Source organism: Myxine glutinosa, chromosome 12 (genome assembly GCF_964187855.1).
Source record: "Myxine glutinosa chromosome 12, kmMyxGlut1.1, whole genome shotgun sequence".
In the NCBI taxonomy this organism is placed as follows: domain Eukaryota; kingdom Metazoa; phylum Chordata; class Myxini; order Myxiniformes; family Myxinidae; genus Myxine; species Myxine glutinosa.
This window is the reverse complement of record NC_136272.1, coordinates 27,107,209-27,395,566: the sequence shown is the minus strand read 5'-3', so window position 1 is coordinate 27,395,566 and position 288,358 is coordinate 27,107,209. Positions and strand designations below refer to the sequence as shown.

At 47.0% G+C, this 288,358-nt stretch overlaps 5 protein-coding genes, 1 long non-coding RNA gene and 1 pseudogene across 13 annotated transcripts in view; 3 read left to right on the top strand and 4 right to left on the bottom strand.

Annotated features, from left to right (window-relative positions):
- Positions 1-47,843: 47,843 nt before the first annotated feature.
- On the top strand, positions 47,844-114,542 carry PACC1 (proton activated chloride channel 1). Its single transcript, XM_068101397.2, has 9 exons — positions 47,844-48,011; positions 48,550-48,655; positions 58,491-58,715; positions 58,843-58,997; positions 59,165-59,307; positions 60,849-60,990; positions 74,709-74,816; positions 75,094-75,159; positions 112,176-114,542. The coding sequence occupies exons 1-9, from the start codon at positions 47,970-47,972 to the stop codon at positions 112,272-112,274; spliced, it is 1,086 nt and encodes a 361-aa protein (XP_067957498.2). The 5' UTR covers positions 47,844-47,969; the 3' UTR covers positions 112,275-114,542.
- A 23,330-nt stretch (positions 114,543-137,872) lies between these two features.
- Positions 137,873-170,826, bottom strand: WDR89 (WD repeat domain 89). Of its 3 annotated transcripts, none has more exons than XM_068101401.2 (5): positions 170,635-170,826; positions 170,046-170,368; positions 154,029-154,346; positions 153,633-153,908; positions 137,873-141,483 (listed from the first exon to the last, which is right to left on the bottom strand). In XM_068101401.2, the coding sequence occupies exons 2-5, from the start codon at positions 170,238-170,240 to the stop codon at positions 141,091-141,093; spliced, it is 1,182 nt and encodes a 393-aa protein (XP_067957502.1). In that variant the 5' UTR covers positions 170,241-170,368; positions 170,635-170,826; the 3' UTR covers positions 137,873-141,090. The 3 variants fall into 3 exon arrangements, with proteins under 3 accessions (XP_067957502.1, XP_078622758.1, XP_067957503.1); XM_078766632.1 differs by having other exon boundaries at positions 154,029-154,426; positions 169,977-170,368; positions 170,635-170,723; XM_068101402.2 differs by having other exon boundaries at positions 170,631-170,705.
- Positions 167,862-168,875, top strand: LOC137415873 (pre-mRNA-splicing factor SPF27 pseudogene; annotated as a pseudogene).
- Positions 170,827-186,437: 15,611 nt separating the features above from the next.
- LOC137415877 (uncharacterized) lies at positions 186,438-226,036 on the bottom strand. The gene is made up of 2 exons (XR_010982148.2): positions 225,987-226,036; positions 186,438-186,937 (listed from the first exon to the last, which is right to left on the bottom strand). It is a non-coding gene; the product is annotated as an uncharacterized LOC137415877 (long non-coding RNA).
- DMAC1 (distal membrane arm assembly component 1) lies at positions 225,281-234,882 on the top strand. 3 transcript variants are annotated; one of them, XR_013621077.1, is made up of 4 exons: positions 225,281-225,425; positions 231,048-231,231; positions 231,503-231,557; positions 234,129-234,882. XR_013621077.1 is itself a non-coding variant. In XM_078766631.1 (4 exons), exons 1-4 carry the CDS (start codon positions 228,156-228,158, stop codon positions 234,184-234,186), a joined length of 447 nt encoding a protein of 148 aa, XP_078622757.1. In that variant the 5' UTR covers positions 228,144-228,155; the 3' UTR covers positions 234,187-234,882. The 3 variants fall into 3 exon arrangements, 1 of the variants encoding a protein (XP_078622757.1); XR_013621078.1 differs by lacking the exon at positions 225,281-225,425 and adding an exon at positions 226,261-226,363; XM_078766631.1 differs by lacking the exon at positions 225,281-225,425 and adding an exon at positions 228,144-228,305.
- A 3,802-nt stretch (positions 234,883-238,684) lies between these two features.
- LOC137438064 (sphingosine-1-phosphate phosphatase 1) lies at positions 238,685-255,715 on the bottom strand. The gene is made up of 4 exons (XM_068132951.2): positions 254,230-255,715; positions 251,901-251,990; positions 242,122-242,510; positions 238,685-239,833 (listed from the first exon to the last, which is right to left on the bottom strand). Exons 1-4 carry the CDS (start codon positions 255,391-255,393, stop codon positions 239,689-239,691), a joined length of 1,788 nt encoding a protein of 595 aa, XP_067989052.2. The 5' UTR covers positions 255,394-255,715; the 3' UTR covers positions 238,685-239,688.
- Positions 255,716-259,885: 4,170 nt separating this feature from the next.
- The window catches only part of UBXN1 (UBX domain protein 1), a 75,513-nt gene continuing 47,040 nt past the window's right edge, over positions 259,886-288,358 (bottom strand). For all 4 annotated transcript variants that reach the window (XM_078766627.1, XM_078766628.1, XM_078766630.1 and 1 more), the window contains exons 3-9: positions 273,913-274,052; positions 273,245-273,341; positions 267,377-267,568; positions 267,170-267,221; positions 266,594-266,704; positions 266,130-266,346; positions 259,886-260,810 (exon numbers count right to left, since the gene is read on the bottom strand). In XM_078766627.1, coding sequence (XP_078622753.1) covers positions 260,773-260,810; positions 266,130-266,346; positions 266,594-266,704; positions 267,170-267,221; positions 267,377-267,568; positions 273,245-273,341; positions 273,913-274,052 — 847 coding nt within the window. In that variant the 3' untranslated portion in view covers positions 259,886-260,772. The remainder of the gene's footprint in view (positions 260,811-266,129; positions 266,347-266,593; positions 266,705-267,169; positions 267,222-267,376; positions 267,569-273,244; positions 273,342-273,912; positions 274,053-288,358) is intronic.

The window sequence follows — 288,358 nt, the reverse complement described above, 5'->3', positions numbered from 1 at the left end:
ACACTAATACAAGTGCAAAGTGGTTTCCTGCACTAACACAAGTGCGAAAAGTGGTTTTTCAACACTAACACAAGTGCGAAAAGTGGTTTTTCCACACTAATACAAGTGCAAAAGTGGTTTCCTGCACTAACACAAGTGCGAAAAGTGGTTTTTCAACACTAACACAAGTGCGAAAAGTGGTTTTTCCACACTATCACAAGTGCAAAAAGTGTTTTTTCCACACTAATACAAGTGCGAAAAGTGGTTTTTCAACACTATCACAAGTGCAAAAAGTGGTTTTTCCACACTAATACAAGTGCAAAAGTGGTTTCCTGCACTATCACAAGTGCGAAAAGTGGTTTTTCAACACTAACACAAGTGCGAAAAGTGGTTTTTCCACACTAATACAAGTGCAAAAGTGGTTTCCTGCACCAACACAAGCGCGAAAAGTGGTTTTTCAACACTATCACAAGTGCAAAAAGTGTTTTTTCCACACTATCACAAGTGCGAAAAGTGGTTTTTCAACACTATCACAAGTGCAAAAAGAGTTTTTTCCACACTAATACAAGTGCAAAAGTGGTTTCCTGCACCAACACAAGTGCGAAAAGTGGTTTTTCAACACTAACACAAGTGCGAAAATTGGTTTTTCAACACTAATACAAGAGCAAAAGTGGTTTCCTGCACCAACACAAGTGCGAAAAGTGGTTTTTCAACACTAACACAAGTGCAAAAAGTGGTTTTTCAACACTAACACAAGTGCGAAAAGTGGTTTTTCAACACTATAACAAGTGCAAAAAGTGTTTTTTCCACACTAATACAAGTGCAAAAGTGGTTTCCTGCACCAACACAAGTGCGAAAAGTGGTTTTTCAACACTAACACAAGTGCGAAAAGTGGTTTTTCCACACTAATACAAGTGCAAAAGTGGTTTCCTGCACCAAAACAAGTGCGAAAAGTGGTTTTTCAACACTAACACAAGTGCGAAAAGTGGTTTTTCAACACTAACACAAGTGCAAAAAGTGGTTTTTCAACACTAACACAAGTGCGAAAAGTGGTTTTTCCACACTAATACAAGTGCAAAGGTGGTTTCCTGCACCAACACAAGTGCGAAAAGTGGTTTTTCAACACTAACACAAGTGCGAAAAGTGGTTTTTCCACACTAATACAAGTGCAAAAGTGGTTTCCTGCACCAACACAAGTGCGAAATGTGGTTTTTCAACACTATCACAAGTGCAAAAAGTGTTTTTTCCACACTATCACAAGTGCGAAAAGTGGTTTTTCAACACTATAACAAGTGCAAAAAGTGTTTTTTCCACACTAATACAAGTGCAAAAGTGGTTTCCTGCACCAACACAAGTGCGAAAAGTGGTTTTTCAACACTAACACAAGTGCGAAAAGTGGTTTTTCAACACTAACACAAGTGCGAAAAGTAGTTTTTCCACACTAATACAAGTGCAAAAGTGGTTTCCTGCACCAACACAAGTGCGAAAAGTGGTTTTTCAACACTAACACAAGTGCGAAAAGTGGTTTTTCAACACTAACACAAGTGCGAAAAGTGGTTTTTCCACACTAATACAAGTGCAAAGTGGTTTCCTGCACTAACACAAGTGCGAAAAGTGGTTTTTCAACACTAACACAAGTGCGAAAAGTGGTTTTTCCACACTAATACAAGTGCAAAAGTGGTTTCCTGCACTAACACAAGTGCGAAAAGTGGTTTTTCAACACTAACACAAGTGCGAAAAGTGGTTTTTCCACACTATCACAAATGCAAAAAGTGTTTTTTCCACACTAATACAAGTGCGAAAAGTGGTTTTTCAACACTATCACAAGTGCAAAAAGTGGTTTTTCCACACTAATACAAGTGCAAAAGTGGTTTCCTGCACTATCACAAGTGCGAAAAGTGGTTTTTCAACACTAACACAAGTGTGAAAAGTGGTTTTTCCACACTAATACAAGTGCAAAAGTGGTTTCCTGCACCAACACAAGCGCGAAAAGTGGTTTTTCAACACTATCACAAGTGCAAAAAGTGTTTTTTCCACACTATCACAAGTGCGAAAAGTGGTTTTTCAACACTATCACAAGTGCAAAAAGAGTTTTTTCCACACTAATACAAGTGCAAAAGTGGTTTCCTGCACCAACACAAGTGCGAAAAGTGGTTTTTCAACACTAACACAAGTGCGAAAATTGGTTTTTCAACACTAATACAAGAGCAAAAGTGGTTTCCTGCACCAACACAAGTGCGAAAAGTGGTTTTTCAACACTAACACAAGTGCAAAAAGTGGTTTTTCAACACTAACACAAGTGCGAAAAGTGGTTTTTCAACACTATAACAAGTGCAAAAAGTGTTTTTTCCACACTAATACAAGTGCAAAAGTGGTTTCCTGCACCAACACAAGTGCGAAAAGTGGTTTTTCAACACTAACACAAGTGCGAAAAGTGGTTTTTCCACACTAATACAAGTGCAAAAGTGGTTTCCTGCACCAAAACAAGTGCGAAAAGTGGTTTTTCAACACTAACACAAGTGCGAAAAGTGGTTTTTCAACACTAACACAAGTGCAAAAAGTGGTTTTTCAACACTAACACAAGTGCGAAAAGTGGTTTTTCCACACTAATACAAGTGCAAAGGTGGTTTCCTGCACCAACACAAGTGCGAAAAGTGGTTTTTCAACACTAACACAAGTGCGAAAAGTGGTTTTTCCACACTAATACAAGTGCAAAAGTGGTTTCCTGCACCAACACAAGTGCGAAAAGTGGTTTTTCAACACTATCACAAGTGCAAAAAGTGTTTTTTCCACACTATCACAAGTGCAAAAAGTATTTTTTCCCCACTAATACAAGTGCAAAAAGTGGTTTTTCAACACTATCACAAGTGCAAAAAGAGTTTTTTCCACACTAATACAAGTGCAAAAGTGGTTTCCTGCACCAACACAAGTGCGAAAAGTGGTTTTTCAACACTAACACAAGTGCGAAAAGTGGTTTTTCAACACTAATACAAGTGCAAATGTGGTTTCCTGCACCAACACAAGTGCAAAAAGTGGTTTTTCAACACTAACACAAGTGCGAAAAGTGGTTTTTCAACACTAACACAAGTGCGAAAAGTGGTTTTTCAACACTATCACAAGTGCAAAAAGTGTTTTTTCCACACTAATACAAGTGCAAAAGTGGTTTCCTGCACCAACACAAGTGCGAAAAGTGGTTTTTCAACACTAACACAAGTGCGAAAAGTGGTTTTTCAACACTATCACAAGTGCAAAAAGTGTTTTTTCCACACTAATACAAGTGCAAAAGTGGTTTCCTGCACCAACACAAGTGCGAAAAGTGGTTTTTCAACACTAACACAAGTGCGTAAAGTGGTTTTTCCACACTAATACAAGTGCAAAAGTGGTTTCCTACACCAACACAAGTGCGAAAAGTGGTTTTTCAACACTAACACAAGTGCGAAAAGTGGTTTTTCAACACTAACACAAGTACGAAAAGTGGTTTTGCCACACTAATACAAGTGCGAAAAGTGGTTTTTCAACACTATCACAAGTGCAAAAAGTGTTTTTTCCACACTAATACAAGTGCGAAAAGTGGTTTTTCCACACTAATACAAGTGCAAAAGTGGTTTCCTGCACCAACACAAGTACGAAAAGTGGTTTTTCAACACTAACACAAGTGCAAAAGTGGTTTTTCAACACTAATACAAGTGCAAAAGTGGTTTCCTGCACCAACACAAGTGCGAAAAGTGGTTTTTCACCACTAACACAAGTGCAAAAAGTGGTTTTTCAACACTAACACAAGTGTGAAAAGTGGTTTTTCAACACTAACACAAGTGCGAAAAGTGGTTTTTCCACACTAATACAAGTGCAAAAGTGGTTTCCTGCACCAACACAAGTCCTGCACCAAAGTTGCCATGCAACGCACTTCCAAGAGTCAGAGTTCATCCTCGCCTTGGCGTACTTGGCTGACATCTTCGACGCACTCAATCATCTCAATTGCCAGATGCAGGGCGGTGGAGTAAATGTCATCGAATCTGAAGAAAAGCTGAGCGCTTTCCGAAAGAAGTTACTGCTGTGGATGCGGCGAACAGAGAACGACAACTTCGCGAACTTTTCGCAACTGGACGAGTGTGTGAGCGGGATCGAAGATGAGTCTGAAGTTGGAGGTACTGCTGTACCGAAGGAGCTGAAGCAAGTGATTGCTACGCACTTGGATGAGCTGGGAAAGTCATTCGACGGCTACTTCCCCGACCCAGAGCAATACCCAGCATGGGTGCGGCAGCCGTTTACTTTCGACGTTGCAATGGCAGATGTCAACGACCAATACCTCGACGACCTCATCGACCTTCAGCAGAGCCAGACTCAACAACAACTCTTCGGCACAACAACGCTCTCAACGTTTTGGTGCCGCCAAATGGAAGGGTATCCTCACATCGCCAAAAATTGCCCTTGAGATCCTCACGCTGTTCGTTACAACGTATCTCTGCGAGCATGCGTTTTCGAAACTGGTGGACATTAAAACAAAGAAAAGGAGCAGGCTTGCATGCGAAAATGATTTGAGGGTGGCCCTTGCCAAAACAAAACCACGCATTTCCCAGATCGCCTCCAAAAAAGAAGAACAGAAAACGTATTAAGATGCAATTCTTAATTTTTTTGTCAAATTTGAGGGGTTCCGCGAGTGTTCGGTGGGTTTCCTTAGGGTTCGGCGCCTTTAAAAAGGTTAAGAACCACTGATCTAAGGGGTTCAGGAATGGGAACATGCGTTGAAGTTAGTTTGTCGATGTATTCCCAGTGTGGTGTCTCCCCAATTCAAACTGTCTGTTTCTTTCAATTTCCATTCGGTTCGTTCCAACAATTCCCACTCCGTCCGTTCTAGCAATCTTTATTCAATCTACATTTGGTCGATGCTTCACTCTATGGACACATTTGGACAAAACTTGGTGGATGAGTTGGGTTGGTGACAAGAACAAGCTCATTCGATTTTGGAGGTCTGGATCCAGATCCAGCCTATCAATGGAATAGAAAATGTAAAAGGTTCAACCTGGCGGAGGTCTGCACTCACTCGAGTGCCGTCATAGTGCATACTGCAATAAGTTTGAGTGAAATCCAAACTTACGAATGTGTGGTTGGTCAAGTCGCCGCAACATCTCAGCTTCTTCCAAGAGCTACAAAAGAAGAAAAGAAAATTACCTGCATAAAAGGTAAACTTACCCTATAGCTGCACCCACAAAGTTGTAACTCACACAGTGGGACGCACATCATCATGGGCCAATCGACAAGGATCCAGCACAGACAAAAGTTCTATCAAGACAGTTCCGAGGTACATTGAACTGTTGGTTCAGCAGTTAAAACACAGTTATCTCCACATTCACACAAACTTACGTCGTCGTTCTCCTCCACATTTATTGCTTTCTTCAAAGCAACCTGAAAGAGAAAACAAAAGGTACATATGATAACACCTTAGACCTATCTACAATGTGGAAAAACGATTACAATATATGATATTTGTGTAGCAGCCAAGTTTGTACCTCCACTGCAGACTTGATGTCCTTTGCTTTATAAACATTTCCAAGTCCACCTTGTCCAATTTTGGAGATGACCTCCCAGTCCCCAATCTGATAAAGGCACAAACAAAACTTCACAACAATGCTTCTATTATAATAATAAAAGGCAGTGTGTGTGTGTGTGTGTGTGTGTGTGTGTGTGTGTGTGTGTGTGTGTGTGTGTGTGTGTGTGTGTGTGTGTGTGTGTGTGTGTGTGTGTGTGTGTGTCCTTCATAACTCCAAAACCATGAAACCTAGCGGCCCCAAACTTTGTATACGTACATCGCGAACTCCAACAGAGTGCAGGGGAGGGGAACGGAGAGGGGAGGGAGGAAGGGGAGAACAGGTGGAGTGTAAGAGAGTCAATCCCACCACAAAGAAAATGGTTACTCCCACAGTTTACCTGCCCTTCTGTTAATTTCTACACTAGCCCGAAGTATGATACCTCAAGGATTTAACATTGGAAATTATGACGATCATTGTCCATTTTCCTTCAATGCTTTGAAAGGCCTCACGGGTTTATTTTAAATTTGATTTGATTTATGTTTTCCTTTTTGGTGGTCGTGGGAGCGATTGCATACTCAACTACAACAAATTTGATGAAAATCTTTCTATAATTCGCCAAATGTCTGTCTGTCTGTCTGTCCGTCCGTTCGAAGGTACCGTAGAAACTGCTGAACCGTTCGCAACGATATTTTGGGTGGGTAATCCTGGGATCTCCAGGAGTAAAATAGGCGATTTAGTTTTCCCAATTTCAGCTTTCGTCTCCAGCATTCTCAGGTTTGGACTCCCGCATAACATTCGCGTTCGCATAGCATTCATTGTGACGATGTTTTCATTGTGACGATGTTGTTTTCCTGGGTGCCGCACAAACGGCTGCACAGATCGCTGCACAGCTGCACAGATCGGACTCAGTGACCTCGGACAAAGACCTTTTATAAGGACACAGGTTGAATCCCTGCTTGAGAGAATTCTAACCCATTTCAACTGAAGGAAACACGTATCGGGAGTACATACGACATAGCGATTGTGAACACGATTATCGATCACGATTCACGATCACGATCACCACGATCATAGTGTATCGATCACTGTGGGACATTTGGTGAATTATAGTAAGATACTGTTTAGATTTTGATTATTTGCGTGTGATATGATTTAACGGATGTTTATATGAATCGTTTAAAATAAAAAAAGCCTTCAATTTCTGATATTTTACCTTTTCATTTGGGCCTACCAATTGAAGCCCCGCCCATAGGGCGGGTAATGTTCTAGTCTGATTAAATTTGACAAATATATGACCTTTAATGGCTTAATGTAAGACATTCAGAAGCCGCATTATTCTCTCTTTTTGTCATCGTTGCTGTGATGGCTCCAAATGTTCTTCAGAACCTCACAGACTCATTTCAACTCCAATTTGATTTCTGTTTTCATCGTCGCTGAGGTCAATAAAGACCCTGCTAATGCGAATTTGGTGAAAATTGGTTTAGTTTTGATAACAGTAAAGCGACATCTTCGCTCTCCCCCCCCCCCCCCCCCACCCCCCTCCTTTCTCCCTCCCCTCTCTCTCTCTCCCACCCCCATCACTCACTCTCTCTCTCTGTCCTCCTACACCTGCCTCTCTCTCCCCCACCTCTCACAGCTAATTGCACTAATACATGTGGTGGAATGTTTTAATTCTGTACAGTAACTCGTGGGGGATTATGTGTTAAGCAGCTGGTGGGATATTCCCATGAAGCAATGTTTACAGTGTGAATGGTGGAACATCCTGCAAAGCTATGTTTACAGTGTGAATGGTGAGATATACCGCAAAGCTATGTTTACAGTGTGAATGGTGGAACATCCCGCAAAGCTATGTTTACAGTGTGAATGGAGGAACATCCTGCAAAGCTATGTTTACAGTGTGAATGGAGGAACATCCTGCAAAGCTATGTTTAAAGTGTGAATGGAGGAACATCCTGCAAAGCCATGATTACAGTGTGAATGGTGGGATATCCCGCAAAGCTTTCATTCTAAGTACTGTCATGAAGTACTCTAAGTACTCTAAAAAAAAGTACTCTAATGAAAAAAACGTTTCCTCAAACCTCAACATTTATTAAAATTTTTGTCTCATTATAAAAATCCAATTGAATGAATAGCAGACGTTGCAAAATGAATGAATGAATATGAATGAATAGCAGACATTGCATGCAATTAAACAAGTGACATAATGATCAAAACAAATCAATGTCTGACATATTGAACATGATTTGACATGGTGGAAGTGACCTTCAATCAGAATTATGGTTTTGCTGTTACATGTTGAACTCTTACAATGTTGAACGTATTAAACACATATGTTGAACGCTATGGTCAACATCAGCTGTGGTTTGAGGAATATCGGGTGATCCCACCTCAATACATGTGAAAAAAATGATCGCTTTTTATTGGAGGTGAGGTATTTGTGGGGGGAGGCGGCCCAGGTGTGCCCCACCCGACTGGATTCGCCCCTGCATATCTCATATAATATGACAAATTAGTGTTTGCATTTGTGATTGGAGAATGTTTGGCATCGATTTAAGTGGACTCATGCTTTTGTACAACATTGTAGGAGATCCAATATCTTGCTTACCAGGTCATGATCCTCAATTTCCTTATTCTTCATTTTCCGCTTGGAGGAATCACTCGAATCACCCGAATCACTCGAATCACCTTCAAAAATGAAGCAAAAATCAACACAACAAGGAACATAAATGGAGAGAATAACACCATGTTCAGATGTGTGCATGTGCGTGTGTGTGTGTGTGTGTGTGTGTGTATGTGTGTGTGTGTGTGTGTGTGTGTGTGTGTGTGTGTGTGTGTGTGTGTGTGTGTGTGTGTGTATCCGTGTCTGTGTGTGTGTGTGAGTGTGTGTGTGTGTGTGTGTGTGTGTGTGTGTGTGTGTGTGTGTGTGTGTGTGTGTGTATCCGTGTCTGTGTGTGTGTGTGAGTGTGTGTGTGTGTGTGTGTATTGTGGAAATTCGACGTCATTTTCATGATTTAATCATCTTCTTCTTCTTGGCCAGCTAGCTGTTCATATACCATGTCACCGAGTAAGAGGTCTAGTGCTCAGCACATGCAATATTGGCTCGAGTCTTTCAGGAACCAGTTGGCTCGGCCTGACATGATTGAAGTTGGTAAAGACAGGAATTTGTCATTTGTTTCGGGTGTCGGTGATAATTTGCCAACTCTTCATGAAAGACACCGGGGGATGTCTAATGTCTCCAAAATAATGCCATCAGACGGGAAATCCAGCAAATGGTTCATTTTATGGACTGCACACCTGTGACCAAACGCCCCACCTGCGAAGCACCAATTTGATTTTATGAAACATGGATGGAACATGGATTCTTCAAGCAACCATCAAACATCTGAACTGTTCTCCCATCTCGACTGTCTCTGACATCAACTCATTCTGGGAATTCTTCCAAAGTAAATTGCTCTTTCTCATGCACAGATTTATCCCATCTCGTCTTCAGTTTTCGTACCCTTCCTCCCATCCATGGTACACTGAAACTTGTGGTGAGGCAGTTGTTCAGAAACAACTTGCCTTCTCCTCATGGAAGGCAAATCGAATGGAAGGCAATCTCCGTTCCTTCCACAAAGCTCAGAACAAGTGTGTGTCTACCCTCTGGAGAGTCAAGAAACAATATCTCTCTACTCTGAGGACTGAACTCTCAAACCTGTCTCCCTCCTCCACATCCTGGTGGTGTCTGGTCAAACCCATCGCTCTCTGTACCCACTTACCCAGTCGGAACCAGCTGCTCCTGGACCCTGTGTCCTTCTCTCCTGACAAGGTGAAGAAGTTTCTGTCAAACCTCGACTCTGGTTCTCCAACTGGACCAGGCGGCATCAGCCCACGGGTCCTAAAATCCTGCTCTGCTTTCTATATATAGAGCTCTGGAAGCTCTTTCTCACCCTGCCTCTGTTCTCTTCACCTTCTCTTTTGATCAAGGACTTCTGCCAAAACCACATTTCTATGCTGGCCTCCAAAGCCAGTCGCCGACTGGGCATCCTCCGTTCCGCAGTCTTTTCTTGGCACACCTGAGCTCCTCACCACACACAAAGCTTTCATCCGCAGCTCAATGCAATACTGCTCTCCCCTCTGGGCCGGTGCTCCTGCCTCACACCTAGCCCGGCTTCACGCTGTTGAAACCAAAGCTTTCAGAATCATTGGAATCTCCCATGATGAAGCTGACTCTGAGGGCCTTTCTCTCTCTCACCACAGGCAGGTTGGTGGTCTTTCTGTCTTCTACCGACTCCATCTACCTTCGGTGGCGGAGGTAACAGCAACCATTTCCATGTCTCTCCTCCTAAAGGTGCTTAAACATCCAAATGCATGCAAAATACTTGCAACCGAGATAACAAATTTATTATAAGAAAATATTTATTTTCAAAACTCACCAGATCGCTGCTGTTTCTCAACAGGTTGTATTGACATTTCAGACACAGCATTACTGTAAAAATGAGAAAGATTTTGTGAAGCTGAAGTTTAAAAAGTCACAAAATGAAACAATGTAAGAATAAAAATGCAGTGGGTCGGGCTGCATCAGTTTTTTGTTTTTTTTCTACATTGAGAGAGCAAACAAGACTGGACTGCTACCCTTCTAAGTACCTTCACACACAGTTGGCAATGAAGACAAGAAACGTGACGTGGTGAAGAGGGTGTGAAGTTCACAAAAACCACACTTTTGTTTCCCCTTGGTTTCCCAATCTTCCACACTCGCCTCCAATCAGTCTAGCCAGGGTTTGAATCCCGACCCAGCTATAAATTGTCATCCTGGTGTTTCACAGGTAGGGCACTTCATCAATGTGTGTGCTCTCCTTCAGATGGCAGTTTGCTCCTTTGAGAAAAGTAGGCGAGCTATCGCAGACTCCCTGAACAAATTCCTACCCTAACCAGCAGAGGACATTGCATCAGCGGCACATCCACGCTTCCAGCAATGATGCAAACCAGCAGCTCCCCTGAAATGATGATGGCTGAGCCTCAAGAGGAAAAGCGTTAAAATAGGGAGTGGAAACAGCCTAACATGTCATCAAAATGGAAAATTCAAATCCTCACTTTCAGGAATCCGCCACATTTGTGTACACTGAGTTTGAAAGTTAAAGAATGCGTGGATGAGTGGAAGTGGAAGTGGAAGAACGGAGGTGCAGTGGAAGTTGTGTATCCAAACTTTCAGAAGCCGAAGAACTAACCGGATCTGTGATAGAAACCAGCACCACAAGGTGGTATCCGGTATTGGAAATCATCGTTTTCTTATTTAAAAAAAAAAGTTTAAACAATTACTGAGTTGGAGTAAATCTGAGTAAGAAAATGTTTAAGTTCATTTATTTTAAGCAGAGGTTCATCCCAAAGCACCCAACACAGCTTTGCAGGGAAGCAAAAGAGATTTTTGAAAGCTCCATATATAAGCAGCAAGATTGGCTGACAAAGGTGATGGAAGCTGACTTTGAAGAAGATGGAAGATGACATGAAATATGACAAGACTAGCTTCCATTTCCTTTGAGGAATGCCATTTATATCGTTACCACAAATCTTGTCGTGACATCCTGAAAAGGGATTATTCTTTTACTTACACATGTGGAAGGTCGCCACATGTAAACATGTAACGTCGCTTATTCTTCTTCCCAGTTCCTCCGAAGATGTGCCTAAGTTGAAAAAGATTGAAAAGTCAATTTATTGTACATTCCCTGAGGTAGATAAATCCAAAATCAAGTTTTCAAAAGTGCAGATGGGGGGTGAATGAATTTATTTACTTCACACGCTTCCATAGCGTGGTTTTCTTCTTCCTCTTTGGGGAATCGTGTGGTGGACCCTCCATGAACACCGCGTTTTCATAACTTCGTGCAGGGGCGCTGCAAGGGGGAGAAAAGTTCGGATGATTCCAAGGGCCGTGCACTGACAGGGGCCCTAAAAATTATTAGATAATTCGGTAAAAATTCTCAACATTAAATTATGAACCAGGCTTTGCAGTCTTGCCATGCTGTCTATTGAAAGTCAGTCGGCTAGAAAGCTGGACTCCAAAGCCTTGATCGGTGACTTTGCCAGCAACAGCTGGGCTCTTGGTGTGTGAGGCTGAGCAAGGGCCAGTGATAACTACATGGCATGGCTCTGGATATTGGATCACCACACTTGGTATGTATACTTGTATGTACACTCTGCTGCTGATTTTATTATTTTGTTTGTTGTATCATTCTGTAGATGATAATGTTAATTTATTTTAATTGAAGAGGTTAATGTATGTTGTAATTCTTACCATTAAAATTACATTTAGACTGTAAAAGATGGCCTTCAGCACATTTCTTGTGTGGGTATCAGTCTTGCATCAAATAGCGAATTCCATACTGTATGCAGAAATATGAGCATTGTTTCGACCTCCTGGCAAAAATGTCGGGGAGAAAATGTGCGCGCGTGCTTCATCGGGGCCCATTGTGATATCATTTCATGGGGCCCAAAATCCCTGGCGGCGCCCCTGACTACGTGACGGGTTCGCGCACATGGCTTGAGAACCAGGAGACATGTTCTTGTTTGTTTTCCTGGTAAAATAACATCCACAAGTTGGTGCAAGTGTGTTATACCAAATAACATAAATACATTCTCAATTTGAACAAATCTTTTCTTTTCACAACTGACGCTGGAATGTCCCCGACACAACACGCCACAGAATATAAAACATGAACAGGAAAAGGTGTAAAATGTACAAAAGTCATTTGGTCCAGACGAGTGGACGAGTGAATGCGCTTTCGATGTCGGGGATGTACCTGTACCTCCTCCTCCTTCACGGCCACAACTCAGTCCTCCCCTCCTCACGCTCATAAAAGCAAAAGGGCATTCCACAATTCGATTATAACACATTTCTTCATAATCTCCTCGAAACAGCAGAATATTTAACGCTTTTCCCTTCCTCTATCATGCTATCATGGATTTCACATAAATCATGTTCAAAAAACAGCTCTTACATGTCATGGACCACCACAGTCACCTGTCCAACTGATAATCCCGCGAGATATGCGGAAAACCCCGTGGAGTTGGGTTTTATGGTCCTTGTTCGAGTTTTTTAAAGACAAAATAGTCGGAAATAATAGTATTGACCCACATGAGGTCCACGGTAAAAGCCCTGCTTGAGGGAATGCCAGTTATTTGGGCGGTGTATGGACGACAGAGCCCTGCCTGGTTCGCTGAGGCTGATACGGACCGTGATCTTCATATGGCTTGGGACACATATCAGCCCCAATCTTTGGATATTTGATGATCCTTTTAATGGTCACTTTGCGCATTTTGTAAAAAACGGAAAACTTACAGAGAGCATGGTGATTGTGAATATGACACCTCTGAAGATGCCTTTCACTAAGCATAGCACAAACATGGTGGCCATGTGATATTTTTCAGGTTGAAATTGTGGGTGGAGTCAGGGTAGCCATTAATTATGATTTTTTATTTTTTTTTATTTTATTGTATACTGAATCGAGGCTCGTGAAAGAGCTAACATTTATTTCACAAACAAATCAACCAGACAAACAAAACACACAAAAAGAGGGAGCGGAAGACAAGATGGGGAGAGAAGGGGAAGCACACAACCACAACATTTGAGAGCAGGGAGAAGTGTGGGAGGGAGAGGGCTTGGGGGCAGGAGGCGTGGGAGGGGGAGGGCGGGGGGGAGAGGTATAAAACACAAGGGGACCGAAATTAGCGGGGGTAGAAAATATCAAGGTTTTGGATGGGGGAGGATAAGAGATGGTGGTGAACAGCTGTTTTAAAGACCTGGAGGGTGCAGTGGGATTGAAGAGAGTGAGGGAGTTTGTTCCAGAGGCGGGAGAAAAGAGGAATGAAGGAGTGAAGGTGAGCAGAAAGTCTTGATTTTGGCAGTTTAACCATAAGAGGGTTGCAGGCAGATCTTGTGCGACCTGTAGGAATATTTGGGGGACAGAGCCCAGAGAGGGCTGGGGGGGCAAGGCCAGAGAGGAGTCGGTAGAAGACGGAAAGACCACCAACCTGCCTGCGGTGAGTGAGTGAAAGGCCCTTGGAGTTAGCTTCATCGCGGGAGATTCCAATGATTCTGAACGCTTTGGTTTCAACAGCGTGAAGACGGGCTAGGTGTGAGGCAGGAGCACCAGACCAGAGGGGAGAGCAGTATTCCATAGAGCTGCGGATGAAAGCCTTGTATGTGGTGAGGAGCTCAGGTGTGCCAAGGAAGGACTTCGCACGACGGAGGATGCCCAGTCGGCGACTAGCTTTGGAGGCCAGATTTGAAATGTGGTTTTCCCAGGAAAGATCATGGCAAATAGTGAGACCCAAAAGCTTGAGTGACAGAACTTCTTGGAGAGGATTATTCAGAAAGTGGATGGGAGGGTTTTCCAGTCGGTCTTTTCGGAGAGACATCGTAAGAGTGTGAGATTTATCAGGATTGAGGGAATGCCTCAATCTCAAAAAATATCTCAATCAACCTCAATCTCAAAAAATCGTGCCTCAAAAAAAAAATAAAAAAAATAGCTGTATGTTGAAATATGTTGAAAAAGTCAAAACTTTACATGGGGTGTATTTCCTTTTTCACGTGACTGTATATATATATATATATATATATATATATATATATATATATATACATACATATATATATATATATATTGTTATGGAAACGGAGTACGGCGCTCCCCTTAGCGGGGGGGGGGGGGGTTAATCCCCCTTCAATTTGCACTGGCCGTCTCCGCTCCTGAAGCTACCCCGCTCCTTTGTGGGGTGGGATCGGCCAAAGCGATCGGTCAAAGGATTCCCGTATGCCCCGCCGAGCCCTCCACAAAGCAGGTGGGCAACCCCGTTCGAGGCCGCGGACAAGATGTTATTTGCCGAGCGGGTTAGCTGCCCGTGGCTTGAACCATTAGCAAAGTACTAAACCGGATCCTGAACGTTGGCCAAATCGTGCCACAGGTGCTCAATGGGGAAATCACAGAGACGACGGATGTGAAGAAAAGGCAAAGGTAGGAAGAACAGGGATATTTATTAATTATTTACACAACCAAAGAAACCAAGGAAGAAGGAAAGAAAAACGAAAGCAATTTACAGAAGAAGGAGACACAGTGCAATTCTACTTATCTATACAGTCTTACTTAAACCCAGGGACAACACAGACAAACAGACGACAATCAGACTAACACAATTGGGGTAGGTGGATGCCAGGGATCGATGGCATGAGAAGGCAGAGAACGGGCCAGGCAGATGGTAGGCGTCAAGGTCCGGCCCAAGCGCGCGCTCCGATCCATGCTTTTGGGGTCGAGGCGAAAACCCGGCAAACATCTCCGCGTGTCGTTGGACGCGACCGGACAATTATATAGCAGGGGAAAGTTGGTATGTTGCATACGCAAGTCTCGGCCGGGCAATCCCCGTGGCCCTCTTCCTGCCGCTCACCCCTACTCGCTCCACTTGACCTCAACAGAACTTGCAATTCGTCCTCCCTCTCTCGTCTGGCCCCTTTCGAATCTCTCTCCCTCAATCATCTCAGGTGGGGGCGTCACGCCACGGGTTATATGACACGTCCTACCAAGCCATACCCACTGATTTGTGGTTGGTCGTTCGGGGCTTTCCTGACTCCACCTTCTGATGACGATGGGCGGGCCACGCCCCTTCTTCCCCGAGTTGACCGCGTGCGTAATGGAGTCTTGGGGCGATGGTGATGCCAATACCCCCACCCAATGTAATGGTGGCGAACGCCGCGGTGCTGGCGCTTTGGCGGCCACGGCGATATTGTAGGGGACCTATCTTATTTGATTCTGTGCAATGAAGTGTCAACTAATGGGCAACAGAGCCTTAAACTGGAACACATAATAAAGAAATAACTATTTAGAGGTTCTAAGATTGGCTACGTGTATGCGATGGATTAACTAAGGGGACGACCTTTGACGTTTACACAAATGGAGGTATTTACACAGATCATGACATTTACAAAGGGTGATATTTACAAAAATTACAGGATTCTCAAATCCGCAACAAATATATATATATATATATATATATATATATATATATTGTTACGGTCCGCGGATTAGATGTTATTTTTACCGAGCGGAGGTAACCGCGGCCGAACAGTTGTTCCCCGACTAAACCCGATTCACCCAAACGTTGGCCGTATCGCGCCACAGATACTCAATGTGGAAAAGACTAAGACGACGAATGTGAAGAAAAGGAATAAGAAGACGAGAAAAGGGTTGAAAATACTTCCAAATTTATTTACTATTTACAGGCTCAAAATAACCAAGGAGAAGGAAAGATAATAAAATAATATACAGAAGCTTTTCGAGACACAGGGAAAATACTAGCTTATACAGACTTAGTTACTACCCAGGACAGCACGAACAAAACAAACTCACGTACGCAAATGGGGAACTTGCAGGCAGGAATGGCTGGAAAGGATGAGCAGGTGGGATCACAGGGCACAGCGAGCAGGTCCACTCCGGGCGGGAAGCGGGGAGCCGGCAGCTCCTTGTAGTCCGCTTTACAGCGCACGCCGGCAGCTCCTGGTATTCGGCTTTACAGCGCACGCCGGCAGGGTCACTCGCTGCCCCGTCAGGGCTTCACGTGGCTGGTTGAAACGGGGCTGGACTCATCTGCCGTTTCTCTTTGCAACTCGTTCGTAAAAGTTCCTCTGCTTTCTCTTGGACCCTTTCTTTTCGTGTACCTCTCCACGCAGCTCAGCTCGTATTTCCTTCCTCTCACTTCCCTCCAGCGCGGGACTGACATGCCCTCTTCGGTTTCGGTACCGCCCTCTCCCCCGTGCTCTGTTTCGTGACCTTGTATGGTAATCCCACGGGCTTGTCTCCTTATTTGGGCATGGCGCCGACGGCACGCCCCTCGTGGCGAGCCACGGGCTTGTTTCCTTATTTGGGCATGGGGCTGAACAGCCCCGCCCTTCGTGGCGCGCCCTGGGCTTGCCTCTCCCTGGCGACCCTGCCCCTCCTGTTCGAACAGAGCATGGAGCACATATTCACTATAGCTGCTGTAATGAGAGGGCGTGCATCCCATGCTTGTGAACTGCTTTACCCGCAGATGGAGAGTTTGGCTGGGAAATGGAAGTATTGAAGGGGAGCTATTCTTAATTGATTCGGTGCAATGGAGTATTATTCTAATGGAAGACAAGGCCTTACTCTAAAACACATAATAAGATATAAGCTACTGAACAAGGGTTTTATCGTGTCCTTCAATGTGGTGTTTCATGGAATAACTACCGAGACGCCCTTTTTATCTTTACACAACTCCGGAGGCAGGAGGGGCCATATCCAAACAATGTTCATCAATTTACCACAATACAATACACACAATCAAAAAAATGCAATCCTCATATCCGCAACAATATATATATATATATATATATATATATATATATATATACTTTGTTACGTTTGTAGGAGGTAGACAATGATTACCTTAGAGCCAGGTAGAGTGTATAGATTAGTGTGCTCCGACTGTCGTGAAGAAGGAGAAACCTCGATGTATCATAAGTAGGAAATTCGTGTTGACCGTATGTCGGGTAAGCTTGTATCTTCGTCCCCATGACAGGGGTGGGGTTTGTTAATTCGCGAGGGATTATGGGTAAATTAATCTCCTGTATGTGATTGCCTCTGTAATCTTTTCCTGTGTTCCTTATGACGCCGCACTAAACCCCATAGCCAAGCAAAGCAATCGAAACCATAACTAATGACACCAATTGAAAACCAACCAGAAACCAGGCATCAAGCAGTACCGCAGATAACACTGACTTGGTGAGCACACAGGCACAAACAGGGCCATAAGCCACGCCCGGAAGAGCAGTGATTGGTCCGGAAATTGATTGGCAAAAAGACTGCTGAGATGGGACTCACTGATAGGAGCGGACACAGAGGCATCGTGGGATTACGTCAGAGCCTCAAGTACAAAATAATTAGGACGGCGGACATTTTCTCTCTCGGGTTCTGGATTCCATAGTGAACAGTCACTATTGCTCTTGCGCAAGGAAGATTCATTACGAACGGTCGTGTTCCGACATCTTCATAGTGATCGTGAGGAGGAAGAGCTGTGGACAGAGAACTGCGGTCTCCCGCGCACGGATGACGAAGATGAGCGCGGCTGGGTGAAGGCGGGTGCGCGAGACCTAGTTCGCGTCCACGGCAGTGCAGCCTGCGGTTTTCCCACCAAGGCCGCGAGGGGGTTTTGACGATTCCTGACAAGATTCAAGAACCGATTTGAGCTAAGTGCCACAAACAACACATATTTCTTTTCAGCTATTCTATCCCTTGTCTGTATTTGGGTCTGTATGGGAGCGCTCAAATTAGGAATTTGGTTTATCGTGAATTTTCTTTGTTACCGGCATTTTGGTTAATAAAGTCGGCATTTTCTTGTACATTGTAAATCCTGTCAGTTGAATTAATTATTACAGATTTAAAGACTGCCGGTGGGATCTGTGAGGGTAAACGCTTAGGGCTTCTCCCCCACTTGCTTCCCTCGCGTGTAACGAAGGTCCACCATTGAATTAAACGCCTCGGAGTTAAAGCTTGTTTGGTCATCTGTGTCACCCTGCGGTGTTCACCAGAGGGTAGTCACTCGGCAACTGGTGTCAGGAGTGGGATACAAACTTTCTGACACCACGACAACTGGTGTCAGGAGTTTGGGATTCGAACCTCGGACACTCTGTGTTCAAGGGTTGCGAGTTCGACACCCGCTGAGGGCAAAATTGCGCTCAGCTTTCGGAATCCAAATTTTGAATGATTGTCTATCTCTCGTCGAGGGTGAGGCGATTGTAATACCGGGGTGTCTAAATTTTGTAGTTTATTGGTGAGCGAAGCACAATATCGTGTTTTCGAACAATTAAAAAATATACATTTCTTTGTCTGAGGTAAAATATGTGCGAGGGAGAACTGCTTTCTCACTGTGGATGGCGGAAGCGAGTGAAATGGCCGAGCGGGTTGGGAATTCTGAATACTATGGAAGCGAGCCGGTGATAGAGGGATTAGAGGACAGGATTGAAACCTCCCCCATCCCGAACATTAGTCCACCCCCCTCCCCTACCAGGGAGCCGGGGACAATGGGAACAGACCCGAACGCTTTCCAGGCCATGTTTGACAAAATGACGAGGGGAATAAATGCTCACAAGGAGCATAGTGAACGATTGGCTGAACAAATGAGAGGAGAAATGCGGGAATTGAAGGCTTGATTGAAGGCCTGTGGTGAACAAATTGATAGAAATATGGCTAAATTGGATGCCTGTAGTGAACTGCCGAAGGGAATGACTGGAGAAACGAAAACCCAAAGAGAACAAACGAATGAAATATAGAAAGAACAAAAGAATGAAATTGGGGCACAGGAGAAGCCATGGGAAACAGAATTTGAATCAAAACGGGAAGAATTAACATTGGGAATGGAAGAGTGTGAGACCCAAGCTGATACACTTGGGGCACAGGAGACGGGATGTTTGGTAGTAAATGGGGAATGTTTAAGTGTAAATGATCTGGAAGGTTGTCGGGCTGGTGTGGATGTCACAATGCACCAGCAGGGGAAGGAATTGGAAATTCTGCATCACCAGGGCGGTGGTTTGCAACAGGGGGTAAAAATATTGGAGGCCCGTGTTACAGACCGGAGCGTGTGTTTATTGATAAAGGCCTGTGGGGGGCGCCACAGTCCTTTATCATGCGGCATGGCAGCCTCTGCCTAAGACTCTGGGACAGCCAGCATGTGGTGACCTGCCATGCTGGTCGATGGACGCGGGTAAATCCACATGGACATGGTGATAATTAATGAGAATGATTTGACACAGCAGCTGGACATCTGGGACAATACCATCGACGAAGAGATTGCTCAGGTCCAAGAGAGTCTGGGAGTTGAGGTGAGTCGGTCTGTTGATGAGATTAAAGTGACTGAGGGGACCCTCACCACAAACTACAATTGGGTACAGGAGGCTCCGAAACTGCATACCCAGCAGGGCGGGTGTTTTGGCTCCGAGCTGGATTTGGACATGGAAGAGTCAGGAAATAGAGCCTTGGAAAAACTGGTCCCCATAATTAATTTGGAGCAGCTGCAGGAAGGGGCAGAAGAACCCGAGGAAGGGGTTGTGACCTGTAGCTGCGGTTTGGCACGCCAGATCAATTTTTTTTTAATTACATTGAAATAGAAATGGGAATTTGATTTGGAACAGCCTTGTTGGGAATTGGTGCCCGGGCTGCGGAATTCGGACCGTGAGAGGTCATTGGGGTCGGCCTTGTGCAAAATTTGCCCCTTTCGAAATTGGTATATGCCATCCAGCTGGGCGGTTGTGCTGGAGAGATTTGGACGTGGGATCCGACCATGGTGACATGGTACGGCCTGGGCCCCATGGGGGGTCTGGTGGAGTGTGGTGTCCCTTGTCCATCGGGGCACCACCAAAGTGTGTGTCTCGGGCCGGCATGGTCACCGGACCCTGGTGGGGGTTAAGACCTCTGGGGGTCTGAGGTAGTTGCTCACAGGCGCCTGGTATGGTGTATCATGAGGACCACGAGGGGGAGGTCTTGTGGGCCACGCTTTGCTGGCGGCACCACAGACGGCCAACAAGGGCCTGATGTGGTGACCGCCTGGGCATGCGGCATGGCAGCCTCTGCCTGAGACTCTGGGACAGCCAGCATGTGGTGACCTGCCATGCTGGTCTATGGACGTGGGTCAATCCACATGGACAGGTATGATATAGCCCACCGGACAACCATTGGGACATCTGTGGAACGTGATGGTGTGAGAATGATCTTCCACAGATGTTCCATTGTGATTTGTGGACTCTCGGCTTGGAAAGAGAGCCAAGGGATGGAATTGGGAATTTGTAACGAGCCGAGCATATGGGCCATGCTCACTTGGCAGGTGTATGGAGAAGCACCCTTCTTTGGTGAGATTAGTGAATGGTGAAAAATAATTGGCATGAGTAATCTGAGGGTTAGATGTAAATTTAAGGGTGAATTTTTGTAAGGCCATGGTGGACACTGCACAGTGACACCATTATTGATCCAGGTGTGTTAGACCAAAGTGTTGGAGGCTGGGACAAAAAAAATAGAGAGTAGCAGGACACAGCCTTCAACTGGCTACGAGTGCGATGGTGCCAATATTTGGGACACAGGGTTGTGAGGATGTTGTTGGGTACTCTGGAGGTCAACGTGGTGTTATGGGTGTCTGAGTTGTGTGGACCATGTCTTCTGGATGAGTCTCCTGGGGGAGCATGACTGTCAACTAGACCTTGGGCGTGGTCAAGTGTGGGTGGGCACTGGGGACTGCACGTGAGTGGACTGGGAGATGTGAGAGGTGCAGGGGATGTGATGTGGATGCCACGCACTGTGACCGTTACCCCCCAGGCCCGAGGTTTTGGGAATGGTGGAGTTGGCAGCAGGTGCTTATCACATTGGCCAGCTGGAGCTCGTGGAGCCGTGTTCCTCACAGGGGCCGAAGGATGGATAGTGGGGCACACCCTTATGGACACTCATTGGCCATGTTTGTGTTTCGGCTGCCCAACTTATCCTGATGGCCCTAGCACGGTAGAGGGGCGGAGCTGTCATAGCCAAATGTAGTAGTGTAGTAAAGGTCACCGGAGGAGGCGGATCCACATACTTGCCAGTTTTTTTTGGGGGTTTTTTTGTATACAAGATCGAGGCTCATGAAAGAGCTAACATTAATCACACAAAAAGACAAACAGACACACAAAACAAAAAAAACAAGGGAAGCGGCAGACAAGATGGGGAGAGAGTGGGAAGGACACAAACACAACATTTCAGAGCAGGGACATCGGGAGGACTTGGGAGGAGGTGGAAGAGGAATAAAACATATGAACACTGCAAGGACTCTGGGGTGAATTACCGGGGGTAGAAAAGATCAAGGTTTTCGATGGGGGAAGATAAGAGATGGTGGTGAACAGCTGTTTTAAAGACCTGGAGGGAGGAGTGGGATTGAAGGGAGTGGGGGAGTTTGTTCCAGAGGCAGGAGAAAAGGGGAATGAAAGAGTGAAGGTGAGCAGAGAAGCCTAGACTTTGGCAGTTTAACCATAAGAGGGTTGCAGGCAGATATTGTGCGACCTGAAGGAATATTGGGGGGACAGAGCACAGAGAGAGCTGGGGGAGCAAGGCCAGAGAGGAGTCGGTAGAAGACAGAAAGACCACCAACCTGCCTGCGGTGAGTGAGTGAAGTCCTCTGGCGAGGGTAACAAGGGTAAGGCAAAATGTCTTTCAACTTTAGATTTTTCCACATTGTACACAAACATTCCACATGACAAGCTCGTAACCGCATTTAGTAAGGGCATTTTATGAGATATTTCACAAATCTGTTAACTAAATTGTTACCAAAAAATTTCTTCACCAATATGTTTGTAAAGGTGTGTAATAACATGTGTTAAAATGTTGAAGTTCAACTCCCGTGGGAAACCCAGAAAAAAAGCTGTTGAATTCGGGTACCGAAAAATTATTTTCGAGAATTTTTTTGTTTTTTAATCGGCCCTTAAGTAACTTATGAGGGGTCAAATAAGGGTTTTTCATGATTCTGAGTTGATTGTTAACATTTATATTTTCACTTTTACATTTACACACAAAGTAGCTTTTATTTCACATACATATATAATACTCAAGAGTTATTTCTCATTCACAATGTCAGAAGTTTCAACAGTCATTGTCTATGTCTTCTTCAGACTCAACAACATCATGACTGCAGTTTCTGCATGTAATGCCATTACAGACTCCACAGGCCGAGACGCACGTGACCCCATTCTTCTTGCAGCTGCATCGCCGGTTGCTGCAATCTCCATGACAATTACAGCTCGTGAACTGCAATAGCTCCTCAGGAGCCGTGGGGTCCAGTGTTGGAACTGGCTCATACCCATGCACACCTATTGTCCATCCATAGTCACTGGGGTTCAGAGACATGCTCTGTAGAAGGATCCAGTCCCGGGTCTGCAGGTAGGCACGGAGTGAATGTTGTGCAGCTGCACCCTCTGTTGGAGGTAGAGTCTCTGGTTTGATCACTCCATGAAGGTCTTCATGTCACCACGCTCCTCCTCAGTGAAGGCAAGTTTCATGATGTGTTGATAGATGGCTGCATCGATGAGGAGGTGAACACGGATTGCCTTGTCAAAACATCCTCCATCCATGATGTGGTTGGCTGTCGTACTTCCAGGATAGATCAACTGGATCACATCTAGTAGTCCAGAATCTTCCATGATGTTACCCATTGATCCAAGATAAGACTTCAGCAGGTGAAAACCACCCAACCTTGGAATGACGGGTAGATTTGCCTGCTTTATTATATTCACAGCCTTCAGCCAAATCGGAAGATCAAAGGTCACTATAGCGACCTCAGCGCGCCGTATGCACTCTTTCAGAGTGGTGAAGATGGTGTTGAGGTCATTAGGGTCTCCTTCAATAACTGGGAGGAACTCGATCTGTGTGCTCTGCTTTGCATCATTAGCATGGATTCTCTTCATCCAGCCATTCCAGTTGGAGTGTGGGAACTCAGGATCGTTGGCTTTGATCACCCACCCCGCTGCCCAGAGTGTGTCACCTGGAGTGAGGAGTGGCTGATCATGAGCCAGGGAGGAGGAAAGCTCAGCGAGGGGGAGAAACATGATCGCGTTCGTTCCTATCTGTTTCCTGTTCGTAAATGGAATAATCTTTACTTCAGTTCCTCTCAGGATCTTAGCTTTGTCGAGTGCCTTCAACTTCACCCGGGGGAAAGCTGCTGTTGTCTGTGGATCTGGCAAAGGTGGTGCCGGAGAGGTGACTTCGATCCAACCCATTGAGTGAAAGGGAGTGTTTCCGTGAATAAAGACAATGTTTAAATCTATATTGTCTCCAACAAACTGAGTGACTGCATTGTTTGTTTCCCCAACCTCCATAAAGACCACCTGATCATTACTTGACAATTCACTTTCACTGGCTGGCACTTTGGCTGTCATCACTGATTGATCCTCAAGCGCAGCATCAACCGCAACCTCATCATTGATCTGTTCATCGGTTTCCTCCACAATGGTGTCAAGAGTGCCAGAAGTATCTGGAACATGATCTCCACTCCTACTATTAAGGAAGCAGTATTTGTAGTTTTGTGTCTCCGTGTAAGACTCAGTGTATCCCAGCCGGTGGAACTTGTTGAGCATCCATTTTGACCCAAATCTATGATCAAGTTGTATGGCAAGCCCCATTTGGTGTGGCAATACTCCAGACCGAGGTCGACAGGCCTTAATAAAATTCTGCCCCCAAACGGCAACTCTTTCGTCTGTCTTGACAATCGGTCTCAAGAACATCTGAAGGCTTGCAGGAACAAGTGTCAGCTGACTATCGATGTCAGTCATACTGTGTGTGGTGGGGTATGACTTTGGACCTAAATCAATCAAGGCAATATCATTGGATATGAACTTGAGTGCCGTCTTTATGATCTGAGTCCTCATCTCCATGGTCAAGATTAGCATGATGCCCTCGCAGAATATTGTCGGTGCCATCTTTGAGACAGAGTACATCTGCCCTTCTTTCCTGTGTTGTGAAATACAAGGTGTCTTCGTATTTCTCTAGAAGTTTTATCTTTAGCCAATGCTTTGAATAAGAAAGGCTCTTCTCTGGTGACTGATCAAACTCCTGCAGCTTTTCATGGACTTGGTCCATGTTCATTACCCCATGCTCTAATTCTGAGTCTAACCATTTGCAGAATTCAATAAAAACTGCCTCTCGCTCCTCATCAATACTCCTCTGTCCTCTCTTCCTTTTTCCTTCCTCATCAGTCTTGGACAAACTGTCACCTCTCGCAAACATAAGTTTGCATCGCAAATGGTACAGTGTTTCTTCTGCTACCAAGTCGTTGATCCCTTCCAGGCGTCCAGTGACTTCAGTGCCCCAGTCATCCCCGCGACTCCGTGCTGTCTTCAGCAAGCTTGCCTTCAGTGTATCTGCAGTCAAATTATCTGGCACTCTGTATTTCTTTCTAGCTTGTGCTGGATTATTTTTGTAGAGCTGGGCTGGTTGGTTGCAAAGAATGCATACATCCTTATACAGGAGGTCAACTGACTGTGATCTTCTAGAACTGCAGCCAGTTGATGAACTGAACTCACAAGTAGTGCGTCTTCTCTTCAACTTTGATGACTCTTTCTCTGCCTTTGATGCTTGAGCTGACCTCTTGGTGGTTGCAACAAAGTTGTTGTACAGATCATTTTTACACTTCTGGTGGTACCTCAGTTTTCCTTCCTTTTGAGCCTCCTTCATACGTTCCACAACAGTAACATTTTCGACAGTTTCTGCTTGTTTCAATAAAGTTGAGTATCCCTTTGGAGTTGCCTGTATGAGCCTTTCAGCTGGTGTATCCGAGCGTGCACAGATGAAGCAATTGAGCACAGGTGGAGTAACGTCTTCATCCATATTGCTAGACTCCATGTCCTGCAAAGTAGAAAATGAGATATATTTAGAAATTATTTTTCCACAAAGGAGTGTCTGTGGTGAAATATAAATGTTAACAATCAACTCAGAATCATGAAAAACCCTTATTTGACCCCTCATAAGTTACTTAAGGGCCGATTTAAAAAAAAAAAAATTCTCGAAAACAATTTTTCGGTACCCGAATTCAACAGCTTTTTTTCTGGGTTTCCCACGGGAGTTGACCTTCAACATTTTAACACATGTTATTACACACCTTTACAAACATATTGGTGAAGAAATTTTTTGGTAACAATTTAGTTAACAGATTTTCATATGTTTCCCTTACTAATTGGACAGAGCAGTAGATAAAGCATTTGCAGGAGGTAATAGCGTATACATTAATGTTTATCAAAACAGAGCACACTGGTCTGTAAAGGATCTATTGAAGCGCGGTGCTACGCACGCTTGCTTGTACAACAAGAAGGAAGCGGACAACGCGGTGAGTTTAAGAGTCTTTATTAAACGAGATCAACTGTAGCACTGGCGGGCTCCGGGCGGCGCGCCCGGTGTATATCCCGCGGCCATGCCTACCCCTCGGGCGTGGCCGCCACCCACTTGGTGCGTGGAATGATGCCCTCACGCCAGTGAGCTTTCGTGTCCGCCACACGTGCCCCCCCAGAATTCCCGCGCACCTGGAGGGCCAGTTTGCGGGGCAAACGGATGATCCGGCCGAAGCGCCCTCTGGCGACCGGTGGCGTCCGGGGTGCAAGGATGCCAGCTGGGATGCCTCCGGCTGCACCCGGGATGGGTGCAGGACCGGAGGGCGGCGTGCCGGCGGGCCTGGGCGGTGCCGGGGGTCTGCCCGCAGGGGGGGCGGCCCCGACGCGGGGGCCGAGCCACCGGCGGTGGGTGGTCCATGTCGAGGTGGGCCGGTTTGAGGCGATCCACCGAGACACGGTTGGGAGTACCGCCGATGTCCAAGGTGAAGTGTTTCACCCCGGTCTCCAGCACGCGGAAAGGCCCATCGTACGGGGGCCGCAGTGGTGTCCGGTGGGTGTCGTGCCGGACGAAGACGTACTCTGCGGTGCGAAGCTCCGGGGCGACGTGCGTAGGTGGGTGCCCGTGTTGCGCCGTCGGCACCGGGGCGAACCTCCGGGCTGTCTCCTGCAGCGCGGAGCGCTCCTGCGCCGCGGACCATGGTGCCGTGGGGTCGGGGAGGAACTCGCCCGGCACCCGCAGCGGTTGTCCGAAGACCAACTCCGCCGCGGATGCACGCAGGTCGTCCTTGGGCGCCGTCCGGAGGCCCAGCAGGACCCAGGGGAGCCTGTCGACCCAGCCGCCATCGCGGAAGGTGGCCCGGAGCGTGGCCTTCAACGAGCGGTGGAACCGCTCGCACAGGCAGTTGGCCTGGGGGTGGTAGGCCGTGGTTCGGTGCAGCTGGACCCCGAGCCCCCGCGCGACCGCCCCCCAGAGCTCTGAGGTGAACTGGGGGCCGCGGTCGGACGATATGTCCGAGGGGGCACCGAACCGGGTGACCCAGGTGGCGATGAACGCCTGTGCGACGTGCGCCACCATCGTCGCCGCCAAAGGCACGGCCTCCGGCCACCGGGTGGTGCGGTCCACCATTGTCAGGACATGGGTGAAACCCTGCGAGGGGGGAAGAGGTCCCACCAGGTCCACGTGTACATGGTCGAACCTTCGTTCCGGCACCGTAAACGGGGCCAATGGGGCCTGGGTGCGCCGGTGCACCTTCGCCCGCTGGCATGCGAGGCACGTCCTGGTCCAGCCGCGGACAGCCTTCCAGAGGCCATGCCAGACAAACTTGTTGGCGACCAACCTCTGGGAGGCCTTCGTGCCCAGGTGGGACAGGCCGTGGATGGCGTCAAAAACCTGGCGCTGCCAGCCCGCGGGCACGATGGGGCGAGGCCGCCCGAGGGAGACGTCGCACAAGAGGGCCGCGCCATCGAACGACACCTCGGTGACGCGGAGGCCCGTGACGGCGGTCCGCAAGGCCTGGACGCCGGGGTCGGCGGCCTGGTCCGCCGCCATCCAGGCATAGTCGATGCCAAGGTGGACTGCGTGGGCGACGGACCGGGAAAGGCAATCCGCCATCGGGTTGTCCTTCCCCGCGACGTGCTGGATGTCCGTCGTGTAGTCGGACACGGCCGAGAGGTGATGCTGCTGCCGGGCCAACCACGGCTCGGCGACCTTGCCCATCGCGAAGACCAGTGGCTTGTGGTCGACGAAGGCCGTGAACGCACGGCCCTCGAGCAGATGGCGGAAGTGCCTGACCGCCAGGTGAAGCCCGAGCCACTCGCGGTCGAAGGTACTATAGCGGTGTTCGGGCGGGTGAAGCTGCCGGCTGAAGAACGCCAGCCGTTTCCAAGCACCACGCACCCATTGCTCGTGCACCGCGCCCACCGCGTAGTCCGAGGCGTCGGTGGTGAGGGTGATCAGTGCATCGGGCGCCGGGTTCGCGAGCATGGTGGCGTTAGCCAAGGCCAGCTTCGTGCCTGCGAACGCCGCGTCCATCTGCTCGGTCCAGGTAACATCACCTCTGCCCGGCTTCCCTCGGAGGGCCTCGTGCAAGGGGCGCAGGAGCTGGGCGATGCGGGGCAGGAACCGATGGTAAAAGTTTACCATGCCAAGGAACTCCTGGGGCCCCTTGATCATGCGGGGGTGCGGAAACCCCTTCACCGCCTCCACCTTGGCCGGTAGGGGGATGGCCCTGTGCCTGGTGACGTGGTGCCCCAAAAAATCGATGTTGGCGACGCCGAACCGGCACTTGGCGGGGTTCACGATGAGGCCATGCTGGCCCAGACGTTCGAAGAGCGTGCGGAGATGGTGAAGGTGCTCTTCGCGGGACGCGCTGGCGACGAGGATGTCGTCCAGGTCGACGTACACGAAATCCAAGTCGCGCAAGACGCTGTCCATGAGTCACTGGAACGCCTGAGCTGCATTCTTCAAACCGAAGGGCATCCGAAGAAATTCGAACAATCCGAACGGCGTGATGACCGCCGTCTTCGGGATGTCCTCCGGCCTGACGTGGACCTGACGGTAGCCGCGTATGAGGTCCACCTTCGAAAAGAAGGACATGCCCGCCAACCGGGCGGAGAAGTCCTCAATGTGGGGGACGGGGTAGCGGTCGGGGGTGGTGGCGTCGTTGAGGCGCCGGTAGTCCCCGCACGGTCGCCATCCCCCGCCGGGCTTTGGCACGATGTGAAGCAGCGACGCCCAAGCACTCTCGGAGCGCCGCATGATGCCGAGCCGCTCCAGCATAGCAAACTCCGCTTTAGCCACCGCGAGCTTCGTCGGCTCGAGGCGGCGTGCCCGGGCGTAGACCGGTGGCCCGGCGGTGGGGATGTGGTGTTCCACCCCGTGCTTGATGGCCCCCGCCGAAAAGGTGGGCCGCGTAAGGGCCGGGAAGCTGGCGAGGAGGCAGGTGAAGTCGTCCGCTGCCGGAAGCGTACAAACTAACCTCGCCAGGACCGAACCGCTCAGCAAGCGGCTTGGCGAGCCGCTCGGTGAGCTGCTCAGTGAGCCGCTCAACGAGCTGCTCAGCGCGCAAGCAAGCGAGCTGAATGTTTCAGCCTGGACGAGACGTCTGTTCTTCACATCTACCAACAACCCGTGTGCACAGAGGAAATCCGCACCGAGTAGTGCCATGGGGACACTAGCGGTTACGAACGTCCACTCGAAGCATTGCCTTCTGAACGGCAGGGAGAGGCAGCACTTCCCGAATGTGCATATGGTCAGCCGTTCTGGTCAGCCGTCGCTGACCACCCGAATACGCCATCGCAATGGCAAACAACGCGGTCCAAATGAAACTCCACGAGTTCTGGGAGACGCAAGCCGAAGTCTGGTTCCTGCAGGCAGAAGCCCAGTTCCGACTTCGGGGCATCAAGTCGGGGTCACCAACGAAGCGCGGTGCTACGCGCGCTTGCTTGTACAACAAGAAGGAAGCAGACAACGCGGTGAGTTTAAGAGTCTTTATTAAACGAGCTCAACTGTAGCACTGGCGCGCTCCAGGCTGCGCGCCCGGTGTATATCCAGCGGCCACACCTACCCCTCGGGCGTGGCCGCCGCCCACTTGGTGCGTGGAATGATGCCCTCACGGCAGTGAGCTTTCGTGTCCGCCACACTATATAATAATACCGTAAGGACTCGACTTTGTTATCCCTTTTACGCCGCACCCAGTGACCCGATGCCCACGGCACTAATGGATTTACGATCTACGAACCGCGCTCTTTGTTTATCACGTACAGACATACTCGAAAAATCTGAATTCGCCGACGTTGGGGCCCAAAAGCATCCGATTAACTGCCGATACGACGCCATCTTACGACGCCATCGTATTGGCGTCTGCTGGGCGAAGGCGAAGCGAGCCGTCCGCTGATTGGACAGTCGAGTGGTGTGATCATGGGTGGTGTGAACCAAATGGTCTTTTTATTCCCTTGAACATTTTAAATTAGGATATATAAGGAAACGTCTTTATCGTCATTTTAATAAAGTTAAATGGAGTGACGTTGCGATACTCGGGGTGCGTTGCATAGTGATTAATGTTCACTCTTTCACGAGCCTCGATCTTGAATCCAAAAAAAAACAAAAAAAAAAAACTCAGAGAGGTGTAGCACGTGGCGAGACGTAAGGAAGCTTAAAGATAACGAGCTGAAAACAGACGAACGATATGTCAATCTCTTTCTACACCGAACGGAAATAAAAGTATGAGAGCGGGAAGGCATGGCCTGAGCACTTCGAACAGAGAGGACTGATTGGACTTAACTTAAAGAGAAAAAATTGGAGCTTAACGGAAGAAGAAGATCCCATGAGCGCTGCCGTCACTTATCGAGGTGTGTTGAGGTCTCAAGAGATGAGGTGGTTTCTAGGAGCGATTTGCACCTTTTTACTGCTTGAGGTGAGTTCGGTTCGTGTTTTGTGACTCGTAGATTTATTATTCAAAACACGGTCACAGTGGCGTCAGGCACTGTGACCGTGTATGTGACTCATATTTGCGATTACCACAGAAGCACATCGACGGGGAGTATCTATATAATAATACTAATAGCGTAAGGACTTGACTTTGTTATCCCTTTTATGCCGCACCCAGTGACCCGATGCCCATGGCACGAATGGATTTACCATCTATCCCCTATGCCATCCATAATGGTACACTCTATCCATACACCACATCCTCCCTTCCGTGGATGTTCCACGGGTTTCGGCTAGTCTATATAATAATAGCGTAAGGACTCGACTTTGTTATCCCTTTTACGCCGCACCCAGTGACCCGATGCCCACGGCACTAATGGATTTCGATCTACGAACCGCGCTCTTTGTTTATCACGTACAGCCATACTCGAAAAATCTGAATTAGCCGACGTTGTGGCCCAAAAGCATCCGATTAACTGCCGATACGACGCCATCTTACGACGCCATCGTATTGGCGTCTGCTGGGCGAAGGGGAAGCAAGCCGTCCGATGATTGGACAGTCGAAGGCGACAACAAGCCGTCCACTGAGTGGACAATCCCAGAGTGGTGCTTTGCCGATTCCTATTACGAATCCATTCATTTTTCAAAAGTATATCGTAGCGTTGTCATTTAAGTAGATTGCAATAAATACGTTGTTCATATACGCACTCTTCATTCTCATCTTTCTTCCTAACTCTTACTCGGACAAGCAAATCCCCTATGCCATCCATAATGGTACACTCTATCCATACACCACATCCTCCCTTCCGTGGATGTTCCACGGGTTTTCGGCTAGTAATCAATATTCATGCAGTTTTTTCAAAAAGTAAACTCAAAGAAAGTATTCGATTTCTGCTAAACAACAGTTTCTTTACATTTGGCAACAAGATACTCCAGCAGACAGTGGGCATACCCATGGGTTCAGATCCGGCCCCTTTCTTTGCAAATTTGTTTCTGCACATGTACGAGTTTGATTGGGTCCAGAACATGTGCAGAAATAAATTAACAACTGCACGAAGATGCGGAAACATCTTCAGATTCATTGATGATTTGTTGGCAATTAATGATGGATTTATATTTGAGCAGCTTCATGATGATATATAATCCAAAAGAATTTGAATTAAAAAAGGAAAACCAATCTTCCACTTCAGTTTCCTTTTTAGAATTACAAATTGACATCCATAATAATAAATTTCACATCAAATTATTTGATAAACGAGAATCGAGATGCCTTTCCATTCCACATTGTCCGAATACCTTTCTTAGACAGCAACATTCCCAAAAAGCTATTTTATGGTACGGTTGCAGGTGAAATAATTAGGACTGTAAGAGCCACCACACACGGCTCTGAACTGGTCAATAAATTACAACAACTAGTCACACGTATGTTAGCGCAGGGAGCTACAGTTGGTAGATTAAAACAAGTTTTCTTTAATATCACAAAACGACACCAAATTGAATTAGTAAAATACAATACGAATAGTAAAAATATTATTCATGAGATCTTTATGTAAATACAGTACAATATAATAATTAAATATACTACAAATCAATGTTGCTAAGATACGGTAGCATGCAAAAAACCGTTATAGGTGACAGGTTTTTTTTGGGGTTTTTTTGTATACTGAATTGAGGCTTGTGCAAGAGCTAACATTTACTTCACAAACAAATCAACCAGACAAACAAAATATATAAAAAGAGGGAGTGGAAGACAAGATGGGGAGAGAAGGGGAAGCACACCAACACAACATTTGAGAGCAGGGAGATGTGTGGGAGGGAGAGGGCTTGGGGGGAGGAGGCGTGGGAAGGGGGGGGGGGGATGGGAGAAGTATAAAACACAAGGACACCAAGGACTTCCCGGACAGAAGTTGGTATTTCAAAAAAGTGGAATTGGGGTGAAATTAGCGGGTGTAGAAAAGATCAAGGTTTTGGATGGGGGAAGATAAGAGATGGTGGTGAACAGCTGTTCTAAAGACCTGGAGGGTGGAGTGGGATTGAAAAGAGTGAGGGAGTTTGTTCCAGAGGCGGGAGAAAAGAGGAATGAAGGAGTGAAGGTGAGCAGAGAGTCTTGATTTTGGCAGTTTAACCATCAGAGGGTTGCAGGCAGATCTTGTGCGACCTGTAGGAATATTTGCGGGACAGAGCCCAGAGAGAGCTGGCGGGGCAAGGCCAGAGAGGAGTCGGTAGAAGACGGAAAGACCACCAACCTGCCTGCGGTGAGTGAGTGAGAGGCCCTTGGAGTTAGCTTCATCGCGGGAGATTCCAATTTTTTTTTTATTTTTTTTTTTATTTTTTTTGTATACAAGATCGAGGCTCGTGAAAGAGCGAACATTAATCACACAGAAAGACAAACCGACACATAAAACATATAACATAGGGAGCGGTAGACAAGATGGGGAGAGAGGGGGAAGGGGGAAGGACACAAACACAACATTTGAGAGCAGGGACCGAGAGACATGGAGACATCGAGAGATCTGAGAGAGGGCGAGGGCTTTGGGGGGGGGGGCGTGGGAAGGGGGCAGTGGGAGAGGTATAAAACATATGGACACTGCCAGGACTTCCAGGAAAGAAGTTGGAATTTCAAACAAGGTGGATCTGGGGTGAATTAGCGGGGGTAGAAAAGATCAAGGTTTTGGATGGGGGAAGATAAGAGATGGTGGTGAACAGCTGTTTTAAAGACCTGGAGGGAGGAGTGGGATTGAAGGGAGTGAGGTAGTTTGTTCCAGAGGCGGGAGAAAAGAGGAATGAAAGAGTGAAGGTGAGCGGAGAGCCGAGATTTCGGCAGTTTAACCATCAGAGGGTTGCTGGCAGATCTTGTGCGACCTGTAGGAATATTTGGGGGACAGAGCACAGAGAGAGCTGGGGGTGCAAGGCCGGAGAGGAGTCGGTAGAAGACAGAAAGACCACCTACCTGCCTGCGGTGAGTGAGTGAAAGGCCCTCAGAGATAGCTTCATCGCGGGAGATTCCAATAATTCTGAAAGCTTTGGTTTCAACAGCGTGAAGCCGAGCTAGGTGTGAGGCAGGAGCACCGGCCCATAGGGGAGAACAGTATTCCATTGAGCTGCGGATGAAAGCCTTGTATGTGGTGAGGAGCTCAGGTGTGCCGAGGAAGGACTTCGCACGACGGAGGATGCCCAGTCGGCGACTGGCTTTGGAGGCCAGCTTGGAAATGTGGTTTTCCCAAGAAAGATCATGGCAGATAGTGAGACCCAAAATCTTGAGCGACAGAACTTCTTGGAGAGGATTGTTGAGAAAGTAGATGGGAGGGTTGTCCAGTCGATCTTTTCGGAGAGACATAGTAAGAGTGTGAGATTTGTCAGGATTGAAAGACATGTTCCACTTGTTTGACCAGTCTGTGATTTTGTCCAGGTCTTCAGAGAGTGAGGAGGCAGCAGACTGCCGATCTGAGGGAAGAGGAATGGAGCGGCAGAGAGTGGAGTCATCAGCAAAGAGATAGAGAGGATTTTCGAGAGAGTCAGAGAGATCATTGATGAAGACCAGAAAAAGCACGGGGCCCAGAACACTGCCTTGGGGAACTCCAGCCTGAACAGGAAGAGGAGATGAGAGAAACCCATTCAGGGCCACACGTTGACGACGACTAGAGAGGAAGTCCGCCAGCCATGCGTGGAGATTTCCATGGATACCAAAGGAGGAGAGTTTGGTGAGCAGAGCGGGGTGCCAGACCGTGTCGAAGGCACGTGATATGTCGAGGGAGACAGCTCTAATTTCCTGTTTGGCATTGAGGACCTCCATCCATTGTTGAGACAGCAGAAGCAGCATGTCCAGAGTAGAGTGACCTGGTCTGAAACCAAATTGATGATCAGAGATCAAGCCATTGGAGAAGAGGAAAGATTTCATATCAGAAGCAATGATGGATTCCATGACTTTGCTGATAATTGGGAGAAGGCTGATTGGTCTGTAGTTGCTAGGATCTGTTTTTGCACCTTTTTTGTGCAAAGCGGTGATGTTGGCTGATTTCCAAGCAGATGGCAGTTGACCTTGAGCAAAAGAGAGGGTGAAGAGAACAGAGAGAGGGTGAGATAGAGCAGCAGAGCAGGATTTTAGGACCCGTGGGCTGATGCCGTCGGGTCCAGTTGCAGAATCAGAGTCGAGGGTTGACAGAAACTTTTCCACCTTGTCAGGAGGAAAGGACACGGAGTCCAGGAGCAGCAGGGTACGACTGGGTATGGTGGGTACAGAGAGGGAAGGGTTTGGGACACAAGATTTAGAGGCAAACACAGAGTTGAGGCATTCAGCTTTTTCACGTGCGGAGTCAGCTGTGTAGCCGTTTGAGGTAAGGGAGGGGATGGAGGGGGAACAAACACCAGAAACGGATTTGACCAGACGCCACCAGGATTTGGAAGAGGGAGACAGATAAGAGAGTTCGGTCTTGAGAACGGAGAGATATTGTTTCCTGGCTCTCCTGAGGGTGGACACACACTTGTTTCGGGCTTTGTGAAAGGAAATGAGATTTCCTTCCGTTGGATTTGCTTTCCAGGAGACGAAGGCAAGTTGTTTCTGGGCAACAGCCTCACCACAAGATTCCGTGTACCATGGACGGGAGGAAGGGTATGACAACTGAAGACGAGATGGGATAAATCTGTGCATGAGAAAGAGCAATTTACTTTGGAAGAATTCCCAGGATGAGTTGATGTCAGAGGTGGTAGAGATGGGAGACCAGTCCAGATGATTGATGGCTGCTTGAAGACCGTGCCAGTTGGCCTGAGTGAAATGCCAGACTCGTCGACGCTGAGCAGGCTCCCTGAGGATGGTCAGAGAGATGTCCACTTTAACAAGGACATGATCAGATGATCCGATCGGAGCAGAAGAAGAGCAGCAGACATTTTCAGGGAAGTTAGTCATAACCAAGTCCAGAAGAGAAGATGTTCCGTTGACTGAGATCCGGGTCGGGAAATTGACAGATTGTGTCAGTCCCAGTGAGTCGCAGAAGTCCTTTGCTGAGGAGCCATGGCTGGTGAGAGAGGTACCCGCACCCAGCCAACTGGCATGATGACAGTTGAAATCACCACATATGAGGAAGAGAGAGTTGGGATGAGTAGATAGAAGTTGGTCCATATCATCAGACAGCGAGATGTAGATGGAGTCATCACTGTTTGGTGGACGGTACAACACACATATGAACAAGAGGTGGGAGCGAAGGGGAAGCCGTAGCCAGAGGTATTCCTGGGGGTGAGGTGGAGAGAGTGCAGTGCAGGGCGAGTGAGGAAGAGAGTTTTTGATAAAGATAGCAACCCCGCCTCCAGGACGAGGCTCAGGTCTATCATACCGGAGGAGGGAGTAGCCCGGGAGAGATACTATGGAATCAGAGACATCATAAAGGAGGAAAGTTTCTGTTAAGCAGATCACGTCTGGTTTGACAGAAGCAACCTGTATGGAGAGATCAGTTAAGTTTGAACGAAGGCCCCGGATGTTTGAGGTCCATACCGTTAATGAAGAGGAAGGGGGAGCATCAGATACAGAACAGGGGGGAGGAGGGGTAGGGTAAGATGTGGAAGAGGTGGAAGAGATAGGGAGAGCTGTTGAAGGTGTGTCAGAGATTTCAGAATAGCTCGGAGAAAGGGAAGGATGGGGCGGACAAAAGGTTTGATGGTGATTGGGTGAGCCACAATGAGGTGTTATTTGAGGAGGGGGAAGAGCGAGGCAGAAGGTTGGGGGAGATGGAGGTGAGAGTTTGAAGGGGGAAGAAGCGGGGAGGACGCTTTGAGGAGGGGGAGTGAGAGGGGGGAAATTGAGAAGCAATGAGGGTGGGGAGATTTGAAGGGGAGGGGTGAGGGGGGAGTTTGGGAGGGAAGGGACAAGGGGAGGGATTTGAAAGGGATGGGATATGGGGGAGATTTGGAGGGGAGGGGTGAGGCAGGAGTCTAGGAGGGGAGGGGCGAGGGGGCGTCTTGGCGGGGAGGGGTGAGGGGGTAGTTTAGGAGGGAGGGGGCAAGGGGGGAGATTTGAAATGGATGGGTGATGGGGAAGATTTGGAGGGGAGGGGTGATGGGGAAGATTTGGAGGGGAGGGGTTATGGGGAAGATTTGGAGGGGAGGGGTGAGATTGGATTTTTGAAAGTGTACGATTTATGGGAAACGAACATTTATTGCAAAATGAGTTTCTTGTGACCTTCGAGTTAAAAATACGTTTAAGGATGCTGGATGGAGGATGGAGTGCAGGAGAGTTTAGGGAATGTAGAAAAAAGGCACTATAGGAGATGGATTTTTTTTTTGGGATGAATTGATTTGGTGAGCAAGTCGAAAGCAGCCTTTTAAAGAAGAAGAAGAAAAAGGTGTTATAAAATATGACGGAATACATAACTTGAGGGGAAAGTGTAAACATTGAAGGTTAATGAGTGAAAACTATCTGGGGAAATGGGGGAGAAACACGTGGTCGAAGAACGAACGAACGAATAAGAATGAATAAACGAATGAGAACAGAGAAAGAATTTATTTATTTTTTTTTATTTTTTTTTTTTTTGAGTTGAGTTGAGATTTACACAAGGAAGTAGGCTATGGGTGAAAAGGCTGGGAATACAGAGAACGAAAGTTATTAGATCACAAACGACGGACCACTGAGAGAAAAACAAAGCCTCAAGGTTGTACAGTGCACCTTGCTCGCGACACGGGCAAGGCCTTGCTCGCGACACGGCAAACAGACGATCAATTTATGAAAGATAAACACCGAGAGACAACCAAAGTTGCACACAATAACTTCACACACCGAAAGATAAATACAGTTTCGACAAAATACAATTGTGAACAGACTTAACTTCGAAAAACGTGGAGACCGTGTGGAGCTTCGAAAATCCCTGCCGCCGTCTCCAAGATCTCGCGAGATGATTCTGAATGCTTTGGTTTCAACAGCGTGAAGACGAGCTAGGTGTGAGGCAGGAGCACCAGCCTAGAGGGGAGAGCAGTGTTCCATTGAGCTGTGGATGAAAGCCTTGTATGAGGTGAGGAGCTCAGGTGTGCCAAGGAAGGACTTCGCACGACGGAGGATGCCCAGTCGGCGACTGGCTTTGGAGGCCAGATTTGAAATGTGGTTTTCCCAGGAAAGATCATGGCAGATAGTGAGACCCAAAAGCTTGAGTGACAGAACTTCTTGGAGAGGATTATTCAGAAAGTGGATGGGAGGGTTGTCCAGTCGGTCTTTTCGGAGAGACATCGTAAGAGTGTGAGATTTGTCAGGATTGAAAGACATGTTCCACTTGTTTGCCCAGTCTGTGATTTTGTCCAGGTCTGCAGAGAATGAGGAGGCTGCAGACTGCCTCCTGGTTTGATGCGGCTGGTTTGAACATGCGAAATAAACTTTGATCCAGAGGTAGGTGGTGTGGTCGCGCTGGTTGGTAGATATGGTTTATTGAAGGTAAGATGTGCATGATTTAATGATATTATCATATTATCGAGTGTGTAAAGAAAGTTATAAATATATGATAATGAAGGAGCTGGGGCTCCCTCGTCGATCCGAAGAATGGACGCGACAAAAAGCTGGAATTCATCCGAGTGGCTTAATTCAAACCAAACACTCAGGCACTCTGAAAAGCCCGTTTATCGGGCAGCAATATATATACATATTATCCCGGAGCGTTTGCCCAGGAAAGGCGAGAGGGGGCGTGGCCCAGCGTCCAGGCTGCGGCCTGGCAAGTTGAGGGCGAGCCTGCCCGGGCGTCCTGGACGAGCCCGGCATGGTGATCGCTCCGCGTCCTTGATAGGTGCAAGGTGATTGTGAAAACCCAGCGGTAGCCGCTACACACGTCCCCCCAGAATCGACTTGCACCGGCAGGGTCAATTTGAGGGGGGTCCTGATGACCCGGCCGAAGCGACCCCTGGCGGGTCGTGGGAGGGGGTCCGGTGTGGTGGTGGGTGGTCGAGTGGGGGGCACCGTGGACGGGGGGCGGCCTCACCGCGGCGGAAGGGCCACCCGTGGTGGGTGGTCGACGTCCACGTGCGCCGGCTTGAGGCGGTCCACCGCAATCCGGTCCGACCTGCCGCCGATGTCGATGACGAACGACTTGTCGTCCCGTCGCAGCACCCGGAAGGGCCCGTCGTACGGCGGCCGGAGTGGCTCCCGATGTGCGTCGTGACGCACAAAAACATACTCCGCTGTGTGAAGTGCTGCGGGGACGTAGGACTGGGGGTCACCGTGGTGGGATGTTGGCACGGGGGCAAACCGTCGGGCGGCCTCCTGGAGGTCCGAGCGCTGGTGAGCTGCGGACCAGGGACTGGTAGCGTCGGGCACGAATTCGCCCGGGACGCGTAGCGCCTGGCCATAGACAAGCTCGGCGGTGGATGCCTGGAGGTCCTCCTTGGGGGCCGTGCAGAGGCCCAAAAGGACCCACGGCAGCCGGTCGGCCCAACCGCCGTCTTGAAGGCCGGCCATGAGCGCGGCCTTCATGAAGCGGTGGAATCGCTCGCACAACCCGTTTGCTTGGGGGTGGTAGGCCGTAGTACGGTGGAGCTTGACCCCTAGGTTGCGGGCGACCGCGCCCCACAGCTCGGAGGTGAACTGTGGTCCGCGGTCTGACGAGCTGTCCGCCGGTGCGCCGAAGCGGGCGACCCAGGTGGCAATGAAAGCCTGCGCCACGTCGGCAGTGGTGGTGGAGACGAGGGGAACGGCCTCCGGCCACCTGGTGGTCCTGTCCACCATGGTGAGCAGGTGTGTGAACCCCCGTGACGGGGGGAGGGGGCCCACCAGATCCACGTTGACGTGGTCGAACCGTCGTTCGGGCACGGTGAAAGGTGCCAGCGGGGCCTGGGTGTGTCGGTGGACCTTGGCCCGTTGGCAGGCCGTGCAGGTGCTGGTCCAATCGCGGACGTCCCGACGAAGGCCGTGCCAGATGAATCGCGCCGACACCAGCTTCTGGGAAGCTTTCTGGCCCGGGTGGGAAAGGCCGTGGAGGGAGGCGAAGATGCGGCGTTGCCAGGTGACGGGCACGATGGGGCGAGGCTGGCCTTGGGAGACGTCGCAGAGCAGGACAGTGTCCGCGAAGGGGATGTCGGCCAGGCGGAGGCCCGTGTCCGCCGCCCGGAGGGCCTGCACCGTGGTGTCGGTGGTTTGGTCCGCCGCCATAAGCGCAAAGTCCACGCCCAGGTGGACTGCGTTTGCGCTGGCCCGGGAAAGACAGTCGGCCACGGCGTTGTTTTTGCCGGCGACGTGCCGGATGTCTGTGGTAAACTCCGACACGGCGGAGAGGTGGCGCTGTTGGCAGGCCGACCACGGCTCCGTGACCTTGGCCATGGCGTAAACCAACGGCTTGTGGTCGACGAACGCCGTGAAAGGTCGGCCCTCCAGGAGGTGGCAGAAATGGCGGACGGCCAGGTGTAGACCGAGGAGCTCCCGGTCAAACGTGCTGTATTTGAGCTCATTCGGCCGGAGCTGCCGGCTGAAAAAAGCGAGTGGCTGCCAAACCCCGTTCACCAATTGCTCATGTACGGCGCCCACCGCGTAGTCGGAGGCATCCGTGGTGAGGGCGATGTGAGCGTTGAGCACCGGGTGAGCGAGCAGTGTTGCGTCGGCGAGGGCCCGCTTTGAGCTTTGGAAGGCCGCATCCATTGCTGCGGACCAGGCGATGTCGTGCTTGGCCGGCTTGCCCCGGAGGGCTTCGTAGAGGGGCCGCATGAGTTGAGCAGCACGGGGCACGAAGCGGTGATAAAAATTCACCATTCCCAGGAATTCCTGCAGGGCCTTTATGGTGCGGGGACGCGGGAACGTGGTGATGGCCTCGACCTTGGTTGGCAGCGGCACGGCCCCGTTCTTGGTGATGTGGTGCTCGATCCCATGCCGTACTGCGACGGCCGAAAACGTCGGCCGCGTGAGGGCCGGGAACTCCGTGAGCAGGCGAGCAAACTCGTTCGCCGCCGGGACGGCGCATGCCAGCTCGGTTGGTGCGGAGCTGCTCAATGTGCATACCAGGGAGCTGAAGGTTTCGGCGTTGATTAAACGACGCCGTTGGACGTCCACCAGCAGTCCGTGTGCGCAGAGGAAGTCGGCGCCTAGCAGAGCCATGGGCACGTTTGCGGTTACAAACGTCCAAGCAAAGCGTTGGCCGCCGAAGCAGAGGGTGACGTTGCGCGGGCCGAAGGTGCGGATGGTCGATCCGTTGGCCGCAACCAAGGAGGGGCCGCAAGCCGCGGACTGCCTGTCCTGGTCAGAGGCGGGTATGATGCTCAGTTGGGCGCCGGTGTCGCACAGGAAGCGCCGTCCGGACGCTTTATCCGTGATGAACAGTAAGTTGCCCGTGTGGCCGGCGCTCATGGCTGGTAATGAACGCCGGCCCGGCCGTTTCCCGGCCTGCCGAAGGTGCACGGGGGTCGGCATGTCCGGGCCTTCTGTCCGAACCTGGCATGATAGTAACACCACGCTTGGTCAGGTGGAGGCCCCGGTCGTCGTGCTGGAGGTGGTCGGCTCGGTGTAGCGGCCGCCAATTGCGTCGGCAGTTCGGTCGTCGACCGTGCCGGGTGCTCGGGCGCCATGGGTGTTGCGTCGGACGGCGGTGGGTCCCATGTCGCCGCTGCGATGCGCTGGCCTGCGGCGGAGATCTTGTCGGCTTCTCTGGCAAGGGCCCGGGGATCTGTGATCATCATGCTTGCCAGGGCGAGGCGTACCGGGTTAGGCAGCTGACGGAGGAACAGCTCCCGGAACAGGAATGCCGGAGAGTGCTCGCCGAGCAGTGAAAGCATGTAGTCCATTCGCTCGGAAGGGCGCGTGTCGCCGAGCTCGGGCAGGTCGAGCAGGCGCCGTGCGCGTTCCGCCGATGGGAGGGCGAAAGCATCGAGGAGAAGCTTCTTAATCGCGCCGTATTTGTCAGCGGCTGGCGGGCTCTCGAGGAGGCTCAGGGCGCGGGCCGCGGTGGTCGAACCGAGCGCTGCTACCACATGGTGGAAGCGGGTGTCGTCGGCCGTGATGCCTCGCAGGGCGAACAGGGAATCCGCCTGTGCGAACTAAACCGCCGCGTGAGCCTCCCAGAAGGTAGGCAGTTTAAGGGCGACTGCCGTGTCCATGTCGGTAGGTCACCAATGAAGGAGCTGGGGCTCCCACGTCGATCGGAAGAATGGACGCGACAAAAAGCTGGAATTCATCCGAGTGGCTTTATTCAAACCAAACACTCAGGCACTCTGAAAAGCCCGTTTATCGGGCAGCAATATATATACATATTATCCCGGAGCGTTTGCCCAGGAAAGGCGAGAGGGGGCGTGGCCCAGCGTCCTGGCTGCGGCCTGGCAAGTTGAGGGCGAGCCTGCCCGGGCATGCCCGGGCATGCCCGGGCGTCCCGACCGAGGCCTGGCAAGTTGAGCGCGGGCCTGCCCGGGCATCCTGGACGAGCCCGGCATGGTGATCGCTCCGCGTCCTTGATAGGTGCAAGGCGATTGTGAAAACCCAGCGGTAGCCGCTACAATAATACATTAAATCCTATAGCGAGTAAAGTTGGAATAAATGATGTTGCATTGATGAGTTGACTGACTGCCTGGATGCAACTGAGGTTGTGGATCTACTGATGTACCATCTATTGATGTGGTTCCATGATCGAGGTTGTGGATCCGCCGTTTGGAGAGGTCCTGGGCTGAAAGGATTGAAACTTCGACGAGGAACGGTACCCAGCTGATGATCCATGCAGTCGGCAAACGAGTCAATTGCTTACAGGTTAAGGTTTTTGCTTTAGGTGGAGAAACTATGTTTGAGGTTTACAATTTAAATAAAGTTGAGTATGGGATGTTGTGAAATTAACATCATGTACAGCAATCCTTTAAATCATTTATATTTAAGTTTAGGAACAACCAATACTGTACAATTAATTAAATGCATTTTAAAATAAAAATTGAAAACGAGAAATAAGAATTGAAAATCATAAGAGACAGAATTGTGAGAAACAAAAATAAAAAACAAGATGTGTGTGTGTGTGTGTGTGTGTGTGTGTGTGTGTGTGTGTGTGTGTGTGTGTGTGTGTGTGTGTGTGTGTGTGTGTGTGTGTGTGTTACCATTCACCATAAATATAAACACCATAAATTACCAATCATTTACTGGATCCCAAAAATGCACAAACACCCTTGTAAGATGAGGGTCATCATCGCAAGTAGAGAATGTAGTTTGAAACCTTTGTCGGGCAGTATTACAGCGGCAATGAAACTAATCGAAAAATGCTTTAAAAACTACCATGAAAAAGTGAAGTTTTATTCTGGTATTAAGAAATTCTGGATCATTGACAATTCCAAACCGGTAATCGACAGTGTCCACAACATTATAACAAGGGTAAAGCAAAATGTCTTTCAACCTTTGATTTTTCCACATTGTACACAAACATTCCACATGACAAGCTGGTAACCGCAATGGCCAGAGCAATAGATAAAGCATTTGCAGGAGGTAATAGCGTATACATTAATGTATATCAAAACAGAGCACACTGGTCTGTAAAGGATAATCAATATTCATGTAGTTTTTCAAAAAGTAAACTCAAAGAAAGTATTCGATTTCTGCTAAACAACAGTTTCTTTACATTTGGCAACAAGATACTCCAGCAGACAGTGGGCATACCCATGGGTTCAGATCCGGCCCCTTTCTTTGCAAATTTGTTTCTGCACATGTACGAGTTTGATTGGGTCCAGAACATGTGCAGGAATAAATTAACAACTGCACGAAGATGCGGAAACATCTTCAGGTTCATTGATGATTTGTTGGCAATTAATGATGGATTTATATTTGAGCAGCTTCATGATGACATATATCCAAAAGAACTTGAATTTAAAAAGGAAAACCAAACTTCCACTTCAGTTTCCTTTTTGGAATTACAAATTGACATCCATAATAATAAATTTCACACCAAATTATTTGATAAACGAGATGCATTTCCATTCCACATTGTCCGAATGCCTTTCTTAGACAGCAACATTCCCAAAAAGCTATTTTATGGTACGGTTGCAGGTGAAATAATTAGGACTTTGAGAGCAACCACACACAGCTCTGAACTGGTCAATAAATTACAACAACTAGTCACACGTATGTTAGCGCAGGGAGCTGCAGTTGGTAGATTAAAACAAGTTTTCTTTAATATCACAAAACGACACCAAATGGAATTAGTGAAATACAATACGAATATTAAAAATATTATTCATGAGATCTTTGTGTAAATACAGTACTAAAGCGCGGCGTTACGCGCGCAGCTTGTGAGCAAGGAGGAAGCGGCCAAGCGGTAACATATAAACGTCTTTATTGTAAGAGCTCACTGTAACACTGTACCGACTACCGCTCCGGGCTGGGCGCCCGGTGTATATCATGAGGCCACGCCTACCCCTCGGGCGTGGCCACCGCCCACTTGGTGCGCGGAATGATGTCACCACGCCAGTGGGCTTTTGTGTCCGCCACACGCGCCCCCACAGAATTCCCGCGCACCTGGAGGGCCAGTTTGCGGGGCAGACGAATGACCCGGCCGAAGCGCCCCCTGGCGATCGGCGGCGTCCGGGGTGCAGGGATGCCAGGTGGGATGCCCCTGGCTGCCCCTGGGATGGGTGCAGGACCGGGGGGCGGCGTGGCGGCGGGGCTGGGCGGTGCCGGGGGTCCGCCCGCAGGAGGGCGGCCCCGACGTGGGGGTCGGGCCACTGGCGGTGGATGGTCCACATCGAGGTGGGCCGGCTTGAGGCGGTCTACCGAAACGCGGTCAGGAGTACCGCCGATGTCCAGGGTGAAGTGCTTCGCCCCGGTCTCCAGCACGCGGAAAGGCCCGTCGTACGGGGCCGCAGTGGTGTCCGATGGGCATCGTGGCGGACGAAGACGTACTCCGCCGTGCGAAGCTCCGGGGTGACGTGCGTCGGTGGGTGCCCGTGGCATGCCGTTGGCACCGGGGCGAACCTCTGGGCGGTCTCTTGCAAAGCGGAGCGCTGCTGTGCCGCGGACCATGGTGCCGTGGAGTCGGGGAGGAACTCGCCCGGCACCCGCAGCGGTTGCCCGAAGACCAACTCCGCCGCGGATGCGCGCAGGTCCTCCTTGGGCACCGTCCGGAGGCCCAGCAGGACCCAGGGGAGCCTGTCGACCCAGCCGCCGTCGCGGAGGGTGGCCCGGAGCGCGGCCTTCAATGAGCGGTGAAATCGCTCACACAGGCCGTTAGCCTGGGGGTGGTAGGCCGTGGTTCGGTGCAGCCGGACCCCGAGCCCCTGCGCAACCGCCCCCCAGAGCTCCGAGGTGAACTAGGGGCCGCGGTCGGATGAGATATCTGAGGGGGCGCCGAACCGGGCGACCCAGGTGGCGATGAAAGCCTGCGCGACATCGGCCGCCGTTGTCGACGCCAAGGGCACGGCCTCCGGCCACCGGGTGGTGCGGTCCACCATGGTGAGGATGTAGGTGAAACCCCGCGAGGGGGGCAAAGGTCCCACCAGGTCCATGTGGACGTGGTCAAACCGGCGTTCCGGCACCGTGAACGGGGCCAAAGGGGCCTGGGTGTGCCGGTGCACCTTGGCGCGCTGGCACGCGAGGCACGTCCTGGCCCAGCCGTGGACGGCCTTCCGGAGGCCATGCCAGACGAACTTGTCGGCGATCAGCCTTTGGGAGGCCCTCGCGCCCGGGTGGGACAGGCCGTGGATGGCGTCAAACACCTGGCGCTGCCAGCCCGCGGGCACGATGGGGCAAGGACGCCGGAGGGAGACGTCGCACAAGAGGGCCACGCCCGCACCGTCGAACGGCACCTCGGTAACGCGGAGGCCCGTGACGGCGGTCCGCAAGGCCTGGACGTCGGGGTCAGCGGCCTGGTCCGCTGCCATCCGGGCATAGTCGATGCCGAGGTGGACTGCGTGGGCGACGGCCCGGGAAAGGCAATCCGCCACCGGGTTGTCCTTCCCCGCGACGTGCTGGATGTCCGTCGTGTACTCGGACACGGCCGAGAGGTGACGCTGCTGCCGGGCCGACCACGGCTCGGTGACCTTGCCCATCGCGAAGATCAGCGGCTTGTGGTCGACGAAGGCAGTGAACGCACGGCCCTCGAGCAGATGGCGGAAGTGCCTGACCGCCAAGTGAAGTCCGAGCAACTCGCGGTCGAAGGTACTGTAACGGCGTTCGGGCGGGCGAAGCTGCCGGCTAAAGAACGCCAGCGGTTGCCAAGCTCCACGCACCCATTGCTCGTGCACCGCACCCACCGCGTAGTCCGAGGCATCGGTGGTGAGGGCGATCGGTGCATCGGGCGCCGGGTGCGCGAGCATGGTGGCGTTAGCCAAGGCGAGCTTCGCGCCCGTGAACGCCGTGTCCATCTGCTCGGTCCAGGTAACGTCGCCTTTGCCCGGCTTACCTCGGAGAGCTTCGTGCAGGGGGCGCAGGAGCTGGGCGATACGGGGCAGGAACCGATGGTAAAAGTTCACCATGCCCAGGAACTCCTGCAGCCCTCTGATCGTGCGGGGGCGCGGAAACCCCTTCACCGCCTCCACCTTGGCCGGCAGGGGGACGGCTCCGTGCCTGGTGACACGGTGCCCCAGAAAATCGATTGTGGCGGCGCCGAACCGGCACTTTGCGGGGTTCACAATCAGGCCATGCTGGCCCAGGCGTTCGAAGAGCGTGCGGAGGTGGCGTAGGTGCTCTTCGCGGGACGCGCTGGCGACGAGGATATCGTCCAGGTAGACGTAGACAAAATCCAAGTCGCGCAGGACGCTGTCCATCAGTCGCTGGAACGCCTGAGCCGCATTCTTCAGACCGAAGGGCATGCGCAGGAACTCGAAGAGTCTGAATGGCGTGATGACCGCCGTCTTCGGGACGTCCTCCGGCCTGACGGGGACCTGATGGTAGCCGCGTATGAGGTCCACCTTCGAGAAGAAGGACCTGCCCGCCAAACGGGCGGAAAAGTCCTGAATGTGGGGGACAGTGTAGCGGTCGGGAGTCGTGGCGTCATTGAGACGGCGATAGTCCCCGCACGGTCGCCATCCCCCGCCGGGCTTCGGCACGATGTGCAGCGGCGACGCCCAAGCGCTCTTTGAGCGCCGAACGATGCCGAGTCGCTCCAGGGTAGCGAACGCCGCTTTTGCCACCGCCAGCTTCGTCGGCTCGAGGCGGCGTGCCCGGGCGTAGACCGGTGGCCCGACGGTGGGGATGTGATGGGCCACCCCGTGCTTGACGGCCCCCGCCGAGAAGGTGGGCCGCGTGAGGGCCGGGAAGCCGGCGAGGAGGCGGGTGAATGCGTCCGCTGCCGGAAGCGTACAGACCAACGTGGCCGGAACCGAACCGTTCGGCAAGCCGCTTGGCAAGCCGCTCGTTGAGCTGGGCAACGCACAAGCGAGCGAGCTGAACGTCTCGGCCTGGACAAGACGTCTGCGCTTGACGTCGACCAGGAGCCCATTAGCGCACAGGAAGTCCGCGCCAAGCAGTGCCATGGGCACGTCGGCGGTGACGAACGTCCATCGGAAAACCTGCCCTCCAAACCGCAGAGAGAGGCAGCGTTTTCCGTACGTACGGATGGGCGTCCCGTTCGCGGCAAGCAGCGCGGGGCCCCCACCCGCGGCGTGCTTGTCTGACGTGCCGGCGGGAATGACACTCACCTGCGCTCCCGTGTCGCACAGGTAACGGCGCCCGGAGAAGGTGTCCGTTATGAACAGCAGGCTGCTCGAACGGCCGGCGCTCATCGCCACAATTGAGCGCCGGCCCGGGCGTTTCCCGACCCGTTGAAGGAGCACGGCGGATGACACCGCCGAGCTTCGTGGCCGAACTTGGCGTGGAACCAGCACCAGGTGGTGGAGCTGGAGGAGCGCGGCTGGCTCCGCCAGGCCGGTGGAGTCGACGGGTTTCCCCGCGGTGGCGGTTTTTGCCGCGGCGGTGGGCGGGGCGTGGCGGCGTTCACGAGGTGTGTATCAGCATGCTGCTGAAACTCAGCGTGCTGTAGAAGATGATGCTGTGGAACAGCAGCGTCGAAGGCCGTGACGGCCACGCCAACGCTCGCCCGCGTGTCCGAAGCGGCGAAGTACTTGTCCGCCTCGGCCGCCAATGCTCGGGGTTCCGTTAGCCCGGTCCCGGCCAACGCGAGGCGAACCTGCGCTGGAAGTTGGCGACGGAAAAGCGCCCGGAATAGCGAACCGGGGGCTTCGTCGCCCAACAGTGACAGCATATGGTCCATTCGGACCGACGGGCACGTCTCACCGAGCTCGGGGAGATCCAGGAGGCGGTCGGCCCGTGCGTCGTCCGTGAGGCTGAACGTGGCTAGGAGTAGCCGTTTGAGTGCCTCGTACTTGTGGCCGTCCGGTGGGTGGCGAAGGACGGACACAACTCGAGCGGCCGTGCCGGGCCCGAGGGAGGCGACGACATGGCAGTAGCACAGGTCGTCGTTGGTGAGGCGCCGAAGCTGAAATTGGGCTTCGGCTTGAACGAACCAGACCTCGGCCTGGGCCTCCCAAAATTCGGGAAGTTTAATCGCCATTGACTTGTCGTTGGCCATTGCAATGGCGTCGTGTTCGGAAGGATCGCTACGGCAGATCCAACGTCGAGGGTCACCAGTAAAGCGCGGCGTTACGCGCGCTGCTTGTGAGCAAGGAGGAAGCGGACAAGCGGTAACATATGAACGTCTTTATTGTAAGACTACACTGTAACACTGAACTCTTCCGGGCTGGTCGCCCGGTGTATATCCTGAGGCCACGCCTACCCCTCGGGCGTGGCCACCGCCCACTTGGTGCGTGGAATGATGTCACCACGCCAGTGGGCTTTTGTGTCCGCCACATCCCCACCATAACCCTCCCCCACTTCCTTTGAGTAATAATTACATAAACTGATGATTGGATGAATGTGATCTTGATGTAACACAGGCATGATAGGCCCAACGACCCCCTCCTGCTTTAAAATTAAAGTTCCTTTCTCAGTATTTCCTTGTAATAACCGGACTGCACGAAAACAGCTCGCTTAATGGTGTATATTTCAGCGAGATTGTAATTTTCGCCTTCTTGCCTTTTTAACGCGCAACCCTCTTTTTTTCACTGAATGTTTTTGTACACACATATATCGTAATACATATATATTGTATATTTTCCCTCCCTTCGCTCGATCCAGAAACAGTTGAAATCCTCGTTTGTCACTTCCCAAAGTGAAACTGGCTGCATAAACCGAGAAGGAACAGTTGTGATCACGTGACGTCATTCTGCTCATGCGGAAATGTATCCGTGACAACGGATTGTCATGGGGTCTCAGGTCGGCGACGCATTGTTCCGAGAGCTGCTGGTGAGTCATTTGCACGGGTACGGGGTCTCGACACGGGTCCGAGAACTGAATCCTCGAACCAAAATTACGAGACAAACTGCAAAGCAATAGTTACGAATGAATGAAGAGAAGACGATTTCATAAGTTGTTTTTCCCTTCTCCACTGATTGACCCGAAAATATATTTATTAATCAGTGACTTCATGAAATCGGCATGGAGGGTAAATTGGGAACATACAACGATGGATTCGGGGAAACGAAAAGATAAATGAAGGAAGAGGAGGGTATGTAGAGAAGGGGAAAGGTTTTGGAGGAGAACGAGTGAAGGGAGACGACAGCTGCTAGTTGGGGCATGAATGCAGGTGATGGATCGAGACCTTCCGCCATGTTTGCATACGTAATAAATAGATGCTTCTTTTTGCGAGCGGACGTCCGTGACAGATCGAACGACCGTTTAATCTGTGTTCGTGTTCCCCCAAAACCTTTCTGTGCTTTACATGAGACTTAACAGGTTTCGAGACGGAGACTAACGAGCAAGTGTCTCTTCTTATATCGTGCAGCTTGAGAATGAAGATCAGGTGAACGTCCGTGGAGAAGAACCTGAACGTGTGCTGGTGACAAACTGTGACCATTTTTCCAATAACGGAGGGACTGGGCCCTGCTCAGGCAAGGATTGTCACAGTAGTGGATTATTTGTTCCAGTTTACCTGCTGAGAGCGCGAGGCAGACATGTAGTCATTGTTTGAAGGTTTTGTGGCATTGACACCACAAAATGGGGGGGGGGGGACACCAATTGGTGCACATCTTGAAAAAGGATCACATGGGGGAAGTTGTGTTTTTTTTATTACAAGACCTAAGGCTTGTAGTGGAGCTGCTACCCACATGGACATGGAGACGATTAGACACAACACAGGAGACTTAGACGGGACAAATACAGCCACTGAGCTTGGGGAAAGTGCCGTCACCTCCCGGGGCACTCTGGGTGCCAGCCACTGCACAACAACGGCACCACCTTTCTCACTGCACTCAGCAGCGCATTTCTTCCTCCCCATGGATGCCAACCTATGGTTGATTGTCCATGCTCTTAACGTTTTAAATGCTGAACATCAAGCAAGGAAGCAGCATGTACCTTTTAAAAAGTATTTGGTGTGACTCAGGCCTGGGTTTAAACTGCCAACCTCCCAGACTCGGAGCGGGCACTCCACCCAATACACCAATAAGCCTGGTAAACTTGGGATTTCCAGCATTTTATGTGTGTCGCAGTGTGTACGAATCATGGCAGAGCTAAACATTATAGGATACAGGAAAATAAGGTAGAACATGGTCCAAACTGTTAAAATTGGTTATCAGTATCCCAACCTTGTTCCTGCAGAAGACTTTACCATTTACATGGCACATCGTTGAGTTGTTCAAGCCGAGGACACGCCTCGTTAATTCGGAAAACGCTGATCTACAATTTGGAATATTTTCCCCCAAGTTGTAGTCTTCGCACCATATCCATTGACGTCTTGAAATTGCGTCTTAATAAGATCCAAAAGAACCATACAGTCGACTTTCAATTAATCTGGTAAAGATATTGTCGTGTCCACATCGAAACTGAATTTTAACATGTCATGAGAACTTGCAGTAGAAATTCAATATTTCAAAAATCTGATTGATCTTGAACAAGCATCGAGTGCCTTCTAAAATGACACAAGGATTAAGTAAATCCCGTAAACTAAACGAAATTCATAACAAGAATATTAGGAACCCCAACAGCAGGGTTGAGAGAGTGGGAAAACCCCAACAGCAGGGTTGAGAGAGGGGGGGAAACACCAACAGCAGGGTTGGGAGAGGGGGAAACACCAACAGCAGGGTTGAGAGAGGGGGAAAACCCCAACAGCAGGGTTGAGAGAGGGGGGGAAACACCAACAGCAGGGTTGGGAGAGGGGGAAACACCAACAGCAGGGTTGAGAGAGGGGGAAACACCAACAGCAGGGTTGAGAGAGGGGGAAACACCAACAGCAGGGTTGAGAGAGGGGGAAACACCAACAGCAGGGTTGGGAGAGGGGGAAACACCAACAGCAGGGTTTGGAGAGGGGGAAACACCAACAGCAGGGTTGAGAGAGGGTGAAACACCAACAGCAGGGTTGGGAGAGGGGGAAACACCAACAGCATGGTTGAGAGAGGGTGAAACACCAACAGCATGGTTGAGAAGGGGAAAACCCCAACAGCAGGGTTGAGAGAGGGGGAAACACCAACAGCAGGGTTGGGAGAGGGGGAAACACCAACAGCAGGGTTGAGAGAGGGGGAAACACCAACAGCAGGGTTGGGAGAGGGGGAAACACCAACAGCATGGTTGAGAGAGGGGGAAAACCCCAACAGCAGGGTTGGGAGAGGGGGAAACACCAACAGCAGGGTTGAGAGAGGGGGAAACACCAACAGCAGGGTTGGGAGAGGGGGAAACACCAACAGCAGGGTTGAGAGAGGGGGAAACACCAACAGCAGGGTTGGGAGAGGGGGAAACACCAACAGCATGGTTGAGAGAGGGGGAAAACCCCAACAGCAGGGTTGGGAGAGGGGGAAACACCAACAGCAGGGTTGAGAGAGGGGGAAACACCAACAGCAGGGTTGAGAGAGGGGGAAACACCAACAGCAGGGTTGGGAGAGGGGGAAACACCAACAGCAGGGTTTGGAGAGGGGGAAACACCAACAGCAGGGTTGAGAGAGGGTGAAACACCAACAGCAGGGTTGGGAGAGGGGGAAACACCAACAGCATGGTTGAGAGAGGGTGAAACACCAACAGCATGGTTGAGAGAGGGGGAAAACCCCAACAGCAGGGTTGGGAGAGGGGGAAACACCAACAGCAGGGTTGAGAGAGGGGGAAACACCAACAGCAGGGTTGGGAGAGGGGGAAACACCAACAGCAGGGTTGGGAGAGGGGGAAACACCAACAGCAGGGTTGAGAGAGGGTGAAACACCAACAGCAGGGTTGAGAGAGGGTGAAACACCAACACAGGATTGAAGGACAAATGAGGGATGTGTGGAGGAATGAGCATGGATGCAGGGATGGACAAGATGGATACATAAGCAAACTCTTAGGAAGGAAAAACTGTTGTTGCACCTAATTCAATGGGTATTTGCCCCATCTTGTGATTCAGTGCATATTTTGTTACTGATTACCTCTGCCACCAAAGGTGGATGGAGGTTATGTTTTCACCCCTGTCTGTCTGTCTTTTTGTCTGTCCGTTTGTGAACAAAATATCTCAAAAAGTTGTGGACGGATTCGGACGAAATATGGCAGAGATGTAGCGTATGTGACACGGATGAAAGGATTAGATTTTGGTGAAGATCCGGAATCGGATCCGGCTAGTAGAACTTTTTAAGTGATTCTTCACCATTGGGAGATGGGATATCTCAAAAAGATGTGGATGGATGATTTTGATTAAATGTGATTCTGTATTGTGATTTTCTGGTACACTCTAGGATACAAAATGTAAACTGTTCACCTGGCGGAGGTATGATCTCTACAGAGTGCCGTTCTAGTTCTGTTACTGAAAGACTAGCTTACTCTGGGCAAAAAGCCAGGGTAATTGACATGACATTATTTGTTTGGAGCTCTTCTTTTAGGATTCTGATCTACTAAACTGGCTGGTGCTCTGCTTGAAGGCAAACTCAATGCTGCCAAAGCAACCTCGTGTCAAGGATTACACAAGGTTTGCCATTACCTTCCCGGGGGTAGTCGAGGCAGGATGTTTACCCTCGCCAGAGGAGAGGTTATTGTCCTGTTTTTTTTTTTGTATGTTTCTTTTTGTTTTTTTCTTGTATACAATATCGAGGCTCGTGAAAGAGCTAACATTAATCACAGAAAAAGTCAAACCGACACAGAAAACACAAAATAAGGGGAGCGGTAGACAAGATGGGAGGAGAGGGGGAAGGACACAAACACAACATTTGAGAGCAGGGACATCGGGAGAACTGTGGGAGGGAGAGGGCTTGGGGGGAGGTGGGAGAAGTATAAAACATATGGACACTGCAAGGACTTCCAGGAAAGAAGTTGGAATTTCAAAAAAAGTGGATCTGGGGTGAATTAGCGGGGGTAGAAAAGATCAAGGTTTTGGATGGAGGAAGACGAGAGATGGGGGTGAACAGCTGTTTTAAAGACCTGGAGGGAGAAGTGGAATTGATGGGAATGGGGGAGTTTGTTCCAGAGGTGGGAGAAAAGGGGAATGAAAGAGTGAAGGTGAGCAGAGAGCCGAGATTTTGGCAGTTTAACCATAAGAGGGTTGCTGGCAGATCTTGTGCGACCTGTAGGAATATTTGGGGGACAGAGCACAGAGAGAGCTGGGGGATCAAGGCCAGAGAGGAGTGGTAGAAGACAGAAAGACCACCAACCTGCCTGCGGTGAGTGAGTGAAAGGCCCTCGGAGTTAGCTTCATCGTGGGAGATTCCAATGATTCTGAAAGCTTTGGTTTCAACAGCGTGAAGACGAGCCAGGTGTGAGGCAGGAGCACCGGCCCAGAGGGGGGAACAGTAATCCATTGAGCTGCGGATGAAAGCCTTGTATGTGGTGAGGAGCTCAGGTGTGCCAAGGAAGGACTTCACACGACGGAGGTTGCCCAGTCGGCGACTGGCTTTGGAGGCCAGCTTGGAAATGTGGTTTTCCCAAGAAAGATCATGGCAGATAGTGAGACCCAAAAGCTTGAGTGACAGAACTTCTTGGAGAGGATTGTTGAGAAAGTAGATGGGATGGTTTTCCAGTCGGTCTTTTCGGAGAGACATAGTAAGAGTGTGAGATTTGTCAGGATTGAAAGACATGTTCCACTTGTTTGACCAGTCTGTGATTTTGTCCAGGTCTGCAGAGAGTGAGGAGGCTGCAGACTGCCAATCTGAGGGATGAGGAATGGAGCGGCAGAGAGTGGAGTCATCAGCAAAGAGATAGAGAGGATTTTCCAGAGTCAGAGAGATCATTGATGAATGAATGAAATGAATGAATGAATGAATGATCGTTTTAAGGCCATTTTCCCCGCTTTAGCGGGGGTTAGCCTTGCGGGCCCCATGACAATCATGGTTCCCTATTTGAGGCAATGTTTTTATGGCCGGATGCCCTTCCTGGCGCCAACCCTTGGTCACGCTCTTACGATGCGCAGGGATACGGTGTACCTATTCTAAATCGGGGTACACACCGTGATCATTCATCCCAGCAAGCTGGTACTCAATTTGCCGACCTCGGAAGGATGACAGGCTGAGTCAACCCCCCTGGCGTTAATTCAGCGATCGATCGGGATTCGAACCCAGGATCCTGGGATCCCAAGCCGGCACCCTAACCGCTAAGCCAACACCAGGCTAATGTGCACACAATATTCATATCACAAATGGCTATCGACAAGAAAACTTTCACATAAGTTGAAGCAATGCTAAATGGTATCAATATTTCGGTCCTATATCAAGAGAATGGGGTAGAGAAGTCCTAAATGCCTAAGCAGCTTGAAAAGCGACATTCAATCGGATGATACAACAAAATACACTTTTCATGTGAAGGCTGGTACCATTCTCTGTTAACGGAAAAGATAAGCACGAGATTTTACCAATTTTTAGTTCTTCAAATCCATCAACAATGGGTCAAATCCCATCGACTTAACCCACACATCCTCTTCATCATTGATGAAGACCAGAAAAAGCACAGGGCCCAGAACACTGCCTTGGGGAACTCCAGCCTGAACAGGAAGGGGAGATGAGAGAAATCCATTCAGGGCCACACGTTGACCGACCAGAGAGGAAGTCCGCAAGCCATGCGTGGAGATTTCCATGGATACCATAGGAGAGTTTGTTGAGCAGAGCTGGGTGCCAGACCGTATCGAAGGCCCGTGATACGTCAAGGGAGACAGCTCTGATTTCCTGTTTGGCATTGAGGACCTCCATCCATTGTTGAGACAGCAGAAGCAGCATGTCCAGAGTAGAATGACCTGGTCTGAATCCAAATTGATCGGAGATCAAGCCATTGGAGAAGAGGAAGGATTTGATATCCAAAGCAATGATGGATTCCATGACTTTGCTGATAATTGGGAGCAGGCTGGTTGGTCTGTAGTTGCAGGGATATGTTTTTGCATCTTTTTTGTGTAAAGCGGTAATGTTTGCTGATTTCCAAGATTCTGGCAGATGACCTTGAGCAAAAGAGAGGGTGAAAAGAACAGAGAGAGGGTGAGATAGAGTGGTAGAGCAGGATTTTAGGACCCGTGGGCTGATGCCGTCTGGTTCAGTTGCAGAATCAGAGTCAAGGTTTGACAAAAACTTCTCCACCTTCTCAGGAGAGAAGGACACAAGAGTCCAGGAGCAGTTGGGTTCGACTGGGTAAGGTGGGAACAGAGAGAGATGGGTTTGGGACACAAGATTTTGAGGCAAACACAGAGTTGAGGTATTCGGCTTTGTCACGTGCAGTGTCAACTGTGTAGACATTTGAGGTAAAGGAGGGGATGGAGGGGGAATAAACACCAGAAACGGATTTGACCAGACGCCACCAGGATTTGGAGGAAGGAGACAGGTTTGATAGTTCATTCTTGAGTGTGGAGAGATGGTGCTTCCTGGCACTTCTGAGGGTAGACACACACTTGTTCCGAGCTTGGTGGAAGGAACTGAGATTGCCTTCAGTTGGATTTGCCTTCCAAGAGGCAAAGGCAAGTTGTTTCATAGCAACTGCCTCACCACAAGATTCAGTGTACCATGGACGGGAGGAAGGGTAAGACAACTGAAAACGAGATGGGATAAATCTGATAAATGATGGGGTAAGCAGTTTACTTTGGAAGAATTTCCAGGAAGAGTTTATGTCAGAAGCAGTAGAGATGGGAGACCAGTCCAGATGATTGATGGCTGCTTGCAGACCGTGCCAGTCGGCCTGAGTGAAATGCCAGTCTCGTCGACGCTGAGGAGGCTCTCTGAGAATGGCCAGAGAGATGTCCACTTTAACAAGCACATGATCAGAAGAACCGATTGGAGCAGAAGAAGAGCAGCAGACATTTGCAGGGAAGTTTGTCATAACGAAGTCTAGAAGAGAAGATGCTCCATTGACTGAGATCCGGGTCGGGAAATTGACATTGTGTCAGTCCCAATGAGTCGCAGAAGTCCTTTGCTGAGGAGCCATGGCTGGTGAGAGAGGAACCCACACCCAGCCAACTAGCATGGTGACAATTGAAATCACCACATATGAGGAAGAGAGAGTTGGGATGGGTAGATAGAAGTTGGTCCATATTATCAGACAGCGAGATGTAGATGGAGTCATCACTGTTTGGTGGACGGTACAGAACACATATGAACAAAAGGTGGGAGTGGAGACGAAGCCGTAACCAGAGGTACTCCTGGGGGTGGGCTTGAGAGAGGGCAGTGCAGGGAGAGTGAGGAAAAGAGTTTTTTATAAAGATAGCCACCCCACCACCAGGACAAGGCTCAGGTCTATCATACCGGAGGAGGGAGTAACCAGGAAGAGATATTAAGGAATCAGAGACATCTTGAAGGAGGAAAGTTTCTGTTAAGCAGATCAAGTCTGGATTGTCAGAAGCAACCTGAATGGAGAGATCAATCGGGTTTGAGCGAAGGCCTCGGATGTTTGAAGTCCATACCGTTAATGACGAGAGAGGGGGAGCATCGGGTGCAGGACAGGGGAGGGGAGGGGTAGGGTCAGATGAAGGATGAGTGAGAGGAGGAGGTAGGGAGAGCAGTTGATAGTGTGTCAGAGATTACAGAAGAGTTACAAGAAAGGGAAGGATTAGGAGGACGAAAGGTTTGATGGTGATGGGAAGAGGCTCAGTGAGGGGTTGTTTGAGGGGGGGCAGAGGAAAGTAGAAGGTTGGGGGAGATGGAGGTATGAGATAGAAGGGAGACGAAGTGGGGAGGAGGCAGCTTTGAGGAGGAGGAGGGAGAATTGCAGAGGGATGGCAGGGGGGGAGATTTGAAGGGGAGGGGTGAGGGGGAGTTTAGGAGGGGAGGGGCAAGGGGGGAGTTTAGGAGGGGAGGGGCAAGGGGGGAGATTTGGAGGGGAGGGGTGAGGAGGGAGTTTAGAAAGTGGATGATTAATGAAAAACGAACATTTATAACAAATTGGGTTTATTGTGATTTTCAAGTTAGAGATCCGTTTAAGAACGATGGAGGAGGGGTGGAATGAATGAATGAATTTAGAGCATGTATTGAGGAATAATTGTAAGAGATTGAATTATTATTTTTTTGAAGTGGAATGAGTTGAGGAAATTGATGTCTTTTAAATAGGAAGAAAAACAAACAACATGTTGTAATAAACCACTGAATAAACCACTGCAGGGGAAAGTTTAAACATATTTAAACAGAACCGTGAAGAACAATCTTATATTCACAAAATAGCAACGGGGAGAGGGCCTAGAGGGACAACCACAAATCATGTGAACAGGGCAAAAGGTGGAAGGCAAGGAGATCAAGGGCAAGGAGATCATTTGAGTCTGTTTGTCTGCCTGTCTATTTGTTTGTTTGTCCGCACAGAATAGATATGATTTTCTCTGCAACCATTGGTCCGATTGACAGGAAATTTTCACCATTGGTGCAACTACTGTATATATTTTTAAAATAATTATGATGTCATAGGTCACGTGTGGTACAGGCACCATCTTGGAAAAAACGAAAAACCTCGCAGGTGCTGCATAGAAAAAATGGAGACAAGGCTCATTGTAAAGAGCTCTCCATGGGGAATAAAATATGTTAATGATGTCATTGATGGGGACAATGGGTGCCGGCTTAGGATGCCGGCTTAGGATCCTAGGATCCTGGGTTCGAATCTCGGTCGATCGCCGAATTAATGCCAGGGGGGTTGACTCAGCCTGTCATCCTTCCGAGGTTGGCTAATTGAGTACCAGTTCACTGGTAATTCCCTGTTTGTCGTTGAAGGCGGCAAAAAGGGTTGGCGTCAGGAAGGGCATCCGGCCGTAAAACATTGCTTCAAAAAGGGGACCAAAAAACAACAACTACCACGGTCCCCGAAAAGGCCAACCCCCGCTTTGCGGGGAAAAATGGCCTCTAAACGGTGGGTTTTTTTTTAATGATGTCATTGATGCCTCCATTATGATGTCATAATTCGACAAGTACAAAACTTCATCAGATCAAGATGAAATTTTTTGAGCATCATCTCGGGATAAATTGGTCAATAAAAAAATGAACATATGTCACCCACAGGGTGAACCGTATCTTGCCAAAATGTGAAAATTCCGTTTTTTCGTCATGACGTCATCAAATGACGTCATAGCGTCAAACTGTTTACAGATCTGGGAAGCACTCATCAAGGGCATTCATATGAGGTATTACTCGATATGGTACCTACGATTTCAAAATTTGACCTTGGGGTCAATAATTTTCGACCTCCAGCGCTAACCATGAAGGTCAAGGCCGATCGCCACCAAAAACTAATCAGCTGAGCGCCGGACCATATACTAGATTCCCATGAAGTTTGGAGACGATCCGATCAAAGTTACTCAAAAAATTAGTGTTTCGTCGACCTCCATGATTGACCACAAAGTGACCTTGACCTTTGACCTTGACCTTCAAAATTTTGTGTGCTGAAGGGTATCTCTATAGGACTCTGATATGCGAAGTTACAGGAGTTTCCAATAATAACTGTGGTCTACAGAGTGATCTAAACGTGAAAAAAAAATGATTAACCACAAACAAACATACAAGCTGACTAATACATCTTGCAAAAACTTCGTTTTGGCAAGATAAAAATGATGAAGTCATCGGTCACGTGGTTTGGCCGCCATATTTGTTTTAACACAAACGCCTTAAAAAACACTGAAAACACGTCCTGGCGAGAGTTTGCAATCTCTGATTGTTCTTTCTTGTTTAATTTTTTGTTGGTGCTGGCAAGCTTGCCTACTCTTCGCAAAGGGCTCCATGGGATCTCCAACGTCCACCAACTAATGCTGCCAGACATGACACCTGGATTAACGTACATCCAAGGGATGGCACACACATTGTTTAATCGAGCCTGTGAAACACTGGGATGACAGTTTATAGCTGGAATCCGTTTCAAACCCAGGTTAAACAGCTCAGACACGTGTGCATACCTCTAGAACAGCGGTTCTTAACCTGGGGGTCGTGACCCTCCATTGTGGTCGTTTGGGGTTTTCCGGGGGTCATGAAGGGGTTATAAATACCATATCAATTTGTTGAGCCCATTTTTAGGAACCTAACAAAGATACATACCACACACAGTATTTTGTTCGCGTATGCGCGTACGTCACGACACTCAGGTTAAGAACCGCTGCTCTAGAGTCTAGGCTATCCTGGCAACCTCTGAGGATTACCCATGAATAGGTAGAACATTTTGTTATCACATTTTTTCTGCTGGGAATTGAACCTACACTGGGCCTACTCTGGTTTTATATAAACCCAAGCCCCGAATTATCTCATGAGTCAATTTGGATAGCAAAATGGACAGAGAAGGGATTTCTTTGAAAGTGTACGGTACTTTCCCCTAAATCGCTAAACTGTGGCTCTTTCACCTAATCAGATGAACCATGGGATGCACCACAAAATGCAGCTAATCACTGGAAGAGCACTCTAGCCAAGGTTTGGCTCAAGAATGTGGCATCTTGTGGCCTTGTGATCGTGTTCCTGGTGCTTGCAGCCATCGCCGCATTTGTGGCATACCAATCAATCTCAGACTTCCAGCGGCAAGCCAAGCACCCTGCAATGTCGGTCTCATTCAAGGAGGTGCAGAGCTACGAGGCACCAGGTAAATAGGGAGTGGGCCAAGATTTGCACGATCTCAAACTTTGAGCAATGGGGATTACATTGGGCAAAACAATGTTCCGGTCTATCCCACCCTGTCAGACTCATTTGTGCATGCCGATACTCCACAGGAATTGTGCTGTTCCCAGAGAGTGCCGAGCTCCTCTCCTGCAACCACTTTTATGGCACGCTTCCTCCACTGGACCACCCTGGAGAGCCTGGCACCCTCGCCTGTGTCATTCGGGAGGTGTACTCTGAATCCAATGTGCATGACGACGTACCCTGGGTGTGAGGCAGACCTTGGGTCAGGGATTGTCTGTTTAAGTAATTATGGACTATTTATTGTGAAATTAACATCACATAAGTGACATTTTCAAATGAGAGATGGAACTGTATATAGGCAGAGTCACATGGGTCAGGGGGAGTAACTAATTCGCGTTTCATTTGTTACAGAAACGTGCACTAGTCATACGAGGTCCTGAGGCTGTTCTGCAACAGGAATTGCTCTTCCTGCATTTTCGCCTGAACCAGTCACAGCAGGACTTTAGTGGAATTAATTACTTGCTTTTCTCCGGCTTCGATGACTTCACTCACAGGTTCCATATACTCATCTGGTGTCTGCTCAAGTGTTTTGTTTTTCTGAGAACTTTGAAACTGACTCGGTCACTTTACACGTCATTCGTTTGAATCCAAAATGGGAAACGATGTGAATGTTTGGTAATCTCGCTTAACGACTCCTACAACGGTTCACTAATTTGACCACATTCATTGTTTTCATACTCTGTTAATGGCTTGTAGCGATATAATACCAAACAAGTACGGATACATTCAAAGTACACTGCCCCCATGACAAATAAATAAATAAATAAATAACATATCCTCCAGCACGCGGCATTGCCAGGATGCCTCAAAATCAACAAAAGTATCCTTTATAGCCAAATCACTTGGTCACTGCCATGTCCAAGTATCAGCTTCCTAGCACAAAAGGTGCCTGAGATATTGCCCATATGAGAAAGAAAATAAATAAGTGATTTGATGTGAAATGTTAAATAAGTGAAAATAAATGATTAAACAATTAATTGATGAATAAAAAAATTTAAAAACCGTCTTTGCCAAAGTACTTGCTCACTATTGTGCCGAAATTTCAGCTTCCCAGCTCAAAGGATGGCTGAGATATTGCCCGGACAAACAAACAAACAGAGTGAAAACTGAGTAAGCGTGTCATTGACGACCCCCCTTCGGTGCCCAACGATGACATCATACAGCTCCTGTAGATGGAATAGGAAAGGAGCTGTTTGACCTCAGTGTGTGCATGTGTATGTGCGTGCGTATGTGTGTCAGTCAGTGAGTCCACTTGCAGAAAAACTTTGATTTCGTGCCTTTGGGCAGCCTACATTTTAATATTTCACCCTAGTTTCTCTTGGGTACGGTTTGGCAAAGTTGTCCAATGAAGCCATAACATTGTTGCTTGTGTCTAGTTTAAACACAAGTTGATTTTGCTTCGGGAATGTGGATTATATCAAAGTTATCCATGCCCGTCCTTCACTGTGTGTTTGCCTGCACCACTCATGGTTTGAGGTATGCTGTAAGACCTATGGGCTCAACTAGCATGCCTAATCGCCCTTGAATATGGTTTGACACCAAATTATTTTCTCTAATTTAACAATAAGTTGATTTTCTATCTTGAATGTACATTATGTCTAAGTTAGAGATGATTAATCCTGTGTTTTATCATTTGTGTCATTTATTCACCCTGTGTCTGTCTTTGTGTCTGTATGTTGTTGTCAACTGCCATACTTTTCTTATCTCTACCATCTTTCAAAGAGGTTTGTCTGTGTCTGGTGGGGAGCCTGCCTGTTTCACATATGAATTAATTGATGGTGAATAGTTAACTTTACAAAACATTATAGACTTATTTTTCATGATGTATATGGATGTGGAAATTTATTGGGTGACTTATTAATCTTGCATGTTTCCAAAGGAATACGAAAATGTATTGTAACGGTCCTGTGTTAAAGTGTGTCCGCATTATCAGATCTACTGTACTAATCATATGATTGACCACCTTTAGAGGCCATCATATGATTGAATAATATATTTTATATAATCATTTACTATTTATGATGTCCTTTCACAGCAACAATAGTTCAGCATACTTGGAAAAGCTCATGACCTCGCGAACGTTGTGGAGTTTCTCGGGTGGATTCCGCACATGGGTGAAGATGTCTCTGATTCGCACACCAGCCGATGACTCCAGGCTAGACGAGTTTCATCAGGAGGTGATATAAACTTATTTTGATTAATACTCTGTATGAACCACAATTCATATATATATATATATATATATATATATATATATATATATATATATATATATATATATATATATATATATATATATGTATGTATGTATGTATATATGTATATATGTATGTATGTATATATGTATATATGTATATATGTATGTATGTATATATATATGTATATATGTATGTATGTATATATGTATGTATATATATATGTATATATATATATATATATATATATGTATATATATATATATCATATTGTTGCGGATCTGTCGCCGGCCTTCCCCCCTTACCAAGGGGGGGGGGGGGGGGTAGTCCCCTTGTCTTTGACTGACCAGACGCGACCCGAGACCTATCACGTCCTTTCCGGACAGTGCTAAATAGGGTTGGAGGACCAAATTCGCTGTTACCTAAGTACTAGCGCTGCCCTGAAACAAGGAGATAAGCCTCACCCGAACCACGTGTGTTGGTGGATGCGCCGAGCGGTAGCGTACACGTGATCCGAGCCATTTAGTTGATGGAACCCGATTGGAGCTATGTTATTCGTACCACGCTTAGTCAATGGAGAAATCACAGGTACGATCGAATCAGGAAAGACAGGAAGAACAAATAGTTTAATTACTATTGCACGTATTTACAGTACAGGATGCAGAGACACAGGGCAGCTTATACAGTCTTATTCTTAATACCCAAGACTACGGGCCCATCTGACACACACACACACTCACACGGGGATTTTTTTTTTTTTTTTTTTTTTTTTTTTTTTTTTGTATACAAGATCGAGGCTCGTGAAAGAGCGAACATTAATCACACAGAAAGACAAACAGACACATAAAACAAATAACATCGGGAGCGGTAGACAAGATGGGGAGAGAGGGGGAAGGACACAAACACAACATTTGAGAGCAGGGACCGAGAGACATGGAGACATCGAGAGATCTGTGGGAGGGAGAGGGCTTTGGGGGGGAGGCATGTGAAGGGGGGGGGGTGGGAGAGGTATAAACATATGGACACTGCCAGGATTTCCAGGAAATAAGTTGGAATTTCAAACAAGGTGGATCTGGGGTGAATTAGTGGGGGTAGAAAAGATCAAGGTTATGGATGGGGGAAGATAAGAGATGGTGGTGAACAGCTGTTTTAAAGACCTGGAGGGAGGAGAGGGATTGAAGGGAGTGTGGGAGTTTGTTCCACAGGCGGGAGAAAAGAGGAATGAAAGAGTGAAGGTGAGCAGAGAGCCGAGATTTCGGCAGTTTAACCATCAGAGGGTTGCTGGCAGATCTTGTGCGACCTGTAGGAATATTTGGGGGACAGAGCACAGAGAGAGCTGGGGGAGCAAGGCCGGAGAGGAGTCGGTAGAAGACAGAAAGACCACCTACCTGCCTGCGGTGAGTGAGTGAAAGGCCCTCAGAGATAGCTTCATCGCGGGAGATTCCAATGATTTTGAAAGCTTTGGATTCAACAGCGTGAAGCCGAGCCAGGTGTGAGGCAGGAGCACCAGCCCATAGGGGAGAACAGTATTCCATAGAGCTGCGGATGAAAGCCTTGTATGTGGTGAGGAGCTCAGGTGTGCCGAGGAAGGACTTCGCACGACGGAGGATGCCCAGTCGGCGACTGGCTTTGAAGGCCAGCTTGGAAATGTGGTTTTCCCAAGAAAGATCATGGCAGATAGTGAGACCCAAAAGCTTGAGTGACAGAACTTCTTGGAGAGGATTGTTGAGAAAGTAGATGGGAGGGTTGTCCAGTCGATCTTTTCGGAGAGACATAGTAAGAGAGTGAGATTTGGCAGGATTGAAAGACATGTTCCACTTGTTTGACCAGTCTGTGATTTTGTCCAGGTCTTCAGAGAGTGAGGAGGCTGCAGACTGCCGATCTGAGGGAAGAGGAATGGAGCGGCAGAGAGTGGAGTCATCAGCAAAGAGATAGAGAGGATTTTCCAGAGAGTCAGAGAGATCATTGATAAAGACCAGAAAAAGCACAGGGCCCAGCACACTTCCTTGGGGAACTCCAGCCTGAACAGGAAGGGGAGATGAGAGAAATCCATTCAGGGCCACACGTTGACTACGACCAGAGAGGAAGTCCGCAAGCCATGCATGGAGATTTCCATGGATACCATAGGAGGAGAGTTTGGTGAGCAGAGCTGGGTGCCAGACCGTATCAAAGGCTCTTGATATGTCAAGGGAGACAGCTCTGATTTCCTGTTTGGCATTGAGGACCTCCATCCATTGTTGAGACAGCAGAAGCAGCATGTCCAGAGTAGAGTGACCTGGTCTGAAACCAAATTGATGATCAGAGATCAAGCCATTGGAGAAGAGACACGTGTTGCAGATGAAGATGAGGATGGTCAGCACGTCCAGGGATGGATGGCACGTCCAAGGATGGTCAGCCCCCTCCGGTCCTCAGCTCGTCCCGCACAGATGGATCCTTGGGAAGGCAGGAGCTCGTAACGTGCCGTTTGGACGCAAAGGTTATTACGGCGTACGGTAGGGGGCGGGCTCTGGTGCGGCTGACGGTAAATCACTGGCGGCTATTGCCGCGTTTACTTGCATGGCTGGGATATTCGCTATTCGCCACTGGCGCATTTTGCTGTGGCTGCGTACTCGTACCGCCAACGCTTTTTCTTCTTCCCCTCTGGCGCGTACCTAATATGGCGAGATTACAGTTCAAAGCCTCAAAGCGCTATCACAACTAAGTGCTCTTCACGAGTCCCTTTTGATGCGCTTCAACAAGTGCTCACAATGCGCTTCCCAACAAGTCCTCGCTGTAAGTCCTTTACAATCTGCTCGCCCCCCTCAAGTCCTTTCGATCTGCGAGTCCTCCGACCAAGTCCTTGCGAGTCCTTCCCTCTGCGAGTCCTTTTGAGGGCTGTTCGCATGGACTTGTATAGCCCCGCCCAGCGAACTCTCTGGAACTCACGAGATCTCTCTTACCACGCCTTCTCACGCCATGCCGCTCAAGCCCTGGTTGGTTGGTGACCCCTACCGTCATTGCTTGTGTCGCTCCACCCCGACCTTCCGAGGCCTACCTCGTGTTAACTTGACTAGTGAGCACCCTAATGTGACGTGGAACGAATTGTGCCCATAGAGGTAGAATTGGAGGGTGGACGCAAAATGAATGGGACCTAATCTCATGTCTTTACACAACGTAGATATTAATAGGGGAAATGGCCTATACTTACACATACTAAGAAATAACTATACTACAAGGGGCCTACGTGTTGCTCGTGGAACTAACTATTGGGGGGCAACCTTTAACCTTTAATGAGTCCAATGTGCAAATCTCAAAACCGTAGCACTGCCCCCCTCCTTCGCCAGACTCGTCCCCGAGTCGAACCACCCATGTGCGAACGACCGGTTTTGAGAAAGGTTCAGGACTAGTTTTTAAATTACGTGTGACACTTAGGTGTGGTTTTCCCTCTAATATTTAATCTAACACCCTGTATGTGACAGTTTTACAACACTAGATATGTCCCACTTACTGCGTTGTGTAACTAACTCTAACCGACTCACACCCACAGCTAACCGAATTGCGGAATTAATTCTCAAACTAAACATGAAGCCGGTGGGGGGCATGTTATTTACAACACTAAACTAATTATTTACATCTCTATAACCCAGGACTTGTTCTTTTTGGAAGGAAAATTGGAGGGGAGAAAACACAGCAATGCACCAATACACCAATACATATTGCACCAAAAGTTCAAATGTCATCGTGACATATTAATGACATAATGTCATAAATGCACAATCAAATGTCAATGTCAAATGTAAATCAAATGTCATAATAAATGTCACATTTGCTGCTTGGCTGCTGCTTGGCTGCATCTTCTTGCTTCCTGCTTCGTCTTCGGTGTGCCATAATAAAAACTTAAAGGTCCTCTTTCCTGACACACCAGAATACAATGCACAAACCGTGTCCGTTTTTATTTGCCAGCAGGGCCAATCTTAGGTGGTCCGACTGTGTGACATCGACGCCACTTAAAACCAGTGGTCCACAGGTGCAAGGTAACGTTTGCAGCAAATGACCGCTCAGCAAAGATGCCAGGCCACAGAACGTGTGGTCCATAAGGTGTATTGGTGCAGCAAAAGGTAGCAGGGGTGCTGCACAGGTGTAGCCAGGCGCAGCTGCACAGTTCAAGGTTCCTGCACACTCCCCTCCAAAATGGGTCCATGGGTGGGGAGGAAAGACAAAGCACAGTTAGCAGAGGCAAGGACGCAAAGGTACACATCATACAAGGTAATGCAATGTGAGGGGCGCGGAGGAGCGAGCAGAGCAGACTCATCCCTACCGTCCGTACCCCCCAACGTCGGCTACACTACAGTACCTTTACCCCTCCCCTGTATTTACACTTTACAAATTCGTCTCTTTGTCTTGTCTCCCATATCTCCCTCTAAACCAAATTCGTCTTCCAATCCCTCCCAAGAAGGAAGAGATGGAATTACACACAATGTCACACTTCACGACATGATGCGTCTTACACTCAAATCGTTCACAAAACGTGGTGTGGAGTTCCGTCTCCCTTGGTGAGTGGATGTGGATGGTGCGAAGAGAATTCCTCATTTCCTAACTACACTAGTTACATTAACTCACTTGCACAACCCGGGGTCATGCCCTGCCAATTGGCATCTTTAAACTATGCGGTTCTAAAAACCGAATTCCCATTGATCACCTGGTGCCTTCCAATTTGGGTCTCACTCCCCAATTTTTCTTACTGTGCCTTTGCACAATTTCGGGGCTGGGTAGTGTGGCTCCACCAGCCATTTCCACAGACTCATGCACCCATCCAAGCACTTCATTGCCACTACTCGCACCACAGGTGTCAATATCCAAACAATTTACCTAAACCCTCTACCTGACTTTAAACTACCCACCCCGGGTATCCGTAAATGGGTCCTCCTTCCCCATTCACTCCTTCGCACCATGCATTCCACACCTTTTGTTCCCACACCAAGCATTCCACACTACTCATCTCACACACCATTATTGTCGCACACCACTTTCCATACACACCTGTTCCCCACTTGCACACCACGCAAGCTAATTCACTCTAACACACTCCCTGTCTCCACAATACACCACCTCTGGTTATCCCCAACCAATTCCTCATTTGCTCAAGCTCAACACACACCCAATTCCTCATTTGCTCAAGCTTAACACACACCCAATTCCTCATTTGCTCAAGCTTAACACACACCCAATTCCTCATTTGCTCAAGCTCACCAAGATTCTCATTCAATTCCTCATTTGCTCAAGCTCATCACACACCCAATTCCTCATTTGCTCAAGCTCACCAAGATTCTCATTCAATTCCTCATTTGCTCAAGCTCATCACACACCCAATTCCTCATTTGCGCAACAATAAGATTCTCACACACACAGCCATTCTCAATCAATGCCTCATTTGCTGCGCACCACAAAGATTCTCACACACACAGCATCATCTAACTAGAGCTGCTTTTGCCCTTTAGACTCGTGCTTTCCCGTCATCCCTTACACTAAGCACATCCCTCGTCATTAACATCCATCTAATCTAACTACGGCCCCTCTACCTGTACAAAAGTCACTACTTAAATCTTGTCCCTACGGTCTGCTAAATCCCTATCAATATCCGAGCCCGCCCTCGGCTAGTCTTCACTGCCACCCCATAAATCTAAAGCTCATGTGCCCCAATGGAATGGTACAGCTACCATTCCCCTATGCAGGGTACCATTCCCCAACACTATCACTAATCGTCCACTGTACTCGAGCCTCTCAGTGCGGATATACACTTTCACAGCTCGGCTTCGCAAAGCCGAGCGATGCATGCGGGTGGTTCGTCTACTGTAGGTTGGGTCCGTCCGGCATTTTCGATTCAGGGGAGGAGGCATGCTTGGGCCAAGGTTCCAGACGCCATCTCTGCGCGGAGCCTTTCGGTCCCCTGCGCGATGGCCCAACCGCCCACGGTCGGAGCACCACGGCCGCCAGGGGGCGCGGCCCCGACCTCTCCTACCCCCCCTTGAACCGTGCCGATCGCCTTTCCCGCTAAGGCGCGGCACCGACCATACAGGGCGGGGCCCGGCATGAATCGTGCACGCCGTCGCGGCAACGATCCCCGCTGCACACAAAGCACACCACTCACCGAGGACTCGCGTCGGCTATACGTCGCCCTAAACGCTACTCCCCCGGTCTGCGTCGATGCTCGAGTCGCATTCTCACACCCGTTCCACACTCGTACACTGCGGCGCTCCAGCGCCTCCCATACACTCCCTGCATTCTATTACTGCACTCTCCCGTGCACTCTTTTCTTGCACACTCAGGTGCACACCACTCAGGCGCACTCACGCCATTCGCACACTCCCTCGCGCACATTCTGGCGCACTCATACCACTCACACTCCGTTACACACTTTTCCTCCACGCACTCCTCTCGTGCACTCTCTCGTTACATCCTCTGTAACACCCACGGGTGTACACACCCAATCATCACCGCACACCCTCGCGCATACTCTTGCGCACACTCCTTTGTTACGCACCCCGTAACAACCACGGGTGTGCACTCTCCCGGTACACACCCAATCAGCGCACACTTACCCACGGGTGTGCACTCTCCTGTTGCACACCCAATCACGTGCTCTGGTGTGCACTCCTGCACACTCCCGACGACACACTCCGGTGTGCATCCTCTCTCGCTCTCCTCGGCCATCACACACTCTGTTTCACACTCGTCTTCGACGCACTCTTCCCACATACACTCCGTCTTGCACTCGCGCTCCGGCGCACACTTTTTCCTCACATGCGCGCCATTCGCTTTCACACCGCACCACGGACCTTCCACGAGCACCCGGGTTCCGTCTGGATCCCAAGCGAGCTAAAAATCTTTTCGCGCCAAACACATTCCTGCTATGCACGCTCCTGCTCACCTTGAGGATCCTCTTCTCCGCCAACACCTGCAAACTTTCATTGGGGTTAGGCAGCACGACATCACAATGCGAACATGGACTTTGTGCACATTCCATCTTTTCCTCCCGCAATTCATTTACTTTTTCTCCCGTCTCTTCAGCCCCATTTCACCTATAATTTCTGTTTCTTTATCTAGCTCGACGACCGCCGGTGCACGTAAAATTCTCTTTTCCAATTCGGCGGCCGTCGGCTTTTCCACACCCCGAGTCGCGATTTCTATACACTCGGCCCATTCCCCCGCGCTCTGCTCTACCCCGCTCCACACGCGTTCCCCACACCGCGTTACCTCGTCGTGTCCTTTTGCGACCTCTTCGCTCAACCTGCGCCTTATATCCTTCCCTGCCTCTTTTATTTCTTTCTTTGACGCCAATAAGCTTGTTACATACACGTCAAGTGGGTCGACGACAACCGTTGACTACCTGATGGTGCGTAGGCGAGATAGGGGGCACCTCCGGGACACAAAGGTGATCCCGGGGGAGGAGGCTGTTTCACAGCACCACTTGGTTGTCTGCAACATAAGGGTGAAAGGTGCGAGGAGAGCTCGGCGGGTGAAGTACCAATCGAGAATGAAGGTGTGGAGGTTGAAAGAGGTGACAGTAAGGGAGGCATTAAAAGAGAGGCTGAGTAGGGTCGAGGATGATGTGGTTGAGCTTGAAAGTGGTTGGATGTCAATGAAAGCTAGTCTGTTGGGAGCCGTTGGTGAGGTATGTGGGTGGACAAAAGGACCACCGAGGCACTCAGAAACATGGTGGTGGGATGATGAAGTTGGAAAGAGGATTGACGAGAAGAGGAAGAAGTTGAAGGAGTGGCAGAAGGCGAAGGGTACGGGAGCAGAAAAAGCAGAGCATGAAAGTTATAAGGCAGCCAAGAAGGCTGCAAAGAAAGAGGTAGCAAAGGTGCAGGAGGCATGCAGGAAAATGTTCGGAGAACGCTTTGATTCGGAAGAGGGTCAGAAAGCAGTATTCAGGATTGCAAAGCAGATAGCGAAAGAGAGGTGTGATGTGATGGGGGTGAGTTGCTTGAAGGATGAAGTGGGACAAATCGTTGTCGACCCAGATGGAATTAAAGGAAGAGGGAAAAGATATATGGAAATGCTGTTGAATACAGAGAATGAATGGGATGACAACATAGAGAGTAACCCAGTTTTAGGACCGGCAGAGAAGATAACTGAGAAGGAAGTTGAGGAAGCGATAAAAGCAATGAAGGGTAGAAAAGCGGGAGGGCCGACGGGAGTTGTGGGAGATATGTTGAAGGCAGCAGGAAGTTGGGGTGTGAAGAGAATGACAGAGATCTGTAATCTGGTGGTGAAAGAAGGCCGCATTCCAGTGGATTGGGAACTGAGTACCCTCGTCCCTCTATACAAGGGGAAAGATGACCCTCTGGAGTGTGGCTCATACCGAGCGATAATGTTATTGGAGCATGGAATGAAGGTATTGGAAAGGGTGTTGGAGAGGAGGATAAGGAAGAAAGTGAAGATCGACGAAATGCAGTTTGGATTTATGCCAGGAAGAGGAACGACAGACGCACTTTTCATTGTGAGGCAGTTGCAGGAGAAGTACATGGAGAAGAGGAAGAAGTTGTTTCTTGGGTTTGTTCATCTGGAGAAAGCATTCGATAGGGTTCCACGCAAAGTATTGACATGGGCATTGAGGAAGGTAGGAGTGGAGGAATGGTTGATCAGAGTAGTGATGGCAATGTACAAAAGAGCGTGCACAGCTGTAAGGACGAAGGACGGGAACAGTGGTGAGTTTGAGGTGAAGGTGGGAGTGCATCAGGGGTCGGTACTAAGTCCACTACTATTTGTAGCTGTGATGGAGGTAGTGGCTCAGAACGTAAAGGAGGGTTTACCGTGGGAGTTGTTGTATGCAGATGATCTGGTGTTGATTGCGGAAAGTATGGATGGACTGAAGGAAAAGATGAACAAGTGGAAGGAATGTATGGAGACAAAAGGTCTGAAGGTGAATATCGGAAAGACGAAGGTGATGGCAAGTGGTAAAGCATGTGGTGAGGTGGAAAGAACTGGGAAGTGGCCCTGTGCTGTGTGTAGGAAGGGTGTCGGAGTGAACTCCATTCAATGTACAATGTGCGCTGAGTGGGTTCATCAAAAATGTAGTGGTCTGAGAGGGTCATTAACCAGTGTGGCAGCTACATTCAAATGTAAGGTGTGCACAGAGGGAGCTGCAGATGGAGGAAATGTTGAGTTGGATCTTGGAGACGGCGTGAAGCTGGAAGGTGTGAAAACATTTTGCTACCTCGGAGACATGCTGAATGGAGAAGGTGGATCAGACTCGGCAACGGTTGCTCGAGTGAGATGTGCATGGAAGACGTTTCGGGAACTGAGTGGTGTGCTGATGATGAGGGGAGTGTCGTTGAAGCTGAAGGGAAAGGTGTATGCTGCATGTGTGAGAAGTGTTATGATTTATGAGAGCGAGACATGGGTAATGAACGTAGAGCAGCAACGAAGGTTGAAAAGGGTGGAAATGCGAATGGTTTGACGGATGTGCGGAGTATCGTTGAGAGAGAGGAAGACAAATGATGAATTGCGAAAGATGATGGGAATAGAGCCTGTGATTGATGCTGTGAAGAGGAACAGGTTGAGATGGTTTGGTCATGTGTTGAGGAAGGATGAAAGTGGCTGGTTGAGAAGAGTGATGGAAATGAATGTAGAAGGAAGTAGAGGACGGGGAAGACCGAGAAAGACTTGGCTAAAGATGGTGGAAGAAGAAATGCGGGCACGGGGGTTAACAAGGAGAGATGCAGAAAATAGGGCAAAATGGAGAAGATTGTCATGGGGACCGCAAGGCTAACCCCCGCTCTAGTAGGGAAAATGGCCTTTAAAATGCATGTTGTTTGTGTTGTTGTTTGACGCCACCCTCATCCTTTCCAATTCCCGATTGGATTTGTCCCCCATTTCCTTTATTTGGCCGCCCATTTTGCTTTCCAATTTTTCCATGTTACCCCTTACTTCTTCCCTCATTTCCTTCAAGTTATTCTCTTGGGCATCCATTTTCCCATTTATTTTATTGATGCCATTCTTTTGGGCGTCCATTTTGTTTTCCAATCTACCCTCCATTGCCTCCATTTTTGCATTCATTTCCCTTCTTGATTCGTCCCCCTCCATTTTCAGGGATGCTTTTATCTGAACCATGAGTAATTCGATGCTAAACCCGGCTTGCACAGCGGGCCCGGCTTCCGCCGCCACATGCGAGGCGCCGCCATTTTCTTCCCCAGCTGCTGCACCCTCATCAATGTCCTCCATTACCAACTGCCCTTTTCGGTCCAGGGTTATTAATTCTTCTACCTCCTCTACCTCCTCATTTAGCCCCACCGGCATTCGACCGTCTTTGCTATCCATGGTACGAATTCAATTTGGATTTTTATACTAAATTTTGGTCGCTCTTAATTTTGACTAAATTTGTCCAAAAAAATTTGGTTGGGTTACAAATCCCACTCCCCGACACCAATTGTTGCGGATCTGTCGCCGGCCTTCCCCCCTTACCAAGGGGAGGGGGGGTTAGTCCCCTTGTCTTTGACTGACCAGATGCGACCCGAGACCGATCACGTCCTTTCCGGACAGCGCTAAATAGGGTTGCAGGACCAAATTCGCTGTTACCTAAGTACTAGCGCTGCCCTGAAACGAGGAGATAAGCCTCACCCGAACCACGTGTGTTGGTGGATGCGCCGAGCGGTAGCGTACACGTGATCCGAGCCGTTTAGTTGATGGAACCCGATTGGAGCGATGTTATTCGTACCACGCTTAGTCAATGGAGAAATCACAGGTACGATCGAATCAGGAAAGACAGGAAGAACAAATGGTTTAATTACTATTGCACGTATTTACAGTACAGGATGCAGAGACACAGGGCAGCTTATACAGTCTTATTCTTAATACCCAAGACTACGGGCCCGTCTGACACACACACACACACACACACACACACACACACACACACACACACACACACACACACACACACACACACACACACACACGGATTGCAGATGAAGATGAGGATGGTCAGCACGTCCAGGGATGGATGGCACATCCAAGGATGGTCAGCCCCCTCCGGTCCCCAGCTCGTCCCGCGCAGATGGATCCTTGGGAAGGCAGGAGCTCGTAACGTGCCATTTGGACACGAAGGTTATTACGGCGTACGATAGGGGGCGGGCTCTGGTGCGGCTGATGGTAAATCACTGGTGGCTATTGCCGCGTTTACTCGCGTGGCTGGGGTATTCGCTATTAGCCACTGGCGCGTTTTGCTGTGGCCGCGTACTCGTACCGCCAACACCTCTTCTTCTTCCCCTCTGGCCGCACGTAATATGGCGAGATTACAGTTCAAAGCCTCAAAGCGCTATCACAACGAAGTGCTCTTCACGAGTCCCTTTCGATGCGCTTCAACAAGTGCTCACAATGCGCTCCCAACAAGTCCTCGCTGTAAGTCCTTTACAATCCGCTCGCCCCCCTCAAGTCCTTTCGATCTGCGAGTCCTCCGACCAAGTCCTTGCGAGTCCTTCCCTCTGCGAGTCCTTTCGAGGGCTGTTTGCATGGACTTATATAGCCCCGCCCAGTGAACTCTCTGGAACTCACCAGATCTCTCTTACCATGCCTTCTCACGCCATGCTGCTCAAGCCCTGGTTGGTTGGTGACCCCTACCGTCATTGCTTCTGTCGCTCCACCCTCGACTCTGCCCCGACGTTCCGAGGCCTACCTCGTGTTGACTCGACTAATGAGCACCCTAATGCGACGTGGAACGAATTGTGCCCATAGAGGTGGAATTGGAGGGTGGACGCAAAATGAATGGGACCTAATCTCATGTCTTTACACAACGCAGATATTAATAGGGGAAATGGCCTATACTTACACATACTAAGAAATAACTATACTACAAGGGGCCTACGTGTTGCTCGTGGAACTAACTATTGGGGGGCAACCTTTAACCTTTAACCTTTAATGAGTCCAATGTGCAAATCTCAAAACCGTAGCAATATATACATATACACTATACAGTGCATTCAGAAAGTATTCAGACCCCTTCACTTTTTTCACATTTTGTTATGTTGCAGCCTCATGCTGAAATCGTTTAAATTCGATTTTTTCCTCATCAATCTACACTCAATACCCCATAATGACAAAGAGAAAACAGGATTTTAGAAAGTTTTGCAAATTTATTAAAAAGAAAAAACTGAAATATCACATTGATATAAGTATTCATACCCTTTGCTATGACACTTGAAATTTAGCTCAGGTGCCTCCCATTTCTCTTGATCATCTTTGAGATGTTTCTACACCTTGATTGGAGTCCACCTGTGGTAAATTCAATTGATTGGACATGATTTGGAAAGGCACACACCTGTCTATATAAGGTCTTTCAGCTGGCAATGCATATCAGAGCAAAAACCAAGCCATGAGGTCGAAGGAACTGCCTGAAGGGCTCAGACAGGATTGTGGCGAGGCACAGATCTGCGGAAGCCTACAAAAAAATTGCTGCTGCATTGAAGGTTTCCAAGAGCACAGTGGCCTCCATAATTCTTAAATGGAAGAAGTTTGGAACAACCAGGACTCTTCCTAGAGCTGGCCGCCTGGCCAAACTGAGCAATCGGGGGAGAAGGGCCTTGGTAAGAGAGGTGAACAAGAACACAATGTTCACTCTGGCTGAGCTCCAGAGATCCTGTGTGGAGATGGGAGAAACCTCCAGAAGGACAACCATCACTGCAACACTCCACCGATCTGGCTTTATGGCAGAGTGGCCAGCACCGATGCACCACGTCCAAAAGGAACCAACGCCGGGCCAGCGATCCCCACCCGAAGCCAATCTCCAACCCGAAGGGGCCGATCTCCAACATGAGGTCCAGCGCGAAGAGAGACAAAGAGCACAGAGAGGTTGTGCAGCACCAAGAGTCAAGAGAAAGAGGGACAAAATGTCGTGCGGCGCGCCCTTTTATAACCTTGCGTCCAATCTTCTCCAATGTTCTCTTTGCTGGTCCCCTGTCATTGGCCGAGTGCTCCCCGCACTGTGGTGTTGCTCGCCCCTCTCCCTGGCCAATCAACAGTCCTCCTGGGCATGGCTCCCAGCCTGCCATGAGGCTGGTTGCTAGGCCAGTTGGTGGTGTGGCTGGCTGCGCCCCCATCGGCGGTGCCCTGGCCTGGCTTTCTGCCTGTTTTCCTCCAAAGTCATTGTAAGGGAAGGGAACTAATTAATGTTGCACTGAAGGGCCTATCTAAGTGTTTATATGTGTATGTGTACGTTGCCATAAGGGACAAAGGAATGATTACCAGGGGTTTACCAGGGGACCAGGTTTTACACACAGGGGTTTATCTTCGTCCCGACACTATTTAACACCCGAACATCCTTGTATGTTCACAGGTATACTCTTATCCCGACAAACCGCCTAAAACGCAGAACTTATTGCAAGGTAGATTCCCTATCGCGACAGTCGAATGCCTACCTATACAGATCTACCTGGCTCTAGATATTCCTTTACCCCCCCGTCATAACAATACTTTCTGAATGCACTGTACCTGTCAGCAATGGGTGTGGCTGAAACAGCCGAATCCACTAATAAGGGGTGTTCGCATACTTTTGGCCATGTAGTGTATATAATTTTTATTCAGTTTGATATTTTTAACCAGCTTGTAAGCAGTTGTAAGCTTTTAATTTGTAAGCAGTTGCATGCCCATCCCCTGTTGCCTTGGGGGAGTTAGGAGTCTAAAACGAAGTGTTGGTAAGAGGTATTGAACCCTTCTCTTGACAGACCAATCAAGTGAAGTACAACAACAAACGGCAAGAGGCAGATCAGCTGACAGAACTGTTCTTTGTGGTGTTCGAGTGGAAAGATCCGTTCATCCAGGAAGTGCATCACGTGAGAGTTTTGGCCTGTATAATGTTGAACGGTTTCACCACTTTTACTGGACCAAGGCAACAACGTATGATATCCATAGACCTGACCATAAAGGCTTATATAATAATCCACTATCCTGGCAAAATGGACAACCAAATATGGAGTTGATATTTTCAAGGGGAATCCAGCAGCAATAACATCTCAGATTATTGAATCGATCAACTGTAGGTTACTGTTTACATATTTGAATTGGTGTGTACTCCTCTTGAAGGATACGTCTTGTGTGTGGCCTTCACAGGTGGTGACAGCCAGCCCTTGGAATGTTGCTGCGGTACTCTGTGGGGTCTTCCTAGCCCTGTTCAAGGTATTGTCTCAAATCAATCAAATTTTGTATGTGCTACACTTGTTCTTTAATGGGTGGTATGGACTACAAACTCCGTTGAAATGTTAATGCCCAAGAACTTTATAAGGAGTGAAACCCACCCACCCGTATTTCTGATACGTTTCCTTCATTCATCGCTTTTCTTCTTCCCTTCCTCTTTTCTTTTCGTCTCCTTTTCGTCTTCCTTTTCCCAAAAATGTTTTTTTTTTTTTCCTTGTCATGTAATTTGCCTCTTAATGAAATATTGTTACGGACCGCGGATAAGGTGTTGATTTGCCGAGCGGATGGCGGCCGCGGCCCGAACTATTAACAATGACTAAGACCCGATTCCTTAAACGTGGGCCAAATCGTGCCACAGATATTCAATGGGGAAAAGACAAAGACGACACGGATGTGAAGAAGAGGAAGACGAAGGCAAAAAGGTTTGAACTACGACTATTATTTATTACTATTTACAGGACCAAAAGAAACCAAGGAAGAAGGAAAGATAATGAAATAATGACAGAAGGAATCAAGGAGACACAGTTAGCTTATCTACACAGGCTTAACTTATACCCCAAGACAGAACAAACAAAGACGGACTCACACGAATGGGGAATTTGCAGGCAGGGATGATTGGAAGGAGGAATAGCTTGGTGGGAGCGGAAGGTTCAGCGGGGATCGGTCGGGCTGGAAGCGGACAGCCGCCGTCAATACTCGAGCTGGGATCGCCAAACCGCCGCGGTTCCAAACTGCACGGCGAAGCTCCTCTGGTGCACCGTGCGCTCTCCAAAGCTGCTCCTTAGAACTCTTTCTTGGCATCTCTGTGCAACTCTCTCTTGGCGCTTCTCACTTGGCACTTGGCACTTGGCACTTGTTCTTTCGCACTTGGCACTTGTTCTACTTGGCACTTGGCACTTCGCACTTCTGCCGTATCTCTGACTCAACTTCTCAAAGGCTTCCGCGCGCGCTTTTTATAACGCCGCGGGCGATCCAGCCGCCGGCCTCTAGAACACGCCCATCGGTGAGCTCGCCTCGGCCCTGATTGGTCGGCACGGGCTCTCTGGCTACGCCCTTGATGACGAGGGGCGGCCAACGCCCTGGATTCGGCGGCTCCTCCCCCTTCTTCTCCAAGCCCACCTCGTGGCTAATGGAGTCGCGGTGAAAACCGCCCAATAGCTGCGGCGAATGCAGTTGGCAATCGAGGCTTTGTTATTGACAATGAAAGGGGATCTATCTATTTGAATTCGGTGCAATGGAGGGTCAATTAATGGAAGACACAGCCTTAACCTACATAGAATAAGGAAATAAACTACCAACAAGGAGGAAATCTAAGATTGGCTAACGTGATTGTTTATGACCTAATTACGGGACGCACTTTGACCTTTATACACAACTAGAGGAAGGAGGGCGATATTTTTACAACAATTTACACAACAATAAAAAAAACACAATCCTCATATCCACAACACTGCACCCTCCTCCTCTTAGGCACGTCCCGGGCCTATTACCTTTACGTTTAGTGTGGCACGTAGGTGTAGTTCCCTCTACATTTAACCTGACCCTGAGTGTGACAGTTTTAAAACATAAATTAATATGTCCCGCTGCTCCATTGCACCCTGCCTAACAGATACACGCCCACAACTAACCGAATTGCGGAATTGTCTTCAAACTATACACTTACGGTGGGGGCGCATTATTTACAACGACGCTACTTTATTTACAAAACGCAACCCAGGACCTGTGATTGTTCTTTTGGGGGGGGAGGCAGTCTGCTCTGCATCGACGCACCACGAAGCACCCAACAACGCACCAATACACCATCATGCACCAATCGGTGCACAGTCACCACAGTTCAATAAAAATAAAAACAACAAACCCTGGTGCTGGTCTTGCTCTTCGGCTCCCTCTGCTGGCTATTGTTATCTTCCTGGTGTTGTCATCTTCTTTGCTGGCGGCCTATTTGCACATAAAATAAAATGCACCAAACGTGTCCATTGCTTTTATTTATGGCCCACAGGGGGCCGACTATGTATGGTTCACCTGTGGGGCATAGGTGCCCTGTGGCCAAGGTCCGCCAGCAAGATCTCGGGCCTTCATGGCCGGTTCCAGCAGAGGGGCCATGCCCCAACCCATGGGGTCCATAAGTGGTGCTCAGCCACAGACATGTGGTCCATAAGGTGGTGCATCGATGCAGACAGCTGTGGTTGCGAGAGTTTCGGGCGCACAAAGGCGGACTCTCGCACGCTCCCCTCGGTGCCCAGTGGCGCATGGTCCTCATGTGGGAGACAAGGGGGGGGGGGGGGGGGAAGACAGGTGAACGAGGGGTAAGGTCACAAGGGTACACATCAATAAAGGCAATGCAAGGCGAGGTGCGTATGGAGACGGAGCGGAGAAAAGCTCGTCCCTACCGTACATCACCCCCCCTGTCACCTACTCTACCCTTGCCCTTACCCCATATTTACAACAATCTACACATTTACAAATTCGTCACTACTGTCACGTCTTCCCATATCTCTCCTATACCAAATTCGTCTTCACAATCCCTCTAACCAAAATTTGCCATCACCAATTCATCATCAATCCTCATAAGGAGGGAGAGATGGAACACCAGCACAATGTCACACCCACGTCATGATGCGTCTCACATTCCAAACATTTGCTCAATAAAAATAACAAAAACATGGCATGGTGTGGAGTCCTGTCACCTCAGGTGAATGGATGCAGATGGTGCGAGGAGATCTCCATCCTAACTACCTTCTAAATGACTTTAATACTCTTTACACTACCCGGGGTCTTTCCCTGCCAAACCATTGGCCATCTTACTCTATGTGGTTTTAAGAACCAAATTCCCATTGACCAAACTGTGGTGCTTATCAATTTGGGGTCTCACTCCCCCGATTCATCTCCCGGTGCCCTTGCACAATTTCTGGGCTGAGACGTGTAGCTCTCCCAGCAGGTCTACCCACCTGCACACCTCCACCACTGTAGTTGCCACCCGAGCTTACCTAGCTCCTCACCCTAACCTATCTAACTGGGGAAGGCCCCTCCTGGCTCTGTCACCCCTCGGTGCCCTCTGGTACTGGGCTACCCGGGTCCGTCCTCCGGATCCTCGGGCCCCATCCACAACTCTAACGGCTCCCAGAGCCCACCTGTGGCCTCACCTGGCCGACATCCTCACAGTGGTGGAGTGCCCAATCAACTACATACACTAACAGGCTACACGCCCAGCCATTTCCACAACACTAATGCACCCATCCAAACTCCATTCTTCCACACGCACCACAGATGCCAATATCCAACCACAATTTACCTGTACCCTCTACCTAACTCTTAGACTACCCTCCCTGGGTATTCGTGATGGGGTTCCATCCTCCTTTCCCCCATCCACACCTTCGCACCATCCACTCCACTCCACAGTTTCCACCATACTCCCTCCATGACCATCCATTCCATACTCCATATATCCCACACAACCATTCTCCATTCACCTGCAGTTGCACACCTGTGCAATCTTACCTGGTGCCACCTGCACCCTCCTTCCTCCCTGGACCATTTGGTCAGCACAACTCACATCACTATCACTCTCACTCATACACTGCTCCATCCACCTGTTCAGTTGCACACCTGTGCAATCACAATACAACTCACAATCACAATCAGTTACTCATACCCTGCTCAATACACTTTCGATCCTTAACACACACAGCATCATCTCATCTAACTACTCCCCTCTGGAACTTGCGCTTCCCAGTCGCCCCTTTAAACTATTGCGCTCCCTCGTCATTATCATCCAACTAATCTACCTGCGTCCCCACTACAGGTATCATTGTCACTACCTAACCTTAGCGTTACCTATTGTCAATCTCTAAGTCCCTACACACGATATCCTAACCCTCCCGGGCTAGTTTTCACTGCCATAAACCCCATAAAACTAGTGCTCCTTTGCCCCCGTTGTGAGGGATGGCAGAGTTGCCATCCCCTCCACATCGGGCATCTCTCACTACCAATTTTGCACACCAAATTCCAGCCAATTAAAAATTTGCCAATCACTACCAGTACCAATCCTTGCCAATCATCAAATTTTGTTTTTCAATTTCAGGTCCAAAACATTATCCTCATCACACGTCTACTCACTTGAGCCTCTCGGTGCGCCAATTCATCTCTAAAGCCCGGCTTCGCAAAACCGAGCAATGAATGCGGGTGGTTTGGTGCCGGCGGTTGGATGTGTCCGGCACTCGGTGCAGGGAAGGACGCTTACCCGGGCCGAGATCCCACGCACCATCTCGGCACGGAGCCGTCCAATGGCCCGATCTCGCCCTGCCGGAACGCCTCAACAAAAAGGGGTCGCCATGACGACCCTTCTTACCGGGCCGCCCGTTCCGCCTAGCGGAGCACGGACGCGGCCGTTCAGAGCGGATCCCACACGGCGGTTCTTTCGAAACCGCCGCGGTCACAATCCCCGCGGGTCCCCGCGGCACACGAAGCCCGGCCCGCACCGAAGGCCCACTTCGGCTATAAGTCGCTCTAACCGCTATCCCGTTTAGCGTCGATGCTCCACTCACATGCTCACACCCCGCAGCCCGTTCCTTGCTCATACATCCAGCCGTTCCCATGCTCCTCGTCATTGCACCTTCTCTTACACACCCAGGTACACTCATTCCGCTCACAGACTTGGTCACACACCTGACCACCGCACACCTTTGCACACACTCGTCGTTCGCACACCACCAACACACCTCTTCACACCCCCTCCTCGGTCACCTCCTCTGTGACAACCACAGGTGTGCTCTCCTCCGTACACCCAACCACGTGCCTCACCACCAACTCCAGTGTGCATTCCCATACGCGCTCTACCATTCCAGGTGTGCATCCTTCCATTCCAGGTGTACATCCTCTCTCACCTGCCACAACCAACTCACGCTCCGTGTCACTCTCACTACTTTCACCACCACTCTCGGTCACGCACTCACCCTTACTCTTGACAGCGCACTCTTTCCTCATGCACCCGTCCGTTACACACCTTTCTCGCGCATCCTCTTGCGCACACTCTCCCGTTACACCCTCCGTAACACTCACCACAGGCGTGCATTCTCCCGTTACATCCCCTGTAACACTCCCCATCCCGCGCTTCCATGTGCTCCCCCGCACACGCGCTACGACCAACTCACTCTCGACAACACACTCACTCCTCGGCGCGCACTTTTTCCTCACACACCCTATAGTCGGACATTCTCGCATACCTCTTTCGCACTCCGTACCTGTCGCACACCTTTCCAGCGGCCTCTCACGAACACCCGGGTCCAAACCAACCCCCAAGCCGACTGAAGCTCCCCTCACACCATATACATTTCCGCGTATATCGCCACTCACCTCGGCACCTCGTCGTCGCACCTCCTCCGCCACCTGCAAACTCTTTATCTGGTTAGCGAGCACACCATCACGATTTGAGCACCGACCTTGTACATAGTCCATTACTTCCTCCTTTATTTCCCTCTTAGTTTCCCTCCGTCTCTTCTTAATTTCACTCACCCCCTCTTCCACTTCCTCTAACTTTTGCTTCACCTCTTTTATTTCCTGGTGCGTCTCCTCAATTTCGTCCTCTAAGGCCACCTTGACCGTTTCTATGTGCGTCCTCACCTCCCGGTCTTGTCTCCATTGCCTCCGTCACCTCGTCCAACCTCGTTGTCAGTCCCTCACGTACCATCTGACATTCCCTCTTCGTCGCTATCAAGTCATTTTTGAGTTCTTTTTGTGTCGCTTTCAACCCTCCTAGTACCGCAGTGTTCTTTTCCACCTGCTCCACTAACTCCCTTTGTCCCACCGTCAGCTGTTCCACCTCCTGCGTCAGATCTTCTATTCCGCCTTGTAACCTTGCCGTCCCATTTCTCACCTCTTTCTCCATACGCTTCTCACCTCGCTTTACCTCCTCGGGTACCCCGAGACCTCCTCGCTTACACCTCGTCTTATTTCCTCTCCCATTTCTCCCATCTCTTTGGTAGATGCCACCCTCATCTGTTCCAACTCATCCCTCTGGGCATCCAATTTGGTTTCTACCCCGAATTTCACCTCCTTTATCTGCTCTCCCATTTGTTTAATTTCCCGGGCCGATTGCTCCCCTATTTCCCGCAATTTGTTTTCCATCTTGTTTTCTAACCCCCTTAACCCATTTTTCACCCCCTCTATCTGATTCTCCTGGGCAGCCATTCTATTTTCCACCCCCGTTAACCCATTCTTTACCTCCTTTATCCCGTTGTTTAACCCCTCAAATTTATTGTCCAACCCCTCAAATTTGTTTCCCATATTGTTTAACCCTTCTCTTAATTGCTCACTAGTACCCCTTGCTTCGTCCCTCATTGCCCCAATTTGGTCTCCCAGCCCCCTGTTCTCTTCCATGAGGGCCCGCATTTGCAGCATGAATAGGCCCCAATCCATCGGCGGCGCTGCTACGGTCGCGGGCGCGGCGAAATTTGGTGCCGCTGTAACCACGTGCGTGAGGGCGCCATTTTGTGCACCTGACACCTCCTCAACCACCTCCTCATTGTTCTCCTCCATTTCCTCCCTCTGGTCCTGGGTTACCCCTAACCCCTCTTCTAGTTCCCCCATCGGCATCCGATCACCTTGACCAGCCATGGCACGATTTCCAAATTTAAGATTTTAAATAAAACAAAATTTTGGGCCACCCGTAATTTTGAGCGCGCTATTCGCGCTTCAGGTCCGAATCTCACTCCCAGGCACCAATTGTTATGGACCGCGGATAAGGTGTTGATTTGCCGAGCGGATGGCGGCCGCGGCCCGAACTATTAACAATGACTAAGACCCGATTCCTTAAACGTGGGCCAAATCGTGCCACAGATATTCAATGGGGAAAAGACAAAGACGACACGGATGTGAAGAAGAGGAAGACGAAGGAAAAAAGGTTTGAACTACGACTATTATTTATTACTATTTACAGGACCAAAAGAAACCAAGGAAGAAGGAAAGATAATAAAATAATGACAGAAGGAATCAAGAGACACAGTGAAATGCTAGCTTATCTACACAGGCTTAACTTATACCCCAAGACAGAACAAACAAAGACGGACTCACACGAATGGGGAATTTGCAGGCAGGGATGATTGGAAGGAGGAATAGCTTGGCGGGAGCGGAAGGTTCAGCGGGGATCGGTCGGGCTGGAAGCGGACAGCCGCCGTCAATACTCGAGCTGGGATCGCCAAACCGCCGCGGTTCCAAACTGCACGGCGAAGCTCCTCCGGTGCAGGAGGAGTAGGTGATAAATGTTGCTTCTGGGACACCTCCGTTTAACATGGGAAATCCCTATCTAATGTCATTTACCCCCCTGTCTTTTTCAAAAACCATAAACACCTCTATTTCTCCCTCTATGAACCTATAATCCTTCTCACCTTATGAACCTATAATCCTTCTCGCCTTATGAACCTATAATCCTCACCTTATGAACCTATAATCCTTCTCACCTTCTGAACCTATAAACCTTCTCGCCTTATGAACCTATGATTTTCTTCCTTTATGAACCTATAATCCTTCTCGCCTTATGAACCTATGATTTTCTGCCTTTATGAACCTATAATCCTTCTAGCATTATGAACCTATGATCCTTCTCACTTACATGTAAATTTTCCTCTCACCATCACTTTTCTTCATTTCCCCTTAACACCTCTATTCCTGACCCCCTTGGTCTTATGGGCCTTTTACTCTTACTATCAATGATCATTGTTGTTCATTGATCATTGATTATGTTCGGGTCCTGTGCCACACACTTTTTGTTAAGCTCCGCGCCACTTTTTGCTAAGCCCCGCCCACTTTTTGGTAGGCCCCGCCCACTTTTTACTAAAGCCCACCCACTTTATAAACTCTCCAGCATTACATTATTTTTAGTTAAGACATTACATCATTTTCTGTTGAAACATTACATAATTTTCTGTTGAAACATTACATCATTTTCTGTTGAAACATTACATCATTTCCTGTTGAAACATTACATCATTTTCTGTTGAAACATTACATCATTTTCTGTTGAGACATTACATCATTTCCAGTTAAGACATGCCCAGACTTGCCCACACTTGCCCAAGGGAATTTCCACAGGAAATGACACACCCAGTCTTTCTTATAAAAGGCACTAACCACACAGGCCTTTTCAAACACACTTTCTGCTTCACTTGAGAATGGACTACTATGCTGAAAAGGAGTTGGATAACTTTGACATTCCTTGGAGTCCTACTACCTGTGTGGAGCTCAACCTTCAGATTGATGAACTGGACTCGAACCTCTTATCAATGGAGGTAACTTTATTTATTTATTTATTTTTTTTTTTTTTTTTTTTTTAGATAAGACTCGTGTAAGAGTCAGCAAAGTTTCTTTTAATATTCATAGAGCTTGATTTATATAAATAATAATATTGTATTAAATTAATACGTTGTTATTTTCTCTCACAGGAAATTGTATTAAAAAAAAAAAAAATTGGATCACAGGAAATTGTATCTGAGATACAAAATGAAAATACCACTTTTGCCACAACCTGGGGTGAAATGATGATTGATTTGTTTGAAGACCTTTTGAACAACCAAGACCCACAGAACGAGTTCTACCTTGATGACCCAGCCAAAGAGTTATACCTTGGAGACTCACTAAATTTGGGAAAAACAAATTATGAGGTCTGCCTAGATGGTTCTAACTGTGGAGCCTACCTTGGAGACTCACTAAATTTGGGAAAAACAAATTATGAGGTCTGCCTAGATGGTTCTAACTGTGGAGCCTACCTTGGAGACTCACTAAATTTTATAAAATTAGGAAAAGAGTTTTACCTTGGAGACTTTGAAAACTGGTTTCGTTTTGGAGACTCTACCTGTGTGGAGCTAAACCTTCACCTTGATAAACTCGATTCAAATTTCTCATCAATGAAGGTAATATTTTATTTTAATATACATATAATAATTGTGTATTAAATGTAAAAAATAATTAATTAATACGTTGTTATTTTCTCTCACAGGAAATTGTATCTGAGATTCAAAATGAAAATACCACTTTTGCCACAACCTGGGGTGAAATGATCGATTTGTTTAAAGACCTTTTGAGCAACCATGACCAAGAGAACGAGTTTTACCTTGATAATCCAACGAAAGAGTTTTACCTTGGAGGCTCTTTGGATTCTAAAGCAATGAACAATGTTCTTTCTTTAATGACGTTTGATTTAAGGTAAGTTCAGTTGATTAATAATCAATTAAAGTATATGTTATTTCATTCAATATTAGATAAGTAATATATACACAAAGAATTAAGTTAAGCACCCCCCCCCGTTTTTTTACAACCTCGCACATTACAAGTTTGTTGTCGTCAAAACAGTGTAATATACCCATGATATTGCTATATTTTCTGGAGAAGTGATATTATGGTCACATAAAAACATAACAATCATGCCGTTTTCAATATTTTATTCTGAATAATTTAAGGTGAAATTTTTTGGGAATTTTAGGCATATTTTCACCTCAATTTAAGTATGGAGCTATAGGTCCATCACGGACAGTGTGGATGACGTTTATGTTTTCTAACGTACAGTCATTGTTCTGAGAAGACCTCTAGCGATCTTTGCGTCAATAACGTGTGTAGGACCCACGTGATCGGATCACTGACTCAACCAATCACTTTTTTTCACTTTGATCACTCAATTTCATCAATGGATAATTGCTAATGTCATACCAATCATTATTTGATCTCACATACCTTAGAATATATGCCAATGTATACATATACACAAAGAATATATATTAGGGGGTGCTTACCTTAATTCGTTGTGTAGGGGTGCTTAACTTAATTCTTTGTGTATATATATATTTTTTACATGTATTTCAGCAATATCAAGAAAGTTCGGGGAAGAAGATGCTGGAAAATACTTTCTTCCCATTTCTACTTTTTCCAACTTGAAAGCCTTGAAAGACAGAATTGGAGGAAGAGGAAAAAAATATATATTGAAATACGTATTAAAAAACATTTTAAAAAAATATTGAAATACGTATTTAAAAAAAGAAAAGGAAAAAAAGATTATGCTAGGGTTAGGGTTGGGATTTTGAATGTGAGGGTTAGGGATGGGTTGGGTAAGGGATGGGGATGGGTTAGGGATTGGGTTGGGTTAGGGTTCTGGATGTGAGGTGAATTTTTGAATGAATGTCAAACCTCACAGACTCATTTATCTCATATTATCATTGAATTGTTTTTAAAAAGTTGGGAAAAGATAAATAGAATTGGAAGGTCATACAAAGAGATGGAGTTAAGAACTTTTTTTAATGGTTGATGTAATGGATTCAGTTGTTTTGACTAACAAATTTGGTGTTTTAATGTGGGGGTTGGGTTAGGGTTTGTACATTATTATGACCCACTCACACACACACAAAAGTTAAGCCCCAACTAAAAAGTTGTGGGATTCTGTGTTTGGGGTTCACAGATTTAAAAACGTATCCCCATGATACACACAAAAGTTAAGCACCAACTAAAAAGTTGTGGGATTCTGTGTTTGGGGTTCACAGATTTAAAAACGTATCCCCATGATACACACAAAAGTTAAGCCCCAACTAAAAAGTTGTGGGATTCTGTGTTTGGGGTTCACAGATTTAAAAACGTATCCCCATTATACACACAAAAGTTAAGCCCCAACTAAAAAGTTGTGGGATTCTGTGTTTGGGGTTCACAGATTTAAAAACGTATCCCCATTATACACACAAAAGTTAAGCCCCAACTAAAAAGTTGTGGGATTCTGTGTTTGGGGTTCACAGATTGAAAAAACTTATCCCCCATTATACACACAAAAGTTAAGCCCTAACTAAAAAGTTGTGGGATTCTGTGTTTGGGGTTCACAGATTGAAAAAACGTATCCCCATTATACACACAAAAGTTAAGCCCCAACTAAAAAGTTGTGGGATTCTGTGTTTGGGGTTCACAGATTTAAAAACGTATCCCCATTACATTTTATTTATTTATTTATTATTTTCAAGGGTTATCATTATCAGCTTTGTTTTTTGTAATTCCTGTGAATAAAATGACCCTAAGATTTCTTCTCCATTTAAATCATATAATTTGTAGGTCCAAGGGACTGTATCCATTACATCAACGATTTTAAATAATTCATTAGTCCATTTTTTTGTATAACCTTTCTCAAAATGGCTTTTCCATCTGTATATTCTTACAATATCACCAACTTTGAACTTCGGTTTTCTCAAATTAATCTCCTTTTCATATTCTAATTTTGTAAATGATTCTGACGGTTTTGATTTTGTTGATGAATGAACGGTATTATTGTAATTATCTACAATACCCTGAATTAAATACACCCATTTTTGAGAACCGAGTTGTGTGAATTTTTTATATAGCCTCTCTTTCAAAGTACGATTAAAACGCTCAATAACAACTGCTTTTCCTTCATTAAAGGTGCTGTATAATTTAATACCCTCCCCCTTAAGAAATTTCATAAATATTTTGTTATAGAACTCTGTTCCCTCATCGGTCCACAGTTTCTTTGGTTTCCTTTTATCCCTATCAAATATTAGCTTAAAGGATAACATTAAAGTATCACCCTTTTTATTTTTTAAAGGAACAACCCATGCAAATCTACTCCTCAAATCAATAACGGTTAAAGCATACCTGTATCCCCTGTCATTATTCAATTCAATTAAATCAGCGGACCATATGTAGTCAGTGTCTTTGGAATAAACCTTCCTTCTTTTAAACTTGGTGATTATAGGTTTGTGTAATTCTTCAGCCAAAAGCTCCTCAGTCTTGATGACATCATTAGAGCCTAATAGTTTTTTGAGGGTGAATAACCAAGACCAAGTTTCAATTTAGCATTTATCAAATTTCTCACAATAAACCTATCAACTTTCTCTCTCAATGTTGGATTTTGTATCAAAGACAAATTATACAACATTTCTCTGTCGGCTTTATGTTTTTCAGTCAACGTAGTGGTTTTCCCATAAGCAATATCATGCTTCATACATGCCCAATATCATGCTTCTAAACGGTGGTTGGTTATACACACTTCGTCAACCCTATTTGTAGGTTTAGACCAAGGTTTAGGATTGTCAGCCTCATCTAATCTTTTATCCAAGTTTGTTCCTGGGCCACAGAAAGAATACCCTGGAAGGTGTAATTCCCCTGGAATTCCAGTTGTTGTAAATTTGCTACCTGACAAAAACTTTTGTATGTCTCCTCCACTTTTAGGAGAGATGAATTGACACTTTTTAGAGCCACACACTTGACATATTCCTTTTTGATAAACTCTATTATTTTTAGCTTTAACATAAGAGATATTTTTAGATTTCGTTTTCTTTTTACATTTGAGACAATAACTCATTTATTTATGAGAAAAAGTCCTACATAGTGCCAAAACCTTTTTGGTTTTCAACATATACATTTCTATCTTGATTTTTAAAACATAAAGAATCCTTAGAAATGGCTTCACTCTCTCCTCCATTTATTTACAAATAAAACTAACTAAAGTCAATAGCACCAACATCATCAACTATATGTTGTATATCTGCTCTCTGAATTCATTATAGCAAATTAAAAAACCAATATGTTCGTAAGTCATTAATTCTTTATTTTCCTCTTCAGTGCGTTGAGATTGATTTATTTGCCGTAAAACCTTCAATCTTTCATTAATCTCAGGAATGGTCATATTTTTATATTTTTCCACCCTCTCTCTTTCCTCCCTCTCCTCCTTCTCCTTCTCCTTTTTCTCCCTTTCATCCTTCTCCTTTTTCTCCCTCTCCTCCTTCTCCTTTTTCTCCCTTTCCTCCTTCTCCTTTTTCTCCCTTTCCTCCTTCTCCTTTTTCTCTCTTTCCTCCTTCTCTTCTTCAACTCCTTCCTCATCCCTTGCTACCCTTGAGCTTGAGCCCCAAAGAATATTATACATATACTCATCTGGATTTTGAGATATTCTTGTATCTATAATTATTTTTCTCATAATAGGATACCAATAAGATTTGTTGACGATTTCTAAAAGTTTTATATTTCATAACTTTGAGAAGTTCATTTTTATTTAATATTTTAAACAAGTCTCTATTTGTGGGTTTAACAATATCAGTATAAGGCCAGTTTTTAATGACAAAATTCCCATGTATATGCTCCACATCATAAGGTATGTAATACCGAGCACCCTTTTCTTGTAGGTATCCTTGACTACAAAAATTATAATTCTCTTGTAGTCTTCTTCCTGCCATTTATGTATCAGAAATATATGTGAGATTAATATTATGACAGGTAATACCACCCCATCTTCCCACTACCAAATCGGTTTGTATTCCTCGGCTTTCTATCCTTATCTCATGACCTTCCTTCTTTGTCATGCTAACCATCGCTATACTATCATATATTTTTCTTTTCTTAAAACCATGTATTTGTTGTTTACTAATTGTACTTCCACATAAATCCTTATCCTCGCCAAGCGGACAATATTCTTCTTTACGAGACTGATTCAAATCATGTAGGTCTTCCAAGTTTATTGAAAAATACCAATTATACCCTAAATCAGGCATATCATACCCCCATTTATTAATTCGCATATTAACTATATGTCCTTCTTTATAAAATTCAATTGTAAGCAGGAAGTTAAATTCAATGAGGAAAGGTGTATGGTCAGTATAACCAGGTGTTGTGGTTGTAAATTTTACTTGTTTAACAAAACGTGCTGTTTTATTTAAAATATATATATTGTGATAAATCACTGAATCTAATTAAGTCATTCGCATCTGTAGGGTTTGGATAATTGATTAATTTATAAGTATTCTTCATATTAATATTTTTACTTATACTATATTTTTGTCGTTCAGCCTGTGCCTTTGTATAATAATTTGATAAATCAATATCCTGAGAGGATTTTCCAAAGATAGAACCATCTTTTCCAACATGTCATTTATATTAGATTAAAAATGATATCATAAAAATTTTCATTATTGTTGAGTTGAAATAATACAACAACAACACAACATGCATTTTAAGGCCATGTTCCCTGCTAGAGCGGGGGTTAGCCTTGCGGTCCCCATGACAATCTTCTCCATTTTGCCCTATTTTCTGCATCTCTCCTTGTTAACCCCCTTGCCCGCATTTCTTCTTCCACCATCTTTAGCCAAGTCTTTCTCGGTCTTCCCCGTCCTCTACTTCCTTCTACATTAACTTCCATCACTCTTCTCAACCAGTCACTTTCATCCTTCCTCAATACATGACCAAACCATCTCAACCTGTTCCTCTTCACAGCATCAATCACAGGCAATATTCCCATCATCTTTCGCAATTCATCATTTGTCTTCCTCTCTCTCAACGATACTCCGCACATCCATCGAACCATTCGCATTTCCACCCTTTCCAGCCTTCGTTGCTGCTCTACGTTCATTACCCATGTCTCGCTCCCATAAATCATAACACTTCTCACACATGCAGCATACACCTTTCCCTTCAGCTTCAGCGACACTCTCCTCCTCATCAGCACGCCACTCAGTTCCCGAAACTTCTTCCATGCACATCTCACTCGAGCAACCGTTGCCGAGTCTGATCCACCTTCTCCATTCAGCATGTCTCCGAGGTAGCAAAATGTTTTCACACCTTCCAGCTTCACGCCGTCTCCAAGATCCAACTCAACATTTCCTCCATCTGCAGCTCCCTCTGTGCACACCTTACATTTGAATGTAGCTGCCACACTGGTTAATGACCCTCTCAGACCACTACATTTTTGATGAACCCACTCAGCACACATTGTACATTGAATGGAGTTCACTCCGACACCCTTCCTGCACACAGCACACGGCCACTTCCCAGTTCTTTCCACCTCACCACATGCTTTACCACTTGCCATCACCTTTGTCTTTCCGATATTCACCTTCAGACCTTTTGTCTCCATACATTCCTTCCACTTGTTCATCTTTTCCTTCAGTCCATCCATACTTTCCGCAATCAACACCAGATCATCTGCATACAACAACTCCCACGGTAAACCCTCCTTTACGGTCTGAGCCAGCACCTCCATCACAGCTACAAATAGTAGTGGACTTAGTACCGACCCCTGATGCACTCCCACCTTCACCTCAAACTCACCACTGTTCCCGTCCTTCGTCCTTACAGCTGTGCGTGCTCTTTTGTACATTGCCATCACTACTCTGATCAACCATTCCTCCACTCCTAACTTCCTCAATGCCCATGTCAATACTTTGCGTGGAACCCTATCGAATGCTTTCTCCAGATCAACAAACCCAAAAAACAACTTCTTCCTCTTATCCATGTACTTCTCCTGCAACTGCCTCACAATGAAAAGCGCATCTGTCGTTCCTCTTCCTGGCATAAATCCAAACTGCATTTCGTCGATCTTCACTTTCTTCCTTATCCTCCTCTCCAACACCCTTTCCAATACCTTCATTCCATGCTCCAATAACTTTATCGCTCGGTACGAGCCACACTCCAGAGGGTCACTTTTCCCCTTGTATAGAGGGACGAGGGTACTCAGTTCCCAATCCACTGGAATGCGGCCTTCTTTCACCACCAGATTACAGATCTCTGTCATTCTCTTCACACCCCAACTTCCTGCTGCCTTCAACATATCTCCCACAACTCCCATCGGCCCTCCCGCTTTTCCACTCTTCATTGCTTTTAACGCTTCCTCAACTTCCTTCTCAGTTATCTTCTCTGCCGGTCCTAAAACTGGGTTACTCTCTATGTTGCCATCCCATTCATTCTCTGTATTCAACAGCATTTCCATATATCTTTTCCATCTTCCTTTAATTCCATCTGGGTCGACAACGATTTGTCCCACTTCATCCTTCAAGCAACTCACCCCCATCACATCACACCTCTCTTTCGCTATCTGCTTTGCAATCCTGAATACTGCTTTCTGACCCTCTTCCGAATCCAAGCGTTCGCCGAACATTTTCCTACGTGCCTCCTGCGCCTTTGCTACCTCTTTCTTTGCAGCCTTCCTGGCTGCCTTATAACTTTCATGCTCTGCTTTTTCTGCTCCCGTACCCTTCGCCTTCTGCCACTCTTTGAACTTCTTCCTCTTCTCGTCAATCCTCTTTCCAACCTCAACATCCCACCACCATGTTTCCGAGTGCCTCGGTGGTCCTTTTGTCCATCCACATACCTCACCAACGGCTCCCAACAGACTAGCTTTCATTGACATCCAACCACTTTCAAGCTCAACCACATCATCCTCTACCCTACTCAGCCTCTCTTTTAATGCCTCCCTTACTGTCACCTCTTTCAACCTCCACACCTTCATTCTCGGTTGGTACTTCACCCGCCGAGCTCTCCTCGCACCTTTCACCCTTATGTCGCAGACAACCAAGTGGTGCTGTGAAACAGCCTCCTCCCCCGGGATCACCTTTGTGTCCCGGAGGTGCCCCCTATCTCGCCGACGCACCATCAGGTAGTCAACGGTTGTCGTCGACCCACCTGATGTGTATGTAACAAGCTTATTGTCCTCTTTCTGGAACTGAGTATTACAAATAAACAAATCAGCTCCATCAGCAAACTCCAAAATCCTTTCACCTTCTCCATTTCTCACACCATATCCGTAACCCCCATGAACTCCCTCAAAACCATCCATACTCCTTCCCACATGTCCATTCAGGTCTCCTCCCACCACAACAACTTCCTCATCTTTCACGTTTTCCATCAGCTTCTCTATCGCACACCAGAACTTGTCCTTCTCTTCATCGCTTCGACCAACCTGCGGAGCATATCCCGAGATGACGTTCACCAAGAGCTTTCCAATCATCATTTTCACCATCATCAACCTATCACTCACTCTAGTCACACTCACCACACTGTCTACAAACTCCTCAGAAAACAGGACACCAACACCATTCACGCCCTCCGGGCACCCTTGCCACACAAACTTGTATTTCTGTCCCTGCCTACCCTTCACCATTCTCACACCACTTCCCTTCCATCTCGTCTCTTGCACACAACATATGTCCACTCTTCTTCTGACCAATACTTCCACCACTTCTCCTGATCTCCCTGTCATTGTCCCCACATTCCATGTCCCAAACCTCAGAAACCGATCTCCACTTCGGGCTGCACCCTGCCCATATGTACTTGTGATTGTCATGGTTCTCTTTTTGAGGCAATGTTGTTATGGCCGGCTGCCCTTCCTGACGCCAACCCTCTTAGTCGTCTCTTACGACACGCAGGGATACGGTGTACCTATTCTGACCAGGGTACACACTGGGAAACGTTTAAAACATGTAAATTCTGGGGGGGGGGGGGGGGGGCGTCAGCATCACGGCTGTGGTTTAAACATATTCCAACAATATCCAAACAGAACGATGAAAAAAACAATCCGGGAAAAGTCTCCAAGCGAGAACGTGGATTTGAGAAAGAAGGAGCAGAGGCGGAAGAAAACGAGATACAGGGGGCGGGGCACAAGCCGAGACGAGGAGGAGAGCGAACAAGCACGTGTCCGGGAGGAGAGAAAGAATCAATATAGAATTATTTGTCTAGGTAGGTGAGGTGAGGGGGAGAAAACAAAATAAAAGAAACAAGCAATACAGCGAAGGAAATAACCCAAACCGACAAAACACCGACGGGGGGAGGGAAGCCCCAAGTCACCAGGCCGCGCACGAGGTACGACTCAGAAAACGATTAACTACACACAAGTTTGCACGAACCACAAACCAACACCAACTAGAAACACACAATAACACGTACACAGCAAAATAACCAGTGGAAATTTGACAAAGACAAGAATGGGAAAACACTCAAACTTCGATGCCGTGGAGAGCTCGAAGCACGCCTCACTCGCCCTGAGTTGAAATAATACATATAAACATAATTGACCACAACATTTAGAATTAATTTCTTGAACTTGAAATGTTTGATAAACACCATTCTGTAAGAATTGTATTACTTCAACAGGTGGTGGCATACCATAACTATCAAAATAATATTTATCTTGACTATTATGAATACAAACCCAATGAGAACCATTCTGTGTGTCTAAATTCATAATAATATTCTTTGTATTCTTATTTATATGTATTAATTCATCTCTCATACAAATAACCACATTATCAATTTTTAGTTTTTTACAATACTTAGCTAGTTCAATATTTGACGTCGTATTCTTTCCAAATTGTTTAAACCATTTATTCATTTATTTATGAGAAAGATACAATCCATTACCCCTTTTAGTTAGTTGAACACCCGCTTGAGCGATAGAGGAAAGCATATCTCCAACCAACAATCTAGCTTTATCAGGTAGACTTTCAAGTTTTTGAGCAAAATCTACAATTACACCACTTCCACTAATTTGTTTCTCCAACTCCTTGTTATGTCTTTCCAATTCTTTTTGAGCTTTTAGTTGTGCCTTCCTTTCGTTAGCAGTTTTTACCACTGCTGAAATACCACCAGTCAATGCTCCCACCACACTTAAACCAGCAAATAAAGGAATTAGAAACGGGAGAAATCCTCCTCTTGACTCGTCTATTGAATATTTCTTTAACATAGGTTTCGTTATTTTAATTTTAAGTGATCCAACATCATTTAGTGTTTTCACCTGCTCTCTTGTGAGTAAAACATCAATTCTTACTGCTCCTTTTCTTTGAATTGTATTAACATTAATAATACAAGGCTTTTGATTTTGAATACAAGATGTTAATTTATTAAGATTGATTTGATTAACATATACCCCAACCATTTATTTATGAGAAAAAACCTATGTGATATTAATCATAACACCATTATCTGTATTAATCTGCAATTCTGTTTCCTCCAAAAGCAAACAATAGACATCAACTTCTTCATTCTCTCCTCTTTCAATGTATAGAGAAGTATCCACTCTATTCGACTTTATAGTTTCCTTTTGAGAACTCAGGTCAATTGCGTAGATTGTATAAAGTTTTTGAAATGCAACCATATCCAAAATAGGATCATTATTACCGTTGCTTTCACACACCTTTTGGTAAGACTTGTAGGTAAGACTTGTAGGCTAACGCATAATCATTTTTTTCCCAATCAATTTCCAATCTATCTCGCGGGTAAAATGTGCCATCAAGAGAAACCCGAAGTTGTTTCACCTTAGCATTATCACTCAGCGCATTATTCTTATCAGTACCTTCATCTCCATCTGGTTTCTTAAAAATGAGCCATAGGTATCGTGGTTTTCCTTCCAGAACACCTAAATTCCAAGTGTAGGTAGTGTGTTCCAGTTTAACGTGTTGACATCTTCATTTAAGGTATGATACATTTAGCGGTTTCTTTGAGTTAAGTCTTCTATTCAACATCTCTTCCGTTTTAAGATTAGGAGTATATTCACTAATATACCAACACATATCATTAATAACAAATTTATTATTTTCACCAAAAGCATTTTCAACCCCAAAAAGCAACCTATTTACATTATCATTCCTTTGTAGTTGAAATCTAATTTTAAGACCATACAAAACTTTGTCATAATCACAAAATCCAAATATACCTTTGAGAGGTACTGCTACGGTAAAACTATTCTCTGCTTTTGCGTCATCATTATACATTGCCTTCCGTTGACTATAACCAGGGTCTGCGTTTGTACCCGTTGACATATCAGGAATAAAACCTTCAACAGCTCCCTTACCCATTCTATCACTAAACGAATATAGTGTAAATTTCATCATTTCAGATGTAGCAGAGACATAATCAACCGCTTCAACCTCTTGTGTTCCAATATACAGGCGGACACTATCAAACATTTTCCAGAAGAAATCATTTACGAGTGTAGCATTAGTATTATTCGCAGCCTTAGTGAATTTAAATTTACACAGCAAGAAATTATCAGCTATATTCAAGTAAGTTTGTTGATTATTTATTTCAAAACTTTTTGTTCCGTTTGAATTCCAGTCTGTTCCTGTTATAGCATTTACCTTAAAATAGTCTTCCTTTTTGGTGGAGTTTGAAATGATAATCGTATCATCCAAATCATAGATACTATCAATCGCTTCCATACTTGTATTTATATAGCATTAAAATTGTTGAAACCCTGACCCAAGTATTTTAATGACTTTTTGTCGTTCTTGTGAAGATAGTTGAGTTTTACCTTTTTTAATTTCTTTGATTGCTTGTAATTTATGAGACTCCTTTTGAGCATCTTTTATACTCTTTATAGCACCCGCAACTGAGCCCACGGCTGAAGCAGTTGAACCAATTAGGTCTTTATGTTTAAGGATGGTTGAACCAATACCCATTAGAGTATCAATTATCCCATCTCCTTTATTTCGAAATTGATGTCCCACACCCCATTGTCTCTTTGGTTTATAGTATCCTCTACCAAGAAACATACCTTCACCCTTATAGTATGGTGAAAGGAACATCCCATCCCCTGTAATTATTTTATATTTTCCCAACTCGTGTTTTCTCACAATAACCATTATTTATTTATTGAAAAACTTCACGTAGGTGAATTCTGATGGATATAATTTCATCATTAAAGGATATCATACGATTATCTTGGTCGGTTATCCTAAAATTTACTCTGTATATGGTTTTTCCTGACACAGGTAAATAGACAAGATTTTTTGGTTCCATATTAAATTTATAACCAATCGGGGTTGAGTATGCGCTGAATGAAAATATTGTATTTGTTCTTATTCCATCGTTATAAGCACCATCAATCAAATCACAATGAATTAATACTGAATTTATACCGGAGGATATTTGAATGACATTATCACTGTAAGACGTCCCGTTAGTTTCAATCTTTTTTGAAGAGAAACCCAATAGCTCTCTGAACGAATTTTCAATCGTGAAATCAACTTTATAATTATTTTTAAGTTTAATAGTTGATTTTGAAGTGTGTTTTTGAATATCTATGACAATATTTTTTGGTTCATCACCTTGTTCTTTCATAAGGCGAGAGACTTCTGAAGATATTTGAGAAATCTCGTAAGCTCCGGGTGAAACGGTTATAGTTTTATATCCACTTCCTGGATTATAACTAAACTTGTTGTTTTTCTCTGTGATATTAAACAAGGTATTATAAGTTTCCATCGACAATAAAGATGCCTCATATTCTTTTGTGGGGTCAAGTTGTAGTGGGTAAGGGAATGAAGCTGTGTAATCACTCATGGTGAAATTAAAACTAAGAAGTGTGCTTCTCATCTTATTTAATATCTAATAAAATATCTTTGTATTGACATTTATTAATTATTTTCAAATTCATCAACTGATCTAAAATGGCGGATGCTTCATTAAAACAATTGTTGTTTCCAGCCTTCTTACTACCTAACAACAATAATAACCTATTAACTAATTGTGATGGGTCATTTGGAAGAAAACTAACACCCGAACCAAGCTTACTTAAAGCATCAATAATATGTTTCTCCTTCTCATTCTTCTTACTTTTACCAGCAACAGAAACTCCATAATCAAGTGCGTTTAGCAACTCAATATACTCTCTATCTACCTCTCTTTCCATATCAAGCGGTTCATCAAAATAAGGTGAATTAGCATGTCCATCTTTTGTTAGAAGAAACATTAATCTTGGCGTTAATTCAACATTTGGTTGGTCAGAACTTAAGAACACCAATTTATCATTAAATATCAATAACTTTTCTTTCACAAGATGGAACTGTGCTGGTTCTTCTGTTGGAATGAGACCTGCTCTGGTTTTTGAACCCTTCAAATATTCATTGTTTTGAAGAGCTTCTACAATATAATTGGAAAGTTTATTTACCTTCTCAAGATGCCGAAATAATCCTTCATCATCATATTCTAATTCTCCAAGTTCTTGCTCTGTCATTTGACTAAAATCTTTGAGCATTTGAAATTTTTTTCGGAGTACATTCTACCGTGGGAACTGTAGGTGAAATCGTTTGTTGAGTTTTTAAAAGTGGTTTAAAAAATTTCTCTTGTTTTCTTTCAAAGGCTTCTTCACCAGTTAGTTTCTGTCTCCTTTTCTTCTTTATGTCTTCCTGTTGCTTTACAACTTTTGAAACCAACTCTTGATGTTCTTTAAACTTTCTTACTCTTTCTTTGGTATTCATTTTCTGTTTTTATTTATTGAAAAATATCATTTAGTATCTCATCTTGTTTCACAACAATATATTTATATTTTCCAATCGTATGTTTCATATAATTTTCAAATTCCTTCTTACTACATAATGTAGAACAATTATCTCTCCAAAAATTATTTGTATCTATTGAATTTAACTTAAATAAAATAAAAGTATTAGCATTGTTTCTTATTGAGTGCCGAGGGAGTTGAAAATATGACTGACTAAGATAAATACAATTACAAGAAGAATGTCTCCCTCTTGTATAGTAGCTATCCATTACTGTTTGGTTTCTCTCATTAACACAATCATCAAAGATAACGAGGTTCTTTTTTGATTTATCTAAATCTTGGGGTGAAGGTATATCATCCGTATTATCACTGAGAATACAAGTTATGGGTTTTGGTTTCGGTTTTGATTTCTGTGTATCACAAAATAATTGTATTATATCTTCAATATTATAATCATTTAGTTTGTTTTGAAGTTTAAATAAACCTATAATGTCTTCCTTTTTAAGACTCTCAAATCCACGTTCTCACTTAGAGACTTTTCCCAGATTGTTTTCATGGTTTTGTTGAAATATTTATTTAAATATGTTTAAACCGCAGCGGTGATCCCCCTCCCCCCCCCCCTCCCCCCAGGATTTCCATGTTTTGAACGTTTCCCAGTGTGTACCTGGATAAGAATAGGTACGCCGTATCCCTGCGTGTCGTAGGAGGCGACTAAGAGGGTTGGCGTCAGGAAAGGCATCCGGCCAAAAAAAACATTGCCTCAAAAAGAAAACCATGACAATTACAACTACATGTGGGCAGGGTACAGCCCGAAGTGGAGATCGGTTTCTGAGGTTTGGGACATGGAATGTAGGGACAATGACAGGGAGATCAGGAGAAGTGGTGGAAGTATTGGTCAGAAGAAGAGTGGACATATGTTGTGTGCAAGAGACGAGATGGAAGGGAAGTGGTGTGAGAATGGTGAAGGGTAGGCAGGGACAGAAATACAAGTTTGTGTGGCAAGGGTGCTTGGAGGGCATGAATGGTGTTGGTGTCCTGTTTTCTGAGGAGTTTGTAGACAGTGTGGTGAGTGTGACTAGAGTGAGTGATAGGTTGATGATGGTGAAAATGATGATTGGAAAGCTCTTGGTGAACGTCATCTCGGGATATGCTCCGCAGGTTGGTCGGAGCGATGAAGAGAAGGACAAGTTCTGGTGTGCGATAGAGAAGCTGATGGAAAACGTGAAAGATGAGGAAGTTGTTGTGGTAGGAGGAGACCTAAATGGACATGTGGGAAGGAGTATGGATGGTTTTGACGGAGTTCATGGGGGTTACGGATATGGTGTGAGAAATGGAGAAGGTGAAAGGATTTTGGAGTTTGCTGATGGAGCTGATTTGTTGATTTGTAATACTCAGTTCCAGAAAGAGGATAATAAGCTTGTTACATACACGTCAGGTGGGTCGACGACAACCGTTGACTACCTGATGGTGCGTAGGCGAGATAGGGGGCACCTCCGAGACACAAAGGTGATCCCGGGGGAGGAGGCTGTTTCACAGCACCACTTGGTTGTCTGCGACGTAAGGGTGAAAGGTGCGAGGAGAGCTCGGCGGGTGAAGTACCAACCGAGAATGAAGGTGTGGAGGTTGAAAGAGGTGACAGTAAGGGAGGCATTAAAAGAGAGGCTGAGTAGGGTCGAGGATGATGTGGTTGAGCTTGAAAGTGGTTGGATGTCAATGAAAGCTAGTCTGTTGGGAGCCGTTGGTGAGGTATGTGGATGGACAAAAGGACCACCGAGGCACTCGGAAACATGGTGGTGGGATGATGAAGTTGGAAAGAGGATTGACGAGAAGAGGAAGAAGTTCAAGGAGTGGCAGAAGGCGAAGGGTACGGGAGCAGAAACAGCAGAGCATGAAAGTTATAAGGCAGCCAGGAAGGCTGCAAAGAAAGAGGTAGCAAAGGCGCAGGAGGCATGTAGGAAAATGTTTGGAGAACGCTTGGATTCGGAAGAGGGTCAGAAAGCAGTATTCAGGATTGCAAAGCAGATAGCGAAAGAGAGGTGTGATGTGATGGGGGTGAGCTGCTTGAAGGATGAAGTGGGACAAATCGTTGTCGACCCAGATGGAATTAAAGGAAGATGGAAAAGATATATGGAAATGCTGTTGAATACAGAGAATGAATGGGATGGCAACATAGAGAGTAACCCAGTTTTAGGACCGGCAGAGAAGATAACTGAGAAGGAAGTTGAGGAAGCGATAAAAGCAATGAAGGGTAGAAAAGCGGGAGGGCCGACGGGAGTTGTGGGAGATATGTTGAAGGCAGCAGGAAGTTGGGGTGTGAAGAGAATGACAGAGATCTGTAATCTGGTGGTGAAAGAAGGCCGCATTCCAGTGGATTGGGAACTGAGTACCCTCGTCCCTCTATACAAGGGGAAAGGTGACCCTCTGGAGTGTGGCTCGTACCGAGCGATAAAGTTATTGGAGCATGGAATGAAGGTATTGGAAAGGGTGTTGGAGAGGAGGATAAGGAAGACAGTGAAGATCGACGAAATGTAGTTTGGATTTATGCCAGGAAGAGGAACGACAGACGCGCTTTTCATTGTGAGGCAGTTGCAGGAGAAGTACATGGAGAAGAGGAAGAAGTTGTTTCTTGGGTTTGTTGATCTGGAGAAAGCATTCGATCGGGTTCCACGCAAAGTATTGACATGGGCATTGAGGAAGTTAGGAGTGGAGGAATGGTTGATCAGAGTAGTGATGGCACTGTACAAAAGAGCGCGCACAGCTGTAAGGACGAAGGACGGGAACAGTGGTGAGTTTGAGGTGAAGGTGGGAGTGCATCAGGGGTCGGTACTAAGTCCACTACTATTTGTAGCTGTGATGGAGGTGCTGGCTCAGAACGTAAAGGAGGGTTTACCGTGGGAGTTGTTGTATGCAGATGATCTGGTGTTGATTGCGGAAAGTATGGATGGACTGAAGGAGGAAATGGAGGAAATGTTGAGTTGGATCTTGGAGACGGCGTGAAGCTGGAAGGTGTGAAAACATTTTGCTACCTCGGAGACATGCTGAATGGAGAAGGTGGATCAGACTCGGCAACGGTTGCTCGAGTGAGATGTGCATGGAAGAAGTTTCGGGAATTGAGTGGCGTGCTGATGATGAGGGGAGTGTCGTTGAAGCTGAAGGGAAAGGTGTATGCTGCATGTGTGAGAAGTGTTATGATTTATGGGAGCGAGACATGGGTAATGAACGTAGAGCAGCAACGAAGGTTGGAAAGGGTGGAAATGCGAATGGTTCGACGGATGTGCGGAGTATCGTTGAGAGAGAGGAAGACAAATGATGAATTGCGAAAGATGATGGGAATAGAGCCTGTGATTGATGCTGTGAAGAGGAACAGGTTGAGATGGTTTGGTCATGTGTTGAGGAAGGATGAAAGTGACTGGTTGAGGAGAGTGATGGAAATGAATGTAGAAGGAAGTAGAAGACGGTGAAGACCGAGAAAGACTTGGCTAAAGATGGTGGAAGAAGAAATGCGGGCAAGGGGGTTAACAAGGAGAGATGCAGAAAATAGGGCAAAATGGAGAAGATTGTCATGGGGACCGCAAGGCTAACCCCCGCTCTAGCAGGGAAAATGGCCTTTAAAATGCATGTTGTTGTTTGTTGTCTTCCTTTTTAAGACCCGCATTAAAACCCTGTGAGAGTAGTTGATACTCGGGTTGAAAACTTGACTTTGTAAAAATTATTAAATTATCATAATCTAAAAAATTAGGGCTGAGGAGCATCTTTAAGAGTAAACAGGTTTTTCCACATCCGCTTGAACCGACTATTAGACATCTCAATGAATTTGGAAGATTTTTATGGTTATTAAATTTTATCTTATTTTCCCAAACGGGTAAAAAATCATTCATTTATATATTTGGAAAACAAGTCATCTAACTTTTTTTGAGTTTTTTGAGAAACTCTATATTTTATCCTGAGTTCAGGTTTAATTTCAAAATAATCCATTATTTTGTTTATATAGTATCTTGTATTAACATTTCCATTAAAATTATTTTGAATAATAAATATCATTAAACCCTTATACATTTCCTCAATACAAATAGTCTCTTCCCTTTTTTTTTTTTTTTTTTTTTTTTTTTTTTTTTTTTTTTTTTTTTTTTTTTTTTTTTTTTTTTTTTTTTTTTTTTTTTTTTTTTTTTTTTTTTTTGTATACAAGGTCGAGGCTCGTGAAAGAGCGAACATTAATCACACAGAAAGACAAACCGACACATAAAACATATAACATAGGGAGCGGTAGACAAGATGGGGAGAGAGGGGGAAGGACACAAACACAACATTTGAGAGCAGGGACCGAGAGACATGGAGACATCGAGAGATCTGAGAGAGGGCGAGGGCTTGGGGGGGGGGGGGGCGTGGGAAGGGGGCGGTGGGAGAGGTATAAAACATATGGACACTGCCAGGACTTCCAGGAAAGAAGTTGGAATTTCAAACTTGTAAGAAATGGTGTATTATCACCATAATACTTAACATTCATCTCTCTTATTAATCTTGTAAAGTAATTCATTTTTGGTTCTAATTTAAAAGAGTTATATATTTTTCTATATTTTTTATTATCATTAATTAAAATTAAATCACAGAAAATACATTGTTTATATGAACCCTCATTATTAAGCCCTCTTCTACCATAACGGTGGCAGATTTCTAAATTATCATATGGAGAGTCTGGAAATTCTAAATATCCTTCAGAATTTATCATATTTATAAAGTAAAATTATACTTAAAACAAAGTGCCTTTTTTAGAGGCTTTTTTAAAGATGAAACTGTGCTTAAAGTAAAACACCTTTGAGCTTTTCAACTCGTTTTATGTATATAACTTTACTTAAACTAAACGCAAGTTTATTAGCTAATAAATACAATGTTTCAAAACACAAAAGACAAATTTCAATCAATCTCTACTTCGGTGGAAGATATAGAAAAATATGTCAAAGATGTTAAATTGAACAAAGATAAATATGGAAATTTTTGGATTAAACCCATAATGGAGAATAACATGTGTCCTTTTATTAAATTTACGGGACAAGCTATGTTGATTAATAACTCTATTAAAGTAAATTTGACAAAAGTTTCTCCACTACTACTAACAATTTACTCAAAGCTTGAAAAGGTCATTGATAAAGAAGCTTTGAAAATGAATGATAAGACCATCAACGATTCTAGAGGAAACATTTGTATATTCTTTAATAGACCCAAAGATGTGAGTGAAATTAATAATATGAATATTAGTGGTGAACTATCATTCCGTACTCTGATTATTAGAGATTATTTGAAAATAACATTTAATGTAAAAAATATTGTGGTTATTAGTTCTAATGAAAGAAAATATATAGATATTGATGGAAGTTTAATGGTATGTAAATGAGTGATATTAACAGTCAATACTCTGAGAGTTATTATACTGAGAGTCTAGGATCTGAAGATAGTTATGATACTAATAGTTTGTGTTCAAATGATAGTTATGAGAGTAGCTTGATTGATGGCTCAGATAGTGAAATTGAAATTGATGAACTAGAGTATCTAAACTTTCTGGCTAATACATAGACGCTTTTCATAAAACGAGTTGAAAAGCTCAAAGATGTTTTACTTTAAGTAAAGTTATATACATAAAACGAGTTTAAAAGCTCAAAGATGTTTTACTTTAAGTAAAGTTATATACATAAAACGAGTTGAAAAGCTCAAAGATGTTTTACTTTAAGCACAGTTTCATCTTTAAAAAAGCCTCTAAAAAAGGCACTTTGTTTTAAGTATAATTTTACTATATAAATAAATATGATCAAAGCAACGTATTGCGACGTTTGTGAACAAGAATATAAACAATACAAAAGACACCTTAAAACTAACAAACACACATTTAATCTACTTCACCTACTATCTCCTATTCAGAAGGAAACAAAACACTGTTCTGCATGTAATAAAAATATCCTCAAGAAAGGCTTCAAAATACATCTTAAAACAATTCTACATTTATCAAATTTTATCACAACTAAAAACTCTGATGGCGCATTCAAAGGACATATTAAAATAAGAGTCTTTAACTTCAAACCTCCTGAACCAGAGTCTATAGTTGATGCTGTAGAAATAGTTAAACCTGCTGTTCAAACGTTGATTGAAAAAACACTAAAAGAAATGAAACCACTTAAATTTTATATGGGAGTAAAATTAGAAATGACAAAGGACGAAGGAGTTATAGATACACCATACATGAGAACTGAGCCACACTTTATATCTTCATATCAAGATTTTAAAACATCAGGAGTCTATGATGAACTTATTAAACAAGAGCAAGATGTGGACAATTCAATCGTAGGAAGTGGATTCAATATAGGAAAAATTATTTACATAGACATTCATATTCTTAAATCAGATCCTCTAAAAGCTTCTTCCTACATTGATTTACCCAGTGTTATCAAAAATAGAAAAGCAGTTATCAATATCAAAAATAAAGACAATAAATGTTTTCTCTGGTCTATTCTAGCACACTTACATCCTCCACATTTTCATGATGAAAGAGTATCTCATTATAAAAAATATGAGAATACATTAAATACGAAAGATCTAAAGTTTCCTATGGCTTTAAATGATATTCCTAAATTTGAAAAGATAAATAATTTATCAGTTAATGTTTATGGTCTAACAGAAACAAACAGCATTCAGGTTTTAAAGCTTTCTGACAATTGTAAACAAACTCATATTAATCTTCTATATTTTAATTCAGAGGAAAATTCACATTATACATACATCAAAGATATTGCTAAATTAATAAAACCACAAGTATGTAAAAGAACAAATAAAATATATATTTGTTTGCATTGTCTTAACTTCTTCCATACACAAGAAAGATTAGATAAACATTCAAATTATTGTGGTGAACATAAATCAACGGTAATCAATATGCCTAAAGAAAGCTCAAAGATCACATTCAAAGATGAAAAGAAAAAGATCAAACATCCATTTGTTATATATGCTGATTTTGAAAGTATTCTAGAAAAAATAGATACTGCTTCTCCAGATCCAAAAGAATCATACACAAATAAATATCAAAAACATACTCCTTGCGGTTTTTGTTATTATATCAAATCATCCGTTGGTGATAAATATAACACGTTAGAGGAGTATAGAGGCTCAAATACCCCAGAGGAGTTTGTGAAACGACTAGAAAAAGACTGTGTCCGATTAACCAAGATAATGAGAGAAACCAATAAACCAATGTCCTTGACGAGTGAACAGAAAAGGGAATTTAGAAAAAACAATGTTTGTCATATTTGTGAGGAAAAAATTGGTGAAGGTCTAAAGGTTAGAGATCATTGTCATCTCACTGGTAAATATAGAGGTCCGGCTCATCAAAGTTGTAATATTAATTATAAACTCCCCTCTTTCATTCCTGTCTTTCTTTATAACAACGCTCATTATGATACGCATCTATTTATTAATGAACTTTCAAAGACATCTGGACACATTTCAGCAATTCCTAACACGGATCAGAAATACATTTCATTCACAAAAACAATTCACACATCTCCTATTACTCATATCAGATTTCTTGATACATTTAAATTCATGGCAAGTCCATTGGCTAACTTGGTTCAAAATCTAAAAGAGTTTCCATGTCTTTCAGAGTATTTTTCAGATAAAGATTTTCTAACACAAAAGGGAATTTACCCCTATGACTATATGTACTCATTTGAGAGATTCAATGAAACACAACTTCCTTTAAAAGAAAATTTCTATAACAAATTAAACAACAGTCATATATCTGATAAAGATTATGTACACGCACAAAATGTTTGGGAAAAATATAACATCAAGAATCTTGGCGAGTATCACGATTTGTATCTCAAAACTGATGTGCTTTTATTGGCCGATGTATTTGAAGCCTTTAGATCTGTTTGTCGCACTGGATATGGATTGGATCCTGCTCACTACTACACAGCACCTGGATTGGCTTGGAGCACGATGTTGAAAATGACAAAACAAGATTTGGATTTGATAACCGATGTCGATATGCTTTTGATGATTGAAAAGGCAAAAAGAGGTGGAATTTCACAAGTATGCTCGAGCAGATACGCAAAAGCAAATAACAAATATCTTCCAAATTATGATTCAACGAAAGAGAGTTCTTACTTGATGTACTATGACGCAAACAACTTGTATGGCTGGGCAATGTCTCAAGCTCTTCCTTATGGGAAACTAAGATGGGTAAAGGAAAAAGACTACACAAAGGTTTTACAAGATGTATGTATCTCTACACAAAAAGAATTGGATGATTCAAAGGTTGGTTATTATTTTGAGGTCGATTTAAAATATCCTGAAGAACTTCATATCAAACATAAAGATCTTCCATTTGCTTGTGAGAAAGAAAGTCCAAAGAAAGAATGGTTGAGTGATTATCAACGATCGTTTGATATAGGTGAATCAACAGAAAAATGACTTACTACATTATATAACAAGAAAAATTATGTACTACACCAAAGAAATTTGCGACAATATTTATCAAAAGGTCTAAGAGTAGAGAAGATCCACAGGGTTCTAAAGTTCAATCAAAGTCATTGGTTAAAGGGGTACATTGATTTTAATACACAAAGAAGAACAGAGTCAAAAACTGATTTTGAGAAAGACTTTTATAAATTGATGAATAATGCGGTCTTTGGTAAGACCATGGAGAATGTGAGGAAAAGACAAAATATCAGACTAGCAACATCTTGGGAACAAGCATCAAAATTAATTAATAGACCGAGTTTTACTAGAGCTGAGGTCTTTACTGAGAACTTTTGTGCGATCCATTTGGTTAACGAGAGTATTGAAATGGACAAACCTATTTACATTGGAACATCAATTCTTGACTTGTCAAAGTCATTAATGTATGATTACTTTTATATTAATCTAAAATCAAAGTATAAGGATAATGTGTCATTGTTGTATATGGATACTGATAGTTTTATTTTGAAAATTAATACTGATGATGTTTATTCAGACATGAAAAAGGACATTAATATCTATGATACAAGTAATTACAGTCCAGAGAGTGAGTTGTTCTCTTCTAAAAATAAAAAGGTGATTGGAAAGTTCAAGGATGAATTGGGAGGAAATGTTATGAGTGAATTTGTGGGATTGAGGTCGAAGGCTTATGCTTATAAATACATTGTGAATAACGTTGAAAAGACTGATAAGAAGTTAAAAGGTATAAAGAAAAATGTCATTAAAGAAACAATAAACTTTAAGGATTATTATAACTGTTTAACAACAAAGAAAGAAGAGTTTAGAAAGATTAATGGAATAAGAAGTTATAAACATCAATTATATTCAGAAGAGGTGAATAAGAAAGCATTGGGGGCATTTGATAAGAGGTTTATTTTAGAAAATGGAATTGATAGTCTCCCTTATGGTTATATAAGTGTATAAGTGATAAGATATATAAGTGATAAGATATATAAGTTATATGATATAAGTGATAAGATATATAAGTGATAAGATATATAAGTGATAAGATATATATAAGTGATAAGATATATATATATATAAGTGATAAGTTAAAAAAGGGGGTTAGGGATTTTAACGGGCTACCGCCGCCTTTTTTACTATTATATAAATGATAGAACCAAGTATCAACCAGACTAAAGAGTGGAGGTGTAATCAACCTTGGTATATAAATGGAAAACATAACGAATGTGAAAAATATCAGATTCAAGAGGTTGAGAGAATCACTGGTCAGAAGTTTCTCAAGACGGATAAACGTATTCATTTGTTAAGTGGGGTAATGGAGGGCGGGAAGAAAAATATATTAGAGTGGAGTGAGAACTTTAATGGTTATCAATCGGATAATAAATATTATAATTTTAAAATGGTATGTGGGAGAGGAGGAGGTCAAACAAGAACCCTCCGTGAAACATACCACTTTATACTTTCACAACAAAAGGTTAAGGAACCTGTATACTTTATAAATATACTTGATGGGGATGAGTTCTATAGGAGAATGGAACTCTTTAAAAAGTTAGAAAGAGATAATATATTTATAGGCTCATTAGTAGAGTGGTCTAAGGAACTACATTAAGGGGGTAGTGGGGGGAATAGGGTAAAAATTACATGTAAGTGAGAAGTATCATAGGTTCATAATGCTAGAAGGATTATATACACAAAGAATTAAGTTAAGCACCCCCCCGTTTTTTTACAACCTCGCACATTACAAGTTTGTTGTCGTCAAAACAGTGTAATATACCCATGATATTGCTATATTTTCTGGAGAAGTGATATTATGGTCACATAAAAACATAACAATCATGCCGTTTTCAATATTTTATTCTGAATAATTTAAGGTGAAATTTTTTGGGAATTTTAGGCATATTTTCACCTCAATTTAAGTATGGAGCTATAGGTCCATCACGGACAGTGTGGATGACGTTTATGTTTTCTAACGTACAGTCATTGTTCTGAGAAGACCTCTAGCGATCTTTGCGTCAATAACGTGTGTAGGACCCACGTGATCGGATGGAGCAAGGTGCTGTGACAACCATCCCCTGGCCTGCGTACAGTCCTGACCTGAACCCCCTCGAGCACGTTTGGGACATGTTGGGATGACAAATTGCGAAGATGGACCCTCCAATAGCCAATCTGGATGAATTGGAACGTGCATTACATCGGGAATGGAACAACCTGCCACAGCAACGCATACGACGGCTTACAGGGTCTATGAGACGTAGGGTTGAGTCAGTGATCCGATCACGTGGGTCCTACACACGTTATTGACGCAAAGATCGCTAGAGGTCTTCTCAGAACAATGACTGTACGTTAGAAAACATAAACGTCATCCACACTGTCCGTGATGGACCTATAGCTCCATACTTAAATTGAGGTGAAAATATGCCTAAAATTCCCAAAAAATTTCACCTTAAATTATTCAGAATAAAATATTGAAAACGGCATGATTGTTATGTTTTTATGTGACCATAATATCACTTCTCCAGAAAATATAGCAATATCATGGGTATATTACACTGTTTTGACGACAACAAACTTGTAATGTGCGAGGTTGTAAAAAAACGGGGGGGTGCTTAACTTAATTCTTTGTGTATAGGTTCATAAAGGAAGAAAATCATAGGTTCATAAGGCGAGAAGGATTATAGGTTCAGAAGGTGAGAAGGATTATAGGTTCATAAGGTGAGGATTATAGGTTCATAAGGCGAGAAGGATTATAGGTTCATAAGGTGAGAAGGATTATAGGTTCATAGAGGGAGAAATAGAGGTGTTTATGGTTTTTGAAAAAGACAGGGGGGTAAATGACGTTAGATAGGGATTTCCCATGTTAAACGGAGGTGTCCCAGAAGCAACATTTATCACCTACTACCGTGCGCTCTCCAAAGCTGCTCCTTAGAACTCTTTCTTGGCACCTCTGTGCAACTCTCTCTTGGCGCTTCTCACTTGGCACTTCGCACTTGTTCTTTCGCACTTGGCACTTGTTCTACTTGGCACTTGGCACTTGGCACTTCTGCCGTATCTCTGACTCAACTTCTCAAAGGCTTCCGCGCGCGCTTTTTATAACGCCGCGGGCGATCCAGCCGCCGGCCTCTAGAACACGCCCATCGGTGAGCTCGCCTCGGCCCTGATTGGTCGGCACGGGCTCTCTGGCTCCACCCTTGATGACGAGGGGCGGCCAACGCCCTGGATTCGGCAGCTCCTCCCCCTTCTTCTCCAAGCCCACCTCGTGGCTAATGGAGTCGTGGTGAAAACCGCCCAATAGCTGCGGCGAATGCAGTTGGCAATCGAGGCTTTGTTATTGACAATGAAAGGGGATCGATCTATTTGAATTCGGTGCAATGGAGGGTCAATTAATGGAAGACACAGCCTTAACCTACATAGAATAAGGAAATAAACTACCAACAAGGAGGAAATCTAAGATTGGCTAACGTGATTGTTTATGACCTAATTACGGGACGCACTTTGACCTTTATACACAACTGGAGGAAGGAGGGCGATATTTTTACAACAATTTACACAACAATAAAAAAAACACAATCCTCATATCCACAACAATATAATAAGTCAGACATAATGTGAAGGTGACAGTATAGGTCAGCAGAAAGCACACTCATTTTCAAGTCATGACAACTGACCTATCCTGACTACACATCATACATGACATGACTACATTGACTACACACAACTGACCTCATGTCATGTTCGCTGGAAAAAAAAAGAAGAAAAAAAAGTGTGGCCAGTTTGTTTGGACCGCAATTTACACGGAATAACCATTCGGTCGATGAGCCATGGTGCAAGTCCTGTTCCGAGTAAAGGAAGAGATCTTCACGGACATCCCGGGTCACGCAAGAAGAACATTTACGGAGGACTTTTGATTTGATTATAGGGACACCATGCATCGGGATGGGTTTCCATTATTGGGACACCATGCATCGGGATGGGTTTCCATTATTGGGACACCATGCATCGGGATGGGTTTCTATTCTCGGGGCACCATGCATCGGGATGAGTTTCTATTCTAGGGGCACCATGCATCGGGATGAGTTTCTATTCTAGGGACACCATGCATCGGGATGAGTTTCTATTCGAGGGACACCATGCTTGGGATGAGTTTATATTCTAGGGACACCATGCATCGGGATGGGTTTCTATTATTGGGACACTATGCATCGGGATGAGTTTCTATTATATTGGGACACTATGCATCGGGATGGGTTTCTATTCTCGGGACACCATGCATCAGGATGGGTTTCTATTCTAGGGACACCATGCATCGGGATGGGTTTCTATTCTCGGGACACCATGCATCAGGATGGGTTTCTATTCTCGGGACACCATGCATCAGGATGGGTTTCTATTCTAGGGACACCATGCATCGGGATGGGTTTCTATTATTGGGACACTATGCATCGGGATGAGTTTCTATTATTGGGACACTATGCTTCGGGATGGGTTCCTATTTTAGGGACACCTTGCATCGGGATGGGTTTCTATTCTAGGGACACCATGCATCGGGATGGGTTTCCATTATTGGGACACTATGCATCGGGATGGGTTTCTATTCTAGGGACACCATGCATCGGGATGGGTTTCTATTATTGGGACACCATGCATGGGGATGGGTTTCTATTCTAGGGATTCCAATACATCGGGATGGGTTTCTATTCTAGGGATACCATACATCGGGATGGGTTTCTATTCTAGGGACACCATGCATCGGGATGGGTTTCTATTCTAGGGATACCATGCATCGGGATGGGTTTCTCTTCTAGGAATACCATGCATCGGGATGGGTTTCCATTATTTGGACACCATGCATCGGGATGGGTTTCCATTATTGGGACACCATGCATCGGGATGGGTTTCCATTATTGGTACACCATGCATCGGGATGGGTTTCCATTATTGGGACACCATGCATCGGGATGGGTTTCCATTATTGGGACACCATGCATCGGGATGGGTTTCCATTATTGGGACACCATGCATGGGGATGGGTTTCCATTATTTGGAAACCATGCATCGGGATGGGTTTCTATTATTGGGACACCATGCATCGGGATGGGTTTCCATTATTGGGACACCAAGCATCGGGATGGGTTTCCATTATTGGGACACCATGCATCGGGATGGGTTTCCATTATTGGGACACCATGCATCGGGATGGGTTTCCATTATTGGGACACCATGCATCGGGATGGGTTTCTATTCTCGGGATACCATGCATCGGGATGTGTTTCTCTTGTCGGGATACCATGCATCGGGATGGGTTTCTCTTGTAAGGATACCATGCATCGGGATGGGTTTCTCTTCTAGGGATACCATGCATCGGGATGGGTTTCCATTATAGGGACACCATGCATCGGGATGAGTTTCCATTATAGGGATACCATGCATCGGGATGGGTTTCTATTCTAGGGACACCATGCATCGGGATGGGTTTCCATTATAGGGACACCATGCATCGGGATTGGTTTCTATTCTAGGGACACCATGCATCGGGATTGGTTTCCATTATCGGGACACCATGCATCGGGATGGGTTTCCACTCTAAGGACACTATGCATCGGGATGGGTTTCCATTATAGGGACACCATGCATCGGGATGGGTTTCCATTATAGGGACACCATGCATCGGGATGGGTTTCCATTATAGGGATACCATGCATCGGGATGGGTTTCCATTCTTGGGACACCATGCATCGGGATTGGTTTCCATTATAGGGACACCATGCATCGGGATGGGTTTGCACTCTAGGGACACTATGCATCGGGATGGGTTTCTATTCTAGGGACATTATGCATCGGGATGGGTTTCTATTCCAGGGACACGATGCATCGGGATGGGTTTGCACTCTAGGGACACTATGCATCGGGATGGGTTTCTATTCTAGGGACACTATGCATCGGGATGGGTTTCTATTCCAGGGATACCATGCATCGGGATGGGTTTCTATTCTAGGGACACTATGCATCGGGATGGGTTTCTATTCTAGGGACACTATGCATCGGGATGGGTTTCTATTCCAGGGATACCATGCATCGGGATGGGTTTCTCTTCTCGGGATACCATGCATCGGGATGGGTTTCCATTCTAGGGATATTGTTGGGATGAGACTAGATTATAGGGATAATATGTGTCAGGATTGCATTCCATTTTAAGGATCCCCAAAGGAAAGACGTCATTGCCTTCACATAAATGACTGGAAAATTTGCCAAAGGTGCACTTGCCGCTCCACGTTTCATTTGTTTTCATACAAGGATGCAAAAGCAGAAATGAAATAAATTAATTTCTCAAGATCAGATCTAGGAATTTGCAGTTTTTCAAATTTTAACTTAGTTTCCCGTTAAATATTGCAGTCATTATTGTATCCTTATTTTTTTCACTTCACCTCAGTTGAATTATTTATGCTGATATTTACTCCTGAGCTTCAGAACAGCTGTAAGATATCTTTTTCTGATGCACTCAACATTCCACTGTTCCGCACAGGTCGCAGATTTTGCCAAAATCTCTGTGAAGTGGATGCTGAAAGTGCGAAGACGCCATCGCGGACACCGTGCTCGCCAGCTCAATGAAATGCCAAGATAGATGAGATGGAGCTCATGAGAGAGCACGTGAAGCTGAGCACTGGATTCTGGAGAAGACAGAAATTGCTATTCATGAAGAAGCAAAATCGATTGTTTTCACTGACCAGCTTTCCTGTTTCCAAGGGAGTATTTATCTTGATTGGGCTTGTTTATCTGATATACAGGGCCCAAAATCAAGAAGCTTTCTCAACGTTCAAATCGCACAATGGGATTTTACTTGACTGATAGTTTTGTGAGGCTTAGATTTCTGTTCACACAACATTTACCACAGTTTTTATGACATGCGTGCTTTGTAGGATGGCCTCGAGGTACGCACACTCACCTCTGAGCTATCTAGCCTGGGTTTGAATCTCGAGCCAGCTACAAACTGTCATTCTGGTGTTTCCCTGGCAGGGTGATTCATCAATGTGTGTGCCGTCCCTCGGATGGACAGTCAAAGGGCATCCCGTCTGCCAGCATTAGTTGGTAGATGTTAAAGATCCCACGGTGTCCTTCGCAAAGAGAACGTGGGTTATTGCCATCACCCTGGCCAAATTACAAGTGGTCGGTCTGGCCTTCTTGGAGGTTCCTTGACCCCAAGTTGTACTGCTTGCTATGTTGGAGTATGGATGCTGTCTGGGCAGCAGTTTCTGCACTATAAACAAATTGATCAAGTTCTTCACATTTCATGTGAACGGCTTTCTGCAGCTCCGAAGGTGAACCAACACCCATAATATGGCATTATCAATGTAAAAATTTTTTTTTAATTCCTATGGAGGTTGTACATAAATCACATGCAGGAGGACAAAGATATTAAAAGACCTCGGTACACTTTTACATGAACCTAAAGGAAATAGGTAGACGAGAAACAAACATGTATGATATATGGGATTTGAACCTCAGGTCTCTGTATCATGATCGAGTCACACATTCCCCCTCACGGGCCAACCCAACATTTCAAGGACAGTTTTTGTTAACTGTAACGAGGTATTTATACTTTATTTTTGATCCATCACCCTGCCCTTTATTTGCTGACCTGAGCTAAATGAGGTCAGATTTAACACACTTCTCCAATATTTCCCTCACTTTGTCACCATGTGCAGATATATATGCCAGCAGGAGCACCCGGCGCTGCGAGGGGGGGGGGGGTCAAAAAGGAGAGGGAGGGGTGAGGAAGAGAGCAGGGGGGGGTGGAAGGGGGAGGGGAGGGGGGAAGTAAGGAGATAGGGAGGTGAGAGATATACTACATATACATCTTTTTGGGGGGGGGGGGAGTGGGGAGGGGCGGGATGGCTTTGACAGGCCCCTCGGTTTTGGGGGAGGAAAGGAGGAAAAATTTTCCCATGCAAAGAGTGCTTTAACCTCAGTGTTGCCCAGGTAAAAAAAAGAAAATTGTAATACCCTGTGCCACCATCAATAGGTGGTGGCAGTACACGGTACACGTTTACATAGAGAATTTATACCCCACTCCCGGCCCCCAGACCCCACATGATGCTGCGGCCACATAGCCTATGTTACCCCCCCAGACAAAGTTGTAGTTGTATTTGTATTTGTACCCGGAGTAAAGTATAAAAGTGTTTATAGCTGGAATACCCGGTGTTGCTCAAGCGAAAAGGAAACTAACATATTTGAAATGAGGGCAAATATAATGGAAAAGCAATTACATCCAAATCGGAATCCATCACAAATATCAAATCATCATTTTACCTTATCATTGAATATATGTTGCTGAATGTGCCATTGATCACGTTTCTGAGTCAAGTATGATGACGTTCAGAAAGAAGAAGAAGCCTAACCACTATCTTCGTCCGTTTCCGGAATTGTTATATTATTTGTGTTCAAATGTCTGGTGATTGTTTTGTATTTATTTATGCGAATGTGGACTTGTATATAACTGTCATTAATCCAAAAGGCTTCGACACTATAGAGCGACTTATTATTTTTTTTAAAGGAACTTTTTTTTTCTTTTTCCCCCCAAAAAAACGTTTTTGGCCTAAAACACTCACTGATGAATCTCTGAAAGTTTGACGAAGATCCGTTCAGCCATCTCTGAGAAAAATGGCGACACACACACAGACCAATCAATGGCTGTCTTATAGAGTAGTAAGTACATAATATATATGTTGTGGCGGACACAAAAGCCCACTGGCGTGGTGACATCATTCCACGCACCAAGTGGGCGGTGGCCACGCCCGAGGGGTAGGCGTGGCCTCATGATATACACCGGGCGACCAGCCCGGAGCATTTCAGTGTTACAGTGTAGTCTTACAATAAAGACGTTTATATGTTACCGCTTGTCCGCTTCCTCCTTGCTCACAAGCAGCGCGCGTAACGCCGCGCTTTACTGGTGACCCTCGACGTTGGATCTGCCATAGCGATCCTTCCGAACACGACGCCATTGCAATGGCCAACGACAAGGCAATGGCGATTAAACTTCCCGAATTTTGGGAGGCCCAGGCCGAAGTCTGGTTCGTTCAAGCCGAAGCCCAATTTCAGCTTCGGCGCCTCACCAACGACGACCTGCGCTACTGCCATGTCGTCGCCTCCCTCGGGCCCGGCACGGCCGCTCGAGTTGTGTCCGTCCTTCGCCACCCACCGGACGGCCACAAGTACGAGGCACTCAAGCGGCTACTCCTAGCCACGTTCAGCCTCACGGACGACGCACGGGCCGATCGCCTCCAGGATCTCCCCGAGCTCGGTGAGACGCGCCCGTCGGTCCGAATGGACCATATGCTGTCACTGTTGGGCGACGAAGCCCCCGGTTCGCTATTCCGGGCGCTTTTCCGGCGCCAACTTCCAGCGCAGGTTCGCCTCGCGTTGGCCGGGACCGAGCTAACGGAACCCCGAGCATTGGCCGCCAAGGCGGACAGGTACTTCGCCGCTTCGGACACGCGGGCGAGCGTCGGCGTGGCCGTCACGGCCCTCGACGCTGATGTTCAGCAGCATGTTCCACAGCATCAGCTTCTACAGCGCGCTGATGTTCAGCAGCATGCTGATACGCACCTCGTGAACGCCGCCACGCCCCGCCCACCGCCGCGGCGAAAACCGCCACCGCGGGGAAACCCGCCAACTCCACCGGCCGGGCGGAGCCAGCCGCGCTCCTCCAGCTCCACCACCTGGTGCTGGTTCCACGCCAAGTTCGGCCACGAAGCTCGGCGGTGTCATCCGCCGTGCTCCTTCAACGGGTCGGGAAACGCCCGGGCCGGCGCTCAATAGTGGCGATGAGCGCCGGCCGTTCGAGCAGCCTGCTGTTCATAACGGACACCTTCTCCGGGCGCCGTTACCTGTGCGACACGGGAGCGCAGGTGAGTGTCATTCCCGCCGGCACGTCAGACAAGCACGCCGCGGGTGGGGGCCCCGCGCTGCTTGCCGCGAATGGGACGCCCATCCGTACGTACGGAAAACGCTGCCTCTCTCTGCGGTTTGGAGGGCAGGTTTTCCGATGGACGTTCGTCACCGCCGACGTGCCCATGGCACTGCTTGGCGCGGACTTCCTGTGCGCTAATGGGCTCCTGGTCGACGTCAAGCGCAGACGGCTTGTCCAGGCCGAGACGTTCAGCTCGCTCGCTTGTGCGTTGCCCAGCTCAACGAGCGGCTTGCCAAGCGGCTTGCCGAACGATTCGGTTCCGGCCACGTTGGTCTGTACGCTTCCGGCAGCGGACGCATTCACCCGCCTCCTCGCCGGCTTCCCGGCCCTCACGCGGCCCACCTTCTCGGCGGGGGCCGTCAAGCACGGGGTGGCCCATCACGTCCCCACCGTCGGGCCACCGGTCTACGCCCGGGCACGCCGCCTCGAGCCGACGAAGCTGGCGGTGGCAAAAGCGGAGTTCGCTACCCTGGAGCGACTCGGCATCGTTCGGCGCTCAGAGAGCGCTTGGGCGTCGCCGCTGCACATCGTGCCGAAGCCCGGCGGGGGATGGCGACCGTGCGGGGACTATCGCCGTCTCAATGACGCCACGACTCCCGACCGCTACCCCGTCCCCCACATTCAGGACTTTTCCGCCCGTTTGGCGGGCAGGTCCTTCTTCTCGAAGGTGGACCTCATACGCGGCTACCATCAGGTCCCCGTCAGGCCGGAGGACGTCCCGAAGACGGCGGTCATCACGCCATTCGGACTCTTCGAGTTCCTGCGCATGCCCTTCGGTCTGAAGAATGCGGCTCAGGCATTCCAGCGACTGATGGACAGCGTCCTGCGCGACTTGGATTTTGTCTACGTCTACCTGGACGACATCCACGTCGCCAGCGCGTCCCGCGAAGAGCACCTACGCCACCTCCGCACGCTCTTCGAACGCCTGGGCCAGCATGGCCTGATTGTGAACCCCGCAAAGTGCCGGTTCGGCGCCGCCACAATCGATTTTCTGGGGCACCTTGTCACCAGGCACGGAGCCGTCCCCCTGCCGGCCAAGGTGGAGGCGGTGAAGGGGTTTCCGCGCCCCCGCACGATCAGAGGGCTGCAGGAGTTCCTGGGCATGGTGAACTTTTACCATCGGTTCCTGCCCCGTATCGCCCAGCTCCTGCGCCCCCTGCACGAAGCTCTCCGAGGTAAGCCGGGCAAAGGCGACGTTACCTGGACCGAGCAGATGGACACGGCGTTCACGGGCGCGAAGCTCGCCTTGGCTAACGCCACCATGCTCGCGCACCCGGCGCCCGATGCACCGATCGCCCTCACCACCGATGCCTCGGACTATGCGGTGGGCGCGGTGCACGAGCAATGGGTGCGTGGAGCTTGGCAACCGCTGGCGTTCTTTAGCCGGCAGCTTCGCCCGCCCGAGCGCCGTTACAGTACCTTCGACCGCGAGTTGCTCGGACTTCACTTGGCGGTCAGGCACTTCCGCCATCTGCTCGAGGGCCGGGCGTTCACTGCCTTCCTCGACCACAAGCCGCTGATCTTCGCGATGGGCAAGGTCACCGAGCCGTGGTCGGCCCGGCAGCAGCGTCACCTCTCGGCCGTGTCCGAGTACACGACGGACATCCAGCTCGTCGCGGGGAAGGACAACCCGGTGGCGGATTGCCTTTCCCGGGCCGTCGCCCACGCAGTCCACCTCGGCATCGACTATGCCCGGATGGCAGCGGACCAGGCCGCTGACCCCGACATCCAGGCCTTGCGGACCGCCGTCACAGGCCTCCGCCACACCGAGGTGCCGTTCGACGGCGCGGGCGTGGCCCTCTTGTGCGACGTCTCCCTCGGGCGTCCTCGCCCCATCGTGCCCGCGGGCTGGCAGCGCCAGGTGTTTTGACGCCATCCACGGCCTGTCCCACCCGGGCGCGAGGGCCTCCCAAAGGCTGATCGCCGACAAGTTCGTCTGGCATGGCCTCCGGAAGGCCGTCCGCGGCTGGGCCAGGACGTGCCTCGCGTGCCAGCGCGCCAAGGTGCACCGGCACACCCAGGCCCCGTTGGCCCCGTTCACGGTGCCGGAACGCCGGTTTGACCACGTCCACGTGGACCTGGTGGGACCTCTGCCCCCCTCGCGGGGTTTCACCTACGTCCTCACCATGGTGGACCGCACCACCCGGTGGCCGGAGGCCGTGCCCTTGGCGTCGACAACGGCGGCCGATGTCGCGCAGGCTTTCATCGCCACCTGGGTCGCCCGGTTCGGCACCCCCTCAGACATCTCATCCGACCGCGGCCCCCAGTTCACCTCGGAGCTCTGGGGGGCGGTTGCGCAGGGGCTCGGGGTCCGGCTGCACCGAACCACGGCCTACCACCCCCAGGCTAACGGCCTGTGTGAGCGATTTCACTGCTCATTGAAGGCCGCGCTCCGGCCACCCTCCGCGACGGCGGCTGGGTCGACAGGCTCCCCTGGGTCCTGCTGGGCCTCCGGACGGCGCCCAAGGAGGACCTGCGCGCATCCGCGGCGGAGTTGGTCTTCGGGCAACCGCTGCGGGTGCCGGGCGAGTTCCTCCCCGACTCCACAGCACCATGGTCCGTGGCACAGCAGCGCTCCGCTCTGCAAGAGACCGCCCAGAGATTCGCCCCGGTGCCAACGGCATGCCACGGGCACCCACCGACGCACGTCGCCCCGGAGCTTCGCACGGCGGAGTACGTCTTCGTCCGCCACGATGCCCATCGGACACCACTGCGGCCCCCGTACGACGGGCCTTTCCGCGTGCTGGAGACCGGGGCGAAGCACTTCACCCTGGACATCGGCGGTACTCCTGACCGCGTTTCGGTAGACCGCCTCAAGCCGGCCCACCTCGATGTGGACCATCCACCGCCAGTGGCCCGACCCCCACGTCGGGGCCGCCCTCCTGCGGGCGGACCCCCGGCACCGCCCAGCCCCGCCGCCACGCCGCCCCCCGGTCCTGCACACATCCCAGGGGCAGCCAGGGGCATCCCACCTGGCATCCCTGCACCCCGGACGCCGCCGATCGCCAGGGGGCGCTTCGGCCGGGTCATTCGTCTGCCCCGCAAACTGGCCCTCCAGGTGCGCGGGAATTCTGGGGGGGCGCGTGTGGCGGACACAAAAGCCCACTGGCGTGGTGACATCATTCCACGCACCAAGTGGGCGGTGGCCACGCCCGAGGGGTAGGCGTGGCCTCATGATATACACCGGGCGACCAGCCCGGAGCATTTCAGTGTTACAGTGTAGTCTTACAATAAAGACGTTTATATGTTACCGCTTGTCCGCTTCCTCCTTGCTCACAAGCAGCGCGCGTAACGCCGCGCTTTAATGTATATAATATAAAAAAAATATTTAAAATTTTTTTTAATTCTCTTTTTTTTTTTTGGGGTGGTGGGAGGGGTGTGAAACCGGAAAGGCAAAGATTCCTGTTTCCCGAGCGCTGGCCAATGTTGATGTCCGACACACGCTTCAAGTAAGCTCGGGCCGTGGGGATGGCAGAAGCAGAGGTTATGCAGGAGAAAATTCCAATAGCTTTTTGCTTTGGATGACGTGAAAAAAAACTACCTTTGAGAGGTAAACGAACTGTGAAGATTTCTAAGTGATTATAGGTAATAATGAACATGTGCGTGAGAGGGAAAGAGTTTGAATTGTATCAGTCAATGCTAGACAGTTAATGTGTTTATATTATGTTTAACGCCACTTCCACTCATATGCACGTCATTTAACCAAATGGAAAGTAATCCTGCAAACTTAACGAGTGACCGTTTGAAATAATCTGCTGTGAAATTGGAAGCACTTATGGGGGGGGCCTAGTGCAAGTTTTTCCCAATTACATTCCCTGGAAAAACTGTGAATATAAAAACACTAGCAAGATACCCGTGCTATGCACGGGTGGGAAGCTAAAATCAAACGCATGTAGCTAAAATCAAACACAGGGAGATGTAGTTTGTGTTTAGGCCTGTTAAACTGTTCGTGCTTGCATTGGTGCTTGGAACCATGGTGCTTGCATTGGAATTTTTTTTTTTTTTTTTTTTTTACAGAAAGTCCAGGCTCATGGATGTAAGATGACAGAGGACAAAAGGTAAATACTTCTCGTGGGGCAGAAATTGATTTCAACAAGCAAGTGAATGGATGAACAGGGGGGAAAGAATGATCAGTTTTTTTAAGGCCATTTTTCCCCGCTAGAGCGGGGGTTAGCCTTGCGGGCCCCATGGCAATCATGGTTCCCTGTTTTGAAGCAATGTTTTTATGGCCGGATGCCCTTTCTGACGCCAACCCTGAGTCACCTCTTACGATGCGCAGGGATAGGGTGTACCTATTCTAAATGGGGGTATACACGGGGATCTTTCATCCAGGCAAGCTGGTACTTGATTTGCCGACCTCGGAAGGATTACAGGCTGAGTCAACCCCCCTGGCGTTAATTCAGCAATCGACCGGGATTCGAACTCAGGATCCCAAGCCGGCACCCTAACTGCTAAGCCAACACCAGGCTCACACAATAACAGGAGAGAAAGGAAGGGAGGAAATGTGCAAAAGCAAGATGGTTGTTTTATGTGAGGTTAATAGTCATAGAAAATATCATGTGTAGAGATGTGAGATGCCTGGAGTGAAGGGATACGATTCAATCTCATTCCCACAGATGTGAAAAAGGAGTTTAACTGGGAGGGGCTTACTGGAAGAACGTGTACATCCTGGAGTTGTCGGGTAGGGTCAGAGGGTTGAGAGAGCAGAGGTAGGTAGACTGAAGCAGAGATGGTAAAAACAAAGAGGCCATTGAACTATCAGTGATGAGAGAACAGGCCTAGTGTTTTTTGAGGAATGAGATAGGATGCCCAGACTATGGCTATTCGGTCAGCCCTGGAAAGGTCTTGCCTTATGGTGAGGCATATAGAGGTTCCAAAGACCTCTTCCATTAGCCGACTGTGGAAATAGGTGGCTTCATTTGATGATCCTTCTGGAGTGACAGGGCAAGACAGATCTGCCAGGAGTGAAAATTGGCATGATCCATCTCCAGACAGCAACTACTCACTTCCAGATCAGCAGAGTGATGCGGCTGCTGTCCATGTCAGTGCAATGAGGCATATGACAATGGAGTCATTTGGATAAAGGGAGAGAGACTTTTCCAGAGCATCAGCAAGATCATTTATGAGGAACATTACAAGGGGCAACACTGCTTTAGGGCAGCACTCCAGCCTCCAATTGGAGAGGGGGGAGTTTGAGGGTGCATTCACAGCAACATGTTGACTGAACGAGTGGATGAGCTCGTAAATCCATAAATGAAGGCAGTCTTGTATGCCACACTTACCAAGCATGGTGTCAGATTGTGTCAAACGCCTGAGATATGTCCAGGGAAACGGTCCTAACGTCTTGTTTAAAACATGATGCCCCATCCATTACTAAGAGAGGAGCAGCTCCATGCCCAGAGATGAGTGACCAGGTGACCAGGATGGAGTCCAAACTGATGGTCAGAGATCGGGCTGTAATGAAAACAAAAAAGATCCAACATCGACAGCAATGAAAGCTTTATTTCTGGAGTTTTTGCAAATTTACTTGTTTCTTAAGTATGCACCATTCTATCCACAGAGCCATTCTTTACCTCCACCACCAAAGGTGGACGGAGGTTATGTTTTCACCCCTGTTTGTTTGTGAGCAGGATACCTCAAAAGGTTATGGACGGATTCGGACGAAATTTGGTGGACAGATTGGGTGCATGACAAGGACGAATTGATTACATTTTGGTGAAGATCCCGATCCGAGAATATACATCTATTTTAATGCGATTCTTCACAATTGAGAGAAGCCTGATGTCGTCTTAACGGTTGAGGTAGTTAGCGTAAGGTCTACGTTTGAGCCCCTGTTGTGCTGTTACAAAACACCAGGTGGTTTGACTCAACCTGTCGTCCTTCGGAGGTGGGCAAAATGAGTACCAGCGTACTGGAAACTGGGCACTGCATCAGCAGCACAGCTGCGGACCTCGCAATGATGGCACCAGCAGCCACAGGTTGCATATTAATAATAATAACTAGAGAGATCGGTCCAAAAACGATATACAACATGCATTTTAAGGCCATTTTCCCTGCTAGAGCGGGGGTTAGCCTTGCGGTCCCCATGACAATCTTCTCCATTTTGCCCTATTTTCTGCATCTCTCCTTGTTAACCCCCTTGCCCGCATTTCTTCTTCCACCATCTTTAGCCAAGTCTTTCTCGGTCTTCCCCGTCCTCTACTTCCTTCTACATCAATTTCCATCACTCTTCTCAACCAGTCACTTTCATCCTTCCTCAACACATGACCAAACCATCTCAGCCTGTTCCTCTTCACAGCATCAATCACAGGCAATATTCCCATCATCTTTCGCAATTCATCATTTGTCTTCCTCTCTCTCAACGATACTCCGCACATCCATCGAACCATTCGCATTTCCACCCTTTCCAGCCTTCGTTGCTGCTCTACGTTCATTACCCATGTCTCGCTCCCATAAATCATAACACTTCTCACACATGCAGCATACACCTTTCCCTTCAGCTTCAGCGACACTCTCCTCCTCATCAGCACGCCACTCAGTTCCCGAAACTTCTTCCATGCACATCTCACTCGAGCAACCGTTGCCGAGTCTGATCCACCTTTCCAGTTCCAGATTCCAGTTTCCAGTTCCAGTTCCAGATCCAGTTGATGATATAAAAAAATAAAAATAAAACACCTTTAGAGGCCATTTTTCCCCGCAAGCGGGGGTTGGCCTTTTTCGGGAACCGTGGTAGTTGTTGTTTTTCGGTCCCCTTTTTGAAGCAATGTTTTACGGCCGGATGCCCTTCCTGACGCCAACCCTTTTTGCCGCCTTTAACGACAAGCAGGGAATTACCAGTGAACTGGTACTCAATTAGCCGACCTCGGAAGGATGACAGGCTGAGTCAACCCCCCTGGCGTTAATTCAGCGATCGACCGGGTTTCTAACCCAGGATCCTAGGATCCTAAGCTGACACCCTAGCCGCTAGCCCAACACCAGGGCTAACTGGTGTTGGCTAACTGGCTAATCATCCAGTTGATGATATACAGCATGATATTTCAAAACGATGTGGATGAGTTGACTAGGTGACGAGAACAAGTCGTTTAGATTTTGGTTCAGGTCCGGATGCAGATCCGGCCGATCATTGGGATACAAAACATAACCTGTTCAGCCTGGTGGAGGTGTGCGCTCTACCGAGTGACGTTCTAGTTTGGGTTTAAGATTACGTTTCTTGTCACACACACTTTCAAACATCAAATACCAAGAATAATAATGATAAAATCCGTTAATGATTTAGCAAAAGGGTCTCGTGATTCCAAGTAGTTTATTATATCCACCGATATAAATTTAAAAAACTAAAGCATCCTAGGAATTGCTTTTATAAACATGTTACACAAACATAATACAGCATCACTATGGGAATGTCCACCAAGGAAAGGTACATTTTAACAATACCTCATTCCTCAGTATTTTTTTCCGATTATATTGCACTTACATTCCTTGTAACAGGAATAATTGAATTCTCAAAATTTGGACAACACACATCATGATTTTCTTTGTTTTATTACAAATGGAGATCTTTTTGCCAATAAAAAATATATATGTTGAACCCGAGTCGGGAATATTGATGGATTTTGCTTGGTGCTTCTTAATGAATGTGTGCATCGTGATCAAAACGTTAATTGGCAGACAGTTAGAAGGGTGCTCTGAACCCCCTTCCTATGGGAGTGATTGAGTGAAAAACAAGTGGCACAAAAATCACGAGACGCGGTGGCATTGTGGTTAGAAGCATCTGTCCATTCTCACGTGTGGGAGGTCGGCTGTTCGAACCCGTACTAAAGACTTACAAAATGGTACCTGCTGCTTCCTTGCTTCATGCTCAACATTTGGAGGATATAACATGGAAAACCCCATGACTTGACATCCCAAATGGGGGTGGGAGTTCCTCCTTGATACAGGACCATCGGAATGACATAATCCACCCAGAATACTTGGCGTGCATGCGCAGAAACCCCTAGATGTAGCAATCTTCGTGGAATGTGTATCTTTATTGTGTGTGTGTGCACGATAAGGATTGGTACCTAAAATGGCTTCCATCGGTTCGAAAATAATCTGAAAATACTTGGAAAAGTACCTGAGAAAGCTGGGGTATGCTTCTACACAACGAAACAGTTGGACGGACACACCGTGTCTGCATGAGGTGTTTCTGAACACCGACAGGAAGGTCATACCTGGGGCTTGTGAGTACATGGGTAAGTTGAAAACCAACTTTTAAAATGATATTTGTTATTAATTATGTTGGGGAGGGTTGGTGCTGTCAGGGCTGGTATAAATAAGTTTTTGTTTGATTCCATGGCCACAAGAGAAATTATACTAGATGTTTACAAATATCACGTGTATGATTAGCTTTTTTTTTTTTTTTTTTTTTTTTTTTTTTTTTTTTTTTTTTTTTTTTTTTTTTTTTTTTTTTTTTTTTTTTTGTATACAATATCGAGGCTCGTGAAAGAGCGAACATTAATCACACAGAAAGACAAACCGACACATAAAACATATAACATAGGGAGCGGTAGACAAGATGGGGAGAGAGGGGGAAGGACACAAACACAACATTTGAGAGCAGGGACCGAGAGACATGGAGACATCGAGAGATCTGAGAGAGGGCGAGGGCTTTGGGGGGGGGGGGCGTGGGAAGGGGGCAGTGGGAGAGGTATAAAACATATGGACACTGCCAGGACTTCCAGGAAAGAAGTTGGAATTTCAAACAAGGTGGATCTGGGGTGAATTAGCGGGGGTAGAAAAGATCAAGGTTTTGGATGGGGGAAGATAAGAGATGGTGGTGAACGGCTGTTTTAAAGACCTGGAGGGAGGAGTGGGATTGAAGGGAGTGAGGGAGTTTGTTCCAGAGGCGGGAGAAAAGAGGAATGAAAGAGTGAAGGTGAGCGGAGAGCCGAGATTTCGGCAGTTTAACCATCAGAGGGTTGCTGGCAGATCTTGTGCGACCTGTAGGAATATTTGGGGGACAGAGCACAGAGAGAGCTGGGGGTGCAAGGCCGGAGAGGAGTCGGTAGAAGACAGAAAGACCACCTACCTGCCTGCGGTGAGTGAGTGAAAGGCCCTCAGAGATAGCTTCATCGCGGGAGATTCCAATAATTCTGAAAGCTTTGGTTTCAACAGCGTGAAGCCGAGCTAGGTGTGAGGCAGGAGCACCGGCCCATAGGGGAGAACAGTATTCCATTGAGCTGCGGATGAAAGCCTTGTATGTGGTGAGGAGCTCAGGTGTGCCGAGGAAGGACTTCGCACGACGGAGGATGCCCAGTCGGCGACTGGCTTTGGAGGCCAGCTTGGAAATGTGGTTTTCCCAAGAAAGATCATGGCAGATAGTGAGACCCAAAATCTTGAGCGACAGAACTTCTTGGAGAGGATTGTTGAGAAAGTAGATGGGAGGGTTGTCCAGTCGATCTTTTCGGAGAGACATAGTAAGAGTGTGAGATTTGTCAGGATTGAAAGACATGTTCCACTTGTTTGACCAGTCTGTGATTTTGTCCAGGTCTTCAGAGAGTGAGGAGGCAGCAGACTGCCGATCTGAGGGAAGAGGAATGGAGCGGCAGAGAGTGGAGTCATCAGCAAAGAGATAGAGAGGATTTTCGAGAGAGTCAGAGAGATCATTGATGAAGACCAGAAAAAGCACGGGGCCCAGAACACTGCCTTGGGGAACTCCAGCCTGAACAGGAAGAGGAGATGAGAGAAACCCATTCAGGGCCACACGTTGACGACGACTAGAGAGGAAGTCCGCCAGCCATGCGTGGAGATTTCCATGGATACCAAAGGAGGAGAGTTTGGTGAGCAGAGCGGGGTGCCAGACCGTGTCGAAGGCACGTGATATGTCGAGGGAGACAGCTCTAATTTCCTGTTTGGCATTGAGGACCTCCATCCATTGTTGAGACAGCAGAAGCAGCATGTCCAGAGTAGAGTGACCTGGTCTGAAACCAAATTGATGATCAGAGATCAAGCCATTGGAGAAGAGGAAAGATTTCATATCAGAAGCAATGATGGATTCCATGACTTTGCTGATAATTGGGAGAAGGCTGATTGGTCTGTAATTGCTAGGATCTGTTTTTGCACCTTTTTTGTGCAAAGCGGTGATGTTGGCTGATTTCCAAGCAGATGGCAGTTGACCTTGAGCAAAAGAGAGGGTGAAGAGAACAGAGAGAGGGTGAGATAGAGCAGCAGAGCAGGATTTTAGGACCCGTGGGCTGATGCCGTCGGGTCCAGTTGCAGAATCAGAGTCGAGGGTTGACAGAAACTTTTCCACCTTGTCAGGAGGAAAGGACACGGAGTCCAGGAGCAGCAGGGTACGACTGGGTATGGTGGGTACAGAGAGGGATGGGTTTGGGACACAAGATTTAGAGGCAAACACAGAGTTGAGGCATTCAGCTTTTTCACGTGCGGAGTCAGCTGTGTAGCCGTTTGAGGTAAGGGAGGGGATGGAGGGGGAACAAACACCAGAAACGGATTTGACCAGACGCCACCAGGATTTGGAAGAGGGAGACAGATAAGAGAGTTCGGTCTTGAGAACGGAGAGATATTGTTTCCTGGCTCTCCTGAGGGTGGACACACACTTGTTTCGGGCTTTGTGAAAGGAAATGAGATTTCCTTCCGTTGGATTTGCTTTCCAGGAGACGAAGGCAAGTTGTTTCTGGGCAACAGCCTCACCACAAGATTCCGTGTACCATGGACGGGAGGAAGGGTATGACAACTGAAGACGAGATGGGATAAATCTGTGCATGAGAGAGAGCAATTTACTTTGGAAGAATTCCCAGGATGAGTTGATGTCAGAGGTGGTAGAGATGGGAGACCAGTCCAGATGATTGATGGCTGCTTGAAGACCGTGCCAGTTGGCCTGAGTGAAATGCCAGACTCGTCGACGCTGAGCAGGCTCCCTGAGGATGGTCAGAGAGATGTCCACTTTAACAAGGACATGATCAGATGATCCGATCGGAGCAGAAGAAGAGCAGCAGACATTTTCAGGGAAGTTAGTCATAACCAAGTCCAGAAGAGAAGATGTTCCGTTGACTGAGATCCGGGTCGGGAAATTGACAGATTGTGTCAGTCCCAGTGAGTCGCAGAAGTCCTTTGCTGAGGAGCCATGGCTGGTGAGAGAGGTACCCACACCCAGCCAACTGGCATGATGACAGTTGAAATCACCACATATGAGGAAGAGAGAGTTGGGATGAGTAGATAGAAGTTGGTCCATATCATCAGACAGCGAGATGTAGATGGAGTCATCACTGTTTGGTGGACGGTACAACACACATATGAACAAGAGGTGGGAGCGAAGGGGAAGCCGTAGCCAGAGGTATTCCTGGGGGTGAGGTGGAGAGAGTGCAGTGCAGGGCGAGTGAGGAAGAGAGTTTTTGATAAAGATAGCAACCCCGCCTCCAGGACGAGGCTCAGGTCTATCATACCGGAGGAGGGAGTAGCCCGGGAGAGATACTATGGAATCAGAGACATCATAAAGGAGGAAAGTTTCTGTTAAGCAGATCACGTCTGGTTTGACAGAAGCAACCTGTATGGAGAGATCAGTTAAGTTTGAACGAAGGCCCCGGATGTTTGAGGTCCATACCGTTAATGAAGAGGAAGGGGGAGCATCAGATACAGAACAGGGGGGAGGAGGGGTAGGGTAAGATGTGGAAGAGGTGGAAGAGGTAGGGAGAGCTGTTGAAGGTGTGTCAGAGATTTCAGAATAGCTCGGAGAAAGGGAAGGATGGGGCGGACAAAAGGTTTGATGGTGATTGGGTGAGCCACAATGAGGTGTTATTTGAGGAGGGGGAAGAGCGAGGCAGAAGGTTGGGGGAGATGGAGGTGAGAGTTTGAAGGGGGAAGAAGCGGGGAGGACGCTTTGAGGAGGGGGAGTGAGCGGGGGGAAATTGAGAAGCAATGAGGGTGGGGAGATTTGAAGGGGAGGGGTGAGGGGGGAGTTTGGGAGGGAAGGGACAAGGGGAGGGATTTGAAAGGGATGGGATATGGGGGAGATTTGGAGGGGAGGGGTGAGGCAGGAGTCTAGGAGGGGAGGGGCGAGGGGGCGTCTTGGCGGGGAGGGGTGAGGGAGTAGTTTAGGAGGGAGGGGGCAAGGGGGGAGATTTGAAAGGGATGGGTGATGGGGAAGATTTGGAGGGGAGGGGTGATGGGGAAGATTTGGAGGGGAGGGGTTATGGGGAAGATTTGGAGGGGAGGGGTGAGATTGGATTTTTGAAAGTGTACGATTTATGGGAAACGAACATTTATTGCAAAATGAGTTTCTTGTGACCTTCGAGTTAAAAATACGTTTAAGGACGCTGGATGGAGGATGGAGTGCAGGAGAGTTTAGGGAATGTAGAACAAAGGCACTATAGGAGATGGATATTTTTTTGGGGATGAATTGATTTGGTGAGCAAGTCGAAAGCAGCCTTTTAAAGAAGAAGAAGAAAAAGGTGTTATAAAATATGACGGAATACATAACTTGAGGGGAAAGTGTAAACATTGAAGGTTAATGAGTGAAAACTATCTGGGGAAATGGGGGAGAAACACGTGGTCGAAGAACGAACGAACGAATAAGAATGAATAAACGAATGAGAACAGAGAAGGAATTGTTTTTTTGTTTTTTTTGAGTTGAGATTTACACAAGGAAGTAGGCTATGGATGAAAAGACTGGGAATACAGAGAACGAAAGTTATTGGATCACAAACGACGGACCACTGAGAGAAAAACAAAGCCTCGAGGTTGTACAGTGCACACTGTACAAGGCCTTGCTCGCGACACGGCAAACAGACGATCAATTTATGAAAGATAAACACCGAGAAACAACCAAAGTTGCACACAATAACTTCACACACCGAAAGATAAATACAGTTTCGACAAAATACAATTGTGAACAGACTTAACTTCGAAAAACGTGGAGACCGTGTGGGGCTTCGAAAATCCCTGCCGCCGTCTCCAAGATCTCGCGAGATCTCCAAGATCGTCTCTCGCGAGATCGTCTCATCACGTGTATGATTAGCTTTCCAACAAAATTAAATCGATCATTAGCTTTCCAACAAAGTAAATCGATTATTACCTTTCCAACAAAATACATTAGCTTTCCAACAAAATTAAATTGATTAGCTTTCCAATAAAGTAAATCGATTATTACCTTTCCAACAAAATACATCATTAGCTTTCCAACAAAATTTAATTGATTAGCTTTCCAATAAAGTAAATCAATTATTACCTTTCCAACAAAATACATCATTAGCTTTCCAACAAAATAAATCATTAGCTTTCCAACAAAGTAAATCGATTACTACCTTTCCAACAAAATAAATCATTAGCTTTCCAACAAAGTAAATCGATTATTACCTTTCCAACAAAATACATCATTAGCTTTCCAACAAAATTAAATTGATTAGCTTTCCAATAAAGTAAATCGATTATTACCTTTCCAACAAAATACATCATTAGCTTTCCAACAAAATTAAATTGATTAGCTTTCCAACAAAGTAAATCGATTATTACCTTTCCAACAAAATACATCATTAGCTTTCCAACAAAATTAAATTGATTAGCTTTCCAATAAAGTAAATCGATTATTACCTTTCCAACAAAATTAATCATTGGCTTCCCAACAAAATAAATCATTAGCTTTCCAACAAAATAAATCATTGGCTTCCCAACAAAATAAATCATAAGCTTTCCAACAAAATAAATCATTAGCTTTCAACAAAATACATCATGAGCTTTCCAACAAAATAAATTAGCTTTCCAACAAAATAAATCATTAGCTTTCCAACAAAATTAAATCGATCATTAGCTTTCCAACAAAGTAAATCGATTACTACCTTTCCAACAAAGTAAATCGATTATTACCTTTCCAACAAAATAAATCATTGGCTTCCCATCAAAATAAATCATTAGCTTTCCAACAAAATAAATCATTGGCTTCCCAACAAAATAAATCATAAGCTTTCCAACAAAATAAATCATTAGCTTTCCAATAAAATAAATCATTAGCTTTCAACAAAATACATCATGAGCTTTCCAACAAAATAAATCATTAGCTTTCCAACAAAATAAATCATTAGCTTTCCAACAAAATAAATCATTAGCTTTCCAACAAAATAAATCATTAGCTTTCCAACAAAATAAATCATTAGCTTTCCAACAAAATAAATCATTGGCTTCCCAACAAAATAAATCATAAGCTTTCCAACAAAATAAATCATTAGCTTTCCAACAAAATAAATCATTAGCTTTCAACAAAATACATCATGAGCTTTCCAACAAAATTAATCATTAGCTTTCCAACAAAATAAATCATGAGCTTTCCAACAAAATTAATCATTGGCTTCCCAACAAAATAAATCATTAGCTTTCCAACAAAATAAATCATTGGCTTCCCAACAAAATGAATCATTAGCTTTCCAACAAAATAAATCATTGGCTTCCCAACAAAATAAATCATTAGCTTTCCAACAAAATAAATAATTGGCTTCCCAACAAAATAAATCATTAGCTTTCCAACAAAATACATCATGAGCTTTCCAACAAAATAAATCATTGGCTTCCCAACAAAATAAATCATTAGCTTTCCAACAAAATAAATCATTGGCTTCCCAACAAAATAAATCATAAGCTTTCCAACAAAATAAATCATTCGCTTTCCAACAAAATAAATTATTAGCTTTCAACAAAATACATCATGAACTTTCCAACAAAATGAATCATTAGCTTTCCAACAAAATAAATCATTGGCTTCCCAACAAAATGAATCATTAGCTTTCCAACAAAATAAATCATTGGCTTCCCAACAAAATAAATCATTAGCTTTCCAACAAAATAAATCATTGGCTTCCCAACAAAATAAATCATTAGCTTTCCAACAAAATACATCATGAGCTTTCCAACAAAATAAATCATTGGCTTCCCAACAAAATAAATCAGCTTTCCAACAAAATAAATCATTGGCTTCCCAACAAAATAAATCATAAGCTTTCCAACAAAATAAATCATTAGCTTTCCAACAAAATAAATTATTAGCTTTCAACAAAATACATCATGAGCTTTCCAACAAAATAAATCATTACCTTTCCAACAAAATAAATCATTAGCTTTCCAACAAAATAAATCATTAGCTTTCCAACAAAATAAATCATTAGCTTTCCAACAAAATACATCATGAGCTTTCAACAAAATACATAATGAGCTTTCCAACAAAATAAATCATTAGCTTTCCAACAAAATAAATCATGAGCTTTCCAACAAAATAAATCATTGGCTTCCCAACAAAATAAATCATAAGCTTTCCAACAAAATAAATCATTAGCTTTCCAACAAAATAAATCATTAGCTTTCAACAAAATACATCATGAGCTTTCCAACAAAATAAATCATTAGCTTTCCAACAAAATAAATCATTAGCTTTCCAACAAAATAAATCATTAGCTTTCCAACAAAATAAATCATTAGCTTTCCAACAAAATAAATCATTAGCTTTCAACAAAATACATCATTAGCTTTCCAACAAAATAAATCATTAGCTTTCCAACAAAATAAATCATTAGCTTTCCAACAAAATAAATCATTAGCTTTCCAACAAAATAAATCATTAGCTTTCAACAAAATACATCATGAGCTTTCCAACAAAATATATCATTAGCTTTCCAACAAAATAAATCATTAGCTTTCCAACAAAATTAAATCGATCATTAGCTTTCCAACAAAATAAATCATTAGCTTTCAACAAAATACATCATGAGCTTTCCAACAAAATAAATCATAAGCTTTCCAACAAAATAAATCATTGGCTTCCCAACAAAATAAATCATTAGCTTTCCAACAAAATAAATCATTGGCTTCCCAACAAAATAAATCATTAGCTTTCCAACAAAATACATCATGAGCTTTCCAACAAAATAAATCATTGGCTTTCCAACAAAATAAATCATTAGCTTTCAACAAAATAAATCATGAGCTTTCCAACAAAATTAAATCGATCATTAGCTTTCCAACAAAGTAAATCGATTACTACCTTTCCAACAAAATAAATCATTAGCTTTCCAACAAAATAAATCATTAGCTTTCCAACAAAATAAATCATTAGCTTTCAACAAAATAAATCATGAGCTTTCCAACAAAATTATATCGATCATTAGCTTTCCAACAAAGTAAATCGATTACTACCTTTCCAACAAAATAAATCATTAGCTTTCCAACAAAATAAATCATTAGCTTTCCAACAAAATAAATCATTAGCTTTCAACAAAATAAATCATGAGCTTTCCAACAAAATTATATCGATCATTAGCTTTCCAACAAAGTAAATCGATTACTACCTTTCCAACAAAATAAATCATTAGCTTTCCAACAAAATAAATCATTAGCTTTCCAACAAAATACATCATTAGCTTTCCAACAAAATAAATAATTAGCTTTCCAACAAAATTAATCGATTACTACCTTTCCAACAAAATAAATCATTAGCTTTCCAACAAAGTAAATCGATTACTACCTTTCCAACAAAATAAATCATTAGCTTTCCAACAAAATAAATCATTAGCTTTCCAACAAAATAAATCATTAACTTTCCAACAAAATACATCATGAGCTTTCAACAAAATACATCATGAGCTTTCCAACAAAATAAATCATTAGCTTTCCAACAAAATAAATCATAAGCTTTCCAACAAAATTAATCATTAGCTTTCCAACAAAATAAATCATTAGCTTTCAACAAAATACATCATGAGCTTTCCAACAAAATAAATCATTAGCTTTCCAACAAAATAAATCATGAGCTTTCCAACAAAATAAATCATTAGCTTTCCAACAAAATAAATCATTAGCTTTCAACAAAATACATCATGAGCTTTCCAACAAAATAAATTAGCTTTCCAACAAAATAAATCATTAGCTTTCCAACAAAATAAATCATAAGCTTTCCAACAAAATTAATCATTAGCTTTCCAACAAAATAAATCATTAGCTTTCCAACAAAATAAATCATTAGCTTTCAACAAAATACAGCATGAGCTTTCCAACAAAATAAATCATTAGCTTTCCAACAAAATAAATCATTAGCTTTCCAACAAAATAAATCATTAGCTTTCCAACAAAATTAAATCGATCATTAGCTTTCCAACAAAGTAAATCGATTACTACCTTTCCAACAAAATAAATCATTAACTTTCCAACAAAATTTAATCGATCATTAGCTTTCCAACAAAATAAATCATGAGCTTTCCAACAAAATAAATCATTAGCTTTCCAACAAAATAAATCATTAGCTTTCAACAAAATACATCATGAGCTTTCCAACAAAATAAATTAGCTTTCCAACAAAATAAATCATTAGCTTTCCAACAAAATAAATCATAAGCTTTCCAACAAAATTAATCATTAGCTTTCCAACAAAATAAATCATTAGCTTTCCAACAAAATAAATCATTAGCTTTCCAACAAAATACAGCATGAGCTTTCCAACAAAATAAATCATTAGCTTTCCAACAAAATAAATCATTAGCTTTCCAACAAAATAAATCATTAGCTTTCCAACAAAATTAAATCGATCATTAGCTTTCCAACAAAGTAAATCGATTACTACCTTTCCAACAAAATAAATCATTAACTTTCCAACAAAATTTAATCGATCATTAGCTTTCCAACAAAGTAAATCGATTACTACCTTTCCAACAAAATAAATCATTAGCTTTCCAACAAAATAAATCATTAGCTTTCCAACAAAATAAATCATAAGCTTTCCAACAAAATAAATCATTGGCTTTCCAACAAAATAAATCATTAGCTTTCCAACAAAATACATCATGAGCTTTCCAACAAAATAAATCATTAGCTTTCCAACAAAATAAATCATTAGCTTTCCAACAAAATAAATCATTAGCTTTCCAACAAAATTAAATCGATCATTAGCTTTCCAACAAAGTAAATCGATTACTACCTTTCCAACAAAATAAATCATTAGCTTTCCAACAAAATAAATCATTAGCTTTCCAACAAAATAAATCATGAGCTTTCCAACAAAATTATATCGATCATTAGCTTTCCAACAAAGTAAATCGATTACTACCTTTCCAACAAAATAAATCATTAGCTTTCCAACAAAATAAATCATTAGCTTTCCAACAAAATAAATCATGAGCTTTCCAACAAAATTATATCGATCATTAGCTTTCCAACAAAGTAAATCGATTACTACCTTTCCAACAAAATAAATCATTAGCTTTCCAACAAAATACATCATTAGCTTTCCAACAAAATAAATCATTAGCTTTCCAACAAAATAAATCGATTACTACCTTTCCAACAAAATAAATCATTAGCTTTCCAACAAAGTAAATCGATTACTACCTTTCCAACAAAATAAATCATTAGCTTTCCAACAAAATAAATCATTAGCTTTCCAACAAAATAAATCATTAGCTTTCAACAAAATAAATCATTAGCTTTCCAACAAAGTAAATCGATTACTACCTTTCCAACAAAATTAATCATTAGCTTTCAACAAAATAAATCGATTACTACCTTTCAAACAAAATAAATCATTAGCTTTCCAACAAAGTAAATCGATTACTACCTTTTCAACAAAATAAATCATTAGCTTTCCAACAAAATAAATTTTGTGTGTGTGCAATCAATAAATAAATTAGCAATCTTCGTGGAATGTGAATCTTTATTGCGTGTGTGCACGATAAGGATTGTTACCTAAAATGGCTTCCATTGGTTCTAAAATAATCTGAAAATACTTGGAAAAGTACCTGAGAAAGCTGGGGTATGCTTCTACACAACGAAACAGTTGCACGGAGACACCGTGTCTGCATGAGGTGTTTCTGAACACCGACAGGAAGGTCATACCTGGGGCTTGTGAGTACATGGGTAAGTTGAAAACCAACTTTTAAAATGATATTTGTTATTAATTATGTTGGGGAGGGTTGGTGCTGTCAGGGCTGGTATAAATAAGTTTTTGTTTGATTCCATGGTCACAAGAGAAATTATACTAGATGTTTGCATATATCACGTGTATGATTACCTTTCCAACAAAATTAAATTAAATTAAATTAATTAATTAAAACCCAGATGGAATTAAAGGAAGATGGAAGAGATATATGGAAATACTGTTGAATGCAGAGAATGAATGGGATGGCAACACAGAGAGTAACCCAGTTTTAGGACCGGCAGAGAAGATAACCGAGGAGGAAGTTGAGGAAGCGATAAAAGCAATGAAGAGTAGAAAAGCGGGAGGGCCGACGGGAGTTGTGGGAGATATGTTGAAGGCAGCAGGAAGCTGGGGTGTGAAGAGAATTTTTTTTATACAGAGTCGAGGCTCGTGAAAGAGCTAACATTTATCAAACAAACAAGCAAACAAAGTATATAATAAGGGGAGCGGTCGACAAGATGGGGAGAGAAGGTGAGGAAGCACACAAACACAACATTTGAGAGCAGGGACATCGGGAGATGTTTTTGGAGGGAGAGGGCCTGGGGGGAGGCAGGATAGGTATAAAACGCAAGGACACTAAGGACTTCCAGGAAAGAAGTCCAAAGTCACCTCAAAAAAGTGGATTTGGGGTGAAATTAGCGGGGGTAGAAAAGATCAAGGTTTTGGATTGGGGAAGATAAGAGATGGTGGTGAACAGCCGTTTTAAAGACCTGGAGGGAGGAGTGGGATTGAAGAGAGTGAGGGAGTTTGTTCCAGAGGCGAGAGAAAAGAGGAATGAAGGAGTGAAGGTGAGCAGAGAGTCTTGATTTTGGCAGTTTAACCATAAGAGGGTTGCAGGCAGATCTTTTGCGACCTGCAGGAATATTTGGGGGACAGAGCCCAGAGAGAGCTGGGGGAGCAAGGCCGGAGAGGAGTCGGTAGAAGACGGAAAGACCACCAACCTGCCTGCGGTGATTAAGTGAAAGGCCCTCGGAGATAGCGACATCGCGGGAGATTCCAATGATTCTGAATGCATATCTGGGTTCCACGTGAATGATAGAGATCTGTAATCTGGTGGTGAAAGAAGGCCGCATTCCAGTGGATTGGGAACTGAGTACCCTCGTCCCTCTATACAAGGGGAAAGGTGACCCTCTGGACTGTGGCTCGTATCGAGCGACAAAGTTATTGGAGCATGGAATGAAGGTATTGGAAAAGGGTGTTGGAGAGGAGGATAAGGAAGAAAGTGAAGATCGACGAAATGCAGTTTGGATTTATGCCAGGAAGAGGAACGACAAACGCGCTTTTTATTGTGAGGCAGTTGCAGGAGAAGTTGTTTCTTGGGTTTGTTGATCTGGAGAAAGCATTTGATAGGGTTCCACGTGAAGTAGTGACATGGACATTGAGGAAGTTAGGAGTGGAGGATTGGTTGATCAGAGTAGTGATGGCAATGTACAAAAGAGCGCGTACAGCTGTAAGGACGAAGGACGGGAACAGTGGTGAGTTTGAGGTGAAGGTGGGAGTGCATCAGGGGTCGGTACTAAGTCCACTACTATTTGTAGCTGTGATGGAGGTGCTGGCTCGGAACATAAAGGAGGGTTTACCGTGGGAGTTGTTCTATGCAGATGATCTGGTGTTGATTGCAGAAAGTATGGATGGACTGAAGGAGAAGACGAACAAGTGGAAGGAATGTATGGAGGCAAAAGGTCTGAAGGTGAATATCGGAAAAACGAAGGTGATGGCAAGTGGTAAAGCATGTGGTGAGGTGGAAAGAACTGGGAAGTGGCCGTGTGCTGTGTGCAGGAAGGGTGTCGGCGTGAATTCCATTCAACGTACAATGTGCGCTGAGTGGGTTCATCAAAAATGTAGTGGTTTGAGAGGGTCATTAACCAGTGTGGCAGCTACATTCAAGTGTAAGGTGTGCACAGAGGGAGCTGTAGATGGAGGAAATGCTGAGTTGGATATTGGAGATGGCATGAAGCTGGAAGGTGTGAAAACATTTTGTTACCGAGGAGACATGCTGAATGGAGAAGGTGGATCAGACTCGGCAACGGTTGCTGGAGTGAGATGTGCATGGAAGAAGTTTCGGGAACTGAGTGGCGTGCTGACGAGGAGGGGAGTGTCATTGAAGCTGAAGGGAAAGGTGTATGCTGCATGTGTGAGAAGTGTTATGATTTATGGGAGCGAGGCATGGGTAATGAACGTAGAGCAGCAACGAAAGCTGGAAAGGGTGGAAATGCGAATGGTTCGGTGGATGTGTGGAGTATCGTTGAGAGAGAGGAAGACAAATGATGAATTGCGAAAGATGATGGGAATGGAGCCTGTGATGGATGCTGTGAAGAGAAACAGTTTGAGATGGTTTGGTCATGTGTTGAGGAAGGATGAAAGTGACTGGTTGACAAGTGATGGAAATGAATGTAGAAGGAAGTAGAGGACGGGGAAGACCGAGAAAGACTTGGCTAAAGATGGTCGAAGAAGAAATGTGGGCAAGGGGGTTAACAAGGGGAGATGCAGAAAATAGGGCAAAATGGAGAAGATTGTCATGGGGACTGCAAGGCCAACCCCCGCTCTTGTCGGGAAAATGGCCTTTAAAATGCCTGTTGTTTGTTGTTTGTAGAGTTAAGCTTGGAGGTGAGGAAGATTACTACGGAGGGGGTAGTAATCAGATTCAGGAAAGTCTAGATACTACCGTACTCAATAAGGCCTTCTCTCACCTGTCCAGTTATACTGGAACATATGGGTGACACATATGGTCCCCCTCACAAAATCGAGACTTTATTTATTTATTTTTATTGTAAGGCGGTGGCAGCTCATTGTAATGAAAATTAATGATTTTGTACTTTTCAAAATACATTTTATGGACATCCCATCTCACCTGTCCAGTCATACTGGAACATTCCAGAAAGTCTTCTCTTTTCCTTTTTGTTCAGTCATTCCCTTGCTTGTGTCCAACTGTTGCAAGTGCGGGCAAGGGGGGAAGTCATTCCCAAAGCTTCACGATCAGAAAAAGCTGCAATGGGAAAAAACTCAGGTTTCCAGTTACCTGTACCTAGTGAAGTGAAGGTAGGTTGAGAATTTTTTTTATGGGCTCATTATATTTAGGATCAAAGTTTTACACTTAACTGCAGGAATGATGGATTTGCATGTACACGTGACAAGAAAACTGAAGAAAAGCAGAACACAGCATTGTCTGGACATGCAAATCTGAGGGTTGCGATATATTAATAATTAAAACAATTTGTACGGACTCAATTGAATCATAAGGAAATCACATGATCTCCAAGTAATTGAAATACATGGGTGGTTCACACAAATAAAGTACGAAAACTGGAAGTTGGTCTCTTTTTTTTTTATTAAACAGGGTCTAAGACTCATTGAAGAACTGTCATGTACAAACCACAATGCAAGTGTAGACATCAGACAATACAGGCCTTGACGTGATCAGATGAGACAAACACAGCTCTGACCTTAGGGTTAGCAACTTCCTAGAGCACACTGGGTGGTGGCGCTCCTTCCGGGGTGAGTCGGACATGATCTATTTATCAGACCAGCATATAATCAAATACAGATCAGCAGAGAGATACACAGCTGCTGTCTACCGAGCAGTGGGATGATGTCATATACAACACAACGTGGAGTCACCTGCAAAAAGAGTTTTCCCAGAGGATTTGAGACATCATTTGTACATGCCATATTAGCCTTCACAGACAATATGGCATCAATCCTGTATGTGATTGACTGGTACAAATTCTACACACATGATGGGAGTATATTACAACACTCAATCAGAAAGGCTTCTTGAGGGAAATTTGTGCCGGAAGAATCTGCTCCTCAGCTTATTCTTGAGAATTGACCACAATGGATCAGTATTATTTAAATCTGGTGAATGAGCAAGCTAGGGAAGATGTTTTACTTCACTTTCATGTTCTTTGAACCAGGATTTAATATTTAGTCTTGGAACATTATAGTCTTGGAAAATGGCACCTTCTCCAGGAAGCAAACTTTGTATAGGATGCAATTTATATCATCATAAACATCACAGGATGCAATTTGTTGGTCACTATGGATGAATTCATGGTCATTAGCAGTTACTCTGAAATGTACTATAATAATCAAGCTTAAAGATTTCCATGAGATTGCTGCCCAAATCATTAAAGAGCGTCCTCCATACTTGACTGGTATAAATGATTTCACTGATCTTATGGACAAGGAAGTCAAGATCTGCATCCTTGGGTGGTCTCCAAACGTAGACGCTACCATTTGTTGGAAATAAGGTGAATGAGGACTCACCTGACCATATTACGTTTGTCCGATGTTCCAAGATCCAGTCCTTGTATTCCATGCACCAATATTTGCAGGATAACTTTTTTTTTAATAATCAATGGTATTTGTGTGGCATCTCTGCCATGACACTCCATTTTGTACAACTCACGAGTGGTTGTGATAGACTTTGAGTGGGTTAGGTGTGGGTTCAGTTCAACCACTTCTGCACCTGTTCTGGTATTACTAATTACAATTTTTGACAACACACACCTATCCCGATTATCCAACTTGCACTTCTGACCACTTCTGTCCCCATCCCCCCCCCACCGCCGCCGACCACCCCCACATTTAGTAAATACACTTTGCAATATTTGTTACAAGAATAAACATTATATGGAATAATCCATCCAAAAACACCTCAAGAAAAACTCAGTAAATAAGTGTAATTATTTTCATCTGGTATTTCCACTTTTTGTGCAACTCCTAAAGATGACAGATAAGACTGGGCCCAACATACCGCTTTGGGGAACTCCAGCCACCAGGTGGAGAGTGGAGGAGAGAGTTCCATTGGGAGCAACACTGACTGCATGAGTGGAGGAAGTCAGAAACCCAGGAATTAAGGCCTTCTATGCTATTAACAGAGACCTTGGCAAGCAAAGGAGGCCAGACTGGCGAATGCCTGAGATATGTCCAGGGAGTCTGTCCTAACCTCTTATGCGATTGAGGACATCTAATCATTGCTGAGAGAGGAGCAGAAGCTTGTCCAGGGTTTAATAACTGGGACAGAATCCATTCTGATGGTCAGATCCAGTTTTTTTGAAAACAGGAAAGATGACATTAGAAGCAATGATGGATTCCATGACTTTGCTTGTATTTGCAAGTAAACTCACTGGTCTGTAATTAATATGATCTTCTTTTTTTTTTGCACAATTGACATTTTCCAACTTGCAGGCCAATGGGAGGTGGCCAAAGGAAAAACTAATGCAGACAAAGGGGAAACAAGAAAGGCAGAGCAGGATTCGAGAACATAGGCACTGATGCCATCTGGGCCTGTTGCTTAAGCAGGGTCAGGGCCGGACAGAACTTTTCTAAATTCGAGAGAGAACATGAAGTCCAGTAGACTGTGGACATGAGGGGCAAGATGGGTTGGGTACATGGGATTTAGAGGCAACGTTTAGACTATGTCTTATCTCTAGCAGAGTCTGCCGTAATTCCGTTTGAGTTGAGGGACTGGATAGAGTGGGAGCAAACACCTGAGATGGACTGGATAAGTTGCCACTATGACTTGGAAGAAGGAGATTGGTTTGAGAGTTTGGCCTTCAGAATTTAAATATGGTGGACGCACTTGTGAGCCTAATCCCTCATGGAATGAATGAAAGTTACCCTCGGTCAAGTTAGCTTTTCATGCTGAGAAAGAAAGAAAGCTGCCACTCCAGATGATTCAGTGTACCAGCATCTAGAGGATGGATAGGATCACCATAGGCATTATGGGATAAACTGGTGCATGACAGAAAGTAGACGTTTGTAAAAATAAAATAAAAAGATTCCCAGGTGGAATCGATATCAGGTCCTGTGAAGATTGTCCAATCCTTTTGTGAGAGCCCTGCTAGTTGGCATGTGCAAACAACAGCCATATCCTGTGTTGTTGTGGTTGCTCCTTTAAAATAGCTAGATAGATATGGGCTAGGCCAAAAATGCTCAGAAGAGCCAATGGGGGTAGCAGAGGAACAGGAGAGATAGGATGGAAAGTTATTCAATACTCGGTTCAAGAGGGAGAACATACCAGCTGCAGAAGTCCAGGCTGGGAGGTTTACAGATGGAGTCAGTCCCACAATCACCTTTACAGATGGAGTCAGTCCCACAATCACCTTTACAGATGGAGTCAGTCCCACAATCACCTTTACAGATGGAGTCAGTCCCACAATCACCTTTACAGATGGAGTCAGTCCCACAATCACCTTTACAGATTGAGTCAGTCCCACAATCACCTTTACAGATGGAGTCAGTCCCACAATCACCTTTACAGATGGAGTCAGTCTCTGGTTACAAATCAGCAAAGTAAATTATGGATTAATTTTAGGAGATAAAGGAATCGATTTATTTCAGTTTCAAGTCAATTTAAGCAAATAATGGAAGGAATGCTGTGATGTCGAAACCAATGCTAACGCAGTGCTCTGCATATCGTGGTTTGAAAATGCCATACTTTCACAAAGCAAGGTTTGAAACTAAATTAAATAGTGAAAGTTAAGTCATTTTGAAGGATGTGGCAACAGTCCATTGATTAGAGGGTTATGAGGTTGGGGATTGGGCAGGAGGGATTAATTCCGTCTTCAACGACTTGATGTCGGCGGTGCTTTCGGACTCATCACATGATCTCTTGAGCGATTCTGAAGAGTTTTCTCCAACAGCCCACAACACCAGCTGTCCGTCTTCATCACCGGTAACCAACCTACTTTCTGCAGCCCCTCCCTCGAACCAATGAAAGCAACGAACGGGCGCACAATCTGTGAGGGTTTCTGGTTTGGGGGATAAGAACTGAAGGAGAGGGACGAGCCCCTCTTTTTGCAGCTGGAGGAGGTGAATATGCCCAGTGCTTGCACCTCCGACAACTATTAATCCTTCATCTTGTGCAGCAGAGAATCCTCCAACAAGGTAGGCCAGTTCAACTCCACCCACTATATCCTGTACACCGCACAACAAAATTATTCTCGCACACATGTACAGGTAAAGCTTAATTATCCAGCACCTTACCAATAATAAAAGGACTAACCTTAGACTGTTAAAAAAAAATTTTAAAAAACCCTTCCGCATACAACTCGACTAACCGGCACATTGCACTAACTAGCACCTCAAGTCCAGCAGGTTTTTAAAACAAACTTTACGCATGTGTGTTTGTGCACAGGGTGTTTCAAAAAGATTGATACAACTTTGACTTCCTGCCATTTCTTTGTTTTTTGACCTATACCGTTTTCCTTTTCAGGGTTTGGTGGTGTCATCGTGGTATTTGTTCCCCGGGATTTCTAGCTCCGTAGCTCAACTATGCCATTGACAGTGCAGCAGAAGACAAAAGTGGTGGCTCTGTGGTATGAATGAATGAATGATCGTTTTAAGGCCATTTTCCCCACTAGAGCGGGGGTTAGCCTTGCGGGCCCCATGACAATCATGGTTCCCTGTTTGAGCAATGTTTTTATGGCCGGATGCCCTTCCTGATGCCAACCCTTGGTCACGCTCTTACGATGCGCAGGGATACGGTGCACCTATTCTAAACCGGGGTACACACCGGGATCATTCATCCCAGCAAGCTGGTACTCAATTTGCCGACCTCGGAAGGATGACAGGCTGAGTCAACCCCCCTGGCGTTAATTCAGCGATCGACCGGGATTCGAACCCAGGATCCTCGGATCCCAAGCCGGCACCCTAACCGCTAAGCCAACACCAGGCTCTGTGGTATGAGACTAAATCAACAACAACATTTTCTGGGGGGCAGAACCACCTGAGATCACTGAGAGGTACCTGAAAGGGCCTAAGGTCACATGCTTCTGCGCCTTCAATGCCAGATGGGGAATGCTAGGGCCTTACTGGTTTGACAATGATAACAGCAGGATGGTGACGATCAACGGTGAGCACTACCGGGCCGTACTCCAGAAGTTCCATAATGATCTAGCCCAAAAGGTCACCCCAAACCAGCTCAGCATGACCTGGTTTATGCAGGATGGTGCACCCCTGCATACGGCTGGTGACATCATCACTTTCCTGCAGCAGCTCTTCAGAAACCGCCTCGTTGCCCTGGGTACTGCTCTGTCTACGTCAACTGCCCTGCCACACTGGATAATCTGAAGCAGGAGGAGTCAGACTACCTCCAGGCAGTGCCACATGAGACCTACAGGAAAGTTGGACAGAACTTTGGAGTCAGGATCAATGCCTGTCTAAACCGTGGAGGGGCACACATCGTGAACATCAATTACAAGGATTTTGCGTTAATGCCAATTTCAGACCTTGGGCTCTCATTAACTCTCGGAGTGATTTACTGCAATAGCAATCAGTGATAGAAAATACCATGTCATAAGCTTTCAAGAAATGTTTGGTTCACGTCCCTGAGTTTTCTGTGTCTTTTTAAATAAACGTTTAAAGTTTTATCACTCTTTTTGAAACACCCTGTATATATACGGTAGAACCTCGATTTAACGGATTTTGGATTTAACAGACAAAAAAAAAAAGTTTGTGGACCATCCTCCTGGTCAGATTATGTGTAGTTCAGTCTTTGCCTTTATGCGTTTCTTTGTTTTTTATTAGCGTATAAAGTTGTACAAGTGATTTACAATGGCTTCTAAGGACAGTGGTGCTAAAAAAAAATCAAAAAAATCTGTGAAGTAAAAAAAATTTAAAAAAGAAAGTGTGTAAAAAAAATTAAATGGAAATCGGGACCTCTGCAGAACAGCTTGGGTGCGTGTTGAGTGGTGTGAGAAAGATTGCGGTACAGCCCGTGTGTGTGAAAGGAGTGTGAGTGAGCATGGGAGAGTAGTGTGGCATGAGAGAGAGTGTAAAAGGTTGTGAGATGGCCCGAGTGAGTCAACGGTGTGTGAATGGTCATGAGGTGGATTGCGTGCATGAATGGAGTGAGAAAGACCATGAGATACTCCATGTAAATGAATGTTGTGCGAGGGATCATGAGGCGGCTTGTATGTGTGGTGTGTGAAAGACAACGGGACGGCCACTGTGCGCAAGTGATGTGAGGGCCGCGGGACGTCCCACGACTAGAAATGGCTTATGGAAGTCCCACGTCGGGAGAGTGGGTGTGGTGAAGGCCGTGGGTGGCCCGGATACAAGTGACGTCTGCGGAGATTCCATAGCACGAGCAGTGGCCATGCCAGACATGTCGGGGCAACAGTGTTGCGCAGAAATTAAAGTTAATTGCAAAGCTAGTCTGGTATCGGTTGCCTGCGTGTGTGACGAGTATGGTGTAAAGAAACAAACGTGTGCGATTAGATTAGCATCCAGACTCTGAAGGTGTTAATTCATAAAGCATTCACCTCATCAGCCTCTTAGCTCCAACCCAGAATAAAAGTATTCTGAGTCACTTTGGTTATTAATATATTTAGAACCACAAGTGATACAATGATACACTTTGGTTTATATGATACAGAAACTCATCAGGTTTTGTGCACACCATCAATACACTTCAATGTGAGCTCCGTTTGTCACGCGCAGGACATCAAGGAGGTACACGAATTCTTGCCATGTTCGGCTCAGAATGTTTGCGTCCACCAGTGCACATGCAGTTGTGATCCGAGAACGAAGATCCTGCAGGTTTACCACCTTGGTGTTGTAGACAACATCTTTAACAAACCCCCACAGAAAAAAAAAAATCAGGGGGGGGGGGGGTCATGTCTGGTGATCATCGAGGCCAGGCGGTTGGACCATCTCAGCTAATCCAGCAACCTGGAAATTTTTCATTCAGGACGGCTCAAACGAGTAAGGCCCAATGAGTGACAGCGCCGTCCTGTTGAAAAATGATATTGGGTTGCAAGTCTTCAATCTGTGGTAAGGCAAATCCTTCCAACATGTTCATGTAAATTGTTGAGGTCACTGTATCCTCTGCAAAGAAAAACTGACCCATCAAGCAATCATGGAGAAGGCTGCACCAAACATTGACCTTTGTTCTGTCGCACAGGTGTTCAATGACCACGTGGGAGTTTTCAGAGCCCCAGATCCTCACATTGTGTCGGTTGATCTTCCCCGACACATGAAAGCAAGCTTCGTCTGTGAACATGACCTTTTTCAGGTAATCTTCGTCATCCTCTGTGCGACTGGGAATTTCCAAGGCAAACTCCTTGGGTTTGGGTCCTCATTTGGTTTGAGTTCTGCAGAATCTGTACCTTATAGAAATAAAACTTCAGTCTTTTGGCAGAATTCTGTGTTCAGTGGTGGTTGGTAGTCCCAGTTCTCTGGATGCGCTTCGGATTGATTTTCTGGGACTTTGTTGAAATTATTGACGCACTCTTTCAACGGCTGCCGCACTTGTGCTTGGTCGACCGGTACTTTCCTGTTTCTGACAACTTCCAGTCTCCTTAAACCTCTTGTACCACTCTCAGATACTAGTCCGCGATGGTAGATTCCTTCCCACCTTGTACGGAAATTACACAGAACTTGAGTGTCAGATCTCGTCTCGATGAACCATTTGACGCACTGAGCTTTCTCCTGTGGAGTCGCCATTTTCTTTTACATTAAAACACCAAACCTGAAAATAAATAAAACTTTGAGTTTCTGTATTATATAAAACAAAGGGTATCATTATAAGGGGTGCTGCAAAACATTTTACCTTCCCCCCCTCCCCTCCCCCCCGAGGCATGCTTCCTTTGATGCACGTTAAAATAGCCGAGAATAGAATAACGCACATGCGACGCGTCGTTCAGTCCTCGACAAAACCATCACAGCAACGACAAGCGAAGAAAAAGTGACGACGTGGACGCAAGGTACGCACACGGCACGTACGCACGCACACGTCATGTACGAATGCGTGCACAACCATAACGGGTTCTCGGGGGGGAAAAAAAGGTAAAATGTTTTGCAACACCCCTTATCATTTGTGGTGCTGAATATATTAAAACCAAAGTTGTCCAGGTCTTTTTGAAACACCCAAAACTTTACAATCATGCTTCGTCTTTCGAACATACAATCCATCCACACCAACACGGCTTTTTAAATGACATTAAACTCTTAATGCAAAGCGCTAAATGCAGAAAATCGGACATTGAGAGTTGATTACACATTCACAACACAATTCACACCTCGTTCACATAGGCTGCCCTCCCTCACATAGGCTGCCCTCCCTCACTCTTCCGCCATCTCACACGTCATTCTCCCCACGCGTTCCATACCGACACAAGAGTCTCACATGTCATTCTGTCTTCTACCGACTCCTCTCCGGCCTTGCACCCCCAGCTCTCTCTGTGCTCTGTCCCCCAAATATTCCTACAGGTCGCACAAGATCTGCCAGCAACCCTCTGATGGTTAAACTGCCGAAATCTCGGCTCTCCGCTCACCTTCACTCTTTCATTCCTCTTTTCTCCCGCCTCTGGAACAAACTCCCTCACTCCCTTCAATCCCACTCCTCCCTCCAGGTCTTTAAAACAGCTGTTCACCACCATCTCTTATCTTCCCCCATCCAAAACCTTGATCTTTTCTACCCCCACTAATTCACCCCAGATCCACCTTGTTTGAAATTCCAACTTCTTTCCTGGAAGTCCTGGCAGTGTCCATATGTTTTATACCTCTCCCACTGCCCCCTTCCCACGCCCCCCCCCCCCCCCCCAAAGCCCTCGCCCTCTCTCAGATCTCTCGATGTCTCCATGTCTCTCGGTCCCTGCTCTCAAATGTTGTGTTTGTGTCCTTCCCCCTCTCTCCCCATCTTGTCTACCGCTCCCTATGTTATATGTTTTATGTGTCGGTTTGTCTTTCTGTGTGATTAATGTTCGCTCTTTCACGAGCCTCGATATTGTATACAAAAAAAAAAAAAAAAAAAAAAAAAAAAAAGAGAGAAAGCATTCCCTCCATGGGTTCCAAATTAATGTGCTCGAGCGTTTGGCAGGCATGCTCAGGCACTTTTCTGAGCATTTTTTTGGTGTAATCACGATTAACAGTGGCTCATAAGATTAAAGCAAGTTGTACCAGTGACCATGGTACAAAGAGAGTGCTTTTAGATTTTATTATTACTGTAGTAAAAATGTATTTATAGCATCAACTTATTCATTTTATATTTTAAAAATCATTCTTGTATTTAATTACATAAATTAAATAAATGTAATTTTTTTAATTGAAATTAATAAATTAAAATAATTAAAATTAAATAATTCAAATAAAAGAAAAGAAATCAATTAATATTTATTATTAATAATAAATTATTAATTATTAAATAAATTTAATATTATTATTAAATAAATATATTAGTCTGGTGTTGGGCTAGCGGCTAGGGTGCCAGCTTAGGATCCTAGGATCCTGGGTTCGAATCCCGGTCGATCACTGAAGCCAGGGGGGTTGACTCAGCCTGTCATCCTTCCGAGGTCGGCTAATTGAGGTAATTCCCTGTTTGTCGTAAAAAAAAAAAAGGCGACAAAAAGGGTTGGCGGCAGGAAGGGCATCCGGCCGTAAAACATTGCTTCAAAAAGGGGACCAACAAAAACAACAACAACCACGGTGCCCGAAAAAGGCCAACCCCCGCTTTGCGGGGAAAAATGGCCTCTAAAGGTTTTTTTTTTTTTTTGAAATTAAATAAATATATTAAATAAATTTAAAATTACAAAAATTAAAAAATTAAAGTAATTCAAAAATAAATTAAATCAATTAGAATAATTTAATAAAAATTTTGTATTTCAATTTTAAAAATTAAAATCGTTTAATAAAGTTTTTTCTGTAAAAAGCAGGATTTCATTTGTGTTCGGGAACAAATTAATCACTTATTACATGTATTTACAGGGGATTTATTCATCCGTTTTACAAACATTCAACTTAAGAACACATTTTCAGGAACACATTGTATTCGTAAACCAGGGACTCCCTTCCCTGTATTACGAGAGGCACACGCTCCCTGAGGGAGCGGCCAGGGAGGTTTATTATTAATTTTTTTTGTATACAGAATCAAGGCTCATGTAAGAGCAAACACATTGAACATGAAAACATGCACAGACACATAAACATGCAATGAAGGGAGCGGGAGACAAGAGGGGGAGAGAGGGAAGTACACAAGCACAACAACAGTAGAGAACAGGGACGTTGGTAGATCTGTGGACGGGTGGCGGGGGGCTGGGGGAGGAGGGAGGGTACACGGTATAAAGCAAATTAACACTTCTAGGAATTTCAGGAAATAAGTCGGTATTTAAAAAAGGTGGATCTGGGGTGAATTAACGGGGGTAGAAAAGATCAAGGTTTTGGATGGGGGAAGATAAGAGATGGTGGTGAACAGCTGTTTTAAAGACCTGGAGGAAGGAGTGGGATTGAAGAAAGTGAGGGAGTTTGTTCCAGAGGCAGGAGGAAAGAGGAATGAAAGAGTGAAGGTGAGCAGAGAGCCTAGATTTTGGCAGTTTCACCAGAAAAGGGTTGCTGGCAGATCTTGTGCGTCCTGCAGGGCGATTTGGGGGACAGAGCACAGGGGGAGCAAGGCCGGAGAGAGCAGGGGGAGCAAGGCCGGAAAGGAGTCGGTAGAACACAGAAAGACCACCAACCTGCCTGCGGTGAGAGAAGGTTATGTTGCTATCCTTATTCAAACGTGTTATTAGTCCCCTACCGGAGTACACCGGAGGGGACTATAGGTTTGCACTCCGTCCCTCCGTCTGTCGGTCAGTCAGTCAGTCAGTCAGTCAGTCAATCAGTCCGTCAGTCAGTCAGTCAGTCCGTCACGCAAAGAACAGCTTTCCGGACTTTTTTCCTAAACTCTTAATGCTAATTATTTCAAACTTGGTACGTGGTTTCGTCATGATAAGTTACACATCACGTTCGAACTTCACGACGTTTCGATCATTTTTGACAAAGTTATGGCACTTTGAACTTTGGTAATTTCCCCAACAGTTTTCCGGGTGACAGACTGCCGGTAGGGAACATGTATTGCAGCGCAATACTCAGAATGCTTGTTAGTCCCCTACCGGTGTACACCGGAGGGGACTAGAGGTTTGCACGCCGTCCCTCCGTCTGTCAGTCTGTCTATCTGTCTATCTGTCAGTCCGTAACGCAGAGAACAGTTTTCCGGACTTTTTTTCTAAATTCTTAATGCTAACGATTTCAAACTTGGCACATGGTTTCCTCATGATAAGTTACAGAGTAAGTTCTAACTTCACAACGTTTCGATCATTTTTGACAAAGTTATGGCACTTTGTTTATTCTAGAGTTCTCCTCAAGCAGCACCGCGCGCCCTCAGCCTCGTCTCGCGAACATCAAAAGCACGACACAGCGCGCGCTTTCGGGAGGGGCGGAGCCAAGCCGAGCAACATATCTACACACATCTATCATTGATCGTGAACCGGAAAATATAATAAATTACTGATATTTAGCGACTCCAAAGGTTCTTTATCAACAACTTATTTTCTCGTGCTTCTGCTGACCTGTCTGCAAGGTGTATAAATCGAAGTCCCGAGTGCGAATCACAGGTGAGCCCGTCCTGAGGTAATTAGCGATTGGGAACGATTCAGAACCTGTGGGTAAATAACCCTTGGTAATTTCCCCAACAGTTTTCCGGACGACAGACTGCCGTAGGGGACATGTATTGCAGCGCAATACTCAGAATGCTCGTTCATAATACGTCTTGCTGCATATAGACCATGGGCCAAACAAGCAAAATGTGTCTAGGTTTTTACTTTTGTGACCCACCTCTGGTATCTAGCTGAAATTTTGCATATATTTAGTTTATTTTTGTTTGTTTTTTTGTTTTTTGTATACAAGATCGAGGCTCGTGAAAGAGCGAACATTTATCACACAGAAAGACAAACCGACAAACCGACACATAACCGACAAACTGACACATAAAACAAATAACATCGGGAGCGGTAGACAAGATGGGGAGAGAGGGGGAAGGACACAAACACAACATTTGAGAGCAGGAACCGAGAGACATGGAGACATCGAGAGATCTGTGGGAGGGAGAGGGCTTTGGGGGGGAGGCATGGGAAAGGGGGTGGGAGAGGCATAAAACATATGGACACTGCCAGGACTACCAGGAAAGAAGTTGGAATTACAAACAAGGTGGATCTGGGGTGAATTAGTGGGGGTAGAAAAGATCAAGGTTTTGGATGGGGGAAGATAAGAGATGGTGGTGAACAGCTGTTTTAAAGACCTGGAGGGAGGAGTGGGATTGAAGGGAGTGTGGGAGTTTGTTCCAGAGGCGGGAGAAAAGAGGAATGAAGGAGTGAAGGTGAGCAGAGAGCCGAGATTTCGCCAGTTTAACCATCAGAGGCTTGCTGGCAGATCTTGTGCAACCTGTAGGAATATTTGGGGGACAGAGCACAGAGAGAGCTGGGGGAGCAAGGCCAGAGAGGAGTCGGTAGAAGACAGAAAGACCACCTACCTGCCTGCGGTGAGTGAGTGAAAGGCCCTCAGAGATAGCTTCATCGCGGGAGATTCCAATGATTCTGAAAGCTTTGGTTTCAACAGCGTGAAGCCGAGCTAGGTGTGAGGCAGGAGCACCAGCCCATAGGGGGGAACAGTATTCCATTGAGCTGCGGATGAAAGCCTTGTATGTGGTGAGGAGCTCAGGTGTGCCTAGGAAGGACTTCGCACGACGGAGGATGCCCAGTCGGCGACTGGCTTTGCAGGCCAGCTTGGAAATGTGGTTTTCCCAAGAAAGATCATGGCAGATAGTGAGACCCAAAAGCTTGAGCGACAGAACTTCTTGGAGAGGATTGTTGAGAAAGTAGATGGGAGGGTTGTCCAGTCGATCTTTTCAGAGAGACATAGTAAGAGTGTGAGATTTGTCAGGATTGAAAGACATGTTCCACTTGTTTGACCAGTCTGTGATTTTGTCCAGGTCTTCAGAGAGTGAGGAGGCTGCAGACTGCCGATCTGAGGGAAGAGGAATGGAGCGGCAGAGAGTGGAGTCATCAGCAAAGAGATAGAGAGGATTTTCCAGAGAGTCGGAGAGATCATTGATAAAGACCAGAAAAAGCACAGGGCCCAGCACACTGCCTTGGGGAACTCCAGCCTGAACAGGAAGGGGAGATGAGAGAAATCCATTCAGGGCCACACGTTGACTACGACCAGAGAGGAAGTCCGCAAGCCATGCATGGAGCTTTCCATGGATACCATAGGAGTAGAGTTTGGTGAGCAGAGCTGGGTGCCAGACCGTATCGAAGGCACGTGATATGTCAAGGGAGACAGCTCTGATTTCCTGTTTGGCATTGAGGACCTCCATCCATTGTTGAGACAGGAGAAGCAGCATGTCCAGAGTAGAGTGACCTGGTCTGAATCCAAATTGATGATCAGAGATCAAGCCATTGGAGAAGAGGAAAGATTTCATATCCGAAGCAATGATGGATTCCATGACTTTGCTGATAATTGGGAGCAGGCTGATTGGTCTGTAGTTAAAAGGATCTGTTTTTGCACCTTTTTTGTGTAAAGCGGTAATGTTTGCTGCTTTCCAGGATGCTGGCAGATGACCTTGAGCAAAAGATAGGGTGAAAAGAACAGAGAGAGGGTGAGATAGAGTGGCAGAGCAGGATTTTAGGACCCGTGGGCTGATGCCGTCTGGTCCAGTTGCAGAATCAGAGTCGAGGTTAGACAAAAACTCCTCCACCTTGTCAGGAGAGAAGGACACAGAGTCCAGGAGCAGTTGGGTTCGACTGGGAAAGGTGGGAACAGAGAGAGATGGGTTTGGGACTAAAGATTTTGAGGCAAACACAGAGTTGAGGCATTCGGCTTTGTCACGTGCGATGTCGACTGTGTGGCCATTTGAGGTAAGGGAGGGGATGGAGGGGGAACAAACACCAGAAACGGATTTGACCAGACGCCACCAGGATTTGGAGGAAGGAGACAGGTTTGAGAGTTTGTTCTTGAGTGAGGAGAGATAGTGCTTCCTGGCACTCCTGAGGGTAGACACACACTTGTTCCGAGCTTGGTGGAAGGAACTGAGATTGCCTTCAGTTGGATTAGCCTTCCAAGAGGCAAAGGCAAGTTGTTTCAGGGCAACTGCCTCACCACAAGATTCGGTGTACCATGGACGGGAGGAAGGGTAAGACAACTGAAGACGAGATGGGATAAATCTGTGCATGAGAGAGATCAGTTTGCTTTGGAAGAATTCCCAGGAAGAATTGATGTCAGAGGCAGTGGAGATGGGAGACCAATCCAGACGATTGATGGCTGCTTGAAGCCCGTCCCAGTCGGCCTGAGTGAAATGCCAGACTTTTCGACGCTGAGGAGGCTCTCTGAGAATGGCCAGAGAGATGTCCACTTTGACAAGCACATGATCAGAAGAACCGATTGGAGCAGAAGAAGAGCAGCAGACATTAGCAGGGAAGTTTGTCATAACCAAGTCCAGAAGAGAAGAAACTCCATTGGCTGAGATCCGGGTCGGGAAATTGACAGATTGTGTCAATCCCAGTGAGTCACAGAAGTCCTTTGCTGAGGTGCCATGACTGGTGAGAGAGGAACCCACACCCAACCAGGTGGCATGATGACAGTTGAAGTCACCACATATGAGGAAGAGAGAGTTGGGATGAGTGGATAGAAGTTGGTCCATGTTGTCAGAGAGTGAAATGTAAATTGAGTCATCACTGTTTGGGGGACGGTACAGAACACATATGAACAAAAGGTGGGAGCGGAGAGGAAGCCGTAGCCAGAGGTACTCCTGGGGGTGAGGAGGAGAGAGGGCAGTGCAAGGAGAGTGAGGAAGAGAGTTTTTGATAAAGATAGCCACCCCACAACCAGGACGAGGCTCAGGTCTATCATACCGGAAGAGGGAGTAACCAGGAAGAGATATTGAGGAATCAGAGACATCTTGAATCAGAGACATCTTGTTTAACAAGCGTTACGCCAAGGTCCCCCGTCGTTGAAGTGATGAGTAGACAAAGTGGAAGACGCAAGGCGGCCATCTTGGATTTTGACGTGGCGACCCAATTTTCAATAGCGTTCTCCCTTATGCGTAGATACACCCACACACCAGATTAGAAGTTAGTAGTTCGTTTATTTTTCAAGATATTTCACTCACAAGGTTCAGACATATATATGGTGGCGGCCATCTTGGATTTTGACGTGACGACCCAATTTTCAATAGCGTTCTTCCTTATACCTGGATACACCCACACACCAGATTAGAAGTTGGTACTTCCCTTATTTTTCAAGATATTCCGCTCACAAGGTTCAGACATACATGGCGGCGGCCATCTTGGATTTTGACGTGGCGATCCAATTTTCAATAGCGTTCTTCCTTATGCGTAGATACACCCACACACCAGATTAGAAGTTAGTATTTCTTTTATATTTCAAGATATTTCACTCACAATGTTCAGGCATATATATGGTGGCCGCCATCTTGGATTTTGACGTGACGACCCAATTTTCAATAGCGTTCTCCCTTATGCATAGATACACCCACACACCAGATTAGAAGTTAATAGTTCGTTTATTTTTCAAGGTATTTCGCTCACAAGGTTCAGACATATATATGGTGGCGGCCATCTTGGATTTTGACGTGGCGACCCAATTTTCAATGGCGTTCTTCCTTGTGCCTCGATACACCCACCCACCAGATTAGAAGTTGGTACTTCGCTTATTTTTCAAGATATTCCGCTCACAAGGTTCAGACATACATGGCGGCGGCCATCTTGGATTTTGACGTGGGTTGCACCCACACACCAAATTCGAATGCGGTCCTTCACTTACGCATGCATGCACGGACGGAGGGGAAAACCATAGTCCCCCTTTCGCTCCGCAGTGCGACGGGGGACAAAAATCACTTATAGAGAATTCATAACTCGTCAGTGCAGAAAGTTGCACATTAATTAGTTATGCTAATTAGCAAAATATATAGCGCCATCTTGTGTCCGTTATTTTTCGCTGTGTATAACTGAATGGGAATTCTAAATATAAAGTATGTAGTCTATGTAAAGATGGGGAAACTGGCCAGGAGGGTGGGTGATCGAGGTCCTACACACACACACACACACACACACACACACACACACACACACACACACACACACACACACACACACACACACACACACACACACACACACACACACACACACACACACACACACACACACACACACACACACACACACACACTAAGGATTACTCTCAAGTTCAGTGGTAATATTGCTTGCCAAGGTAACTTAAAGGTACGATCTCACCTTCCTCCTGACATCCTCCACATGAATGTCTTCAACTTTATCTTCACCATCAGGTCCAATATTCCACAACCAGAGACCCTCCGTGTGTGTGGTGCAAAACAACCTTCCCTCGCCCTTCGCCACGTCCTCCCATGCTATTGATGCCACAGAGCTCTCGGAGTTGCATGTCAGAGTCAACGCATGCTCCTCCATCGACTGCTGCAGGTCGAATACATTTACGAGACCATCTGCGCTTCCAGTGGCAAGACGGTCGCGGCACGTCGGGTGGAAGCATATCTGTGGACGGAAAGCATTTGCTCATTGTGTAGGGGCTCAAACTTAAACCGGGAATGAATCCAGCAATTGCGCCGGAGCAGAGAGAATGCCCAAAACCAAAATGGAAATCTCAGGTGTTACCTGTGTGATGTCATTACTGTGCGACTCGCTGTACACTCCCATTGGCTCCATAGCATGGTTACTTCCACGGTGTCCAGCCCGGACGTCCCAGAAGAGCACAAAAGCATCCTCATCGCGCAGCTCCGTGCCGGCGGTTAGCAAAAGCTGTGTGGCGTCGACGTCGAAGCTGGCCAAGGTTTGTCTGGGATAGGACTGAAAAGCTGCCATGGGATAGTTCCCAGGTACTCGTGTGTCCCAACAATAAACCTCACCAGTTTTTAATGCAGAGTATAGTGTAGGAGTGTCCTTCCCGCAGCGCAACCCGACGTTGACCCCTTTCTGTTGGGGGTGTGGGAGGAGAAGAGGGGGATGGTGTCGGAACTGCAGATTCATGCAGTACACAGGTAAAGCACTCAAAACTACACTTTTGTTCCAAACTAACGTTCCTCATTTCATGATCACTCCATGCATTGTTACAATTATAGACAAAAGCCAGGAAGATAACATATTTATTACATACGCAAAAAATTCCATCCACATCCACCTTGTTCACAACGACCCTTGTGTGTACATAATAAATGTACGGCAGCAAATAGGTTTATATATTTTATATATATATATATATATATATATATATATATATATATATATATATATATATATATATATATATATATATATATATATATATATATATATATATATATATACACACACACACACACACACACACACACACACACACACACACACACACACACACACACACACACACACACACAAGTAATGGGTGAACAACTTACAGCTGTTCTGCAGCAACGTAAGTAAATTAAGCCTTGAAAGTTGATGCAAACAATTCCTACAGGTGTCCCAACCTCTGCTGATTACTTGATTACAAACCCCCTGTCTGTATAAAAGCAGTATTGGAGCAGACTGTTATTACACCCTCTGAAGCATTATTTGGACAACTGGAGGAAACTCTGACAGGAAGAGGTCTGGCAGACCCAAAGCCACAACAGAATCAGAAGACAAGTTTCTGAGAGTCAACAGCTTGCGTGGTAGGTGGCTCACAGGACAACAGCTTCAAGCACAACTTAACACTGGTCGAAGTAAGCAAGTCTCAGTTTCAACTGTGAAGAGAAGACTTCGAGCTGCAAGTTTGACAGGTCGAGTGGCAGTCAGAAAGCCATTGCTAAGATGGCAAAATAAGAAAAAGAGGCTTGCCTAGGCCATGAAGCACCGCCAGTGGACTACTGAAGACTGGAAGAAGGTCTTCTGGACCGATGAATCAAAATTTGAAATCTTTGGTTCATCACGCATGGTTTTTGTACGCCGTCGAGTAGGCTAAAGGATGGTCCCTCAGTGTGTGACACCAACTGTCAAACATGGAGGAGGAAGCGTGATGGTCTGGGGCTCTTTTGTTGGATCCAGAGTCGGCGACTTGTACAGAGTGACTGGCACCCTCAACCAAATGGGCTACCACAGCATTTTGCAGCGCCATGCAATACCCTCTGCTATACGCCTAGTTGGTCAGGGGTTCATCCTACAGCAAGATAATGACCATAAACACACCTCCAGGTTATGTCAAAACTACCTTCGAGGAAAAGAACAAGACGGTAGGCTTAAAATCATGGAATGGCCAGCAGTCTCCAGACTTAAACCCCATCGAGCTGGTTTGGGATGAACTGGACAGAAGGGTGAAAGCAAAGCAACCTACAAGTGCAACACATTTGTAGGAACTTCTGCAAGTGTTGGGAAGAACTTCCCAAACAATATTTGATTTCCATTGTAGAAAGAATGCCACGAGTGTGTTCGGCGGTTATATCTGCAAAAGGTGGCTACTTTGCTGAGTCAAAAAATTAAATTAAATTTTGTTAAACAAAATGATTCCATGATTTCTTTTTTATCTCCAATTGTTTATTTGTTCTATGCGTAATTTCAGAGTACATTGAGACATTAAACTCCGTAAATTTCCAAAAAAACTGGAAAAATTGAGGTGTTCTAAAACTTTTGACCGGCCGTGTATGTATGTATGTATATATACACTAGCTTCGTTACTGAGGAACGGGCTTATTTTAGCTGAGGATAATGACTGTACCTGAGTTGCTGTGTTGTCATGATTTACACCAATCATAATACAAACAATTATTTTGCACAAATGTATTTGTTGTGTTTGTGATATTATATTTTTATAGGCAATTTAGGTTGAAGATTTTGGTTGAATGTTTTTTTTTCCAAGAAAGAACCCCTCAGCACATACCTAGGGGAGGGGTAGTGTTACGTGCTCCTCCCCGACCCCCTGGTCACGGTGTACCTCCGAGCCCCGAGAGGAGTCACGGCAGAAAAATGTGTTATTCTGTATGTCAAAGATCAACGGTGAAGCCACAACAATTGTTACAAACCAACTGGTATTGTATTAAGATCACACAAGAATAACAGTACAAAACAATAGTAATCAATTGTACAACAAATAGTATATCATTCCTATGATGGTACCATCAGGTTCGTACAATATAACTCACTGTGCTCCAAGTGAGCGAAAAGAAGAAGATTCCCAATGTCTCTATTCCCCGGCTTCAAGCCAAAGTCGATCCGCTCCAGCGATCGACAGATCAATGTCCAATCGAGACCAGAATCCCGTTGGGTTGGCAGTTACAGTCCGGCTGCCAAAGCTGTGCAAAGGCGCCCTCCAGGCGACTGGGAAATCCAGAGGCGCCCTCCAGGCGACTGGGAAGTCACACCCTCGGGTATGGACGTTCCAAGGCTCACAGTCGGCGAATCTCAGATTTACCTTCAAAATCCGCGTTGCACACACACACACCAGATGCGTCTGAATGCGGTGAAAACGGCTGAAGTCAAGCAAAGAAAAACCTTGCGCGACGCGCCAAGGCTGAAGCGAAGCAAAGAAACCTTGCTCGACGCGCAAAGCGCGCGAGTCAAAATGGCCGACGGCCCGTACTCAAGACATAACGGCAGTCCAACGATTCTCTTCAGAATCGACCGCAAAACCTGACACGCAGGTTGATCTGTCACAGCGATAACAACTCTGTCGCAGGAATCCCTTTCCTGGGAAACCTAAAGTTCACTCGTGACTCTTGCTCGCCAACGTTCGCTCCAGACCGCAAAGCAACTATGCTTCTTGTCCGACTCCACTCCTCCGCCTTCTTTTTCTCCTCCTTTTCCTCTTCGTCCGGTTCCGGTTTCATTTAAAACTAACTTTTTCACCTTTTGAAAACAGTTCATAAACAATAAACCTTTTGACAACAATAATAGTACATGGAATCGAAAATGTTTACAGTGGATGAAAACCACCACAACGGAAGTGACAAATCCATAACAGTAGGTGCAGACTGGAAGTTTGGGATGATTACACCTCACCACCACGTAATTCAAAATACCTCCCCACCAAGTAATTCAAAACACCTCACCACCAAGTAATTTAAAACACCTCACCACCAAGTAATTTAAAACACCTCACCACCACGAAATTGAAAACACCTCACAGCCATAAAACACGTAATAAAAACACCTCATCACCACGAAATTGAAAACACCTCACAGCCATAAAACACGTAATAAAAACACTTCACAACCACGAAATTAAAAACACCTCACCACCACGTCATTTAAAAACACCTCACCACCACGTAATTCAAAACACATCACCACTTAATTCAAAACACCTCACCACCACATCATTAAAAACACCTCACCACCACGTAATTATAAATACCTCACCACCACGTAATTCAAAACACCTCACCACCACGTAATTCAAAACACCTCACCACCACGTAATTCAAAACACCTCACCACCATGTGATTTAAAAACACCACACCACCACATCATTTAAAAACACCTCACCACCACATAATTCAAAATACCTCACCACCACGTGATTCAAAACCACCACAACGTTATTAAAAACACTTCACAACCACAGAAACAAAAATTTGAGGGAGTCGTTAAGTGACAACACAGACACTGCCCAAATGTGTAGATATATAGGCCCGAGATAAATGACTGTACCCGAGTTGCCGTTTTGTCATGGTTTAAACCAATCATTAATTCAAACAATTATTTTGCACAAATGTATTTGTAATATACGTGATATTGTGGTGCTGCGCACACACGACTCGATTGCCAGAGAGGTAGGCCACAACGCGTTGGTATATCAAAACGTCTTTATTCAAAGCTCGCACTTCAGCACTGAGCGGGCTCGAGCTTAAAGCCCGCATATATATATCCCGAGGCCACGCCTAGTCCCCGGGCGTGGCCGATCGGTCGATAGGCGGGGCATGCATTCCAGTTCCCCGCCTGGACGTTCGCGCCACCTGCTGGTGCGCTGGATTCTTGTCCCTTGTGTCCGCCACACACGCCCCCCCCAGAATTCCCGCGCACCTGAAGGGTGAGTTTGCGGGGAAGCCGGATGACCCGGCCGAAACGCCCCCTGGCGATGGGTGCCGGGCTGGGGGGTGGCGGGACGGCGGGGCTGGGGGGTGCCGGGGATCTGACCGCCAGGGGGCGGCCTCGACGCGGAGGCAGAGCTGCTTGCGGGGGGTGGTCCGGATCGAGGTGGGCCGGCTTGAGGCGGTCCACGGAGATGCGATCCGGGGCACCGCCAATGTCGATGGTGAAAAATTTGTCCCCGGTCTCCAGCACGCGGAAGGCCCCGTCCTACGGGGGCCGTAGCGGTGCCCGGTGGGCGTCGTGCCGGACGAAGACGTACTTCGCCGTGCGAAGCTCCGGGGCGACGTGGGAAGGCGGGCAACCGTGGTGTGCCGTCGGCACCGGGGCGAACCTCCGGGCGGTCTCCTGAAGGGCGGAGCGCTGTTGCGCCGCGGACCAAGGAGCCGTGGAGTCGGGGATAAATTCACCCGGTACCCGCAGTGGTTGCCCGAAGACCAGCTCCGCCGAGGACGCGCGCAGGTCGTCCTTGGGCGCCGTCCTGAGGCCCAGCAGGACCCAGGGGAGTCTGTCGACCCAGCCGCCGTCGCGGAGGCTGGCCTGGAGCGCGGCCTTCATTGAGCGATGAAAGCGCTCGCACGGGCCATTGGCCTGGGGGTGGTCGGCCGTGGTGCGGTGTAGTTTCACCCCGAGCCCTTTTGCCACCGCGGCCCAGAGCTCCGAGGTGAACTGGGGGCCGCGGTCAGACGAGATGTCCAAGGGGGCACCGAACCGGGCAACCCAAGTGGCGATGAAGGCTTGCGCCACACCAGCCGCAGACGTCGCCGCCAATGGGATGGCCTCCGGCCACCGTGTGGTGCGGTCCACCATTGTGAGGAGGTGGGTGAACCCCCGCGAGGGGGGCAGAGGTCCCACCAAGTCGACGTGCACGTGGTCGAACCGACGCTCGGGCACCGTAATCGGGGCCAACGGGACCTGGGTGTGGCGGTGGACCTTTGCGCGCTGGCACGCGAGGCACGTCCTGGCCCAGTCGCGGACGTCCTTCCGGAGGCCATGCCAGACGAACTTCGCTGCGACGAGCTTCTGGGATGCCTTCGTGCCCGGGTGGGACAGGCCGTGGATAGCGTCGAAAACTGGGCGCCGCCAGCCAGCGGGCACGATGGGGCGAGGCCGGCCGAGGGAGACGTCGCATACGAGGGCCGCGCCCGCGGCGTCGAACGGCACCTCGGTGACGCGGAGGCCCGTGACGGCGGTCCGCAAGGCCTGGACGCCGGGGTCGGCGGTCTGGTCCTCCGCCATCCGGGTATAGTCGACCCCGAGGTGGACCGCGTGCACGACGGACCGGGAAAGGCAATCCGCCACCGGGTTGTCTTTACCCACCACGTGACGGATGTCCGTCGTGTACTCGGACATGGCAGAGAGGTGACGCTGCTGCCGTGCCGACCATGGCTCGGCGACCTTGGCCATCGCGAACACAAGGGGCTTGTGGTCGACGAAAGCCGTGAACGGGCGGCCCTCCAGCAGATGGCTGAAGTGTCGGACCGCCAGGTGGAGCCCGAGCAGCTCGCGGTCGAACGTGCTATAGCGGCGTTCGTGCGGGTGAAGCTGCCGGCTAAAAAACGCCAGCGGTTGCCAAGCACCACACACCCACTGCTCGTGCACCGCACCCACCGCGTAGTCCGACGCGTCGGTGGTGAGGGCGATCGGTGCATCGGGCGCCGGGTGCGCCAGCATGGTGGCGTCGGCCAGGGCCAGCTTTGCGCCCGCAAAAGCCGCGGCCATCGGCTCCGACCAGGCGATGTCACCTTTGCCCGGCTTGCCCCGGAGGGCCTCGTGCAAGGGGCCGAGGAGATGGGCGACGTGGGGCACGAAGCGGTGGTAAAAATTTACCATGCCCAGGAACTCCTGGAGCCCCTTGATCGTGCGGGGCCGCGGGAAATCCCTGACCGCCTCCACCTTGGCCGGTAAAGGGACAGGCCCCGTGCCTAGTGATGCGGTGCCCCAAGAAGTCGATGGTGGCGACGCCGAAACGGCACTTGGTGGGGTTGATGATTAGGCCATGCTGGCCCAGTCGTTCGAAAAGCGTGCGGAGGTGGAGCAGGTGCTCCTCCCGGGACGCGCTCGTGACTAGGATGTCGTCCAGGTAGACAAAAAGGAAAGGTAAGTCGCGCAAGAAGCTGTCCATAAGCCGTTGGAACGCCTGGGCCGCATTCTTCAACCCGGAAGGCATTCTCAGGAACTCGAAGAGGCCGAAAGGGGTGATGACAGCCGTCTTCGGGACATCGTCCGGTTGGACGGGGACCTGGTGGTAGCCCCGGATGAGGTCCACCTTGGAAAACACAGTCGTGTTTGCCAACCGGGCGGAAAAGTCCTGGATATGCGGGACCGGGTAGCGGTCGGGGGTGGTGGCATCATTGAGCCGGCGGTAGTCCCCGCACGGCCGCCATCCTCCGCCGGGCTTCGGCACAATGTGCAGAGGAGAAGCCCAAGCGCTGTTGGAGCGCCGTACGATCCCCAGCCGCTCCAGCGTGGCGAACTCCGCTTTCGCCACGGCGAGCTTCGTGGGTTCGAGTCGGCGTGCCCGGGCATAGACCGGCGGCCCGACCGTGGGGATATGGTGCTCCACCCCGTGTTTAACGGCCACCGCTGAGAAGGTGGGCCGCGTGAGGGCCGGGAAACTGGCGAGGAGGCGGGTAAAGTCGTCCGCTGCCGGAAGCGTGCAAACTAAACTCGCCAGGACGGAACCCTCCAGCAAGCCGCTTGGCGAGCCGCTCAACGAGCCGCTCAGCGAACAAGCGAGCGAGCTGAAGGTTTCGGCCTGGACGAGCCGTCTGCGCTTCACGTCGACCAACAGCCCATTCGCACATAGGAAGTCCGCACCGAGCAGTGCCATTGGCATGCTGGCGGTCACGAACGACCATTGAAAGCGCTGCCCTCCGAACCGCAGGGAGAGGCAACGCTTCCCGAATGTGCGGATGGGTGTACCGTTGGCTGCAAGCAAAGCGGGGCCCCGGCCCGCGGTTTGCTTGTCGGACGTGGAGGCGGGGAGGATGCTTACCTGCGCTCCTGTGTCGCAAAGAAAACGGCGCCCGGACAAGGTGTCCGTGATGAAAAGGAGGCTGCCGGAATGGCCGACACTCATGGCCGCAAGTGAGCGCCGGTCGTTTCCCGACCCGTCAAAAGAGCACGGCGGGCGACACGTTTTAGCCTGGCGGCCGAACCTGGCATGGTAGTAGCACCAGGTTTGCGGCGTAACGGCCACGGCGGCCGTGCCGACGGCGGTGGTGGAGGCGGCGGCGGTAGTGGACGGGGCGTAGCAGCGGCCACAAGGGAAATCGGGAGCGCTGGAGCCTCCGCGCCGGGATCCACTACGGCAGCACCGTACACCGACCGCGTGTCGCAGGCCGCAAAATACTTGTCGGCCTCTCTAGCCAGGGCGCGGGGTTCCTTTATTTTGGAACCGGCCAGCGCGAGGCGTACCTGTGCAGATAGCTGGCGTAGGAAAAGCGCCCGGAATAAGAAATCCGGGGGCTGGTCTCCAAGCAGGGACAGCATGGAATCCATCCGGACGGATGGTCGTGTGTCGCCGAGGGCGGGAAGGTCCAGGAGGCGGTCGGCCCGTTCGATCTCCGTGAGCCCGAACGTGGCGATGAGATGTTTGAGCGCCTCGTACTTGTTGTCGCCCGGCAGGCGCCGAAGGATGGACACGACTCGGGCGGCAGTGCCGGGCCCGAGGGCGGTGACCACGTGGTAGTACCGGGTCTCGTCCGCCGTTATGCCTCGGAGTTGGAATTGAGCTTCGGCTTGCAAAAACCAAACGTCGGCTTGCGCTTCCCAAAACTCCGGAGAGTTTGACTGCGACGGCGTTGGTAGCCATGGCGCGCGTTCGGTGGTCAGCAACGGCTGAACCAATCGGGGTCACCAGTGTGGTGCTGCGCACACACGACTCGATTGCCAGAGAGGTAGGCCACAACGCGTTGGTATATCAAAACGTCTTTATTCAAAGCTCGCACTTCAGCACCGAGCGGGCTCGAGCTTAGAGCCCGCATATATATCCTGAGGCCACGCCTCGTCCCCGGGCGTGGCCGATCGGTCGATAGGCGGGGCATGCATTCCAGTTCCCCGCCTGGACGTTCGCGCCACCTGCTGGTGCGCTGGATTCTTGTCCCTTGTGTCCGCCACAATATCACATTTTATAAACAATTGAAGTTGAAAAAAAAAACAATTCCTGAAAAAAATTCCAAAAAATAAAATAAAATAAAATAAAAATTGGAAAAATTTTGAAGAAAAATACCCTTTACTTACTTACTTAGGACATACCGATGGGAGAGATATGTGCATACCAGAAGATTGGTACGATTTCACAAAAGTTTGAGAAAGTAGTTCAGTGATAAGTCAAGACAAGACAAGACAACACAACACAGACACTGCACAGATAGAAAAATATAGATACACACATATATATATATATTGTTGTGGATATGAGATTGGCATCCATCCATATCCGCTTGTAAATATTCCCCTATTTCCTCCATCCTTCCCAACTATCCCCAATCCCCCATTCCCTAGTCCCATTTTCTGTAAACAACACTCTGTAGACCCGACCTCCCCCTATTTCCCCCATTAAATGTCGCATCCAGGTCCACCGCATCTCACGTAGACAACTATAGGACATCTTGCTAGTTATTCTTAGTCTATGTCAGTTAAGGACTCGTTTCCATTAATTCTGACTCTTCGTTGCACCAGAATGTGATTGTATGGCACCGTTAGGAAGTTTAGGACCTCCCAATACCTCCCCGCAGCTCTTCCTCATGGTACAACAACAACAACAACAACAGCGGCGGCGGTGCGGGGAGTGTGCGTCCTCACTCCGGCTTGGTTGGTAGGGGGTGTTGAAAGGGCACCAAGCCTTTCCAACGAGCCGCCATCGAACATGTGCTCGACGGGGTTACCACGTAGGGGCTCGCTGTCAGCTCCTCGTCAAGGGCGGAGCCTGGTAACCCCCCGCACCCAATAGAAGCGGCGGACCGCTCCCATCTGGGGCGGAGCCAACGAGCCGAGGGCGTGTCACTCCCCGCTGAGCATGCGCAGGAAGAGGGAGGTGACGTCAGATGCGCCCTCAGCTTGGAGAGAGAAGACGCCACCTCCGAGCGCTGCAATACCTCCCCGCATCTCTGGACCGGACCGTGTTTGATTCTGCCCCTGAGCCAAGGTGCACCTTGTGCTATCGACTGCCTGTCCTTCCCTGCCATCAATCCCTGTGTAAGTCAGTCTTGTTCCGTTTGTCTGTGGTCTGTCGGGGATAAGATAAGACTGTAACTAAGTGCCCATCTTTTCTGTGCTTTACCTCATACCTTGTAATCTACCCCTTTTCTCCACCACCAATTATATCCTCCTCCGGAGGTCTTGAGAACTGTACCCCTTGTGTCGTTTCATTTATCCCAGCCGTTGTGTCCTTTCCTTCATTGATTTAGCATAGCGCGATTTGGTCAACGTCGGGTGGAATCGGGTAAGTTGGGGAAGAATCGGGTAAACTGTGCGAACACGGCGGCCATTCCGCTCGGCCCATCATAACATCTTAAGCCGTGTCCGTAACAATATATATATATACACATACACACACACATACACATACATACACACACACACCTCATTTTTTCATTTCTGTTCCTCAAAATTCTATCTCTCTCTTTTATTCACAGACACGGACACAGACACGGACACGGACACGGACACGAACACGGACACGGACACGAACACGGACACGGACACGGACACGGACACGAACACGGACACGGACACGGACACAGATACACACACACACACACACACACACACACACAATTAATTGTACAGTATCGGGTGTTCCTAAACTTAAATATAAATAATTTGAAGGATTGTTGTAAATGATCTTAATTTTACACCATCCCATATTCAACTTTATTTACATTGTAAACCTCAAACATAGTTTCTCCACCTAAAGCAAGAACCTTAACCTGTAAGCAATTGACTCGTTTCCCGACTGCGCGGATCATCTGCTGGGCACCGTTCTTCCTCGAGGTTTCGATCCTTTCAGCCCAGGGCCTCTCCAAATGGCGGATCCACAACCTCGATCATGGATCCACATCAATAGATGGTACATCAGTAGATCCACAACCTCAGTTGCGTCCAGGCAGTCACTCAACCCATCAATGCAACATCACTTATTCCAACTTTACTCGCAATAGGATTTAATGTGTTATCATATATTTATAACTTTCCTTACACACTCGATAATATGATAATATCATTAAATCATTCACATCTTACCCTTAAATACATCAATCTACCAACCAGCATGACCACACCACCTACCTTTCTATCAAACTGTATTTCGAATGTTCAAACTGTCATTTATAATGGTTTTTGGCATGCTGCCGTATCCTAGCAACCACTGATTCCTAGCAACATTAATTTGTAGTATATTTAATTATTATATTGTACTGTATTTACATAAAGATCTCATGAATAATATTATATTGTACTGTACTTGTATTATATTGCACTGTAATATATATATATATAAAACACAGTTGTGTGTGTGTGTGTGTGTGTGTGTGTGTGTGTGTGTGTGTGTGTGTGTGTGTGTGTGTGTGTGTGTGTGTGTGTGTGTGTAATGTTACCGATAGACTCCGAAACGGAGAGGCTCACGTGCTTGATATTTGGCATAGACATGGCCATTGAGCCTGGGAAGAACATGGCCGAACCCAAAATATTTGACGATCCATATTTTTTATTCATATTTACCTCCGCGCATTTCAGCGAAGTACCCGCTAATCTCAGCCGGTGTCAGAACAGCTCGCTGATTCGCTCAGAGCGATCACGTGATGTTCCATCCCCGCCGCTAGACTGATTCGCTCAGAGCGATCACGTGATGTGACCATTGCCATTCACTCCACATAGGTGGAGATGCAGTTACCGGGCGCCATCTTGGTTGGCATTCGATGCTGGGCGGTTTTTTGTATCGGTTTTTTACATGCTGCCGTATCCTAGCAACATTGATTTGTAGTATATTTAATTATTATATTGTACTGTATTTACATAAAGATCTCTTGAATAATATTTTTACTATTCGTATTGTATTTTACTAATTCGATTTGGTGTCGTTTTGTGATATTAAAGAAAACTTGTTTTAATCTACCAACTACAGCTCCCTGCGCTAACATACGTGTGACTAGTTGTTGTAATTTATTGACCAGTTCAGAGCTGTGTGTGGTTGCTCTCACAGTCCTAATTATTTCACCTGCAACCATACCATAAAATAGCTTTTTGGGAATGTTGCTGTCTAAGAAAGGCATTCGGACAATGTGGAATGGAAATGCATCTCGTTTATCAAATAATTTGGTGTGAAATTTATTATTATGGATGTCAATTTGTAATTCCAAAAAGGAAACTGAAGTGGAAGTTTGGTTTTCCTTTTTTAATTCAAGTTCTTTTGGATATATATCATCATGAAGCTGCTCAAATATAAATCCATCATTAATTGCCAACAAATCATCAATGAACCTGAAGATGTTTCCGCATCTTCGTGCAGTTGTTAATTTATTCCTGCACATGTTCTGGACCCAATCAAACTCGTACATGTGCAGAAACAAATTTACAAAGAAAGGGGCCGGATCTGAACCCATGGGTATGCCCACTGTCTGCTGGAGTATCTTGTTGCCAAATGTAAAGAAACAGTTGTTTAGTAGAAATCGAATACTTTCTTTGAGTTTACTTTTTGAAAAACTGCATGAATATTGATTATCCTTTACAGACCAGTGTGCTCTATTTTGATATACATTAATGTATACTTTATTACCTCCTGCAAATGCTTTATCTACTGCTCTGTCCAATGCGGTTACGAGCTTGTCATGTGGAATGTTTGTGTACAATGTGGAAAAATCAAGAGTTGAAAGACATTTTGCTTTACCCTTGTTGTTAATGTTATGGATACTGTCGATTACCGGTTTGGAATTGTCAATGATCCAGAATTTCTTAATACTAGAATAAAACTTCACTTTTTCATGGTAGTTTTTTAAGCATTTATAGATTAGTTTCATCGCCGCTGTAATACTGCCCGACAAAGGTTTCAAACTACATTCTCTACTTGCGATGATGACCCTCATCTTACAAGGGTGTTTGTGCATTTTTGGGATCCAGTAAATGAATGGTAATTTATGGTGTTTATCCGGAACTAGCAGTCTTCTCACTGATTTGTATGGTGTTGTATCAAATCTGTTTTGTTATCGTTACTTATTTTGTAGGTCTTTGAAATTCCCGTGTCTAGGCCCAATTCTTCCAAACGTGTTTGAATGTAGAATGTTTTACATACAAATGCAATATTATTATTTGCTTTGTCAATTGGAACAATGACATATTGTGTTTGAAGCCACCTTAAGCAATCACGTGTCTCTGGATTGTTTAAAATTGCCTTCGGATTATTGATTCGAACTTTTCTTTTCAAATCAACAACTCTCCTTTTCACATGTTTCTCTACCTCCTCCAACCATAAAGTGTGTTTGGTACTTTATGTTTATCAATTTGTTCTTTCATCCATTCGCCCAGTCCCATCATTGTAAGTTCCAATGCTTTATTCCAGTTTATTCTTTTGTTTTCTCTATAATTTGGTCCTTTTGTAAGTAATGCACTTTTATCTTTCACTATTCTGAGATCACCTGTGATGACGTGTTTATGATGTGGATCTTTGAATGCGGAATGTTCACAATTACAATGATGTGTGTTATTTAACCATTCCTCTACATCTATACATTGTACAGTGTCCTTGTAGTTGAAGATCTTTCCCCGAATTGAATTTCCCAAAGTGTGCACAACTCTTGGTCGCTCTCTCTGTTGTATTGTTTCTTGAAGTTTACTCCACACTTCCTTATGTTGAAGTATTTTCTCGATATTTATCATTTCCACCCCTTTGTTATCAAACATAATTTTGATATCATTGTCTTTTCTACGATTCACTTTTTTAGGTTTCTCTTTGTACATTTTATGATCAATCATGTCCAGAATTGCTTCCATGTGTTGGATTGGGAGTTCCTCTTGATCGTCCTCTTCCATTAATCTGTTCACGATTTGCCAAACTTCTTTCAGTTGTTTTTTTTTTAAGGTATTGATCTTAATTCTGCTGCTGTTAAGTAATGTGCAGATATTGGATTTGTTAAGATCTAACCATTCATTTATAATTTGTTGTGGTGTGTCTATAATTGGACATTTACGTCCATAGTTATGTACTCTGCGTCTCTGAGAGTCTCGTGGTAAGGTGTTAAAAACAGAGCCGATGATGTTTTGTCCATTTTGCTGTGTATATGTGTCATTAATTCTTTCATTTAATCCATAAGGGTAAGCAGTTCTTAATTCTTTAATCCAGAAAAGTTCTCTACGCTTACGCAATTGTGTGATTGTTTTATCTTTGGGCCTAGTGGGTTTACGCCCTCTGTTGGGCACTCTACCGTCACGCTCGCTTATCTTCCCCTTTTTCATCCTGACTCTTACACCTCCATTGATTAATTATCCATGGCCGTCCCTGCTCTACCCGATGCTCCGGCAGATGCGCTCCCGTACTCTGACTCGGGTTACGATGCGCCCGGCGTGCGACAGGCGGCAGCAGCACTTGTGGAAGAGGAGACGAAGAGGTATCGTCCAACGAAGAACTACCTGAGCTACTTACCCACTGTTGATTACATGGCTTTCCAGACCGAGGTGATGAGGGTGGAGTTTGAGCGCGTCGCCGCGAGACAGCCCATGGATCTTCTGAGCATGAAACGCTACGAGCTCCTGCAGCCTCGGACAGCGGCTCGACGTGGCTGCCTGGTTAGAATCGGTCTCCAATGCCTCTGCGCAGCTGGAGCATCAGGCAGCATGCATCGACAACCTGGAATTGCTCGCAGCACACGGGCCTGCTGTCTGGCGGGCTGGGAATGCATTCATGGTCAGAATGATAAAGCATTCACAGAAAACCCTTCTTAAGCTACGGAAAGCGATCCAAGATCTGAATTTCGAGCGCAAGACCGAGCAGCTTGCCACCGGCGCCAAGTTGCAACAGTTGGAGGAAACCTGGGTTACTCTGGTGAGCAAGAATTATGAATTGGAGACTGTCATCGCACAACTGGAAACTGAAGTTGCTGCCCAGCGCTCGGAACAGCCAAGCTCTTCACCTTGATTGGTTAACCCTCATGAGCCCTGCTTCTTCTTCTCCACAATATTGTTGCGGATGTCTGTGACTACCTGTTAAGATCGTGTGATTGGACTAGACCAAAAATTGCTGCTTGGGCACTGACTTGATCCCTCTGTCTCTGTCAGCATATTGGTCGAGGCTCATGTAAGGTACCTGTTGGGTTGGAGCAAAATGGGCAAAATGGTTAATTAACTAACATTAATTGGTTAGTTGAGTAACGGGGGATTTTGTGATAGCAGTAATTATTTTTTAAATACTAAATGTAATGTTTGGTCAAAATATTGGTCAAGGTTCTTTCCTGGAAGTCCCGGCAGTGTCCATATGTTTTATACCTCTCCCACCCCCCCTTCCCATGCCTCCCCCCCCAAAGCCCTCTCCCTCCCACAGATCTCCCGATGTCCCTGCTCTCAAATGTTGTGTTTGTGTCCTTCCCCCTCTCTCCCCATCTTGTCTACCGCTCCCCATGTTATATGTTTTATTTGTCGGTTTGTCTTTCTGTGTGATTAATGTTAGCTCTTTCACGAGCCTCGATCTTGTATACAAAAAAATAAAATAAAAATCTTCCATCCCATTCTTTTTACGGCCATTTCCGCTTATCTTTTCTATAACCTGAACACTGAAGCTCGCATTTTCACAATATCCAGAAGTAAAATGATGGGTAAGTAATGGACAACCAGTAGTTCTATCTGGGTTTATCATGCCGCTCCTATGTGCATTTATTCTCACATTACATCTCTGCATTGTTTCACCAACATATTGCATCGCACATTTGCTACAGGTCAATAGGTAAACTATATTTGAGGTTTTACATGTAATTAATTCTTTAGTTTCTTTTAACTTGTAACATCTAGCCGTTACTGTACAATTAATTATATTGTTTGTGGTAAATATAAGACAAGTTTTGCAATTGCAAATCCCACATTTACGTACTTTGACTTCGGACAAGTGTTCCCCATTGGCTAACCCAGAATGGCCACCTCCTACAGCCTGGATATCTGAGTTAACTACAGCATTACCTTGTTGAGGAACACAAATCCTCTGAGGAGGGTTAGTCCCCAGGGAGGCTAGTTCAGCTGGGGGCTGCCCTGCTTCACCTTTCATTTTGTATAATTTCATCATTTTCATACTTTCAAATGTAGTTGAACAAACATAAAATATCACATAAATGTAGTTTAACAAACACATTAAAATCACATAAACATATAAGAAACATTTAAATATATAACAAACAGTGTAGTGGATTTTCCACCAAAAGATAATGACAAATGACAATGATAATGACTGACACACACACACACACACACACACACACACACACACACACACACACACACACACACACACACACACACACACACACACACACACACACACACACACACACACACACACACACACACACACACACACACACACAACTAACCGAATTCCATGGAGATTCGTAACAGCGAATCTGGCGCAGCGAGACCGGGTCCAAGATCCACGAGCGGCCGTCCGAGCATCCGGCCGCCAACTGGCCACCACGACCGTCGATGTGGAGCACGTAGGGCCGGGGTTCATTGGGACGAGTGAAGTCCGCCACGGCCACGCAGCGAAGCTCTTTCGGGAAATCCTGCATGTTCCCGGGCTCGTCCTGCGTGTCCCTCCCGTCCGAACCAGATCCAGACGACGCAACCTGTTGTTGTTGTTGGTTTATGTTCCTCTCAGGTCTTATTCATCGGGCGACATGTTTACCGCCTTCCCGCCCTGACGTACCGGAATAAAAGAAAAACGACGTTGTTAAAAAGTACAAAGATAAATATTAGGTCAGAGAATCAAAAAATAAACGGGATACAACCAAATGCCTCAAAACGAAAGTGATGAGAATCCAATGCATGGTGGGGAAATGCCGGGCTTTTCACCTCAGCTTCCCCTAATACCGTTAAATAGTGTAAAAAGCAAGAAAAAGTGATCAATACGCGGTAAACGTTGGAGTGCAGCTACCCGGCGTAGTTTTACGTCATGGTACCTACTGAGTCGGACGATGCAAAGGCCTGTTTCCACCGCCAGAAAGGTGAAAGGCGTAATGACGTAATTATGGCGTAATGACGTCATTTGCAATGACGTAATATATCCGATTCACGAGGATGTCCCGCGTCCTCCTACATCCCACGAACACCAGAAAAATGCGGCTTGCTTCATTCAAATCGCCCAAGGAAACACCCCCAACGGAACGGACTGCTCGGCAACGCTTAGTAACAACATGTCGGTCTCCATGGAAACAGTGCTATCCTGGTACTCGAGCAAATGCTATCAGGGCCGTCGTTTTCAGTTTAACTCGATCCTCTTGTAACAACTTCCACAAACGAATTGATTGTGTTTGCAGGGGCAGCAAAGTACGAGGAAGAGGGAAAGAAAGAAAAAATAAATGGTGAGCCAGAAGGGGAAACTCCGTACCGAGCTCATCTATATACCCTAACGCTGTGTATTTTGGGGCGGGTCGCGGGGGCGTGGCATGTTTGTCTATGTTGAAGAATAAGGATGAAAAATCGAGTAAATCTATATATATAAAACACAGTGTGTGTGTGTGTGTGTGTGTGTGTGTGTGTGTGTGTGTGTGTGTGTGTGTGTGTGTGTGTGTGTGTGTGTGTGTGTGTGTGTGTGTGTGTGTGTGTGTGTGTGTATGTGTGTAATGTTACCGATAGACTCCGAAACTGAGAGGCTCACGTGCTTGATATTTGGCATAGACATGGCCATTGAGCCTGGGACGAACATGGCTGAGACCATATTTGACGAGATCCATATTTTTTATTCATATTTACCTCAGCGCATTTCAGCGAAGTACCCGCTAATCTCAGCCAGTGCGAGCAGCTCGCTGATTCGCTCAGAGCGATCACGTGATGTTCCATCCCGTCACACGTCACACGTTTGCACGTAATTCAGGGCGAAAATCGATTGCGGTTTTTCACCTTTATGCGACCGTGTTTTGTGTCGATTTTGTGCGATATGAATTAAATTTAAATTCATATTTCGTGTTTACGAATTCGAATACGAAGGATTTCCCCTTTCGATTTCGAATACGAATCGAATACGAGCTTGAGTCGAGAGGGCGAATGTACGGGTCTCCCCTCCCCCACCCGGCAATGCCGGGTACTTCTGCTAGGATCACGTGATGTTCCAATTGCCGCCATAATCTCACAGTTATGCGTTCGCACGTAATTCAGTTTTTCCACATTTCAGCGAGGAACATTGCCATTCACACCACATAGGTTTTTTTTCACTTTCATCTGATATTTGTGATTTATTTCAAACAAACTGTATTTCCCATCTACACGGCCATGTATTCCTATTAACGTTATGTAAAGTACATAAAATGTGTGGATTACATCATTTGTGTATGTGATCAATTCCAGGAACCATCTATATCCCTCCCCTCCCCTTCCCTCCTCCCCCTCCCCCTCCCCCTACCCTTCCCCCTCCACCCTACCCTCTCCCCTTCCCCCCCTCCCCTTTCCCCTCCTCTCCCCCTCCCCTCCCCCCATGCTCCTCCCTTTCCCCCCTACCCCTTCCTTTGTGCCCTACCCCTTCCCCATCCCCCTCCACCCTCCCCTCCCTTTCCCCCATGCTCCTCCCTTTCCCCCCTACCCCTCCCCTCCCTTTCCCCCTCCCCTCCCTTTCCCCCCTCCCCTCCCTTTCCCCCCTCCCCCTCCCCTCCCTTTCCCCCCTCCCCCTCCCCTCCTTTCCCCCCTCCCCCTCCCCTCCCTTTCCCCCCTCCCCATCCCCCCTCCTCCCTCCCCTCCCCCCTCCTCCCTCCCCTCCCCCCTCCCCTCCCCCCTCCCCTCCCCCCTCCCCTCCCCCCTCCCCTCCCCCCTCCTCCCTCCCCTCCCCCCTCCCCTCCCCCTCCTCCCTCCCCTCCCCCCTCCCCTCCCCCCTCCTCCCCTCCCCCCTCCCCTCCCAATCCCCCCTCCCTCTCCCTCCCCCTCTCCTCTCCTCCCCTCCCCTTCCCCTTCCCTTCCCTCCCCTCCCCCACCCGGCAATGCCGGGTACTTCTGCTAGTTTAAAATATGAAATACACATTTCAATAATATCATGAGCAGACATAAAAGGGGTGTGCCTCGGAACAATTAATTGACGAGAGGCTCGGCGAGCGGCTTGCAAAGCGGTTGATACGGAACGACTAGCTGGGTAAGGGATAGCAAGCAGCTTGTTAACGGAACACACCCTTACTACAGTATCGATCAATCAAAGCTGCAGGAGAGTCAGAGATTAAACTTCTGGTATAACTAAGTAATTTAAAAGACATTTCGGTTTGTTATGGCTACATAACCAGGCAAAACAAGGAGAACAAGACATGACATGTCATAGCTCCTGTGGTTTTAGTTATTTTGCTGTATGGAGTTAAAGGTCGCCAGTCGGCCATATTTGGTCGGTTTACAAAACAAAATCTTCTGCATATGTATACTCTCATGTGTTATTGTCTTTGTGCCAAGTTTGAACAAAATCGGTCCATGCATGTCCGATAAATAGTTGGGGACACTTTTAAGTAACAAAATGGCCGCTAGTCAGCCATCTTAGATCTGATCTCGTAAAAAAAAATGGCGTACATATGTAAGCCATCATTCATTATCTGCGTGCCAAGTTTGAACAAGATCGGTAAATGCAAGTCCGAGAAATGGTTAGGGACGTGGTCAATATCGTTTTTGTTTTTTTTACTAAAATGGCCGCCAGTCGGCCATCTTTGATCGTAACGCGAAACAAATTGATATGCATATGTACACCGTCATGCATTGTCTTTGTTCCAAATACTAGGGCATGCCCGTACTATATATATGCCCGTACTATATATCTATCTAAAATTATATCCCCCCCCTCTATTTACATGAAATGGTTTGGTCCATTCGCAACGCCAAAGCGAACGGCGAACGGCTTGCGAGTACAGTGACAATCCCCCCCCTCTATTTACATGAATGGTTTGGTCCATTCGCAACGACCACAGAACCCCCCCCCTCTATTTACATGCAATGGTTTGGTCCAAAGCGAACGGCTTCCGGAGTTTGGTAAAGAAATCGCCATCGCGTACACAAACGCGCAGGAAAGCGAATGAATCGCAAATTCGTTTTTATTAGTTGTAAAACATAATGCCCAATTATTCAATTAGCGCCAACGTATTTTGGCTGTTTGCAATTTAATCGCAAGGCAAAGTAGAAAGAGAAGAGGGGAAAAAAGAAAAGCCTTCCCTTGCTGCAAACAGCTGCTGCAAACAACAACAACATGGAAGGCTGCACTGTCCGGAAGTTGGCATATCGCAGTTACGATTATTTTAGTGTTAATGGCCAATTATTCAATTAGCGCCAACGTATTTTGGCTGTTTGCAATTTAATCGCAAGGAAAAGTAGAAAGAGAAGAGGGAAAAAAACGAAAAGCCTTGCATTAACGCATTAACGCTTGCATTGCATTAACGGTTCGGCACACGTGATAGCTCGCTGCTCTCTGATTGGTTGAAGCGTTTTTTGGACATATCTCGGTAAGTAATTGTCCGATTAATATGAAACCTTGAAAAGGCACATCCTCGGGTCCCCAGCAATATACCTGGCAAGTTTCAAGTATATCGGACCCGTGGTTGTCGAGAAACAGCGGTCACAGACAAACAAACACACAGACAGACACACACACACACAGAGATTACTGGAATTATAGATAGATGAACAAAATCGGTCCATACGTGTCCGAGGTATGGCTGCGGACCCACGGACGGACTAACGGATGCACAGATGAGACCCAATCCATAAACCCCCAATTTCGGACTAAGTCCAATGGGGGCTAAACATCATTTATTTAATTTATCATCATCATCGTGGAAGATGATCTTTTCGTCGTTGTAGATTGTAATATTGAACTTGAGTGTGTTCACGTGCTTGACAAGAGCAGACTTATGGAAGGTGGAAGTGCTCATTCCACCAATGCCTTGTCAATTTAGACTTAAGTTAATTTGTCGTCTCGGCTTGAACTCCTCCTGTGGAAGACTGTCCCAGTCATCCACCATTCCACTTCTAAAATAGCACGTCCTGACGTCTAGTCTGCTCCTCACCTTAAATAACCTCAAGTTGAAGTATTAGTCAGGTTCACTACGTTTTTTCGTTCAAATTTTTTGGAGATTAGCAAAACTATACATTTTTGGAATATTTAGAGCATGAGGAATCCAAAAATTAATGTTGGCATTTGCGTCGACACCTTTGCGAAAATGACACTCAGGACAGTGATGAAGATCTGTAAAAGCATATTCCTGAACGGTATAGACCGAGTAGATCCTGTGTATAGGACTTATAGTTCAATCTGATACTAACAAGGCTGCTTTCTTGCTTTATAAACCCATACCTATAACTTCAAAAGACTTGCAATATCATGTATTATGTAATACTAGTTATATCACAAATATAAAGACAATGGTTTTCAATTACCTTTGTTTGTTGCTTTTCTATAATCCTGAGCACTATTTTGAGGCCTTTATTGGATTCCCTGACCCAGAAAACATAGGATTAGCATATTTAATTAAGTTTCTAGGTTGACTCGAAGCCGAGACAGCGCAAAATATGTATTTTATGGCGGCCATTTTGAAAATCCAAAATGGCGGCTATGCAGGTGTCTGTGCAAATGCCAACATTGATTTTCGGATTCTCCAGGCTCTGATGATTCCAAAAATGTACAGGTTTGCTAATCTCCCAAAATTTTGAACGAAATTATATTTGTTAACATAGTGGACCTGACTATATGTCTAGCTGCCTTGACGAAATGACTGGGATCGATCCTGATCAGCCAATGAAAAATCTGATGTACAACAATCACATCACCCCAACTCCTCCTGTTGTAGAGGGAGTGTACAGGGTGAGTCATAAGTCCTAGGACATGGTTTTAGCTGCTTATACAAGATTTGTTTATACCATGTATTTATACTGTTTTCTTTTTATGGCATAGCCCATAAGACAAAGCCGTCTAGAACAGTGTTTGTCCGTCTGTATGTATGTATGTCCCCTCAAACGTATACCAATCAGAGCTGAGGATCTGGTCACATGACAGGGTGATGTGATTATGTCTGATGTCATTACGGCGGTGCGGCGGCTGACTCTCCACACACCGCCATTTTTATTCCTATGCCGTTCAGGCCGAACATATCGTCAAACCTGTCATATATCACAATCGCCATGCTCTACCTTTACGTTTTCATTCAGTGTGAAACACAAACAAACCGATTGTTAAAATGATCATCAAATATCGAAAGCATAGGCGTTATGTCTCTTCCAACAAAACGGTACGTACCCAACCCTTGTGGGGTATAATCTAGATCTTCCCTCCGTTCTGTAAGTAAAACTTACCTCACAGATATCTGGATTCCTCCAAGTTTCTGTGTTTAATGTTATAAACAGCATTAGCAACTGTTTAAAAAGCTAATCATGTGTGTTTGTGGTTTATAATATTGTAACGGTTTTGAGAAGTGTAACGAATTTGAGAAGTGTAACGGTTTTTGAGAAGTGTAACAATTTTGGAGAAAGTGTAACGAATGTGAAAAGTATGGTTTCGTTGTGTGTAACACCCTCGTAATGTAAATAATGGTCGCAGCCGTCCTCCTAGTTAATTCCATGAAACTTACACACAGGCCACGATATATCTTTTTAAATAGTTTATTTCCTTATTCTATGTAGGCTAAATATGTGTTTCCCACTAGATTGACTCTGCATTGTATCAAACGAAATAAGCGTAGGCCCCTTTCAATTTCCCCAATCATCTCCGCTCTCCAAAGTTCCTTTCAAAAGCGGTGCGAGTGGTGTTCAATCCCGCAAGCCGCCATTGGCCATGTGCTCATCTCGGAGAAGAGGGGGGTAGGAGCCGCCAACTCACAGGCGTGGCACGTCGTCATGATCAAAAGAGGAATCGGACAGCCCTAACAGCCAACCAGCACCGCGGTTAGCGACCCGGTAGGCGTGCCCTCGCAGCCGGCGGCTTGATTCCGCCCGGAGTAATAAAAGCGACTGGAAGGGACTGCTTCGGGAGATGACATGAGAGAGGACATGAGAGATGAGCTGTGAGCTGTGAGCTGTGAGCTGTGAGATGAGAGACGCTCCAAACCAAAAAGGAGAAATACTTGGAGAGGAAACCAGCTTTGAAGAGACGCGCTGAGAGGAGGGAGACGGCTCCACCAGAAGGAGAGGAGCAGGTGTGACCGAGCCAGCGCGTGACGTCTACAGCATCGTCAGCGTCGACGCGACCGAGGGTTTTCCCGCCAAAAACGCGAAGAATTGAGAGCTGCTACCTCCAGCCCTGCCGGTTGCAGGGACCTGACCCTGCCTCCCTCTCCAGCAACCCACCTCCGCCAATCCTGCCTGCAATTTCCCCCGTGTAAGTGTGAACGTCGTCTGTCTTGAACGTTGTCCTGGGGTTAAGTAAATTGAATAGTATAAGTTAACGATTCACTGTGTGACTGCTTCTTCCATCCATTGCTTGTAAATAATTTTGGTCGCTCCTTCTTTTTGCTTGTGTGTGTATAATAAATCTGTTCTTCCTCCGTACTCTGTCTTCTTCTCTTTTCCTTCTCTTTCGGTCGCTTTAGAGATTTCCCGATTGAATATCTGTGGTGCGATCTGGTCAACGTTGGGGGAGTCGGGCCAATTGGGGATCCTGTAACGGTCGCGGTTGGACCATCCGCTCGGCCCATCATAACATCTAAACCGCGATCCGTAACAATTGGTGTCTGGGAGTGGGATTCGAGGCCCGAACCAAATTTTTAAAAGGTGTAGAAAAAAAAAAATTTTTGGTCAAAATTACGAGCTGCCGAAATTTTGTTTAATAAAACCCGAATTTTGAGATCGCGCCATGGACAATCAAGGCGATCGGATGTCGGTGGGGGAGATAGACGGGTTAGGGGTAACCCAGGACTTAGGGGAAGAAAGGGAGGAGGAGAGCAATGAGGAGGCGGTTGAGGGGGTATCAGGCGCACAAAATGGCGTCCTCGCACACGAGGTTTCGGGCGTGCAAAATGGCGCCACGCACATGGCCACGGCGACCGTGCCCGCGACCGTAGCAGCGCCGCTGGTGGATTCGAACCTTTTTATGTTACAAATGGGGGCCCTTATGGAGAGGCTAGAAGCAAAAATGGGGGTAATGGGGAACCGGATGGAGGCTCAGAATGAGCAATTGGGGGTAATGGGGAACCGGATGGAGGCTCAGAATGAGCAATTGGGGGTAATGAGGGATGAAGCGAGGGGTACCGGTGAGGGGTTAGACAAGAAATTTGGGAAGTTCGACAATAATTTTGAGGAGTTAGACAAGAAATTTGGGAAGTTAGACAATAATTTTGAGGGGTTAGACAACGGGATAAAAGAGGTGAAAATTGGGTTAATGGGGTTAGAAAATAGGATGGAGGACAAATTGCGGGAAATAGGGGAACAATCTGCCAGGGAAATCAAACGAATGGGGAACCAGATAGAGGAGGTGCAAATCGGGTTAGAAAGTAAACTGGATGCTCAGAGGGATGAATTGGGACAGATGAGGGTGGCATCTACAAAAGAGATGGAGGAGATACGACGAGGTGTAAGTGAGGAGGTTTCGGGGCTACGCGAGGAGGTAAAGCGAGGTGAGAAGAGTATGGAGAAAGAGGTGAGGAATAATACGGCTAGGTTACAGGGGGGCATAGAGGGTCTGACGAAGGGAGTAGAACAGCTGACAGTCGGACAAAGGGAACTAGCGGACCAAGTGGAGCAGGTTCAAAGGAACACTGCAGTACTCGGAGGGTTAAAGGCGACACAAAAAGAAATTAAAAACGAATTAATAGCGACACAGAGGCAATGTCAGATGGTACGTGAGGGACTGACAATGAGGGTGGACGAGGTGACAGAGATAATGGAGACAAAGGACCGGCAGGTGAGGATGCACATAGAAACGGTCACGGTAGCCTTAGAGGACGAACTTGAGGAGACGCACAGGGAAATAAAAGAGGTGAAGCAAAAATTAGAGGAAGTGGAAGAAGAGGTGAGTGAAATTAAGAAGGGACAGACAGAAACTAAGAGGGAGATAAAGGAGGAAGTCATGGAATATGTACAAGGTCGGTGCTCAACTCATAATGTGATGCTCACTAACCAAATAAAGAGTTTGCAGGTGGCAAAAGAGGTGCGGAGACGAGGTGCCAAGGTGAGTGGCGAAATATTCGGCAATGTATATGATGTGAGGAAAGCTTCAGTCGGCTTGGGGATTGGTTTGGATCCGGGTGTTCGTGAAAGGCCGTTGGTGAAGTGTGCGACAGGTCTGGTGTGCGAAAAAAGAGGTGTGCGAGAATGTCCGACCATGGGGTGTGTGAGGAAAAAGTGCGCGCCGACCAGTGAGTGTGCTGTCGAGAGTGAGTCGGTAGTAGCGCATGTGCGAGGGTGCACCTGGAAGCGCGGTGTGGGGAGTGTTACGGAGGAAGTAACGGAAAAGTGTGCGCAAGAGGATGCGCGAGAAAGATGTGTAACGGACGGGTGCATGGGGAAAGCGCATGCTGTCAAGAGTAAGGGAGAATGCACACCTGTGGTGAGTGTTACAAAGGATGTAATGGGAGAGGATGCGCGAGAAAGGTGTGTAACGGACAGGTGCATGAGGAAAGAGTGCGCTGTCGAGAGTAAGGGTGAGTGCGTTGTCAAGAGTGGTGGTGAGAGTAGTGAGAGTGGCACGGAGCGTGAGTTGGTTGTGACAGGTGAGCGAGGATGTACACCTGGAATGGTAGAGCGTGTGTGGGTATGCACACTTGAGTTGGTCGTGAGGCACGTGGGTGGGTGTGCGAGTGAAAGCACACCTGTGATTGTCACAGAGGAGGTGACCGAGGAATGGGCGCGAAGAGGTGTGTTGGTGAGGTGTGCGAGCGACGAATGTGTGCCAAGGTGTTCGGTGGTCAGGTGTGTGACCAAGTCTGTGAGCGGAATGAGTGTACCGAGGTGTGTAAGGAAAGGTACGAGGAGCATGGGAACAGCTGGAGGTAGTAGCAAGAAAGGGGTAGCGTATGCGTGTAAGCATCCAGGTGAGGCATCGACGGTAACCGGGTTAGCGGTTAGAGCGACTTTTAGCCGAATCGGGCCCTCGGTGCGTGCCGGGCTTCGCGTGCCGCGAGAACCAGCGGGGATCCGAGCCACGGCGGGTTCGAAAGGACCGCCGTACGCGATCCACGCTGTGCCTCGCTTGGAACGGCCGCGTCCGGGCTCCACTAGGCGGAACGGGCAGCCCGATAGGAAGGGTCGTCATGGCGACCACTTTTTATTGAGACGTTCCGGCAGGTCGAGATCGGGCAATTGGATGGCTCCGCGCCGAGGTGGTGCGTGGGATCTCGGCACGGGTAAGCCCCCGTCCCTGCACCGAGTGCCGGACGCATCCAGCCGCCGGCACCAAAGAACCCGCGTTCATTGCTCGGCTGTACGAAGCCAGGCTGTAGACGTGAATTGGCGCACCGAGAGGATCTAATAAGTAGACGGGATATTTTGGACCCAAAATTAGAAAAAGGCAAAATTTGATGATTGGTACGGTGATTAGCGGTAAATGGAAAATTTTTGATTTGTTGGATTTGGACGAGCGAAATTGATAGGACCTCCCCGATGTGGTGGGATGGCAAATCCACCATCCCTCACAGCGTGGGGGGGCAAAGGAGCACTAGCTTATGGGGTTGATGGCAGTGAAAACTAGCCCGGGTGGGTTAGGATATTGTGTGTAGGGCCCTAGAAGATGACATTAGGTAACGTTAAGGTTAGTTAGTGACAAGGATACCTGTAGTGGGGACGCAGGTAGATTAGTGTGGATTATAATGACGAGGGAGCGCAATAGTTTATAGGGACGCCTGGGAAGCGCAAGTTTCAGAGGGGAGTAGTTAGATGAGATGATGCCGTGTGTGTGAGGATTGAACAGGTGTGATTGCACAGGTGTGCAACTGAACAGGTGGATGGAGCAATGTATGAGGGAGTAGTGGTGATTGCATGTTGTGTTGACCAAATGGTCCAGGAAGAAAGGAGGGTGCAGGTGGCACCAGGTATGATTGCACAGGTGTGCAACGACAGGTGAATGGAGGACAGGTGTATGGAATAAATGGTATGGAGTATTGGAATGGATGGTCGTGGAGTGAGTATGGTGGAAACTATGGAGTGGAGTGGATGGTGCGAAGGTGTGAATGGGGGAAGAGTGGACCCCCATCATGGATACCCGGGGCGGGTAGAGTAAGTGTTAGGTAGAGGGTATAGGTAAATTGTGGTTGGATATTGGCATCTGTGGTGCGAGTGGAAGAATGATGTTTGGATGGGTGCATTAGTGTTGTGGAAATGGCTGGGCGTGTAGCCTGTTAGTGTGTGTAGTTGGTTGGGCACTCCACCACTGTGAGGATGTCGGCCAGGTGAGGCCGCAGGTGGGCTCTGGGAGCCGGTAGTTGTTGTGGATGGGGCCCGAGGATCCGGAGGACGGACCCGGGTAGCCCAGTGCCAGAGGGCACCAAGGGGTGACAGAACCAGGAGGGGTCTTCCCCAGTTAGTTAGGTTAGGGTGAGGAGCTAGGTAAGCTCGGGTGGCAACTACAGTGGTGGAGGTGTGCAGGTGGGTAGACCTGCTGGGAGAGCTACACGTCACAGCCCAGAAATTGTGCAAGGGCACCGGGAGATGAATCGGGGGAGTGAGACCCCAAATTGAGAAGCACCACAGTTTGGTCAATGGGAATTGGTTGTTAGAACCCATAGAGTAAGTGGCCAATGGATTGGCAGGGAAAGACCCCGGGTAGTGTAAAGTGTGTTAAAATCATTTAGAGGATAGTTAGGATGAAGGATCTCCTCGCACCATCTGCATCCACTCACCTGAGGTGACAGGTACTCCACACCATGCCATGTTTTATTATTTTTCATTAATGCAAATGTTTTGGATTGTGAGACGCATCACGACGTGGGGGTGACATTGTGCGTAATTCCATCTCTCCCTCCTTATGAGGATTGATGATGAATTGGTGATGGCAAATTTTGAAGTAGAGGGATTGGAGACGAATTTGGTGTAGAAGGGAAAGATGGGGAAGACAAGACGTAGTGACGAATTTGTAAAGGTGTAAATTCTTGTAAATATGGGGTAAGGGCAAGGGTAGTGTAGGTGACAGGGGGGGTGACGTACGGTAGGGACGAGTTTTTCTCACTTCGCTCTCCGTACGCACTTCACCCTGCATTGCCTTTATTGACGTGTACCCTTGTGACCTTACCCCTCGCTCATTTGCCTTCCCCCCTTTTGTCTCCCACTTGAGGACCTGTGCGCCATTGGGTGCCGAGGGGAGCGTGCGTGAGGTGGCCATTGTGCGCACGAGATTCCCAGAACCAGCGTGCATTGCGTTGATGTACCACTTTATGGACCGCTGTTCTGCGGCCAAGTACCACTTGATGGACCCCAGGTTCTGGGGCAGGGCACCTCTGTTGGAGACTGGCCATAGTGGCCAGGGAATCTTGCTTGCGGACCTCGGTAAGGTGGCACCTATGCCAAACAGGTGGACCACCCTTAGTTGGCCCCTGAGGCCCTAAATAAAAACGAACACAAGTTGTGCTTTTTATTATTTCCAAGTAGGCCGCATGAAGCCAGAAGTCGTCGGGAAGAACATCGGCCCAGCAGAGAAAGAGAAGACCACCACCAGTTGTTTTGTTGTGTTTATTATGAACCGTGGTGACTGTGCACCGAGTGGTGCTTTTGGTGCTTTGTGGTGCTTTTGGTGCTTTGTGGTGCTTTTGGTGCTTTTGGGTGCTTTGGTGGTATTGGTACTGGTGCATCGATGCAATGCGTGCTGTCTCCTCCCTCCCAACAGGAATTTCTTTTTCTTGTTCCCTAAAAAGAAAAAAAAAACACAGGTCCTGGGTTGCGTTGTAAATAAGAAATAACGTCACTGTAAATAATGCTCCCCACCTTAAATGTATAGTTTGAGAACAATTCCGTAATTCGGTTAGCTGTGGGCTTGAGTCTGTTAGACAGGGTGCAATGCAATAGGGGGACATACTTATTTGTGTTTTAAGATTGTCACACTCAGGGTCAGGTTAATTGTAGAGGGAATTACACCTACGTGTCACACTAAGTTAAAGTTTTGTAGGCCCGAGTACGGGCCTGAAGAAAGGAGGGTGCAGTGTAACGGTTTTGAGAAGTGTAACGAATTTGAGAAGTGTAACGGTTTTTGAGAAGTGTAACAATTTTGGAGAAAGTGTAACGAATGTGAAAAGTATGGTTTCGTTGTGTGTAACACCCTCGTAATGTAAATAATGGTCGCAGCCGTCCTCCTAGTTAATTCCATGAAACTTACACACAGGCCACGATATATCTTTTTAAATAGTTTATTTCCTTATTCTATGTAGGCTAAGTATGTGTTTCCCACTAGATTGACTCTGCATTGTATCAAACGAAATAAGCGTAGGCCCCTTTCAATTTCCCCAATCATCTCCGCTCTCCAAAGTTCCTTTCAAAAGTGGTGCGAGTGGTGTTCAATCCCGCAAGCCGTCATTGGCCATGTGCTCATCTCGGAGAAGAGGGGGGTAGGAGCCGCCAACTCACAGGCGTGGCACGTCGTCATGATCAAAAGAGGAATCGGACAGCCCTAACAGCCAACCAGCACCGCGGTTAGCGACCCGGTAGGCGTGCCCTCGCAGCCGGCGGCTTGATTCCGCCCGGAGTAATAAAAGCGACTGGAAGGGACTGCTTCGGGAGATGACATGAGAGAGGACATGAGAGATGAGCTGTGAGCTGTGAGCTGTGAGCTGTGAGATGAGAGACGCTCCAAACCAAAAAGGAGAAATACTTGGAGAGGAAACCAGCTTTGAAGAGACGCGCTGAGAGGAGGGAGACGGCTCCACCAGAAGGAGAGGAGCAGGTGTGACCGAGCCAGCGCGTGACGTCTACAGCATCGTCAGCGTCGACGCGACCGAGGGTTTTTCCCGCCAAAAATGCGAAGAATTGAGAGCTGCTACCTCCAGCCCTGCCGGTTGCAGGGACCTGACCCTGCCTCCCTCTCCAGCAACCCACCTCCGCCAATCCTGCCTGCAATTTCCCCCGTGTAAGTGTGAACGTCGTCTGTCTTGAATCTTGTCCTGGGGTTAAGTAAATTGAATAGTATAAGTTAACGATTCACTGTGTGACTGCTTCTTCCATCCATTGCTTGTAAATAATTTTGGTCGCTCCTTCTTTTTGCTTGTGTGTGTATAATAAATCTGTTCTTCCTCCGTACTCTGTCTTCTTCTCTTTTCCTTCTCTTTCGGTCGCTTTAGAGATTTCCCGATTGAATATCTGTGGTGCGATCTGGTCAACGTTGGGGGACTCGGGCCAATTGGGGATCCTGTAACGGTCGCGGTTGGACCATCCGCTCGGCCCATCATAACATCTAAACCGCGATCCGTAACAATATTTTACAAGCCCGGCTACGCCGCTGTTAGACTTTTGGTCTTGTTTTCTAGATAATACTCTTATGTTTGTGGGTTAGTGATATGTTGAGTCAGGTAGATTTGTATAGGTAGGTGCTCCGATGATCGTGATAAGAATGATCACCATGTAATAAGGTTTGTTTATCCGAATTTCGGATAAGTGTATATTTGTCCCCGTCACGAGGGGGCGGGGCATGTTATTTAGCTCAGGGATTAGGTTAAGTAATTCTCTGTTCGTCGTTACCCTTTGTGATTTATCCTTTATCTCCTTTGGCACCGCACCATAGACAGTAGCACAGGAAATGCCCATTAATTAAATCACACTAAATAATAAAACTAACCGGAACCCAGATGACGCACTAGGGCTAACAATCCCGCCTGGCAGGCACACATCGCTCGGGCAGGCCGAGAGCCACGCCCAGGACAGTGATTGGGCGGGAGTTGACCATCAGGAAGGCCGGGGTAAGAAGGAACTCGCTGATTGGCCAGGGTGGAGCAAGAAGGCACTCACTGATTGGTGAAAGAAGGGCGAGCAAGAAGCGGAGTGCTGACTGGTGGAGAGCTCAACGAGGTGGTGGTGGCCTGCAGGCATTGGTGGAGAAGCGCCGATGACGTCACGATTCGGCGTTAAAAGAACTCTGAGACCGACATTTTCTCTCCCTCTCTCTCCTCGCTTTCGCCTTCCTCTCGTTCCTGCCTAATGCGGGCTTCTCCTTCCTGCCTCTCGCTCACCTCTGGCCCTCGACTCTTGCTGACGGTGGTCCTTTGACGAACGACGAGTTGGGTTTCACTGACGCGGCTGAGAGGCAAGCTGCACGCCTGCCGTTTGAGATGAACGGTGAGGCCTGCTTCGCGCCGGCGCACGCGGCCTGATGAACCAAGCGGACTGCGGCCTTCCTTCCCACCAAGCACAGAGCCGCGTCCGGACGATGCGCTTGGGGCTGACACCATTCCTGACGAGATACACCAACCAATCTGAGCTAAGTGAACTAAATAATCACACCATTATTTTCCAACGTTATTTTATCCCTCGTCTGTGTGTAAGTCTGGTGTGGGTGACGGCCCATTTAGGACTTTAGTTTTACTGTCGCGTTTTTCTTTGTCCCGGCATTCCGTTTTAATAAACCTGTTATTTTTGTACATTTTAAATCCGTGTTTGTTCAAGTTTATTTTCTTTGCAGGCTTTGGGACTGCCGGCAGACAACATATAAGTTAAAGCTTGCGTTTGGCCTTCCGTGCTGCCCTACGGTAGTCACCAATGGTAGTCACACGACAATACATTAAACCAAGATGGCAGACACCAGTCCATTTATAGTGGAAGAGAGGCTGATAGCAGTGGTGTGGTACTATGAGAGAAGTAACACAAACAAGACAATGAAGCAGGTACAACAAAACTTCAAGGAGCATTGTGGAAAGCCAGCACCGTCAAAATCAAATCTTCATCTTTGGGAAAAAAGGAAATTTCAGACTGGAAGTGTACACGACAGCAAGCACAGCGGACGACCAACAATTTGTGATTTGGAATTCAAAACATTAAAACATCCGACCTCAGATCTCCGAAAAAATCATTACAGAAACGTTCTGCAGAGTTGGGTGTTTCGTGTTCGTCGTTGTCATACAATGAAAGAAGAACTTCACATGAAACTATATAAAGTAACTGTCATTTGTGAATTATCAGATGCAGATCATGAAAACAGGTCGACACCTTGTGACAGTTGACAGTGCAGAAAAATTATCTTGTGGCGTGACAACTGCCGACGTCAAACGGATGCATGCATTCTCCCTCCCTTTATTGTATTACGTGTCCGTTGATGTTTTTTGTTTTTTATGTGCTAATATGTGTTTGATGTGCCAGCTCTTAAATGAGCCTAGATCTTGTATACAAAAAAAACAAAAAAACTCAATGTCTAAGGAGGTATTGCTAATTCGTGTATTACTGTAATATATTATTACTGGGGCTTATGGCTCACCCTGGTAGATGGTATAAACAAATCTTGTATAAGCAGCTAAAACCGTGTCCTGGGACTTATGACTCACCCTGGTAGATGGTATAAACAAATCTTGTATAAGCAGCTAAAATCGTGTCCTGGGACTTATGACTCACCCTGTAGATGGTATAAGCAAATCTTGTATAAGCAGCTAAAACCGTGTCCTGGGACTTATGACACCCTGTTGATTGAAGATCTTCACCCAACCTTGGTACGGAAGCTCCTTCATTTCTGGAACCATATTAGTGGCCCTCCTCTGCACTTCCTCAACTTTATCTGCGTCTGTTTTAAATTGGAGATGCCAGCGGATATTTCCATATTCTCGGAGAGGTCTACCAATGTTGAGAACAAAGGTGGTAAGGAAGCCCTGTTCAGGTGACTGAATGTCTTCCTTAAGAATCTTAATAAGATGCAAAGTATTGCAAGGTGGCTAACACCCATTTATTAGGGTGAATCATTCTCATTGTGATACAAGCATGAAATTTGGAAGTTATGTTCTTATATAGTAAGTCTTTAAATTCAGACTATTAGCCAACTCGAAATTCAATATGGAGGCCATTTCTTTCAAAAAATTTTCAAAATGGCCACCTAAATTGCTAAAATGTACAATGAACTTTTTTATAGAGAGCTTCATAAGTGAACCTCTATGGCAATGCATGTATATGTAAATCCATTCAAAATTTTATGTAAATCCATTCAAAATTTAACTGTCATTCCCCATTCCCTTGGGAACAAAATTTCATGTTGTCATTTCAAATGTCCCTTCCATGATCCGCCATCTTGTCCCTTCCATGATCCGCCATCTGGTCCCTTCCATGATCCGCCATCTTGTCCCTTCCATGATCCGCCATCTTGTCCCTTCCATGATCCGCCATCTTGCTCACGTGATCTTGCTTTGGTCTGGCACGACCGATAAATTATTTTCCCCTGGTGATTAAAATCAATAAATTACAATGCACTACTGTACAGAACGGATTTTGAATTCGAAACCGCTCATCATTTACGCCAGCTACACCGACTTCTTTTTTCCACCAGCTACACCGGCTTCAGTTTTCCGCCAGCTACACCGACTTCAGTTTTCCGCGAGCTACACCGACTTCAGTCTTCCGCTTCGTAAGCGAACCTCTATGGCAATTGCATGTATATGTAAATCCATTCAAAATTTCACTGTCATTCCCCATTCCCTTGGGAACAAAATTTCATGTTGTCATTTCAAATGTCCCTTCCATGATCCGCCATCTTGCTCACGTGATCTTGCTTTGGTCGAGCGCGACCGATAAATTATTTTCACCTGGTGATTAAAATCAATAAATGACAAGACAGTACTGTACAGAACGGATTTTGAATTCGAAACCGCTCATTATTTACACCAGCTACACCGATTTCTTTTTTCCGCCAGCTACACCGACTTCAGTTTTCCGCCAGCTACACCGACTTCATTTAAGCCAGATACACCGACTTCATTTAAGCCAGATACACCGACTTCATTTAAGCCAGATACACCGACTTCAGTTTTCCGCCAGCTACACCGACTTCATGAGACGTGCCAAGAAAAATGGTGCTGCTGCCACCTATCGGTAGAGTAACTAAATTTCGGCGTCCGCCCACCATATTGCTTTGGTCTGGCGCGACCGATAAATTGGATAAATATTTTCACCCCATGTGATTAAAATCAATAATTCCTGCATGAAAAATATTCCGTTTCAAAGACAAATACAAAAAATACCTTAGTGATTAAGATTGTATGAAACAAATCAGTTACCGGTACATGCACGGTCGAAAATGAAAAGGACACTGCACCATCAATCAATCTCGACCAGCACAACCGAGAGCTGCTGCCACATATCTATCGGTTGAGTAACTAAATTGTGGCGTCTGCTAGGATGCGAAGACGGACGACGAAGATTGCTTGAGACGTTGCATCTCCTCTATTCCTGTCATATTTTGTTTAAATTACGAGTAGTACGAAACTTCACTGGAATTCTATGGGTGTAATTGTACTGTGATCAATTTTAAACATTTAATCTCAACTAATTTAAAGCATTTTGCCTGTCACAACCAAGGCATCTATTCCCACACCCCAGTCTTCTAAAAAAATTCTCAGCCAGTATTTTGGATATGGTGTAGCCAGTATGGATTATGGATAGCCAGTATGTGGTCCCAGATCAGCCTGGGATAGTATTTTGGATATGGTGTAGCCAGTATGGATTATGGATAGCCAGTATATGGTCCCAGATCAGCCTGGGATAGTATTTTGGATATGGTGTAGCCAGTATGGATTATGGATAGCCAGTATATGGTCCCAGATCAGCCTGGGATAGTATTTTGGATATGGTGTAGCCAGTATGGATTATGGATAGCCAGTATGTGGTCCCAGATCAGCCTGGGATAGTATTTTGGATATGGTGTAGCCAGTATGGATTATGGATAGCCAGTATATGGTCCCAGATCAGCCTGGGATAGTATTTTGGATATGGTGTAGCCAGTATGAATTATGGATAGCCAGTATATGGTCCCAGATCAGACTGGGATAGTATTTTGGATATGGTGTAGCCAGTATGGATTATGGATAGCCAGTATATGGTCCCAGATCAGCCTGGGATAGTATTTTGGATATGGTGTAGCCAGTATGGATTATGGATAGCCAGTATGTGGTCCCAGATCAGCCTGGGATAGTATTTTGGATATGGTGTAGCCAGTATGGATTATGGATAGCCAGTATGTGGTCCCAGATCAGCCTGGGATAGTATTTTGGATATGGTGTAGCCAGTATGGATTATGGATAGCCAGTATATGGTCCCAGATCAGCCTGGGATAGTATTTTGGATATGGTGTAGCCAGTATGAATTATGGATAGCCAGTATATGGTCCCAGATCAGACTGGGATAGTATTTTGGATATGGTGTAGCCAGTATGGATTATGGATAGCCAGTATATGGTCCCAGATCAGCCTGGGATAGTATTTTGGATATGGTGCAGCCAGTATGGATTATGGATAGCCAGTATATGGTCCCAGATCAGCCTGGGATAGTATTTTGGATATGGTGTAGCCAGTATGGATTATGGATAGCCAGTATGTGGTCCCAGATCAGCCTGGGATAGTATTTTGGATATGGTGTAGCCAGTATGGATTATGGATAGCCAGTATATGGTCCCAGATCAGCCTGGGATAGTATTTTGGATATGGTGTAGCCAGTATGAATTATGGATAGCCAGTATATGGTCCCAGATCAGACTGGGATAGTATTTTGGATATGGTGTAGCCAGTATGGATTATGGATAGCCAGTATATGGTCCCAGATCAGCCTGGGATAGTATTTTGGATATGGTGTAGCCAGTATGGATTATGGATAGCCAGTATATGGTCCCAGATCAGCCTGGGATAGTATTTTGGATATGGTGTAGCCAGTATGGATTATGGATAGCCAGTATATGGTCCCAGATCAGCCTGGGATAGTATTTTGGATATGGTGTAGCCAGTATGGATTATGGATAGCCAGTATATGGTCCCAGATCAGCCTGGGATAGTATTTTGGATATGGTGTAGCCAGTATGGATTATGGATAGCCAGTATATGGTCCCAGATCAGCCTGGGATAGTATTTTGGATATGGTGTAGCCAGTATGGATTATGGATAGCCAGTATATGGTCCCAGATCAGCCTGGGATAGTATTTTGGATATGGTGTAGCCAGTATGGATTATGGATAGCCAGTATATGGTCCCAGATCAGCCTGGGATAGTATTTTGGATATGGTGTAGCCAGTATGAATTATGGATAGCCAGTATATGGTCCCAGATCAGACTGGGATAGTATTTTGGATATGGTGTAGCCAGTATGGATTATGGATAGCCAGTATATGGTCCCAGATCAGCCTGGGATAGTATTTTGGATATGGTGTAGCCAGTATGGATTATGGATAGCCAGTATATGGTCCCAGATCAGCCTGGGATAGTATTTTGGATATGGTGTAGCCAGTATGGATTATGGATAGCCAGTATATGGTCCCAGATCAGCCTGGGATAGTATTTTGGATATGGTGTAGCCAGTATGGATTATGGATAGCCAGTATATGGTCCCAGATCAGCCTGGGATAGTATTTTGGATATGGTGTCGCCAGTATGGATTATGGATAGCCAGTATATGGTCCCAGATCAGCCTGGGATAGTATTTTGGATATGGTGTAGCCAGTATGGATTATGGATAGCCAGTATATGGTCCCAGATCAGCCTGGGATAGTATTTTGGATATGGTGTAGCCAGTATGGATTATGGATAGCCAGTATATGGTCCCAGATCAGCCTGGGATAGTATTTTGGATATGGTGTAGCCAGTATGGATTATGGATAGCCAGTATATGGTCCCAGATCAGCCTGGGATAGTATTTTGGATATGGTGTAGCCAGTATGGATTATGGATAGCCAGTATATGGTCCCAGATCAGCCTGGGATAGTATTTTGGATATGGTGTAGCCAGTATGGATTATGGATAGCCAGTATATGGTCCCAGATCAGACTGGGATAGTATTTTGGATATGGTGTAGCCAGTATGGATTATGGATAGCCAGTATATGGTCCCAGATCAGCCTGGGATAGTATTTTGGATATGGTGTAGCCAGTATGGATTATGGATAGCCAGTATATGGTCCCAGATCAGTCTGGGATAGTATTTTGGATATGGTGTAGCCAGTATGGATTATGGATAGCCAGTATATGGTCCCAGATCAGCCTGGGATAGTATTTTGGATATGGTGTAGCCAGTATGGATTATGGATAGCCAGTATATGGTCCCAGATCAGCCTGGGATAGTATTTTGGATATGGTGTAGCCAGTATGGATTATGGATAGCCAGTATATGGTCCCAGATCAGCCTGGGATAGTATTTTGGATATGGTGTAGCCAGTATGGATTATGGATAGCCAGTATATGGTCCCAGATCAGCCTGGGATAGTATTTTGGATATGGTGTAGCCAGTATGGATTATGGATAGCCAGTATATGGTCCCAGATCAGTCTGGGATAGTATTTTGGATATGGTGTAGCCAGTATGGATTATGGATAGCCAGTATATGGTCCCAGATCAGCCTGGGATAGTATTTTGGATATGGTGTAGCCAGTATGGATTATGGATAGCCAGTATATGGTCCCAGATCAGCCTGGGATAGTATTTTGGATATGGTGTAGCCAGTATGGATTATGGATAGCCAGTATATGGTCCCAGATCAGTCTGGGATAGTATTTTGGATATGGTGTAGCCAGTATGGATTATGGATAGCCAGTATATGGTCCCAGATCAGCCTGGGATAGTATTTTGGATATGGTGTAGCCAGTATGGATTATGGATAGCCAATATATGGTCCCAGATCAGCCTGGGATAGTATTTTGGATATGGTGTAGCCAGTATGGATTATGGATAGCCAGCATATGGTCCCAGATCAGACTGGGATAGTATTTTGGATATGGTGTAGCCAGTATGGATTATGGATAGCCAGTATGTGGTCCCAGATCAGCCTGGGATAGTATTTTGGATATGGTGTAGCCAGTATGGATTATGGATAGCCAGTATATGGTCCCAGATCAGCCTGGGATAGTATTTTGGATATGGTGTAGCCAGTATGGATTATGGATAGCCAGTATATGGTCCCAGATCAGCCTGGGATAGTATTTTGGATATGGTGTAGCCAGTATGGATTATGGATAGCCAGTATATGGTCCCAGATCAGACTGGGATAGTATTTTGGATATGGTGTAGCCAGTATGGATTATGGATAGCCAGTATATGGTCCCAGATCAGCCTGGGATAGTATTTTGGATATGGTGTAGCCAGTATGGATTATGGATAGCCAGTATATGGTCCCAGATCAGACTGGGATAGTATTTTGGATATGGGGTAGCCAGTATGGATTATGGATAGCCAGTATATAGTCCCAGATCAGCCTGGGATAGTATTTTGGATATGGTGTAGCCAGTAATATGGTTATGGATAGCCAGTATATGGTCCCAGATCAGCCTGGGATAGTATTTTGGATATGGTGTAGCCAGTATGGATTATGGATAGCCAGTATATGGTCCCAGATCAGCCTGGGATAGTATTTTGGATATGGTGTAGCCAGTATGAATTATGGATAGCCAGTATATGGTCCCAGATCAGTCTGGGATAGTATTTTGGATATGGTATAGCCAGTATGGATTATGGATAGCCAGTATATGGTCCCAGATCAGCCTGGGATAGTATTTTGGATATGGTGTAGCCAGTATGGATTATGGATAGCCAGTATATAGTCCCAGATCAGCCTGGGATAGTATTTTGGATATGGTGTAGCCAGTAATATGGATTATGGATAGCCAGTATATGGTCCCAGATCAGCCTGGGATAGTATTTTGGATATGGTGTAGCCAGTATGGATTATGGATAGCCAGTATATGGTCCCAGATCAGCCTGGGATAGTATTTTGGATATGGTGTAGCCAGTATGGATTATGGATAGCCAGTATATGGTCCCAGATTAGTCTGGGATAGTATTGTTACGGACGCGGTTTAGATGTTATTTACCGAGCGGTGGTATTGCCGCGACCGAACAGTTATTCCCCGACTAGACCCCGATTCCACCCAGACGTTGACCAAATCGCGCTATGCCAAATCAATGATGGAAAGGACGCGACGACTGGGAAAGAGGAAACGACGCAAGGGGTACAGTTCTCAAGACCTCCAGAGGAGGGTATAATTACAGTGGTGGAGAAAAGGGGGTAGATTACACGGCAGAGTGAGGTAAAAGACACAGAAGAGATGGGCACTTAAATACAATCTTATCTATTCCCGGACAGACCACAGACAAACGGAACAAGGCTGACTTACACAGGGATTGATGGCAGGGAGGGACAGGTAGTTCGATGGCACAAGGTGCACCTTGGCTCGGGGACAGGATAAAGCACGGTCCAGTCCAGAAGATGCGGGGAGGCCTCACAGCGCTCGGAGGGTACGTCTTGCTTGCTCCAAGCTCAGCGCGCATCTGACGTCACCTCCCTCTCCCTGCGCATGCTCAGCGGGGAGTGACACGCCCTCGGCTGGTTGGCTCCGCCCCTCTGGGGCCGGTCCGCCGCTTCCATTGGGTGCGGGGGTTACCGGGCTCCGCCCTTGACGAGGAGCTGACAGGGAGCCCCTATTTGGTAACCCCGTCGAGCACATGTTCGATGGCGGCTCGTTGGGGAGGCCTGGTGCCCTCCCAACACCCCCTACCAACCAAGCCGGAGTGAGGACGCGCACTCCCCGCGCCCGCCGCTGCCGTTGCTGTTGTTGTTGCTGAACCGTGAGGAAGAGCTGCGGGGAGGTATTGGGAGGTCCTAAACTTCCTTACGGTGCCATACAATCACATTCTGGTGCAACGAAGGGTCAGAATTAATGGAAACGAGTCCTTAACTGACATAGACTAAGAATAACTAGCAAGATGTCCTATAGTTGTCTTACATGAGATGCGGTGAACCTGGGCACGACATTTAATGGGGGAAATAGGGGGAGGTCGGGTCTACAGAGTGTTGTTTACAGAAAATGGGACTAGGGAATGGGGGATTGGGGATAGTTGGGAAGTATTGAGGAAATAGGGGAATATTTGCAAGTGGATATGGATGGATGCAAATCCCATATCCGCAACATTGCACCCTTCTCTACCTCGGGGCGTCCCGACCCGATAAATTTTTACCTACTTTAGTGTGGCACTCAGATGTAGTTCCCTCTACTATTAACTCAACCCTGAGTGCGACAGTTTTACAGATGTTCACAAATGAGTAAATATGTCCCCCTGCGACGTTGCACCCTTCTCCTAACAGAAACACACCCACAGGATAACCGAATCGCGGAAAGCATCCTCAAACTAAACATACAGCCGGTAGGGAGAATTATTTATACAACACTGATATTTACACTACGATCCAGGACCTGTTCTTTGAGGAACACATGCAGATGTTATGCATAGGGAGAGCACGCATGCCAGCATCGATACACCAACCCACGAGTGCCCTGTGGCCCTACGGCCTTTAATAATGTGCAGAGCACCCCGTCCAAGCACCAAAAGCACCACCCCATTACGCACAGTCAGCACCATCCGGTGCACCAATAAAGTGTTCAATAAAAATGCACAATCAAGTGTCCATGGTCACCGGTGGTGTCGCAGCCGGCCGATGTTCTGCCACTGGTCTTGCCTTCATGGAGTGCACTTGGCCTTCTGGCTTCTTTAGAAATAAAGAAAGGCGCCAACCGCGTCCATTTCTCAATTGTGGCCGTCAGGGGGCCAACTAAAAGTGGTTCACCTGTATGGCATAGGTGCCACGTTGACCCAGGTCCATCCACGGGTGGTGCTTGACCGCAAAAGAACTGCGGTCCATTGTGGGCGGCCACAAAAATTGCGGTCCATATGGTGTATCGATCCAGGCAGCAAGCAGCGGAAGTACAGGCCCACAACTGCGGAGCCAGCACCTCTCTCTCCTCTCTCTCTGCCCCAAAGCCAGATCCTCAGAGGTGGGAGACAAAAGAAGACAAGTGAGTAAGGTGGTAGGGGCGCAAAAGTGCACGCAATACAAGGTAATGCACACTGGGGGCACATGGGAACCAGGTGAGACAGGTACGTTCCTACCGTACGCCCCCCCCCCCCCCCCCCACCAGGTAAGCTACATTGCCCCTCCCTTACCCCTTACTGTATCCACAAAACACAACACTACTCATAAACATCTACTTTACACATCAACAACGTCCCTACTGTCTTCCCCGTTCCTCCCATAAACCAAATTCGTCTTCTCTCCCTCCTAACCAATCAAATTTGCCATTTCCAACTCAACATCAAAATCTGCCATCACCAATTCATCATCAGTCCCTCCTAAGGAGGGAGAGATGGAATCACCCCAATGTCTCATCCACGTCGTGATGCGTCTCACAAATCCAAACAGCAATTCTCCTTTCCTGCAACACAAAACAAAGAAAACACAGGTGTGGAGTCATCATCATCACCTCAGGTAAGTGGCTGCGTATGGTGCGACAGGTTCATCAATCCTAACTATTTCCTAAATGACTTTAACAACTTTACATTACCCGGGGTCTTTCTCCTGCCAAACCATTGGCCCTCATTACTCTATGTGGTTCGAAGAACCAAAATCCCATTGATCATCTGTGGTGCACACCATCAATTTGGGTCTCACTCCCCGATTCAACACTCGGTGCCCCCGCACAATTTCGGTGGCTGGGTTGTGTGACGCTCCCAGCTGGTCCGCCCACCTGCACACCTCCACCACTGTTGTTGCCTACCGAGCTCACCTGCTCCTCACCCTAACCTAACTAACTGGGGAAGGCCCTCTCGCACTCTCACCCCCTCAGTGCCCTCTCTGGCACGGGCTGCCCGATCCACACCCGGGCTCCTCAGGCACCCACTGACACTAACGGCTCCCAGAGCCCACCTGCGGCCTCACCTGGCCGACATCTAACAGTGGCGGAGTGCCCAACCATTCACACTCATACTAACAGGCCACACGACCAGCCAATTTCACCACACCAATGCACCCATCCACAATACCATTCTGCAACCGCACCACAAATGCCAATATCCAACCACAATTTACCTATACCTTCTAACTATTCTTTAAACTACCCTCCCCGGGTACTCGTGAAAAGGGGTCCACTCTTCCCCCATCCACACTTCGCACCATGCACACCACTCCGTACCACTTACTCCAACTCTCTCCACACCACTCATTCTCTGCTCCATATATTTCACACACCTGTACTTGCACACCTGTGCTCTCATACTTGGTGCCGCCTGCACCCTTCTCTCCCCCAAGCGCATTCGCGCTGATCCACAACACTCACTACTCATACACTGCTCCACACACCTGTCCAGTTCTCACACAGCATCATCTCATCTAACTACTCCCCTCTGAAACTTGCGCTTCCCCATCTTCCCTTACACTCAGCGCTCCCACGTCATTATCAAACACACTAAACTACCTGCGTCCCCACTACAGGTATCAGTCACTATCTAAACCTTAACGTTACCTAATGTCATCTTCGCTAGATCCCTACACACAATATCCTAACCCACCCGGGCTAGTTTTCACTGCCATACACCCCATAATCTATAGCGCATTTGCCCCAAGTTTGTGAGGGATGACAGAGTTGCCATCCCACCACATCGGGCATCTCCCACTACCAATTTTGCACATCAAATTTCAACAAATCAAAAATTTGCCAATCACTACCCATCATCTGCCAATCATTACTGCCAATCCTTTGCCAATCATCAAATTTTGTTTTTCTAATTTCGGGGCCAAAACACTATCCTTGTCATTACAGTCTACTTACTAATGCCTCTCGGTGCGCCAATTCACTTCTAAAGCTCGGCTTCGTACAGCCAAGCCATGAATGCGGGTTGTTTGGTGCCAGCGGCTGGATACGTCCCGCATTCGGTGCAGGGAAGGAGGTTTACCCGGGCCGAGGTCCCACGCACCATCTCGGCACGGAGCCATCCCATGGCCCGATCTCGACCTGCCGGAATGCCTCAACAAAAAGTGGTCGCCATGACGACCCTTTCTATCGGGCTGCCCGCTCCGCCTAGTGGAGCACGGACGCGGCCGTTCAAAGCGAGGCCCAGCATGGATCGCGTACGGCGGTCCTTTCGAACCCGCCGTGGTTCGGATCCCCGCTGGTTCTCGCGGCACGCGAAGCCCGGCACGCACCGAGGGCCCGATTCGGCTATAAGTCGCTCTAACCGCTAACCCGGTTACCGTCGATGCCTCACCTGCATGCTTACACGCATACACTACCCCTTTCTTGCTCATACATCCAGCCGTTTCCCTGCTCTTGGTCATTGCACCTTCTCTTACACACCCAGGTACACTCATTCCACTCACAGACTTGGTCACACACCTGACCACCGAACACCTTGGCACACATTCGTCGCTCGCACACCTCACCAACACACCTCTTCGCGCCCCCTCCTCGGTCACCTCCTCTGTGACGATCACAGGTGTGCTCTCACTCGCACACCCAACCACGTGCCTCACTACCAATTCCAGCGTGCATTCCCACACACGCTCTACCATTCCAGGTGTGCTTCCTTTCTCACCTGTCACAACCAACTCACGCTCCGTGTCACTCTTACTACTCTCACCTCCACTCTTGACAGCGCACTCACCCTTACTCTCGACAGCGCACTCTTTCCTCATGCACCCGTCCGTTACACACCTTTCTTGCGCACACTCTTGCGCACACTCTTTCGTTACTTCCTCCGTAACACTCACCACAGGTGTACACTCTTCCTTACTTTTGACAGCGCACTCTTTCCTCATGCACCCCAGAGTCGGACTTTCTCGCACACCTCCTTTTTCGCACACCAGACCTGTCGCACACTTCACCAACGGCCTCTCATGAACACCCGGGTCCATCTCGACCCCCAAGCTTATTAAATCACCTGGCGCATCATACGCACGACCATATTGGTCACCACTTACACCGGGTCCTCTTTCTCTTCGCTTCTCCTCCATCACCTGCGAATCCCTCATCCGGTTAATGAGCACATCATCACGATCCGAACACAGACTTTGGACCAATTCTTTTACTTCCTCCTTTATCTCTTTCTTATCCTCTCTCCGTCGCTTCTTAATTTCGCTCACCCCTTCTTCCACTTCTTCTAATTTCTGCTTCACCTCCTTCATCTCCTCGTGCGCCCCCTTAAGTTCTTCCTCTAACTCCACCTTATTTTTTTCTATGTGCTCCCGCACCTCCCGCTCTTTAACCTCCATCACCTCTACCACCTTGTTCATTTTCCTCGTCAGGTCCTCATGTACCGTCTGACACTCTTTTTTAATTACCCCTACGTCCTTTTTCATCTCCTTCTGTGTCGATTTTAAACCCTCTATTACCGCTGTGTTCTTCTTTACCTGGTCCCCCAACTCCTTTTGTCCCACTGTCAGTTGTTCTACTCCCAGCGTCAACTCCTCTATACCACCTTGCAATTTTACAGTCCCCTTTCTCACCTCCTTCTCCATGCGCTCCTCACAGTGCCTCACCTCCTCGCGCACTCCTCCGACCTCCTCACTCACACCTCTTCTGATCTCCTCTCCCATCACTTGCATCTCCTGCCCAGATGCCACCCTCATCTGCTCCATTTCCTCCCTGTGAGCATCCAATTTAGTTTCTACCCCCATTCTCACCCCCTCTATCTGCTGCCCCATTTTTTTAACTTCCCTTTCCGCTTGGTCCCTCATGTCCCTCAATTTGCCTTCCATACTGTTTTCTAACCCCTCTAACCCCTTTTTCATCCCTTCCATTTGATCCTCTTGAGCGGCCATTCTGTTTTCTACCCCCGTTAACCCCTCCTGTATTTCCCCTAATCTATTGTCTAATCCCTCTATTCTACTCCCTAACCCTCCGATCTGGGCCCCCATGTCCTCCCTCAATTTCTCGCTATTGGACCCCATCCTTTGTTCTAACCATTGGCTATTGGCCCCCATGTCCTCCCTTAATTGCTTGCCCATTCTTTGTTCCAATTGTTCGCTATTCTGGGCCATAAGGGCCTTCATTTGTATTAAAAAAAGGTTCAAATCCACCAGCGGCGCTGCTACGGTCGCGGGCGCGGTCGCCGTAGCCATCTGCGAGGCGCCATTTTGCGCGCCCGTAACCTCGTGCGTGAGGACGCCATTTTGCGAACCTGCCGCCCTCACTGCTTCGCTCTCCTCATGTCCCTCAATTTGGTCCTGGATCGACCCTGCCTCACTCTCCTCTACCGGAACCCAGCCGTCTTGATCTCCCATAGCGCGACTTTCAAAATTCGGGTTTTTTGTAAAACAAAATCAAATTTCGGTGACTTATAATTTTGAGCGTGTTAAGCGTGCTTCGGGTCCGTATCCCACTCCCAACACCAATTGTTACGGACGCGGTTTAGATGTTATTTACCGAGCGGTGGTATTGCCGCGACCGAACAGTTATTCCCCGACTAGACCCCGATTCCACCCAGACGTTGACCAAATCGCGCTATGCCAAATCAATGATGGAAAGGACGCGACGACTGGGAAAGAGGAAACGACGCAAGGGGTACAGTTCTCAAGACCTCCAGAGGAGGGTATAATTACAGTGGTGGAGAAAAGGGGGTAGATTACACGGCAGAGTGAGGTAAAAGACACAGAAGAGATGGGCACTTAAATACAATCTTATCTATTCCCAGAGAGACCACAGACAAACGGAACAAGGCTGACTTACACAGGGATTGATGGCAGGTAGGGACAGGTAGTTCGATGGCACAAGGTGCACCTTGGCTCGGGGACAGGATAAAGCACGGTCCAATCCAGAAGATGCGGGGAGGCCTCACAGCGCTCGGAGGGTACGTCTTGCTTGCTCCAAGCTCAGCGCGCATCTAACGTCACCTCCCTCTCCCTGCGCATGCTCAGCGGGGAGTGACACGCCCTCGGCTGGTTGGCTCCGCCCCTCTGGGGCCGGTCCGCCGCTTCCATTGGGTGCGGGGGTTACCGGGCTCCGCCCTTGACGAGGAGCTGACAGGGAGCCCCTATTTGGTAACCCCGTCGAGCACATGTTCGATGGCGGCTCGTTGGGGAGGCCTGGTGCCCTCCCAACACCCCCTACCAACCAAGCCGGAGTGAGGACGCGCACTCCCCGCGCCCGCCGCTGCCGTTGCTGTTGTTGTTGCTGAACCGTGAGGAAGAGCTGCGGGGAGGTATTGGGAGGTCCTAAACTTCCTAACGGTGCCATACAATCACATTCTGGTGCAACGAAGGGTCAGAATTAATGGAAACGAGTCCTTAACTGACATAGACTAAGAATAACTAGCAAGATGTCCTATAGTTGTCTTACATGAGATGCGGTGAACCTGGGCACGACATTTAATGGGGGAAATAGGGGGAGGTCGGGTCTACAGAGTGTTGTTTACAGAAAATGGGACTAGGGAATGGGGGATTGGGGATAGTTCGGAAGTATTGAGGAAATAGGGGAATATTTACAAGCGGATATGGATGGATGCAAATCCCATATGGTCCCAAACAGTATTTTGGATATGGTGTAGCCAGTATGGATTATGGATAGCCAGTATATGGTCCCAGATCAGCCTGGGATAGTATTTTGGATATGGTGTAGCAGGTCTGGATTATGGATAGCCAGTATATGGTCCCAGATCAGCCTGGGATAGTATTTTGGATATGGTGTAGCCAGTATGGATTATGGATAGCCAGTATATGGTCCCAGATCAGCCTGGGATAGTATTTTGGATATGGTGTAGCCAGTATGGATTATGGATAGCCAGTATATGGTCCCAGATCAGTCTGGGATAGTATTTTGGATATGGTGTAGCCAGTATGGATTATGGATAGCCAGTATATGGTCCCAGATCAGCCTGGGATAGTATTTTGGATATGGTGTAGCCAGTATGGATTATGGATAGCCAGTATATGGTCCCAGATCAGTCTGTGATAGTATTTTGGATATGGTGTAGCCAGTATGGATTATGGATAGCCAGTATGTGGTCCCAGATCAGCCTGGGATAGTATTTTGGATATGGTGTAGCCAGTATGGATTATGGATAGCCAGTATGTGGTCCCAGATCAGCCTGGGATAGTATTTTGGACATGGTGTAGCCAGTATGGATTATGGATAGCCAGTATATGGTCCCAGATCAGCCTGGGATAGTATTTTGGATATGGTGTAGCCAGTATGGATTATCGATAGCCAGTATATGGTCCCAGATCAGTCTGGGATAGTATTTTGGATATGGTGCAGCCAGTATGGATTATGGATAGCCAGTATGTGGTCCCAGATCAGCCTGGGATAGTATTTTGGATATGGTGTAGCCAGTATGGATTATGGATAGCCAGTATATGGTCCCAGATCAGACTGGGATAGTATTTTGGATATGGTGTAGCCAGTATGGATTATGGATAGCCAGTATATGGTCCCAGATCAGCCTGGGATAGAATTTTGGATATGGTGTAGCCAGTATGGATTATGGATAGCCAGTATATGGTCCCAGATCAGCCTGGGATAGTATTTTGGATATGGTGTAGCCAGTATGGATTATGGATAGCCAGTATATGGTCCCAGATCAGCCTGGGATAGTATTTTGGATATGGTGTAGCCAGTATGGATTATGGATAGCCAGTATATGGTCCCAGATCAGACTGGGATAGTATTGTTGCGAATATGGCATTTGGCCTCCATATCCGCTTGTAAATATTCCCCTATTTCCCCAATACTCCCCAACTATCCCCAATCCCCCATTCCCTAGTCCCATTGTCTGTAAACAACACTCTGTAGAACCGACCTTCCCCTTTTTCCCCCATTAAATGTCGTGCCCAGGTCCACCGCATCTCACGTAGACAACTTTCGGACATCTTGCTAGTTATTCTTAGTCTATGTCAGTTAAGGACTCGTTTCCATTAATTCTGACTCTTCGTTGCACCAGAATGTGATTATATGGCACCTGTAGTGAGTTTAGGACCTTCCCATACCTCCTCCCATCTTCTTCCCCAAACAACAACTACAACAACAACTACAACAACAGAGCGGCGCGGCGTGCGGGGAGTGTGCGTCCTCACACCGGCGTGGTTAGCCGCCATTGCCCATGCGCTCCACGGGGTTACCACGAAGGGGCTGGCTGTCAGCTCCTCGTCAGGGGCGGAGCCAGTAACCCCCCCCCCCCCCCCCCCCGCACCCAATAAGAAGGGCGGACCGATTCCATCTGGGGCGGAGCTAACTAGCCGAGGGCGTGTCACTCCCCGCCGGATATACGCGGCCACTTACCGGACGTGACGAGAGATGCGCCCCCAGCTTGAGAAGACAATCACCACATCCGAGCGCTGCGACCTCCCCGCATCTCTAGACCGGACCGGGTCGATCCTGCCCTGAGCCCAGGTGCACCTGGAGCCATCGATTCTGCCTTTCCTTGCCATCAATCCCCGTGTGAGTCAGTTTTTGTCCTGTTTATCTGTCGTCTGTTGGGGCTATTTATAAGAGTGTGTCTAAGTGCCTGTCTTTCTATGCTGTCCCTCTCATTCCTGTAATCTGACCTTCCGCCCTAATATAACCTCCTCCGGAGGTCTTGAGAACTGAACCCTTGGTGTCGTGTCATTTTAGTCCCAGCCGTTGTGTCCTTTTCCTTCATTGATTCAGCGTAGCACGACTCGGCAACGTTCGAGTATAATCGGGTAACTTGTGCGGACACGGCGGCCATTCCGCTCGGCCCACCATAACATCAAAGTCGTGTCTGTAACAATTGGTGTCGAGGAGTGGAATTCGGACCCGGGACTAAATTTATTAGGCCCAAATTTTGGAACACCAATTGTACCACTAGGGTAACAATTGGTGTTGGGGAGGTAGAATTCGACCCGGAGCGCGTTTCCCGCTCGAAATTATAACGGCGAAATTTGAATTTGTTTTACGAAAATAAAAACCCGAATTTTGAAAGTCGCGCTATGGCGGATCAAGACAGCTGGGGTCCGGTAGGGGAGAGTGAGGCAGGGTCGGTCCAGGACCAAATTGAGGGACGTGAGGAGAGCGAAGCAGCGAGGGTAGCAGACGCGCAAAATGGCGCCTCGCTGGTCACCGCGCCCGCGACCGTGGCAGCGCCCCTGGTGGATTCGAACCTTTTCCTCCTGCAAATGGGGGCCCTTATGGAGAGGCTAGAAGCAAAAATGGGGGTAATGAATAACCAAATGGGGGTAATGAGGGACGAAGCGAGGGGAACCGGTGAGGGGTTAGACAATAATTTTAAGGGTTTAGACAAGAAATTTGGGAAGTTAGACGACAAATTTGAGGGGTTAGACAACGGGATAAAAGAGGTGAAAAATGGGTTAATGGGGGTAGAAAACAGAATGGCCGCTCAAGAGAATCAAATGGAAGGGATGCAAAAGGGGTTAGAGGGGGTAGAAAACAGAATGGCCGCTCAAGAGAATCAAATGGAAGGGATGCAAAAGGGGTTAGAGGGGGTAGAAAATAGAATGGCTGCCCAGGAGAATCAGATAGAGGGAGTGAAAAATGGGTTAGAGGGGTTAGAAAACAGGATGGAAGGCAAATTGAGGGACATGAGGGACCAAGCGGAAAGGGAAGTTAACCAAATGGGGCAGCAGATAGAGGGGGTCAGAATGGGGGTAGAAACCAAACTGGATGCTCATAGGGAGGAAATGGAGCAGATGAGGGTGGCATCTGGGCAGGAGATGCAAGTGATGGGAGAGGAGATCAGAAGAGGTGTGAGTGAGGAGGTCGGAGGAGTGCGCGAGGAGGTGAGGCACTGTAAGGAGCGCATGGAGAAGGAGGTGAGAAAGGGGACTGTAAAATTGCAAAGTGGTATAGAGGAGTTGACGCTGGGAGTAGAACAACTGACAGTGGGACAAAAGGAGTTGGGGGAACAGGTAAAGAAGAACACAGCGGTAATAGAGGGGTTAAAATCGACGCAGAAGGAGATGAAAAAGGACGTAGGGGTAATTAAAAAAGAGTGTCAGACGGTACATGAGGACTTGACGAGAAAAATGAACAAAGTGGTAGAGGTGATGGAGGTTAAAGAGCGGGAGGTGCGGGAGCACATAGAAAAAAATAAAGTGGAGTTAGAGGAAGAACTTAAAGGGGCGCACGAAGAGATGAAGGAGGTGAAGCAAAAATTAGAAGAAGTGGAAGAAGGGGTGAGCGAAATTAAAAAGCGACGGAGAGAGGATAAGAAAGAGATAAAGGAGGAAGTAAAAGAATTGGTCCAAAGTCTGTGTTTGGATCGTGATGATGTGCTCATTAACCGGATGAGGGATTCGCAGGTGATGGAGGAGAAGCGAAGAGGAAGAGGACCCGGTGTAAGTGGTGACCAATATGGTCGTGCGTATGATGCGCCAGGGGATTTAAGAAGCTTGGGGGTCGAGATGGACCCGGGTGTTCGTGAGAGGCCGTGGGTGAAGTGTGCGACAGGTCTGGTGTGCGAAAAAGGAGGTGTGCAAGAAAGTCCGACTCTGGGGTGTGTGAGGAAAAAGTGCGTGCCAAGGAGTAGTGAGGGTGCTAGCGAGAGTGAGTCGGTCGTAGCGCGTGTGCGAGGGAGCACATGGAAGCGCGGTGTGGTAAGTGTTGCAGAGGGTGTGACGGGAGAGTGTGCGCGAGAAAGGTGTGTGACGGACAGGTGCATGAGGAAAGAGTGTGCTGTCAGAAGTAAGGAAGAGTGTCCACCTGTGGTGAGTGTTACAGAGGGTGTAACGGGAGAGTGTGCGCAAGAAAGGTGTGTGACGGACAGGTGCACGAGGAAAGAGTGCGCTGTCAAGAGTAAGGGTGAGTGCGCTGTCAAGAATGGAGGTGAGAGTAGTGAGAGTGAAACGGAGCGTGAGTTGGTTGTGACAGGTGAGCGAGGATGTACACCTGGGATGGAAGGATGCACACCTGGAATGGTAGAGCGTGAGTGGGAATGCACGCTGGAGTTGGTGGTGAGGCACGTGGTAGGGTGTGCAAATGAGAGCACACCTGTGGTTGTCACAGAGGAGGTGACAGAGGAGGGGGTGCGAAGAGGTGTGTTGGTGAGGTGTGCTACCAACGAATGTGTGCCAAAGTGTTCGGTGGTCAGGTGTGTGACCAAGGCTGTGAGTGGAATGGGTGTACCTGGGTGTGTAAGGAAAGGTACGAGGAGCATGGAAACGGCTGGATGTGTGAGCAAGGAACGGGCTGCGGGGTGTAAGCATGCAGGTGAGGCATCGAAGGTAACCGGGTTAGAGGTTAGGTCGACTTTTAGCCGAATCGGGCCCTCGGTGCGTGCTGGGCCTCGCTTTGAACGGCCGCGTCCGTGCTCCACTAGGCGGAGCGGGCAGCCCGATAGAAAGGGTCGTCATGGCGACCACTTTTTGTTGAGGCATTCCGGCAGGTCGAGATCGGGACATTGGATGGCTCCACGCCGAGATGGTGCGTGGGATCTCGGCCCGGGTAAACCTCCTTCCCTGCACCGAATGCGGGACGTATCCAGCCGCCGGCACAAAACAACCAGCATCCATTGCTTGGCTTTACGAAGCCGGGCTTTGGACAGGAATTGGCGCACCGAGAGGCATTATTGAGTAGACTGGGTGATGAGGTTAGTGTTTTGGACCCAAAATTAGAGAAAAACAAAATTTGATGATTGGCAAGGGATTGGCAGTAGTGATTGGCAGATGATGGGTAGTGATTGGCAAATTTTTAATTTGTTGAAATTTGATGTGCAAAATTGGTAGTGAGCGATGGGCCCGGTGGGTAAGGCTGGCATCCCTGCCGCCCTTCCCATGAGGGGGCAAAGGAGCAATAGCTTATGGGGTGTATGGCAGTGAAAACTAGCCCGGGTGGGTTAGGTTATATTGATAGGGATCTCGCGAAGATGACATTAGGTGACGATAAGGTTAGGTAGTGACTGATACCTGTAGTGGGGACGCAGGTAGATTAGTGTGGATTATAATGACGAGGGAGCGCAATAGTTTAAAGGGACGACTGGGAAGCGCAAGTTTCAGAAGGGAGTAGTTAGCTGAGATGATGCCGTGTGTGTGAGAATTGAACAGGTGTGATTGCACAGGTGTGCAACTGGACAGGTGTGTGGAGCAGTGTATGAGTAGTGAGTGTGTGGATCAGCGCGAATGCGCTTGGGGAGAGAAGGGTGCAGGTGGCACCAGGTGTGAGAGCACAGGTGTGCAAGTACAGGTGTGTGGAGAGAGTTGGAGTAAGTGGTACGGAGTGGTGTGCATGGTGCGAAGGTGTGAATGGGGGAAGAGTGGACCCCCATCACGGATACCCGGGGTGGGTAGTGTAAGTGTTAGGTAGAGGGTACAGGTAAATTGTGGTTGGATATTGGCATCTGTGGTGCGGGTGACAGAATGGTATTGTGGATGGGTGCATTAGTGTCGTGGAAATGGCTGGGCGTGGGCGTGTAGCCTGTTAGTGCGTGTAGTTGGTTGGGCACTCCACCACTGTGAGGATGTCGGCCAGGTGAGGCCGCAGGTGGGCTCTGGGAGCCGGTAGTTGTGAGTGGGTGCCTGAGGATCCCGGGTGTGGATCGGGCAGCCCAGTGCCAGAGAGGGCACCGAGTGGGGAGAGCGCAAGAGGGCCTTCCCCAGGTAGTTAGGTTAGGGTAAGGAGCAGGTAAGCTCGGAGGCAACTGCAGTGGTGGAGGTGTGCAGGTGGGTAGACCCGCTGGGAGAGGTACACGCCACAGCCCAGAAATTGTGCGAGGGCACCGGGAGAGGAATCGGGGGAGTGAGACCCCAAATTGAAAAGCACCACAGTTTGGCCAATGGGAATTGGTTTTTAGAACCCATAGTGTAAGAGGGCCAATGGTTTGGCCGGAGAAAGACCCCGGGTAGTGTAAAGTTGTTAAAGTCATTTAGGAAATAGTTAGGATTGATGAACCTGTCGCACCATACGCAGCCACTTGCCTGTGGTGATGATGATGACTCCACACCTGTGTTTTCTTTGTTCTGTGTGCAGGAAATGAGAATTGCTGTTGGATTTGTGAGACGCATCACGACGTGGATGAGACATTGGGGTGATTCCATCTCTCCCTCCCTAGGAGGGACTGATGATGAATTGGTAATGGCAAATTTTGATGTGCAGTTGGAGATGGCAAATTTTGATGAGAGTTGAAAATGGCAAATTTGATTGGTTAGGAGGGAGAGAAGACGAATTTGGTATATGGGAGGAACGGGGAAGACAGTAGGGATGTTTGTTGATTTGTAAAGTAGATGTTTATGGGTAGTGTTGTGTTTTGTGGATACAGTAAGGGGTAAGGGAGGGGCCATGTAGGTTACCTGGTGGGGGGGGGGGCGTACGGTAGGAACGTACCTGTCTCACCTGGTTCCCATGTGCCCCCAGTGTGCATTACCTTGCATTGCGTGCACTTTTGCGCCCTTACCACCTTACTCACTTGTCTGCTTCTTTTGTCTCCCACCTCCGAGGATCTGGTTTTGGGGCAGAGAGAGAGGAGAGAGAGGTGCTGGCTACGCAGTTGTGGGCCTGCACTTTCGCTGCTTGCTGCCTGGATCGATACACCATATGGACCGCAATGTTGGTGGCCACCCACAATGGACCGCAGTTCTTTTGCGGCCAAGCACCACCCATGGATGGACCTATGGGTCAACGTGGCACCTATGCCATACAAGGTGAACCACTAACAGTTGGCCCCCTGTCGGCCACAATAAAGAAATGGACGCGGTTGGCGCCTTTCTTTATTTTTCTAAGGAAGTAAGAAGGCCAAGTGCACCACACGAAGGCAAGACCAGCGGCAGAACATCGGCCGGCTGCGACACCACACAATGATCACTAAACACTTTATTGGTGCACCGGATGGTGCTGACTGTGTGATGGGGTGGTGCTTTTGGTGCTGGGAAGGGGTGCTCTGCACATTATTAAAGGCCGTAGGCCACAGAGCACTCGTGGGTTGGTGTATCGATGCTGGCAGGCGTGCTCTCTCTATGCATAACATCTGCATGTGTTCCTCCAAAAACAGGTCCTGGATCGTAGTGTAAATATCAGCGTAGTCTTGTAAATAATGCTCCCTACCGGCTGTATGTTTAGTTTGAGGATTCTTTCCGCAATTCGGTTATCCTGTGGGTGTGTTTCTGTGAGGAGAAGGGTGCAACGTCGCAGGGGGACATATTTACTCATTTGTGAATATCTGTAAAACTGTCGCACTCAGGGTAGAGTTAATAGTAGAGGGAACTACATCTGCGTGCCACACTAAAGTAGGTAAAAATTTATCGGGTCGGGACGCCCCGAGGGTAGAGAAGGGTGCAATGTTGCGAATATGGCATTTGGCCTCCATATCCGCTTGTAAATATTCCCCTATTTCCCCAATACTCCCCAACTATCCCCAATCCCCCATTCCCTAGTCCCATTGTCTGTAAACAACACTCTGTAGAACCGACCTTCCCCTTTTTCCCCCATTAAATGTCGTGCCCAGGTCCACCGCATCTCACGTAGACAACTTTCGGACATCTTGCTAGTTATTCTTAGTCTATGTCAGTTAAGGACTCGTTTCCATTAATTCTGACTCTTCGTTGCACCAGAATGTGATTATATGGCACCAGTAGTGAGTTTAGGACCTTCCCATACCTCCTCCCATCTTCTTCCCCAAACAACAACTACAACAACAACTACAACAACAGAGCGGCGCGGCGTGCGGGGAGTGTGCGTCCTCACACCGGCGTGGTTAGCCGCCATTGCCCATGCGCTCCACGGGGTTACCACGAAGGGGCTGGCTGTCAGCTCCTCGTCAGGGGCGGAGCCAGTAACCCCCCCCCCCCCCCCGCACCCAATAAGAAGGGCGGACCGATTCCATCTGGGGCGGAGCTAACTAGCCGAGGGCGTGTCACTCCCCGCCGGATATACGCGGCCACTTACCGGACGTGACGAGAGATGCGCCCCCAGCTTGAGAAGACAATCACCACATCCGAGCGCTGCGACCTCCCCGCATCTCTAGACCGGACCGGGTCGATCCTGCCCTGAGCCCAGGTGCACCTGGAGCCATCGATTCTGCCTTTCCTTGCCATCAATCCCCGTGTGAGTCAGTTTTTGTCCTGTTTATCTGTCGTCTGTTGGGGCTATTATGAGAGTGTGTCTAAGTGCCTGTCTTTCTATGCTGTCCCTCTCATTCCTGTAATCTGACCTTCCGCCCTAATATAACCTCCTCCGGAGGTCTTGAGAACTGAACCCTTGGTGTCGTGTCATTTTAGTCCCAGCCGTTGTGTCCTTTTCCTTCATTGATTCAGCGTAGCGCGACTCGGCAACGTTCGAGTATAATCGGGTAACTTGTGCGGACACGGCGGCCATTCCGCTCGGCCCACCATAACATCAAAGTCGTGTCTGTAACAGTATTTTGGATACGGTGTAGCCAGTATGGATTATGGATAGCCAGTATATGGTCCCAGATCAGCCTGGGATAGTATTTTGGATATGGTGTAGCCAGTATGGATTATGGATAGCCAGTATATGGTCCCAGATCAGCCTGGGATAGTATTTTGGATATGGTGTAGCCAGTAATATGGATTATGGATAGCCAGTATATGGTCCCAGATCAGCCTGGGATAGTATTTTGGATATGGTGTAGCCAGTATGGATTATGGATAGCCAGTATATGGTCCCAGATCAGCCTGGGATAGTATTTTGGATATGGTGTAGCCAGTATGGATTATGGATAGCCAGTATATGGTCCCAGATCAGTCTGGGATAGTATTTTGGATATGGTGTAGCCAGTATGGATTATGGATAGCCAGTATATGGTCCCAGATCAGCCTGGGATAGTATTTTGGATATGGTGTAGCCAGTATGGATTATGGATAGCCAGTATATGGTCCCACATCAGCCTGGGATAGTATTTTGGATATGGTGTAGCCAGTATGGATTATGGATAGCCAGTATATGGTCCCAGATCAGCCTGGGATAGTATTTTGGATATGGTGTAGCCAGTATGGATTATGGATAGCCAGTATATGGTCCCAGATCAGCCTGGGATAGTATTCTGGATATGGTGTAGCCAGTATGGATTATGGATAGCCAGTATATGGTCCCAGATCAGCCTGGGATAGTATTTTGGATATGGTGTAGCCAGTATGGATTATGGATAGCCAGTATATGGTCCCAGATCAGCCTGGGATAGTATTTTGGATATGGTGTAGCCAGTATAGATTATGGATAGCCAGTATATGGTCCCAGATCAGCCTGGGATAGTATTTTGGATATGGTGTAGCCAGTATGGATTATGGATAGCCAGTATATGGTCCCAGATCAGCCTGGGATCGTATTTTGGATATGGTGTAGCCAGTATGGATTATGGATAGCCAGTATATGGTCCCAGATCAGACTGGGATAGTATTTTGGATATGGTGTAGCCAGTATGGATTATGGATAGCCAGTATATGGTCCCAGATCAGCCTGGGATAGTATTTTGGATATGGTGTAGCCAGTATGGATTATGGATAGCCAGTATATGGTCCCAGATCAGACTGGGATAGTATTTTGGATATGGGGTAGCCAGTATGGATTATGGATAGCCAGTATATGGTCCCAGATCAGCCTGGGATAGTATTTTGGATATGGTGTAGCCAGTATGGATTATGGATAGCCAGTATATAGTCCCAGATCAGCCTGGGATAGTATTTTGGATATGGTGTAGCCAGTAATATGGATTATGGATAGCCAGTATATGGTCCCAGATCAGCCTGGGATAGTATTTTGGATATGGTGTAGCCAGTATGGATTATGGATAGCCAGTATATGGTCCCAGATCAGCCTGGGATAGTATTTTGGATATGGTGTAGCCAGTATGGATTATGGATAGCCAGTATATGGTCCCAGATCAGTCTGGGATAGTATTTTGGATATGGTATAGCCAGTATGGATTATGGATAGCCAGTATATGGTCCCAGATCAGCCTGGGATAGTATTTTGGATATGGTGTAGCCAGTATGGATTATGGATAGCCAGTATATAGTCCCAGATCAGCCTGGGATAGTATTTTGGATATGGTGTAGCCAGTAATATGGATTATGGATAGCCAGTATATGGTCCCAGATCAGCCTGGGATAGTATTTTGGATATGGTGTCGCCAGTATGGATTATGGATAGCCAGTATATGGTCCCAGATCAGCCTGGGATAGTATTTTGGATATGGTGTAGCCAGTATGGATTATGGATAGCCAGTATATGGTCCCAGATCAGTCTGGGATAGTATTGTTACGGACGCGGTTTAGATGTTATTTACCGAGCGGTGGTATTGCCGCGACCGAACAGTTATTCCCCGACTAGACCCCAATTCCACCCAGACGTTGACCAAATCGCGCTATGCCAAATCAATGATATGGATATGGATAGCCAGTAATCAATGATATGGATATGGATATGGATAGGATATGGATAACCAGGTCACTCTACTCTGGAAGACGGTCAGATCTCGGAGACGGTGGGAGGGATTTTCGAAGCTCCACACGGTCTCCACGTTTTTCGAAGTTAAGTCTGTTCACAATTGTATTTTGTCGAAACTGTATTTATCTTTCGGTGTGTGAAGTTATTGTGTGCAACTTTGGTTGTTTCTCGGTGTTTATCTTTCATAAATTGATCGTCTGTTTGCCGTGTCGTGTCTTGAGGCCTTGTACAGTGTGCACTGTACAACCGTGAGGCTTTGTTTTTCTCTCAGCGGTCCGTCGTTTGTGATCCAATAACTTTCGTTCTCTGTATTCCCAGGCTTTTCACCCATAGCCTCCTTCCTTGTGTAAATCTCAACTCAAAAAAAAAAAAAAAAAAAACATTTCCTTCTCTGTTCTCATTCGTTTATTCATTCTTATTCGTTCGTTCGTTCTTCGACCACGTGTTTCTCCCCCATTTCCCCAGATAGTTTTCACTCATTAACCTTCAATGTTTACACTTTCCCCTCAAGTTATGTATTCCGTCATATTTTATAACACCTTTTTCTTCTTCTTCTTTAAAAGGCTGCTTTCGACTTGCTCACCAAATCAATTCATCCCAAAAAAAATATCCATCTCCTATAGTGCCTTTTTTCAACATTCCCTAAACTCTCCTGCACTCCATCCTCCATCCAGCGTCCTTAAACGTATTTTTAACTCGAAGGTCACAAGAAACTCATTTTGCAATAAATGTTCGTTTCCCATAAATCGTACACTTTCAAAAATCCAATCTCACCCCTCCCCTCCAAATCTTCCCCATAACCCCTCCCCTCCAAATCTTCCCCATCACCCCTCCCCTCCAAATCTTCCCCATCACCCATCCCTTTCAAATCTCCCCCCTTGCCCCCTCCCTCCTAAACTACCCCCTCACCCCTCCCCGCCAAGACGCCCCCTCGCCCCTCCCCTCCTAGACTCCTGCCTCACCCCTCCCCTCCAAATCTCCCCCATATCCCATCCCTTTCAAATCCCTCCCCTTGTCCCTTCCCTCCCAAACTCCCCCCTCACCCCTCCCCTTCAAATCTCCCCACCCTCATTGCTTCTCAATTTCCCCCCTCTCACTCCCCCTCCTCAAAGCGTCCTCCCCGCTTCTTCCCCCTTCAAACTCTCACCTCCATCTCCCCCAACCTTCTGCCTCGCTCTTCCCCCTCCTCAAATAACACCTCATTGTGGCTCACCCAATCACCATCAAACCTTTTGTCCGCCCCATCCTTCCCTTTCTCCGAGCGATTCTGAAATCTCTGACACACCTTCAACAGCTCTCCCTATCTCTTCCACCTCTTCCACATCTTACCCTACCCCTCCTCCCCCCTGTTCTGTATCTGATGCTCCCCCTTCCTCTTCATTAACGGTATGGACCTCAAACATCCGGGGCCTTCGTTCAAACTTAACTGATCTCTCCATACAGGTTGCTTCTGTCAAACCAGACGTGATCTGCTTAACAGAAACTTTCCTCCTTTATGATGTCTCTGATTCCATAGTATCTCTCCCGGGCTACTCCCTCCTCCGGTATGATAGACCTGAGCCTCGTCCTGGAGGCGGGGTTGCTATCTTTATCAAAAACTCTCTTCCTCACTCACCCTGCACTGCACTCTCTCCACCTCACCCCCAGGAATACCTCTGGCTACGGCTTCCCCTTCGCTCCCACCTCTTGTTCATATGTGTGTTGTACCGTCCACCAAACAGTGATGACTCCATCTACATCTCGCTGTCTGATGATATGGACCAACTTCTATCTACTCATCCCAACTCTCTCTTCCTCATATGTGGTGATTTCAATTGTCACCATGCCAGTTGGCTGGGTGTGGGTACCTCTCTCACCAGCCATGGCTCTTCAGCAAAGGACTTCTGCGACTCACTGGGACTGACACAATCTGTCAATTTCCCGACCCGGATCTCAGTCAACGGAACATCTTCTCTTCTGGACTTGGTTATGACTAACTTCCCTGAAAATGTCTGCTGCTCTTCTTCTGCTCCGATCGGATCATCTGATCATGTCCTTGTTAAAGTGGACATCTCTCTGACCATCCTCAGGGAGCCTGCTCAGCGTCGACGAGTCTGGCATTTCACTCAGGCCAACTGGCACGGTCTTCAAGCAGCCATCAATCATCTGGACTGGTCTCCCATCTCTACCACCTCTGACATCAACTCATCCTGGGAATTCTTCCAAAGTAAATTGCTCTCTCTCATGCACAGATTTATCCCATCTCGTCTTCAGTTGTCATACCCTTCCTCCCGTCCATGGTACACGGAATCTTGTGGTGAGGCTGTTGCCCAGAAACAACTTGCCTTCGTCTCCTGGAAAGCAAATCCAACGGAAGGAAATCTCATTTCCTTTCACAAAGCCCGAAACAAGTGTGTGTCCACCCTCAGGAGAGCCAGGAAACAATATCTCTCCGTTCTCAAGACCGAACTCTCTTATCTGTCTCCCTCTTCCAAATCCTGGTGGCGTCTGGTCAAATCCGTTTCTGGTGTTTGTTCCCCCTCCATCCCCTCCCTTACCTCAAACGGCTACACAGCTGACTCCGCACGTGAAAAAGCTGAATGCCTCAACTCTGTGTTTGCCTCTAAATCTTGTGTCCCAAACCCATCCCTCTCTGTACCCACCATACCCAGTCGTACCCTGCTGCTCCTGGACTCCGTGTCCTTTCCTCCTGACAAGGTGGAAAAGTTTCTGTCAACCCTCGACTCTGATTCTGCAACTGGACCCGACGGCATCAGCCCACGGGTCCTAAAATCCTGCTCTGCCGCTCTATCTCACCCTCTCTCTGTTCTCTTCACCCTCTCTTTTGCTCAAGGTCAACTGCCATCTGCTTGGAAATCAGCCAACATCACCGCTTTGCACAAAAAAGGTGCAAAAACAGATCCTAGCAACTACAGACCAATCAGCCTTCTCCCAATTATCAGCAAAGTCATGGAATCCATCATTGGTTCGGATATGAAATCTTTCCTCTTCTCCAATGGCTTGATCTCTGATCATCAATTTGGTTTCAGACCAGGTCACTCTACTCTGGACATGCTGCTTCTGCTGTCTCAACAATGGATGGAGGTCCTCAATGCCAAACAGGAAATTAGAGCTGTCTCCCTCGACATATCACGTGCCTTCGACACGGTCTGGCACCCCGCTCTGCTCACCAAACTCTCCTCCTTTGGTATCGATGGAAATCTCCACGCATGGCTGGCGGACTTCCTCTCTAGTCGTCGTCAACGTGTGGCCCTGAATGGGTTTCTCTCATCTCCTCTTCCTGTTCAGGCTGGAGTTCCCCAAGGCAGTGTTCTGGGCCCCGTGCTTTTTCTGGTCTTCATCAATGATCTCTCTGACTCTCTCGAAAATCCTCTCTATCTCTTTGCTGATGACTCCACTCTCTGCCGCTCCATTCCTCTTCCCTCAGATCGGCAGTCTGCTGCCTCCTCACTCTCTGAAGACCTGGACAAAATCACAGACTGGTCAAACAAGTGGAACATGTCTTTCAATCCTGACAAATCTCACACTCTTACTATGTCTCTCCGAAAAGATCGACTGGACAACCCTCCCATCTACTTTCTCAACAATCCTCTCCAAGAAGTTCTGTCGCTCAAGATTTTGGGTCTCACTATCTGCCATGATCTTTCTTGGGAAAACCACATTTCCAAGCTGGCCTCCAAAGCCAGTCGCCGACTGGGCATCCTCCGTCGTGCGAAGTCCTTCCTCGGCACACCTGAGCTCCTCACCACATACAAGGCTTTCATCCGCAGCTCAATGGAATACTGTTCTCCCCTATGGGCCGGTGCTCCTGCCTCACACCTAGCTCGGCTTCACGCTGTTGAAACCAAAGCTTTCAGAATTATTGGAATCTCCCGCGATGAAGCTATCTCTGAGGGCCTTTCACTCACTCACCGCAGGCAGGTAGGTGGTCTTTCTGTCTTCTACCGACTCCTCTCCGGCCTTGCACCCCCAGCTCTCTCTGTGCTCTGTCCCCCAAATATTCCTACAGGTCGCACAAGATCTGCCAGCAACCCTCTGATGGTTAAACTGCCGAAATCTCGGCTCTCTGCTCACCTTCACTCTTTCATTCCTCTTTTCTCCCGCCTCTGGAACAAACTCCCTCACTCCCTTCAATCCCACTCCTCCCTCCAGGTCTTTAAAACAGCTGTTCACCACCATCTCTTATCTTCCCCCATCCAAAACCTTGATCTTTTCTACCCCCGCTAATTCACCCCAGATCCACCTTGTTTGAAATTCCAACTTCTTTCCTGGAAGTCCTGGCAGTGTCCATATGTTTTATACCTCTCCCACCGCCCCCTTCCCATGCCCCCCCCCCCCCCAAAGCCCTCGCCCTCTCTCAGATCTCTCGATGTCTCCATGTCTCTCGGTCCCTGCTCTCAAATGTTGTGTTTGTGTCCTTCCCCCTCTCTCCCCATCTTGTCTAACACTCCCGATGTTATATGTTTTATGTGTCGGTTTGTCTTTCTGTGTGATTAATGTTCGCTCTTTCACGAGCCTCGATCTTGTATACAAAAAAAAAAAAAAAAAAAAATGATGGAAAGGACGCGCCGACTGGGAAAGAGGAAACGACGCAAGGGGTACAGTTCTCAAGACCTCCAGAGGAGGGTATAATTACAGTGGTGGAGAAAAGGGGGTAGATTACACGGCAGAGTGAGGTAAAAGACACAGAAGAGATGGGCACTTAAATACAATCTTATCTATTCCCGGACAGACCACAGACAAACGGAACAAGGCTGACTTACACAGGGATTGATGGCAGGGAGGGACAGGTAGTTCGATGGCACAAGGTGCACCTTGGCTCGGGGACAGGATAAAGCACGGTCCAGTCCAGAAGATGCGGGGAGGCCTCACAGCGCTCGGAGGGTACGTCTTGCTTGCTCCAAGCTCAGCGCGCATCTGACGTCACCTCCCTCTCCCTGCGCATGCTCAGCGGGGAGTGACACGCCCTCGGCTGGTTGGCTCCGCCCCTCTGGGGCCGGTCCGCCGCTTCCATTGGGTGCGGGGGTTACCGGGCTCCGCCCTTGACGAGGAGCTGACAGGGAGCCCCTATTTGGTAACCCCGTCGAGCACATGTTCGATGGCGGCTCGTTGGGGAGGCCTGGTGCCCTCCCAACACCCCCTACCAACCAAGCCGGAGTGAGGCCGCGCACTCCCCGCGCCCGCCGCTGCCGTTGCTGTTGTTGTTGCTGAACCGTGAGGAAGAGCTGCGGGGAGGTATTGGGAGGTCCTAAACTTCCTAACGGTGCCATACAATCACATTCTGGTGCAACGAAGGGTCAGAATTAATGGAAACGAGTCCTTAACTGACATAGACTAAGAATAACTAGCAAGATGTCCTATAGTTGTCTTACATGAGATGCGGTGAACCTGGGCACAACATTTACTGGGGGAAATAGGGGGAGGTCGGGTCTACAGAGTGTTGTTTACAGAAAATGGGACTAGGGAATGGGGGATTGGGGATAGTTGGGAAGTATTGAGGAAATAGGGGAATATTTACAAGCGGATATGGATGGATGCAAATCCCATATCCGCAACATTGCACCCTTCTCTACCTCGGGGCGATCCGACCCGATAAATTTTTACCTACTTTAGTGTGGCACTCAGATGTAGTTCCCTCTACTATTAACTCAACCCTGAGTGCGACAGTTTTACAGATGTTCACAAATGAGTAAATATGTCCCCCTGCGACGTTGCACCCTTCTCCTAACAGAAACACACCCACAGGATAACCGAATCGCGGAAAGCATCCTCAAACTAAACATACAGCCGGTAGGGAGAATTATTTATACAACACTGATATTTACACTACGATCCAGGACCTGTTCTTTGAGGAACACATGCAGATGTTATGCATAGGGAGAGCACGCATGCCAGCATCGATACACCAACCCATGAGTGCCCTGTGGCCCTACGGCCTTTAATAATGTGCAGAGCACCCCGTCCAAGCACCAAAAGCACCACCCCATTACGCACAGTCAGCACCATCCAGTGCACCAATAAAGTGTTCAATAAAAATGCACAATCAAGTGTCCATGGTCACCGGTGGTGTCGCAGCCGGCCGATGTTCTGCCACTGGTCTTGCCTTCATGGAGTGCACTTGGCCTTCTGGCTTCTTTAGAAATAAAGAAAGGCGCCAACCGCGTCCATTTCTCAATTGTGGCCGTCAGGGGGCCAACTAAAAGTGGTTCACCTGTATGGCATAGGTGCCACGTTGACCCAGGTCCATCCACGGGTGGTGCTTGACCGCAAAAGAACTGCGGTCCATTGTGGGCGGCCACAAAAATTGCGGTCCATATGGTGTATCGATCCAGGCAGCAAGCAGCGGAAGTACAGGCCCACAACTGCGGAGCCAGCACCTCTCTCTCCTCTCTCTCTGCCCCAAAGCCAGATCCTCGGAGGAGGTGGGAGACAAAAGAAGACAAGTGAGTAAGGTGGTAGGGGCGCAAAAGTGCACGCAATACAAGGTAATGCACACTGGGGGCACATGGGAACCAGGTGAGACAGGTACGTTCCTACCGTACGCCCCCCCCCCCCCCACCAGGTAACCTACATTGCCCCTCCCTAACCCCTTACTGTATCCACAAAACACAACACTACTCATAAACATCTACTTTACACATCAACAACGTCCCTACTGTCTTCCCCGTTCCTCCCATAAACCAAATTCGTCTTCTCTCCCTCCTAACCAATCAAATTTGCCATTTCCAACTCAACATCAAAATCTGCCATCACCAATTCATCATCAGTCCCTCCTAAGGAGGGAGAGATGGAATCACCCCAATGTCTCATCCACGTCGTGATGCGTCTCACAAATCCAAACAGCAATTCTCCTTTCCTGCAACACAAAACAAAGAAAACACAGGTGTGGAGTCATCATCATCACCTCAGGTAAGTGGCTGCGTATGGTGCGACAGGTTCATCAATCCTAACTATTTCCTAAATGACTTTAACAACTTTACATTACCCGGGGTCTTTCTCCTGCCAAACCATTGGCCCTCATTACTCTATGTGGTTCGAAGAACCAAAATCCTATTGACCATCTGTGGTGCACACCATCAATTTGGGTCTCACTCCCCGATTCAACACTCGGTGCCCCCGCACAATTTCGGTGGCTGGGTCGTGTGACGCTCCCAGCTGGTCCGCCCACCTGCACACCTCCACCACTGTTGTTGCCTACCGAGCTCACCTGCTCCTCACCCTAACCTAACTAACTGGGGAAGGCCCTCTCGCACTCTCACCCCCTCAGTGCCCTCTCTGGCACGGGCTGCCCGATCCACACCCGGGATCCTCAGGCACCCACTGACACTAACGGCTCCCAGAGCCCACCTGCGGCCTCACCTGGCCGACATCTAACAGTGGCGGAGTGCCCAACCATTCACACTCATACTAACAGGCCACACGACCAGCCAATTTCACCACACCAATGCACCCATCCACAATACCATTCTGCAACCGCACCACAAATGCCAATATCCAACCACAATTTACCTATACCTTCTAACTATTCTTTAAACTACCCTCCCCGGGTACTCGTGAAAAGGGGTCCACTCTTCCCCCATCCACACCTTCGCACCATGCACACCACTCCGTACCACTTACTCCAACTCTCTCCACACCACTCATTCTCTGCTCCATATATTTCACACACCTGTACTTGCACACCTGTGCTCTCATACTTGGTGCTGCCTGCACCCTTCTCTCCCCCAAGCGCATTCGCGCTGATCCACAACACTCACTACTCATACACTGCTCCACACACCTGTCCAGTTCTCACACAGCATCATCTCATCTAACTACTCCCCTCTGAAACTTGCGCTTCCCCGTCTTCCCTTACACTCAGCGCTCCCATGTCATTATCAAACACACTAAACTACCTGCGTCCCCACTACAGGTATCAGTCACTATCTAAACCTTAACGTTACCTAATGTCATCTTCGCTAGATCCCTACACACAATATCCTAACCCACCCGGGCTAGTTTTCACTGCCATACACCCCATAATCTATAGCACATTTGCCCCAAGTTTGTGAGGGATGACAGAGTTGCCATCCCACCACATCGGGCATCTCCCACTACCAATTTTGCACATCAAATTTCAACAAATCAAAAATTTGCCAATCACTACCCATCATCTGCCAATCATTACTGCCAATCCTTTGCCAATCATCAAATTTTGTTTTTCTAATTTCGGGGCCAAAACACTATCCTTGTCATTACAGTCTACTTACTAATGCCTCTCGGTGCGCCAATTCACTTCTAAAGCTCGGCTTCGTACAGCCAAGCCATGAATGCGGGTTGTTTGGTGCCAGCGGCTGGATACGTCCCGCATTCGGTGCAGGGAAGGAGGTTTACCCGGGCCGAGGTCCCACGCACCATCTCGGCACGGAGCCATCCAATGGCCCGATCTCGACCTGCCGGAATGCCTCAACAAAAAGTGGTCGCCATGACGACCCTTTCTATCGGGCTGCCCGCTCCGCCTAGTGGAGCACGGACGCGGCCGTTCAAAGCGAGGCCCAGCATGGATCGCGTACGGCGGTCCTTTCGAACCCGCCGTGGTTCGGATCCCCGTTGGTTCTCGCGGCACGCGAAGCCCGGCACGCACCGAGGGCCCGATTCGGCTATAAGTCGCTCTAACCGCTAACCCGGTTACCGTCGATGCCTCACCTGCATGCTTACACGCATACACTACCCCTTTCTTGCTCATACATCCAGCCGTTTCCCTGCTCTTGGTCATTGCACCTTCTCTTACACACCCAGGTACACTCATTCCACTCACAGACTTGGTCACACACCTGACCACCGAACACCTTGGCACACATTCGTCGCTCGCACACCTCACCAACACACCTCTTCGCGCCCCCTCCTCGGTCACCTCCTCTGTGACGATCACAGGTGTGCTCTCACTCGCACACCCAACCACGTGCCTCACTACCAATTCCAGCGTGCATTCCCACACACGCTCTACCATTCCAGGTGTGCTTCCTTTCTCACCTGTCACAACCAACTCACGCTCCGTGTCACTCTTACTACTCTCACCTCCACTCTTGACAGCGCACTCACCCTTACTCTCGACAGCGCACTCTTTCCTCATGCACCCGTCCGTTACACACCTTTCTTGCGCACACTCTTGCGCACACTCTTTCGTTACTTCCTCCGTAACACTCACCACAGGTGTACACTCTTCCTTACTTTTGACAGCGCACTCTTTCCTCATGCACCCTAGAGTCGGACTTTCTCGCACACCTCCTTTTTCGCACACCAGACCTGTCGCACACTTCACCAACGGCCTCTCACGAACACCCGGGTCCATCTCGACCCCCAAGCTTATTAAATCACCTGGCGCATCATACGCACGACCATATTGGTCACCACTTACACCGGGTCCTCTTTCTCTTCGCTTCTCCTCCATCACCTGCGAATCCCTCATCCGGTTAATGAGCACATCATCACGATCCGAACACAGACTTTGGACCAATTCTTTTACTTCCTCCTTTATCTCTTTCTTATCCTCTCTCCGTCGCTTCTTAATTTCGCTCACCCCTTCTTCCACTTCTTCTAATTTCTGCTTCACCTCCTTCATCTCCTCGTGCGCCCCCTTAAGTTCTTCCTCTTACTCCACCTTATTTTTTTCTATGTGCTCCCGCACCTCCCGCTCTTTAACCTCCATCACCTCTACCACCTTGTTCATTTTCCTCGTCAGGTCCTCATGTACCGTCTGACACTCTTTTTTAATTACCCCTACGTCCTTTTTCATCTCCTTCTGTGTCGATTTTAAACCCTCTATTACCGCTGTGTTCTTCTTTACCTGGTCCCCCAACTCCTTTTGTCCCACTGTCAGTTGTTCTACTCCCAGCGTCAACTCCTCTATACCACCTTGCAATTTTACAGTCCCCTTTCTCACCTCCTTCTCCATGCGCTCCTCACAGTGCCTCACCTCCTCGCGCACTCCTCCGACCGCCTCACTCACACCTCTTCTGATCTCCTCTCCCATCACTTGCATCTCCTGCCCAGATGCCACCATCATCTGCTCCATTTCCTCCCTGTGAGCATCCAATTTAGTTTCTACCCCCATTCTGACCCCCTCTATCTGCTGCCCCATTTTTTAAACTTCCCTTTCCGCTTGGTCCCTCATGTCCCTCAATTTGCCTTCCATACTGTTTTCTAACCCCTCTAACCCCTTTTTCATCCCTTCCATTTGATTCTCTTGAGCGGCCATTCTGTTTTCTACCCCCGTTAACCCCTCCTGTATTTCCCCTAATCTATTGTCTAATCCCTCTATTCTACTCCCTAACCCTCCGCTCTGGGCCCCCATGTCCTCCCTCAATTTCTCGCTATTGGACCCCATCCTTTGTTCTAACCATTGGCTATTGGCCCCCATGTCCTCCCTTAATTGCTTGCCCATTCTTTGTTCCAATTGTTCGCTATTCTGGGCCATAAGGGCCTTCATTTGTATTAAAAAAAGGTTCAAATCCACCAGCGGCGCTGCTACGGTCGCGGGCGCGGTCGCCGTAGCCATCTGCGAGGCGCCATTTTGCGCGCCCGTAACCTCGTGCGCGAGGACGCCATTTTGCGAACCTGCCGCCCTCACTGCTTCGCTCTCCCCATGTCCCTCAATTTGGTCCTGGATCGACCCTGCCTCACTCTCCTCTACCGGAACCCAGCCGTCTTGATCTCCCATAGCGCGACTTTCAAAATTCGGGTTTTTTGTAAAACAAAATCAAATTTCGGTGACTTATAATTTTGAGCGTGTTAAGCGCGCTTCGGGTCCGTATCCCACTCCCGACACCAATTGTTACGGACGCGGTTTAGATGTTATTTACCGAGCGGTGGTATTGCCGCGACCGAACAGTTATTCCCCGACTAGACCCCGATTCCACCCAGACGTTGACCAAATCGCGCTATGCCAAATCAATGATGGAAAGGACGCGACGACTGGGAAAGAGGAAACGACGCAAGGGGTACAGTTCTCAAGACCTCCGGAGGAGGGTATAATTACAGTGGTGGAGAAAAGGGGGTAGATTACACGGCAGAGTGAGGTAAAAGACACAGAAGAGATGGGCACTTAAATACAATCTTATCTATTCCCGGACAGACCACAGACAAACGGAACAAGGCTGACTTACACAGGGATTGATGGCAGGTAGGGACAGGTAGTTCGATGGCACAAGGTGCACCTTGGCTCGGGGACAGGATAAAGCACGGTCCAATCCAGAAGATGCGGGGAGGCCTCACAGCGCTCGGAGGGTACGTCTTGCTTGCTCCAAGCTCAGCGCGCATCTAACATCACCTCCCTCTCCCTGCGCATGCTCAGCGGGGAGTGACACGCCCTCGGCTGGTTGGCTCCGCCCCTCTGGGGCCGGTCCGCCGCTTCCATTGGGTGTGGGGGTTACCGGGCTCCGCCCTTGACGAGGAGCTGACAGGGAGCCCCTATTTGGTAACCCCGTCGAGCACATGTTCGATGGCGGCTCGTTGGGGAGGCCTGGTGCCCTCCCAACACCCCCTACCAACCAAGCCGGAGTGAGGACGCGCACTCCCCGCGCCCGCCGCTGCCGTTGCTGTTGTTGTTGCTGAACCGTGAGGAAGAGCTGCGGGGAGGTATTGGGAGGTCCTAAACTTCCTAACGGTGCCATACAATCACATTCTGGTGCAACGAAGGGTCAGAATTAATGGAAACGAGTCCTTAACTGACATAGACTAAGAATAACTAGCAAGATGTCCTATAGTTGTCTTACATGAGATGCGGTGAACCTGGGCACGACATTTAATGGGGGAAATAGGGGGAGGTCGGGTCTACAGAGTGTTGTTTACAGAAAATGGGACTAGGGAATGGGGGATTGGGGATAGTTGGGAAGTATTGAGGAAATAGGGGAATATTTACAAGCGGATATGGATGGATGCAAATCCCATATCCGCAACAGTATTTTGGATATGGTGTAGCCAGTATGGATTATGGATAGCCAGTATATGGTCCCAGATCAGCCTGGGATAGTATTTTGGATATGGTGTAGCAGGTCTGGATTATGGATAGCCAGTATATGGTCCCAGATCAGCCTGGGATAGTATTTTGGATATGGTGTAGCCAGTATGGATTATGGATAGCCAGTATATGGTCCCAGATCAGCCTGCGATAGTATTTTGGATATGGTGTAGCCAGTATGGATTATGGATAGCCAGTATATGGTCCCAGATCAGTCTGGGATAGTATTTTGGATATGGTGTAGCCAGTATGGATTATGGATAGCCAGTATATGGTCCCAGATCAGCCTGGGATAGTATTTTGGATATGGTGTAGCCAGTATGGATTATGGATAGCCAGTATATGGTCCCAGATCAGTCTGGGATAGTATTTTGGATATGGTGTAGCCAGTATGGATTATGGATAGCCAGTATGTGGTCCCAGATCAGCCTGGGATAGTATTTTGGATATGGTGTAGCCAGTATGGATTATGGATAGCCAGTATATGGTCCCAGATCAGCCTGGGATAGTATTTTGGATATGGTGTAGCCAGTATGGATTATCGATAGCCAGTATATGGTCCCAGATCAGTCTGGGATAGTATTTTGGATATGGTGTAGCCAGTATGGATTATGGATAGCCAGTATGTGGTCCCAGATCAGCCTGGGATAGTATTTTGGATATGGTGTAGCCAGTATGGATTATGGATAGCCAGTATATGGTCCCAGATCAGACTGGGATAGTATTTTGGATATGGTGTAGCCAGTATGGATTATGGATAGCCAGTATATGGTCCCAGATCAGCCTGGGATAGAATTTTGGATATGGTGTAGCCAGTATGGATTATGGATCGCCAGTATATGGTCCCAGATCAGCCTGGGATAGTATTTTGGATATGGTGTAGCCAGTATGGATTATGGATAGCCAGTATATGGTCCCAGATCAGACTGGGATAGTATTTTGGATATGGTGTAGCCAGTATGGATTATGGATAGCCAGTATATGGTCCCAGATCAGCCTGGGATAGTATTTTGGATATGGTGTAGCCAGTAATATGGATTATGGATAGCCAGTATATGGTCCCAGATCAGCCTGGGATAGTATTTTGGATATGGTGTAGCCAGTATGGATTATGGATAGCCAGTATATGGTCCCAGATCAGCCTGGGATAGTATTTTGGATATGGTGTAGCCAGTATGGATTATGGATAGCCAGTATATGGTCCCAGATCAGTCTGGGATAGTATTTTGGATATGGTGTAGCCAGTATGGATTATGGATAGCCAGTATATGGTCCCACATCAGCCTGGGATAGTATTTTGGATATGGTGTAGCCAGTATGGATTATGGATAGCCAGTATATGGTCCCACATCAGCCTGGGATAGTATTTTGGATATGGTGTAGCCAGTATGGATTATGGATAGCCAGTATATGGTCCCAGATCAGTCTGGGATAGTATTTTGGATATGGTGTAGCCAGTATGGATTATGGATAGCCAGTATGTGGTCCCAGATCAGCCTGGGATAGTATTTTGGATATGGTGTAGCCAGTATGGATTATGGATAGCCAGTATATGGTCCCAGATCAGCCTGGGATAGTATTTTGGATATGGTGTAGCCAGTATGGATTATGGATAGCCAGTATATGGTCCCAGATCAGCCTGGGATAGTATTTTGGATATGGTGTAGCCAGTATGGATTATGGATAGCCAGTATATGGTCCCAGATCAGCCTGGGATAGTATTTTGGATATGGTGTAGCCAGTATGGATTATGGATAGCCAGTATATGGTCCCAGATCAGCCTGGGATAGTATTTTGGATATGGTGTAGCCAGTATGGATTATGGATAGCCAGTATATGGTCCCAGATCAGCCTGGGATAGTATTTTGGATATGGTGTAGCCAGTATGGATTATGGATAGCCAGTATATGGTCCCAGATCAGCCTGGGATAGTATTTTGGATATGGTGTAGCCAGTATGGATTATGGATAGCCAGTATATAGTCCCAGATCAGACTGGGATAGTATTTTGGATATGGTGTAGCCAGTATGGATTATGGATAGCCAGTATATGGTCCCAGATCAGACTGGGATAGTATTTTGGCATTTTCACCCCACTGCAGCATGACCAGAGACCAAATTTTTGAGAGGACACCAAAATAGTAATACCATTAGCAAACAAAATACCAAAGTTACCACTCGTAATGAGCTTTGCACCTGCCATCCATGATTATTTCAAAACCAGAAATACACAAAGATGCATGAGCCCCACAGACAGGTACATCAGTGTCCAATTCAAAGGATTGGACGTTCTGCGCCTATGTTGCACTGAACTTTCTGAAGCAGTTTAGTCTGGCACATAAAAACGTCTCTTTGATTGAATGGATTGATCGAAAGACTCAACTCTCAAGAGACAGTGGTCAGTGCCAGTGGCCATGCTGAACAGCTGAGCTGAATCAGTGAAGCATGCACAACCGGACCTATATTATACTAAGTACGTACCTGCCAGTCGGACCTACGTACCTGGTCCAGTCGACTAGAAGTCTAGACTATATAGCCTACAGTAGGTAAGTCCTGCATTCTATCCCAATCTATCCATTCAATAAAATTAATTTGAATTTTAATTCTAAGCCCAAGATCAAACAACCTAGCCTAGCTAGGCCTAGGCCTACAGATGTTTGCGAGGGCTGCGTACTCGATCGACTGACCATTGTCGACGAAGCTCTCACTCTACAGACTACAGTCTACGCAATGCGTATTCATATTATTGGCCCTAGTATTATTGAATGTCGGATGTACGAGTATCAGTGCAAAAATCACAGAACTACATATTTTCTATAATTAGTTTAAAATTTTAATTTACCTAATTAAGACAACTTTACCAAATAGTGTCGTGTAATTTTAATTCCCTGTCCACTAGAACTCCCAAGTCTATCTCCCGATTGACTTTGTGTACTGTAACTTGATCCATACTGTACTCTTGTTCGCGGTTGCTTCTGCCTCGCTCTACATGTACCACCTTTTATGTTATGGCCTGCATTCGTCACGCAGGCTTTGGTGGGCCTAATGGCCTCCTCATGCGCGTTAAACATCCCTATTATTGGCTAATCCTGGTCACGTGTACATACCTTTTGAGCGAACTGTTGAACCCACAAAACCCGTCACAAATGAATTTGATGTTAAAAAACAACAACAACTTTGAATATCTGTTTTTATCCTGAATAACTTCCGGGTTAACATTTCCGTTCATGATTCAGTGCATCAAGTAAAAAGTGCAACTTGCACAAATTGCTTTCCTTGTCTTTACAGCATTCATATCGGGTTATTTTAAAATAAATCTTTTTAATCTTACGATAAAATGTCCTCACTACCGGAAGTACTTTTATTCATCTCGACAAGGACGATTCCCGAGTAAGGTTTAAATGAGGGAGGAGTTGAATTTTGTGTTCATGTTTATATCAGTCAGAAATGCAGAATAAATCCGATTTTTGTTATATTAAGTGAGGTGTGTGGTGTAGTTAGCCTGATTTATTTAATAATCTTATACCAAGACCCCTTTATTTACTGGATCTGCGAAGATGCTATCTCTACCGCTTGTTGTATACCTGGAACAGATGACCGATTTTATTAGTAATACTAATAAATTAATGGCGCTTTCACGTAATAATCTCCCATCGAAGTTTGTGATAGATTTTCATGTTGTGACGAGGTTTCTGTCTACCTTCTTCAGGTGGTTGCTCTCGATGCTGCGTGAAAAATCGTATCCGTGATCTCATTGCGTTTGATTGGCGACTACGTACTAGTACAGTACCGTATGGTACTCGAACTACGCGGACCGCGGAGGCAAATGCTCTCCCGTTTATAAGTATTATTCACCCACCAAACGTAGGATGTTTCTCATTGGTTGACTGGCGCGATGCAACTTAGAGCAAAACATTGTACCAATGAGAACAGTGCATGGGCTGTTAGTGTTAGTCGCACGCGCAGTACACACACACTGACACGCACCCACACACACCGGCATGCGCACACTGACACTGACACGCACACACACACACACACGATATTGGCCAAGGGGAAGACAGTGACATTCTAAAGTCTTAGTGCAAGGTCAGAAGCATCCCAGTGACGTGAGGTCATTGCAGCCGATCTCCCTTAAGTCTGTTTTGGAGAGTATGGCATGGCCAAGTTTAAATTGATCTTTAAATTTGAGTTTATATTTTACTCATTACAACATGTTTAAAGTCCAAAACATGTTCAGGAGTTGCATGTAAAAACAACACCTTAAAATTCATCAGGAAAAACATGATCATTTTGCTTCAATTTTGCATAAAAGATTATGTTACAATGTACAAATTTAATGTCACAATTATATAATTTCACTACAATGGGATAGCGGACATCTCCTCTCACAGACAGACCCCTGCGCCCTCCTTCCATATCCCCGCGCCCCCATTCCAGATCGAACTCCTCCACCTCCTCCCTCGCAGCTTGGATCGTTTCCATCCTGCCGCTTGTTATTCTCTCAATGTTGGTAACTGTTTCTGTTTAGCGTGTTAGATGATAAATGTGTAGCTGATGTAGCCTGCGTAGTTGTGCAGCATGTTGGATCTCATGTTGTGATTATGTAACCCATAGCTTAAATCTTGTGTGTGTGTGTGTGTGTGTGTGTGTGTGTGTGTGTGTGTGTGTGTGTGTGTGTGTGTGTGTGTGTGTGTGTGTGTGTGTGTGTGTGTGTGTGTGTGTGTGTGTGTGTGTGTGTGTGTGTGTGTGTGTGTGTGTGTGTGTGTGTGTGTGTGTGTGTGTGTGTGTGAGTGAGAGAGAGACCTCTAACTTTCCGGTTAACTTTAACTTCCCGGTGTGTACCCTGGTTTAGAATAGGTACACCGTATCCCTGCGTGTCGTAAGAGGCGACGAAGAGGGTTGGTGTCAGGAAGGGCATCCGGCCATAAAAACATTGCCTCAAAAAGAGAACCATGACAATTACAACTACATATGGGCAGGGTACAGCCCGAAGTGGAGATCGGTTTCTGAGGTTTGGGACATGGAATGTTGGGACAATGACAGAGAGATCAGGAGAAGTGGTGGAAGTATTGGTCAGAAGAAGAGTGGACATATGTTGTGTGCAAGAGACGAGATGGAAGGGAAGTGGTGTGAGAATGGTGAAGGGTAGGCAGGGACAGAAATACAAGTTTGTGTGGCAAGGGTGCTCGGAGGGCGTGAATGGTGTTGGTGTCCTGTTTTCTGAGGAGTTTGTAGACAGTGTGGTGAGTGTGACTAGAGTGAGTGATAGGTTGATGATGGTGAAAATGATGATTGGAAAGCTCTTGGTGAACGTCATCTCGGGATATGCTCCGCAGGTTGGTCGGAGCGATGAAGAGAAGGACAAGTTCTGGTGTGCGATAGAGAAGCTGATGGAAAACGTGAAACATGAGGAAGTTGTTGTGGTAGGAGGAGACCTAAATGGACATGTGGGAAGGAGTATGGACGGTTTTGAGGGAGTTCATGGGGGTTACGGATATGGTGTGAGAAATGGAGAAGGTGAAAGGATTTTGGAGTTTGCTGATGGAGCTGATTTGTTCATTTGTAATACTCAGTTCCAGAAAGAGGATAGTAAGCTTGTTACATACACGTCAGGTGGGTCGACGACAACCGTTGACTACCTGATGGTGCGTAGGCGAGATAGGGGGCACCTCCAGGACAAAAAGGTGATCCCGGGGGAGGAGGCTGTTTCACAGCACCACCTGGTTGTCTGTGACATAAGGGTGAAAGGTGCGAGGGGAGCTCGGTGAGTGAAGTACCAACCGAGAATGAAGGTGTGGAGGTTGAAAGAGGTGACAGTAAGGGAGGCATTAAAAGAGAGGCTGAGTAGGGTAGAGGATGATGTGGTTGAGCTTGAAAGTGGTTGGATGTCAATGAAAGCTAGTCTGTTGGGAGGCGTTGGTGAGGTATGTGGATGGACAAAAGGACCACCGAGGCACTCGGAAACATGGTGGTGGGATGATGAAGTTGGAAAGAGGATTGACGAGAAGAGGAAGAATTTCAAGGAGTGGTAGAAGGCGAAGGGTACGGGAGCAGAAAAACCAGAGCATGAAAGTTATAAGGCAGCCAAGAAGGCTGCAAAGCAAGAGGTAGCAAAGGCGCAGGAGGCATGTAGGAAAATGTTCGGAGAACGCTTGGATTCGGAAGAGGGTCAGAGAGCGGTATTCAGGATTGCAAAGCAGATAGCGAAAGAGAGGTGTGATGTGATGGGGGTGAGTTGCTTGAAGGATGAAGTGGGACAAATCGTTGTGGACCCAGATGGAATTAAAGGAAGATGGAAAAGATATATGGAAATGCTGTTGAATACAGAGAATGAATGGGATGGCAACATAGAGAGTAACCCAATTTTAGGACCGGCAGAGAAGATAAATGAGAAGGAAGTTGAGGAAGCGATAAAAGCAATGAAGAGTAGAAAAGCGGGAGGGCCGACGGGAGTTGTGGGAGATATGTTGAAGGCAGCAGGAAGTTGGGGTGTGAAGAGAATGACAGAGATCTGTAATCTGGTGGTGAAAGAAGGCCGCATTCCAGTGGATTGGGAACTGAGTACCCTCGTCCCTCTATACAAGGGGAAAGGTGACCCTCTGGAGTGTGGGTCGTACCGAGCGATAAAGTTATTGGAGCATGGGATGAAGGTATTGGAAAGAGTGTTGGAGAGGAGGATAAGGAAGAAAGTGAAGATCGACGAAATGCAGTTTGGATTTATGCCAGGAAGAGGAACGACAGATGCGCTCTTTATTGTGAGGCAGTTGCAGGAGAAGTACATGGAGAAGAGGAAGAAGTTGTTTCTTGGGTTTGTTGATCTGGAGAAAGCATTCGATAGGGTTCCATGCGAAGTATTGACATGGGCATTGAGGAAGTTAGGAGTGGAGGAATGGTTGATCAGAGTAGTGATGGCAATGTACAAAAGAGCACGCACAGCTGTAAGGACGAAGGACGGGAACAGTGGTGAGTTTGAGGTGAAGGTGGGAGTGCATCAGGGGTCGGTACTAAGTCCACTACTATTTGTAGCTGTGATGGAGGTGCTGGCTCAGAACGTAAAGGAGGGTTTACCGTGGGAGTTGTGGTATGCAGATGATCTGGTTTTGATTGCGGAAAGTATGGATGGACTGAAGGAAAAGATGAACAAGTGGAAGGAATGTATGGAGACAAAAGGTCTGAAGGTGAATATCGGAAAGACGAAGGTGATGGCAAGTGGTAAAGCATGTGGTGAGGTGGAAAGAACTGGGAAGTGGCCATGTGCTGTGTGCAGGAAGGGTGTCGGAGTGAACTCCATTCAATGTACAATGTGCGCTGAGTGGGTTCATCAAAAATGCAGTGGTCTGAGAGGGTCATTAACCAGTGTGGCAGCTACATTCCAATGTCAGGTGTGCATTGAGGGAGCTGCAGATGGAGGAAATGTTGAGTTGGATCTTGGAGACGGCGTGAAGCTGGAAGGTGTGAAAACATTTTGCTGCCTCGGAGACATGCTGAATGGAGAAGGTGGATCAGACTCGGCAACGGTTGCTCGAGTGAGATGTGCATGGAAGACGTTTCGGGAACTGAGTGGCGTGCTGATGAGGAGGGGAGTGTCATTGAAGCTGAAGGGAAAGGTGTATGCTGCATGTGTGAGAAGTGTTATGATTTATGGGAGCGAGACATGGGTAATGAACGTAGAGCAGCAAATAAGGCTGTAAAGGGTGGAAATGCGAATGATTCGGTGGATGTGCGGAGTATCGTTGAGAGAGAGGAAGACAAATGATGAATTGCGAAAGATGATGGGAATAGAGCCTGTGATTGATGCTGTGAAGAGGAACAGGTTGAGATGGTTTGGTCATGTGTTGAGGAAGGATGAAAGTGACTGGTTGAGAGAGTGATGGAAATGAATGTAGAAGGAAGTAGAGGACGGGGAAGACCGAGAAAGACTTGGCTAGAGATGGTCGAAGAAGAAATGCGGGCAAGGGGGTTAACAAGGGGAGATGCAGAAAATAGGGCAAAATGGAGAAGGGATATACAGTATATAATTTTTTATTTTCATGGGGACCGCAAGGCTAACCCCCACTCTCGCAGGGAAAATGGCCTTAAAATGCATGTTGTTGTTGTTGTTTAACTACCACCATCTATGCCTGATTCTGATTAATTCAACAACTGCTCCATTTTCTCCTGCCCAGGTCACGATGCCAGTTGCGCCGTTTGACAGTAAAATTGAACGTTTTGTGAAAGGCTGTACTTCCTGCCGAATCACTCTGGGCATATCCCTCCTCGCTTCTGGGGTCTTTGTGCACGCACAAGCCAACAAGCGGCCACGTCTGCCCATGCGCTACGGTACTATCGCCATGCAGACGTTTTCCTTCGGTGTGTACCGCAGCTGTCATGCACACCTTCCAGAATACTCGCACACCACCATTCACAAAGTACATTTTATTTGCGGTAAAATAATCCATTTCTGTCTTTCGCCCATCACCATTTCCTCGTGCCCCTCACTGCGCATTCTGTCGATCAATGTTTCATCCACTTGCGGTTCTTCATATCCGCTTTCTCCCATTGTTTCCTCCATGTCACTGCTTGTTACCTTTTGGTGTCATTCCACGTATTATGGTGCACAACGATGATTCATGTTCTGCAGCATTACTGGTGTGGGGTGTCATCATTCTGGTTGATCCAATCAAAGGCGGCAATACGTAAGTGCACTTGGATGTTTTCACTTGAGGTGCAGATGATGAACTGGTTTTTTTCGGTGCCTAAAGTTACCTGGTTTGTTTGACACAGTTTGTTTAAAGAGGCACAATGGGTTAAGTGTTTGATTGAGGGCCGATTCGAGTAGGTTGTAGTTTGCGCTTTTGAGTTTGATTCGTTTTTCTTTTTCCAGGCTGTGAATCCGTGTACTTATCTCTGCTAGTTAAAGACGCCGCTGGTTGGAATTGACAAATGTAACCGAATTGTGGTGTACAGGGTGGCTTGAAAGTTGCTTTACCGCTACTAAATCTCACAATATTCTCCCTCCCTTCTCCTCCGCCCTCCCCCGCTGGAGTATGATGGAGAGCATACGGATACAGTGGCTGATTAGTTATTGCAATTACTGCACAAGTTTTTTTTTTTTTTTTTTAATATGATGAGGGTTAGGGAAGACCGCAAGGGGTGGATAAAATTGATATATAAGACCGCAAGGGGTGGATAAAATTGATATATAAGACCGCAAGGGGTGGATAAAATTGATATATAAGACCGCAAGGGGTGGATAAAATTGATATATAAGCAAAATTTTGGGAGGGGTGGGTGTACTTTATCGGGTGTAGAAAAGATCATGGCTTTGGATGGGGGGGGGGGGGGGGTGACCTGAGATGATGGTGAACAGCTGGCTTGAAGACCTGGAGAGAAGAATAAGATCGAAGAGAGTGTGGAAGGCAGTTCCACAGGTGGGAAAAGAGGAATAAATGAGTGGAAGTGAACAGTGTGCCTGCGTTTAGGCAGTTCCACCTGGAGGAGGTTGCTGGTTGACTCCTGAAGATACTTCGGGGGCGGGGGAGAGGAAGGGAGGAGGGCAGAGGGTGCAAAAACAGAAATGACGATGAAGACAGAGAGAACACCGACCTTTCGGCAATGGCAAAGTGATAGACCCATAGAATTGGCTTCATTCCGAGAGATTCCAATGATCTTGAAGGCCTTTGTTTCCATGGCGTTATGCTGAGCAAGATGTGAGGCAGGGGAGCCAACCCAAAGGGGAGAGCAGTGCTCCACCAAGCTGTGGAATGAAAGCCTTGTAATTGGAAAACCAATAAAACCTGTGCATTAAGAGTTTAAGAATGAATGCTTTACCAGGGAGGGATAAAGTGACTTTCAGGCCCCCCATACATGAAGGTGCTTGAATAGATAAATAGAAATATGTAAGTATCCCACGCAGGCGAAGCACAAAGTGCGGATAAGCAATAATTGGGCGACGTCTGTAGACAGACAGACCAATGTCGGTTTATGATCGAGGAACAACTTGATTTCAGTTGAATGTTATATTTTGATCATGAATCAGAAAACGAGCTTGCAGTTTAGTCGTACTTCGGCTCTGAATTTGGCCTGATCGCACATGAGCAGAGAAGAGTAAGATAATCATAAGAGAATCTTTTTACCCCGTCTACCTGTCTGGCAGTGAAATAAAAATCATTCCAAACAGGAAACTTACTGTTTTTAAGGATGTCATAAAGGACACAAACAACAGGCATGAAGAACTAATGTAACGTCTTAAATAAGGTGGTGTATAAGACGCTCCATCAACGGTGGTAAATTTGCAGATTTTTTTTTCTGCAACGTTTAAAATTTAGGTTTTATTAAAATTTAGTTATTTACTTGAACAATGTAGAACACAAATCAGCTTTTTGGCACTTTCAAAACCCTTCTGTTTAACAGTACTTGGACAAAATATTACAGCATTTTACGTCATCACGACCAATCAAATTTTCCACTCCACATACTTTTTTCTCAACACTGCACAAGGTAAGCTGTGAAATTAACTCTGGTGTCATCAGCGGTACCCTTTGCAAGATTTGATTTTGAAGCCAACTTCTTGTAGTTTGTAAGGTTTGTTGAAGAGCTGTCATGGAAGTACCTTCATGCTCGTGGAAGAAGAAGCCGTCATGCTCTCATGTGCAGATCGACATGACACACAATGCAGGACTTGACATCAGCATGGGTTTGAATCCTGACCCAGCTATAAACTGCCATCCTGGTGTTTCGCATACCGACAGCTACATCAATGTGTATGCTGTCCAGCAGAAGGATGTTAAGCTGGGTGTCCTACCTTCCAGCATTGGTCGTTGGTGGATGTTCGATGTCCCACGGGGTCTTTCATGAATGGGGAAATTGTTGGCGGCACCCTGAAGACTACAAATTCCTTCCCGAATCGGCTCAAGTCAAATGTAAGGCCTAACTAGACGATTCGTGAAAAACTTCTCCACGGCCGACCCGCAAGGTGGTGGTGGGATCAATTGTGGTCATTAATTATGATTAATGAGAAGCAATATATAAGTGGTGCCTTTTTAAGTGTGAAAATCCATGTTTTATGAAGCGTTCGGCCACAAACTGGGTCTTTTTACAGCGTTGTTGGTCACGTTGCAAATATAAGTGACAACAACTTTCCATGGGTACAAAGATGAAAGCGGCACGATCTTTTTCACTTATTTAATACGAAATGGAATTGTAACTCTGGCTGTGCATCACTGTGAGAGATGAACTGCAGTGTTAAATGAAATGTTATTTTGCAGATCTCAAACAGACGTCGTCTCACGCTCGGTCAAAAATGTCAAGTCTGAAGAGGAATAAAAATGCAACATCATCTGCCCCACCTGTTAGTATGGTGCGTGATGTTATTTTTTATATCGAATGCAGAGCCATGACGTCAAATGTCGGAGTTGCTTTGAAGTGGAATGTGTACTTGTGTGGTTAACAAGAGGAAACGGAAATGCAAAGGCCTCTGGGGTCAGGCAGACTTGAAAGTATTGTTTGTTTTTTTTAAGCTCGGAAGAGATCTAAAATTCCAGGAAAAAGGGACTTTTGGAATTGGTCTTGTTAATGGCAGTCCCCAAAGCGACTGGTGCAATGTTGATAGTGAAACCAGAAGCCCTGTCTTCCTCTTCGGTCTGCTCCATTGTTTTCCAACAAAGGGCACCAGGCACGATTACAGATGACTGTCGTTGCGGCGCGGTGACCAAGAGAGCCGTGCATTAATTACCGCCCTGGAAACTTGGGCCAGGGAGCGTGCTGAACCCCCACAACAACATGTAATCAACATGTGAGGATCAAGCATTTAACAGGCATTTAAAGCCCTGTTATATTTTTGGTTTGTGCACTTTGCGAACATTGAAGCAGTTTTTTTTTTACCCCCTCCCATAATTTTCCATCTGGTGTGAATAAAATGTTTTGATTACTGTTTGACATAAAGCTGGCTCTGTTAATGGGAACCCTCCTCACCCCTTTCAAAAGATTGACTGAAACTGAAAATAAACGAGAATGTGGCAATTATGGTGTTTATGATCTCAGAGGTGTGTGCACTAAACTTTGGAGATTACACCGTTTTCAGGCTGAAATGCCATCATTTTGACTTGTAAAGGGTGACTGACCGATCACTGAAACATTATATCGTGGAATTCTCCTTTGTAGAACTCCATGTCATCCTCCATTCTTAGCAGCTCTGTCACTTCAATCCCTCAACAATAGTTGTCACAACTGGATGTAAGCCCACTGTATTTTTTATATGCATAGTCAAGGCTCAGCGAAGAACGAGAACACTCAGCAGATCAGGATGCAACAGAACAAAAGAAACAGCAGCGAGAGGGGGAGGGAGAGGGGGAGGGAAACACAAACAGTGGAGTTGAACAAATTAGAGGGAGACTTAGACAAATAATGGGTGTGGGGAGGAATGAGGCGTAGGGGTGGACTAAATGGATACAGAAGCAAACTCTCAGGAACGAGAAGCTGGAAATATGGAATATGGTGGACTTGGGTTCGGTGTGGTGTGGGGGGCAGGGGAGCAGAGGATGCAAGACCCAAAAGGTGGCAGTAGAAGACAGTGACTACCCCCCTGTCTGTGATGGTGAAGTGATTGTTCCATCGACTCAGCTTCATCGTGGGACATTCCAATAATCTTGAACGCCTTGGTTTCCATGGTGTCAGGCTGCGCAAGGTACGAGGCAGAGGAGCCAGCCCAGAGAGGAGATCAGTACTCCAAGCTGCGAATGAAGGCTTTGTAGGTGGATAGGAGTTCAGGTGTGTAAAGGAAGGGCGTTGTATGACAGAGGATGCCCAGTCAGCAACTAGCTTTGAAATATGGTTTGCCCAAGCAAAGTCATGGCTGATAGCGAGACCCAGGAGGTTGAATGACAACATCTGAAAAAGAGGGTTGTTAAGTATCTGAGGGAAGGTGGATTTGCCAGACTGTCCTTTCGGAGAGAGATAGTTAAAGTGTGAGATTTGTCAGGATTGAAAGACATATTCCAAGTATTTGACCATCTTGTGAATAACATCAGCGGCAGCAGATATGGGAGACCAGCTTTGAGAGATGGTTGGTTGCATTTCCTGCCGATCTGGCCGAGGGAACTGGTCAGACTCGCTGGTACCAGGCGGTTCTTTGCGAATAGCCAGAGAGATGTTCACTCTCACCAGCACATGATCAGATGAACCAATTGGAACAGAGGAGGAGCAGGAGACATTTGCAGGGAGGTTCACCTTTACCGAATCCAGGAGGGAGGATTTGCTATTGGGAGAAATCTGGGTCGAAAGGTTCACTGATGGAGTCACATAAGTCCTTTACCATGGCTCGTGAGAGAGGTACCAACACCCAGCCAAGTGGCATGGTGACAACTGAAATTGTCACATAGAGTTGGGATGACCTTTGGTTTGAAGCTCCGCTTAAAATGAGCGAAATGAAACCATGAAAATATCAATTTATTTCAACTCAGATTTCAACATCACCATAATACATATTATCAAGTTGTTTAAATTTTCTTTTTTTAACATGATTTGTAATACCAGTTACCACCAGGTGGCGATATACAATACACATTTACATAGAGAATTGGGGTCTTCTACCCCTCCTGAACTCCCTCCCCTAAATATGCCCCGGCAGAAACCATACTTGGAGTATCCTTAGGGAGAACGCAAATTTGGTTGGATTTGGGTTTGTAGTTTTTGAAATGTATATAAAAACAAAACAAACATGAATTGAGCTTTACATAATAAAGAATATTAAGGAAGATTCAGTTTGGAGATATTGAGAAAAGGGAGGAAATTTTTAAAAAGCGAGGAGGGGAAATAGTATAACGTTGAAGATGTAGAAAGTACAATAATTGGGAAGAAAGAAGCAAAAAGAGGAAGGAACACAACTATTTCATAGCAGGTACCAGAGGAGTGGCTAAAGTAGGCCTTGAACACCACAAAAACGAATTTTACAAATACAGCACAACAAGGTACGATTTAACATAGAATATTGGACGGAAACACAAACAGCAACACGGGAATTGAAATATAACAGAAAAGCGTGACAAATCTGGTTCGGAAAACTTGGCTTTAATGAGGTGGCAGCGGCAGATTCGTCCAACACATGGAAAAGTCCCTGAACCAGAGGTCTTTCATTGTACATGCTCTTCGACAACCCCTGCCCTCTGTCTTACACGTCATCCTCTTCCGAATTCTGAATTTTGTCATTCAGTAAAAGCGAATTACAGAAACAGGTTTATTACCTGAATTGACACTAACCTGAAAAATGACTTCTTGAAAAATGATTTCTGAGTGGTAAAAGGGTGACGTTTCCAAGGATAACTTGGATAACTCAAAAGTTGGAATCTCGACTCGGTCTCAAACTTTTACCCTTGTTCTTCACACGACGATTTATCAGATGGATGTTATGTCAGAGGATGTCTACCACCACTGGTCGTTGGTGGACGTTAAAGAGCCCACGGTGTCTTTCGTGAAGAGTTGTAGAGTTATCGACATCACCTGAATTTTTTTTCAAATTCCTACCCAAACGTGGGTCAGTCAAATGTTAGGACTGGCGAGCCCATTTGTGAAAGACTTGTGCCAAAATATTCCCCTAGCTGACCCCATAGGCTGATGGGAATAATTTGGGCTGTTAAAGACAAAGTAATGGGGAGATGTTTGATATAAGAAATATTTTGAATACAAACTAGATCAGAGATCCTTTAAAATCACTGCTAAAATGGTAATGATCTTCACTTGGTTTGAAGCTCGTCAGAGTTCCAATTCCAGCCTACATACAACAACAACAAGCATTTTAAGGCCATTTTCCCTGCTAGAGCAGGGGTTAGCCTTGCAGTCCCCATGACAATCTTCTCCATTTTGCCCTATTTTCTGCATCTCCCCTTGTTAACCCCCTTGCCCACATTTCTTCTTCCACCACCTTCAGCCAAGTCTTTCTCGGTCTTCCCCGTCCTCTACTTCCTTCTACATTCATTTCCATCACTCTTCTCAACCAGTCACTTTCATCCTTCCTCAACACATGACCAAACCATCTCAACCTGTTTCTCTTCACAGCATCAATCACAGGCTCTATTCCCACCATCTTTTGCAATTCATCATTTGTCTTCCTCTCTCTGAACGACACTCCGCACATCCACCGAACCATTCGCATTTCCACCCTTTCCAGCCTTCGTTGCTGCTCTACGTTCATTACCCATGTCAAAAGGGGAGTTTCGTGTTGTCACATCAAACCAGCAAAAATCTGGAACAACACTCGGTAGAGAGCAAACCTCCGCCAGGCCGAACAGTTTATGTTTTGTATCCCACCGATAGGCCGGATCTGGATCCAGACCTGAACCAAAATCTAATCGGCTTGTTCTCGTCACCGAACCAACTCAAACCAAGTTTAGTCATAACCCGTCCACGACGTTTTGAGACATCGTGCTGTGCTCTATATCATTTTTGGACCCATCTCTCAATTGTGAAGAATCAATTTAAAGATTCTAGTATGTGGATCTGGCTCTGGATCTTCACCAACATCTAATCAATTCATCCTTGTCACAGACCAAACATGTCCACCAAATTTTGTCTGAACCAGTCCATAACCTTTTGAGATATCCTGATCACAAACAAACAGGAGTGAAAACAACCTCCAGCCACCTTTGGTGGAGGAGGGAGCTACCTGTGCAGTGTGCACGTACAGTAAACGATGAAATGCAAAACATTGGCAACGCCAGGAATACAGGTCATACCAACATTGCAAACAAACCCAATGAGGCGAAAGTAAACATTTGACTTTTTGATGTGAGGGCACGAGTTAAAATAACAAATGATAACCTCTAGTGGGTAACAGAGTTCAAAAACAGCTTTTATTGGCAGGAACCAATTGCAACTTGTATGAAGCGACAATTTTTGCAAATGAGCAGCACTGCATGGGGAACTAACTATCTTTGAAGCAGCATTTTAAACACTTGGTCCTTTGCCAACCCAAACACAGTGCGTGGCATCCGGACTCGGCCGGTCACCAGAACCGCTTCGTTTAGGCAGCTAACTATTCCACAGGAGCAAACTTTCTTGGCGACTGCTGACGAGGAGCCGACTCTGCATAACGATCATGCGTTTTATATTTACCGGGTACTCCACGAACGACCAAAGTGCACTGCAATTCTTCCGTAGACAGAAAATGGGGTTATGACGTCACAAACTTAGTTACAGGTTGGTACTGGCGAGTCAGCTATAGAGTTCAACGTGGTGGGTTTACCCACAGGATTTGTATTATTTTTTTTATTTTTTTTGGTACAGACAGCACAAAATAACAATAACTCCTTTACTATACACGGAACTCACACAAACGTCTTTTAGAAGTTCGTCGTTTTGGTTCTGAACCTTGGGTTGCTTCTAACATTCATTTGCAAAAGGTGGGTTTTTTGGCGAGAAAAGAAAATGTGAAACTTGAGCAGGACTCACGTTTCCAGGACCGCTGGTAATCGGAAGTGACCGAGAGAGAACGAGAGTTCACGGTGTGCTGAATAAAGGATTGACATGGATTCCAAAGGTCTCGGATGTATTTTCCTTGTATGCTAAACTTGTAAGATCCATAGGTTCTCGAGGGTTTCTGCAAACTAAATCCCACGTGTTTAGCATGATCAGAATGGGCTTTCCCAACAAGTATGAAAAAGAGGAAAACTGCAAACTTCCAATGATGTGGTTTTAAAATCTTCTTTTTTTTTTTTAGAAAACCAAAGCTCACATGCACCCACTGTGGGAAAGACAGTCCTCTTCTCCCAAATGGTCTCAACCTACAGCCGTCCTTGCTGGTCCTTCAAAGAGCCAAAAGCTTGGCTTGTTCCACTATAGTCCGAGAAGGGAACTCAGGTAAGGCACCGTACAGGCAGCGTTGAAAGCCACGGTACAATAAGTGGTGTAACGGTACAGCAACTCCACCCTGGCATGCTTCCTTGCTTCACGCTGGTTGTCCGCTGGAATTCCAAATAACCTGCCCAGGCACACGCATATACAATAAGGACAATCGGCCATAATGCAATGTTGGTTAAGTCCCCCCACACATACAATTGCAGACAATCACGTTGACATTTTGGTGTGATGGATCAGTAGAATTTCTCCGTTAGGTGTTCCCAGCCAAGCACCAGCTCATCATATTGAGATCCAAAGGTTCAAATGCCGTGTACGATACTGTCAAAAAGTGCATCGACGCCTCCCCAATGTCTCTGTCCTTTCATGTGGTACAAGTGTATTACCGGTAGGGGGATTGCATCACCCCCACCCTCACCTTTTCCCCCCACAGTGACACACACACACACACACATAATTACATTTTTACTGCAAGTAAACTCCCATGTAGTTATGACATATCAACAAAAAGGTCTCAGCCTCTCCCTCCCAACTCTGCCCATCTTTGCCGTCTCCATCCCCCAAACCCCATGTCCTTACCCTTTGCCATCACAACCCTAAGGCATTGATCCCCTCCCCACACTCGAGCCTTAAAATGTCCCCATGCCCCCCTCCCACCAAAAGTGCTCAAACCTTCCCCCACCCCCCCTTCCAAAGTTGTACCATCCTTACTTTCACCTCCTGCTCATAAAAGCAAACAGGCAGTCCCACGTGAAAACAGCGGAATATTTAACATTCTCTGCTCCCGTCATGTCATCACCGATTTCACAGAAACTCATCCAGTCGCCTGTTCAACTCACAATTTGAGAAAATAAATAATCGGAAATGATAGCAAAGCTGCAAAACCTCCACAGAAAAAGCACTGCTTGAGAGAAGGTGATTCTAAAGGGTAACATGAAAGGGTTCCTAAATTGGCAGCCATCGTATAGAAATTGTGGGTGGGGTCGGGCGAACTGTCTAACCAATGGGTGGAACTCTGACGCACGCACGTCTCCTTTTACAGCATAGGCATAGAGTATAGATGGACGAGCTACTCCGTAAGCCTTAGATCTGTGCGGAGAAAAAACAAGGCATCTGTTTGTGAACAACCTATCCACACCGTTATAACAGACATTTTAGTGCTCTGATAGCAATCGGCATTTTATATGATAGTGGCAAAGAAAAGATGGTAAAGGGGACGTGTCTGGATCTCTGAGAAACATAATTCCTGGATAAGTATCGCATAGTTGGTGATTGATGTGTTGAGAGTAAAGGAATGGTCAAAGGTTCAACAGTTATTTTACACTAGCAGAAGTACCCGGCGTTGCTGGTCGGGGGAGAAGGGGGGGGGGGGGGGGGGGAAGGGGAGCGGAGGGGATGGGGGTGAAGGGGAAGGGAGGGGGGAAGGGGGGAAGGGGGAGAGAGGGGGGAAGGGGGAGAGGGGGGGGAAGGGGGGGGGGGGGAGGAAAGGGGGAAGGGGAGCAGGGGATGGGGAGGGGAAAGAAGGGGAGGGTAAGGGGGAAGGGGAGGGGGGGAGGCGGGAGAGGAAGAGAGTTCATATATATGCTGGTGGATGAATGTGGTTCACGTTTGAGTTAAGTGTGATGCCGATCAGGAAGAAGAAGAAGTCGTACTACCAAATTCCTACACTTCCTGAATTGTTTGATTTATTTGTATTAAAATGTCTGGTGATTGTTTTGTATTTATTTATGCGAATGTGTACTTGCATATAACTGTCATTAATTTTAAAAGGCTTCGGCACTATCCAGCGATTGTTTTTTAAAATTCCAAAAAAAACGATTTTGTTTTTCATAAATTTTTGGGGGTTTTGGCCTAAAACACTCCCAGGCACTCACCACTGAACCTCTGAAAGTTTGACGAAGATCCGTTAACCATCTGAGAAAAATGGCGACATAGACAGACACAGACCAACATCTCTCTAATAGAGTAGATTATTGAATTTTCCAGATCTACAATGATCTATGTACAATGTACATACACCAAAACCTTCTTCTTTGTTTTTTGTATACAGGATCGAGGCTCGTGAAAGAGCTAACATTTATCACACAAAAAATCAAACAGACACACAAAACATATAATAAGGGTAGCGGTAGACAAGATGGGGAGAGAAGGGGAAGCACACAAACACAACATTTGAGAGCAGGGACATCGGGAGATCTGTGGGAGGGCTTGGGGGGAGGAGGCGTGGGAAGGGGGGGGGGGAGGGGTGGGAGAAGTATAAAACACACGGACACTGCAAGGACTTCCAGGTGGGAAACCTTTGCTTCAGGATTTTGCTAACTATTGGTTAAGGAATATTTAACTGGTATGTTTAAAGTATTAGTTTCATAGAAATGAACTCTCCATCATGAAAGACCATCCGTGAAAACTCACCAGCATGCTGAGGGGATGGAAACGGCCTTGAGGACGATTCTGGTGAGCACCAGAAAAGGTAGGCCGAAGGTGAAGCGCAACGCACCGAGGGTCAACATGCGGCTTGGGCTTTGAACAATGGCCAGCCGATCCGTCAGGCCTGCTGGAGCCAGGCCCAGCGCATGCGTGTAAGCAGAGCCAACTGCAATTCCCGTACCGAGAGCGAGGATCTGCGCCGTGTCACCGCGTGACGTACTCCAGTCGTCGAGTTGGAAGGAGACGAGGGCCAGGGCGAGGTTGATGGCGGCGATCACGAATGGCCGTTGGAGTTGGAATGCATCAAGTGCTTCCGTTTGCGGCAGGATGATGGCCAGGAACAATGCGGACAATGCAACACCTGCAATAACATCCTGACGGGGCAAAAAGAGAAGAGCAATTACAAAGTTTATTATTTAAACTGGGATAAAAGCATGGAAGAGTTACATTGCAGAATGTGGACCATAGATTTAACGTTTATAGATTTGTACGGCAGAGAACACGAGATGCTGACAGGATGCAATCTTAAATGATTGGAAGGAAGAGCAGAATTAAAAGGTGATTCCACAAAGGGCGGAGGTTGGGTGATCAAGTAGTGCAGGTGAAAATAAAGTGTGCTTTGTTCTCCACATCTTCATTAATACAGCTCCAAAAAATGAGGGAATATATTTAAAATGCATTCTTTGTACATATTCTGAAATCAACTGAGACGTGTTCAGCAATTGAGTATTGCAAGGATGCAAAATAGGAAGTGAAGTCGGCCTTGAACCGACGTGTGTGTGTGTGTGTGTGTGTGTGTGTGTGTGTGTGTGTGTGTGTGTGTGTGTGTGTGTGTGTGTGTGTGTGTGTGTGTGTGTGTGTGTGTGTGTGTGTGTGTGTGTGTGTGTGTGTGTGTGTGTGTGTGTGTGTGTGTGTGTGTGTGTGTTACATAGTGTGACGAGCACTCCCCCGTTCTCAATGCTTGCGCAGACCAGTCACTTCCAATCCGGATGCTTCAGCCCGGCGACTCCATTACATGGAGATTTTGCATGGTGGTCACTGGTTAACCATCAAAATAAAGCTGCCTATGTGGATTTCATACTTATTTGCATTTTTTTTTTTTGGGATACAAGATCGAGGCTCGTGAAAGAGCTAACATTAATCACACAAAAAGTCAAACCGACACATAAAACACAAAATAAGGGGAGAGATGGGGAAGGGCACAAACACAACATTTGAGAGCAGAGACATCGAGAGATCTGTGGGAGGGGGAGGGCTTGGGGGGAGGTGGGAGAGGTATAAAACATATGGACACTGCAAGGACTTCCAGGAAAGAAGTTGGAATTTCAAAAAAAGTGGATCTGGGGTGAATTAGCAGGGGTAGAAAAGATCAAGGTTTTGGATGGGGGAAGATGAGAGATGGTGGTGAACAGCTGTTTTAAAGACCTGGAGGGAGGAGTGGGATTCAAGGGAGTGAGGGAGTTTGTTCCAGAGACGGGAGAAAAGAGCAATGAGGGAGTGAAGGTGAGCAGAGAGTCTTGATTTTGGCAGTTTAACCATCAGAGGGTTGCAGGCAGATCTTGTGCGACCTGTCGGAATATTTGGGGGACAGAGCCCAGAGAGAGCTGGGGGAGCAAGGCCGGAGAGGAGTCGGTAGAAGACAGAAAGACCACCAACCTGCTTGCAGTGAGTGAGTGAAGCTAACTCCGAGGGCCTTTCATCGCGGGAGATTCGCAGGAGATTTTAGAAGCACATGGTCAATCAAAACGCACACATCCTAACCCCGAAGGGTCACAATGCATGGTCACACAGGAGCGAGTCCTCATGACTTCAACACCATGCCGGCCTGACGAGGGCTCATTTGCACTAGTCAAGACGGCACACCGTTCTAAACTGGAACCAATGACCAACATCGTCGGTTGCATGAGAATAGCACTTCCTGACTTCAAGAGAGAGCATCAGCCACTGATTATGTCTCACTCGGCAAACACCGCATAATCCGCAACAAACCAACATGACCTGAATCAAAACACAATCGGCTTGTTCGTCACCTACCAAACTCATTCACCTCGTTTTGCTATAATCCATCCATAACCTTTTTGGAAAAAAAACGTATCTGAACATCACTTATGAATGTATATTTCCATCCGCTTTAACCACGGCATACAATTGCGAAGTACATTTGATATATCACTTTCTTACCTGTGCGTGCAAAATCGCATTTCTACTCTCGTGGTAGCAACGATCAAAAAGTGCTTTTGTGCTGCGACATGTGCTTTTGCTCACATTTTATTAAATATTTGTTTTCAGTTGCAATGCAGTGCCAATAGAAAGTCTACACCCCCTTTCAAATTTTTCACCTTTTGTTTCCTTATATCCTGGAATTAAAATGCATCAAATAAGACTTTTTCTGCCTTTATTTACACATTGTGACCCACAACGTCCAAGTGAAGAACAAATTCTACAAATTTCAGAAAATTAATTAAAAATACAAAACTAGAATATATTGAATGGATAGGTGTCCACCCCCCTTATAATAGCAACTGTAAATTAGCTCAGGTGTAACCAATCGCTTAAAGATCAAACCCCAAGTTAATTAGCCTCCACCTGTGAATAAATTGTACTGATTCTGATTATTTCAGAATAAAATCAGCTGTTCCTGTTGGTTTCCTCTGCTGGGTGGTGCATTTCACAGCAAACCCGGCTGGTTTGGTGAGCAGGCCAGGCCAGGTAGTAGGCAGCCACCCGCTTCCCTGCTGCCACTTCCCTTCCTCCCTCTCCCCACCCGTCATTCCCCGTGTTGTCCTCCGCCCCTCCCCAGGACTCCAACATGGCGAGCAGGCGCCATAACTGTGTCCGATATAAATTTGTGAAGGAGGGACCTGTTCCACCGGGTGAGGTGTTTGGTCGGACGGTTTTGTTCGACATGTTGGAGTTCAAGGCTGAGGATTTTTATGCCTCATCTCCATGGCCCGTGGGTTTGATGTGTCCTTCCAGTCTCCTGGAAGACTTGCCGAGTTCTGGGTGAGGTGGACTGCCGCCCAGTCAGCTGGATCTCTGGCTGATTGGGTGGTCGAGGCCCTCTCTGACCATGAGAGGGGCTGGATCTCTGGCTGATTGTGTGGTCGAGGCCCTCTCTGACCATGAGAGGAGCTGGATCTCTGGCTGATTGGGTGGTCGAGGCCCTCTCTGACCACGAGAGGGGCTGGATCTCTGGCTGATTGGGTGATCGAGGCTCTCTCTGACCATGAGAGGGGCTGGATCTCTGGCTGATTGGGTGGTCGAGGCTCTAACCATGAGAGGGGCTGGATCTCTGGCTGATCGAGGCTCTAACCATGAGAGGGGCTGGATCTCTGGCTGATTGGGTGGTCGATGCTCTCTCTGACCATGAGAGGGTCGTGATGGTTCGCCTCGACAATGAGTTTCTGACTATAATCAGTATTGGTCGTCTCGTTTTGTTGATGTTAAAAGCCCACCACGGTGCATCAGAAATGGTTTGGGTATATGGACCAGAGCTCAGCAGTATCGCGTTAAGTTCCGGTTAAGGATGATGGCACGGTCAATCACATTCCTAATGGGATGGTAATTGGGATGGACAGTGAGAAAGCGTTTTACGTGGTCACCCAAAAGTATGCCGCAGGTGCGGACAACTGGACCACTTTATACCTGCTTGGAAAGAACCGCTTTGCTCGCAGTGTGGCCAGTTGGGACATTTGAGGGAGCACTGCACCTCTGAGGTTCGGTGTAACCCTTGCAGTGCCATGGGGCACATCTTCCACTCCTGCCCGCAGAGCTACGCGAACAAGATGCGTGCGTCTGTGGGTGGGGTGTTGACCCCTGGACTAGTGGAAGGGCAGTGGCTGGTGTGCCTGTTCTCTCTCTCCCCCCGCAGGGAAGGTGGGTAGGAGGAGGAAGGAGGGAGAAAAAGTGGTGGCCGCTATGGTCCCTGTGGCCCAGGCAGACCGTGGCCAGATGGTGGTGGCAGAGGGTTCGGGGTTGTCCTCCCGCCCCAGTGTTCGGGAAAGGCTGAAGGAGGAGGGAAAGGAGTGTGCTGCGGTGCGGCATGTCAATCCACAATCGGTGGAGGCTGAGCCCTCGAGGAGAGGAGGGGAGGATAACGTCTCTTCCTCAGACTATGAGGACATGGATTCAGGGGGCTGGGAGATGAAGAAACGCAGGAGGGGCCGCAATAATCAGCAGCGGCTTTTGCCGCGTCGCGAACGATTTGAAATCGAAGTTAAGTGATTGTTCCCATTTGTATTTTCGTTAAAACTGTATTTATTTATGGTGTTGCACGTATATTGTGTCCCGACGAAGATTTTTCGGTGCAAATCTTTCATACCTGTATTGAAAATCGTGTTAATTCGTGTCGTGTCTTGAGGCCTTGTACAGTGTGCACTGTACAACCTTGATTCTTTGTTTTTCTCTCAGCGGTCCGTCGTTTGTGATCCAATAACTTTCGTTCTCTGTATTCCCAGTCTTTTCACCCATAGCCTACTTCCTTGTGTAAATCTCAACTCAAAAAAAAAAAAAAAAAAAAAAAAAAAAAAAAATCCTTCTCTGTTCTCATTCGTTTATTCATTCTTATTCGTTCGTTCGTTCTTCGACCACGTGTTTCTCCCCCATTTCCCCAGATAGTTTTCACTCATTAACCTTCAATGTTTACACTTTCCCCTCAAGTTATGTATTCCGTCATATTTTATAACACCTTTTTCTTCTTCTTCTTTAAAAGGCTGCTTTCGACCTGCTCACCAAATCAATTCATCCCAAAAAAAATATCCATCTCCTATAGTGCCTTTTTTCTACATTCCCTAAACTCTCCTGCACTCCATCCTCCATCCAGCGTCCTTAAACGTATTTTTAACTCGAAGGTCACAAGAAACTCATTTTGCAATAAATGTTCGTTTCCCATAAATCGTACACTTTCAAAAATCCAATCTCACCCTTCCCCTCCAAATCTTCCCCATAACCCCTCCCCTCCAAATCTTCCCCATCACCCATCCCTTTCAAATCTCCCCCCTTACCCCCTCCCTCCTAAACTACCCCCTCACCCCTCCCCGCCAAGACGCCCCTCGCCCCTCCCCTCCTAGACTCCTGCCTCACCCCTCCCCTCCAAATCTCCCCCATATCCCATCCCTTTCAAATCCCTCCCCTTGTCCCTTCCCTCCCAAACTCCCCCCTCACCCCTCACCCCTCCCCTTCAAATCTCCCCACCCTCATTGCTTCTCAATTTCCCCCCTCTCACTCCCCCTCCTCAAAGCGTCCTCCCCGCTTCTTCCCCCTTCAAACTCTCACCTCCATCTCCCCCAACCTTCTGCCTCGCTCTTCCCCCTCCTCAAATAACACCTCATTGTGGCTCACCCAATCACCATCAAACCTTTTGTCCGCCCCATCCTTCCCTTTCTCCGAGCTATTCTGAAATCTCTGACACACCTTCAACAGCTCTCCCTACCTCTTCCACCTCTTCCACATCTTACCCTACCCCTCCTCCCCCCTGTTCTGTATCTGATGCTCCCCCTTCCTCTTCATTAACGGTATGGACCTCAAACATCCGGGGCCTTCGTTCAAACTTAACTGATCTCTCCATACAGGTTGCTTCTGTCAAACCAGACGTGATCTGCTTAACAGAAACTTTCCTCCTTTATGATGTCTCTGATTCCATAGTATCTCTCCCGGGCTACTCCCTCCTCCGGTATGATAGACCTGAGCCTCGTCCTGGAGGCGGGGTTGCTATCTTTATCAAAAACTCTCTTCCTCACTCGCCCTGCACTGCACTCTCTCCACCTCACCCCCAGGAATACCTCTGGCTACGGCTTCCCCTTCGCTCCCACCTCTTGTTCATATGTGTGTTGTACCGTCCACCAAACAGTGATGACTCCATCTACATCTCGCTGTCTGATGATATGGACCAACTTCTATCTACTCATCCCAACTCTCTCTTCCTCATATGTGGTGATTTCAACTGTCATCATGCCAGTTGGCTGGGTGTGGGTACCTCTCTCACCAGCCATGGCTCCTCAGCAAAGGACTTCTGCGACTCACTGGGACTGACACAATCTGTCAATTTCCCGACCCGGATCTCAGTCAACGGAACATCTTCTCTTCTGGACTTGGTTATGACTAACTTCCCTGAAAATGTCTGCTGCTCTTCTTCTGCTCCGATCGGATCATCTGATCATGTCCTTGTTAAAGTGGACATCTCTCTGACCATCCTCAGGGAGCCTGCTCAGCGTCAACGAGTCTGGCATTTCACTCAGGCCAACTGGCACGGTCTTCAAGCAGCCATCAATCATCTGGACTGGTCTCCCATCTCTACCACCTCTGACATCAACTCATCCTGGGAATTCTTCCAAAGTAAATTGCTCTCTCTCATGCACAGATTTATCCCATCTCGTCTTCAGTTGTCATACCCTTCCTCCCGTCCATGGTACACGGAATCTTGTGGTGAGGCTGTTGCCCAGAAACAACTTGCCTTCGTCTCCTGGAAAGCAAATCCAACGGAATGAAATCTCATTTCCTTTCACAAAGCCCGAAACAAGTGTGTGTCCACCCTCAGGAGAGCCAGGAAACAATATCTCTCTGTTCTCAAGACCGAACTCTCTTATCTGTCTCCCTCTTCCAAATCCTGGTGGCGTCTGGTCAAATCCGTTTCTGGTGTTTGTTCCCCCTCCATCCCCTCCCTTACCTCAAACGGCTACACAGCTGACTCCGCACGTGAAAAAGCTGAATGCCTCAACTCTGTTTGCCTCTAAATCTTGTGTCCCAAACCCATCCCTCTCTGTACCCACCATACCCAGTCGTACCCTGCTGCTCCTGGACTCCGTGTCCTTTCCTCCTGACAAGGTGGAAAAGTTTCTGTCAACCCTCGACTCTGATTCTGCAACTGGACCCGACGGCATCAGCCCACGGGTCCTAAAATCCTGCTCTGCTGCTCTATCTCACCCTCTCTCTGTTCTCTTCACCCTCTCTTTTGCTCAAGGTCAACTGCCATCTGCTTGGAAATCAGCCAACATCACCGCTTTGCACAAAAAAGGTGCAAAAACAGATCCTAGCAACTACAGACCAATCAGCCTTCTCCCAATTATCAGCAAAGTCATGGAATCCATCATTGCTTCGGATATGAAATCTTTCCTCTTCTCCAATGGCTTGATCTCTGATCATCAATTTGGTTTCAGACCAGGTCACTCTACTCTGGACATGCTGCTTCTGCTGTCTCAACAATGGATGGAGGTCCTCAATGCCAAACAGGAAATTAGAGCTGTCTCCCTCGACATATCACGTGCCTTCGACACGGTCTGGCACCCCGCTCTGCTCACCAAACTCTCCTCCTTTGGTATCCATGGAAATCTCCACGCATGGCTGGCGGACTTCCTCTCTAGTCGTCGTCAACGTGTGGCCCTGAATGGGTTTCTCTCATCTCCTCTTCCTGTTCAGGCTGGAGTTCCCCAAGGCAGTGTTCTGGGCCCCGTGCTTTTTCTGGTCTTCATCAATGATCTCTCTGACTCTCTCGAAAATCCTCTCTATCTCTTTGCTGATGACTCCACTCTCTGCCGCTCCATTCCTCTTCCCTCAGATCGGCAGTCTGCTGCCTCCTCACTCTCTGAAGACCTGGACAAAATCACAGACTGGTCAAACAAGTGGAACATGTCTTTCAATCCTGACAAATCTCACACTCTTACTATGTCTCTCCGAAAAGATCGACTGGACAACCCTCCCATCTACTTTCTCAACAATCCTCTCCAAGAAGTTCTGTCGCTCAAGATTTTGGGTCTCACTATCTGCCATGATCTTTCTTGGGAAAACCACATTTCCAAGCTGGCCTCCAAAGCCAGTCACCGACTGGGCATCCTCCGTCGTGCGAAGTCCTTCCTCGGCACACCTGAGCTCCTCACCACATACAAGGCTTTCATCCGCAGCTCAATGGAATACTGTTCTCCCCTATGGGCCGGTGCTCCTGCCTCACACCTAGCTCGGCTTCACGCTGTTGAAACCAAAGCTTTCAGAATTATTGGAATCTCCCGCGATGAAGCTATCTCTGAGGGCCTTTCACTCACTCACCGCAGGCAGGTAGGTGGTCTTTCTGTCTTCTACCAACTCCTCTCCGGCCTTGCACCCCCAGCTCTCTCTGTGCTCTGTCCCCCAAATATTCCTACAGGTCGCACAAGATCTGCCAGCAACCCTCTGATGGTTAAACTGCCGAAATCTCGGCTCTCTGCTCACCTTCACTCTTTCATTCCTCTTTTCTCCCGCCTCTGGAACAAACTCCCTCACTCCCTTCAATCCCACTCCTCCCTCCAGGTCTTTAAAACAGCTGTTCACCACCATCTCTTATCTTCCCCCATCCAAAACCTTGATCTTTTCTACCCCCGCTAATTCACCCCAGATCCACCTTGTTTGAAATTCCAACTTCTTTCCTGGAAGTCCTGGCAGTATCCATATGTTTTATACCTCTCCCACTGCCCCCTTCCCATGCCCCCCCCCCCCCCCCCCAAAGCCCTCGCCCTCTCTCAGATCTCTCGATGTCTCCATGTCTCTCGGTCCCTGCTCTCAAATGTTGTGTTTGTGTCCTTCCCCCTCTCTCCCCAACTTGTCTACCGCTCCCGATGTTATATGTTTTATGTGTCGGTTTGTCTTTCTGTGTGATTAATGTTCGCTCTTTCACGAGCCTCGATCTTGTATACAAAAAAAAAAAAAAAAAAAGCGACTCAGCAGTTTCTCATCAGCAGCGACTGGTTTACTTGTCAGGATGGAATACCCCTGCTCTCACTCCTCCTGCTTTGCCACTTCCTCCTCCACTGCCTGCTCCCTTCTCCCTGTCCACCTGCTCATCCCTCCTCCTGCTCCCCGCTCACCCCTCCTCCTGCTTCCGCTCACCCCTCCTTCTGCGCCCCCCCGCCTCCTGCTTACACACCCCTCCTGCTCCCCGCTCCTCCTGCTCTCCCACTAACCACCCTCCTGCTCACCCCGCCTCCTGCTTCCCGCTCACCCCGCCTCCTGCTTCCCGCTCACCCCGCCTCCTGCTTCCTGCTTCCCGCTCACCCCGCCTCCCGCTCACCCCACCTCCCGCTCACCCCGCCTCCTGCTTCCCGCTCACCCCTATTCCTGCTCCCCCCACCTCCTGCTTCCCGCTCACCCCTCCTTCTGCTCCCCCTACCTCCTGCTTCCTGCTCACCCCTCCTGCTCCCCGCTCCTCCTGCTCTCCCACTAACCACCCTCCTGCTCCCCACCCCTCCTGCTCTCCCACTAACCACCATCCTGCTCTCTCCCACTAACAACCCTCCTGCTCTCTCACACTAACAACCCTCCTGCTCTCCGCCCCTCCTGCTCACCCCTCCTCCTGCTCCCCGCTCACCCCTCCTCCTGCTCCCCGCTCACCCCTCCTCCTGCTTCCCGCTCACCCTGCCTCCTGCTTCCCGCTCACCCTGCCTCCTGCTTCCCACTAACCACCCTCCTGCTCTCTCCCACTAACCAACCTCCTGCTCCCTCCCACTAACCATCCTCCTGCTCTCTCTCCCTCCCCTCCACCCACACACTCTCCCCCCTCTTAATATTGCCGTCATTCCGTCAGCTCAACGCCTGCGTTGCCCAGTTGCTCTCCCCCGTCCCCGTCCCCGTCCACCTGCTCCTGACCCCTCTCCTCGACCCACCTCCTCTCTGCCATCCCGCCTCCTCTCATCAGCACTCTCTCTCCCCATCCTCTCTCAATATTGCCATCAGTCAAGCGACCCGGCAACGCCAGGTACCTTTGCTCGTTATGAATATTTGAACTAGATCAGTACACTCACCAGGACGGTGTGCATCCCCATGTAGATTCGACTCAGTCCCACAAGCAGGCACCACGTGCACGCAAGGCAGAGTCCAAGCACGAAAGGAAACTAAATGGCAAAACACGAAAGGAAATAAACTCATGAATTGATTGTATTTGTATTGTTCACGGACACCATTAATGAATTACATTGTACATGGTCTCCATGAACGAATTACATTGTACGTGGACACCATGAATGAATTACATTGTACGTGGACACCATGATTGAATTACATTGCACACAGACACCTTGAATGAATTGCATTGCACACAGACACCATGAATGAATTACATTGTACGCAGACACCATGAATGAATTACATTGTACGCAGACACCATGAATGAATTGCATTGCACACAGACACCATGAATGAATTGTATTGTTCACGGACACCATGAATGAATTACATTGTTCACGGACACCATTAATGAATTACATTGTACATGGTCTCCATGAACGAATTACATTGTACGTGGACACCATGAATGAATTACATTGTTCACGGACACCATGATTGAATTACATTGTACGTGGACACCATGAATGAATTACATTGTACGTGGACACCATGATTGAATTACATTGCACACAGACACCATGAATGAATTGCATCGCACACAGACACCAAGAATGAATTGCATTGCACACAGACACCATTAATGAATTACATTGTACGCAGACACCATGAATGAATTGCATTACACACAGACACCATGAATGAATTGCATTGCACACAGACACCATGAATGAATTGCATCGCACACAGACACCATGAATGAATTGCATTGCACACAGACACCATGAATGAATTGCATTGTACGCAGACACCATGAATGAATTGCATTGTACGCAGACACCATGAATGAATTGCATTGTACGCAGACACCATGAATGAATTACATTGCACGCAGACACCATGAATGAATTGCATTGCACGCAGACACCATGAATGAATTGCATTGCACACAGACACCATGAATGAATTGTATTGCACACAGACGCCATGAATGAATTGCATTGTACGTGGACACCATTATTGAATTACATTGTTCACTGACACCACGAATGAATTACATTGTTCATAGACACCACGAATGAATTACATTGTTCATAGACACCATGAATGAATTACATCGTTCGTGGACACCATGATTGAATTACATCGTTCATAGACACCATGAATGAATCACATCGTTCGTGGACACCATGAATGAATTACATTGTACGCAGACACCATGAATGAATTGCATTGCACACAGACACCATGAATGAATTGCATTGCACACAGACACCATGAATGAATTGCATTGCACACAGACACCATGAATGAATTGCATTGCACACAGACACCATGAATGAATTGCATTGCACACAGACACCATGAATGAATTGCATTGCACACAGACACCATGAATGAATTGCATTGCACACAGACACCATGCATGAATTGCATTGCACACAGACACCATGAATGAATTGCATTGTACGCAGACATCATGAATGAATTACATTGTACGCAGACACCATGAATGAATTGCATTGCACACAGACACCATGAATGAATTGTATTGCACACAGACGCCATGAATGAATTGCATTGTACGTGGACACCATGATTGAATTACATTGTTCACTGACACCACGAATGAATTACATTGTTCATAGACACCACGAATGAATTACATTGTTCATAGACACCATGAATGAATTACATCGTTCGTGGACACCATGATTGAATTACATCGTTCATAGACACCATGAATGAATCACATCGTTCGTGGACACCATGAATGAATTACATTGTACGCAGACACCATGAATGAATTGCATTGCACACAGACACCATGAATGAATTGCATCGCACACAGACACCATGAATGAATTGCATTGCACACAGACACCATTAATGAATGACATTGTACACGGTCGATGGCAAATGAAACCGATGTTAGCAGGAACCCGCTGCGGTGCACCCGAGATCTTTGTTCTATTCTGAACATTTTGATGGCAAAAGGCCATTTAATCACTCGGGTCACATGGCCTTGTACAAGCTTTCCGGCCAAACGGGACCGACCCGTACGGCACACACACCCCAGATGGTTGACGGCACAATTGAATTGTTGTTAACATAAACGGGTGCCTTGCCCGAGGGGGACATCCGGATAAAATGAAACATGTTGCAGCAAAACTCCGTCCATGTCAAATTCACGTGGAATCGACATTTTGAAATCGCAATTCGAGGCGCCATCTATTTACTACATACGCAAATACCACTTTCGTGGACCCATGGTATCGCATGTACTACCTCCGCACGACCCAAGGAGCAGTAGAACAGGCTGAAGGGAAGCAAGGTGGCCGCCATGGCGTGGGTAGATGGCATGCCGTACTCGGACTCGTAGAAAGCTTCCAGTTTCACCACGGGAGGGGAGGCCGGTCTCGGCCAGCGGACGACATCTTTGGCCACCTGACCGACGCTCATCCCCCAGGCCCACACGAGAGCGACGATTCGTGCCAGCGTCGGGTCCACGATCCAGAAGAGCGACGGAAGGAACAAGGTGTAGAAGATCTCGTTGCCGAGCTCGGCAGCAGTCGAGAAGGTGTAGTAGAAGACCTTGTTGTGAACCACAAACATGACGTCATCGACGACCGCTAGGGAGTTCTTACGACCGGTGTTCCGCACAGATTTCCATTCGGCGGGAATGGCGCTTCCTTGTCGAGCAGAACAAAATGGCGCTCTCCTGGTCTTGCAGACCCCGACGCACGACCCACCCTCCTTCGACACGTCAAAGTCGCAGGTCTCTCCACTCTCGTCAGAGCACCTATTTGTCGTAGTCGTGCAACTCGCTACTTCATTTTTATCAGAACCACCACAGGGTGCGAGACCCTCGGTCGGTACGTTCCCGTTGCTCAAGGCGTGAGGTCCACGCTGACGAAGTATTCCACCACAAGCATCATCTTTCCAGGAAGGGTCATTCCCAGATTCAGCATCACCACACGTCCGTCCTCCGGTGGTGGTGGTGCTGGTCTCGCCACCGACGACCTCCTCGAGGTGTTCGTCACAAACAGCTTCACTGTCGCAATCTCCGCAAACAGAATGGCGGTCTTCACCCTCGGCTCCACTTCCTTCAGCATCCACCTCAGATTTTCCATCAGCGGGTCCATGTTCATCCATCTCGACGTGAGGAGAAGCCCCGACGGCCGCGGGACCGTTACTTCCCGCCTTTTTCCCGCTGTCGTAGTCCGTCGCCGACGTCGCTTTTTCACACCATTCCTCGTCGATCCTCGGATTCCCTTTGGATTTCCATCGTGTTTCTCCGGTTCCGTCTGAGCCACTTACCCGATGAAAGCGTCCGAGGCCCGTCCCGCTCCGAGTCAGCGCCTCCACCCCGCAGCGCCGTTGGAAAGCGGCCACGACGGCCGGATCCTGAAGCCAGAGCCAAACGGCGGCCATTCCCGATTGTTCGTTCATGACCCCGTTTGTCCGCAGTCGGAGGAAGACCCAGTCCGTCGATCCGCGCAGCGAGGAAACCGCGGGCGGCGACGCGTCCGACCTTAAAGGCACCCGGACGTCATGCGTTAAATGCGTGACGACCTTAAAGCGGCTCTTAAAGGCACCAGGCGAACGAGCCGTGGCCTCTTCGTTACAACAACGATCTTCCCAAGACCTCAATGGCGGAGAACCCGATCGTCCGCTTGGCCGTGGACTCCCACAATCGGCTTTGCTGTGCGTGCGAAACGGACTACATCACATCCCGGTTCCCGAGGCTTTGCCCACACTTTCCTTCCTGTTCCAACTCGCGGTTTCCCGTCCGCAGAGCACGTGCTTTTTTGTCACTCACTCACCTCCCCCGCGCTGCGAACCTGTCGCTAGTGGACGTCACACACAAAGTTCGCGGTCACCGTCGACAGTGGGTGTTGCGAATGCCTCGTGGAGACCCCGACCCGCCCGACCCCAAACACACGGATTACGCAGAGTACGGGTAATGATGCGGTTAACCGTGTTAACCTTGGGGCTAAATCCCTGCACTTTTAACATCAAAGCTGCAACACCTGCGATAATCAAGTGATTCGAGTTCATGTGAAGTGGCGGTTCCTAAACCCCATGGTCTCTCCACGACCTTCACCTTTCAGACCCGCGTCGTTATTCGAGGATTCATGGCGACCTCGCTTCCCAATTATAACAACAAACAACACTACTACGACTACAACTACACCACCACCACCACTACTACACTATGACTACTACGACACCACTACTACTACTACCAAACTACTATTACACCACCACTACTACACTATGACTACTGCACCACCACCACTACTACACTATGACTACTACACCACCACTACTACACTATGACTACTACGACACCACTACTACCAAACTACTACTACACCACCACTACTACGACACCACTAGTACACCACCACTACTACACTATGACTACTACACCACCACCAGTACTACACTATGACTACTACGACACCACTACTACCAAACTACTACTACACTATGACTACTACACCACCACTACTACACTGACTACTACACCGCCACTACTACACTGACTACTAGTACTACACCACCACTACTACACTGACTACTACGACACCACTACTACACTATGACTACTACACCACCACTACTACACTATGACTAGTACGACACCACTACTACTACTACACCACTACTACTACTACACCACTACCAAACTACTACTACACCACTACTACAGCTACACTACTACTACACCACTACTACTACACCACCACTACTACACCACTACTACAACTACGACCACACAAATACACCACTATTACCTTCCTCCTGGTATGTATGTAATCTTCCCTCAGAGTGGGATTAAAACTTTTGGCTGAATCGCAAAGCAAACTGTGACGTCACGCGCTTTCTTTGACGTCGCTAATCACGTCGTCTTCCACAATTACACGAACCTGGCGTCTGTTCGCTTATTGTTTCTTGTCGAGCCAAGTGGTTTAAGCACTCAACTAAGCACTCCATTCGAAATCGTTAAACGGCTGGATTGGCACGTGCTCGATAGCCGCTTGGTACGTGAACACACACCTACGAGATCTGTGTGTTCCTCTTGAAGTTACGGATAAGACGTTTTACCTTGGACACCTGTTAATCACAACCCTTTGCATTCCCATTATTCATCTGACGCACTCAAACTGAATAAATAAATAAATACACAACGTAGTGTCGTAGACGAACAAAATGACGTCATGTGCCCAGTGGGAGCAAAAAAAATTCCCAAGTTCCGAGTTGGGTTTTCAGGATGACTCAGAGGTGCGACACTCACCTGTGAGCTCTCTCGTCACCAATCATAAATTGTCGTCCTGACATTTTGCATCTACGAGTGCGCTGGACACTAAGTTGGGTGTCCTGCTCGTGGACGTTAAATATTCCAGTCTTTCAGATGGGGTAGGCCGGTCTGTGGGTGACATCTTGGTCCAAAATCCTGTCTTAACCTACATCACCGTCACCATGCAACAGAGAGGAGACCAGTCGACAGTTGGTTCTCTGCCAAGAGGTCGGACGCTCACGGGCACTCGACAACTCCTGCAACGAATTTGGGACTAAATGAAGCTTAAATGCGCCTTATTATCTGCGCCTTATTAGGCTATCGAGAGGGCAGTTACGTTCTGATCAAACAAACCCAAGTCAAGTTATGGTGAAAAATGGTAAAATGTCCATAATTGGGTCATGGCCTTAAAATTAGGTCAACAGCAAAAAAAATTGTATCAATCCCACATACTTTTTATTCCCATTATTGATCAAAATTTCATTCTGAAAGTCCCGGCCAGCTCTGAGATGCAGCTTGGACATTGGCAGGAAAAAGGGAGAAACACCTAAATGGTGGTTTAGTACTCCTAAGGGTGTAAGACCTTGACCTTTAAGTCGGAGGGGTATGATGTAAATCGACCGTAAATGTACTTTTCTCGAGTCTGAGGGCAATTTCATTCCAATGGAACAAACCGGAGTCCAGTTATGGTGAAAAATGTTTATAATTAGGTCATGTCCTTAAAAATGAGCTGAAGGTCAAAAAATAGGTCAAACCCACATACTTTCTATTCACATTATTGATGCAAAATTTCATTCCGAAAGTCCTATCTGGCTCCAAGATACAGCTCAGAAATCTTACTATAATTTACCAAATGTCCGTCTGTCTGTTCGAAGGTACCGCAAAAACGGCCGAACCGATCGCAACGATATTTTGGGTGGGTAATCCTGGGATCCCCTGGAGTAAAATAGGCTATATTGTTTTTCCAATTTCAGCTTTGGCCTCCAGCATTTTCAGGTTTGGACTCCCGCATAATGTTATTTTCCTGGGTACCGCAAAAACGGCTGCACCGACAGCTGCACCGATCGGCTGAACCGATCGGACTTGGTGACCTCAGACAAAGACCTTTTATAAGGACATGGGTTGAATCCCTGCTTGAGAGAATGCCAACCCCCTCCCCGCCATCACGGTCGTCTCTCCAACTCACAATCCCACAAGATATGCGGAAAAGACGACCCAAAACCAATTATCTTCTTTTTGATTCGTATATAAACATCATTAAAAGTAAATAATGACCTCGGCCAAAGTTCAAACGACGTGAGTTTAATCTCTACGTGAGAGAATTCCACATAGCTATTTGGGCGGTGTATAAGCTAACAGATCGCTGTCTCCATCGATCTTGCCAAGGCCGTAACACCTATTGGCTCAAAATCCTTTTAACTGTTGACTTGGTAGTTTTTCCAATGAAGGAAACACGTATGGGGAGTACATACGGCATAGCGATTGTAAATGTGACAGCTCTGAGGCGTCTTTCGCTTCGCATCGAATTATTCATTGCATTCATTCATTCATTTAATGATCATTACGCTCATTCTTACGCTCATTAAACATTATACGTTCATTAAACATTAAACGTTCATTAAACATTAAAGGTTCATTAAACGATTACGAAAATAAAAACGAAAAACATTACTAAATTACGTTCACACCGTCACATCAAACACTACCGTGAACACAAACATCGTCACAATGAAAATATTGTCACAATGAAAACAACGTCACAAACGTTACGTTACGTAATTCAAACCGTGAACACATCAAATATTGGAGAGCCCATTGCCCAAATTCGAAACACGATAGAATAATATTTACCGATATGAACAGTGATGTGGCTTTTATTGAAATTCTACAAATACTGTTTAGATTTTGATGATTTGCGTGTGATGTGATTTAACGGATGTTTATATGAATCGTTTAAAGTAAAAAAAGCCTTCAATTTCTGATATTTTACCTTTTCATTTGGGCCTCCCAATTGAAGCCCCGCCCATAGGACGGGTACCGTTGCTGGTTGATACAATTTGGAAATTTGGAGTGTTTAGAATTTAGATCATTGGTGTGAGAGTGCAGGAAGAAAATAATAATAATAATTTAAAAGAAATTCCAAATGATGGTTTAGTACTCCTGGGGAAGGGGGGGAAAGGTGCGTCTATGAAGGTCTTGTGGTACCATTAAAAAAATTGGGGGCGCCAATTGTAGAAACAAACCCTACAACGTTTAAGATAGGGGGGAGGCTTAATTAACAAGGTAACCGCTTTTAAAAGTAAAAATAACGTATACCGGTACTATACTGGAACAAAGTACTGAGTGCTGCCCAAATCGCTTTCAGTTGAACGGCAAGCCTGGTCAGCAGGTTCGTGACTGACTCGGGCAACAAGCATCTCCACTTGGCGAAAAGGTAGGAATAAATAATTGGGGTTGTTACAAGATGAAGAAGATAATTTGAGCTTTGATGTCCTCACTTTTTGCTCTCTGTAATCGTCCACAGGTCTGCAGCAACGAAAGAAAAGCAACTTCACGAGAAACCACAAACGATCGCCGGACAGCGACGCCCGCAGCGTGCAGCTCGATTGGGGAAGCAAAACAACCGACTTGATGGGGCACGCTCGCAACACCTGCATAAAATGCAAATTTATTTAAGCTGGCATCATACGGCATCATTGCATTAAAATCAATATTCACTTCAAAAAAAAACTACTGCAAAGCACAAACCAAAAATCATCAGGCATTTCAACGATATAATATCCAGGAGAATATTCGAGAACAAACGGGACCCCCTCTCTGCCTAGTTGGGTGTAATTGTCCGTACATGAAAGCTCGAGCTTGTGAAACACATCAGACCTTTGCCAGTTAGTATTAAGCTCGGCCACCAAGCCTTGCCACACGAATAATTACTGCATTTCACAGGGGAAGGGGGCACACGGTTACATAGAACACAAGGTAGTGTTCCTCGTCGTCGGCCATTCCCACCGTGAAGTGGAGCGACAAACTCGGCGTTTAATGCAAGTTAGTGTCTGCCTGTCGGTTAAACAAACAAAATGCACACAAAATAAACAAACAAACAAACATTCGCTCTTGGTGTCGTATCAGGAAAAAAAAGGAGGAAAGACAAACAAAATCAAATGTACATCGAAGATGCAAAATGTAAAAAAAAAAGAAAAAAAAAAGGCAGTTTGGTTTTATCATCAATATAATTACCGAAATTTACATCGGAGAATTCGCCGCAAATGATAGTTCAAGTCGTTTATACATTGTACATGCTTTTTCGATTCACCAAGCGAACATTTGTTTTATTCAAAAAACTTGTTTATATGCCGGAGCTCAGGGCGAACGCATCGATGGGACATGTATGCCCGACGCTTGTTCGGCACGTTCTCTCCGACGACCCGTGATCATTCCCTCGGCTTCAACCACCCACCCGCGCACGACACACTTGCCATTACCTCCGTACCCTTCGCCCATCTGTGACCCGCTTCCCATTTCCAGACTCATTTTGTCACCACCACCAGTGCAGAGGGCACCAAACCTACGAGAGGCAGAAAACAACAGGAAGGACAAGGAAATGTGGAGTTTGACATTTATACAAAAAAAAAAAAACTTTTCCCAGAACTATATCTGACGTTCATGAACACATTTAATTCTGAGGTCATTTTTGATCATCGGTTCCTATATGGACCATGACATGACGTCACATTTTTGATCATATATAAAAAGAGAACCATGACAATTACCACTACATATGAGCAGGGTACAGCCCGACGTGGAGATCGGTTTCTGAGGTTTGGGACATGGATTGTAGGGACAATGACAGGGAGATCAGGAGAAGTGGTGGAAGTATTGGTCAGAAGAAGAGTGGACATATGTTGTGTGCAAGAGACGAGATGGAAGGGAAATGGTGTGAGAATGGTGAAGGGTAGGCAGGGACAGAAATACAAGTTTGTGTGGCAAGGGTGCCCGGAGGGTGTGAATGGTGTTGGTGTCCTGTTTTCTGAGGAGTTTGTAGACAGTGTGGTGAGTGTGACTGAAGTGAGTGATAGGTTGATGATGGTGAAAATGATGATTGGAAAGCTCTTGGTGAACGTCATCTCGGGATATGCTCCACAGGTTGGTCGGAGCGATGAAGAGAAGGACAAGTTCTGGTGTGCGATAGAGAAGCTGATGGAAAACGTGAAAGATGAGGAAGTTGTTGTGGTAGGAGGAGACCTAAATGGACATGTGGGAAGGAGTATGGATGGTTTTGAGGGAGTTCATGGGGGTTACGGATATGGTGTGAGAAATGGAGAAGGTGAAAGGATTTTGGAGTTTGCTGATGGAGCTGATTTGTTGATTTGTAATACTCAGTTCCAGAAAGAGGATAATAAGTTTGTTACACACACGTCAGGTGGGTCGACGACAACCGTTGACTACCTGATGGTGCGTAGGCGAGATAGGGGGCACCTCCGGGACACAAAGGTGATCCCGGGGGAGGAGGCTGTTTCACAGCACTACTTGGTTGTCTGCGACATAAGGGTGAAAGGTGCGAGGAGAGCTCAGCGAGTGAAGTACCAACCGAGAATGAAGGTGTGGAGGTTGAAAGAGGTGACAGTAAGGGAGGCATTAAAAGAGAGGCTGAGTAGGGTATTGGTTGATGTGGTTGACCTTGAACGTGGTTGGATGTCAATGAAAGATAGTCTGTTGGGAGCCGTTGGTGAGGTATGTGGATGGACAAAAGGACCACCGAGGCACACGGAAACATGGTGGTAGGATGATGAAGTTGGAAAGAGGATTGACGAGAAGAGGAAGAAGTTCAAGGAGTGGCAGAAGGCGAAGGGTACGGGAGCAGAAAAAGCAGAGCATGAAAGTTATAAGGCAGCCAAGAAGGCTGCAAAGAAAGAGGTAGCAAAGGCGCAGGAGGCATGTAGGAAAATGTTCGGAGAACGCTTGGATTCGGAAGAGGGTCAGAGAGCAGTATTCAGGATTGCAAAGCAGATAGCGAAAGAGAGGTGTGATGTGATGGGGGTGAGTTGCTTGAAGGATGAAGTGGGATAAATCGTTGTGGACCCAGATGGAATTAAAGGAAGATGGAAAAGATATATGGAAATGCTGTTGAATGCAGAGAATGAATGGGATGGCAACATAGAGAGTAACCCAGTTTTAGGACCGGCAGAGAAGATAACTGAGAAGGAAGTTGAGGAAGCGATAAAAGCAATAAAACCACCTTTAGAGGCCATTTTTCCCCGCAAGCGGGGGTTGGCCTTTTTCGGGAACCGTGGTTGTTGTTGTTTTTCGGTCCCCTTTTTGAAGCAATGTTTTATGGCCGGATGCCCTTCCTGACGCCAACCCTTTTTGCCGCCTTTAACGACAAGCAGGGAATTACCAGTGAACTGGTACTCAATTTGCCGACCTCGGAAGGATGACAGGCTGAGTCAACCCCCCTGGCGTTAATTCAGCGATTGACCGGGATTCGAACCCAGGATCCTAAGATCCTAAGCCGGCACCCTAGCCGCTAGCCCAACACCAGGGATGCCAGTTTTAGGACCGGCAGAGAAGATAACTGAGAAGGAAGTTGAGGAAGCGATAAAAGCAATGAAGAGTAGAAAAGTGGGAGGGCCGACAGGAGTTGTGGGAGATATGTTGAAGGCAGCAGGAAGTTGGGGTGTGAAGAGAATGACAGAGATCTGTAATCTGGTGGTGAAAGAAGGGCGCATTCCAGTGGATTGGGAACTGAGTACCCTCGTCCCTCTATACAAGGGGAAAGGTGACCATCTGGAGTGTGGCTCGTACCGAGCGATAAAGTTATTGGAGCATGGAATGAAGGTATTGGAAAGGGTGTTGGAGAGGAGGATAAGGAAGAAGGTGAAGATCGACGAAATGCAGTTTGGATTTATGCCAGGAAGAGGCACGACAGACGCGCTCTTTATTGTGAGGCAGTTGCAGGAGAAGTACATGGAGAAGAGGAAGAAGTTGTTTCTTGGGTTTGTTGATCTGGAGAAAGAATTCGATGGGGTTCCACGCGAAGTATTGACATGGGCATTGAGGAAGTTAGAAGTGGACGAATGGTTGATCAGAGTTCAACTCTGCCGGTCCTAAAACATGGCAATGTACAAAAGAGCGCGCACAGCTGTAAGGACGAAGCACGGGAACAGTGGTGAGTTTGAGGTGAAGGTGGGAGTGCATCAGGGGTTGGTACTAAGTCCACTACTATTTGTAGCTGTAATGGAGGTGCTGGCTCAGAATGTAAAGGAGGGTTTACCGTGGGAGTTGTTGTATGCAGATGATCTGGTGTTGATTGCGGAAAGTATGGATGGACTGAAGGAAAAGATGAACAAGTGGAAGGAATGTATGGAGACAAAAGGTCTGAAGGTGAATATAGGAAAGACGAAGGTGATGGCAAGTGGTAAAGCATGTGGTGAGGTGGAAAGAACTGGGAAATGGCCATGTGGTGAGGTGGAAAGAACTGGGAAATGGCCATGTGCTGTGTGCAGGAAGGGTGTCGGAGTGAACTCCATTCAATGTACAATGTGCGCTGAGTGGGGGTTTTTTGGGGGGTTTTTTTGTATACAAGATCGAGGCTCGTGAAAGAGCTAACATTAATCACATCAAATTTCATCAAAAATGTAGTGGTCTGAGAGGGTCATTAACCAGTGTGGCAGCTACATTCAAATGTAAGGTGTGCACAGAGGGAGCTGCAGATGGAGGAAATGTTGAGTTGGATCTTGGAGCCGGCATGAAGCTGGAAGGTGTGAAAACATTTTGTCACCTCGGAGGCATGCTGAATGGAGAAGGTGGATCAGACTCGGCAACGGTTGCTAGAGTGAGATGCATGGAAGAAGTTTCGGGAACGGAATGGTGTGCTGATGAGGAGGGGAGTGTCGTTGAAGCTGAAAGGAAAGGTGTATGCTGCATGTGTGAGAAGTGTTATGATTTATGGGAGCGAGACATGGGTCATGAATGTAGAGCAGCAACGAAGGCTGGAAAGGGTGGAAATGCGAATGGTTCGGTGGATGTGCGGAGTATCGTTGAGAGAGAGGAAGACAAATGATGAATTGTGAAAAATGATAGGAATAGAGCCTGTGATGGATGCTGTGAAGAGGAACAGGTTGAGATGGTTTGGTCATGTGTTGAGGAAGGATGAAAGTGACTGGTTGAGAAGAGTGATGGAAATGAATGTAGAAGGAAGTAGAGGACGGGGAAGACCGAGAAAGACTTGGCTGAAGATGGTGGAAGAAGAAATGCGGGCAAGGGGGTTAACAAGGAGAGATGCAGAAAATAGGGCAAAATGGAGAAGATCGTCATGGGGACCGCAAGGCTAACCCCCGCTCTAGCAGGGAAAATGCCCTTTAAAATGCACGTTGTTGTATGTTGTTGGTTCCTTTATGGGACCGGATGTGATGCAGCAATACCTACAACCCTCAAAATCTGACCTTACTACCTCTACCACCAAAGGTGAGCAGAGATTGTTTTCACCACTCTGTGTTTGTTTGTGAGCACGATATGTCAAAAGGTTATGGACGGATTTGGCCGATACTTGGTGGACAAGTTGGGTGTGTGACAAGGACGAATTGATTCGATTTTGATGGACTCAAATCCAGATTCGGATACGAGTTTTTTTTTTTTGGTTTGTTTGTTTAAAGTGATTCTTCTCCATTGAGAAATGGGGCCAAAAACGTTATCTATCACGATATTTTAAAAAGTTGTGGACGAGTTAAGACAAAACTAGGTGGACAAGTGACAAGTGACAAGAACAAGCCGATCAGATTTTTGTGAAGATCCAGATTCAGATCCAAAACGTTATGTGCTCAGCCTGGCGGAGGATACCGGCATTTGGTAGAGGTATGCGCTCCACCGAGTGCCATTCTAGTTTTGCACTTTGCAACGAGCATCAAGACAACTGCAAACAATATTGTATCCCCTCTCTCCAGTGATGTGCTACTGTATGTTTATTGAAACTTGTAAGGGGTTTCATAATGACCTGGGGCAGGAGTTTAGAATTTGTTCAGCGTGCCGGCGATAGCTAACCTATTCTTCGTGAACGAAACCGTGGGATCTTTAACATCCACCAACTGACCCTGGCAGACGCGATGCCCTGTTTAACGTCCATCTGAAGGATGACACACAATGATGAATCACCCTACCCGTGTAACGCCGGGATGGCAATTTATAGCTGGGCCGGGATTCAAACTCATGCGAGACAGCTTAGAGGCGAAAGTTCCATTGACCATCCGATGCAAATTATTCACTCCTGGAGTTTTGTCCATTCGCACTCCCCAACAACAACAACAACAACAACATGCATTTTAAGGCCTTTTTCCCTGCTAGAGCGGGGGTTAGCCTTGCGGTCCCCATGACAATGGCACTCCCCGAGGGCTTTTAAAACTTCTTTATTCCTCACAACATACTTGATCCTCAAGCATCTCGTCTTTTACTCCAGGAAAGTGATCTCTCGTTCTGTAGATGCTGATGCAAAACACTTCCTGTCCTTACCTCTTCAAAAGCACAAAAAGACCCACTGTTGGTGGAAAATGTCAGTCCAACACAAGTTGATAAGTGGAATGCAATTACAAGCTTCATCCTTATTTTCGTCCAAAACCATCGAGGTTGACCCTATTACCTTCACACCACCGGCATGGCGTAACCAGCTGAGGGAACCAGCTCGGTTCAACCTGTTTACCGTGAAACGTGTTTCGTGCGGCCAGAATGCAACGGACGAATCGCTATTTTGAGATGTTAAAACCCTTCAATCATCCGTCCATCTGTACTATGCAAACACCTTTGCTTGGCTCCAGGAGTTGACCACACAAGATTGACCACTTTTACTCCAATTATGATGCAACGATAAAAATACAGAAATTCGACATGGCATTACCAAGCTCTGCAAGGGGCTTTTCCATGTCGTCTTCTGTGAAGACTCGGCGTGGGAAGGGTGTCATTAGGCCAAAGTTGTTGCTGTTGCCATCAGTGTACGAACTGCCCTCATTCACATCTTTAGGGGTCCAGTTCAGCTGCAGGTATAGTCGTACTGAGGCAAGGCTCTCGCGTGCACCAAATACACCCGTGAGCTGTTTGCCATCAGGCAATCGGAACTGCGGTTGGGATGTGGTGTGTGGAGAAAGGGGGAGGAGTGAGGGGGTAGTCTTGGGTGTGGTATCAGAAAGGGAGACTCATACGAGGTAGACCTCACCAAGAAACCTTCATGCTATTATCCAAAGATCACAAAGCAATATGATAATAGATTTGACATGATCAGCACCGAAGCGTACAAATTAGATTGGGGGGGGGGGGGGGGGGTGGTAGTGGAAGAGGGAGGGGCAGGGCAAATGGGGGCAGCACCTGTATCCGACACTCGTTGTACTCTTTTGGTGCTTTCCCTTCAACGCTGGGCATAGGCACGGACATTGGTGCTGTGGACAGTTCGGCCTGCTCTTCACAACCGTGTCCAAACTGCCGAATACAGGGGAATAAGATGTCATTCTGCCTCGAAAGTTGAATGACACTTTGTTATTGCTGATATTGAAGTACAAACTACTGGTTAATAGAGCATTTACAGTCTGTAATCAATTATACAAATATTCACGGGCAAATAGAACTAAGGAAAAAAAAATAACAAAAATAATAAATAAATAAAAAGGATCGGGTTGGAGGCGCCATCATCGATGAGATCCACGGTGTGCACACCTTCAAAACATACCCCACCTTTCTGCCACCACGCAAATTCCCAAATACATCCTCAATTGATGCAAAGTTAACAGAACAACTTAAACAGCGTACTGTGACCTCTTAAGGGGCCCATGTCCTTTGTTAATGCGGCCTATAGTACATGCAAGGTCTTCTACAGCATCAACCACAAGAGAAAAGAACATGTGACGTTTTCATGTATTAGTAGAGGACTCCTCCCTCATACAGTACCTTCATGGCTCGCTCAGCCTTATCACGAGCTATTTTATCTTTTACTCGCTGCCTGCAAAACAAGCACAACAAAGTGATTAAGTCACAAAGGGGAGCACTTTGTATTGAGCATCAAGACAATGGCAATTACAATCTTCCTAGCAAACGGTGCCACTTCAACGGAACATTCTGACTTCAAACCAAATAATGAATGCTCCCGGGTTGCACCTTGCGAGCTTCTCCTCTTGTTTCTCACGTGTGCGCTGTTCCACCAGCTGCTGCATCTCGAGATCGCGGAGGCGCTCGCGGGCAGAGCCCATTTCCTGGCCATCACGACGTCGCTGCTTCTCCCTCTCCACCTCGGCCTGCCGCTCTCGCTCTTCTCGCTCGATTCGTGCGTGCTGCAACCGCTGCTCGAGTCTGCATGGCATGGCGACATTGAGAATGATCTTGAGTGAAAAATAAGCAGAATCCTCAATTTAAGATTCCACTCAAACATGTTGCAGATTTGGCCGAGTACAAATCTTTGAATTCGCAACTATAATGGCATTTTGTAGGACGCACACCTCTGCCATGCTGAACAGTTTACGTTTTGTATCCCAATGACATCGCTGAACGATCGCTGAATTAATGCCAGGGGGGTTGACTCAGCCTGTCATCCTTCCGAGGTCGGCTAATTGAGTACCAACAACAACAACAACAACAACATGCATTTTAAAGGCCATTTTCCCTGCTAGAGCGGGTGTTAGCCTTGCGGTCCCCATGACAATCTTCTCCATTTTGCCCTATTTTCTGCATCTCTCCTTGTTAACCCCCTTGCCCGCATTTCTTCTTCGACCATCTTTAGCCAAGTCTTTCTCGGTCTTCCCCGTCCTCTACTTCCTTCTACATTAACTTCCATCACTCTTCTCAACCAGTCACTTTCATCCTTCCTCAACACATGACCAAACCATCTCAACCTGTTCCTCTTCACAGCATCAATCACAGGCTCTATTCCCATCATCTTTTGCAATTCATCATTTGTCTTCCTCTCTCTCAACGATATCATTTGTCTTCCTTAGTTCTTTTATGGTCGCCGTAAAACATTGCTTCAAAAAGGGGACCAAAAAACAACAACAACCATGGTCCCCGAAAAGGCCAACCCCCGCTTTGCGGGGAAAAATGGCCTCTAAACGGTGGTTCTCTCAACGATACTACGCACATCCGTCGAACCATTCGCATTTCCACCCTTTCCAACCTTCGTTGCTGCTCTACGTTCATGACCCATGTCTCGCTCCCATAAATCATAACACTTCTCACACATGCAGCATACACCTTTCCCTTCAGCTTCAACGACATTCCCCTCATCATCAGCACGCCACTCAATTCCCGAAACTTCTTCCATGCACATCTCACTCGAGCAACCGTTGCCGAGTCTGATCCACCTTCTCCATTCAGCATGTCTCCGAGGTAGCAAAATGTTTTCACACCTTCCAGCTTCACGCCGTCTCCAAGATCCAACTCAACATTTCCTCCATCTGCAGCTCCCTCTGTGCACACCTTACATTTGAATGTAGCTGCCACACTGGTTAATGGCCCTCTCAGACCACTACATTTTTGATGAACCCACTCAGCGCACATTGTACACTGAATGGAGTTCACAATTGAGTACCAGTTCACTGGTAATTCCCTGTTTGTCGTTAAAGGCGGCAAAAAGGGTTGGCGTCAGGAAGGGCATCCGGCCGTAAAACATTGCTTCAAAAAGGGGACCAAAAAAACAACAACAACCACGGTTCCCGAAAAAGGCCAACCCCCGCTTTGCGGGGACAAAATGGCCTCTAAAGGTGGTTTTTTTATTTATTTATCCCAATGACAGGCCGGATCTGCGCCAAAATGAAATTGGCTTGTTCTTATCACCTCCCCAACTCATCCACCAAGTTTTGTAATAATCCGTCCACAACTTTTGGGAATATCATGCTATATATCGTTTTTGACCCTATCTCTCAACTGTGAAGAATCACTTGAAAAATAAAAATAAAATATCCTATCGAAATCTTCACTAAAATCGAATCAATTTGTCCTCATCAGACCTCATAAAAAACAGACCTTTTCGGTTTTATGGTGTAAATTGACGTTTCAATCGTATATCTTTTATAGATGTAGAGTTCATATTTTGAAGATGCACGACTACACGTATTCCATCGAGGTAAATGTATTTTTTTATAGCACGTACTTTATAGATGCACTTACATTCTTAATACTACATACTTTTTAGATGTAATCGCATCATACTATAATTCACCAAATGTCTGTCTGTCTGTTCGAAGATACCGTAAAAACTGCTGAACCAATCGCAAAGATATTTTGGGTGAATAATCCTGGGATCGCCAGGAGTAAAATAGGCTATTTAGTTTTCCCAATTTCAGCTTTAGTCTCCAGCATTCTCAGGTTTGGACTCCCGCATAACATTCGCATAACGTTCATTGTTCTCATTGTGACGACGCACAAACGGCGGCACCCGGGAAAGCAACATGTCTCCATCGATCGCTGACAGATCGCTGTCTCCATCGATCTTGCCAAGGCCATAACAGCTATCTGCTCAAAATCCTTTTAAATGTTGATTTGGTACAGTTACACGTTTCGGGAATTTTGTACACGTATCGGGAGTACATATGTCATAGTGATTGTGAACACGATTATCGGTCACGATTCACAATCACGATCATCACGATCATAGTGTATCGATCACGATTTGAAACACGATGGAATAATATTTACCGATATGAACAGTGATGTGGCTTTTATTGAAATTCGAAAGATACTGTTTAGATTTTGATGATTTGCGTGTGATATGATTCAACGGATGTTTATATGAATCGTTTAAAATAAAAAAAACCCTTCAATTTCTGATATTTTCCCATCGCCATATGCAGATTCACCACGGTCCCACGATCGATGTTTCTATACGTGAACGTACCCGTTTGTTTGCGAACGGGTACATTTTTCATGGAAGTCCTTCTCGAACTTGCTGTCCATGTCTGACGTGAGACTGAAGGTGCTACAGGAATGTGGAATTTATTGGTTTCATGCTTTAGCATTCGCTGTATCTGCATTGCCTGTTTGCTTCTGGCCTCCCACCCGTGCGTAGCACGGGTATCTCTCTAGTTGCAATAATATGTACTTTATAGAGCCACTCAGTTTTAAAATGATAATGTGTAATACTGGCTACTACCAGGACCAGGTGGAATTTGTGGCCTATACAACAACACAACAACATGCATTTTAAGGCCATGTTCCCTGCTAGAGCGGGGGTTAGCCTTGCGGTCCCCATGACAATCTTCTCCATTTTGCCCTATTTTCTGCATCTCTCCTTGTTAACCCCCTTGCCCGCATTTCTTCTTCCACCATCTTTAGCCAAGTCTTTCTCGGTCTTCCCCGTCCTCTACTTCCTTCTACATTAACTTCCATCACTCTTCTCAACCAGTCACTTTCATCCTTCCTCAATACATGACCAAACCATCTCAACCTGTTCCTCTTCACAGCATCAATCACAGGCAATATTCCCATCATCTTTCGCAATTCATCATTTGTCTTCCTCTCTCTCAACGATACTCCGCACATCCATCGAACCATTCGCATTTCCACCCTTTCCAGCCTTCGTTGCTGCTCTACGTTCATTACCCATGTCTCGCTCCCATAAATCATAACACTTCTCACACATGCAGCATACACCTTTCCCTTCAGCTTCAGCGACACTCTCCTCCTCATCAGCACGCCACTCAGTTCCCGAAACTTCTTCCATGCACATCTCACTCGAGCAACCGTTGCCGAGTCTGATCCACCTTCTCCATTCAGCATGTCTCCGAGGTAGCAAAATGTTTTCACACCTTCCAGCTTCACGCCGTCTCCAAGATCCAACTCAACATTTCCTCCATCTGCAGCTCCCTCTGTGCACACCTTACATTTGAATGTAGCTGCCACACTGGTTAATGACCCTCTCAGACCACTACATTTTTGATGAACCCACTCAGCACACATTGTACATTGAATGGAGTTCACCCCGACACCCTTCCTACACACAGCACACGGCCACTTCCCAGTTCTTTCCACCTCACCACATGCTTTACCACTTGCCATCACCTTTGTCTTTCCGATATTCACCTTCAGACCTTTTGTCTCCATACATTCCTTCCACTTGTTCATCTTTTCCTTCAGTCCATCCATACTTTCCGCAATCAACACCAGATCATCTGCATACAACAACTCCCACGGTAAACCCTCCTTTACGGTCTGAGCCAGCACCTCCATCACAGCTACAAATAGTAATGGACTTAGTACCGACCCCTGATGCACTCCCACCTTCACCTCAAACTCACCACTGTTCCCGTCCTTCGTCCTTACAGCTGTGCGTGCTCTTTTGTACATTGCCAATGTTATTGCCAATTGCCAATTGCCAATGTACATTGTACATAGGCCAAGTGGCCTATGTTAGCACATTATGGGCAGACAGACAAACAAATGGACCAAAATGCAATATCCTCTCCTCTGGCAGGGGTAATCTCAGCTTCTTAATTCTCTGGCAAAAAATCTACAAATTCAGTGTGCCATCATACGTTTTGGGGTATTACCAAAATTTGATGACAAAACAGTCAGTCATTCATGTTTATGAACAAGCAATATTGTGTCAAGGAGTATAAAACGACACAGCCGATCAATAGAGATATGGTAGCATCGACAAGAAAGATAAAGAAAGAAAAGAGGGATCTGAAGAATGGCATAAAGGCACAAACACTCGCCTCTAAGCTGTCCAGCCTGGGTTCAGATATCCCGACTCAGCTACAAACTGTCATCCCGGTGTTTCACATGCAGGGTGGTGTGTGTGTGTGTGTGTGTGTGTGTGTGTGTGTGTGTGTGTGTGTGTGTGTGTGTGTGTGTGTGTGTGTGTGTGTGTGTGTGTCATCCCTTGTATGGACAATCAACTGGGTGTTCCGTCTACCGGCATTAGTTGGTGGACAGTGGACGTTAAAGATCCCATGGTGTCGCTCATGAAGAGTAGGCGAGTTATCACCAGTTACAAATTCCTGCCATAACCTACAGGGGGCACTGCATCAGCGGCACATCCTCATCCAGATGCTGCTACCCCACAGCCCTGTGCTGCATACGAAAGAAGAAGACGACTTTCACATTGCAGAAAGATCGGTAGATTCTGTTTTCTTCACGACTTCATGGGTTTCAAGACGACTTCTCACCACCATCTCAGGTCATCCCCCATCCACAACCATTATATTTTCAACCAACATTATCCCCTCACCCCATTCTTCCCCATGTCTGTTATCCCTCTATGTCTCCCTCGATTTTGTCCCTAAACCCTGCTGTTAGTGTGTTCCCCTGTCCTTCTTTCTACTGTTATTTTCATTCTGTTACATCCTGCTCTGTTCTGTGTTCTAGCTCCTCCTTTCAAAATATATCTATCGATACATATAATAAATGTGAGTGTGTCAGTCAGTCAGTGTCTCCTCCATAACTCCAAAACCATGAAACCTAGCAGCCCGAAACTTTGCACGCATACTAAGGGAGCTCTAAGCCTAAGGTGGTGAATGAATGTATGAGTGAAAACTGAGTGTTTAGGTAAATTTAAACACCCCTTTTGAAGATAATAATAACAGGCTTAAATTGAAAACAAAAACAGGCTTATCCTTAGTGAGCCCACATTCACCTCGCAGGGGTCTTAATCCGTCATTTTGTTTCGGCCTAATAAAACATGCCTTGCCTTAGAACCACGATGCCCTCTCTCAGACTAATTCAAGTTTATGCAGTAATCAAAATCTGTCTTCAGATTTGAGGATCGGATCTGGTAGACTATGCAAGTGTCGAAATCTGGAGTGAACCTTTAAAATTTTAAGAAATTACCTATTCTTAAAACTAAGCGTATATCTTGTAACTAAGCTTTAAGCAAGGCTCCCTCCTTCTCCATATTTACACAAGGAAATATGAAAATTGCCAAAGCATTAAACTTAACTTTTTCTACTGTTCTGTTTTTCTACTGTTTTTCCCAAAGTGTGACTTCATCTCTCTTCTCCCCCATGTAATATTCCACTGTTCAAATGGAACACTTACCTCTTAACCTTTTCCTTCTTCTCTTCCTCCGACAGCATTTCCTGAGATTCCGTATCCACGATACTCGCAGATTCTTCCTCAACATCCACTTCCTCATCTAGTCACAAATATGGTAACAGTGAGGTTTGCATTTGTTACAGGGTCATTAAAAGCGCTTTAAATTTTCACCTGAACAGTACATTTGCACCTATCAGGTTTAGACTGGTTTTTAAATCACAGGATACATCTTCAGGATGCTCATTACACACAATACATCTTCAGAAAACAATTCATGAGCTATAGAAATGGCATAATGGGTTCAAAGCATCCCAAATATGAAACGTTATCAAATTATCTTTTGTGCAAGCTGGAATTGATGACAAAAGTGAAAACCCGTTTAATAATAATTCCATCTGTGTGTGCGTGCACATGACACATACAGACACACTCTTAAAAAGTTTCTTCAACCAAGTGAAAACACCCCTGAGCCTGAACAGCCCAAGCAGAAGAGCAAAATATATATATAAATAAGATAAAATAAAGGAACCTTAAACATTCCGTGGGTGAAAAGAAAAAGGCGTCGATTAACTGGAATAAACTAGCAGAGAGCACAGCACCCATATGCCCGTTTCCCCCACAATCACACAATCCCCAATACTGTCAACAAGCAGAGGGACAGCACAAAATACCTGCACACAAGTCTTCCGGTGTCACATCTGTGCGTGGTTCTTGTACTTCGGCAGTGGGGGTTGCAGTGGAGCAGAGCTCGATGTCTGCAGGTGGCGTGTAGGGCTCGTCTATGTCCGGATCATTTGAGTGCTCAAACAACCTTCACAAACACCGTGCAACGACTGGTTGTGCAACTGCCCCCCCACAAGTCCACCATCAGGTTATATTGTTAGCTTTGCACGGTCCAAATTACATTTCAAAAGGATTCTTAACGATCTAACTAATATTTTCCAAATATGCAGCTCCCTTCTCTCCCCCTTCGCTAATGTGTTTCTTCGGTTAGCCATACATATATATATATATATATATATATATATATATATATATATATATATATATATATACAGTGGTACCTCGGCTTACGAGTTTAATCCGTTCCGTGACGGAGCTCGTAAGCCAAATCGCTCGTAAGTCAAAGCAAATTTTCCCATTCAAATGCATTGAAATGCTATTAATCCATTCCAGCCTCAAAAAAAAAACACCAATTTTTTTTGTTAGGTGCTTTTAAATAACAAAAATGTACTTTATAAATAACAAATAATGTATAAACAAGCACGACCTCGTATATACTGTACATAATACAAGAGAATGTAAAGAAATAAACTGGTTTTATTAAGCAGAGGAGAAGAGCATGCCAGGTGAGGTGTGCGTGTTGTCGACTTGGCGAGGCAGTACGATCGTACTCCTTCTACGATATGTACGATTTTGAAGCAGAAGGAGTCCATAAAGGCTATAACGCCAGCCAAGGGCGTTACGATTATTTCAAAGCTCCGGACCTCTATCCATGAAGATATGGAGAAGTTGTTGTTTGTGTGGTTGAAGGAGAAGCAGCTCGCAGGAGATACCGTGACCGAGAGCATCATGTGTTTGAAAAGATTGAAACTCGGATATCGAGCACGGACCACGAGGTGTTTTTTCTTTTTTCTTAAACTCGGTTTCAGTGAACTTTTGCTCTGTGCTCACGTGTACTGTACCTGTACCTGTAATGGTACGTCAGAGGATGGCACCTGTTGTCATCATATTAAGTGCAAGATGTTCTGCATCGTAAGTTGGTACACCGTGGTCTTTCGGCGGTGTTTAAGCCGGCCGTCTTGGCTTCTGTCACCATTGGCATTGAGTCTTTCGATGTAGGTAGGTCGTTGTGTGCCGGTGCCTTGGCCGAATTCCTTCATTGCTGCATTGTTAGCTCACCTGGTTTTTTATACCACATCTTTGGTTATCGGACCAGCGAATGACGTCATCTCCTCCAAAGTATGGCTTATTCTCACTTGTCTTGGACGATCTTCTACTTCTCGCCTTCCACCGTGCATTTGGTGTCCACTGTACTTACTGTACAGTGCCTGGTAAAATTGATGTAATGGGTTTTTGACCGTCAACGCCATGAACCGTCATGAACCGTCATGAACCGTCAACCGCCATGAACCGCCATGAACCGTCAACGCCATGAACCGCTAACACTCAAAAGCCCATTTATCGCGCCTTATAAAGCAAAACGCAAACCGAAAGCCATGCCTCTCAAGCGAGGCGTGCTTCCGTGGTCACGTGATCCACAGGTGTAGCTCATTATACCCGCACGCGCGACACGCTTTGGCGGTCACGTGACCAGCCACTCTGGAGGCGGGGATCCCCGCCGATGACGTCACCGGCTGGAGCAAGGAGATTCCTCGCTCATGTATTTCGACGATTGCGTGTTTTATATCCAAGCAGAGATGCTTTCACGGCAAGATAACCGCGTGACCGGAACCGGAAGCCACAACCGGAAAATTCAAAAAAATTAATTTTTTGAGCTCGTACATCGGATCTCGGCTCGTATCCCAAAGCAACAAACCGCCCGAGCGACGGCTCGTATCCCGAAAAACTCGTACGTTGGGGCACTCGTAAGCCGAGGTACCACTGTATATATATATATATATATATATATATATATATATATATATATATATATATATATATATATATATATATATATATATATATATATATATATATATATATATATATATATATTGTTACGCAACTGTGATTAACACCACAGTTACGGATGGCCGATTTGCGAGACTTTAACTCCCGAGGCGAAACTCAATGGCGGATTCAAGTTCAACACAAACGCGCGGAATGGCGGGACACAGCGAAGGCTCCGCAACCTTATCTATTAAAATCAAACACCCAGGAAAACTGCGTTCAGATATATATATAGAAAATAATATTAGGATTTATTATCGAATAGTAATACAGTGAAAAAGCCGCGCCGGTAAATCTAATAACTCTAAATCGGGACGTCCCCACACGACTGACAGCAAACACGATACGAGGGAGATTATGAATACAAAAATAACACGTCACGTCGTTCAAATGTACGCGGATGCGGCTTATCTGTCTTTCGTCGTCTTGGTGGCGGCCGTCCAACACCGCTCCTTTTGGCCCGATCGCACACCACCAGGTCCTTCGCTCCAAGCTCTACGAGGCCCCGCTCCAAGCACCACGCGTCCGACGCGTGGCCAGCAGCTTCACACGAGGACGATCTCCACAAGGCCCGTGCACCAATGGTTCAACGGAGGGCTCGACTTGCAACGAACTGCTGCGAACTGCCGCGTGCTCTGTGGGCTTGGTGTGCTCGGTGTGTGAACGAACTCTCCACCAACTGCCATCGGGGAGCTTTTCCACCAACTGCCTTTGGGGAGCTTTTCCACCAACTGTGTCTCTGCGTCGACTGTGTGCTCCAACCAACTCCTACGAACTCTCTGGTGTCTGCCTGCGTCTGCCAGTGCCTGCCCGCGTCTGCCACGAACTCAACTGCCTGAAATGGCGTCCGACCGTCGCATATATTGGTGGCCGATGACGTCACATTGGCGCACTCCTCAGCCAATCACAGCCTCCCAACTCGCCCAGGTCACGCCCTCTGCGGCATGCGACTCCTGACATCTCCCGTCCGCGACCCCCCCCCGCGGTCGTTTTGTAACACGTAACACGCGAAGTTGGTGGGCCTTTGAGGTGCGAACGGCGGCGGCCAACCGTGGCGGTGTTTTTGGCCTGGTTTCCTGTCTATTTATTACGAAGTCAATGTCAGGGAAAGGGAATTATTTAATGTTGCGCTAAGGACCTAACTAATGTTTATGTGGTTTGCAGTGCCATAATGGACAAAGGTTTGACTACCAGGTGAGACTCACAGGGGCGTTACCTTTAATCCCTCACTATTTAACACTCGGACCTCCAGGTAGATCCACAATCATACATCTTACCCCGACAAACGCCTAAACATCAAGAACTTATTACATGTAGAGTCCCTGTCACGACAGCCGAATACCTACCTATTCAGATCTACCTAGCTCTAGATATTGCTCTACCAAATTCATAACACAGCCCCCCCCCCCTGGAACCGTAGCTCCTGCAAGGTTCACCGCAGGCGCTACCATTCCAGCCTTAACACTTACTGTCACACACTTAATTAACCTATGAAATAAATCAGGAAGGGCTGTGGGAAGTGAGTCGGACTACCTACCTACACTTCCTTAACATGCTGAACCCCTTAACCATCATGCAAGTATGTACATTTTCTTCATTGTTCCTGTGGAGGGAGGAAACAACCAACACACAACACTAACTTAACCACAAAACTTAACCATCTTTCCAAACTCAAAACTCTAACCTTTGTACATACCCCGGTCTACAGACCGCGTCCCCCGGTGGATGCCACAAGACACAACCTTACCTGCGGGGCACCCCCAATGCATCCCCCTAAATTTTCCACGGCCCTGTCCAGATGTTACAGGTGAGTGACACGGCTCGGTGGATTTCGCCCACATTCATGCAACACAGACCCCTTAACCACTCATTCTCATTCCATAGGTCATCAAGGCATTTCAAAAATCAACAAAGCACTTATTTCAATACACCCCCTGCAGGACCATGGCATTGATGTCATTCACGTGTGTGTGCATTCCTCAACTAGGCAGCGGGGAGGTACCGCACAAAAAGATGGTGGGGGCGCATCAGGCTGTGGTGCCCGCAGTCCCAAAAACAAGTCAACCGACTTACAAGTTCATTGCCCCCCCCCCCTTTACCTCTTGGCCCCGTGACAGCCCAACAGCCCCTTTCCGCCGTTACCTCGCCGGTGAGGGTCTCCACACACACCAGGCTCCTTCGCCTCCTGCTTTCGCGCAGCAACACGGGTCACCGGGGGACTTCCTCACCCCGCGGCGCCCAACCAGACCCTCCACCGACGAGCTCCAATTTCCAGTTACCACCGGCTGCCAGGGGTAATTGCCGCAGAGGGGGGCCTGCAGGCATCGCTCCTCAGAGCTTGCTCTGTACCTGCGGACACACACACCTTCCCCACCCACAAGACCCCAAAACACACTTCCTCCCCCGCTGCCATTCAATTCTCCACACAACTCAGCACAATTCAGTACAATTCATAGATGGTGTAAAAGGTGTTACAAGGCTTGCCATGGCCTGCCAATGTGAAATCCCATTCACAGTTCGAATCATTGAATCCTTACACATTTCCATTAGCACATTTCCAAAAAGCACAAATATCGCCCCTCATTATCTCCAATAATCATGACTCACTCTCCAGGTTCCACTCTCACGACCACATCAAAACACCTAACCACAATACAAAAACATACGCCACCCACAAGACACTGTGGCTCCCATTCCATCCCCTCACCGGCCATGTCATCACTCTCACCCGCCTCCCAACTCCAATTTACATGTCCCCAATTTCCAAAGCAAATCCTGAAGCCTGGGACAGTACTCCTCAAAACACTCACCTCAAGTGCAGGTAGTTGCAGGTTGGTCAGGTTCAAGAGCGTCATCCACCCTTCACAATCCCAAAATTTCACATTGGGCCTACCAAATACTTCCAAATTTCTCTTTTGTCCCCACTACACTGGCAGGTATGTGGATCCGCATCCAACGGTGATCATCGCTACACTACCTGTGGCCACGACAGCTCTGCACCTCTACCGTGCAAGGGTCACCGGGACAAGGTGAGCAGTCAAAACGCCAACATGGCCCATGAGTGTCCATAAGGGCGCGACCCACCATCCATCCTTCGGCCCCCCTGCGAGGAACACAGCTGCAGCAGCCCCAGCTGGCCAATGTGGTGAGCACTTGCTGCCACAACACACACTACCGCACACACAACCTCGGCCCTGGGGGGCACGGTCGCAGTGCGTGGCATCCCTACAGCCACGTCCCCTGCACCTCCCCATCATCCCCCAGTCCGACTACAGAACTGCAGCCCCCCAGTGCTCACCCACACTTGACCACACCAAGGTCCAGTCAACAGCCATGCTCCACCAGGAGACCCACCCAGAAGACATGGTCCACACACCTCGGACACGCACAGCACCACGTTGACCCTCAGGCTACACAACTACATCCCCATCATCCCGCGTCCCAAATATCAGCACAGTTGCCCCTGCAACCAGTTGAAAGCTGTGTCTTGCTACCCTATTAATTTCATCACAGCCTCCAACACTTTGGTCTACACACCTGGATCAATAATGGCGTCACTGTACAGTGTCCACCATGGCATTTCAAAATCCACCCTTAAATTTCCATCTAACCCACAGATTACCCATGCCAACCATTTGTCACATTTTACTAACCTCACCAAAGAAAGATGCTTTGCCATACACATGCCAGCCGAGCATGGCCCATATGCTCGGCTCGTTACACATCTCCCGATTCACATCCCCATGGCTCTCTTCCCAACCCGAGAGTCCATAAATCATAACGGAGCATCTGTGGAAGGTCACTCACACCATCATGTTCCACAGATGCCCCAATGGTTGTCCGGCAGGCTATCTCCATCCCTGTCCATTCGGTTTGACCCGCGTCCATAGACCAACCACCATGCCAGGTCACCACATGCTGGTTGTCCCAGAGTCCCTGGAGGAGAGTGCCAGGCCGCATGCCCAGGTGGTCACCACATCAGTCCCAAGTTGGCCGTCCGCAGTGCCACCACCAAAGCACGACCCACAACACCTCCCCCTAGTGGTCCTCAATATTTGCCATCCCAGGCTTGAGAAACCACCTCGGACCCCTCGGGAGGTCTTAACCCCCACCAGGGTCCGGTGACCCTGCCGGCCCGAGCCGCCGGCTCGGATGGCGCCCCGACGGACAAGGGACGCCACACTCCACCAGACCCCCCGTGGGACCCAGGTCGTACCTCGACACCCAAGGCTGGACCCCACGTCCAAATCTCGCCATCACAGCCCCCCAGCTGGCCGGCATACCCAAATTTTGAAAGGGGCAACTTTTGCCCGAGGCCATCACCCATGACCTCTCCATGTCCAAATCCCGCAGCCCGGGGACCAATCCCCACCATGGCTGCTCCAAATCAATTTCCCATTGTAATTTTATTTTACAAATTTTTATTCCCACTGCCAAACCGCAGCTGCAGGGAACAACCTCTACCACCGGTTGTTCTGCCCCTCCCTGCAGTTGATCCAAATTCCCTACAGGGACCAAATCTCCAGAAGCTCTATCTCCCGATCCTCCAAGATCCAAATCCAGCCCGGAGCCAACACACTCCCCCAACTGGTTGTCCAATTTTGGAGCCTCTGTTTCCAAATAGCAGTGTACAGTGAGCGTCCCCTCGGTCATTCCAACCACCTCCTCGGACCAACTCACCTCATCACCCAGGCTCCTTTGGGCCTGAACAAGCTCTACCTCCATGGGACTGTCACAGGTCTCCAGCCGCTGGATCAAATCATCCTCATCACAAATCATTCCTGGCCCCGCCAGGCTTTGATCAATATCCCCAATAAATACCTGGTCCGGCTCCATTGCACGGACCCCCAAAAACTCTACCCCCTCTTGCTCCGCACCACCGCCCTGGTGCTGCACAATTCCAAATTCATCCCCTGGTTGGGGTGTTGTGACATCCACACGGTCCCGATAAACAACCAGGCCAGAATGTGGGAAACATTCCCCATTACAACTCTCACATTCCAAATTTCCTTCCCCGCTCACCTGTGGACACTCCACGTTTACCTGCAGGCATTCCCCATCTACCTGTACACATTCCCCATCGAACTGTGGACATTCTCCGCTCACCTGTACACTTACCACAATTGCCATTTCCCTTTTTAATCCTTTAATTTGGTCACTCATGTCCTTCAGTCCTTCCCTCCATTCATTCCCCCGGGACTCCATTTTATTTTCCAGCCCATCAATTTGTTCCTTCAATCGATCACTCATTCCCTTCATTCCTTCCCTACATTCCTTCCCCTGGGACTCCATTTTATTTTCCATCCCACTTTTCATTTCTCCCATTTCATTACTCATTCCCTCCATTTTATTTTCCATCCCACTTTTCATTTCTCCCATTAATTCCTTAAAAAATTTCATTAAAGCCTGGTCGTCTCTCGGGGCCGTCCCATTTGTTCCCGACTCCCCGGTAGGGGAGGGGGATAAGTTGGTGCTCGGGACGAGGGAGGTTCCAAGGCTCACCTCTGCATCAAATTCCCCTATTTCCGGCTCACTCCCAACGCTGACGGAGGCCTCGCTGCGTACTTCCATTTCGTCGACCTCCGACATCCGCTTTTCGGAAGGTCGTTCCCCGCGCGCGTATTAATTTTAATAATTCCTGAAACAATTTAAATTTGACGAAGACGCGATATCGCGCTCCGTTTGCCCAATTGATTATCAAATTTCTCCGCCTCAACTATAACAATTTTGCGTTCGAACGTCGGGCGCAATGTACGCCCGACCGTGTCGATGTCGCCCCGCGGACAAAAAAATTTGTCCGACCGTGTCGATGTCTCGCCGCGGACAAAAAAAATTTGTCCGACGGGTTCAAATCCTACACTCCTGACACCACTTGTTACGCAACTGTGATTAACACCACAGTTACGGATGGCCGATTTGCGAGACTTTAACTCCCGAGGCGAAACTCAATGGCGGATTCAAGTTCAACACAAACGCGCGGAATGGCGGGACACAGCGAAGGCTCCGCAACCTTATCTATTAAAATCAAACACCCAGGAAAACTGCGTTCAGATATATATATAGAAAATAATATAAGGATTTATTATCGAATAGTAATACAGTGAAAAAGCCGCGCCGGTAAATCTAATAACTCTAAATCGGGACGTCCCCACACGACTGACAGCAAACACGATACGAGGGAGATTATGAATACAAAAATAACACGTCACGTCGTTCAAATGTATGCGGATGCGGCTTATCTGTCTTTCGTCGTCTTGGTGGCGGCCGTCCAACACCGCTCCTTTTGGCCCGATCGCACACCACCAGGTCCTTCGCTCCAAGCTCTACGAGGCCCCGCTCCAAGCACCACGCGTCCGACGCGTGGCCAGCAGCTTCACACGAGGACGATCTCCACAAGGCCCGTGCACCAATGGTTCAACGGAGGGCTCGACTTGCAACGAACTGCTGCGAACTGCCGCGTACTCTGTGGGCTTGGTGTGCTCGGTGTGTGAACGAACTCTCCACCAACTGCCTTCGGGGAGCTTTTCCACCAACTGCCTTCGGGGAGCTTTTCCACCAACTGTGTCTCTGCGTCGACTGTGTGCTCCAACCAACTCCTACGAACTCTCTGGTGTCTGCCTGCGTCTGCCAGTGCCTGCCCGCGTCTGCCACGAACTCAACTGCCTGAAATGGCGTCCGACCGTCGCATATATTGGTGGCCGATGACGTCACATTGGCGCACTCCTCAGCCAATCACAGCCTCCCAACTCGCCCAGGTCACGCCCTCTGCGGCATGCGACTCCTGACATCTCCCGTCCGCGACCCCCCCGCGGTCGTTTTGTAACACGTAACACGCGAGGTTGGTGGGCCTTTGAGGTGCGAACGGCGGCGGCCAACCGTGGCGGTGTTTTTGGCCTGGTTTCCTGTCTATTTATTACGAAGTCAATGTCAGGGAAAGGGAATTATTTAATGTTGCGCTAAGGACCTAACTAATGTTTATGTGGTTTGCAGTGCCATAATGGACAAAGGTTTGACTACCAGGTGAGACTCACAGGGGCGTTACCTTTAATCCCTCACTATTTAACACTCGGACCTCCAGGTAGATCCACAATCATACATCTTACCCCGACAAACGCCTAAACATCAAGAACTTATTACATGTAGAGTCCCTGTCACGACAGCCGAATACCTACCTATTCAGATCTACCTAGCTCTAGATATTGCTCTACCAAATTCATAACAATATATATATATATATATATATATATATAGTCGAGATAGAATTGTACAGATTAGCGTGCCCCAAATGTCACAAAGAAGAAACCTTCATGTATCTAAGTTAGGCCGACTGTCTGGTAAGATCGTATATGTGTCTCCATACGAGGGGTGGAGCTATGCTAATTATGCAGGGCTTAAGAATAATCCCCAGTGTGCAATTGCCCCTGTGATTTTCCCTATGTTTTATTACAATTAAAAAGCTTGCCATTACAACCACCACAATCGCCGACAGTATGACCGGACATGCCGATCGGCAGACGAACCCCGCCCAGCCAAACATTCCCGAAGGACGGCTAGGCCACGCCCCGAGCTTCGTCATTGGGCATCAAGAATGGCCGTGAGGCCACGCCGCAAAGGATGATTGGTTGGGATGATTCGACCGTGCTGGGAAATTGGTCAAAAGGATGATGTCATCGAGTCGCTAGAGAGGAAAAGAAAAGGGACAGCCATTTTCTCTCTCTCTCTCTCTCTTGACCCTGGTTGCATGAGTGAACAGTCACATTCTGTCTCGCTCCTCTCTCCTCTCTGTCATGGGCTTTGTGGTGAGCGGTTGCATTTTGCTCTCTGGTGCTGGCTGCGTGGCGGACGGTGACATTTTGGGTCTCTGTCTCTGTCTGGGCACAGGCGGTTGCATTTTCCTGGCTCGTGTGCGCTTGTGGGAAAAGACTGAGCAAGAGCGGTTCGGGACAGTCGGTATCGCAAGGGGAGCTTTGCGGACCATGGAACGACCAGAGGAGGACGGGATTCCGCTGCTTCACGGCACGGTGCCATTTGGCGATTCACGCCATCTTGTGCGCTCCCTCGCAGAGACTCGGGGGACCATCCGCGCTTGTCCTCGTTGGAGCAGGCTGAGTATAGGCTGACTCACCACACCATTTCTTTTCTTTTATCATTCCTGTGTCTGTATATACGAGTCTGAGTGGAGGGTCCCTAATTTAGGAATTTTAGTTTTACCTTGCATTCATTTTAATTGCTTGCATTATTTTCATTAAATCATTATTTGTTGCTTTTTCAATTGTTTGTTGTGTTTCTGTGTTCGTGCTTTCGGATGAACCCCCGTCGCGTCCGTCCGTTCAGGTAAGGACCTCGGTATCCCTCCCCCGCACGTGCCAAAGAGACAACTCCGCCATATTTTCAGGTATACGCCTCGGAGTTAATGCGCGTTTGCTCATCCGTCGCCCTGAGGTCTTCACTATAGGGTTGACGCGACAGCTGGTGTCAGTAGAGTACGATTCGGACCCAGCGGACACTCGGTGCCCGAGGGAACGAGGGTGACACCCGCTGAGTGGAAATTGCACTCAGCCTTTGGAATCTAAATTTTTAACGACAGCCTCTCTCTCAGACGGAGGATTGATTGTAGTACCGGGGTGTCCGAAGTTTTAGTCAATTGGTGTGCGAAAATGCAATATCGCATTTTCGAAAATGAAAAAAAAAAAAATTCCCTGAGGTCAAGTATGCCCGCGCGGGAAAACTGCTGCTCAGCACATAATGGCGGATGTGCACGACATGGTGGAGCAGATGGAGGGCTCTGAGGGACACGGAAGCGGGCCGGGGGTAGATTTTTTTTGAGGATAGGGCTGGAACTTACCCCATCCTTAGCGTTAGTCTGCCCTCCTCCCCTACGAGGGAGCCTGGGACGCTGGGAACAGGTGCGATGTCCAACCAGGTCTTGTTACAATTAATATGGAATGAAATGAGGGAAATGGAAGACCGAATGATGGCCATTATGGATGAATGCATCGAAGAGGGAAAGGGAAAAAGGACAGAATGAGTGCCCAGCGAGAGCAAACGAGTGAAACGAAGGAAGAAATAAAGAATTAATTGAAGGGACAAATCAATGGAAGGGAGGAAAAAATTGATGGATTGAAGGGGGAATTAGAGGAAATGCATAACAACAGTGAACAATTGAAGGGACAAATCAATGGAATGGAAAACAAAATTGATGAAATTGGGGCACAGAAGAAGGAATGTTTGACTGAAAATGACCTGGATGGCTGTCAGACCTGTGTGTATACCAGAATGCACCAGCAGGGAGAGGAATTGGGATTTTGCAGCACCAGGGCGGTGGTTTGGAGCAAGTGGTAAAAGGACTGCAGTCCCGGGTTACGGAGCGGGAGCGGGTGGTTATAGATAAAGACCTGTTGGGGCCACAATTGATTGGGGATGAGATGAATGATTTGATACAGGAGCAGCCGAGCACCTTGGACAATATCGTCATGGAGGAGATTTCTCGGGTCCAACAGAGCCTGGGAGATGAGGTGAGTCGGTCCGTCAAATATTCCCAGGATGAGATTAAGATGACCAAGGGAAACCTCACCACAAACCACAATTGGGCACCGGAGGCCCCGAAATTGGATACTTAGCTGAGGGGGGGGGGGGGGAGGGGGTATTTTGGCCCCGAGCTGGGCTCGGACATGGAGGAGTCAGGAAATAGAGCCTCAGAAAAGGTGATCGCCATAGCGAATTTGGAACAGCTGCAGGGAGGGGCAGAAAAACCAGAAAAAGGGGTTGTAACCTGCAGCTGCGGTTGGGCACGCGAGGCCAAATTTTTTAAGATGAAATTTAAACTCAAGTTTAAATGGGAAATTGATTTCGAGCAGCCGTGGTGGGAGTTGGTCCCTGGGCTGCGGAATTCGGACCAGGAGAGGTCATTGGGGTCGGCCTCATGGGGAATTGCCCCACTTGGACATTGGTTTATGCCAGGCAGCTGGGGGGAGGGGGAGGCTGCGCTGGCAAGCTTTGGACGTGGGGTCCGACCATGGGGGTTGTGGTATGACCCGGGCCCCACGGGGGGTCTGGTGGAGTGTGGCATCCCTGGTCCATCAGGGCGCCGCCCGAGCGAGTGTCTCGAGCCGGCAGGGTCGCCGGACCCTGGAGGGGGTTGAGACCTCTGGGGGGGTCCGAGGTGGTTTATCACAGGCACCTGGTATGGTATATCATGAGGACCTCTAGGGGGAGGTGTTGTGGGCCGCGCTTTGGTGGCAGCACCACGGACGGCCACTAAGGGCCCGATGTGGTGACCGTCCGGGCATGCGGCCTGGCAGCCTCTCCCTGTGACTCTGGGACAGCCAGCATGTGGTGACATGCCATGCTGTGCTGGTCTAAGGATGGATTCAACGCGGGTCGAACCGCATTGACAGGTATGATTATAGCCCACCGGAAAACCAATGGGTCATCTGTGGAACATGATGATATGAGCATGGTCTTCCACAGATGTTCCACTGCGATTTGTGGACTCTCTGCTTGGGAAGAGCCATGGGATAAATCGGGATATTAGAACGAGCCGAGCATACGGGGCCATGCTCGGCTGGCAGGTGTATGGAGAAGCACCCTTCTTTGGTGAAGAAAGTGAAATGTGGAAAAATTGGCACGGGTAATTTGAGGGTTAGATGTAAAACCGAGGGTGAATTTTGTGATGCCAGGGTGGACACTGGGGACAGAGACACCATTATTGATCCAGGTGTGTTCGACCAAAGTGTTGGAGGCTGGGACAAAATTGATAGAGTAGCAGGACACAGCCTTCAACTGTCAACGGCGCCAATATTGGGACGCGGGGTTGTAAGGATGGAGTTGGGCAGTCTGGAGGTCAATGTGGTGGTAAGGGTGGCCGAGGTGTGCGACCATGTCTTCTGGGATTGAGTTTCTTGGTTGAACACGACTGCAAACTAGACCTTGGGCAAGGTCACATGTGCTTGGGCACTGAGGGGCTGCAAGTGGTCAGACTGGGGGATGGGAGAGGTGCAGTGGATGTGGCTGGGGGATGCCACACACTGCGACAGTGCCCCTCAGGTCCGAGGCCTTGGTAATGGCGGAGTTGGCGGGAGGTGCTCACCACGACACCACATTGGCCAGCTGGGGCAAGTGGAGCCGTGGTCCTCACAGGGGGCTGAAGAATGGATGGTGTGTCGGACCCTTGTGGGCCATGTTGGTGGTTCGGCTGCTCAATTTATCCAATAGCCCTCACACGGTAGAGGGGCGGAGCTGTCGGAGCCAAGGGTAGTAGTGTAGGAAAGGTCACCGGAGGAGGCGAATCCACATACTTGCCAGGATAAAAAGAAAAATTTGGAGAAATTGATTGGCCCCATAGGATAAATTTGAAATTTGGCAGGGTGGATGACACTCTTGGACCCAACCAACCTGCGACTACCTGCACTTAAGTTAAGGCTTGAACAAGCTCGCAACATGGAGACAGCCGATTTATCTCACAGGGACCATGTCTTCTGGGATTGACCGAAAAATCCCCCACATTTAAGATGGTGTACCCCCACCTTCATGAAGTCGGGGCCATGACAGAGTTAGAGAGAGAGAAAGATAGACAAGAGGGAAAGAGCTGTTGGCACTCTGATCATGACCGCGCTGAGGTGAAGATGGGAGTGCATCAGGGGTCGGTACTAAGTCCACTACTATTTGTAGCTGTGATGGAGGTGCTGGCTCGGAATGTAAAGGAGGGTTTACCGTTGGAGTTGTTGTATGCAGATGATCTGGTGTTGATTGCGGAAAGTATGGATGGACTGAAGGAGAAGATGAACACGTGGAAGGAATGTATGGAGACAAAAGGTCTGAAGGTGAATGTCGGAAAAACGAAGGTGATGGCAAGTGGTAAAGCATGTTGTGAGGTGGAAAGAACTGGGAAGTGGCCGTGTGCTGTGTGCAGGAAAGGTGTCGGAGTAAACTCCATTCAATGTACAATGTGTGCTGAGTGGGTTCATCAAAAATGTAGTGGTCTGAGAGGGTCATTAACCAGTGTGGCAGCTACATTCAAGTGTAAGGTGTGCACAGAGGGAACTACAGACGGAGGAAATGTTGTGTTGGATCTTGGAGACGGCATGAAGCTGGAAGGTATGAAAACATTTTGCTACCTAGGACACATGCTGAATGGAGAAGGTGGATCAGACTCGGCAACGGTTGCTAGAGTGAGATGTGCATGGAAGAAGTTTCGGGAACTGAGTGGAGTGCTGATGAGGAGGGGAGTGTCGTTGAAGCTGAAGGGAAAGGTGTATGCTGCATGTGTGAGAAGTGTTACGATTTATGGGAGCGAGACATGCGTAATGAATGTAGAGCAGCAACGAAGGCTGGAAAGGGTGGAAATGCGAATGGTTCGGTGGATGTGTGGAGTATCGTTGAGAGAGAGGAAGACAAATGATGAATTGTGAAAGATGATTGAAATAGAGCCTGTGATGGATGCTG

What these genes read in the sequence shown, in the direction of transcription:
- PACC1 (XM_068101397.2), top strand. Translation starts at nt 47,970, where the DNA reads ATGGGGTCTCAGGTCGGCGACGCATTGTTCCGAGAGCTGCTG. An exon ending in CATTGTTCCGAGAGCTGCTG is followed by an intron (nt 48,012 to 48,549) that starts GTGAGTCATTTG and finishes TATATCGTGCAG; the next exon opens with CTTGAGAATGAAGATCAGGT. An exon ending in TGCATGACGACGTACCCTGG is followed by an intron (nt 58,998 to 59,164) that starts GTGTGAGGCAGA and finishes CATTTGTTACAG; the next exon opens with AAACGTGCACTAGTCATACG.
- WDR89 (XM_068101401.2), bottom strand. Translation starts at nt 170,240, where the DNA reads ATGCAGGATTTCCCGAAAGAGCTTCGCTGCGTGGCCGTGGCGGACTTC. An exon ending in ACGAATCTCCATGGAATTCG is followed by an intron (nt 154,347 to 170,045) that starts GTTAGTTGTGTG and finishes CACCCCCAACAG; the next exon opens with AAAGGGGTCAACGTCGGGTT. An exon ending in TGGAGGATGTCAGGAGGAAG is followed by an intron (nt 141,484 to 153,632) that starts GTGAGATCGTAC and finishes TGCGGTGTACAG; the next exon opens with GATATAGTGGGTGGAGTTGA.
- LOC137438064 (XM_068132951.2), bottom strand. Translation starts at nt 255,393, where the DNA reads ATGAACGAACAATCGGGAATGGCCGCCGTTTGGCTCTGGCTTCAGGAT. An exon ending in TGGGGATGCACACCGTCCTG is followed by an intron (nt 242,511 to 251,900) that starts GTGAGTGTACTG and finishes TTGCCCCGTCAG; the next exon opens with GATGTTATTGCAGGTGTTGC. An exon ending in TCCATCCCCTCAGCATGCTG is followed by an intron (nt 239,834 to 242,121) that starts GTGAGTTTTCAC and finishes GTGCCTGGGCAG; the next exon opens with GTTATTTGGAATTCCAGCGG.
- DMAC1 (XM_078766631.1), top strand. Translation starts at nt 228,156, where the DNA reads ATGATGGTGAAAATGATGATTGGAAAGCTCTTGGTGAACGTCATCTCG. An exon ending in CATGCAGACGTTTTCCTTCG is followed by an intron (nt 231,232 to 231,502) that starts GTGTGTACCGCA and finishes CATGTTCTGCAG; the next exon opens with CATTACTGGTGTGGGGTGTC. An exon ending in CCAATCAAAGGCGGCAATAC is followed by an intron (nt 231,558 to 234,128) that starts GTAAGTGCACTT and finishes GTTATTTTGCAG; the next exon opens with ATCTCAAACAGACGTCGTCT.